We start from the raw sequence: 288,358 nt of genomic DNA, 5'->3' as shown, positions 1-288,358 counted from the left end.
GAACAAGAAAGGTGAATGGTATCCTATACTGGATCTCTAACATCTCAACAAAATCTTTAAGTTTTGGATGATCACCCTTTCTTCTGTAATCCCTTCCTTAGATCCCATTGTCTTGCAGGATGCATATTCCCATATGACAATCCACCCAACTCACAGGAAGTACCTGCATTTCATGGTCAATGGACTTCACTACTGGTTCAGAGTCCTACCATTTGGCCTCTCAACAAGCTCCAAAGACTGTGGTAAGGGATCAGCTAAGGAGTCAAGGGCGTCAAGTGTATATCTATTACACTGACTGGCTGATTTCAACAGGTTCCCAAGGATGTTTACACAGTTCTCCAGCTGTTTTCCAGACTAGGCCTTATGTTTATTGAGGATAAGTCCACATTCACTCATACTCAACCCATTGAATTTCTAGAAGCTGTGCTGGACTCCATATTGGCAAGAGCATATGTTCCTCATGGAAGACTTTCCATGATGAAACACCTCATGTCATGCCTTTGGTCTCCTCCAAAAATCTCCGTGAGAGTCTGCCTCAGTTTACTGGTTCATATGGCAGCTTGTATATGAGTCCATATCCAAAGTTACACCTCTAGCCTCTTAAAGAATGGTTAAAATTGGTTAATCAACCAATCAAAAACATCATGTAGAAGTTCCTCCAAAAGTCCTGACATCTCTGCTTTAGTGACTGGACCCTCAGAACATCAGCCAGGGTGTTATTTTTCAACCACCACCCACTCCAAGACTCTGGTGATGGATGCATCCAAATGAGACTAGGATGCATATTTGGACTCTTTCCAAATACAAGGCATGTGGTCCTGAGCAGAATCTTGGTTACACATAAATATATTAGAGCTCAGGGTTGTCCGTTTAACCTCTCCTTCACTCAGATCCTAATGGACAATGCAATAGCTATGCTCTAAATATTCAAGGGTGAGTGAGATTATCTCCCTTTTATGTCACAAAGTGGTACACTGAATCAGATCAGCCTGATAGCCCTCCATCTTGTGTGTACCCCAAACCATTTGGCAGATGAACTAAGCAGAAAAAGCTCCATCATTCATGAGACTTGGTTCTAGATCAAGCCTTCCTAAATTGGGAGATTTCCTCAATGGACCTGTTTGCTACCAATGTGAACACAAAGTGTCCATCAAGTGTTTGGCTGTAAAGGAGGAGTAAGTCCATGATCTCTGGCAGAAACATTTTGTTGGGAAAAGTAGGCTTTATGCCTTTCTGCCTTTTCTGCTAATTCTCAAAGGCCTCAGAAAGATAAGTCGGGACAAAGCCCAGGTAATGATAGTTCCTGCTTGGGCACATTAGTTCTGGTACTCCAACAAAATACATCTGTTAATCACACCAACTCTTTCACTTCTGAACCTCCCAGATATCGTTTCACAGAACTAAAACCTGGTGCTATGTCCAGACCTGGCATGTCTATGTCTGACAGCAGGAAGGTTAACTGACTACGTTTTGTGGACAGAAGCTATTCACTGGCGGTACAAGAGATTTTGATCCAGAGCAGAAAGGCCTCTGCCAGAAGGACATATAAAGCTAAATGGAAGTTTTTTAGATTGCCTTCCATTCAGAGACACATTCAGTCCTTGGTCTCTTCAATTGCAACTATCTTGGACTACTTGCTGTCTTTGACACATTCAGAACTCTTTCAGCATTGTTAGAGTTCATCTGGCTGCTAGATCTGCATATGACCCACCTGCTGAGGGCCATTCCTCTCCCTCCTCCGCTTCTCCCCGCTCTGAATTTTTAAAAGGCCTGATTCATGGTTAAGGAGCCATTTCCTTCCTGAAATTTGAATGTAGTCTTTGACGGGCCCTTTCTTTTTACTCATGTTGTCATGTTCATTAGATCACTTCTCTGTTACTACCGCATTTTTGGTAACTTATCAACTCTGTTCACAGGGTGAGCAAAATATTCAGTCTTTGATGGTTGGCCCTCCATAGGCTGTATTTCGTGAAGACAGAATTACACTCAGGCCACATTAAAAATGTTTACCAAAATGTGATTTTTGTATACATTTATTTGAGAAAATCCACTTACAGTACTTCTTCCTGATCCTTATGAGGCTAAACTCCTCAGGCTTTATTTTCTTTTACCTGTCTACAATAAAGCCATTTCATAAATCATCCAGACTTTTTGTAGGTTTTAGTGATAATTTTAAAGGGCAGGCTGTTTCCTGTCAAAACCTCTCTAAGCAGGAAACAGATTGTGTTAAGATTTTCTACACTTTAAATAAATTACATACTCTGCACACACACCTCAAGTTAGGGCTCAGTTAACAGCTGTAGCTTGTTTCAGGGGAGACCCTATTTCTGAGATTTGTAGGGTGGCTACATGGTGTTCTGTTCATATGTCTACCAGTCTCTATTCCAGTGTGCCAGCTTTTGGATCAGATGCCCAACTTGGCAGGGATGTCCTAAAATTGTTATCTCAATAGGACTCCTGTCTCCTCCCTCCTGGAAAAGCAATTGCTAGTCATTCACCTACAGTGGGAGCCATGTGGACAAATGTGCAAAGATGAAAGAGAGGTTTCTTAACTTGGAGTAACTGGAGTTGACTTTCTCCACATTGATCCCACAATCTGCCCACCTGTCCTACCGACATGGAGTCCTTACCTAGATATTCTGTATTAGTGAAGGAACTGAGTGGCAGTTGGGGCTACTCTACCTTTATTACTCTCGCTGAAGGGGGTGTGAGGGAGCATATGGTGCATGCTCAGCCCAAAGGACATTGCTGGCTAAACCATTCTTGCCTAGTGCACATACCTACAGTGGACTCTGTATGGACAAAAGCATTTCAAAGATCTCCAGTCATTGTAAGGTAAGTAAATCTATCTTTTTTAAGGCCCTGATTCAATAAGAAACTTAAGCATTTGCCTAGCTTTAAGGATGTGACATACTTGCATGCTTAAAGTTAGGTGTATGCATAGGTACTTTGCTGAATTGGCGCCTGAAAGAGCAGCTCCAGTAGTTCAGCCAACAGAGGGAATTTATATACACACAGTTGAAAATATTGGACCCTTGGTCACACAAACTAAAATAATTTCCTGCAGCAGCTGTTGCCAAGACTCTCTACTCTCAATAGATTGTAATCAGCATGACTCTCAGAGATCGTAGAGATCACTTAACTTATACTCTATGTACATAGAAAAATCTCATATATATAACTTGTTTTTTGCCTTGCATGCAACTTTTAAGAGCCAATTTGTTTTTGTTAAGTGGATGTCCCCTTTTACATGTAATTGTGCATGTGCACAGATTGGACAGAACAATGTCCATGACTATGTCAAATGGCCATTAGCATAAATGAATGCTCAGGTTGTGCACCCGGTTGCAATAATTGTGATCACATATAGGGATGTGAGAAGTGAGTGGGCCTCTCTTTAAAAAAATACATAAATAAATAAAGTCAGCAATAAGTGTGTTGTAAAAGAAAAAAAAGGCTCTCCATTAGTAGTTGAAGGTCTAATTGTATTAAAAGAAGGTTCTCTAGTGAGATTATATGACTGGCAAAGAAACTACTTAAAAACAAGTAATTTTTCTGAAATTTACCTTTTTGGATACAATGGAGAAATTCTGTGGAAACATCATCTGCTGTGAGCATAAGAAATTATGTGATTTATTCAGTAAAAGCTCCTTTTGGCTTTAAAATGGTTACAGTACAAAAGAAATTGTTAAATTTGATTTAAAATGAAAATGTGTCGTCTTAGCTTTTTTCATTTTAGGGATTTTAAAAATTAATTTATGCAAAAGCAAAGACTTACTCTGAGAAAAGAAATGAAGACATAGTTGCAGGTAGCAAACCTTAAGAAAAGAGCAAAAACTTCTTTGTGGAGCTTTGAATTAATGTTCCTATATGTATATGTTTATTGCATCTCCACAAAGCTGCTGGAACCTCACTAGAGGTACATTTTTAGCAGAAGTTGAATTTTCACAGTAAATCAGCACAGAGCAAATAAACATTCTGCAACTGTGATACAGTGGGAATAATTACACTTTAAATGACCCTTATGTCAGATTTCCATCTGCCTGGAGTGGAAATCTGGTGTCACTACTTCAGTGAGATAATGTAAAACATCAGAATATTGGTGCATTCAAGGGCTGGGTCCTCAGATGTAATAAATTGACATAGCTCGATGGAAGTCAGTGGAGCTTTGCCACTTCACACTAGCTGAGTGTGTTCGAAGCTTCTCTGTAGGAGGCTTGGCCTAGCAGCTTTGTTAAACTTAAATTGTAATATAGTCTTTACTTACTGTCATTCCCCTACAGGAGGGAAGATACTCTATTTTGGGTATTGGTGGGCAGAGTTTCTTATTAGTCATAGTATACTTTTGTTCTAACCAGATAGCCACAGCTTGTTACTATCGTTATTACTAATGGTTCCTGAAGTATTAAACCAGCAAGTAGCCCAGACAGAACAGATACTTCGTCTCAGCCCATCTCTAATATTCTTCTCACTCTACTTAATAAGTCTCTTCCAACTCTTAGAGCTCAATGCAGGATTTCGTGAGGAAGAGCATGTTTTTCCCAACACATTTTTCCAGTTTTTTTTTTAGAGGTGGATTTAACCTGGATATAACTGCTCCGTTCACAAACTGCCGCTAGGTAATGTTAACATGGTAATGATCAAACATATAGAACTTTGCTATTCTTGGCTCTGGATCATGGAAATAACTTGGAAATGATATACAAGTGGTAATTCCAAAGATTTTACTTAAAAAACAAATATAGCATTATAATTTTTTCTTGAAATATTTTTATTTGTAAGCCAAATACTGCAGTTATTTTTCTAGAAAATTAAGAGACTGCTGCTTGCTTTTAATTAAAATTAACACTGTTTTTCACCAGGCAGTCAATCACTTAACTCAGTTGTCTTATTATATTATTCAAATGTGATACACATTAGTCAATCATAAGTGGTTGAAGAATCATGTTGCAGAATGCCTCTTGAGAGAGAAGTACGTTAAAAACGGTTCTACTAATGGAATATTTATGTTAATGTAAGTGAACTCCCTAAGGGTGACACATCTTTGAAAGGTGAGTGTGCAGCCTTAGCTGCACGTTACTTGCTTTTATGGCTCTTATTATTTTGTTATTTATTGAGCACGGCCAGTGTGCTCAGCACTGTTCAAATTACTGCCCCAGTGTCAAGGAACTCTCAGTCTAGTGCTGCCACCCTTGAGACACATTGTACTTCAGACACTGAAAATACATCATGAATGGAAAGAACAGTGTAGACATACGTCACACTCAAGCTTAAGGTGGTGAGGAAATTTGGCAGAGGAGGGCTTTAAAATGGATTCAAAGGGGATAGGTGACAAAAGCCCACGTGTAAGTATTTAAAAGTTACCATAACAGAACATTAGATGGAAAATTACAATAGGGTAATAGGAGCAAGAGGGAAAATAGTGGGGAATCAGCTCAACATCTAGATGTCCATAAAAAATACATAGAGTTGTAGGCTTGGCTTGACATGAGTAATTTGACATGGGTGAGACTTCTTTTTTTTTTTTTGGAGACAGGATTAGGGAGGTTAATGGATCAGCAGAGTGGAAGCAGAATGTTGTACTAGTTAAGAAAAGGGGAAACATCCAGGAGCCATTTGCAATGGACAAGATAACAATGGTAAAATAACCCTGGAATGTAAAATGAGGTAAAGAATAAGGGTGTCTACACTACGAAATTAGGTCGATTTCATAGAATTCAATTTTTTTAGCAATCAATTTGATACAGTTGATTGTGTGTGTCCCCACTAAGCGCATTAAGTTGGCAGTGTGCGTCCACAGCACCGAGGCTAGTGTCGACTTTCGGAGCATTGCACTGTGGTAGCTGTCCCACAGTTCCTGCAGTCTCCACTGCCCATTGGAATTATGGATTGAGCTCCCAATGCCTGATGGGGCAAAAACATTGTTGCAGGTGGTTCTGGGTACATGTCGTCATGCCTTCCTCCCTCTTGCCTTTTTTCCTGGGTTACCCATGCAGATCACATACCATGGCAAGCATAGAGCCCGCTCAGCTCACTGTCACCGTATGTCTCCTGGGTGCTGCTGGCAGAAGCTGTACTGCAGTGCTACACAGCAGCGTCCCCTTGCATTGCCTTGCAGATGGCAGACAGTGCAATACAACTGCTAACTGTTGTCGTTGTCCCTTGGGTGCTCCTGGCTGCCCTTGGTTAGGTTGGTCGGGGGTGCCTGGGCAGACATGGACAAAAATGGGAATGACTCCAGGTCATTCTCTTCTTTGTTTCATCTAATGGAGATTCAGTCCTGCCTGGAATATCATGCCAGCTGGAGGCTTCTGTCTCAGGCTGTTCTCCCAGTCAGCAGCACCCCGCGATTGTACCTACCCCAGCCTACCCCTTGCTCCCATTGCTCATGAATCCTGGGCAGTAATAAGGAGCAGTTCAGCTATAGGCTAAGCAAATGCATAATGGTGGTAGAATGTGCCTTTGGACTTTTAAAAGCTCGCTGGCGCAGTTTACTGACTTGGTTAGACCTCAGCAAAACCAATATTCCCATCGTTATTACTGCTTGGTGTGTGCTCCACAATATCTGTGAGAGTAAGGGGGAGACATCTATGGCAGGGCAGGAGGTTGAGACAAAACGCCTGGCTGTTGATTATGTGCAGCCAGACACCAGGACTGTTAGAAGAGCACAGCAGGGCATGCTGTGCATCAGAGAAGCTTTGAAAACCAGTTTCATGACTGGCCAGGCTACGGTGCTAAAGTTCTGTTTGTTTCTCCTTGATGAAAACCGACCCCCTTGGTTCACTCTACTTCCCTGTAAGCCAACTGCCCTCACCTCCCTCCTTTGATTTCCGCTTGCAGAGGCAATAAAGTCATTGTTTCAAATTCATGCATTCTTTATTAATTTGTCACACAAATGTGGGGATAGCTGCTAAGGTAGCTCTGTAGGGGTGGGGGAGGAGGGAAGCACAGGAGTGGGGTTGTTGTCGGGGCACCCCCTAGAATGGCATGCAGCTCATCATAGAAGTGGCATGTCTGGGGCTCTGACCCGGAGTGACCATTTGCCTCTCTGGTTCTTTGGTAGGCTTGCCTCAGCTCCTTAAGTTTCACATGGCACTGCTTCGGGTCCCTGTTATAACCTCTGTCCTTCATTCCCTTGGAGATTTTTTCAAATATTCCCACATTTTGTCTTTACGAACCGAGTTTGGATAGCACAGATTTGTCTTCCCGTACAGCGATCAGATCCAGTACCTTCTGTTTGGTCCATGCTGGACCTCTTTTGAGATTCTGGGACTCCATGGTCACCTGTGCTGATCAGCCCGACACACTGGCCAAACAGGAAATGAATTTCAAAAGTTCGCGGGGCTTTTCCTGTCTACCTGGCCAGTGCATCTGAGTTGAGAGTGCTGTCCACTGCAGTCACAATGGAGCACTCTGGGATAGCTCATTGAGGCCAATACCATTGAATTGCGTCCACACTACCCCAAATTCAACCCAGCAGGGTCGACTTTAGCGCTAATCCCCTTGTCGCAGAGGAGTACAGAAATCAATTTTAAGATGACAAAAATGGCTTCGTCATGTAGACAGGTGCAGGGTTAAATCGATCTAACACTGCTAAATTCGACCTAAACTCGTAGTGTAGTCCAGGGCTAAATCTTGGATAGTGCATGTTGTACAGGGATTGATTCTAACCAAGTGACCAAGCCAATATCAAAACGTTTGATGCAATATAATGTAATATGTAAATGTATATGAAGGAAGAGGTTTGCTTTGTAACTTTGGATATGTGCTACACACTGTACCCACCCCATGCTCGAGTCTGATCAACTCAACGAAGCTCTGCCGTATGCCAAATAAAGGAACCTGAGTTACAAAATGGGAGTAGGACTGAGTCTTTGGCGGACCAAGTGAAAGAGGTCTCTGGGCAACTCCTAGAAGAGTATGGGGAGTAAGTAGGAAGAACTGGAAGTGTTAGTACATAAACTAAATTGTGACTTAACTAGCATCATTGAGACTTGGTGGGACAAATCTCATGACTGGAATACAGATGTAGAGGTATATAGGTATAGCTTGTTCAGCAAGGACTGGCAGAGAAAAAAGGAGGAGATGTTGCAGTATACATCAAGAATATATACACTTGTTCTGAAGTCCAGAAGGAGGTGAGAATTTTGTGTGAAAATAAAAGGGGAAAAAAAACAGGGGTGACATCATGTTAGAGGTCTAGTATAGACCATCACATCAGGAGGAGGATGTAGGTGAGGAATGTCTCTAGAACAAATAACAGAAACTACCCAGACATCTGTTGGAAAATGTCCAATAAGTTCTTGTAATGTATTGGGGGCAACTTCTTGTTTCAGAAGGTGGAAGAAGTAACAAGAGGAACAGCCACTGAGTCTGAGTAACAGGAGAAATTAGTTGCAATTCTGAAAGTAGAAGGCAATTTGGGTGAAAATGATCATGAAACGATTGACTTTGTGATGCAAAGAAAAACAAGTTCTGAGAGCAGCAGAATAAAGATAATGGACTTCAAAAAAGCAGACTGAGAAACTCCCAGAGAACTGGTAGGTAAGGTCCCATGGGGAAAAAATCTAAGGGAAAAATGAATTTAGGAGAGAGACAGTATTAAAGGCACAACAGCAAATGACAATGTGAAAGGTAGAAAGAATAGTAAGAGGCTAATATGTAGGTTTGGAAGGATTAGATTTTTATCGGTACATATCGGTAAACATCAATTTTATTATACACACACAAACTGATGAAAAAAATACTTCCATAGATGATGGAAAGTACAGGTAGGCAAAATAAGAAAAATTCTGCTTCAGACTTTGTTTGAATTTGTTTTAAGGATAGTGTATTTTGACATCTGATGTTGACTTTTTTTGTTTTAATGGTTATAAAACTAACTTTTAAAATCTGAACATCTACTATAATTAAAATATTATTGTCTGACTGACCACCATAATTTCATCAGCTGTGAACATTTTAAATTGACAAAAAATGAAAAAAATTAATTCAATAATTTTGTGTAACTGTCAAATATAAATTCACAAAAATAAAATTGATATTATCCATCAAAAATATATACAAAAATTGAATTTCACCTCAAAATCACAGGTCAAAAACAAGAATTACATTCAAGCTTCTTGTCCTTGCTTTCAAGGCCCTACTTATCCAACCACATCCCTTATCTTAGCCCCACAACCCTCTTCTCTCCGCTTCACCAGTGATGCCAGCCTTAATGCACCATCCACACCTATCTGTGTACTTTCCTACCAAAATGCCTCCATCAGAACCTCCTTACAGACCTGAAAATCAAAAAGGAATCCTACAAAAAGTAGATACATGGATAAATTGCTAAGGATGGGTACAAAAGAATAGCACAAACATATCAGGACAAAACCAGAAAAGCTAAGGCACAAAATGAGTTTACATCTAGCAAGGGACATAAAATGAAATAAGGAGAAGTTTTATAAATATATATTAGGAGCAAGAGAAAGATGAAGACAAGTGTACATCCACTACTTAGCTGGGAAGGAAAATTAACCATAGAGGAAATAAAAAAGGCTGAGGTGTTTGATGCCTATTTTGCTTCAGTCTTCACTAGAAAAATTAATTGTGATTAGATACTTAACACAATTAGTATTAACAACAAAGGGGAAAGAACATAAACCAGAATATTTAGATAACTTGGATGTAGTCAAGTCAGCAGGGCCTGGTGAAATTCACCCTAGGATACTTTAAGAATTAGCTGAAGTAATTTTGGAATGCTTAGTGATTATCATAGAACTAATGGAGGATGGATGAGGTCCCAGAGGTCTAGAGAAGGGCAAACATAGTGCCTGTAGTTCAAAAGGGGAACAAAGAGGACAAAGGGAGCTATAGACCAGTCAGCCTAACTTCAAAACCTGGAAAATACTGGAACAAATTATTAAACAATCCATTTGTAAGCAACAACAGGATAATAGGTAATAGCCAACATGGATTTCTCCAGAAAATTTTTTATACATTTGCAAAAGATGCTAATATAATTCTGAGGTGTATTAACAAGAGTGTCATCTGTAAAGACAATGGAGTAATTTTTCTTCTCTACTTCACAGTGGTGAGACCTCGGCTGGAGTATTGTGTCCATTTTTGGGAGCCACACTTTAGGAAAGATGTGGACAAATTGGAAAGAGTCCAGAAGAGAGCTACAAAAATGTAAAAGGTTTAGAAAAGCTCACCTATGGGGGAAAGAGTAAAAAAGACTGATAACAGTCTTCAGATATGTTAAAAGTTGTTATAAAGAAGGCAGTAATCAATTGTTCTCCAGGTCCACTGAAGGAAGGTGAAGAAGATATCATCTCAAACTTCAGCAAGGGAAATTTAGTTTATATATTAGGAAAAACGTTCTAACTATAAGGGTAGTTGAGCTCTGGAACAGGCTTCCAAGGGAGGTTGTGGAATCCCTGTCATTGGGTTAGACAAATACCTGTTAAGTATGATCTAAGTTTACTTGGTCCTGTCTCAGTGCAGGGGGATAAACCTGATGGTCTCTCGAGGTCTCTTCAAGCCCTATATTTCTGATTCAATGTCTATAACTTGTGTGAATGTAGCTGTTCTGCTGGAGACTGACTGAGTTGTGTGCTTGTGTGTTAACAGATAAACAACAGGTAGCAGTGCTATGTCTGTTCATTTCAGTTTATTTAGTGCTTCTCTTAAGCTTCAGGCAATGTACAAGATAAAAATGTACAGTCTAAAATATGAGTTTTGAAGGTTCAGGAGGCTAATGAATTTGGGCTTTGATGGACTCAGGAGGGAGAGTCAGGGGAAAACACCCTCCTAGCAGTTCACTTCCTGGGGATGCTCATACTCAGGCTTCACCACTAAAGGCAACTGAACTGTTATCCTTTCAGATCACCAGGTCCCAAGCTGTTTCTGTCTTTCTAGTTTAAAACATAAGCTTTAAATCCTTCTGAGAGTGAGAACTTTGTCACTTATAATACAGCCTGAAATGGGACGAGTGAGAAAGAGTTGTGCTACTCATTGGAAAACAATGTAACCACCAACAGGCCCTAGTCTATGGGGTATCTTCAGTTTACAAGGATCTTTTGGGGAATATTAGAAAATGAAGCCTGCACAATTAAATTTTGTTTATAGAGTGGCAATATCCAATTCTATGAATTTAGTGATTCCTGGTTTATCCAGCTGCTAGATTTATGTCCCCACCTATCCTGCCCCACCTACCATATAATGTTTACTTTAAGCATTTTCTATTCTTTGTTTTTTGCAGTGTGCCAGTTTATGATGAAAATGTTTTTTTTTTAATTATATGTCATTCTTCCTAGATCCTACTTCAGACTTACTTTATTGATTCAGGAACAGCAGTGATATGGTTTTAGGGCATGATTGCTTATGCAATCATGGTCATTACTTAACTTTTGAACTAGCTATTTGCATTTATAGTCATTTGTATATTCAGTTACTATAAATGCATGATGAATCACAGTAACTGCATACGCAAGCAATACGCTGGCATTTTTACTCTTCTAATTTAATGAAAAATTAGTCCTTGTTGTAGCATTGATGGCCCCCTGTGGATTTTCTCTTTCAAGGAACCACAAATAACTGTCCGTTATTCTTTGAGGGCCAACATTCTTGTGGTAAACCTAAATATTTTACCTTTTTTGAATTACTCTTAAATAGTAACTAAACATGTGTATATTTTTAGAGGACTATCAGATTTACCAGTCCAGGTCTTGTTAAATAAATGTGAACATTACAAAATCCTACCACCACAAGTGATACTGACTGGAGAAGCAGACTGATAGTGGCAGATGGGGCCTTTCACCTCAGAGTCACAGTTCAAAACCAGCATTGCATTCAAGCTTCTTGTCCTTGCTTTCAACTGTACTTATCCAACTACATCCTTTATCTCAGCCCCACAACCCTCTCCTCTCCACTCCACCAGTGATGCCAGCCTTAATGCACCACCCACACCTATCTGTGTACTTTCCTCCCTGCTTCTCCATGTGCATGGAGTGCATGGATACTCACTCTCTTCTCTTTCAAATCCCCCTCCCCCAAAGACCTGCGTGAATCTTAACAGTCTGTCCCTACTTATTTAGCTTATTAAAAAGAAAAAATTCAGCCTCTCTAACCAAAGAATTTATTGTCTATTGAGCTGTGCATAATTTTCTTGATGTTACCCATGTTCTTCCTCCTCTCGCCACGTCAAGTTTGAATTTATCATGGAAGCTCCTTGGGGCAGGAGTAACATCTCCTTATCTGTACTGTGATGTGCCTGGCAATTCTCTTGAGCACTGCTAAAATGGTAATGATTGATGAGAAACTCAGTTTGATACAAGTCACAATTATCAGGTCTGCAGCCTCACTCCAGTTCCTGGGATACTAGTGTTCATATAATAAAAACTGCTAACACAGCAATTAGAGCAAGTACCAAACTGAGACATGTGCTTACCTCATTCTCCTACCCCACCTCCAATCCATTTGTCTGCTTCATACACCGGTTGCCTCCTGTTGGTCATGTAGACCGTGAGCTCTTTAGTTCAAGAGCTGGTCTTTTGTTATTTGACTGTACAGCGTCTAGCACAATGGGGCCCTGATTCCTGATAATTCCTTGGTGGTGCTACCATACCACAAATAACATGAGAACCCATGGATTGAAGATGTATGGTGACTGGACTAACATTTGTGTCTTAGAAATGATCCCCTTAGGACAAGGTTGAGTGGTAGCAGGATTGGGTGGGAACATGTATTCCCATTACCTGTAGTAAACCTGTTCTATGGCTATGTAGAGGATTTAATTCCTCAGAATAGGCCATCTGGCATCTTTCTCAAGCACTAAGTTCACTTTAAACAAACTAAGAAACAAAAGCAAAGGCCTTATGGTGTGAGGAGTGAGAACATTTCATCTCCTTAGTAGAAAACTAAATTCCCCTTCCCCCGCTTTCTACTGCACCGAGGTTAGCAAATGAATTGTAAATCCCCCAAGTGCAGAAAGTAGTAAAACTCCACCACCTCGCCCCCTCCCCCCCCCAGAAAGGACATGTATGCAGGCAACAACCTCATTCAACTTGACACCTGTTTCACTTTAAAACAGACTTCTATAAATAGATGAGTGAATGCAAACCTCCATGGCATTGCAAAATATCATGGAAAATGAGGCTTACAATCCTGTGAAGAAAGGGGGGGCAGAAAGACGCTATCTACCATAAAAACCTGGCAGCTTCATGCAAGGACTGTTGCTTTTAATTTAAATGCTTATTTCTTATTCTATTTTCAGATCCTCTCTGGGATTTTAGGAATGTTGAGACGTGCTGCTTATAAAGCCCTAAGTACAAAATGGTCACGGATGGCTGGAATGAGGCATGTTCTAATGGAAACAAATCACTTGTCAGTAAGTAGCCTTCAAACTTTTGAACAAAAGCTCAAAAGGGTCAGGGAAAAGACATGTTTGTTGACTTAAAATGGCTGGATACAGGTCCACAGAAATGCATAGGCTTCAATATGAAAGACAACTATTGTTTGTAACTATGCTATGTAAAGCTGGGCTTTTAAACAAGGTTAAGTATTTTGATAACAACAAATAGAACGAGCAACTCCATTTCCATCTAGTGCTGTTGCTAAATATATGTTAAATTCAAGAGGACTGTACAACAGAGCCTTCAATTTAGAAGTATCACCTTAATGTAAGTGTGTGTGTAAGTAAAATGAAAATACAGCTTAAAAGAATCGCCCTTCAAATTAAGCAGCTGGGCTAATTGGGCCAGAACCTTGGCTGGTGTAAACAAGAATGACTCAATTGACTTCTTAACCAGGGGAGGATATATCAAAATTATGAGACTGCTAGCTACAATACTGCATGGTTCTTAACTGCTGAGAACCCCCTACAATATTATGGTTGAGAAGTTGTATACACCCAAATATATATATAAACCCAAGACAAATATTCAAGATTGTGATTCCCACATCAACTATAATTCAGTCCTCCTTGCTCACATGTAGCATTTTCTATTATGTGTGTGTTTTGTGGCTAAATGATACATGCTGTGGGGAGCATAATTTTAAATTTCCTGACCATTGTGCATATAAAATGAGAGAAGGCATTAGAAAAGTATAATTTGCATAGTCAAATGATACTTTTCTAATGCCTTACATCTTCAAAGAACTCTGAAGATATTTAATTAAGGAAACCTCATAACACCTCTGTGAGGCAGATAAGTAAATATCCCCATTTTATAAGTGGAGGAACTGAGACACAGTTAGTATAACTGATTTGCTTAAAACCGCTGACTAACTCAAGACCAGTTGGGTATAACGATATTCAGATGGTACCCCAGGGCCATATGTAAGTAGGGCACCCATACACACCTTTGAAATGCACTGTTCACATGTCCTACCCTTTATGGTACCCACCCAACATGTTCATTGTAACCCACACCACTTTTACACAAGTCCTTGCTGGTCCCAATCTGCTGATTTTCTCCAATACCACTCCCCATTCTTAGACCCTTGATCAGTCTTCAGTGCTGTTTCCTCATTTTTCCTGTTGGCTGCCAAAAAAGAACATTGCCTAATTATCCCCTGGGTGAGTGTCTGCCTTCCACAAGTGCCGCTCCAGAGGCCGCCACTGGAGTTTGGGGGCAGACAGACAGACAGTTTGCAGGAAACCACCAGCTGTTTTCGTCTTTTCCCAGAAACAAGAGGAGATACACACAATGAGACTGGGATCTGGCAGCTTTTCCCCACCTCTGCTGGCCCCTGCTTTTTTATGTTGTCCTTACTACTTCTTGCCTTGTCCCTCTCCTGCAGGCAAATCAAGGACAAAGGGAAGGAGGCAGTTTTTGGAACCTGACACTTTTGCTTTTGGTGGCAGCACAGCAGGTCCAACTGCCACATGGCCTCCTGGGTGTCAGGGCCTTCCATAGCTTCTGGAGTAGGTTTACAACTAAAATATATTTGGAATAGGGATTGCACTGTCCACCTATCTGTACAAAAGGCTGCTGCACTACATACTAGCAGTGGAGTGAAATCCTGCCTGCTGAGAAGTCAATGGGAGTTTTTATATTGATTTCAATGGGGCTAGGATTTCACTCGTAGAGCTGCAGAACTGTTGTTAATCTTACTGCTCCAGCAAAAATAACGGGGAGGGCAAGAAGGGTCCATCAGAATCCAGTGTTGGTAATATGGGGAGGGGAGAAAAAGAGCAAAGAATATTCTCAACACCATGGCATCATTGGATGTATTTAATGCAACAGCACTGTACAAATGGATGGTGCCATATTTAGTATTGTGAATTCCAGTCATAGCAAATCTTCCAGTGAGACACACTAATAATATATCAAATTAGTTCTTCCCTGAATGATCAGGGGATATAAATGTCAGTGGTCACTACTTAGATACACCTGTGATGGGCACTATCAAAAACACTCAAAACAAATGGAACAATTTATTATTTAGAAATTTATTATCATCATGTATTTGCTGCTTCTGTAATGTCCTACATCACTCGAGTAAATACAAACATTCAAAAGCTATAGAATGGACGTGCTGCTGCCCCTGATGGTATTCCACCTTAGTAGCTCAAAGGTGCCTTGGAACCAGTGAACATCAGCCTGCATCAGCTATTAATAGTGTGTGCATCTGGCAAAGTACCAGCAAAATAGAAAGATGGCATCATAGTATCTCTGCACAAGGGCAAAGAATCTTGCAGTATGGCAACTACAGACTGATCTCATTGCATCAGACCCTGAAAATGTCTTTGCTTGTGTTCTGCTTGGTAGGATGCAGCTGCTCTTTAAAAAATATTGTCATCCATAGCAATCAGGTTTCACTGTTGGGTAGTCAACTATGAAAGCTGTCCTTATCCTCCAGCCTCTTGGTGAGCTGCACCAAGAATTTAATGGCTTGCTTCATGTGGCATACGTCAACATCAAAGAGCCTTTCGAGTCTGGAAGGAGGTGGTATTCCAGATGTCCTGCTAAATCTGGTGCATGATCTTCACACCAATACTGGTGAAGGAGTGCATTTTGCTTCATGGCTTTTGATGCTTTTCTACACAACCTCAGGTGTGTGTCAGGGATGCATTGTGTCAAGCTATTGACCGGACATTAGGACTTGCCACTCCATGTGTCAGAATCAAGGTTGTTTAAAAAGTGTTCACCAACCAAGACTATGCCAATGTTGCTGCCTTGTTTTTAGGAAAGTCAGAGAATTTTAGCCCTACCCTCTGAGATCTTTAAGATGCTGCCCTCACAATGGCATTGAATGTCTCATAGAAGACCAAGAGGAACCTTGGAGCTGGGCCACCAGAACCCTCAGTTCAGGTGGTGTCAAGTACCATGGAGACTACTGATAAGTTCCTAGCCTAGGCTGCAAGTGGAGTTCAAATAATCACAGCAAACTGGATATTACTCAATGACTAGGTCTTGCCACTTCCTCCATGAAGTTTGTCTCACTTATAGACACAAAATATCTTTGCGTTGAAATAAACTTCAAGATCCATTAAACTTGTGAACTGCCTGAACTGCCATCTGGGTCAGGATCCTGGACTCTCTTATAGGCAGACTTGGATCAGCTAGAGGCATTCCATAATTGCTGGCAGCAGCAAATCCTGAGCATAAAATGATTTGACTTTGTGCGAAATGTCACAATCTCACAAAGATCTGGCCTCCTTCAATCGCTCATTATATTCAAAAGCGGTGTTACATGTTCTTCAGTCACGTCACCAGGATGGACAAAATTGCCACAGCATAGTGCACACTCAAACTCTGCATCCATGCGCAAAGGTTATACCCTGTGACCCTATCTTGCGGGGCCGCCCCAAAGAGTCATGAATTCGCAGGAGCGAGCCAGATCTGGGAACTTCACAACACAATACCTGGTGCAACGCCATCAACTGTGGTCACTCTGGCAGGCACAATGGTCCTCATTAAACTATGCCTGGTTGAAGATGATGTAATGTTCTTCATCCGTTTGTTGGTTTTTAGATTCTTTTATCACATTATCACTAGGGGCACTAAATAAAAATAAAATTGAAAACCTATAAGTTAGATAAGCCTGCCTTGCATAATAGCACTCAAACAACGGCTGCTTAGGGTAACTCAAGTTGCAGTGAGTCTTTCTCCTGACACTAACCATACTACCACTAGTCAAAATGGAGCATAGAGAGCAAGTAAAAGGAAATAGTAGAAGCTCTCTGGACTTATCCTGAATTTCAGGCAAGGTCAGTCTGTCGCCATGTAGCTTTTACAGTATGTGGATTTAGCATCTTCAATAATTGTTTTTCACAGTTCTGAATTTAGCATAAATATATTAAGATATAATCAGTTGCTTATGGAGTTTTTCCAAGTACAGTGGTTGGTCTTATGAATAATTTCTCTGTCATTTGTTGAGCCTGTCTTTTTCTTTGGAACTATTCTTCTAATCTTATTTTCATAGCTTGTTACCTCTCTGACTTTCAATTAACACTTCATCTGGGTTCTTTACTTACAGTAGGTGTAGCCTTTTGAAATATGTTCGTAATGCAGATTTAGTGCTGTCACTTCTGCTTGGGCGCAGTAATGTGTAGCTTCTACTCTTGTAACTCTATTGCTGTTTTGCCTAATAACTCTTTACAAATTCTGGATTAATACAGGTCAGTTGATAATCTGGGGACACATGGAAGTATGCTGTCTGGACAAAATCCATTTATAATCTGAAAGCTCTTGTGGAAACACTGCGTAATTTGAATTAAATAATAGCTCATTAGCTACAAGTTTGGGAAGTGTTTGACTGAGGATGGATAAATAAAACCTGATGGGTAAATATCATTAAAGAAACTTCTTTAGAGTCATTTTAACACTTTCTCATGAATGACATGGTAGTTAAACCAGCCTCAGGTAACAACAGATGTTTCAAACAAACAGTTCAGCTTTGGGTCCTGTTTCTGGAATCCTATCTCTTACTAAGTCTATCTTGCATGTGAACACAGCACGTAACTCTACTCTAAGTGTCATTGCTGAGCATTTCAGGAGTAATATTGCCTTACAGATGTGGAGATTCTCATCATGCTAGTTATTACATTAAGTCTGATTTTAACCTGCATGGTATTATGGAAGAAAAGAGCAAGCTCCAAGATTTCTTAGCAAGTAAACACAGCTTTGGGGACATGATGGAAGCTAATATCTTTATGCTGTAAATACTCTTTGAATTTAGGGCCTCAGTTTTTCCAGCATGATAAGCTAACTCTTAGTGTATTATATAATGAGAATTGAGGATGAGATCATTGTAGCAAAACCTTAAGAGTTATCAGTGAGTGTTATGGAGCAGTTAATAGCTGGCTTGATGGAGACTGTTATGGAACTTTAAAAAAAAATAATTTTGGAATCCGGGCTCTATTTCTGCTTATTTTAAGGGTTACATGCAATGGCTAGAGTGACTCTGCCCTGAATTACACTGCAATTAGACTCTCTCAACCAATCCAGTCACTTGTTGCCAGTAAGATTCTTCCTTGATGTTAAGACTCCTTAAAATAATTTATCATCTGTGTGTATGGGTCACATCATTTCAGCACTTTACAGCATTTTACTGTCTCCTCACTTTAAGAGGCCAAGGACCTTCCATAGTTGCATTAGGTACATGTAGATTCTCAAACCTTCAGACATATATGTGAACTTTCATAAAGCCAGAGTTACACTGGCTGAGCTTTCTGTGCCTTCTCCTGCTATGTGGCTTCTTGGTCCACTGCAGATTTACTTAGACTGACTTTAATCTTAATCATTTTATTTGAAAACAAATGTTAAAAGGATCCTAGTGAAACAGCTGAAAAAGAAGGGCGCGGTCTTGTTCTTTACAATAATATTCCCGGTTTTTCTTTCCAATTAAGGATGAAAGACAGGTTGGCTTTGAACCTGGATTATTACCTCATACAATGGGGTGTTGCCCCCATAATCACTTAAATGATGCAGTGCAATCCTAATAGATTAATCCCATGAATGAAAAATATTGTTTCTAAATTAATAGAGGGCAGCCTATTTCTGTAGGGGAAAATGTTTCTGGAAAACCAGCATCAGCCAAGCATCCTATCTGTCTAGCTGCTATACTATTTAAATTTAATAGTTGGTGGATATCAGTAAGCATATTATTGACTGTTTATAAGATAAGATAAGATACATTATACTTACTAGGCAAATTTTGGTCTCAGTTACACTGGTGTAGATCCAGGATAATTTAACTGAAGTAATCTACACACATATAATTGGGAATAGAATTTGCACTATTACTATCAATCTGTTTATATTTTTGTTTTGTGTTTCCACATACTATCGGTATTATTCCCCTGCTATGTGCTGTTGTCAAAGCATTTTTGCCCACCAATTATGAGTGACTTCTCTTGGAGTTAATAATACATTTCATGGTTTGGATGAGCTGGACAATCTGATAGAAAATGAATATCGACCACAGATACCTCACGTGTCTCAAAATTGCATGTAAAACTTGGGTTGTCTATGAGTTCAACAAGACTATCAGTTTGTCAGACTCTGTTTAGTGTTTTTCACTTTCTTTAGGAAGGAAGAGGTTTGAAAACCACCTCTATCCTGCTTGTCGATACACCTTTGGTAGAAACTGGGTTTTAATTAGCCTCCATGTGCTATAGCCAAGAGCCCAGTCTGCTCAGGGCCGTGTATTCACTAAGCAATCCAGGGCATCCCTACCTTTGAAGCAAGGGTTGCATTTCATTTGTTCTTCAGCCTTATCCTGATTCTGCCATTAGTTGCACACTGTGTAGTGAGATTTTTTTCATGCGACTTATGTAACTCACGTACTTTAAATATCTATCCTGAGGTTGCGCTTTACAGGTAATAAACCTGGGGCATTATCACAGATAAAGGTAACGACTTATGCAGTTAAATTACATTAAAGCTTTAGGTCCTAAGAACATTCATTCACACGTTCTGAGGGTGCTAATTATCAATAATTAAACAACAAACAAAAATGTTTAGTTTACCATTACATTTATTCTGCTGGAGAACTAGATGATGACCAATTCTCAAGGTTGATAAATAGTTTGGTAGAGAGAGGGAGAGAAACAACTGGGAAGGTAACATGGACTAGAGGAGAGAGCACTGGACTGGACTGGAAGCCAGGAGACCTGAGTTCTACTGCTGGCTTTGTCATCAATGAGCTGCTGTGTGATCCTGGGCAAATGACTTCTCATTTCATGTTTTGGACTATTAGCTACTGGCAGAGACTATCTCAAGAGTGTGTTTCCACAGTGCACAGTAAGACCTTGATTTGAGTTGGAGCCTTTAAGCACGACTATAATATCAATATTGTTATAAACTCTAGTTATACAGCACCTATAGTAGATGCGCAAAGTATGATATAAACCAAACCTGCATGACTTTTCCCAGTGCCTCTCTAACCTGTTGGAATTATTTGGAAGAATAAATAAAATAATGGATAATAATATTTATCATAGTTCTGTTATCTCTGAATCTTGTGGAAGAAGGTCTTTAGATGGAATTTAAATGATGAGAGAGGGTAGGGTCTGCTGCTCTGGGTTTTTGGAGGTCATTCCATATACCGAGTTGGAGGGTGGCTTCATAGGAGAAGACATGAATATAGGGGGGAGAAAGAAGGAAATGAAAGGGACCTTTAAGCTGGCATTGTTGAGTGTGGGAAAGGGGTGAAGTGGACTGTGATAACAGCGCTGGTTATATTGCATACAGCTATAGGTGCATACATGACATATCAGAAAAAGTACATGGTTCACATACTACAGAATCCTGTTTCACACAGTAGTCTATCATCAGATCTTTCAGAGGAAGGTGACTACCCCTGGCCTGGGAGCAGCTTATGCCATGAAGCATAAGAACAGATTGATCTTGCAACGCTTGCCTTTGCTAGTGTAATTATAGATGCGAGGCTTTTTAAAATTTCCCCATAAATACCCACATTAAAAAAATTATAGGCTGAAGATGAGAGGTAGTCAACTTTCTCTGCCACATCTGATGATAGACCATTGTGTGAAACAAGATACCAGATAAGGTGGTCTGTTCTGATATGGCATAAATCTGTTGCATGTAGATGATGCTATTTTGAAAAGTGTCACACACACAACCTACCTGTAAAGAGGATGGGAGTGGAGTCAGTGTAGAATTAACCACATTGAACAACGTACTCTTGCAGTAAAGTCTTTCATGTATTCTCTTCTTTCCAAAAATGAGAAGAGCTAAAACAGGCCACATCAGTTAAATTTGCTGTAATGTACTCCTGCATCTCTGAGTCTATATCACTATCCTACACATACCACATCACATGAAACCACTAACCCTAACCATGAGACTGACACATTCATGTCCTTACAACATATTCATTACACTCCATTAACAAATGAATATGATGTTACAATAGCTTTGACATTATGCAACACCTGTTCAATAGAATGGAAACAAAGGACTCTGTGATTAAAGATATTATCTTCATGACAAAGCACTGCACAACTGTTTGGCTAGAGCTCTGAGCCAAATGGCATATTTGCATATGAAAAGGAATTTGTGTACATTTGATAAATGATGGAATAACGCCTATCTATGGCAAAGGAGAGGGGGTGTCAGATACTTCACATATTCTGCTATTACCATTGCAAAGAGGTGTGGAAGGCATCACAGTGGTAGCTGTGTATGTTCTGTTCTTTGACCTCTATGGCCAGACATAACTGATCATTGTAATATTGCCAACTGTCCTATACAAGCATCAGTTGGAAACCAGAAATCTGAGTTGGAAAAGATCTGTTAGATCTCTCTAGCCCAGCCCCTGGGAACCCATACTGGATCAGTGTTTTGTCCAGTCTAGTTTCAAGATTTTTAAGCAAGGGGGCTTTTGCCTTTTCACTTGAAGGTCTGGTCCAAAATCCAATAACTTCCTGACAGTGAGATTTTTCTCCCTCATATTCAGCCAACATTTTCTCTATATTATGGGCTTGGTTCAAACTGGGCAGTGCCAACCTAACCCTTTCCTTTCTGTCAGCTCTGCAAGGGAGTTGAAGCAGATGGGGGGGGGGGGCTCCATACACTTGCACACTTTTCAAAGGAGGAGTTGTAGGCAAGACAGGTGAAAGAAAGGAGGAAATGGTCCCGAAAGGGGAGAACTTGTATTTCAGACTTTCCCTGCAGTTCCTGCTCCTGGCTGTTGTGGTGCTAGGCACCAGAACTAAGAGCAGGGAGACTGGTTCTTCCAGAGGTGAAAATAAGCTGGTACGGGCCGGTATGGAGGATCGGTAAAAAAAAGGAGACTGACTGAGGGAGGGAGAGAGAAACTTGCTGCCTGCATAAGAATAGTTTAAACTCAGCTGTTCCCTGATGGTTCAGCCCCCAGGGCTAGGTTTCTGGCCTCCTTGTTAATTTCACTCACAGTAGCTGGGGGAAGGGGGTCGAGGGGAGAGTGTGTTTGACCATGGTAGGGGCAGTCCCTGTCTGCCCCTGGGGATGAGGGGATATCTCCTACTAATATACACAACAAATACAAGCATTTGGCTGCACAGCTTAAATCCTGAGCTAATAAAATCAGGTGGAAGGGGAAAACTCACTGTCACATTGGTTTCTCATCTCCTCCCTCCCCCTTCTTCAGTCAGGCTGCAGACAAGGCACTGAATTCCTCTCCATTCCCCCCAGCAGGGGTTTTTCTCTGGGCTCTAGCTTGCAGTAGACTGGCTGAGATGCCTGCTATTCCTGCCTGCAAAAGAACGGTTTAAACTCAGCTGTTCCCTGTGCAGTTCTGTGCCCAGAGTTAGGAGCTGCTTCTGGCAGCCTTGTTAATTTCACTCCCAGTTGTTGTTGGGTCTGTGTGACCATGGCAGGGGCAGTTCTTTTCTGCCCCCGGGATGACTGGATCTCCTAAACACAATCAAAATCAGGAACCATTTCCAAGTTCAAATCTATCCCATTCCCTCCCCAGCAGAGGATCATGGTTGTGATGTCCAAACTGCTTGCAGATCCTCTTTGAAATGTTACTGTTTAAAAAACAAACACAAAAAACATGGAGAACATGGTGGATTAGGGTTTATTTTGGGCAAAGCAATTTTGCTAAAGCAACTAAAGATTTAGAGGGGAAGCAAATAGCCCCCATAGACAAAACCACAAAAGGATTGGAGGCGAAAACTAAATATTCAGCTAAATTATTGTGCCTCCTTTGAAAGAAATAGTAGTTTTCATTCCAATCATCCTCTTTCTATATTGATTTAAACACCTGAAATGTCCTTAGGACAGCAGGTGCAATCTCAGATCTCTTTTTGTTTTGTCCTGCCTGCAGAGTGAAGAGGCTGAAATTGATAAAACTTTATTTAAATATCTTTTATATTTCATGAAGGCTATTCCAGTTGTCCTTCATTCACCCCTGACTTTCCCTTCCTCTCCTCCTCCCCCGGCTCCCTCCCTCCCTCGCTGGCTGGCTGGCTGTGGTTTTTTGCCTTGGTTACTTACTCCTTGGCAGACCCAGCCCAGTGGCACCTGCTGGCTCTCTGTAGGCAGCAACCCACAGGGGCCGGTTTCTGGGGTCACTGCTGGTTGGTGGCAGGCTGCAACTGCATTGTTTGTGACACATTCATACACATACATACAATATGTATGTTTACAAATGAATGTGTGTGTCACAAACAATGCAGCTGCAGCCTGCCGCCGACTGCCCCAACCCCAGCAACCGGCCCCTACTATTGTGTATTAGTAGTATTGGAGATCCCCTCATCCAGGGGGCAGAAAAGAACTGCCCCTGCCATGGTCACACACAGCTTCCCCCCCCGCCCGCCCCAACAACTGGGAGTGAAATTAACAAAGATTCCAGAAACCTCTCTTAACCCTGGGGTCTGAACCATCAGGGAACAACTGAGTTTAAACTGTTCTTATGCAGGAAGCAGTCTCCCTGCTGCAAGCTAGAGGGAAGCCTCTGCAGCAGCTGCTGAGTGCCAGGCAGGGAGAAAGCACAGAGCCTAGCAATGGCAGCCTGGCTGGAGGAGGAGGAGGGAAGACACAGAGAAAAATGTGACAGTGAGTTTTCACTTTTTCAGGCTTATTCCAATAGTAAAGTTTTATTACAGACAGTACTGGTAGTAGTAATACTGGATTTATTCTCTCTGTCTATGTCATGCAATGGGAGGGATCCATGAAGTACGTAGGAGAGGTGGGTGTGTTGCTTGCGAATGGACCATATGGGTAAGAAATGTAAATTACTTTCACCCCTGCCCAAATTCCAGGGCTCCCAGCTGCCTCTGCAGCTGGTAGCTCCGGGGTTAATTTAAAGGGCTTGTCTCCTAGCTTCAGCCAAATCCCTGAGCCCTTTAAATCCTCAGGATTTAAAGGCCCCACCTCTTCTGATAGAGGCCACGCCTCTTCCAGTTGAGGCCCCTCCCCCTCCGCAGGACTCTCGAGTACCGGTAAGTCCTTTAAGTTACTTTCACCCCTGGGCTCTTCTGTACTTTCAGTTTCTCCTCGACTGGAAGAGAAGGTGGAAGCCACCTGATTCAAAGTTTAAAAGGCTGAGAAACTGGAGGTGAAGGGAACAGATGTAGGGCACAGGAGGAGGGGGGAAAGTAGGGGAGAGGGGCAAAAGGAGAGAGGGCAGAAGACAGGAGATGGAAACAAAGGGGATAGAAGGGAGAGGCTGTGGATTAGAGTAGAAGGAGAGGCTGGGGAAGACAAATCTACAGTGGGGAGGGATAGCTCTGTGGTTTGAGCATTGGCCTACTAACCCCAGGATTGTGGTACCAGGATGGCTACCAGCTGAGGAGGCCATTTAGGGAACTGGGGTAAAAAAAAAAATCTGTTTGGAGATTGTCCTGCTTTGAGCAGGGGTTTGGACTAGATGATCTCTTGAGGTCCTTTCCAACCTTGATATTCTATGGTCTGTAATCACTGAGCACCTTCCTCTACAAAACCTTATATTGAACCCCTTGTTCCCATGTTTTGACAGTCCCTTGCTGTCTAGCAAAGTCTGCATCTCCAGCCCTCTATAGTGGTAGATCCACACACAAGATAATAGCCTTCTACTGCCAGTTACTCTGTTAGTTTGAGTGGTAGAAAACTGTGCTATGGATTTAAAAGTCCCAACCCTGATGATGACCCATGCAGGGTGTCACTATGGTTCCACATGATATAATTTTTTTTACATATATTTATTTTAAGCATAGGAATGTTCATAAAAAATAAATATGTTCTAAGAACATGAATGTTGCAACAGCAAGCATTTAAAAGTTAGGAAATGCCAGACTTGAAGTTGCTTGTGTACCCTTAATTAGATTCCCTTGTGTGTATGCCTTATGATACAGTCTTTAATTACATGATCACATTAGTTTTCCCACAGGACCCCTGCCTCTTTCAGTGCACAAGAGTGACCTGATCTGGGTATGAATCAGGGTTTGTAGTGAAGGAGACTGTTGTCTGTAGGACCACTGGCTCATTTGTTGCAGAAGTTGGAAGGTGTGTTGTGAATGAAGCAGGGGATTGCAAGAAGAGAAAGGAAGGTCTCATGGTTAAGGCAGCTGAATGCCATCCCAGAGAATTGGATTCTATCCCTGACACTGCCACAGAGTTTCTGTGTGATGCTGGGCAAGTTACATCAACCCAAGTTTTTATATGTGACCATTGTAACATTCCTCAGTCTATGGGTATCCTATTTGAGACCCTGGGGTCTGTCTGATTTGCAGAAGTGCTGAGCCCTCAGAGTGGTAAGTGAGTTCAATGGGAGCTCCGCTCTGCACATATAAAGTGCTATAAAACATGAAGCTTTCTGTAAAATCAGGACACAGGAGTCTCAAATTAAGCACTCAAAATTAGTTTACGTTTTTGACAACTCTGGCCTTAATTGCTCTGTGCCTCAGTTCCCCGTGTGTTAAAAATGAGATACTTTGCCGGCGTGTTGTGAAAATAAATTCATTAATGTTTGTAAAGAACAAGATGCTATGATGAAAGAACCAGAGAAAAGCCAAATAATAATAATTACTAAGAATTCTGCATTCAGTACAGGCTTTGAATGGTGTACAGTAAATAAGGCCTGGGGACACACATTGAATGATGAGGGTAAAAATAAATATTTAATAGCTTCCCTCTCACTGAATGAGGCAGGAGATTCTACAAAAAAAAAATAAAATAGTGTGTTCATGTAGCCTTAAAACCAGTGTCATAATGAGTATGCACAAGGGAGGTGGATTAAAGTTGCACAGGCAACCTTAGTTCTGGCATGTCCTAACTCTTGAGCGCTTGACTTCTGTAACTTTTCACGTATTTTTTTTTTTTAGTTTATATTACTGTAGCTCTTTCCTCAAAGACCAGCAAATAATATTGATTCCACAAAGCACACTGCCATAAACCAAACAGTTTCCTAGGCACCTTTGTTCCTTCATGACTTGATTTTTATAATCGGATGATATTCTGTAATACAAATTGCCTAACTAATGGGGTCATATAAACTCACAATCATAACCAGGAAATGGTGATTATCTGGTTCAGATTTTTAAACTGACAGGTAGAGAAGCACACAATCTAATGAAATATTTGTCAAGTGGTCTTGCAATGGCATTTGTTTTCTCTTAGAAGAGCAGAACGTTCCCTGCTAACCCCTCAAAGAGAGAAATAAGACAGACTGCTAGTCAGAGAAGACATGAGCATGACAGTCCAATTATTTTCATGTAGAAAAGGAAGTCTTGGTAGGTCAAGTAATCATGCCTTTCTTTTCTTACTGATAAGTGACTTTTTCAGTTTTCATGGTCATTTCATCCCTGATCTCTCTGCTAAGACACTAATGATAGTGCTAATTGCAGGTTGAGGTTACAGTGAGGCTTTGGTACTAGATTGAAACCACTAACTCATGTAGGACACGATGTTATCACATTAACAATTTTCATCCACCAACAATTTAGGCTGCTCTTTGAACCTGTGCTCTACAGCAGAGGTTCTCAAACTGGGGGTCATGACCTGTCAGGGGTCACAAGGTTATTACCTGGGGGGTCATGAACCTCCACCCCAAAGCCTGCTTCACCTCCAGATTTTATAATAGTGTTAAATATTTTAAAAAGTGTTTTTAATTTATAAGGGGGATGAGGGGGTCACACTCAGAGGCTTGTTGTGTGAAAGGGGTCACCAGTACAAAAGTTTGAGAATCACTGCTTTAGAGAATGGCTAGCACTAGATCCTATAACCAGTCCCTATTAGCCATTCAGATTTCCTCCTCCTTTTTTCTAATGGAGCAGAAGTCAGCATGAATCTATTTTGTCTGAGAGTCACCATCACTGATAAAGTAACCAGTTTTCACAATAAGATTTCCTTAGCTAAAACTTCTGAAAGGATCACAAAGGAGGAGCATAAAATCCCAAAAAAACTTCCTGTAGGTCCTAGTAAATTAGTATTTGAAAAATTTCCTAATGATGAAATGATAAATATTTTTGTAATGGAACACAATATTTAGACAATCAAAGATAGGTTCATTTTAAGACCATTATTTGACAATATACTCCTTTAAAATAAGTAAACGTTTGCAAAATTTACTCCAACTAGAAGAAAAATATCCTCTGTTAGCCTTTGCTGTTAGGAATTTAAAGCTTTCTAAATATTGCAGTGTGGGTTTCAAATGTTTAGCAAAACTGTAAATACAGCGTGCTGTAAATCTGTGGCATGGCAGGCACAATCAGAAGAGTAAATAGAAATGATTAAACATTTAATCAGAAGCTTTATACTTTGTTGTGTTCTCATTGTAGCTGCAGGAAAAGATGCTGTAACAGATCTTTAAATAGAAAACCTGAGGCTAAATTCCACTTCATCCATCAAAAGCAGCTGCTAGGAGATGACCTAATTTTAGCGGCTTATCAATTCCTTAGTGCTTGTTGGTTGATGTAACTTTGATCCTCTGATGCTAGATGACTTTTGTGCTGAATATAGCTAGAATTTAATGTGAATCTTTTGGATGACTGCCCAGGCAAGCTGCATAATCCAAACCAAGAGGGAGAGCAGTACATGATTCAAGCTACTCACGTGTACAATAACACAAATATATTTATCCTGATTCCTTTGGGCAATCAGTTTCATGTCACCAAGCACATATTTCAAATATAGTGTCCTTGGCTCCTCCTCTGCCCTGAAACAATACTTTGCTTTTCATGGAAAACACAAGATGCATCAAGACTCAGATGTTGCCAAGAAATAATGATACAGTCAATAATTGCAGGACGTTTTTAATGAATGTTTTCCAAGCAAATCATTGCCATTTCAAAGAGCTGTTATTTCTATTTATGTAGAAATTAGTCTATATGTTATCAAGGAGAGGGAATGGCTTTGTATTTTTCTTTTAATTTCTTATACCACAAAATTCTTTTTGCCTCTTTTCATCTGGATTGTAACTTGTGTTTTTTTTTACTCTAACTCTTCTTTTGGCTCTTCAATAAAACCATCTGTGACACACATGCAAGTTACTGGGTGTACAAGTGGTGCTTCACACATGTTTACTTGCCCTACTTGGCATTATTTGCTATTCATTAAAGATGATGGAGCTGTTTGTATGGCCTATTTTTTTTAACTTTATGAGTAAATTACATAAAGATAGAATAAGGGAGGGGTCAGCCTGTTGTACAGGTGAGTGTATTTAGTGTTTGGACCCAGGAACTGGGAGAACTTCTGGGTTGCCTTCCTTGCACTGACAGTGACTCACCATATGAGCTTGGGCAAGTCACTTAGGGCTTGTTTTTCATACCCAGATAAAGTAAATGAGAGCTGCCTGTGATCAGCCCCTTTGCAAACTAGGCCACTAACCTTTCTATCTTTTAGTTTATGTATGGTAAAATAGATAAACAATCCCAGACTTTTCACATAGAAACTGGGTAATAGCACATATATGTTAAGTTAAACACGCACATCCGCAGTTGTAATGCACAACTGCCCATTATGTACAGCTGTGGATTTCTGCATTTGCACTGTGCTGTCTTTTGAAAACTAGGCCCTGCATGACAAAATCTCCAGGAACTAGTCAGTCAAGCAACAGCTGAAATTGATAATTATCTTCATGTCTTATTTTTTAAAGTTTGCGTTTACATTAAAAATACTATTAAACAGTAATATTTATTTTAGTTTACTTTATGACTCAATTGACCACATTATTAACTGCTAGGTGCTTGGACTTTAAATATTAACAAACCAGATAATTGTAGGTTACAAGATGGCCTCTTCCAGACATCAGTTTTATGCTGGCTGCCACATTATTATTTTGTTTGTATTACTGCAGTGTATACAAGCCCCAGTTGAGACTGGAAGCCCATTGTGCTAAACACTGTGCATACACAGAGAGACCATCCCTGTTTCTCAGGCTACCAAAGGGTGAGATATGGGAGGTATTATGAACATGGAGCTGAAGTGCAGAGCAATGATATGTCTTGCCCAAAGTTATGCAGAATGATTGTGGCAAAACAAGGAACTGAATCCATGCCTTCCAGTGCCTAAATGCAGAGCCATCCTTCCTCTCATGTGCACATTTCCCTGATAAGTCAAATCAGTTACTTAAATTGCAGGTGGTAATTATGGCTTTGAATAGCAACCATGTTCTCACTGGGTTTCTTCAGGGAAAACTGAGTCCCTCTCAGGACATCTAGGCCCCATTGTGCTCCTGCTGGAGTCAACAGATTTGGGGCATTGACTTCAGTGGGAGCAGCACTGAGTCCTTTAAAAGCACCAAACGTGATTGGCATGTGACAGGCAGTTGTTATCATTATAAACAGAGAGGTGTAGTCTCAGCATGGAATTGGGAGCTAGACATTCCTGAATTTTAATCCCAGTTTTGACATTAACGTCTTCTGCAGCTTTGGCCAAGTTACTTATTCTCTCTGCCACAGTGTGTGTGAGGATTAATTAAAGTATCTGAAGATAAAGGTATGAATGCTAAGTAAGTATTATTATTCTTCATCATTGGGAGAAGCTTCTTGCTTCTGGCCTGTCCTCAGTCAAAGGAAATAACTCTGCTCAAGTCAGCTAACATGTCCTGTTGTTGGGTTTTCTTTTTGTGGGTTAGTGGCTTGGTCGTTCATGAAATTTGTGGACCCTATTATGATGGTAGAGAGATGCTGCTTTGTTTTGATGCTTTAAAGGATTATTTCAATCCCTCTGGTTAATTAGTTGAAGATCCAAACTGCCAAAAATTATTATGGTCTGGATAGCATTAGTGAGGTGTGGCTGACAGGAGGGGAAAATGTGCATGGTGACCATGATCTGCTGTACAGTATGCTGCTAAGCATCCTCACTAACTGGCTCCATTGCCCCATTTACACAAGAAGCCAGAAGCAGTGATGATGGACTGGGAACCTAAAAGCATCTCATTAACCTGGATGTGGCAGCTCTAACTGTTTCACTTATGCTTAATCCACACACTGTGTACTCTTGGATGTGGGTTAACCTAGATGCTGCATATCCTTGTATGTCTGTCAATCCATTTGCTGTATTTATTTATGTCTGTAAATGAATTTGCAATTCTATAAAGTATCATAACTAGCTGATGGCACATTTGGTTTTAAACCAAATAATGCACATCATGTTTACAAAAGCAGAAGTCATCAAATATACATAATGACCTTGAAACACAGAAAATATTGGTGGCTTACTGGTTCTTCCAATGTTTATAAAAATATTTGCTATATTTGTGTAACTGTCTTTATGTTTAGATTAAATAACAGTAAATAGTTTGGACATGGATTCCTTGCTCTGGAGCAGCTACCAGTGTTGCTAACTGATTTCAAAGGAGTTGTTAGCTACTTGAAAGTAATCAAATTTTGAAAGACTTACTTAATAGAAACAATACCCGCAGTAATATTTGCTACAGATCACATGAAAAGATGTAGAAAAAAATTACATATACTAAAAAATAGACATCAGATCTCACACTGCAGCCAGATTTTTATGCTTGTTTGCAGAATATCCTTGAAGTGCAGTTATGTATAAAGCTCATCTTTGTGAACACTCTGGCACATATCCTCTTGGCCAAACTGTGGCCAAATCGATGTGTCCATGGAGTTACTCTGGATTGCTGGTGGTATAACTGAAGGATGAATTTAGCCCCATATATGTCTAAGGTGTAGATATACAAACCACTCCCACAACCAGATCTTTGTTTGTGAAAGGGGAGCCTTAAGTAATAGTTCTGCTGGTAGTGCATAGAGGCATGCAGACATTTTTTGCTCAAATGTGTTTCTTTATAAGGATGGATCTTGTGATGTGTGATGAAACTGTCAAATTCAGATCTCTGGCAGACAACCACATTGCCACATGTCTCAAAAGATCCAGTATTTAACACAGGGATCTTTGGGAAACTCTTTGAGGGAAAAACCTTGCTCATTAGTTAAGAAAGATATTTTAATAGGCTCTGGTGGAAGCCTTATCTTGCTCTTCTGGCCTAAGACTGTAGCTGTAATGCTTGGACCATGACATCAGTGGGGGTGTTATCTCATAAGACTTCAGTATTAGGTTCTTGTCTTCTGACTGTAGCTTTCAGCAGCCTAATGCACACCACCAGCACAGCATATTTCACTTTTGTAAATGGGCTCAACCAAATGGTTTGATGTCACTGGTCACAGGAGAGTGGAGCCTGTGTGAGCGGGAAGGCTGACACAGGACAATCATGTTGCAAAGATAGGTTTTTTTTCCTGCTCTGTTCATACTTGTATAAATCAGAAGTAAATCCACTGAAGTTAGTAGTGTTACACCAGAAAATAAATAAATAAAATAAAATAAAATAAAATAAAAATGATGATGCCTGGAAAAAATGAAATCAGTAGGATTTAGAAATTAAAATTCGGTGTGGTCACACAGTGTTATCTTTCCTCCTTACATCATCAAACGTTTGTATCTAGAGCATTTGCATTTGCAGTACATAGTTCTGCATATGTACTGTGACAGATTCTGTTCCCCACTCCAGCCCCTCATAAAAGAAGTGCAGGTAGTGAGAGAGGAGAATTCCCCCACCAAGGTCACCATAAGTTGCTCTGCGCTACCCCCCTCACAAGTCGTGGGATAGGACACATGGCAAGGTGGTTCAGGGGTGAAAGCCGCTCTATGAAATACAACGCAGCTGTTGAAGCTCTTAGAGCAGCTCAAAGGAGCAAGGTCCTCCTGGAGGCATGCTACAGAATCGGACCTAATCTGTTCTGATTAGAGATACATCTAAGCATCAAAGTTCAGTTCCAGATCTGGATTGTTAATATTTTAAAGTTCCTGGGGGGTTTTAAGCCAAGGTCCTGATTCAGCCTAACACCATGATAGGGAAGATGCATTTGCAGATTTCAAGACTGGCTCTGGATCTGGTTTTTCACATCCCTTCCCAGAATTTAGGAGTGTTTGGATCTTGAGTTTTGATCTGAGTTTATTTTGAATTATGAAGTCTATATTTCGATGTGTACTGCAGTGTTGTTCAGGGCAAAACTTTGTTTCTTTCTAAGAGAAAATACATATTTCAGGCAGGGGCAGGATTAATTCAGTGGTTTGACCCTTGGCCTGCTAAACCCAGGATTGTGAGCTCAATCCTTGAGGGAGCCACTTAGGGATCTGGGGTAAAAATCTGTCTAGGGATTGGTCCTGCTTTGAGCAGCAGGTTGGACAAGATGACCTCCTGAGGTCCCTTCCAACTCTGATATTCTGTGATTGTTTCATTAGAAGCTGTATCCTAAATAACTTACACAGGGCCTGTTCATGCTTTTTGGATCTTCACATGGACCTCTCTTGCTCTGCACAGAAATAGGGACAGCTGCCATTATGGCAGCTTTTTCTTTTCTCTTGGTCCCTAGTGGGTCCAGGGGCCCATATGGGTGGAGGGGAGGAGTAAAAAGACTAAAGACAGAATGTGCAGACCAACGAGAAGCATGTGCATTTTCCATGTCTTTCCTCAACCTTCTGTCCCACACCCAGTGGAAGTCAGGAAGGAAAGTAAATACAGTCAGCAGGTGCACTGACTTTCCCTTGAGCCCCTCTGCACATGGGAGCACCTATGACCCCGGAGTTCCTGGAAAAGTGAGTCCAGCATGGAGTACAGTTCTGCTGAGGAGCCACAGGGCTTTCACAAGGATGGCCCTGTGTTTCCTTGTGGATGCCTGAGGTCTGTATTGTTTGTGGGGTGGATCACTACATTCTTCCACAGGATGTGGGACAGAAAGCCCACTGTATCAAAGGAAGAATGGAGAAGAAACTCTGTGAAGAGCCTTGTGGTGTTTCCTGCCCATTTTTATATAGAGGTATGATCTAGCTCTGAGTTCTAATTCCAGTTTTACTCCCATTAACAAGCACCCATCAATTTAAATAGCAGCTTGAGGAAAGATTGAGTGAAAAATGGAGTTTCTAGTGTTATGTTTACATGTGTACAGTAAGCATGGGAGGTTTATGGGCCTAAACTCCTGTGATCATATATCGAATGAGAAGATCAGAAGGCGTACAGAGGTGACCGATGTGGTGCAGGCAATATATGATGCAAAGCAGAGATGGGTGGGTCACGTAGTACACAGGCAAGACACTAGCTGGACAACCTCTATTGGTCACTGTATCCCAGAGACCACAAGCGACCGCTGGGCAACTCGAAAACATGCTGGGCCAATCCCATGACAAAACATTGTGGCCAGAAATGGAAAGAACGTGCTTGTAACAAAACGGAACGGTGTGGTGTTGACTTGCATTCATGGAGGGATGGACAAAGACAAGCTGGACAAAGACAAACTCCTGTGATTGGGTGTACTGGATCATAGAGCTTCAGGAAGGATCTTTCTGGGCCAACAACACTTTACCTACCCCCTGTATCTACTGCTAGTGGACCAGGACCAGAAGGGATTAAACAACAGGGTTTGCTTGGGTGGTGGCTCTTGCTCTGTCTTAGGTAAGTCTATGTCTTAGGTACTTCTAAAACCTCTGACTTTTTAATGTGGCTATCCTCACAACACCCCTGTGAGTCAGAGAAGCACTCTTATCCTCATCTTGCAGATGGGGAACAGAGTCACTAAGTGACTTACCTAAGGTCACACAGAAATTCTGTAGTGGCCAGAGAATTGAATCCACATCTCTAGAGTCCTAGACCAATGCCTTAACCATGGTACCATCCTTCCTCTGAATTAACCCATAAGGGACCATATAGTGAACTTCTATAGGAAGGAGCTCCCTGGAATTGCACAGAGAAGATTTTAAAAATGCTGCTATTATGAGGACTGTGACAGAATCACCAGGACCAGGGTCGTAGAGAGAGATGCGTAGGTGTGTCCTATATTTTTATTTTCTTAGGGCCTGAATAGATGCAAGAAGTGGGTAGGATTTGGTGTTAACTAAGAGCGTCCAGTGTCTTTTATGAAAGGAAAAACTCAGGCTATACTGCACTGCCATTAATGGGAATGTGAGTTAAGTGCAAAATCCTTTTGCATCAGTGAGAGATTAGAACATATTGTGAATATGATTTTAATGTCTATATACTGTTTCCCAGCATAACTCATCAACAGCATCTTCAAAAGTTACTTTTATGACTCTTCCACGCAGCTGACAAGAACATTTGACATTTTGAGAAGGTTTAGAATAAAAAAAACATTAACAGTTCTTGTTGATCATGTAACTCATTGGCAAATCACCACTGTTTAAATATCATGTTCAGTCATCACTGGATTGCAATCTAATAAGCGTAAAAGACAAGTACTTCACAAAAGTGACTTGTTTTGTAACTTTTTACATTACAAACCTGCAAAATTAAAAACACACTTTCTTACCCTGTAATATCGCGTTCGAGCGCAGCATATATCATACTCTACTTTATGAAAAGTAATGAAGCACACTCTAAATAGTTATGAATTTCTATCTTGCACAAAGTAATGGCCTGATCCTGCATGCCCTACTCATGCAAAACTCCCAGTGTAATTAATAGGCATTTTGCCTGAGTATGAAGTGCATAAGTGAACCTAATATTCAGAGTTGCTTTTGTTGTGTCTGTTTTCTATCTTGCCTTTGAATAACTTGAAGTTCAAGGATGTGTTCGGCCATTATAAGGCAGCAGCATTCCATGTCTTCCCCATTAAGAAGAAAATGCAATATCCTCTTTCTTCCAACTGAGATACTCATAGTTTGACTCTTTCCTCTAACTGAAATGACAAGTGCTATAGAATTCATACTTGGCATGGATGGAAGAGTGGGCCCACTGACATATTGAATTCATTTGTTTGTTTGTTTAGGTTTCCAGTACATAGTTACTTGAAAAAAAATGACCTTCTCAAACATATATCTGCTGAGTGGCTGCACTGTACTGTACAAATGACTACCGCCTGAGGAAAAACAAACAAGCATTTTGCCAGTATGGACATACACAATGGAAACAAAGTTTGCAGTAATTTTAAGAAGTTTTGCTGACAGCTTGCAGATTCCAACTTGCCTCTCGACGAAGTTCCATATTTTGACCATGAAGACTGTTTATATAGAAAGAGAGAGCGAGAGAGAGACTATGGGCCAAATTCTGTTTTTAGTTACACTGTCATAAATCCAGAAGAAATCCATTAAAATCAAATAGCTACACACCAGTCTGAGTTCAGAATTTATTCCACCGAGGACCATTTGTGTCTTCACAAAGAGAAATGAAGCTGGGGTCCTGATTCTGATTGCAGGTACATAAGTGTAAAGTAGTACATATACACAGATGTAGACTAACTTCATTGACTAAGCCTGGGAGTTGACCTACACATGGGTATGGGACTTTGGACCTTTGTTTGCAAACAAGGAAGTAAAACTAATCTAATTTAATTTTAAACTCCATTGAAAACACAGGGAAGCAAAGAATGTCTGAGAATAGAAAATCACAGAATAGGTAGGATAAAAACTAGCCAGAAATAGAATGAGGAAAAACTGGAACTATGAATTTGAATCCTCTGAAACCTTTTGTTTGGAGACCTATATTGAAACCATCCTTGTTTTAGTTTCTTAAAATAAACCTCTGCCTCATATTTTATATAGACGTGGGCCAAAAATGGTAACCATTTATCCAAATCGCCCAGGCTTTAACTTTTAGGGTTCAGAAAAGAAATGGACCTGAATGTAAACCACCCCTACTTTGTTTTCTATAAAACCACACTTCCACTCTGCCTCCTACCCCCATATCTAAAGGCTAAGTCAGAGAACTAGAAGTGAAAGTGCAAAACCAACATACTTTAAAAAGTACCTATGCAATTTAAGTATCCAGTTCTAAAAAAAGATTAGGTTTGATATGGTAACATTATGCAACTGCTGACTTATAAGAGACTAGAAAGATAATACAAATGAGATAGATGTTTCCATTCAGTAATAGCTATGGAAACAAGAAGGCCTGTTTTGGAAGCACACACTATCAGTTATAACAATCAAATGGCAGTGGTCTAGGAATTATTTTGGGGAAGTTTTCTGGAGGTCAGACTAGATTATCACAATGGTCCCTTCTGGCCGTGGAATCTATGAATCTTAACAGATTTACTGTGACATTACATCCCAAATATATCTGTATTAGATAGCTTGTGTCTTGGCTGAGAATAGCTGAAATGCTGAAACTTTTTCAAGTATAGGATGTGTATCCTGTTTCACTTCATTGCTTTGCTACATTATGTGGTAATTTATTTCCTTGTGTGTGTTTTATAGAAAGCTTGTTCTCCAGGTTACAAAACAAGAATTGCTTTCATTGTTGGGTTTCTTCCAATCTCTATAATTAATTATAAACATATTTTCTTCAAATCTTTTCACGCTCATTTGTTTGGAGATTAGGGGCTTGGATGCACTACCACTTACTTTAGTATAACTTACGTCACTCGGGGTGAATAATTCACACACCCTGAATGATGTAAGTTATACCAACCTAAATTCCAGTGTAGACAAATTGATGTGACATAGCTACCGCCTCTCACGGAGGTGGAGTAATTAAATCGACGGGTGAGCTCTCTCCCATCAGCTTAGAATGTCTTCACCAGACATACTCAGTGGCTGTAGCACTTTAGTGTAGACTAGAGCTACATTACTTAAAGACCAGGGTAACATCACAGGTCCAAGAGGCCATATTGTTCCACAGGGAAAAAACATCCAGCATGAAATGTTTATGTATTTTTTTCTTTTTCTCCTTTGCACTAGTTTCCCATTACTGTTACTTCTGTAATGAGCGGGATTTTCTATCATCAGAAAGGCACTTTGCCAAGGGGTTTTCTGAGCATAACAAGCTCTTATTTCAGTCACAACTGTAACACTCTTAAATGTGAAAGTTCTTTCTGAAACTATGCCAACTAACAATCAGATTATGTGGAAAAGATAAAAAACAAAACTGACAAAAAACTTTCAGAAAAAATCCAGGCAGAGTTTAATGATCTTATGATGGGATAAGCTAATTTTCCCAGCATGCCACACATTCTTTCCAGCTCTCTTGATCTTTCCTTTTGGAATCTCTGGGAAAAAGATGGTTAAAAATTCTTTTGCTTACCCCAGGTAAAATAAGGACAGTTTGTGCTGAGTTTCCCTATTTCTGTAACGTGCAGGTCAGAATCATTACAGTGGAGGATAGAAACCATGTGTTTAATATTCATCACTGTCTTGAGGCAAAGAGTGGTTTGGGCTATACATTGTACTAAATGTTCAATGTTAAATTGTAAAACCTGTATAACAGTGACTTCCTCACTGTGGAAAACATCTCTTCGGAGTTATAATTAAATATTAGTGTAACTACCTGTAGGGAGTTAGATTTTAGGGCACTGCATAGAGATACAGAGCTCTTTTCTGATTCAACCTGATATCAGATTAAATTGGTCCTATTAGCTCAAACCCAAGAATGTGAAAGTGTGTGAGTTCTCTTGAGGCAGAGACAGAGGGATGTAGGGGCATGAATAGAAGGGCCTGAAAGGAAATAGGACAGTCAGATTCAGGAGAAGTTTTGTCAGGAGAGGGGGTTTGCTGTGTTTTAAAACTAGCAACAAAGACAAACACTGGAAGGGGTAAATCTGAAAGCTAGCCTGTATGCATACTGTGTTAACAGCAAGTAGAACTCCACCTGCTTACAGATGATGTTGAGGTGGGACTGAACACTTTCTGCACAAAGTGGGTAAAACTGAGTTGGTCCTGAAATTAGAATGGGATAGCAGACACAACAGCAGCATCAAACCGAGACTGTTGCTGACTAGGCTTATTGCAATATATGAAAAAGGAGGAGCAACAGTTTTTAGAGACTCAGAAATTTTCTAGCAAACTCTCTATGTGGCTGTTTCCTATCCACATAGAACTGAAAAATGAACCATAGTTTTACTTGATTGTTTTCATGCAGGCAGCTACTGCAGCTCAGTGAGACGTGGTATCCTGAGTTACCCATTTGACAGCCCTGAATTGGGACCTAAGTGAGGATATTGTTAGTTTGGACTGATTAATGGTGTGAGAAGTAGTACTGGTGGAGGTTTTGAAAGGTCTTTGGGTATGTACTACACTCCTTTGTTGGTACCTGATAGACTGGGCAATTAATAGGCTCAAACTCAAGACTGAGACAGTAGAGGAACTAATGGACATACTGATGTTGGAACAATACTTGGAAAGTCTGTCTGGGAGGGTGCAGACTTGGGTATGCCAACACCAGCAGAATAAACTGGTAAAGGCCATGCAATTACTGGATGAGAATCTGGAGACTCAGTCACACGAGAAACCCATCATGACGAGACCCTGTTTGGACAGATGGAAGAGCCACTACAATGAAGAATGAAGACACTTTAGGACACTAAGGAGGAACCATAAAGGACGAGGATGCCCATTCAGAATCCAGGAAGGATATACCAGTTCCACCTATCATCTGTTTCCATTGTTGAGTATAGGGTTATGTTAAATCTCCCTGTCTCATGATAGAATGTGACTAAAGGGAAATATTTGGACTTACTGAAATCACAAGGCCCCAAGCTCCTATGGGATGTTCCGTGCCAGATCAAATAGAAGAGATGGTGATATCATTCCTGGGGGACTTGGATGCTCCCAAATGTTAGTGCTGGAGATCTCTGGAAAGCTGACCTACTCCTACAACATAATCTTTGGCTTCCCTCTCTCTATGAGTAAGAGAATCAGATAGGCTAACTTTCTGTAGAGGTTAACTCTCAGTGCAGGTATCTCTCTCCTTACCATGGACTGTGGCCTTGATAGATACTGGAATCACTTTCCTAGTCCCCGGCCATGGAATTTGCTTGTGGCCCTAGAAAGGAAAATGTCTCAGGCAATGAGGAGACCAGTCAGGGTACTTTGGGCGTTGGGTCCCAAATGTGGTGCACAGAGAGAAAAAAATATGTGACCACATTATGGACATTGCTCTAGGAGTGCGGGTATGTAACAGGATGCTAAGTGTATTAACTTCCAGGCGTTTTTCATTATTGTCCTTGCTCCTTTGGCTCCTTCTAAAATATGTTTATGTTGAAACACATTTGAACATTTTGTATACATGGTAAAATAGCTTCACAGGATGCTGTGAATGAATAGTAAAGATGAAAAGGTGTTCTCCTACATGCCTTGTTCTTGGGAAACATAACTTTTAAAAACAGTAAAATCCATTAGGGACTGCACACACCTCCTAACCCTGGTTTTCCTACAGTTCAGTGGTATCAGAGCTGAGCTGCCTCAAAGTGATCTGTGGTTCCTTCCTTTGTGATGTTTGCTGATGCTGCAGAAACTCTACTTTTCCTTTGTGTTAGTCAGGGGTCACATTAACCTGTTGGATTAGTTTCACTAAAACCATTTTGGATTTTGGCTACTTTGGCTTGCTTCTGCTGCTATTCTGGTGTGGCCCAGTTTGATCATCTTGAACTTTATAATGGAAAATCCAGACAAACATCTAACAAATGCAAAGCTTTTGATAGGAAGATATCTGTGACAGACACCCATAAGCAGCTTTTGATGTCTGGGTAAAGGGCATCTGCCTGAAAAAAATGTTTGCCCTTTGTGGCTTTGTCTAGCAGACCATAGAAGTAAATGACACAAAGTAACCATTCTTTTTCTCTTAGTGCTCATCGTTTTCTTTTTGTTTGATCGTGCTGTGATGTGATAATGGGCAGCCTGTGACTCAAGAGTAATTTCCGTGATGACATATATCTTCACAGAGGGGTTTTACTCTCTGCTGTTAAAAGGTGACCACAATGTGGTCTAGAGATAGGACTCCAGAGTTCTATTCTGACCTCTGCCATTGGCATACTGGGCTAGTCATTTAACTGCTTTATGCCTCCAGCCTTGTCTATACAACAACACTCAGTCATTTGTGCTTCTAGCAGTTATTTTGCATAGATTAAGTACAAATGACTGATGGCATATGCACTAAAAACCCCAGCTCATGTAAGGTTTGCCTTTGCATCTGCCATAGGGCCAGTCACCTTACACCAGTTCAGATGGGTAGTGTCCCTCCTTGATCACTAGCCAAGGGCTTGCAGAGTTGAAGAAGGAATTTCTAAGGTGGGATAATGTAGGTGGGGGCATAGCTAGTGGGAGAATGTGGGGGATTTGTGGGCTGAGGGGGAATGTTGTTGGGGATGTGGGCAGCAGAGAGGGATCTCTTAGCTAGTGAATGAAGGAAATTCACTGGCAGAAGGAGCTATCAGCGTTGGCAGTGCACTGATTGCCAGTGCGCTGCTTCTGCATTTGCATGCAAGCCACTGACACTCTGAGACTCCAGGCTTAACCCTACACATTTCAATGATAAGTTGCTCCAGTTGTTGTCTCCTAAGAACCATTTGAAGTACTTTGGCACAAGGTGCTTTTCAATCAGTTGAGAGGGACCAATCAGTGGAGATTTCTCTGCTGTAGAAAAGGCTACAGTTTTGCCACCTGTGAAAAGGAGAGAACAATATTTTCCTGCTTCACAGGAATATTGGTAGACCTAATTCATTAATGCTTATAAAGCTGTCTGAGATCCTTAGAATGAAGATCCCTAGCAGTGCAGCGTCATATGTAGTGGGCTGAATTCACCCCTGGGTTTTGTGGACAGAAGAGGAAGGGAAAATGTCATCAGCTAATCCCGGGGGCACTCCTACAGTCTCTTCCATAATAGGGTTTCAAATAGCTTTGCAAGCATGCATAAAGTTTCAGAATACCCCAGTGGGATAAGGAGGCAAGCTATTGCCATTTCACCCATGGGGAAGCTGAGGCACAGAGCTTAATGTGGTGTTTTTTCAGGGATGCTAAGCACCAACCACTCTGCTGAAGTCAATGGGAACAGCGGATGCTCACCACCCCCGAAAATCAAGATATGTGGGATTTGCCTGTTGTAACCCAGCAAGTCTGTAGCAGAACCCAGACTTCCTGCATCTATGCTTCACTTCACCTCCTGTGCTTCTTTTCTCTCCCGCTTCCATTTTTCTGTTGATAGCAAATGACACTGAGGGAAAATTTTTCTTAAAGTCCATAATTTAAGAGAATTATTTATAGCCCATGAGTTAAAATCGTATGCATATGGCACTAGAAGTCAGGGGCTTGGGAATGTAAAGTCAGAAAGTTCATAACCAGCACCTGACAGTGCCGTCTGGTGGGAAGCATTGGCAGACTTTAAAACGCTCTGTTAATTACTGTTGACATTGTATAGAGTGCTTCATGCTGTTCTTTTACTGCCTCCCTCAACTTAAACTGCTTTCAGAAAGTGCTTTTTTGCGCTCTGCAGACTGTGGAAACCCATATAGTGTATAGCAGTGACAGATGTGTCTTTGTTTTAGAAGAAACCATTTCTTTCAATGCTGGATGTGTATGGAGCATTTCATGTTGGTGCATTCCAGAAAGATATTAAAGCAAAGTAGAAAAACTCAAAATATTTTGCCCTCCGATGCTGGTGCAACAGCAATATCGAAAACATTTGCACTGGAACTTACATCAGGTGATCATGAACATTGTGTCAGCCAAACAGTTACGTGAGGAAACACTGCAGTAAACTTTACACCACACAGTGTGTGGTGATGGCCAGTGATACGACTAGCTAATGGAGCTATGCATACTTACAGCTATAAGAAACTGGTTTTTTTCAGTGGGTTTAAAATAGCTGGTGTGCTAAAATACTTTTTTCTCTGTTTTTGCTATTTTGACAGCAAGTAGTTGGCCTTGGGTACTTATTCTCCTAACTGACTTCAGAAAGAGTCCTCGCTCACCTCCCTGAAGCATCTCCTATGCCAACATTTGTGTAATCTGACTGTGTACTAATGTTGTTATCTTTTGTGGTGGATTCTCCCTATTTTATCATTGTCAGTGCACACCAGTCCTTTATCTTAGCCGCCCAATCCCTGACACTTCCTGAACTAGCTGTTAGAGAGTGAAGCATCTTATTTAAATTCATTAGAGCAGAGAGAAACGTTTCATTTTTGAACAAGCAAATGTGTGCTACTGACTGACTTCTGGGTTCCATTACAAATTAAAATAACATTATTGCTGTTTAAGCACCATTATTTCAATACTATTAAACAGTGTCTTGAGGTATCATGGGAATCAGGTTTATCATGTATTTTCTTCCACATGGAATCTTTCCAGGCAATGCCACCTAGAACCAGTGGCCATCAAACTGAAGATAATGGAGCAAAGCTGAGTGTTCCCATTAGTGCTGTAATGATACTGACACACTCTACCATGAATGTTCCCTTAGCACAGATTCTAGCTACTTATGCTAAACAATCTGTTCCATCTTGCATTTAGTTGTGAAGCTCGGCATACCTTCCCTGGACCTGAAGAAGAGCTCTGTGTGGCGCAAAAGCTTGTCCCTCTCTCTTACAGAAGTTCGTCCAATAAAAGATATTACCTTGTCTCGCTAACACAGTTAGTAATTTGATTGGTAAAACCTGGCACAATGCACATCCACTTTATAAACAGGGTGATTTTACATCACTTGCATTTGATAATGTCACCCTATGAACAACTCATCTGGATCTAATAAATACCAACTTATAAATAAAATCCACTCTACAGTATACATCTCAATAAAATGCCTTCAGCCCATCTCCTCCTCAAATAATCAGGAAAAGTGAATCTTGGCAGTGTGTCTGGAATACTAATGAATCCAGACTCTTCTTGATTGACAACTGGCGAGAGAAGCCTTTTTTAAAGGTGTGGAGGGGGAGGAGGGATCAGTCTTTAATTATCTCCCTGGTTGACTACTCCATTGAAGTTCAGCAAGCCAAAAGAGATGGGGGACCTCTGTCCTTTCCCTTCTCCCACATTTCACAAATATGATATGGAGATGATGGAGAAGGAGGAGAGTACTTCTCTTAATAGAGATGGGGACAGGAATAGTTACCCTGCTGCAGTATTAGTAGAGACAGCTAGACATATGGTGCTGTAATACATCCAGAGATTGCACCATGGATAGAATGCAGTTTCCCTTTGCTAGATTTGGAAGTTTCTTTTCTCATAATCCTCCCATTGTTTGGGCACAATCCTCTTCCATACGCTTATGTTTTGCTATTGCTAGGTGATTTTCTCAGTTGCTGGTGAATGTGTGACCCTTTTGTTATGCATAGGAGGTGTTAATTCCTTGGTATTTAATCAGGCTAAAGTGAAAAGTGCTTGCTTTGAAAATAATTTTCAATGGAGATAAGTAATTGATTTCATTCTTTTATAAACCCCCCCTCTTTGAACCGTACCAATTTGGAAAATTTTGTGTCAAAAATGCTTCTAAAGAGGAAGGGGAGAGAGAGAGAGGCCTTTTTAAGTACATGTCAAAATACATTTCTACCCTCCTGCTAATGGCTTACGGAGGATGAAAAAGCAATATATCAAGTACAGGTGTGTCTGAATGGAATTAGACAAGAGATTATGAAGGGAGTTAACAGTGTGGGAAACTGTATCTTTTCCCTCCCTGCACCAACAATATGTTGGCTCCTCTAAGTTTTCTAAGTAGGTAGAAAGACAGTTTAACATGAAGAGGGAGGATCCTAATAATTCAGTTGTATAAAATGGATTGATAAAGATGCCATCCCATAGCTCACCCACCAGAGACTGGTGAACACAAGAAAATATGGGCCTTGTCTATAAATGTTATCTTGTCAGGGGGATAGGGGGGCAGGAGGAAGGCATGGTTTAACATGACAGGCCCTCCCAGGATAGCTAAAGATGGATAAAAGCTCTTGGATGGAAGCTGTGGTTGACAACTTTGCTTCTCTGTCCCAATAGAAATCTCTACAATAAAGGTAAAGCTCATCTGTGCAGGAGGCAGGACTTTATTGAGGGCTAGTCTGAAACTATGGAATGAACGCCCTTAGGAACTAAAGGACTATCACAAACCTCACCACCTTCTGTTCAAAGTGCAAGGCGCATTTCTTTGATCTTGATTTCTCCAACATAAACATATATCAATGTGTGCGTGTGTATAATTGTTTTAGAAGTTCCAAAACAAGACACTCCATTACGCACTTTTCCCCCTGGGGAGAAGATGAGGGAACATGTGACAGATGTTGTGTAGTTTCATATATTCCAAGGCTAAAAGGGACCACTGTGATCATCTAGCCAGACCTTCTCTGTAATACAGGCCATGGAACTGACTCAAAATAATTCCAGAACAGATCTTTTAGAAAAACATCCAAACTTGATTTAAAAATTGTCAGTGAGAGAGAATCCGCCACAACCCTTGGTAAATTGTTCCAGTGGTTAATTACTCTTGCTTTCTCTCTCTTCAAAAAATGTATGCCTTATTTCCAGTCTGAATTTGTCTAGATTGAGCTTCCAGCCATTAGATCATGTTACATATTTCTCTGCTAGATTGAGGAGCCCGTTATTAAATATTTGTTCCATAGGAAGATGCTTATAGACTATAATCAAGCCACTCCTTAACCTTCTCTTTGTTAAGCTAAATTGAGCTCTTGGAGTTTATCATTTTTTCTAAGCCTTTAATCATTCTCGTGGCTCTTCTCTGAACCCTCTCCAATTTATCAACATCCTTTTTCAGTTGTGGGCACCAGAACTGGACATAGTATTCCAGCAGTGATTGCACCAGTGCAAATACAGAGGTAAAATAACATCTCTACTCATACTGGAGATTCTACTGTTTATGCATCCCAGGATCATATTTCCTCTTTTGGCCACAGAATTAGGGAGCTCATGCTCAGCTGATTATCCACCAGGACCCCCAAATATTTTTCAGAGTCACTGTTTACCAGGATAGAGTCCCCTGTCCTGTAAGTATTGCCTACATGCTTTGTTCCTAGCTGTATAAATTCACATTTAGCCATATTAAAACACGTATTGTTTGTTTGTGCTCAGTTTACCTTGTGGTCCGTGTCCTCTTCATTATTTATCAATCCCCCAATTTTTGTGTCATCCGCAAAATTTATCAGTGATGATTTTATGTTTTCTTCCAGGTAATTGATACAAATATTAAATGGCTTTGGGCCAAGAACTGATCCCTGTGGTACTGCATGACAACACAGCCGCTCCATTGTGATTCCCCATTTATAGTTACATTTTGAGGCCTATCAGTTAGCCAGTTTTTAGTCCATTTAATGTGTATTTTGTTCTAGTTTTTTAATTAAAATGGCATGCAGTATCAAGTCAAATGGCTTACAGATGTCTAAGTCTGTTACAGCAACACCTCTGTCAACTAAACTTGCAATTTCATCAAAAAATATCATTAGTTTGACAGAAGTCTATTTTTCATAAACCCATATTGATTTCCATTCCTTACATTACACTCCTTTACTTCTTTATTAAGCCAATCATATATCAGGAAGTCCACTATCTTGCCCAGGATTGATAGCAGGCTTGACAGGCCTATAATGACCTAAGTCATCACATTTATCCTTTTTCAAAAAATGGCGTAACATTAGCTTTCTTCCATTCTTATTGAACATGCCCAGTGTTCCAAGACTTAATGGAAATCGACATTAATGAGCTCCTCAGACAGCTCTTTTAAAACTCTTGATGCAAATTATCTAGACTTGCTGATTTAAAATGTCTAACTTTAGTAGCTTCTGCTTAACATTCTCTAGAGATACTAATGGAATGGAAAATCTGTAATCATCACCATATGGTGAGACTGTATCATCTGTTTTTTCCCCCAAATACAGAACAGAAATTTCTATTAAGCATTTCTGCCTTTTGTGCATTATTATTGATAATTCTACCATTTCCAGTTAGTAATGGACCAATACCACTGTCAGGATTCTTTTTATCCTAATATATTTTTAAAACTCTTTCTTATCGTCCTTAAATCTGCAGGCCACAGAAGTCTCCTTGTGTCCCTTTGCTTCCCTTATCAATTTTCTATCAAATTTCCCTTTATATGTTTTATTGATTTGTTTATTTTAGCTGCCTTTACTTCCCCTCTAAACCGGGTCCATTTTTTTAACCCCTATGGCATTTTCCTTAATTGTGGGATGGTAACTTTTTCAGCCTTGAGTAAGATGTTCTTAAATTATTCCCATTTATAATTCCTCCCAGCTGATATGGCTCATAATTGTTCGCAGACTTGTGAAACTGGCCCTATTAAAGCTTCAACTATATATATATATATGGCTTTATTCTGATTGTACATTGTAAATGTGATTGGCTTTATTGTGATTGCACATTGTAAACGTGATTGAGTTGTCACACTGTAAATGTTATCATGTTGCCTAATGCACTACTAGAAAGTGCTCAGATACTGAAGTATGGAGCATAATATAAGAAGCTAAATAGACTAGAACAAAAATAGACCAATGTGATTTGGCTTGCCCTGTGTACTAAGTTCCATTTGGTAATTCTGTTAGTGAGTTGTGTGTCAGCTAGGCAGGCCATTCATCTGGTTTTAAATGGGACAAGTCCTGCTTTTCTAAGATTTATCCCCCATCTGATACTGAGACAAAACCAGATGTGATTTTGTATGGTATCAGATGGAGGACACCATTTTGAAGAGTGCGCCGCCCTGCCTCCGCTGGCATGACCGTGCATGCGAGGTCATGCTGTTAGTGGTGGAGTGGTGTGCTCTTCAAAATGGCATCCCCCAGGATTTGACCTTGCATCCTCATGCTGGAGAGGACAGGACAGGGTACGCTTCATAGTGGCTTCCTCCTGTGGTGTGATCTTGCATACATTGTGCATAAAAAGACACATGGCAGGGGCGGGGTCACAAAGATGAGGGTGCATACACACTTTTTGCAGATGAACTGGAATGTCCGGTATTCTGGAGATGCATGACTGGCCACTCTAGTGTCAATCCTAGTGGGTGCAGACATGTAATTTGAAGGCACAATAGAAGTATCAATGTTCCAAAATGTGTCCCCCAGGGTTCGCTCTCTCTGGTTATTCAAGGAAACCTGGGACTCTCGTCCAAAACAATTTATAGAGCTTTTGAACTTTATACAAATAACATTTAAAAACTCAATTCATGCCCTGCCCGTACAGCTGTGGTTTTGTAACTAGTTAATGACACACTCATCTGACTTCATTGCAACATGATTAAGTTGTGTCCAAACAGAAGCTTTTTGCAAAACACACCCATGTGTCAGTCATGTTTACATATCTGCACTTGCCACACTGTCTAATCATGTAAGTGTGTTCGGGGGTAATCTGGACAGCAATCCCACAGGGTTTCAGAAGATGAGATAGTGTGTAGAAAACAAACACAGCAAGCAGCAGCTGGGGCAAAACATACTGGGATTTTCTACTGCACAGAGAGATCGGAGGAAGGAGGACTGGCCAAATTAGCTATACAAGCAGAAGTAAGAGATCCCAGACTTTAGATCTGACTTAGACAGGCTGTGAAACTTGTTGTTGCAGGGTGTCTGAGGTGGGAAAGGTCTCTGGATCCCTCTTTTTGCTTTCTGGCTTTCCCCATGTGTCCTGCATTGGGGACACTGAATGCTGCTTTGGAGGGAAGCCCCAATTAAACTAGTGCCAAATGTGCTTGAGCTGGCCTTGTTGTGCTTGACTGTTTAAAGGAAGATACCCATGTGCCAGCCTATGCACATGGCTGATGGCCACAGTTATTAACCTTCTATTAACTGTATTTGTTGACATAAACTGTGTGTAAGCCAACCACGTCATGAGCTGGTTATAAAACCAGTTTAAAGTTGTAGTGCATGCAGGGCTTTAAACTGTGCTTCACTTGTCATTTTAAGTGCCTGTTTTTCCAGCTCCTTGAGTGTGCTGTGTAAAAGTCCAGATGTGTATAGAGAGCTAGATCTATCAAATTGTAACTGCTATGTCACTAATGACAAGAGCAAATTATCAGAAAGACTTGTTAAGTTACAGTAAGAGGGTTTACTCTGTTTGAAGGCTTAGGGCTCCTAATTACTTAGCAACTGCCCAGGCCTAAACTTACAATGCCTAGAACAGCTGATTTCCCCCTTCCAGTAGCCCGTCTGGCTACACTTGTGGCACCTGACCTACGTTTCAGCACTTTCCCCAAATATTGCTCAAATGCCTCCTATGCTCCAAGTTAAGCCCTTTTTAACCCTTTGGAAATTGTGGAGACATAAGCTGTGTATATCTCACCAAGTATTTGTTTGGCTGAGAGTCTGGAAAATGCCAGAATTCTGATGGTGAAGTCTATAACTATACACAAGGTATATCCTAACAGTCTGTTCTCAGAGCTGATTTGCACACTGGGTCACAAAATAACTTATCCCAGCAGTGCCATCTATTGGGGAGCTCATTGCAATTACCTGACTCCTTAATATTAAGAAAATCTTTTTTTCCATTCTAAGCTATGATGGTATTGGTTTGCGTCTAGTCATCATCCCTCAGTCATTAATCTTTAGCAAAATTAATAATGTCCACAATAAAGCATGATGTAATTTAAATTCTTTGTACAAGCGGAGCTGATGACAGTGGGAGCTCATGTGCAAAATGACTCCACCTTCTTGTGTGCGGAAAACTCATCAAAGCTGTTCCTTGAGGCACTGCCATTCATGACTCATTGTCTAGTCCTTTTTTGTGAAAGGTTATTTGATTATTGCAAGTGAACTGTGTACAATACCGGTGTATACTGTGTATTCTGTTGATATGAAAAGCACATTTTCATAATATGTGTCTCCATAATTGTAGTAAAATATACATTGTGCCTTTCAATACATTATATTTGTCTCTTTTCTTTCTATTGCTTTGTAGCAGGTGCTTTATAGCACTCTCTATATTCAAGGTCATAAAACAATTTCCATTATTGGAAAGGCTGCTGTCACACACTTTTAACTTTCCAAGACATTCACAGTTTTGCTAAAATTTTCTTTGCTGTGTCTCTGCCTAAAGCTAGTTGTTATTACATGGTTGGAGAAAAAAACCTTTCAGCCATTTTAGCATTTGACAAGAGAGAAAAAAAATCAACCCCCCAATGTTCCCCATTTAAAAATATTTAGACCCCACTTTTTTAGACTGCAAAAACCTCTGACGTTTGAAACCTGGTTTGGGCATAGGCCACCGTCTCTTGGCGAACCACTGCCATCATTTGGTTTGAAAAGTAATTGGCTATTTTAAAACAGTATAGTGAACATCTGCAGTAGAACATTTCCTTAAGTCTATGGGTTTACATCTAAACATAGGTGCAGAGTGCACGCAGGCATAGCTAGTCAAATACGCAGCCAGCTAAATGTTTACTTGGTTCAAAGAACTTACAAGCTCCAATGGTGCAGCTGGTGAAGATTTTTAAGATGAACAAGAGAAATAAGTATTGAGAAAGGAATAAATGCTTAATAGATGCAGAGCCAGTGGCGATCTACACAGTGACAAAATTACATGAAGTGATGTGACCTCAGTTCACTTGTGGGTCAGTTTTCTGAAGGCAGGATGCCTTCTATGCTTATCTGGGCTCAATTTCTTAAAACCCTTTCTCAATATGAACACCTACTACTAGCTACTGATCTGTTTCAAACATCCTTGTTTTGTGCAATATGTGTTATACTGAGAGTATAATAAATGAAGAGTTCCAGGGACATCTTGACTTGAGCTTTAAACCGCCCACCCTCTTCAATCAGATTTTAGACTAGCTAACGGCATCCTATCATGCCTGGCTAATGTGATGGTGTCCTGCTTGTAAGGATCAGTAAAGAGCTTCCTTGCTGATTGTCAGCTCTTTCAACAGTCTCTGATGTGATGAAGCTGTGGTCCATGGTGAGGGTCTTAGTTCAGGAGTAGCTTTACTCATTCCTGGAATAAGAGGAGTTTTGGAGTAGTTTATGGGCAAATGCTCATCTAATACCTATAGGATGCTGAATCCCATTTGTTTTCCTCATAGTTCAATATGCATACAAGCCCACAAAGGGAAGTCACCCACAGGCATAGCTTGGGATAGCCTCAGTATATTGATGATGCCCAACTCTCTACCTCCTTTTCAATTGTTCCATTGTGAGCAGTGCCATGGTGTTTACTTGCTATCCTATCTTTTTATCAGGGTGTGATATTCCTGGGTAGGGAGAAGCATTCTGAGATGCATGATGTTGGTTGGGATATAACCATTATTTAGGAAATATGGCCATTGGTGGTGTGAAACTTTGGGTGTTGATCTCAATACCTTCAGCATCAGGGTTCATGTTGCAACTGTGGTCAAGACAGGATGGAGTCTAGGCAAAGAGAAGTGTGGAGGGTGGAACTGAGGGAGGGCAACAAAACCATCAAATGCAGTGATGGAAGGGGCTGGGTGAAATACCAGTTGCAATATTCAAAGCATTTTATGCATAGAAATTTTTAATGTTGTTCTACACAGTTTGCAAGTGCTAGCCAAATATTACTTTACTATATTATTATTATATGGCCAAATTCTGAAGTCCTTACTCAGCTTTAACTCAAACAATACAGGGGCAAAATTCCTTCTGTTTAAGCTGACTTGAATAAGGGTTGATTGAAAGCTGAGTAGAGACTTCAGGATTTGGTCCACAGTGACAAAGTACTGGCATTAATTTAATTTAAGGAGAATGATTTATATGTCTCAGCTATCTGTAACCATCAACTAAAAACTACTTCTCAGATTTCACAGAAGCTGCAATGGTGGGGGTGGGAAGGCAAAAATGATGCTGAATGAGTGCCACCAAGTGTTCTTCTGCTGTATTTGAGAGCCAAATAACACCTCAAAAACCTCCTCTCATGGCTTGGGGTCAGAAACACTGTAAGTGGAGGAAATTAATACTTGATCACAAAGATCTGTAATTTTGAAAGGGACATCACAGAGAAAGTAAATGCTGTGAGAGTGACAAAGAGTCCTGTGGCACCTTATAGACGAACAGATATATTAGAGCATACGCATTCGTGGGTGAATACCCACTTTTTCAGACCAGGGATGGCTCCAGGCACTAGTGCTCCAAGCGCGTACCTGGGGCGGCAAGCTGCGGGGGGGGGGGCGGCCTGCTGGTTGCCATGGGGGCGACAGTCAGGCTGCCTTCGGTGGCATGCCCTGCGGGAGGTTCGGGGGCAATTCGGTGGCGGGTACTCCGGAGGCACAGAATCATGGGACCTCCCGCAGGCATGCCGCCGAATCCGCGTTACCAGCAGACTGCCCGCAGGTGCACCGCCGAAAGCTGTGTGACTGCTGTGCTTGAGATGGCAAAATACATAGAGTCGCCCCTACATCAGATGCATGTGGTGGAAATTTCCAGAGGCAGATATAAAAATGCAGGCAAGAATCAGTCTAGAGGTAACGAGGTTAGTTCAGTCAGGGAGGATGAGGCCCTCTTCTAGCAGTTGAGGTGTGAACACCAAGCGAGGAGAAACTGTTTTTGTAGTTGGAGAGTGACAGTGACAGACTTGTAATTAATGTCCTACTACAAGTCAATATCAGTCTCTGGAGATCTTCCAGTTGTGAAATATCTGCTGTCCTCTCTGTAGGTGCAAGTACACATGTAACTATGGCCAGCCATCTGTTTTCCAAACAAGATGGTGTTTCCTTTGACTGATTGGCACAGCATTTGTTTATAGTGTGTCATGTATTACTGTGTTACATCATGTCATGTGATGGGATGATGTAACCTGATATTATCCCAGCAGAAGGCGGGTGAGGAAGTATCGTTTACTGGACCAAGAGCACAGCAGATGTGTATCACGAGGCATCCTACCAGGTCACCTGGATGTACTTCACCTATTCACTTTGGCCTTGCTTCTGCTTCTAGTCAACCCAGTGAGAGTTTTGTCAGGGACTTTAGTGGGAGTAGGACTGAATGTTTAGTGGGAGTAGGACTAGTATATGGAAGCAGACACAGTATAATGATTAAAACAACAAGGAGTCCTTGTGGCACCTTAGAGACTAACCAATTTATTTGGGCATAAGCTTTCATGGGCTATAATCCACGATGCATGGAGTGAAAAATACAATAAGCAGGTATAAATATACAACACATGAAAAGATGGTACAGACTAACAGGGCTACCCCTGTGATGATTGTTTTCAGCTATGCTACCTAATTAGAAAGGACACGTTTATCATGTTTGCTTCTCCCCAAGCCACACACAGATGTGTATTTTCTATTAAGGCAAAGTACAGAAGTGCTATTATAAGTAGGAAGATTTTACATTAATATATTTCTAATCTTTACCATTCACTGAAAATCAGATGATGCTAAGAGCTGAATCCTCAGGTGCTCTAAAACTCAGCTGGGACTTTTCTGTCCCCAATCTTGCGGGCAGCCTCTAGCACCCACAGGGCTACTTTAAGTTACTCTGATTTGTAACAGCCCCTTAGGAGCCATTTCAGCCATTCAGGACTGCTGAAGTGTAGTGCATTACAGCCACACAAACCCATGTCTCTGCCTGCCCCAACACCCACACTACACAGAGGTGGCTGGGGAGTTGGAGGCATTGTGCAAGCTTTACTTGGGGGATTCTCGTATGGCAGAGGAATCCCAGATGTCCCTTTAAGTCCTCCTTGTACCACTGGAACAGAAAAACCGAAAGATATGTTTGATAAGTTTTTTGTGGGAGGTCTTATGGCCTGTGTGACAAGAGAGGTCCAGCTAGAGGATCCCAAATGGTCCTTTTTGGCCGTGGAATCTATGAAAACTTGGAGTTAGACTGGGATGAGTACCTAAAAAACTACTTTTGAGCATGCTGAGTGGTGCAGCTACTCAGAGGGGGTGTAAATGTGTTAGTTAACAAAGTGCGTTGAAAGACATATGCAGAATTTTGACATTTCTAGTGGAATATAGTTATATCTAGATGAACTAATCAGCTGGTAAATGGCACACTCGCTTAATGGGGAGAAGTGCCAGGGAACAGATTGAGTGTAGTGCATTTTAATGACTATACAAACAATGAAATGCACACTTGGTCTCTTTAATGAGCAGCGTATTGTCTATCTTAAAGTCTTTTTACAGGAGGCAATGGGTGACTGGACCTTTACTAGCATAAATTTTCTGTGGAGAGTCCTTTATTCAGTTCAGATTGGTTTCCTGCCCTGCTATAAATTCACTAGATGAGTCAGGTTTACTAATATTTAGTGTTTTGTAAAATGCTTACTTTTAAAACATGTGCAACTCATCTTTAATTTAGGTGAGCGCTGGAGATCAGAATGGTGTTCATGGTAGGAAGTATGAACAATTGTAGCGTTCCTGGACTATATGGAAAGGACATGTATGTTTCATATTTGTGCTCCAGTGTCATATGTTTTCTTTGTGTGTGAACTGTAGCATTTGAAAGGGGTCAGTTTCTTGCTATAATTCATGCAACATATAAAACACATACATTATTTGCAAATATGCAACACATAGTTTAATTGATGTGTGGAACTGATCAGTAGATATCTGAAAACAATTGCATCAACATGCATGAGTGATTGGATGAGGCAGCATGTTAACTTTGTGCACCCCAGGTGAGATGGGTCCCTGTAGATTCAGAGAAGTAACTAAACTTCGGGATTCTTTTACCAAAGTAAACCTTCAAAACTTCTGAGATTTGCCCATCACCATCATTAATCTGTAGCAAAACTGCAGTCAATAAGTAGTTGTCAATATCATCCAGTATTCTGTACTTTGGATGCATTTGTCTTGCAGACACAATCCATAAATTCTTCAACAAATTTTATGTCATCTTCTACGATTTATCATTTTAATGATATCACAATTATTAATATATTTAAGAATATCAGGGTTGGAAGAGCCCTCAGGAGGCCATCTAGTCCAACCCCCTGCCCAAAGCAGGACCAATTCCCAACTAAATCATCTCAGCCAGGGCTTTGTCAAGCTGGGCCTTAAAAACCTCTAAGGAAGGAGATTCCATCACCTCCCTAGGTAACCCATTCCAGTACTTTACCAACCTCCTAGTGAAAAAGTTTTTCCTAATATCCAACTTAATATCTAAGGCTGTGAAAACCTGACATGTTCCCATTGTTTCTATCCATAAAGATGGAAGATAATGAACAGCTGTGTCTGAAGAGCTCATGAGTGCAGCTTTGGAAGCTCTCACCAGGGAGCTGAAGAAAAGGGTCTGGCCTTCTGAAGAAGGTTGCTAAGAAACAGATTTCAGATGCTTCTTGATTCTATGAAGAGGAGACACACCCAGAAGGAAATGATCAGGTAAGACATTTTCTATTACCAGATGAAATAGTATTATTATTGAATAAGGAGGTATGAATAATAAGGATTAAATACAGTTAAGAATAAGCATTTATAAACATTTATATAACTGAACAGCTCTGGAGGAGACAGGGCTCTGAAGTTTCAACAAATCTTCCACTGTAATAGATTCAGCAGAGAATCACTTAAACAAGCTGCACAGTTGATTGGACATGTTCTATTGATGAACATCAGATGGAAAACCCACATTAACGGTCCACTTTGAGGCAAGAAGAATTCATGCTGTTATGACATCTGATGTGTGATATATGCAGACATGCACCACAGGACAGGACAGAGCTAAATCAGTCCCTGTTGTTTATAGCAAATGATATTCTCAGCGTCCAACTCAAGTAGCTTAAATTGATGCTGAAAAGCTACCTCAAAGTTTTAGCTAATCCCAAATATGTATTTCTCAATACATTCAATTTCAGATGATTTGTTTCCATTATCCTTTCCAAAATTCTACTGAGTTGTATTCCTAAATATAGCAATCAGTTGCTGACTGTGACTTTATCTTGTTTCTTAATAATCTAATTAAGTAGGTTTCAGCAATTCATATAATTTATTAAAGACTGTTTTATTCTTAGGGTATAGAAGTTCAAAAATGCTACAAGCCAGTTCTTTAATATTTGATTCCCAAATATTTCTTTTTATGAAAACTTGACCAGTCTATTTATCATCTCTGGATCCAGAGAACTTAACCTGCTAACAATTTAATGAACTGGAATAAAAATAATCAGGCATGATTTAGCAGAGTAGAACATTTCTCAAAATAAGTGGCCTATATGGTTTTGATTCCAATGTGCCTCAGTCTGGTTCTGCATAGACTACATTTAGAGAGACGAGCACAGTTAAGTTTCTGAAAAGATTCAATCCTTGGCTTCCTTGACTTCATTGTCTCTTGGATCTTCTTCTACCCAATGGCATAGCCAGGATGGGATATTTGGTTGGGCTTCGACTTCAGATAGGTGGACAATTATGGGAAGGCAGGAAGGATAGAGGGCTGGCCTCCCCCCACACCCTGCAACCAGCCTTGTGGGGGCGATGGATAGACCCTCTTGCCAGGGGCTCCTTGGGGCCCCAGGCATGCACCCAGCTCTGGGAGGACATGCTGCTCTCCAGTGTGCATGGCTCCTGGCCCCCTTCCAGATCCCACTGCCCTGCCCAACGCCAGGCCTGGATCCCCCAGGCAGTGGGTCTACCTTTTTTTAAGATCTCCTCTACCGCCATCATCCATCCACTCACTCACCCTCCTCCCAGTGGTGGATTAGCCACTGGGCCAACCTGGGGCCCCAGAAAAAATTGGCACTCCCACACCCTAACTTGCTCTGCCCTCCTGGTACTCCAGCCAGGGTATGGAGTTGGGCCATGGGGGCTTGCCCCACTCAGCCCGCCCAGCCCTAGCAGGAGCACCAGGTGGGTGGAGTGGAGCAAACTCCCATGCCCCGCTTCCTGGGCATGTGTAGTGGGACAAGCCTCCATGCCCCAACCCCACTATCCAGAAAGAGTGTGGGCAGGTGGGAGGAGTGGGGCAAGCACTGGGGCCAGAGCAGAGCTGGGGCTGGGGAGCTGGGCATGGATGCTAAGTGGGTGGGCCACTGCCCCTCAAGGCCCTCCTGTGGCTATGCCCCTGCTTCTACCTCTCAGACTGTTTCTTCTCCTCACTTCCTTTCTCCTGGGCAATTCCACAGGGTGCCATCCTTAACTCCTCTTCTCCTTCCTTTGTACCCTATCTGATCTCATCCATGTGTATAGCTTCAACTACCATCCTTAATCTCAAATCTCTCCTCAGAATCCACACCTGCCTTGCTGCATATTAAACAAAACAGCCAATTAATGATGGATAGACTGTGGGGCTAATGAAGGAAAGTTGGCACATTATTTTAACTATACTAAGATTTTTTTTAAATTCCAAATGTGTATCTATATGCAATTGTATATATTTGATAGTATTTCCAATCCTTTTTTGTGTCACTCATCTTTTTTAGATTTTAGACTCTTTGTGATAGGCAACTGCATCTTCAGGGTAATGAGACCCTGATTCTGCCTGAGGCCCCTGGGTGTAATTCTCATACAAATATTTCATAATAATAATTAATAATAGCTAGCTTCACTTATAGGATTTTCCACTGTGGCAAAAGTGAGGACACTTATCCATTCAAAACTGGATCAAGACCAAAAACTCATTTCCCCAAGGTCACTAAACAAGTCCTATTTCCAAAAATGCCTACATCATGTGTGCACATTTTATGTTTTTACACCTGGACAACTTCATACTGGCAAGCTAGTTGTGGGGGGCTCTATATCCATTGCCATGACTTTGAGTCATCCATTCCCCCAATTAAGTAGTATTCTTAAATCATTTAGATGTTGCTGGATGAGTCTGTAGTACATTTAGCCATGAACAAGGTACAATTTTAAGATATTTATTAGATTATAAAAACCTGATATGTCTAAAGGTTTACAACGTGCAGCAATTGTATATGTTAGATTAGAAGTGATGTATTGTTTGTATGAGTACAATTATTTGAAATAGATTATTTAAATAATTCTCCTTTCAGAATGAATGCCAATGCTTCTCTCAGTGTGTGTTCTCAGGAGACTTGTCAGAGCTGATGTAGGTTCATTTTCCTTGCCTGTATTCCAGGAGGGTATGTTTTCATGCATAATAATCCTTTGATGGAGATGGGGAGCCCATTATTTTGTTTGGTGGATGCTGTTGCCCCCTGGAGGGCAATTCTCAATTATCACAATATCAGAGTGAAACTTAAATTAAAACTTAGAAATGTTCTCTATTATAAACAAAATATCCCCTTTGGCAATTAAAAATATTGTAATTTTAATTAAAAGGGCTTATGAGCTTAGAAATAACTGATTTCTTACTATGCTAATTATTTTTTGTACATTTGCTGTTTGGATTTGCAAATTACTTGACAGTAAAATTTAATTGCTTTTTAAAGGATCTAAATATTTAATTGATGCTTAGTACTTGGGAAAACAGAGGGTTTTTGGAACAGTGTAGCTAATCAGTGTGAGTGTATCCACATGCACTGTGCATAAGTTCTTGCATAACACCAGCATTGCACATGTACATGTGGGGAAATGGGATGAGCAAGGCAGAGCGATCAGGGCAGCCCAGCCCAGGATAAATGACAGTACTACTGTGTAACTACTGAGTTACTCCTGACTGGTAAGAGGATGAAGGCCAAAAGGAACATGTAGCTAATCCTCTTGCTTTCATGCTGAGGAGCATACTTAATTCTGTCTCTCCTCAGATGCCTGTTTAAAACCCCATCCCCATCTCTTTTCCAGCATGTGTTCTTGTGATTAGGAACAGCATTATACTTTATACAGGCCATAGAAATGGGTGCTATGAAGGAGCAACTTATGGTTGTATTGAGGGAGGGGTAATAGACTACACATGTTAAAAGTGTGGATCCTTCTCCCACCTCCTCCTATCCCTGGGGTAAAATCCTGGCTACACAAAACTCCCACTGATTTCAGTGGGGCCAGAATTTCACCTCCAGTTTCCAATTTTGATGCCTAGATACTAATATGCATTAGGAATGTCTAAGGCCTGGTCTACACTACGCGTTTAAACTGAATTTAGCAGCATTAAACTGATTTAACCCTGCACTCATCCACACAACAAGGCCCTTTATATCGATATAAAGGGCTCTTTAAACTAGTTTCTGTACTCCTCCCCGATGAGAGGAGTAGTGCTGAAATCGGTATTGCCATGTTGGATTAGGTTTAGTGTGGCCGCAAATCGACGGTATTGGCCTCCAGGCAGTATCCCACAGTGCACCATTGTGACCGCTCTGGAAAGCAATCTGAACTCGGATGCACTGGCCAGGTAGACCGGAAAAGCCCCGCGAACTTTTGAATTTCATTTCCTGTTTGCCCAGTGTGGAGCTCTGATCAGCACGGGTGGCGATGCAGTCCCAAATCCAAAAAGAGCTCCAGCATGGATCGTACAGGAGATACTGGATCTGATCGCTGTATGGGGAGACAAATCTGTTCTATCACAACTCCATTACAGAAGATGAAATGACAAAGCATTTGAAAAAAATCTCCAGGCTATGATAGACAGAGGCCACAGCACAGTGCTGTGTGACAAGTGTAACGGAAAGCCAAAGATCAAATGGACGCTCATGGAGGGAGAGAGGGGGTACTGAGGACTCCAGCTATCCCACAGTCCCTGCAGTCTCCAAAAAGCATTTGCATTCTTGGCTGAGGTTCCAATGCCTGTAGGGTCAAACACATTGTCCGAGGTGGTTCAGGGTATATCTCGTCAATTTACCCCCTGCCCCACAGTGAAAGAAAAGGGAAAAAAATCTTTTCTCGCCTTTTTTCAATGTCACCATATCTCTACTGCATGCTACTGGTAGACGCTGTGCTATGGCACTGAACAGCAGCATCCTCTCCCCTCCCCTCCCCGGTGGCAGATGGTACAGTTCAAATTGACTGATAGCCGTCCTCATCATCCTGTGAGTGCTCCTGGCTGGCCTCAATAAGGTCGGTCAGGGGTGCCTGGGTAAAAATACGAATGACTCCCGGTCATTTCCGGCAGATGGTATGGAACGGCTGGTAACCATCTTCATCATAGCAACTGGGCCTGAGCTCCATCAGCACCCCCATTTCATGTCTAAAGAGAAGATTCTGTACTGCCTGGACTATCATAGCAGCTGGAAGCTGCCTCCCCCTCATTTTATCTCACTAAAAAGTCAGTGTTTCTTATTCCTGCATTCTTTATTACTTCATCACACAAATGGGGGGACACTGCAACAGTAGCCCAGGAGGGTTGGGGGAGAAGGGAAGCAAAGGGTGGGATTGTTGCAGGGCACCCCCTAGAATGGCATGCCGCTCATCATTTCTGCGGGATCTGACACGGAGCGGCTGTGCTCTCTGGTTCTCAGGTACACTGGTTCTCTAGTACACTTGCCCCATATTCTAGGCAGGACTGATTCTATTTTTAGATAAAACATAAAGGAGGGAATGACCTTGGAAGTCATTCCCATTTTTGTCTTTGCGCCCCCGGCCGACCTCAGCGAAGGCCAGCCAGGAGCACCCATGACAACAGCAGATGGTACAGAACGACTGATAACCGTCATCTCATCGCCAATTTACAATGGCACGGCAGATGGTACAATAGGGATGGTAACCGTCTCTGTTATCTTGCAAAGGCAAATGAATGCTGCTGTGTAGCACTGCAGTACAGTCTCTGTCAGTGGCATCCAGTACACATACGGTGACAGTGAAAAAAGGCAAAAGGGGCTCCATGTTTGCCATGCTATGGCATCTGCCAGGGCAATCCAGGGAAAAAGGGCGTGAAATGATTGTCTGCCGTTGCTTTCACGGAGGAAGGAATGAGAGATGACATTTACCCAGAATCACCCGCGACACTGTTTTTGCCCCATAATGCATTGGGATCTCAACCCAGAATTCCAATGGGCAGGGGAGACTGCAGGAACGATGGGATAGCTATGGGATAGCTACCCACAGTGCAACGCTCCAGAAATCGACGCTAGCCTCAGTACATGGACATACACCGCTGAATTATTGTGCTTTGTGTGGCTGCGTGCACTCAACTTTATACAATGTTTTACAAAACCGGTTTATGTAAAATCGGAATAGTCCTGTAGTGTGGACGTACCCTAAGAGAAGCCATCATAGGTCACTAGTTCAAATTGGCCCCAGATCATTTTCACCATGGCTCCCTAGCATTCTGGATCAAATTTGAACTAGTGACCTATTGCAATAGTTCATTACTAATGTCCCTACTCATGCAGCAAGATACTCCTCCGTGTGTGTAAGGGTGGCAGAATCTGGCACTAAATATTTAGTTATTGAAAACATCACTGGTATAAATTAAGTTGTACAGTGCTAATTTGTATGCATATTTATTTGTATATGTTGCAATTCCTTCCTTAGTTTACACCAGTAATTTGAGTGGTGCCTCTCTACAAATACTGTAGCTCTTCGTCTTTTTCTCTCACTCACAGTGATGCTCCCTGTCGGGTATGTACCTTACTACCGACACTCTTTTTGTGTGGGATGTTGAAGATAGGCTCTCTGTGTTCCTTCTCTGGGCTTTCTGCCACAAAGACCATTACAATTCTAGGGCGTTATTGTGATTGTGAAGAAATCAAATGTGTTCTAGTCCAAGGAGGATCAGGACGTGAAGAAATCAAATGTGTTCTAGTCCAAGGAGGATCAGGACTAATTTTTTCCTATCTCTTATATGCAGGTATGATAGTAAAGGGAAATGCTTCACATATTAATCTCCTGTTTGCCCTCAGACTCATATTGTGGATAATTACTAGAAGCATGCGCCCAGATAAAAGTAAGTCCATCCTGTTCTGAACCAGCCCTTCAGGGTTGTTCATTCCACCAGTCTACCGACCTCATGATGCAGACAGACTGAGGTGGTATATTAAAGACCTTCTCTTTTCCTTCAAGTGCTGTTTTTTATTTGAAGACCCTAGAACAGCTGTTTCCATATGGTGGGTCCCAACCCACCAGTGGGTCACGGGAAGTTTCTAGATAGGTTACCACATCCAGGGCCTGATGAATCTGAACCCTGGTCGCACATAGATACAATTCTCCTGGCCCAGTGCAGAGGGGATGCCCCATGGCAGGGTGGGGTGGGGGTAGAGAGCAAGCCTTCCATGCAATTACCCTGCAGTGGCATGTCCTATCATTCCTGCTCCGAGTGTTGTGACCTGGTGTGCAGGGTCACAATGTCATTCAGGATTGGCATGGCTGCCTTTCCACCAAATCTGAGCAAGTGGCATTGCAAGTCCATGCGCCGGGTCACCAGGCAACTCAGTTAAATTTAGCCTGGCCCCCCTCCATCATGACAGAGGAGTGGCTGGGCCTGCCCTGAGTGATGCTGTGACCCCTTGCATCAGGTTGGAATGCCTGGAGTGGGAGAAGGGCCCAGCGCTGCAGGACAGGAGATGCTGGTGTGGCGTGAATGCAGGGTGGACCTGCTCTCCAGAGCTCCTCCCTCTCAGAACCTGCCCTCTGCACTGAGCAGGGATGAGGGTTGCGGTGTTGGGGTGGAGGGTGCATGTATGTAATGGTGGCTCACAAAAAAGACACATTGCGGTTGGTGGGTTGCCTTAGAAAAAAGTTTGGGAACCACTGCCCCTAGAATCCCTCCATCTCTGATTCTTCATTTTCCTCCTCCCTCCAGTTTGCATTCCATCCTAGCTCCTCAAGTGATTCACATTACTGTGTGTAACCTATATGCAGCGCTTTAGCCAGGAATGAGTGCATGCTGCATTTCAATGGTCCTCAAAGGAAGCTGAGTGACCATCATAAAATCCCTGAAAAGCAGAAAAGCCCGTGTCTGTTAGGAATTGCAAAGTCACATGCTTATTGTAGCTGTTCTCTGTCAGAAAGATCAGTGCCACACCCTATATATTCAGGTTTTAGAACAATTTATTTACTGTAATGTTAATTAAAGTGGTTTCCTGCGTCAAAGATTAAATGCAATTCTCATCCAATTCTTAGCTCAGAAACCAGGAATGTGTAGTTGAGACACTCACAATATGTACCCTAACTAATGAAAAGGATTAATTTCAGTCCTGGGATCTTTTTGCTCTGCAGCATAACTCGTCTGAGTCAATACACAGCAGAATATATAATTTTCTTGAGGACACACTAATGGCTTTAGTCATATCATATAGGAAAATATGCATGCACACACACACACACACATCACTTCATTTATACAGGTAACACATGATGTAAGATAGAGTTCATGCAGCAACATGTAAACCTGTGCAAACTCTACCTTTACTGTTCCTTCCAACATTCTAGCTTTACAAATAGTGACAAATGCAATCCAGTGAAAAGCATTTCTCCTACAGTTGTGTTAGAGAGTCCAGCTGTGACCATGTTTGGTTTTCAGGTAAATATTAAACCTGCATAAAACCTGAGTTCCAACATTAATGCACAGAAACTAGGTTTAGGACTGGCAGTCTACTCAGGAAAGAAGTTAAAGGAGTATTACAGAGGTCAAAACTGAACTACATTGACAAAGCTATGTGTAGGATTGGACTGTTTAGCTAACACTCGAACACTAAAGTGATATATCTAAAATAATGCTTAACTCTCATCCAGCCCTTTTCATCCAGAGATCTCAAAGCACGTGACAAAAGTGGGTGACCATTATGGTCCCAATGGTGAAACTGAGGAACAGAGGTGAGGTAGTTTGCCCAAGGTTACATACCAAGCCAGTAGCACAGCCAGGTCTTCTGACTCCTCATGAGGTGTCCCTTATGTTATATCACATTGCTTCCCTAGGTATGTAAGAAGTTGTTTGTAGTACAGGACTTATTCATTGGTTAATCTTACTTTCAAAATAACATTGTTTTAGAAAGGGGTGAAAAGATTCATTTCTCTTTCAAATGTTGCTTTCTATTAAATCCTCCAGTTTAAGAATGAACTGTTCACTTTGGCCACTGGGAAGGCTTAGGCTGTCCATATCAATATTAGCTGGATAATCTTCTTACTTTCTGATTTCTTTCTGACCACAAAATGTGAACTCAAATAGGCCCTAAAGCAGCATGAAAAGCAAAACCTGTATCTTCATTCCGCGTGGTATTTAGAGTTTTGGATATGAACAAAGTGTGTTCCAAAAAGGCGTTAATTGTCATCAGTTACAAATACCACAGCAGGAAGGAGAACTAGCTGTTTCTTTTGTTTGTAATGAAGGGAGAGCAGAGCCACAAACGGAAGATTTAATGAGAAAAAGAATTTGTAAATAATAGAGAGGAGGAATTCTAAATTGAAATAACCACATGCTGACCGCAGTACTAGCCTGAAATGCATTGTTGAGGTGATGTATGGTTCACATGAGGTGAGCTCTGTTTTGTCTACTGCTGCAAATAGATGGGTGGAAAAATGTAACTGGTATGTATGTGCACAGAGGAATCTAGTAAGGCACTGTAAAAATTATCAGTTCTCTAGCATTATTCCTCCTTGTCCTACCCTTCCAGGTAAAATTTTTTAAAGGATTTGCTGACCCAAACAGTTTGAACTAAGTGCACCAGTAATCCCTTCCTCAACAGTATATGGCTGGAATCCTCCTATCACAAGGGCTAATCTTCTCCTACAAGCAGCCCTGAAGCCCATCTGCAACTATTCAAGTCTAAGTTACTAAGGCTGGCCGCAGACAAACCACACAGGCTCATGGAAGGGGACAAAGACTTCCAATAAATTTCTGGTGGTTTGATGTAACAGCTGCTTCAGTGCATAATACCATTAAACTTCAACCACATAGGTTACTGGTTTTTTTTTTAAGATTACTTAATAGGCAGGTAATATCATTTCTGGTATAGTTTCCAGCCATAGATTTTTTGCATAACAAAATTTAAAAGAATCAGAAATAAAGGGAAAATTTCAACCCTCATTAACACTGATATAAATCCAGAGTAATTCCACTGACTTCAGCTAAATTGCTTTGGATTTGCATTAGTGTAACTGAGAGCAAAATTATCTGATCTTTTTTTAATGTTACAAACATCTGTGGTAAAGTATCAAAAAGATCTTTAAAAATGTGCCCAAATTAGCCTTGTTTCTCTCGTTCTCTACATAACAATAAGGAAGAAACTTATTTTCTCAATTGTTTTGAAACCAAGTATACTTCTGAATTACTGTTATGGAAAAGTGCTTATGGTTTAAACCATTGGGATCATTGATGTATAAGTATTAAATGCTGAACTCCCCACAGACATAATTAAAGACTCTATGAGTAGCCACATCCAGAGTTATTAAGGATATTAGGTGGATTAAATCACTCTCCTTGGTATGGCAGCTGAAGCTCTGAGATTCCTTTGGTTGTAGAGCAGTTTCATTAAGGGAGGATATATGTCTAGGCTGACCTTTCCAGATTATCATCTCCATGAGTAGCCTTGGACTAAGACTACATGTATGTCTACATTTAAAATGCTACAGTGGCACTGCAGCAGTGCTATAGTGCTTCAGTGTAGATACTACCTATGCCAACAGGAGGGGTTCCTATGCCAACAGGCGGTAGCTAGGACAACAGAAGAATTCTTCCATCGACCTAGAGCTGTCTACATAGAAATGTAGGTCAGTTTAACTATGCTCCCCAAGGGTGTGGGTTTTTCACACTCCTCAGAGACACAACTATGCTGATATAACTGGTCTGTGTAGATCAGCCCTCAGGGTTTCCCTTGTGTAAAACTCAGGGGACTGAATAAGAAAGAGGACACTGTGTGTTAAGTAGTGGGGCTTGTGGAAGGCAGAGACAGAGGTGCAAGATAACTGCTTCCAGGGACAGGGCAGAGGTGGCTTGCCAAAGGGCTTACCAAAGGCACAGTGGGTGTAGTTAATCCACTTCCCCAAGAGGCGGTAGCCCTGTCTATGGCGAGCTGCGGCCAGTGGGAGCTGCGATCGGCCAAACCTGTGGACGGGGAAGGTGCTTACCTGGCGGGTTGCGTGCCAAAGGTTGACGATCCCTGGTGTATAACTATGTTGCTTAGGGGGTGTATTTTTCACATCCTCGAGCAACATATTTATACCGATATAAGTCTGTAGTGCAGACCTGGCCTAAGCTTCTCCAAGAAGGAAATTTCCCAGGCACAATCTATCACCCCATTCCAGGGAACAGGATTTGTGCACATTTGTAAATTAACAAATGACATTAAGAAACTGCGTGACTTCACATCATTGATTTCTCTTCCAAACAGGAAACTGATCTTGAGGCCTTCAAATTCTGCCTCTGCTCAGTAAATAGGCAACATTATTTAAAAAGAAATATTTTCCTAGGCCAGACATTATGCTGTTCCTTCATGTATTTGTTGTTTTGAGTGGTGTGGCTAATGCTATTAAGCAGAGATCTCCAATTCAACTGTCATTATTATAATGAGCCATTTGATGTCTTTACCTTACTCTAACAGTTTAAAATGCTGTCTGTGTCCTATTGAGCAAGTGTGGCAGGAACTGAATGTGAAAGGTGTTTTATCATGCAACACAGTAGGTTAATTAGAAAACTTCTTACATCAATGGTGAGCCTAATTAATTTCACTCTTTTGAAGACAGCACTGATTACATTTGGAAAATGTCTGATATCCCCAATAGCAAATTAAAGATAATTTAACACAAGGTCACTGTAGTGTGCAAAGTAGCATGGCAGCTGTGCATTATGCTGACATCTGAAACTGTTGCCTGGGATTTGGGAGTGGCATGGCATGGTGGTGAAGGGTTTATTTACTACAGTGCAGCCTTGTTCCTTTGGATGAAGTATTTGTATTTCCAGAGTGTAGCAACTTGCATGGAATTTGGAGGGAGGAGTACAGGTTGCATGAGGGGGAAGAGTTTGAAGGAAGCACCAGGAAATCTGTCTGTGTGCACATGGCTGGAATGGTTGCTGCAGTTGCAACATTTCTGTAGTTTTACACTTCTACCCTTCAGTTCATGGGAAATATTGTGCACTGCAGGAGATTGACTTATTCAGTTTAAAAGCAAGAAAAATATAACTGATCTTGCAAACACTTAAGCACAGGCAGAAGTTTGCTCATGTGAGCAGATGTGTTAACTTCAATGAGCCCGCTCAAAATAGCAGAGTTATACAGACGCATAAGTATTAACAGTATAGGCCCTATAGTAAATGTGGCAGGGTCCCTTTTCTCAGGCCTCTCTTTTTCACTCTGCCAGTGGAGATAGAAGGTATGGGAAGAATTCCTTCAGTGGGAGATCTGTGATGGAGCCAGCAGCGGATGGCATGATTCCCCTGCATTGAAGCAACAGTATAAATGCTCATTACAGAGAGGTCAGTCTGATTCAGACCTCCCTGCTTCAGAAGCCTCAGGTTATACCAGCACTATATAAGTGAATACAGGTCTGTATGATTCTTAGATATTTCTGCTGCCCTGCCATTCCAAATCCACAGATGCAGAGATTACATGCATTACTGCCCCTGCCTGCAGGCACATTTTTGTGCATCATGATGTCAGTGCATATACCTGAGGAGCTGGCCCTTTACTTTTCAAAGAGAATCATTTTTCAGGTTATTTTTTAAGTAATAAGTGATTTAGTTTTCAGCTGTTGTGATTTAGTTTTATATTTGGATATGATTTTTCCATGACTGTAATGATCTGAAGTCTTTTAAGGCTGTGTTTTTAAGTAAGGTGACTAGAACACTGGCAAGAGACGTGCTGTATATATTATATTACTGTTCCATTGTTTTGTAGATAAGAGTTCAACAGCACCTGTGTGAGTTGCTGGGGATTTTTTTGCTAATTCCCTTTCTTGTGGCTAAATCTATCTGCATCAGAATATTTTTTGTTCCAATTGTATCAAATCAAAATAATTTTTTATCTGAATACCTGGACTGACCTATTTCAAGAGCAGTGTTTTTCACTCATAGTATCTAAAAATATAATCATTCTGTATCCTTATAGGAAGTATGGTACTGACTGATATCACGCTTAGCTGAAGACACATTATAGGGACTTGCTGAGGCCTATTCACATAGCCATAACATCCTTGTGAAATCATCCATTGAAATCTCCCTCCAGAGGAGACCAATGTGGCATTAGAGGGTTTTTTCCAATGATTTAGTCTTACTTTTGTTTAAACATATTTGTATAAAAGAATAAAGAAACTAGGCATGGAGGTACTTGGGGCCAAAATTGTCTCAACTGAAAAAGTGGAGCTTTAACAGTCTACACCAGCGGAGAATCTGTCCCTTGGCCTTTACATGTATGTAAGTGGAATGAGGGACAAACTGAATGTACTCAGAAAAATGAGCTTGCCTCTGAATGTTTGAAGGCCTGATGGCCGGAGTGATTGTTTTTGTTTCCACTCCTGCCTGCCCCGTCATTCGGTGGACCATGCTGATTCCTATCATTCCATGGAAATACCATACAGACGCCTCCCAAAAATGTTACTTCTGAGAATGATGCACTTCACAGGAATTGTGGCATTGGACTGTCATGTGAAGTGATTAGACATACCAAATGTTTTCCAAGTAGTTAGGTGGGTAGCACTTTATTCTAGTACCTTAATCATTTTATCTTTCAGGATGGGATTTTCAAAAGTGCTCAGTGTTGGCCTAAGTCTGCTGTCAATGGAGTTTTACCATTGAATTCAGTTAGGCTGTCACTTTTGAAAATCCCACCCTGAATGCTCACAAGCCAGGCATCAATCATTCCTGGGCTACCTATGTGTTTACTCTAGCTGGCTTGCTGACAGAGTTGGGTGATGCTTGGAGAGCTCTTTTACTGATGCCATCTGAGCAGCTCATCCCTGCCCCTGCTGTGCCAGCTGTGAGGATTGGAGGGGCTGAGTATATCACCTGCCGACTCAGAGCCTCCAGCATCAACAGATATTAGTCCTTGTAGTGGAAGCTGAAGGGGAATTCTAGATGTTACTGCCCATCCTGTCGGGGTTTACTGTTATGGGCACTTTTTGCATATGTGATGAAGCAGAGGGCTCTGCCAGCTTCATACACATGAGAGAATTTGGATCCAAGAAAACTATTTAGTATCTAAATCAGAATTTAGAATGTGTTTTTGGATTTAGAGATTGGCAAAGACCAAACTGATGATATTCTGCTGCTGTGCCAGGGAAAGAGGCAGTGTGCTTAATCTTATGCCAATAGGAGAGCACCAAGTCACCACCTGTGGCACTCAGTAATGTCTTGGAACATGACCAGGGTATTAATAATAGGCCATAAGTACTGGAACTCCTTCCCATTTCCAGTGCTCACTAAGCTGCAGGGTGTACAAATCCTCACTGGGTGGGGGGAAGGAGGGCTTAGTGATTATTTGTTCGTATAGTTAGTAAACCACAACATTTGATCACTTGCAATGAGCCTTCCCTTCATTAATACAGTTTAAAGAGGTTCTTCCATAGATTTTTAAGTCTGGAAGGGACCATTATGATCATCTAGTCTGCCATGCATTATACAAGCCAGAGGTATTCATCAAGTCCAATTTTTTTGTACTGAGATTTCTGAAATTCTTCGGGGAAAAAATATTCTAGAGCATTAAAATTTTCAGAGCTATTCTGTCTTCCACGTGTGTACATATCTCCCATTAATATCGATAGTGTTTATGCATTCATAAGTACCCATATAGCTTGGGGCTAACTTCTGCTGCCCTTTATTCATACAAATAGTCCCAATGACATCAAGTTTGAATGTGTACCATGAATAAAGCAAGAAGGATCTGGACCCATTTATAAATCTTGACCCCAGCTTATATACATTTTTATGCTTTCAAACCATGTGCAGTTTTATAAAATGGCTGTGTGTGGAAAAGAAGTCCTGTTTTCCCCAAATGCCAGGTGTTTTCTCTCACCAATTAGGAGATGATGTTAGCACCACAATGAGGTTTTTAATTTAATTCAGGATGGAGGACTTGATATAACCCTACCCCTAAAATCTGCTACCCTCCAGCCATACCCTGACACTCCCATTGATGCTAAAGAGGACTAAAGGCCTGCATCAAAGGTAATAAGCGGCTCTAAATACTGAATTATTTATCTTGAAAATTGATACTAAAAATCCAAGTGTCAAAGAAGCAAAAGATAATTCAGGGGCAGAGAAGTTTATATCCTGTTTCCATGAAGGAACCAGCGGCTGAAATTGACAGTTGAACCGTTGTGCTCATATAGAGCACGTGTGTGTATTTCTGCTAATAAAACCAGCATTCCCCTATAATTAGGAGTAGCAGGTGGTGAGGTCTTGAGCATTTTGTACCACAAGCATGGGTTCACACCTGTTCCTTTCACAAAAATAGGGATATATATATGTATGTGTGTGTGCGTGTGTGTATATATATATATATATATATATATATATATATAGTTCACCTCAGGTTCTCTGTTTTTGAACACAATTCACCTAAGATGGAAACACAGGGCTTGATTGATATCAGCTTTAAACAAGCTGGGTTTTGGTTTTTTTCCACCCCCCTTAACCAGACCTGTAAAGCAGTCCCAGGCTGTGGCTTCAGCAACCGGCAGAGTGAGGCCAGCTGAGTTGTGTAGACTCCCACAAAGGGTGTCTTGCTTCCGGCAGATGTCACAGATACCAGGCCATTCAATTCCACCACAAAAATAGTTGCATAAAATATTGTGAGTTCTCTCTGACATGACAGTGATGGGACTGTTCCGCTTAGCTGGGCTTGTGGAAATATCCAGAATGAGCTGTGGCGTGTGTCCAGTAAACCTCTCTTCATGGTGCAGCAAAATGCCTATTTGTAAGAATGAGAAAGGAAGAGGATGTGTGGTTCCCTGACCCCTTTTAATGTTAAACTTTTAAAAATTTGGGTCCGTGTTCCTAATTTTGTGTAGCTGTGCTGATTTTCATCCTCTGAGGATCTGGCCCAGGAAGAATTTGTAAAATTAAGCAGAGTAGTTTGCATTGTATGTCATGAAATAATGAGGAGATAAGAAGGGATAGCAAAGATTCAGCCCCCTGAGCTGGACAGATTTCTTGGAGCTAGAACACTGCTGATTCTCTTTAACTTTCCTTTTTTCTCTTCACTGCCCTGTTTCTAATCTTATTCCTCTTTGTCTTGTCTTTGCTGGGAGCAGGACTGTGTTAGACTAACATGGATTTCCTAGGATCTCTGAGCACCTTTCTGTCCAAATCATCCTTCCAATTATCCTCAAATGCACAGAAAAATCCTTATTCACAGGGTCAGTGAAAATGTATTAGACCCTGGCTGTTCAACAAATATTCTGCTCCTAATGTGGACAACGCTTTCCATTCTGTTTACTATATTTCATCTCCTTTTATCTGAATTTCAGGACTGATCTCTGTTGCCTAGGGTCTCAGTCGCCACTGCCTTGCACCATATGATGTCATTTACATAGGTGCAAATTAGACTGCACAAAGTATAAATGACTCCACGGGATACAAGGCTTATTTCCTCCCATCTTCCTCTCTTGCTCTTATGTTTCCAGAACTCTGCTAATCTTTCTCCATGTGGTTAAACTCATCTCGTTCCCTGGGCCAAATTCCAGTTGGAGCTGATTTGGCTCCCTGTCTGTGGAAGTGTGTAGTTTTTTTTAACTGCCTTCCTCCAGCCAACCTTAAACAGAGAGTATTACACAGATCGCAAGCTCTTTTCTCTCAGGACATCTCAAACCAGGGGTGAGTTTCAATTTTGTCTGAGTTGTACTTGGTTCAGGAGTGGAGGGGGTCAGGGGCGTAGCGGGGATTTTATCATATCTTGGCATCTCCCCATATTCTTGGGCAATCTGGGGGCGAATCTGGCTATTAATGTAAATTAGTATCTCATTGGTGTGCTCTAACTTCTCACTCTGCTGCAAAGATCCCACCACCTGCTCCTGCTAGGCTGTCGGCTGTGAGGTTGGGTAAAGTAGAGCTGATTGTGATACTGCAATACATTTAATATTGGCCTCAATCCTATGCACAGGGGTAGATGGTTGCATAATCCAGCTGTATCTATATCAGTAATCAAGTTTTTGGAAATTATTATTATTATTATTATTAGTTTATTAATGTCATTGTTCTGAGGCCCCAGCCAAGATGTGGCCCACATTTTGCTAGGGGCTGTGTACACATAATGAAAAGACTCTGCCCCAGGGAGCTTACAATTTAAGAATACGATGAGAGACAAGAATTGGATTCAACAAACAGACAGGTGCCCAGAGGCAGCAGTGAGACAATGATTTCCTTCTTGTCTTCCCCTTTAGTGATGTTTATAAAGAATTTTCAGTGCATGTGATATTCATAGAAGGTGCTGGATTGATAGCTGTGAAGACTGAAGCCCTCTGCTAATACACAGTCCCCATGCAGAATGGTAGTAGCAATGCAAGGTACTCTCCATTTGCCCACCAGTTTGCTTCAGCATTAGGTCCCCCTACAGGTGGGAGAATTTCAGACTCTGTGCTTATTCATGTCTGTCTCTGTTTCTGAAAAGTTTACAGTCCCAGTCTCTATTTGATGGCAGCTGCAGCCTTTTCATTTGCAAAACACAGTTTATTTTCAAATGGGTCATGATTTTTCCTACCACTGATGGAAACAACAATATCTCTGTTTTGTTGTTTCATTGATATTTCTTGATGGAAAGATATTTGTGTTTTAAAATCCCCCTAATGACTAAACGAGCATTACTTCTGCTTTTAGAACTCACAACAAATTGTGAACAAAGTAATATTATTTCCTACACACAGTACAAGGAGTCTACATGCTGCAGACAGGGAGTTCTAAAATGCGAGCTAAATCGCCTTGTGTTGTCTAAGCCATGATACGCTCAAGGCTTATTAATTGGGATGTTGTAAGTAGTTATTTTTACTTTTCATGGAGTGCGAGATGAGATGATATAGCACAAGGATAATATAATACAGACTGCAGATATAAACTTTTACAATAACATTGTTTAATAGCTACCTAAGCAAGGTCAAAGCTCTGTTTTCATATATTAATTGAGCCTTGATCTTTATGCATTGACATTAGAGAATGTTGTTGTTGTTCCATAGAATAGAGAGGAAAAGTTAACAGATTTGAAATACATCTTAAGAAGCTCGAAATAACATTCTTCAGAGTTCAAACATGTCAGTCTAGTCAATGGGCAAAGGAGAAAAAACACTAGCTATAAAAGGGACATTAAGGATCAGTTTCATGTCATGTGGGTGTATCTCTGTTGGGGTCCTGCACATTTGCCTGTAAGGACATTGGGTGGCAACCTGTTCACACTACAGATAGGTCTCCGAAAGCTTGAAAGCATCTACATTTTCCATGGGCTTATGTATTGACTCTAAACTGCTTTACTGTGGGTAAACTTCAAAATCCCACTGAAAGTCAATTGGACCTGGGCTCCTTAGGCACTTCTGTAATTTTTACCTCATATCATTTTTGTTAAAGTGCTTGTTTTGGTAAATAAGAATGTAAGCATTAAAACAGTATTAACATAATATTTCTTGTACATGAAAATCAAGCTTCAATGGCTGCTGATAAAACATCAGTGTCTGTACTAGTACGGTAAGTACAGTACAAACGGCATGAAGAGTTTAAGATATGCTTCTTTTAGATTAGTCTTGAAAAACTGCCAAGGGTCTTGTGCATACAGAAGAATGCTGTTGGAACAACATGCACATGGCTGGACTTGCTGAAACAAGTCCAAACCAAATCACTCATTACCAGATGATTTCATCAAATCAAGTCTGAGGCAACTGCAGTTTTGATTATTGAGGGAGCTAATATAAGGTCACTATATCAAAACAAGAAAACAGACTTCAGGAGCTAAATTCATTCCTGATGCAGCTCCAGGGAAGCAGGATTATACTAGGGATGAATATTGCTAACATCATAGCATGTTTTTTTATTACTATGATACATTATTGTATGCCATCTTTCTTAAGAGGTTAGCTACAGCCTTGTGAAGGCCAGTCTGGAATTATTTAATAGTTTCTTTGTACCTCAGTAGATTTTCAACAAAAGGCATGTCCACTTAGCACTTGAGTAGTTAATGGTCAGCATATTGATTAGACACTGTAGACCAAGTTCGACTCTGACTTATGCCCACGCTATCCCATTCAAAACAACAGAGATGCAGGGTGCAGATATTGTCCCGCCTCCTCATCCTGTGTCCTAAGGATCTATCATCCAACTACAAAATATTTACTATGGGCCTCTTAGCCGGAAAGAAACTTTTACCTTTTTTCCCTTGTGGACAGGTTCCTGGGAAAAAGAATTCTTCCTGCTCCCCAATATAACCAGTGCAAACCAAAATCAGTATTCTATTCAAGTGAGTAGGAAGAGAAGGAAGCAGTATAAGGAGTGTTGATAAGTACATGAGGGCTGCTAATCCTAGGCTCAGTTTGTTAGTCCCGAGACCTCCGGGCTGCATTTAGACAAGAGCAGAGAAGACACTTTGAGAAGTATTACAGAGTCTACACAGTTTGAGAAATTGTAAAATCAAGGTTCTTAAGAACAATTTCACTTACTACGTTTCTGTTTCTGTCCAGCACAATGAGACCCTGATCTTCATTAGGGCCTTTAGGGCGTATCATAGTAAAACTATCACTGCCAAAAATAATAGGAAGAATAAAAGGGAACTTCATTTAAGTGTTCAGAATTAAGAACTGTGCAGTGAAAACTGATTATTGTTTTATTTTGGTCATGTTCCATAATAAGAGTACAAGGCAGTCCCTTGTTGACATTGATGTCTATGAAACAAACAAAAAAAAATGCAATATATCTTCACACAGCATGTAGTTAACTTTAGCCTTCATTCCAGCACTCACAGATCATCTGGCTCCTTTTTGAGCAGAGAAGTCTAACTTTCTGATACTGTTAAACACGTCTAATGTTTTTCATTTATTGGTACTAAGAGCACACTTTACAGACCCGGGCTGCTGGAATCTTTTCTGAATTATTTTTCATTGGACCCTGATTCATATTTAATGAATATTGATTGTTTTTAGGCACACTGGTTCACCAGGTGGAAGCTTGAATAATTAATATTTGCACTCCTCTTTCTACTGGGATCATCAAATATTTTTTACAGTTTATAAACAAGGCTACGGGTATTTTTAGTAAAAGTCAGGGACAGGTCACGGGAAATAAATAAAAATTCACGGCTCATGACCTGTTCATGACTTATACTAAAAAAATACCTTTGATTCAATTTGGGGGGGAGGGGAAATGCTGGGGGAGCATGGGAGGACCCCACAAGGGGGGGTATCTGGGGCCAGCGGCATCAGCTGCTGGCTGGCAAGGGACCGCTGATTGGGACCACAGTCAGCGGCTGCTCCAGCTGGCCACCCGCGGACCGCAGCTGGGGCCGGTGGACTGCGGCTGACCCAGCCGGCCAGGGACTGCTGCCTGGGGCCACGGACTGCAGCTGCTGTGGTTGGCTGCATGGGGACCATTGCCAGGGCCATAGGAGCAGAGGGTGGTATGGCCAGGGCCGCCCAGAGGATTCAGGGGGCCTGGGGCAAAGCGGGGGAGCTGCGGCACTTGTACTCACCCGGTGGCGTTCCGGGTCTTTGGTGGCGGGGGGCCCTTCAGTCGCTCTGTGCTTTCGTAGCACTGAAGGGCCCCACGCCACTGAAATGCCACTGAAGACCTGACCCTCCGCCGGGCCAGGGCTCGCGGGGCCCCTGTGGGGCCTGGGGTCTGGGGCAAATTGCTCCTCTTCCCTCCCCCCCCCCACGGGTGGCCCTAGATATGGCTGTCCCCAGGGCTGCTCCAGCAGTGGTGGGTGTGGCTGTCCAGGGGCCACCTGAGCAGCTGACCCCCGAGCCAGCTGCTCCAGAAAGAGCACCAGGAAAGACTGTACGTAAGAGTTTCACCTGGGGATTGGCTTGTGAAGTATGCTCAGATTTAAGATTTCCACTAAAACACTGTAATTATAATCCCATATGTTTAGGGACTACAAACCCTGTGATGATAAATTTCCCCATTGAATTAAAATCTAACCTCTGAGCCTGAGAAAGGATTCATTTTCTGTAACATAAATGGAAAATTCATTATGAGAATTAAATTGTAAAACCATAAAATAAAATAATATTAGGAGCAGCTAAGTGTTTAATCTATTTTGCCTTATCTTAATTTCTGACAAGCCGTTTGTCATGTTTCTAAGGCTAGGATTTTTTCTTCCTAAAACTCTGTAAATGCTTTCCTATAAAAATGGATAATTATGCCCTACTCAGGATCTTGCTTTTACTCCTATACATTTGCATCAAACATAGTATATTTGTTTAGCTAGGCAGATATGATCATTGACTTTCAAAAGAGGACAGCATATTACTCCACTGTACTGCACTTCGATTAAAAATAAAACACTATGTAACTGGAGTTTCTGATGAGAGTTCAAAAAGTCTAAGGTTCAACCTCAAAATAGAATACTGTTGACTTCAACAAAATACAGGCTCAAGATACACAACCTACATCCACATCTGCATCATGATTACAGACTTCTCGATAGTTCACAGGTGTTTGGATCTGACCTTTTGATTTTTGGTCCATCTGTAATTTGAACAGCTCATTTTGATTGATTTCAAATGTTTAATACAGTTCTTGGGATTGTCAGTGTGTTAATGCCTTCATTCAAACAATTTCTGTGATCGTGGCACTAAAAAAGAATGTATGCTATAAACAGCTGCAAGTGAAAACAGAGGATTATGATTATAATTCATAAAATATCGAAGCTACATAGTAATTTGGAGTTAATTTATTCATTACAGCAGAAAAACATTCTTCTTGCCTAGTAAAGAGTTTGACACTTTAATCTTTCTCTTTTCCTGAATTTCTGGTGTTCTGTATAACCGGTATGCATTATTTTAGCATTGTAAGTGCCCTAACTTTTTTCTTTTTTAGGCTCTACAAAATGTGTGGGTCTCCTTTAAATAGATTATTAAGAATCCCCACAACAATATCAAAGCTGTCCTCCAACTTTCCTGAATAACTATGTAAGTGTTTGAATAGAATCCTGAATTATTCTGTTCATTTAGTAGCTAAGTGTTTTACTAGTGCAGATTCAGCCTCTTATGTAGGGCTGAAGATTTGGGCAACTTCTGCATCCTTCATAATTCATAATTTGTGAAGTTTTGAAAAAATTGTCCTTTAGCTTTGGAAAGCGGAGATGGGGACCTTGTGGGACTTCTTTAAAGATCCCACAAAGGAGGGCTTTTTTGTGACTCTTCTCAGTGGCAGAAATAGAGCATTAACTTGTTCTCACCCTGGTGTCTTCAGTGTCTGTCCACATGAGAGTCTCATCTCAAACCTCACTAAACTGAGTTTGTAAGAGACTGGTAGCAGCTCAATACTTAACTAGTTACATGGTGCCAAATTTGGCAATCTCTTGTATAGACTTTGTTGAAAGCCCTGGATGTGCTGTAACTTCATTGAAGCAATGTGCCTGGAACATTTTGAAAACTATTCTGCCATGTGATCTGTCTACTTTAGACAAGAAAAGATGCTCTTTACAGCTAGGTCCTCCATGTTAAATGGATTAAGAACAGACTGACTGACAGGCATGAAAAATAGTTGTAAATGCGGAGTCATCATTAAGTTGGGTGTGTTGCTGGTGGAATTCTGTAGGGATTGGTACTAGTCAACATTTTGATCAATGAGGTGGAAGTAAATATAAAACCAATGCTGACAAAAATTTACAGATGACACAAAGATTGGGGGAGTGGTAAATAATGAGGAGAGGAGGGCAGTTATACAGAGCAATTTGGATTGCTTGGTAAGCTGGGCCTAGTCAAACAAAATTAGTTTTAATACAGCCAAATGCAAAGTTATACATTTAGGAACAAAGAATGCAGGCCATACCTACAGAGTGGGCAACTGTATCTTGGAAAGCAGTGATTCCAAAAAGGATTTTAGGCTTATAGCGGACAAACACCAGAACATGAATTCCCAGTGTGACGCTGTGACAAAAAGAGCTAATGTGATCCTTGGACGTATAAACACGGAAAGAGTGAATAGGAGCCGAGAGGTGAGACCAATACTGGAATACTGTGACCTGTTCTGGCATTCACGTTTTAAAAATGATATTGAAAAATTGGAGCGGATGCAGAAAAGAGGCACAAAAATGGCTTGAGGGTTGAAAAAAATGCCTTACATTGAGAGATTTGAGGAGCTCAATCTACCTAGTTTATCAAAAAGAAGAATGAGAGCTTGCTTGATTGCATGCATCTGAGGAAGTGGGTATTCACCCACGAAATCTCATGCTCCAAAACGTCTGTTAGTCTATAAGGTGCCACAGGATTCTTTGCTGCTTTTACAGATCCAGACTAACACGGCTACCCTCTGATACTTGATTGCTGTGTGTAAGTAACTTAGTAGGGAGAAAATACAAGGAACTAAAGGGCTCATTAATCTAATCTAGCAGAGAAAGGTCTATCAAAGAAAACAAAATCAAAAAGCAATGGCTGGAAGCTAAAGTCAGACAAATTCAAATAAAAAATAAGGCAACACTTTTAACAGGAGGGGTGATTAACTACTGGACAAACTACCAAGAAGAATGATGGGTTCTCTACCTCTTGATATCTTCAAAGCAAGACTGGATCTCTTTCTGGAAAATGTGTGTTAATCAGTGACAAGTAATTGGGCTCAATACAGGGTAAAGTGGGTGAAAATCTCTGCTCAGTGTTACATAGGAGGTTAGACTTGTTTCAATTTAAGACCTGATCCTGCACCACTGGAATGGGTTTTACCATTGGCTTCACTGGGAACAAGATCAGGCATTTCCTCTGTGTAAATTATAGTTAATTTACTTACCCATTGTGCCTCCTCTGTTGTTTAGCCAATAGGCAGCTTTCTGGTTGTACAAGGTTTCAAACAGTTCAGTTAACATTGCTGGAAAGATAAAATCAAACACCCAGGGAATACAATGCTCAACATGGTGGAACCCCAGTCCTGATTGTGGCCTCTGAGCACTATTGTCATCCTAATAAATAATAATACCAAAGTCAGGTGGATTTGTGAAACTCCCTGAAGCTGCACTTGAATCTCAAAAACATCTCACAGTTTATTCTTACTAAGAAGTGGGTCTTATCTGTGAGTTTTCAGACCTCTGAGCCGAGGAAAAAATAGATACAGCTTTCAGTTGTAAGAGCTAAAACAACTCCACACATTCTACTCTCATGTGTGAGTGTGAGGCTCCCACTAATGGAATACTTTTAAAAAAACTGTTTCCACATAAGTGACAGTGAGGAGTATTTCTATTGCTTGGCACAGTGTACATTGTGCTAGTGGTGGTCATGGCTGAGATAGGAAACATTTATGTTGTTGGGTGAGCTGTCTGGCCTTTTCCATTTTAGAGAAGCATAGTTTATGCCTTGTAATATTCCTTACGAGCCAGAAAGTTAAACTTATATGTTTTTTAATAACAAAGTCCCCATGTTATGCTACATAAACATGGACTAAATTTATCAGAAATACTTATCTAGAAACTGCCAGTTCTGCACATGCATGCTGAGGTGTACAGAACCTTTTTTTTGGTTTACTTTTCAAAATTGCCAATGAACCAAAAAAATTATTTTCACAGTTTTAGTATAAATTCCTTTTTCAGAGTAGAATAAACTTTAATGGATTGATTCTCCTTTTGTTACACACCAATGATTTCCATTAACATTAGTAGGAATAAAACACAATGCATAGCTGGGTGAAATGAGTCATACGTCCATGTGACTTGAGAAGAGCAAAAATCTGTCTCTTGTTTTTAGTCTTTCAGCTCAGAGAGCTGCTTTATTCTACAAAGTTGCAGTTCTGGAAATTCATCCAACTTTTTCTAGGACAGTAAGTACTAGAGCCAGAAAAGCAAGGAAAATCACCTTTTGATTGATTTCTACCAACTGTTTGAAGATCAGTGATAAGCTCCTCTGTGTGTTTAGGAATGAGTTATGGTGGGTTTGAGATTAGAAGACAAAGTATGCGAGGGGGACATGCTGGCTCCACTGAAGACAATGGGAGTTTTTCTGTTGACTTCAGTGGAGCCAGGTTTTCATTCCAAGTGTTTTGGCATTAGGCGATGATCCTGGGTGGGGAATCCGTTTCCTTATTTTCCCCCAAATAATGTTGTAAAATAACGTATAGTAGGGTACAAAAATTTCTCACTCTTCAACCCAACTCCCCAGATACCATCACTGCTTTTAGCTTTCTCCCTGTGACACTGATGTCAGCGCTCAGGTGGGTGGGGCAAGTGATGACATCACAAGAAACTGATGAGGTTACAATAGGTGGCTCAGCCTGAATCCCCAGTCTTTGATGCTGTGGGCTTAAAGTATTTGACCTCCTCCCAGGAGAAACACGCAACAAGCAGACAAAGGGCCAGGAATATCTGCACACACAGGTTAGCCCAGCGTCTGGATAAGGAGTCAATATTAGAGGGGAAAGGGATCGATTCTGATTTTAGTAATTCCTTGGACTAAATCCAGAGACACTACATTGGGATTTCAGATGAGTGCCTCTGGATTTATGCAGGTGAGCAATCTGGTTCTTCCTTTAGAGTTCCAGAAGCATTGGGAGTACTTTAAAAACCCTATCAGCTCTGAAACAACTTGAAGGACAGAACCAGTGGGTGAAGGACATGATGGAAATTTCCAAGAAGCCTAAGGGGATTAGACACTCAAATACCTTTAAAAATCAACGGAATTGGTTTGCTCAACTCCCTTGTACTGCTTTGAAAATCCTGGCATGGTTCATACATTTTCTCTCTGAAGCCTAAATACAATAGTCCTGAATCTGAATCAATTGACAATTAATGGAATATTGACAAAGGGTCAGAAGAGGCTAAAGAGCTATATCTGGGGAGTTAGTGAGAGGGAGAGTTTGATTGATTTGGGTTTTATTCTAAGTTCAGCCAAAAACTTAAACTAGGATTTTCAGATCTGCCGAAGGGAATTTGAAAACCAGTCTCCATTTAATTTTAATGGGAATTGGATGTCCTAATTGCTTAGACAGCTTTCAAAATCTCAGACTTCATTTCTCCATCCCTTAGCTTCTCATCTATAAAATGGGAATAATTCCCTCCCTCAGAGGCTAAATTCAGGGATGTGTGAGGCTCAGATACTATGGTACTAGGGGCCTAAATAGGTAGCAATAGTCTGACCTCCCAATGTTATTCACTGGAGGGGGTAGGGGGATGGGGGGGTGGAGAAAGCAGACCATGCAGGAATCTTTGGGTGGAATCCCAAGGTTTGTGTGATACTGGAGCTCTGACTATGGATTTGGTTTCCAAAGCTGTCCAGAGGTTTTAGGTGCCCAATTTCTATACATTTTAATAGAATAAGACTGATATATAGCCTCTCCCGAAATCCCAGCTCTCTAGAAATAACCCCCACTCATTTCTCTTCTCTCCTCAGACACCCCACTCCTAAATTCCAGTTGTATTTGTGCTAATATCATTATGATTCCAACAACATAGTCTCAGGGTGAAGGGGTTGTAGTGATGATGTCTTGGTGGGGAGGCCCATCCTTACAGTTTCTCTCTTTCCCTAGCCCAAGGATGTCAGAGTTGGAGAAAGCCTTCCGTAAATTTGCCACATACGGTGACACGGCTGCCACTGGCAATGATATGACGGGCAAGAACTTCTCCAAGATGTTGAAAGATTGTGGTGTGATGGATGGGAAGGCCGTGACCAGCACCGATGTCGATATTGTGTTCAACAAAGTCAAGTGCGTGGGCAATGGAGAAGAGACGGGAGCAACAGATAAGGGAAGGGAGGGGAAAACAAAGAGGGGAGGAGAGCTGGTTCCCCAGTGTGATGAATGCAGTAGGGATGTTCTGGACTTTTTGCTGCCACCACTGGGTCAGGGAGCTGCAGTAACTTCCCATGTCTGTTCCCCTCTCACTGCAGGACCAAAGGCGCTCGCACCATCAACTTTGCTGAGTTCCAGCAGGCCATGAAGGAGCTGTGTGGCAAGCGGTTCAAGGGCAAGTCTCCTGAGGAGGCCCTGCAGGCTGTATATGCACTGATGGAGGGCAAGGAACCAGCCAACGTGGGTGTAACGGTGAGTACCAGCTCTCCCTAAGGTGTCCCAAATTTGGCACCCCTCACTTCCCTACCCCAGCACCAGAGCTCCCTGCCATCTGTACAGACCCCACTTGGGGCAGGAATGAACTTGTTATGAGGACTCATCTTCCCTTCCACCTGCCCAAGATCCCACTTCACTCAGGGAAAGAATGAGCATAATGTGAGTCATCCCACCATAGCGAGATAACACCCCACTCAGGGCAGGAACTAACCTAATATGAGCTTCATGGAGATATTATATCCCCCTGAGGCAGGAATGAGCCCAGTACAACCCCCACACAGGTCCCACCCTTTGGGATAGACCTGAAACTATTGTGAACTCCACCTTCAATTCTGCTGACTTTTACTGGGCCCCGTCTCTTACAGAAAACCACCACAGCTGGTGGGGTTGATAGACTGACAGACACCAGCAAATACACAGGCTCCCACAAGGAACGGTTTGATGAGAGCGGCAAGGGGAAAGGGATAGCTGGCCGTGAAGACGTGACCGATGGCAGTGGCTATGTTGGGGCCTACAAGGGAGCTGGCACCTATGACAAGAAACACTAGAGCTGACACTGCACCTTAGGGAGCCCTACACCCTGTCCTCTCCTGTAACCTAGGAGGGAGGCCATTAAACATCTCATGCTCATTGCACCTTGGCGCGCGCGCGTGTGTGTGTGTGTTATTTCTGGGGGAATACCGCGCCACTCCATGCACACAGAATTAATGTCCCCTACAGATGTCTTTGCTTCTCTGCAGAAAAAATGACTTCTCACAAGGAAGCAAAGGGAAGTCTTGAATAGTCACGTGCCTCTCCCCAGCACCACAAGTGTGTCCGTTCGGGCACCTGGAACAATGGCAGAGAGAGAAATTACTGTAGGGGTGGGGGAAGCTGAGGATGACCTGGCTGAAGGCTCCTACCCTGTGCTGAGCTCAGCTGCTAGTTCCGGCTGGGTTGGAGGAGGATGGGACTTCCTCTTCCCTTCACAGGGCAGCTGGGTTGGGGCTGGGTCAGATCTACCCCCAGGAACCTTCCCCCGGCTGCAGAAAGCTCTGCACTCTCCCCTCCACTGTCTGCCCCACATCGTTCCTCAGCCATGGGGGAGAGGTCACTGTACAGAGAGCTGCTCCCCCATCTGTCCAACCCCCATGCATCCAGCCCATACCCACATCCTCCCCACTGAACCCCTCTACACCCAAACCCCCACCCCGCCGAGCCTCATTCCCTGCATCCGGAGCCCACCCCTGCACCCAGACCATCCCCCCCACAGATGAGCCCCCTGCACTTGACCCTCCCATCCCAATGAGCCTCCCTTGCACCTGGCTCCCCCACTAAGCCCCCCCCACACCCAGCCCACCCCTGCTGAGCCCTATCTTCCCTAAATCCAGACTCCTCACCCCCACTGAGCCCCAACCACCTTCACCTGGACCCTGCTACAGAGTCCTATCTCCCTGCACCTGGAACTGCCCAACAGCCCATGTGCATCTGGACCCCCCTCCACACACACAGACCCCGTCCAGGCAACCCACATCCAGATTTCCCCACACAGAACCCTCTCATCTGGCTTCCCTCACACTAAGCCTCATTACACTTGGATCCGGGCTGAGCCTGCCTGCCTACACCTGAATCAAGGGCCAGGGCTGGGTGTGCATATGAGACTCTGTTCCTTTTACTTGCTATCTTGGTGCACCTGGCATGGAGCGGGGGGCAGGGCCCTGGGGTGTTTCTAGGACAGGCCTGGCCCTTGCACTTTATCAATGTTGGGTGCAGCCTCACCGCCAACTCTGTATTTGGGGAAGCTACAAGGTGATCTCTCACACCAATGCAATGCTGGAGCCTGCACATTTATTCATAGACAAATAAAATATGCAGAATTTAAAAATATTGTGTACAGAATTTTTATTTTTTTTTTGGCACAGAATTCCCTCAGGAATAGTGTGTGTGTTTGACTCCCAAATAGGGGTGCCTGGTGTCCGATCAAAAAAGGGACCCTGGTAGCTCCAGTCAGCACTGCTGCCCAGGCTGTTAAAAGTCTGATGTGGTGGGGGCCTGCAGCAGCTATCTTTGTGGAGCCTAGGAGCAGTGAGCCCTGGTGGGCAGGGGGGGTGGATCCCAGTGGAGGGACTGGGAAAGACAGTAGCTACCATGGTGGCCCCCTCCCCGCCATGATGAATGCTCCCCAGCCAGCAGGAGCAGAAAGAGGAGCCAGCCCGGCTCCTCACAGATTACACAAAGCTGGAGTGAGGGTAGGGGCCCAGGGTGAGCTGCCAGTGGCTGTCCCATAGCCTGCACCTGGGACCTGCTGCTCCGGGCTTGTCTCAGGACCATGCAACCAGCAGCTAAGGGGCTGTGGACTTGTCAGTCTCCTCCCCAGGGGGCTGCACAGAAGCCTGGGGGTAAAGTTGGGCTGCTCTCCCTGTGAATGGATCCAAGAAGAGTTGGGCAGCAGCTGGGTGTGGTGAGAGTGGCCAGACTTGGGGGACAAAGGCGAGGGGCTGGGGATCACTGCAAATGGTGGTGAGGGGGGGACCTGCAGCAGCGTTCTCCCTAGAGCTGCTGTGATTTGTCTACACTGGGGGATGCAGCAAGCCAGGGGCAGCAGTGGGCTATGTGTGTGTGGCACTTGTGGGGAATTTGTTCCCCATTCCCCCCCCGCCCCCATTCCGGAGAACAGGATAAACTTTTGTCCTTGGTCCACTGACCAAGCTGTGTGTCCAGGATTCATGGCAGAAAGTGCAACCTCTGAGCACTGGGAAATGCCAGGGCAGTGCTGGTGTGGCTGCTATGTAAGGGCTTCCCCAAAGCCACCCCAGCCAGAGCCACCCACAGCCTATACGCCACACCCCCTCCCATACCCCTGCCCCTGCCCCAGCCCAAAACCCCTTCCCACCCTTGGCCCCATCCTGGAGCCCCCTCCTGCACCCCCAATCTCCTCCCACACTCCCAACTCCTAAGCCCCAGTCCAGACACTCGACCCCCACCCTTCAGGCCCCAAACCCCTGAGTCTGCACCCTCAGTCAAAGCCCTCACCTCCCCCTGCCCCAGCCTGGTGAAAGTGAGCAGGGGAGGGGTGTGTGTGTGAGAGCAAGCAATGGAGGGAGGGGGAATTGTGTGATCTGGGGCAGGGCCTTGGAGAATGGGTGGGACCTTGGGACAAGGGGCAGGGCAAGGATGTTTGGGTTTCTACAATTAGAAAGTTGGCAACCCTACTCCCAAATCTAGGATTTCCAGGGGCAGGACAGCTGGTAAATACCTGGATGTGGGACTGGAGGCGTCCCACCCAAACATGAACAGGTCCAGGCCAGCTCAATGCAGGATCCTGACACTATGCTGTTTTTGGCTGCTGTCTGGTGGACGCCTCAGCTCTATTTTCAGGCTTATGTTTATCAAAGCTCCCACTGGGTATGGAAGGAGCAGGAATGTAGCCAGCTCTAGAGTGCTGCAGAAAGCCAATGGGAGAAGCTGTTGAGCTGGGTTGTCAATACAGCTGGGTTCTGTTCTAAGAGGAAAGAGAGGGGAGGGGTTGATAGGGCTTATGAAACATGGAGGGGTAGTCCTGATTCCACCCTTTGGTGTGATTTAGTAGTTAGGACGCCAGGAGTTAGGACTCAGCTGTTTATGGAGAGTGGGCTCTTACATGATAACCAAAAGGATAAGTCAGGACTCCTTTAGCTGTTCTACCACACACTTCCTGTATGACCTCAAACAAATCACTTCAGCTTTCTGCCTCAGTTTCCTCATGTATAAAATTGGACTAATCTTATTTTCTCCCACCCAATAGACCAAATTCAAGCTCAGTAATGCCAGTGTAAATGTGGAGTAACGAGACTCACGTTAATGGAGTTATTCCACATTCACACATCAGTAATTGAGCAGAAAAACTGGCCCTTAGTCTATTGTGTCTATTTAGATTATGACTGCATTCCTCCCCTACACATACTTATGCATTCCATAGAACAAAGGTTCTCAAACTTCATTGCATCACAACTCCTTTGTGACAACAAAAATTACTACGTGACCCCAGTAGGGGGGAAACTGAAGCCTGAGCCCTTCCAAGTCCTGGGGCCCTGAGTTGGGGGTGGTGGGGGACAGCTAAAGACCAAGTACTTCAGTCTCACACAGGGGCCTATAACCTGAGCCCTACCCGCCCTTAGTGACGCCATTCAAACATGGTTGTGCCCTGCTTTGGGTCCTGATCAACAGTTTGAGAACCAGTGCCATAGAACAAGAAGGGAGCATATGGGCGGCCAGTGAATGCACCATTGGGGGAAGCTAGCCCCAGGTCCCTCCGCCTCCGTGCAAGGCCCCTCCCCTGCTGGAGTCCAGAACACATGGCCAGGTGGGAGCACCCCAAACTCCAGAGTGCTGGATGGGCAGTACCCGCCCAGCCTTGAGCCTTGTGTGCACGGGCCCCAGTCTCTCAGCCATAGAAGAGCAGGCAGGGAACTGAAGCAGGCAGGAGGGAGCATGGGGGCGGGGTAGAGTGTGGGTGGAGCCACACCAGGCTGTTTGGGGATGCACAGCCTTCCCCGGCCTATGCTACCCCGTGTCTATGAGGGAGAGCTAAATCACAGCTGCGCTATGAAGAGCAGCTGCCCCAGCAACACAGAACCCCCTAGCAGTAATCTAGAAATGCAGGGATGACCAGGGTATGAAGTGATGCAGCCAAGGAATCCCAGCACCCCCTAGTGTCTGTCTGGGGAGAAGCAACACGAGTGGGTAGGGAGGGGAGTAACGCATGCAGCCCAGTGCTCCCTGGTATGAGGTTTGACAGATTGAGCACTACCAAGGTAATAAGGGTGGCAGCTGCAGCTTCACAATGCCCCCTTGTGGTGACAGGGCACAGCCAGGGTATGGTGGCATGCCCACCTACATAGTGCCCCTTCGCAACCCAGCTCATGAGACAAGGCATGACCAGCGTACAAGGGAGGCTTATTGCAATTTTTTCCTGTCCCTCAATGCAGGCAGCTCTGGAGGCTTCAAATACTTCAGCTAAGGCATGGGATACAGCATGTACCAACCTCCCTTGAATATCCTCCTTCATTACCCACATTCACCCTCTGGCAGGACAGTTGACTCTGTCCCCATCTGACTTCCCTTCCTAAACTGGGGGAAGGTGCCTTGGATGTGAGGAGAGGGGGTAAAAACTTCAATTAGGGAGGCAGTGGGGGCCTGAAGGGTTTGAGGGGAGAATTTCCCCTGAGATTGCCATTGCTCTCTGCCCTCTATTCCACTATGTTTCTATACCTTAACACATTTGGATATATCTTTTAATGTCAAAGCTTAACTCGGAACTTCACAGGTTTATGATGTTTGGTTTGGGAGTAATTGCCACATCTCTGTAATAGATTTCAGCCTCTGTGACTGATACCTATTATTATTATTCATTCGTATTACTGTAGCATCCCTCGTCACAGGATCTCATTGTGCTGGACCCTTCACAAACAGAACAAAAATCAGCTCCTACCCCGGAACTTATAATTTATATACTCTCACCCTTAACTCCATCTTTACATAGTATTTGTCAACAAATATAATATGAATTTTAAATATTGTATATGTTTAAATATATTAAATACTTGTCAGTTACATTTTCAGCCACTGTAGAAGCATTAATTATTCAATATAATTCCAACTTATGTAGTTAAGTTACTTTGTTGTAAAGTGCTTTGAGATCCCTGAGTGCAAAGAGGAGCAGACCCACGTATTTTTCTTGGAGAAGCAAGAAACACAAACAATATTTCAAAATAGTAGGGGAAATAAACTAAGAACATATGGAGGAAAATACAAGCCTCATCCTTGCATTTTATGGCAGAACTCTGACTAGTCAACACATAGCCTCTGTCTTCACTGCTGCTTGTTTTAGTACCTTATGTCCTGTACAAAACTGCAAGCAAAGTACATGTACATTAAGATAGGACATTATCCAAAACAGCTATTGCACCAGAGGAACCAACCATAGAACATTCTCTTGTCACTCTGTTTTCCAGGGCAAAGCTGTGTTTTGTTTATACAGGTAGCAGGCAACTGCAACCAGTATATTTCATAGCTACTTATTCCTCCTTGTTGGCACTCTTATTTGCTTCCCGAAACAGCTCTGCTTGCCTGATATTGTACTGTTCGGGAGTCAACGTGACTCAGAGGCTGCAGGACCATTGCCCCATTCTGGGTGGTAGGAGTCATCCCCATAGGGCATGCCCTCAGTGCTCGTTGGGAAGGCTGAGGCCTCCTTCCTTTGCAGCCCAGTGCTCCCTTTCTTTCAATGGGCTGAGAGCCATCCAGGAGGAGAGAGGCCTCAACCCCCGCCTCACATACAAGCAGAGAACTGTGTGTGAGTACAATATCCTGCAACTCCCGCAGTGGGTTCTGTGCATGGGGACCTTGACAAACAACCCCTCAGTTTGTGCTCTCCTCTCCCATTGTGGTGGAGCAGACCATGCCGAAAACTAAGAGGAGCCTTGTCTGTGAGGATATTCTTTCAGGAACTACAGAGGGGAGCGCTGGCATAATTGCGCCCTGCCTGTGAACTGTCACTCTTCCAAAGTGATAGAGACCCTTCGAGCATCACACAGACCTTTTACCAGCTGGACTGGTAAAACGATTTGGACAAAATTCTACTAACGCCCAGGGAAAAGAGCAACACTAGAACCCCAGGTGTTCCAGCTCATTAGGATTTCTTAAAAGATGGCCGTGCAAAAACTCTGCTCTTGCAGAACTCCCTGCCTCCCCCCCAAAACCCCAGCTTTCTGGGAATAATCTTCATATTCTAGTATTGTTGGTAACTAAGATTTCATTCTTTCTTCCACACGTCACAGAAAATGTCTCTTTTTGTCTCGGTTTACAGTGGCAATGGCCCTCAAGGCCCTGAATAAACTTGTGAATAAAAAGCTGATCATAACAAACAGCATCTTCTATGTCTCAAAGCAGAAGAAAACTACTCATTTTGACTCCTATAGAAAACATTTAACTTTCCCCCCACTTCTGCTGAATACAGCAAGTACGTAACAGATAAGAGTTCAGATCAGCTATTAGATTTCCAGAAATATAAATCAGAGGCTTGATTTCAGGATTACTTTACAGCCTGCATGCATTGTATACAGTATATACTGTAACAAAGTATCTGCTGAACAAACTGAACAGCTAGGAATTTAAATATACAGGTATAAAATAGTCAGATTTTTTTAAAGGAACAGTTTAGATGTAACTAAAGAATTGCAAAAAAAAAAAAAAAAAAGGTTGGCACAGAAGCAGCTGTGGGAGCTTTGGGAACAAATTGTGAGCTTTGAACTTGTGTACTGCAAGTTCTGTTTTGCATTAAAGTGGATACAATCAGACAACTGAGGGTGACTTTCTGAGACGTGACTTACTCAATACTTCATCCTTTAACCTAAATTGTGCAGCACTGTATCACTAAGAAGAATCAGTACTTGTTCTACCCGCTCAATATATGCAAAATCTATGAATGCGTCAAGAATGCCAGACTTACAATCCATAGTGTCTAAGCCCTTTCACTTTCTGTGAGTGGATGGACAGAGTCATGGTCTATTGAAGAATTTAAAAACAGTACCTGAGCCACACAGGGTTCTGCAACAGCACAGCAAGAGCAGAGCCTACAATTGAATGTCTAAAGAAAAAGGAGCTGGACTAGCATTCTAAAAAGACAGGAGCAGCCATGCAATATACAATATCTTGTTTGGCCCGGGTTTTTACAATTACTTTGCCAAGTGTCATACAGTAGCTGTGTATCGCAGTGTGCAGAACCCCTACCTGATATCCAGCAAACAAGGCATGTGCCTACCTACTCAGACATCAAGGAGTGGAGTAATAAAGTAGAACTGGGATCTGAAAACCCAATTAAGTACTCGGGTAAGACAGGAAGCACTATAAAAAGTTAGAAGATTTTACATCAGTGATATTATCCTGACCTGCAAACTCTGAAAATCAAATGGTAATGTATGTGACTCCTTAACCATTTAATAACTCTTCTTTTATTTTTATATTATTAAACCTTTAGTTTTTAGGTGCTAAAGGATTGGATACAAGCGTAGTTTTGGGATCTGAGCTATATCTTGACCTGGGGAAGTATCTGATCCTCTGGGATTGGAAGAACTTTATAGATGATGAATCTGTTTTTCAGTAACCTTTCATCATAAAGACCAGGTGCCTTGGTGTTAATAAGGGCTGGATTACCTAAGGGGACTGTTTTGGCTTCATGTTATCCAGTGTTGTACTATAGAAGCTCATATTGTTACTGGTTTGGTAAAGCTAATTATAGAATAAGCCACCTGCTTTGGGGGTGTGACTGGCCTGTTTTATCAGTTCACCCTGAGTTTGGCACTCTCAGCTCTGACCCACACCAGGCATGCTCCATGTGCCCTGTTTTACAATTGTTATAATCTGCAAGGGAATAAGGGAAAGCTTAAATGATGCTCTGTTTCTGTAATACATCGCTGTCGCTCATAAACCCATTCCTACCCCTCACTTTCTTGCTTCTCCAAGAAATAAAAAATCAAAACAAAATAGCCATTGTTTTGTAGGCTGCATAGGGTTTCTGGCTTGTCTCTGCAGAGCCTGCAGGAAGAGCACAACAAATGGGTTTGCTAGAACTGCCCTGCATCCTGGTGGCATTGATAAAACCGGCACACAAACAAAAGAAGAAGAACCAGAGACATATCCACTTGAACTTCATTTTTTAAAAAAGTGGTTGCTAAATACAAGAGGGCAAGGTTTTGGGTTTTTGGGTTTTTTTTTGGCCAACATTTCAAATACATGGTGGGCACAACTGAAAAAAGTTTCCTTTTACCAGATTTTCCGCTTAGTATGAGCATAATGGTTTTAGTGATATTGCTGTTGTAGAGAACAAATATTGCACAAACCAGCAATATTTTATTCCAAATGTGGAAAAGAAAACCATTTATATTCACTCACAGTAGTGCAGTCATGTCTTCAAAATAGACATGTAAATATGAATTCAAAGAAGCAACTGCACTCCTAATATTGTAGTTTTTGTCTGTGTGCCAAATTATTGCTGTGCTTTTGAATCTTTGTTTTGAAAAGGGGAAGGCAGCCATTGCAACACCTCTTTCATGCCCCTTCCCCAGCATCTGGCGCTGAGCAGAAGCACTGGGAAGCTAGCGCTGCATCCTCTCCCTCAGGGCATTCCTCTGGCCCAGAGGGATGTTCGTATGGCAATGTAAAGCAATTAATATGATGGGCAGTCTTTGTATCTGTATATTTATACCTGCTGGCTGTAAAGGAGTTCATGGAAATGAGAGCTATGAGTGTGATGGTCCATCAAGATGTGGCACTCTGTGGAAAAGCTGAGGTGACTGAAGGAAAAGGTGAATCTCTCAGCCATTCAAAAAAGGCAATGACTAGGCTCAGTGAATATTTCTGTGTATGTTAAGGTATCTAGCTGCTATTCACCTCAACTAATAGGTAGGGCTAAGGCTCAGGGGAAATGTGGGTGATTGCTATAACTAATTACCCTAACCTGAGATAGCTATGCTAAAATTGATAGAATGTTATTTAATACCACTACTTTCATTTATGTTTCTAGAGGCAAGCTACGCTACCCGAGACTGAGGTGCCAGTTTTGTTAAAATTCATGAGCGAAGCAACACTCAGTAGTGCTTCGATGGGATAGGAGACTTCCATGGAATGACTGGATGCTCCAGGCACGGAGGTATTGATTTGATAGGTGGCATGCATCCCTCTGAGTCAGTACTCAAGCTCTGAAGGCTGGCTGTACTCCCTGAGGTGTCAAGTATCAGAGGGGTAGCCGTGTTAGTCTGGATCTGTAAAAGCAGCAAAGAATCCTGTGGCACCTTATAGACTAACAGATGTTTTGGAGCATGAGCTTTTGTGGGTGAATACCCACTTCGTTAGATGCATCTGACGAAGTGGGCATTCACCCACGAAAGCTCATGCTCCAAAACATCTGTTAGTCTATAACGTGCCACAGGATTCCCTGAGATGCTTTCCTTCGCTATGGTCATTAAAATAGCCCAGGATACTTTTTGCAAGAATTAGAGGTGCATTTTCCTGGACAAAATTTATTGCAGGAAATTACATACAGCAAGCCTAAGATTTCCACTCTCATTCACTTAGTTACAATATTCTTTTCTTCTTGCCCTAACGTGGGCAGTGTGTTACTGTGTGCTCCAACAACTGTCATGTTTTATCCCAGAGTTGGCTGCACTCGAATGATAGGGGAAGTGATGGATTTATTTAATTACTTACTTTTTTCTAAATGTATAATCAAAGTGAAAATGCAAATTAAATTAAAGGTAGTTACAGAAAATAAAAGGTAAAAGTATTTAGAGAATAAGAGAGTATTAAGAGGATTAAATCTATTCAATCACTGCCATCTGCTGGCAAGATGTGTTTCTTACAGCTGGATCAGCACAATTCTAAATGACTAACAGATTGAGGAATATAATTATTGAACATTTAAAAATAAAGAGAGATAGTTTCAGATGTTTAGTCTGCACCTGTTACCAGTTCTAGTTGTAATTATTTTAGTTCATGAAATTATGGGTATTATTTTTGGTTCCTAGTTTTAAAAAAAAATCTTCACTTGGTGTATTTCTCGATATATTTACAGTTTACCTACACACTGGTTCTTTTCAGTTTCTTTAAGTAAGCAATGAAGAGGGATGAGTGAGTGGGAGCAGAATACAACTAAGTAAAAAGATGCAAGTGATTAAAACAGATGGTCACCGACATGGTATCGAATGCTTTACATAAATCATAATCTTAGAGATTATACTTTTCCATCAATGTAATAAATACATCTCTCCGAGAGGTGGTAACTAAGTGCAAGGAAGAATTCCTCCAGTAACCTATCAGCATGTACAGTGGGGGTTACGTTGACCTAATTATGTCTCTCAGGGTGCAGGTGTAGACCAGGCCTGACTAAGGGAATCACAATCTGGCTCAAAATAAACAATCACAGTAATTTGACAAACACATATTCTCTACCTTATATCAGTAATGGTTATAATTATTTTTATTACCTGTTTTCTATCTCAGTCAAATATATTTTTAAAAGGATTCTTATTACAACCAAACCTTTTACAAAATAATACCTTTAATTTCAGTTTAATAATATATTCATTTAGGTCATAAAACTTTGTATTCATACACTGTAGGCTTTTATGGCAAAGCTAAAAAACAATAAAATACTACTAATCAGGATCTTTCTTCACTTTTAAAAATGTTTAAAAAAAGAAATTGGAGGAGGTTGATCCTTCCCAGCTTTGTCACATTAGGCCATGCTCTCAGAAGGTCCAAGAGCATGTGGAATTATAGCACTTGCTTGGTGATGGGATTTATACTTAAATCTCACTTGTTTTTGATTTACATCCAATTTACATGAACAGGTGGATTACCACACATGGAGATTCTAAATTTTCTGTGCAGAAGTGAGTGCTCAAAAATCAAACAGCGGCAACTTCTGGAAAATGTGGCCATGCAGACAAACAGATGCTGAGATATCTAGCTTTTCAAACCAACCAATTTACACACTGGTCCCACTTGGATAAAGATAAATGGTCTTCATTTTCAAAAGCAGCTCATGGTTTTGAGTGTCTCTAAATATCAGGAACCTTTACAATGTCTTCCACTGGACACCTCAAAACTAAGGCATTGAAAAATAACTAGTCACTTTTGAAGATGTAGGCCATTTATCCTTAATTTAGTAAAAAGAAACACATTTTCTTACACTAGATCTACAGGACCTACAAATATGTCACAATGGAAACCAAACTCCTATAACCCTCTTCTATGTTTGAAACATTGGCACCGTTTAACCAATTCTTTTTCAAAGGACAAAAATACCATCTAAACTACATTTTAAAATACCCAGTTAATTTTATGGTAAAATATATATGTTCTGAAAAGACATAGAAATAAATATATCAAGCCTTAAACAATATTCTTCAGTACCTTTACATACCCGTATTTCCTGTAAAAATAAAATGTGTATCAATTTATGTGCATGCCAATAAATTAATTTTGGGAACTAGTTATCTTATAAGAATAGTCTACATATATTTGGAAGGTGTAAACACCAAGAATTATTTAGGATTGAATACAGGGCTCAAAATTAATATTGGAGTATGGTGCTGTAATTAAGAAATGTTATGAAAACTTAGGCTACATATCAGGATAAATTTGGAATATTTAAAATGAGACTGGAGAAAAGTATATAATAGGGAACAATGAGGGGAACTCTATGATTTATCATCTTTATACAGTGCCAGAGATAGTTTGGGGCATTGCAAACGAACAGAAAGACAAAGACTTCTTCCTGAAGGGTTTACAATCTAATGCAAGATGAAAGCTATAATGGTAACACACACACTAACATTATGGGAATGGCAAAGATAATGAAATTGAGGCAGATGCATCCCTTGGGATAAAGGGATTGGGGGTGGGGATGCTCTAATTCCTGCAGAGTGAGAAGTGAAAAACTGGTTGCACTTCAAATGTGTCTTTTGAGTTCCCTTTTTATGCAATGTTGTTATAAAATATTAAGAGTGCTGGTACCTACAATTCAAGAAGTATATTGATAAATTGAAGAGGGGTCAGAGAAGAGCCATGAGAATGATTTAAGGATACAAAATATGCCTTCTAGCTCAATCTATTTAGTTTAACAAAGAGAAGGTTAAGAGGTGACTCAATTAAGTATCTAGATGGGGAACAAATATTTAATAATGGGCTTCTCAATCCAGCAGAGGAAGGTGTAAAACAATCTAATGGCTGGAAGTTAAAGATAGACAAATTCAGAATGGAAATAAGATGTCATTTTTTGACAGCAGGAGTAATTAGCCATGGGAACACTTCACCAATGGTCATACTGGATCCTCTAATCACTGACAATGTTTAAATCAAGACCGGATCTCTGTAAAAGGTATGCTCTAGGAATTTTGGGGAAGTTGTATGGCCTGTGTTGGAGCTCTGACTAGATGATCACTACGGTCCCTTCTGGCCTTGGAAACTGTGGAAGTTGGATGGATGGGCGTTGTGGAAAAGGAGGTATTTGAAAGAGAGGGTGGTGACTGTTTGGCATACAACATAGGGAATCTGTTAAGACGTTGGAGGAAGAGGACAAAGGTAAGACAGAAAAGGAAATGCTTCCATTGGCCAACCAATGCTCTCTCAGCTAATGCAGGCACAGACTATAAGTTTAATACTGAGCAACATTAACTGAGGCATTGTTACCCCATCTTCTAGAATGGAGTATGCCCCAAGAACTCCTCCTGCATATATAACTATGCCCCTAGACAAGCTGGGAAGTCCTGAATAGAAAGAGGTGGGGGCAGAGGAAAGAGGATAATTCAGAGGGGAATGGATGCTTCCTTGTCACATGGCAGGGATTCACAAATTCTGTTTCCTCTCTACTTGCATTACTGCAGGGGAGTATAAGGCTTTTAACTTTGAGAGGATTTCAGCTTAGGAACTTCTGAGCAATTTTTAGGGTAAATACCAGAAGTGAGAAAATTAGTAGCAAGGCTTTTATGCTGGCTTTATATTCAGATATAGGCATCAGAGGAAGAGTGATGAAAGAGACAAAATAGAATTTGCAATACACACTCCTCCCTCTACAGACAAGAAGACTGTATGTAAAATAAAACAAACTTAATTTAGTAGAATTCTAATGCTCTTTTGTGCTGTCTTTGCTGCACACAGTGTAGCATGTCTGTTTTTTAAAAGATATGTAAGGGCCGGAAATTGCACTGAAAGCAAGTAAAGGCATCTATTACAAAGGGCTTTGCTTTGAACTTTGACAACATAAAGAGCTTCAGCAGTACCAAACTGAAGTCATGATGTTTTCTAAAGCTAAAACGTTTGGCTTTCATTTTCAGAAGGGGGCTTGCAGCAGACCAAAGTGCGCATAAGGTCCATAGTATCCACATTGTTAATGTGAAATGTCATAATAGTAGTTACGTAGTCTGAGCTCAACAGCAGAAAATCCTGGTCGCTCATCAACCCTGTAAGAGGAAGAGAGATATGACTGTACAGCAATTGGAAAGCTGTGAAAGGAATGGCCTTTGGACCACTGTTCCATCTCCTTATAGCTCTAGACTTTGCTGACGGTTCATGTAAATGGCCAAGATTATTTTATTAGAATTACCACCAGAGAGAACACCAAATGGTGATTGTCACACTAAAGTACATCCAGATCAACTAATCCATCATGTAGACAATGCAATATATTACCTATTACTATATGTAGCCAGAGTCATTGATACACCTGTGCACGAAATGATAAAACTTTCTCCCCTTTACCTTCTACCTCATCTATTTCAGATGTAAGATGTGGAAGATAATCCATACAGTGCACCATCTGACTCATAATGAGAGCTATGACCACAGCCCTGGAACTGCTTCTGATCATCTCTGAGAATGGTCCTGGATATGTGGCTAGAATGTGTTCCTTTTACCCACTATTAATTCAGGCAACTGATTAAATTGAGAACATGTCCTTGTGAAATTTACATTATACACGGATCAATTTACTCCATATGGCTATAGAATTCCTTTTCAAGCACAGGTGCATTGTCCTTAGCATTTTCCCCAGTACATTTATTTCACGGATATAATAATCAGCTCTCTCATAATATATTTATTCAATTATGTCATAATTAAATGTTTAAGACTTTGCAATTAATCCTGACAGAAGTGATTCTGATGTGATCAACAACTGTTTATGGCATTCACTGAATTAATCAGGGAAGAAAGTCAGGCTTATTATAAGAAAGAATCTATATTTCTGTGAAGCTCATTATGTTTGTTGTTATTTCTAGAAGCACTGAGCTCACAGAGACTGTGTTCCCACCATGACATACCATCCACCAAATTCTGCTTTCAATTATTTACTGATGTAAACTGAAAGGAACTTCTCCTAGTTTATGCCAATGTAACTGAAAGCAGAGTTTGGCCCATTGCTTTCATTTGTAGAAGACTATCTTTTTGAAATGTACCTGTGATGCATACAATATGATTTTTGTAGTGTCTTGCGGGAACACTGAATTTGTAGAAGTTGTTTAGGAACCCGCCTTCTCACCTTGGCTGATTTTGAAGCATTAAAAGCATAAATTTAAATAATTTGAGTTTAAATTTGAAGACTCCAAAAGACTGCATAGCCACTGTAGTCCACACAGAGTCTGATATTTATTTTATAGGAGGTAGACAAAATATGGGGAGGAAAAAAAATCAAAATTTTGAAATATTTTGCAAGTTGTTTCCATTTCACAGAGTTCTAAATGAAGAACTTAAAAAAATTTTTTTTCCAAAGTAAAAATGTTAAATTTTTGAATATTTATCACACAGTGCAATAAAAGGAATGTCCAGGTTAGGGTGAGACTTCATGCTTTAAATTTTCTAAATTTCTTCAACTTTGGAAAAACTATAGAGTGGAAAAATGAAACTAACTCAGCCATTCTGTAACTTTTCAAAACTTCAGTCTTAAAAGAGTTAATTTTTTTCTTTTTGTCTCTTAATAACTTTTCCAAAGTTGAGGGTGTTTTGAAAAGATAGAGGAGGGGAAATAAAATACAGAAAAAAAAACCTAGACATCTCTTATTCTATTGCATTCAGGTGGTCGGGGGGGGAGGGGCTGGGAAAATATCTGATAGAAATTTTCTTGTTTTCAAAAATTGAAATGGAACAAAAAAAATTGTTAAAAATATGATCAAAAGTGACATTTTGCTGTGAACAATTTTGATTGTGATGAAACCCTATTTTTTGGCCAGAACATTTTTAGGCCTTATTCTTGTTTAATCAGTGTGGAAAATATCACATTTGAAATTGGATACATTTTTTGTTTGATAGATAGAGGGTAAATGCATATAGTTCCACAGCAACTTGTGGTTATCTGAAAGCATGATGGACTGCCTGAAGATTACAGCTTATTGTTTCTAATTAAAACATCAGCTGAAAGTATGTGTTTTCAAATGTTTCTTGTTTTCTTTCTCCATATTAGCTAGCCTGCCTAAGAAATATCAACAGGAGATAAAATGTCACATTATCCTTACTTGTATGTCCAACACAGTTTCATTAAGTCATAGACCTCAGTTGGACAAGCCTCAGGAGATTCCATTCGCTCTCCTCTTTCAATCATCTGGGCAACTTCACTTCCTTTCATTCCCTAAACAGAACGATAAAGCCTCAGTTGCAGATAGAGTACATCACCCGTGCTGTCACTTAGAATATGAGAGGTGTAGACACAGCAAACTTCTGAGTCACACTATCAGGACCGCCTAGGGCAGGGAGGGTGGGGATTGGGGCAATTTGCGCCAGGCCCTGGGTCCTGCAGGGGCCCCCACAAGAATATAGTATTCTATAGTATTGCAACTTTTTTTTATGGAAGGGACCCCCAAAATTGCTTTGCCTCAGATCCCCTGAGTCCTCTGGGCGACCCTGCACACTATAGCCCATGTGCTTCATCGAGCTTCCACAAATGGGTAGCTGGGAATTTCCCTGGCATGGGAGACTCATTTATTGTAGAAGAATGGATCTATCAGATATGTGTGCGCGCGTGCACCTGCACATATCTATCAGATATGTGTGCGCGCGTGCACCTGCACATATACATGTGTGAGGTCATTACTTTTCACTAACTTTAACAAAAACATAATTGAAAAAAAATACTGACCTTATATGGCTTTTGCCCATAGGAAAATGCTTCCCACATTAGAACCCCAAAGCTCCAAACATCACTCTTGCTAGAAAATTTGTAGAAGTTCATACATTCTGGAGCATACCACTTGACTGGCCATTTCCCATGACTTTGTGCCTAAAAATGAGTCACAAAAGAAAAAGCAGGCAGTGGAAACAATTATAGTTCTCATCAAAATTCAAATACGCCATGTTAACTGAAGAAATGTAAATCAATGCCATCAAATTGATTTTACACACACACACAAAAGATGTCTCTTTTATAGCAAATATGCCATTTTGTAGTAGCATCCATGGAGTTGTTACTGTGCTATTCACAGTATTCCACACTCTATGTTCTAGCATAGGAATACCATGAATACCACAGTAAAGGTAAATTTACCTGCAAATGATTTTTGGTCATGTTTTTAATGGCATCTACTGCATGCTGTTCTTTTATTTAAACATTCAATCCTTCTGTCACTCTTTTAAAAATAAAGGTTTTCATATCAAGTCTCATTCGCACAACTTGAGACATACTCAATTAACCTGAGGCTCATACTTGCTTCAAGGCAGAACTTGGTCTCAAGCAGAGATTCCCTTTTGCCTCAAAACAGCATAGGGACTGATAGTATTGCAATCTGATACTGAGTTGCAATCTGATTGTTTCTTAACACTATTCTGTGGCAATACCAAGTTATCACAAGGCAATGTCACTGTGAAACTCCACTCTGCTTTTCATGGGAAAGAGGAATGCACCTTTGTCATCGACTCTTCAGGGCTGGTCTATACTACTGCATAAGTCCATGTAACTTAAGTCACTCAGGAGTGTGAAAATGACACACTTGAGTGACATAAGTTACACTGGCTTAAAGTGCTGTCCAAACCTTGCTATGGTGGCCTCTCGCAGAGGTGGAGTAATTATGTCAGTGTAGTGGGGTAGTGTAGACATGCCCTCAGTTAAGGTCCTCTCTTCACTGGAGACAAATTGTGCTTTTAAAGAGCTTATCCTGATCCCAAACATTTTAACTGTAATTAAAAACATATTTCTACTGTTTGTGGCTCCCCAACACCAATCGTAATGAGCATCCTCACACTTTTCTTAACACTACTGCTCATGTGAGAGAAACACCTGACTTTCTGCACATTGGCCTCTAATTTACCTATGATGATAAATCAACTGAGTAGGAGGAAGAGGAGGAGAGGGCAGGGACAAGGAATGACTTGAATTGCAAGGCCTTACATGCATATCTGGCTAGTCACCTAGCCCTGCAGACATTTTGACAAGGAAGATAGAGCAGTGAAAAGCATGAGGAGAAGTTGGTATCATAAGTTCATCTGAAAATGCTTCCACAGGGGTGTTGTATTTCCTGAAGAGCAGAATGTCTAGGGCTAAAATGAGATCCAACAGGCCAGCTTAAAAACAATAAAACCTTCTTGTGTTGGGAACAAGGGGAGCAAAAATCAGAACAAAAGATAAGGGAATTAAAAGAAGACATGTTGGGCCCAAAGGTCTCCCTAGAGACCCATGGACTGTTATATTTTTATGAAACTTGGTAGTCATTTCCTTTCCTTTGGATGCAGGCTGTATAATTCACTTAAAACTGAACTGAATGGTCCCGCTAAAGAAGGATTTATTTAGCCATCATTTGACCAAACTGTTTTCATTCAACCCCCGCCCAAAATGAATCATCATATGTCAATAATATGAACAGTGTTTGGTTGATGATGTTGAAAGAGTTTGGGTGCAAAATATATGAAAATGGATTGACACTATTCTGTAGCAGAGTCCATTTCTAGGGCTGGTCAAACATTTTTAGTTGAAACTGTTTTTCAACAGTAAATTGGGCTTTTGACTAAACAAAAGAAACAAGGAAAGTGTCTGCTTTCCATGGAAAACTTTGACTTCTAATCAAAAAATAAAATCTGAAAAGTTTTTGCCTTTAGGCTAAAACCAAAAAAATTTCTATGGATTTTTTTCCCCCCCAACCAGCTCTATCCATTTCAGTAAGGCCATTCCTTTCTTTTAATTACCTACTAACAGGCAACAAAATAATAAAATATGTTCTGTATTTCAACTTTAGCTGAAAATCATTCCATTAAAAAAAAATCACATCACTATCAAAGTCATATACCTTGTACTAATCTTACCTTGTAATAATTCTCATCAGAAGCAAGAGCTTTGGAAAGTCCAAAGTCACTAATTTTGGCATAATGTTGGGTGACTAGCAACACATTTCTTGCAGCCAAATCCCTGTGTACAAAATTGTTTTCTTCCAAGTATTTCATCCCCATGGAAACCTGATGCACCAGCTCTATTATATTCTTGTCCTTGACATGTCTGAAAGTCATAATTGGGTCTGTAAGAGGTCAGTAGTTCATTTTCATTACTTTTAATGGAGCTACTGTACAAATTCATTAAATGACCTTCCTCGCATTATATGGATCGTCATGTTCATTTATGTTTTAATAAGCTTTAATTAGTACTGATGACAGAAGTGGCTCCTGAACAAAAATAAGAGTTGTATGCTCAGATTAACAGGCCATTGATAGTGGGGCATTTGGAAATGTTTCATTTATTCAAAAATGTGGCACTTTCACCAGAAAATGTTTGATACATAGGAGTCTTACAGTAGCCTTCCACACTGTAGATTTAAGAAAGGAGCCCTTTTCATTAGTATTCAATTTTTTTTTTAAAAAAGAACATACCAATCTCATTTCCTTTTTTGACAAAACCGTATAAAATGTACTCAAAGCCAACATACCGGTTTTTCTGCAAAAATTTATTTAATGGTCCAAGTTCCGCCATCTCCATCACTAACATCCAGGACTCAGCTTCACATATGCCTATCATTCTGACAATGTATGGGTTATCCAGTTGCTGCATTACATTGGCTTCTCTCAGTAATTCATCCTTTATGGCTGGATCATTATTCTCATTCTTAAGAATTTTTACAGCTACTGGCTTGGCACCCCTATAAAAGAAAGTCTAGTTGTGGGATTACTTGTAACAAAAATTCTAACTTGCACATACACACAATTTTCTCAAGTGTTACCGTATACCGACTTTGACACTTCTAGGTTTATAGTGGAGATTAGAAGTGATACAATTGGGACTTTTGAATTATTTTTGGCACTGAAAGGCAAAGAAGTGTAACAAGAGTATCTCTTACAATGGGTGAAGACAGCTGAATGAAAGATAGAATTGAAGGAATCATAGGAAAAATGCACACACATCCAAGAGAAGGGTCTTATAAACAACTGCAAGATCCTCATTCCCACTCTGGCCCCTTTACATTGGATAAAAGGCCTGAAGCAGCATGAAGGGGCCCTGAAAGCCCTGTGTCTGGCTGGGGGAGGATTTCCCTGATGCAGGCACATGGAAAATAGCTATAAGGCTGCCTTCCAAAGACCACTTCAGAAGCCCTGGTAAAAGGGCACGTTGATATGGTGTTGTGGGTGCAGGGCCAGCGCTACCATTTAGGCAGCCTAGGCAATCGCCTAGGGAGCCAGGATTATTCGGGGGGCAGCATTTTGCTGGGGCGGGGGCAGGTGGCTCCGGTTGACCAGCTGCAGGCATGCCTGCGGAGGGTCCGCTGGTCTGTGGCTCTGGTGGAGCTGCCGCAGTCGTGCCTGCGGACGGTCGGCTGCTCGCACAGCTCTGGTGGACCGCCCGCAGGGACCACTGCGGCAGCTCCACTGGAGCCGCGGACCAGCGGACCCTCCGCAGGAATGACTGCGGCAGCTCCACTGGAGCCGTGGGATCAGCGCGGGGGGTGGCGAAATGGCCGTGTGCCTACGGCGCGAGAAACCCTAGTGCCGGTCCTGGGTGGGTGGGTGGGTGGGACTGGTGTGCTGAGGGCAAGGCAGGAGTATGTAGCGCTCCAGAGACTCTAGTCAGCACAGTGGCAGACAGGGCAGTCAGGGAAGGCTGCTGTAACTTACAGCACGTGCAATTGAATGGGAAAGTCATTGTCTGGAGAACAGTGGTAAACGGTCATAATTTGGGCCCAACAAATTCACGGTCCATTTTGGTAAATTTTACGATCATAGGATTTAAAAAATCATAAGTTTCACAGTTCCAGATATTTAAATCTGAAATTTCACAGTGTTGTAATCATTATGGTCCTGACCTAAGTTCCCTGTAACCTGCGCAGTAGCCTTCTTAGTGCTCCGCAGGTGTGCAGAGAACCTGTCCGGGGACCTGCTGTGGGCGGGGGAGGGGCACCCCTTCTCTGCCCCAAACCTAGCCCAGCCCCCAATCTGCCATGGCACCCCTCTCCTAGCCCCAGGTTGGACTGCTGAGGCATCCCTCCCTGGCCTGAACCCAGCCCCAACCTGGCCTGCACGGGAGAGGCACCTATCCTGTGGCTCCAGCCCCAGAGCTGCTGCAGCAGGGAGAAGTGCCTCTCCCCAGCAGCCCGGGTGCTGCTGTAGAGAAAGAGAACTGAGGGGAATCCTCTCTCCCCAACATAGCTCCAGAGCACCCTCCTGCATCCCAAACCCTTCATCTCCAGCCCCACCCCAGAGCTCTCACCCCCTGAACCCAACCCTCTGCTCCAGTCCTGAGCCCCTCATCCCCAGCCCCACCCCAGAGCCCACACCCCCAGCTGGAGCCCTCAGACCCCTTCACCCAACCCTCTGCCCCAGCCCTGAGCCCCCTCCCAAACTCCAAACCCGTCGGCCCCACTCCCCACCACATGAATGTTGTTATGTACACCAATATGGAAGGGATGTGTTACATGTGTCACACATCCCCTCCATATTGGTGCGCATAACAAAATTCATTCCGCACATGAGTGGGAAAAATTAGAGGGAACACTGGTCCCAATCCAAAAGAGGGTCATGGGGGGGCAGTTGCAAGGCTACTGTGGGGGGAGGTGGTACTGCCACCCTTGTTTCTGCGCTGATGCTGGTGGCAGCGCTGCCTTCAGAGCTGGGCTCCCAGCTAGCAGCCGCGGAGCTTCCTGGAGTTGGGTCTGACCTGGCCCCAGGAGCAGCCTGTGCAGGGGAAAAGGAAGTACTGTCCCTGCCCAGCCCAGCTAGGACTAGCAGCTGGAGCCTGGCACAAAGTGGGAGATCCTCCAGCCCTGCCCCTCCATGGCTCTGAGCCCAGCACATGGGGATTAAAGGGACCTTGCGCTGGCTGTATGTGTGTGCATGCAGTGACCATGTCACTCACCTGACCATGGCACCATGGGTGGTCACCCACATTGTCCACCCATAAGGCCAGCCCTGGCCCCTCACAAAAAGCAATGAACCCTCCCCCCCGCATACCATGCCACCTCACTTCTGTGCTGCTGCTGACAGTGGTGCTGCCTTCAGAGTTGGGTGCCCAGCCAACAGCTGCCACTCTCCAGCTGCCTCGCTCTGAAAGCAGCACAGAAGTGAAGTGGCAATACCATGACCGCACCCCCCGGGGGAGTACATGAAGCTTAGATATTTGGACACAGAGAGAGAAATGTGTGTGAATTGCACCCTCAGTTACTGTATGTAAAACATTTTGTCACACTAAATGAAATGGTAGTAAAAACTTACTTTTTCATCATATAGAGCCCTTTCTTTACAGTACCAAAGTTACCAGAGCCAAGTTCTCCTTCTTCCAGAGACAGCATTTTTCTGTCTAGTGAGACATTTTTTGGTTTTATCTCCTCTGGATCTGCATATGGACTTTCATAGACTTCTGTGTCCATGGGCAAGGCATCCCTCTGATCTCCTGCATTTAAACCAATGAACAAGTCACCAAATTACAGCTAGTATGTCTGTTACTTATGGTAGTTCGTGCTTTCATACCTACTGTATTCACAGTGTAGGTGATCAGAATTGTCACTCATACCTTTGGTTTAGATGTATGAGTATTTGCTTAAAAAAAAGCCCAGCTCCTGATAGCTTCATACACACATGGCACTTCTCACATTAGGGGGTGCATTGGAGGTAAGAATGGTAATCTACTTCATCTTTTTATCAACTTATTTTCCTTTCTACTACCATCAGCAGCAGAAAGTGTAGCATTTGTCATCACTACCTGCACTGTCCTTGTTGGCATACTGATGTGCAATTTTTTTTAATAGCTTTGTATACTTGAAATATAAATAGAATATTACAAATAAGTGAAGAATTTCCTTGTGGAAGTACTCTTCTGTATGTGTCATCGTAAATGTTAGCCTGGGCTCATATTCTGATAGATTGCATAATCTTGGGAAAAAGTTCATTTATACAGTGACATCTTATTTGTATGTCGTTACCCTTTCCATTCCACATAAATATACACAGTCATCAACTTAAAAAAACCAGTGCTTTTCTGGTAAAACTGGCATCATGCACTTCTGTGTTTGTCAGAATGATTTCCAGATCTAATTTTCTCTGTTTAAAAGAAACATGATATTTTACTAACTGCCAGCCCTAATCAACCTGGCATCCAAAAGTCCATGCTGGGTTTTTTCCTTCTTTTACATCATGACTGGCGATGAAGATTCTGGAAATCAAATTAGGCGACCACTTGCACCTCTACAACCGAAGGTCTCAAACTTTAGGGGTGTATATGCGCGTGTATAATATTCTGCACTCTTTTTCAAGGGTGGTACAGCAGGCATGTGCAGAAGCACTGCTGGGGAAACTTTCCTCAGGTTCCAGATGCTGCAGAGCCCCTCTTCATCCATCTGACATGCCTGAAGATGCATGTGGTAGAATCTAGCCCATAAGTAGTAATCATCTTTAAATGGTTTGAAATGTCTACATTTGTTGAAATGTTCACAAACTTTAAAAGTTGACAGCAATGCTGTTACCGAACAAACACTGAATTATCTGTCAGAGCTCTTATCCATATGTAAAGGGCATTATGTCAGCACTGAGCCCTGGGCTGTTAATGCCCAAAGAGGGAAAACAAGCTATCACTAAAGCATCCACAAGCTGTTATTCACATTATACCAACTCCTCTGACCAGGATGCTGTGTCAATGTGTTGCTGCTCACGGGAAGAGAGTGGAGAATGCAGTGCGGTTCCATGCAACCTCAGACTATGTGTCAAGGAGCCATGGGAACGGGAGAGAAGAAGGAAGGATCTGCTGTATGTCTGGGCTTGGTAGCGATTACTATTGGCAGGGAGAGGTAAAGATTTTGGTATTGACATAACATCTCTGCCTACCTTGTTCAGCTCCCATTAGAGCTCTCGTCCTCTGCAGCACATAAGGATTAAAAGATGCTGAATCATCATGAGGAATGGATGGATGAAACTGCAGCACACAAATAGAATTTTTCAGTTTGCTTAAGAAATGGTGCCTTTGAAAGCATTTTTTTTCAGGAGATTATGGCATAATAAATGCTAGAAAGATGTAGGTGGAGAATTAGAGAGTAAGAAAGGGGTCAAACCAAGCTTCTCTCATTCTTCAGGTTATTGCTTGAGTAAATATGCAGGCCAAATAAAACATATGCTGCTAAAGCAGAACAAGTTACTGCAAATATTTCAGAGCATTGATTCTGAGAGAATGGTTCATGCACAAATATTATCCTGTGGTCATTTTAATTTACATGCAGTTTTCAAATCCTATTTCAGTGTAACACCGGAAGTCCTCAATATTTTTCTTTTAATTTTTTTACCCCCTAATTAAGTCTCTCCAAACCCAGGCCATACAGAAATTCTGAGCACAAAAAATATATATATCTATTGTCAATGCACATACTGTAGAAATGGCTTCAATTCCACTATTTTGAGGAAAACAAAGATAGATAGAGATGATTTGAATACTCTTAGGGAATCAAAAATTATGGGCCATATTCTATGCCCTACTCAGTCCCCTCTGTGCTTGTCTCATTGCACAAAGGGGTCAGAAATTCAATCTACCTCTCCAGGATGGGGGAATCTCCAGCAGATGTGGAGCCAGTTACGCCACCCCCACTGCAAACTTTGCTGTAGGGGAGTGCTAGGGCTAGGAGGGAATATGGCTGGTGTGAAGTGTGTTCCAGTGATCCTTGGCTGGTAGATGGCCCCTTTAGGGCCATTGGCAGTCAACCTAGATTAGATAAATCCCCAAACTGCTCTAAATCTATTCTAGAACTGTTATAGAACCAGCTTCAGGATCCAGGAGCTACAACCAGTTACCTTGCAGCTGAGCCCTAGATTTCTTCTATTCTCTGAAAAGATCATAGCTGATGTTGCAGCAATAATATGAAAGATGGCTTTGAATGGTATAAGCCAACCAATGGAATTCACATTCTCAGAAGTGAGTTATACAGCTATTGATACTCAGACACCAAGAAATGTTTGCAAGGATCCAATATATAACAAATATATTGTACTTGAAAAACAGTAGATGGCATGTTTTGTACATATTGGAATACATTACTGTTTTTAAAAGCTCTCTTTATACCTGCAACTTTTATTTTTGATGGCACAAACAAAACAGCCATAGTTTTCAAGTTAGGATAAACAGAACTTCAGAAATACTAAGGAGTTCAGATCCATTAACTGGTACACTATCTTTTATACCTCTCAGTCATAGCATTTCATAAGAAAAGCAGCCATCGTTCAGGAGGTATTGCCAACCAAAACCTAAAGAAATAATTTTGCCCAATCGGGTATACAGAAAAGGTTTTACTATATAAACTTGTAGAGGAAGCTCCAAATAATGGGTTAGCTTGATCTCCTCAGGTCTACCATGGTCCATTTGCGCCACTGTACCGGCATAGTAGGTCTATATTCCCCGCACACCTGTGGTATTGGGGCATGGTAGGCTACATCAGAAATGCCCAGAACATTTCACAGTCTGGTTTGTCCAGGTGGCTGGAGAGTCCCCTTAGGACTATATACAAACAGGTACAAATTAGAGCATTCCTGAGGCTGCTCTGACATATTCCAGGGGCCAAACTGGCCCTTGGCCAGCTCCAGAATTGTGAAGCCATGAAGATACTACAAAACCACATTTGTCTCTCTTCTCCAACCCTAACTTTGGGTCCTAGGGCGAGTGAGTCCTTCCAGACCCAGGAATTAAGGCCTATGTTTTCTTGGCATATGTCACTTCACTTTATGGGGGTCACGTTTTTATCTAAGTCATGGAGTTTTACTAAAAGCATCCTGACCACAAATTCAGCAAAGCAAAAGGAGAGAGTTAATATTAGACATTCCACAAAGAGAAAAGAGGAACAAAATTAAAAAGTAAATAGAATATGATTTACTGGGTTCTCATTTCAACTGTTCACCTAAAAGATTGTGCTGTAGGAGCTCATCCATGGGAGCAGGAGCTAGGGGAGGAGACTGGCCATGAGGGAAAGCAGTATGCCCCATTTTTAAGGGAGAAGAGGAAGGGAGATGGGAGGCTAGGAAGAAGAAGATGGGGAAGCCAGGAGGAAGAAATGAAATGATGTGACGAAGGGGGAAGAAAAGAGGTTGAAAGGAAGGTTTTTTTTAAAAAAAAAAAGATCAGACGATAGATGAGCAATGGGAGATGTAGGGGAACGGTGAAGTGAAAGAGATTGGAGAGAGGCTGTTTGGTTGATTTAGGGATAGAGTGTCAGAGCACAGAAGGTCAGTCCTAATTTCTTCTAGTATTCCTTTTACTGTCAGTTACAACAGGCTATAAATGATCCAGTCAAAAGAGGCATGGAAGAGAAGGATGGAAAAAAAGGGGCCATTGCCCAGTAAAGTTGTTGAGAGGCTGCTTGGGAAGGATGTTTCTTCTTTTGGCAGTGCAGCATTTGCAGCAAAGTTGGAAGCGAGGAGTTCTGAAATGCACAGCAGAGGTGGGCTCTTCAATTTCAGAGAAACAGAGGCATTTTAAAAATAGCTCCTTTTTGTCCTGCTTACACTAGGAATTGTTACTTAGCACAGCAAATAAAACATTTACCCAAAGATATGTGGGTCTGGCGAAATTGTCTGGGGACTATAGGCTGCAGACTACCTTGGGCGAGGTTGCCTTGTCACATGACTGCAACTTACAGTTGGAAGTTGTTCAGTGGGAGTTGAGGGTGCCCAGCGCTACACCAAAAGTACTTGGATTTGTACGACTGTGCTAAGCATGGGAAGTTGTGAACTCAATGCCTTGAAACGTTTCCTGATGCTTACTTTAAAAGCTTTTGCAGGAAATCTTTTCTATAGTTATGATTAAGTAAAGCCCTTTTGCCATAGCTGTAGCTCCCAGATAACCAATGCAGTATGGCAGTCTCATTTTATTTCTTTATATGATTGGCTGAATGTTCTCTAGAGCTTGTACAATTATTGTGTTTGCATAACAGGGAGTTATTGCTGCTGCTAAATTCACCAGACCTCTTTGCTTTTTAGATGAGCAAAGATTTTATGCACAATTTTTCTTCCTCGAACAGAAGCTCAGGAGAAATGTGATATAAATGGGGAAAGGGCTTAAAAATGACAAGCTCAGAATTTCTAGTGGACTGGAACTTGCTAATTGAAATTATGAGCCAAATAATTGCTTGATAGTAATACAAACCTGGAGCCTGAATCATAAAGAGGTAAAATTATGAAAGATTAAAAAGTAATTATTTTTGCCCTTTGATAATTAGTAAGATATTCGATTTGTACCTGATCTAAATTTATGTATGGAAGTATTCTGCCTCTTTCACTTACTAATATTCATAACCCAAACACCAACAGGTTAGCACTCAGACCTTACTAGTTAAGCAAACACCAGACACGTCTAAGACATGTTAGCCCCCACTAGATGGCACTAGTTGATTTAAATTTTCTTTTTTGCCAGATGACTTGGACTTACTTTGTCTAAACTTGACTCGAAATGAATGTTTGAACTGTCTATTTTGAGTCACCAAAGAAGCTACCAGGAAACATTTTGGTTTGACATTAAGATATAAAATCAAACGATCCATTTTTTAACTTTTTAAAATGCACAATCTAGAAACTTCTGGATGTAATTAAGGAGAAATAATAATCTTCCTAATTAATGAAGTCAAAATAAAAATTTTGACCTCCAGCTCAGTATGTTAATTTTTGAGCATGAGCTGTAATTTTGCATCATCTTAAAACCTGCATTTTTGTTGAGTACTCAGACATGTAATGTTAAATGGCTATCAAATCAGGTTTCAGAAGCTACCTCCCATTTCCTAAAAATGTCAGGCTTTCCTTACAAACACGTGCGTAAAACAACAAAAACTGCTCTCCAGGACTGCAGTTGTCTTCACAACAGCCACACAAAAGTACAGACTATTTGCTTTGATGCTATACTGCAGCCACCAGACATTATTTTGCTGCACAACAACCTCTCAAAATGTGATTCCGCAATCCATATGTGTCACAAGACAAGGCTGCCTTTATTAGCACTAACTTGAGAGCCACACACTTTGCACATTTTGGCCTATGTTCTGCACCTTTGAAGACAACAGAAGTCTTATTTAATTCTACCTCATTTCCCCCCACAATATTTACCTTCCACTGTCAAAGTGCATGAGAGAGACTGGAGTACAGTAATTAATATGGTTGAAGCTGCCATGTGGCAGCTTCTGGAGATCATTGTATGATCATACCACTAGGATTCCATAATCTTCCATCAAATGCTGGTTCTTACTGGAATCACCAGTTGTGATGGCATGAAACTGAGAAAGGAAAATTTAGCAAGAAGGAAAAGCTTTCTCACAATAGATGTATCCCACTGGGGAAACAGTCTTCCAAGGGAAGTAGTGGAAGCACTATCACTTAGAACTTTTAACAATAGACTAGAGAAAACACTAGTAAATATATAATAGCATTGAAAGGCAGGTATTTCAGAGGAGAGGTTTTCTCCGTCTGTAATTTAACATGTATTATATTGCCACAGTGAACAGAGTTGTAGTTTCCCTGGAACAGTCCACATTTTCATCCCAAATCTCACAAGGTAGTTTGATTCTGGGCTGTCAATCTGTAAACTGGCAAGATCCTGCCTGATAACCACACATACATTTGTTTCTGAAGGAGTGAGAAGAAATCCTGAACTGTTGTGTATTAGCCAGCCATTGGTGCTAGAAGTTTAGTTCTGAAAGAATAAATGTGGCAAAACAAGAATGTCTTTAGCCTCTTAAGGGACTGCATGTTGAAGGAAATTTTTCAAGGAGAAATTTTCTAAGGCAGAAATGAGAGTTATATGCCTAACTTCAACTTAAAGCCAACAGGAGTTTGGTGCATCTAACTCCCATTTCTGCCTTTGAATATCTCTTTCTTAAATTCTTGGACATAGACTTTTCTATGAAATATAAGATAATACAACAATACTTTGTCTTATGAAACACAATTAATGCATTGGTTAGGATGGTTGATATTCACCTAAAATGAAAGTCAGGAATCAATGATGGTAGCATAATCTGCCTGCGATACCGCTGATTAGAAGGTGTATTGACTTGCTGAAGAAGGAACAGATAAGGATGCTATTGGTTGGCTAAAAATCTTTTGTTGCTGAGTGCTTATAGACCCGGTGATGTCCAGCAACTACTGTTACATCTTGATGGTGCTCTTTGCAGAGTTCCATTCTACATCCCTTGTGATCCTGTGTGCATGTGAGGCCTGGTCTACACTACGCGTTTATACCGATTTTAGCAGAGTTAAACCGATTTAACTCTGCACCCGTCCACAACGAGGCCCTTTATATCGATATAAAGGGCTCTTTAAACTGGTTTCTGTACTCCTCCCTGACGAGAGGAGTAGCACTGAAATCGGTATTGCCATATTGGATTAGGGTTAGTGTGGCCGCAAATCGAGGGTATTGGCCTCCGAGCGGTATCCCACAGTGCACCACTGTGACCGCTCTGGAAAGCGATCTGAACTCAGATGCACTGGCTAGGTAGACAGGAAAAGCCTCTCAAACTTTTGAATTTCATTTCCTGTTTGGCCAGCATAGAGAGCTCACCCGCACAGGTAACAATGTAGTCTCCTGAGAATCAAAAAAGAGCTCCAGCATGGACCGCACAGTAGGTACTGGATTTGATCGCTATATGGGGAGAGGATTCTGTGCTAACAGAACTCTGTTCCAAAAGATGAAATGAAAAAACATTTGAAAAAATTTCCAAGGCTATGATGGAGAAAGGCCACACCAGGGACTCAGTACAGTGCCGCATGAAAGTTAAGGAGCTCAGACAAGCCTACCAGAAAACCAAAGAAGCAAACGGAAGGTCCGGGGCAGGACCGAAAACATGCCGCTTCTACGTTGAGCTGCATGCAATTCTAGCGGGGTCCGCCACCACTACCCCACCCCGTCCGTGGATTCCGAGGTTGGGGTGGTAATCTCAGCCACGGCTGAGGATTCTGTGGATGGGGAAGAGGAGGACGAGCTTGCAGAGAGCACACAGCACTCCGTTCTCCCCAACAGCCAGGAGCTTTTTCTCACCCAGACGGAATTACCCTCCCAGCCCTCCCAAGCCACTAGCCCAGACAATGAAGCCATGGAAGCGACCTCTGGTGAGTGTACCTTTGTAAATATAAAACATGGTTTAAAAGCAAGCATTTTTTAATGATTGATTTGCCCTGAGGACTTGGGATGCATTCGCAGCCAGTACAGTTATTGGAAAAGTTTGTTAACATGTCTGGGATGGAGCGGAAATCCTCCAGGGACATCTCCATGAAGCACTCCTGGAGGTACTCCAAAAGCCTTTGCAGAAGGTTTCTGGACAAGGCAGCCTTATTCCGTCCACCATGGTAGGACACTTGACCATGCCATGCATGTAGCGAGTAATCTAGTATCATTGCATGACAAAGCCTAGCTGCGTATGGTCCCAGTGATTGCAGGCATTCAAACAACATCCGTTCTTTATCTCGCTGTGTTATCCTCAGGAGAGTGATATTGTTCATGGTAATCTGGTTGAAATTCAGGAATTTAATTAAGGGGACAGAGATGGCCATTCCTACTGGGCTGTTTGCCTGTTGCTTAAAAGAAATCATTCCTTGCAGGTAGCCAGGAGGGGGAGGGGAGGGGGGTAATGGCGCTGAGCTTTTTCGTGTTTGGATAGCAGGGATCTTCTCTGCTACCAGCCACGCGGTGGGGGAGGAAGGGGGGGTGATTAGCAGTGATCTTCCATGATACCAGCCACGCAGTGGGGGGAGGGATAAAGTGATCATCCCAGAGATTTGGTTGGGGGGTTTGTTTCTGCTGCTGCATGTTAACTGGAAAGAAGCAGCACTGAACGGGATTTGCTTGGTATTTGGGAAAGAAGGGCACTGTGAATATGAAGGCTGCAGAAGCCGAAAGACAATTCTGAAGCTGAATTCTGCTGCCCGGACCTGCGTCTGTGAGATCTCTAACACCAGAGCTGCAGGCACTCAATATTAAGATGCAAAATGCGAGCTTGTAGTGAAATCACATGTGCTATGTAAGGTGAATAGTGTTGTTCACTGTGAAAGAGTATAACCATTGTTCTGTAAAATGTATCTTTTTAAATACTTCTCTCCCTTTTTTACCTCCCTCATGCAGCTGCACATTTTTCAAGCCTCCCTACTCCATCCCGAAGGCTATCTCTGATAAGGCAGCGGAAAAAAAAGACGCGAGACGAAATGTTCTTGGAAATCATGGAAGTAACCCGCAAGGAAAGAGCTCATCTGAATGAGTGGAAGGACGTGGTATCAAATTACAGGAAAGATGCCAGTGAACGTGAGGACAGGAGGGACCAACGTGAGGAGAGGAGACACGCTCGAGATGAGAGGTGGCGGCAGGAAGATCAGAGGTGTAGGCAGGAAGATCAGCGGTGGCGGGATGCACCCTGGGACTGCTGCGTGATCAAACTGACATTCTCCGACGTCTGGTGGAGCTTCAGGAACAGCAGCAGGGTCACAGAGTGCCGCTGCAGCCTCTGTGTAACCACCCTCACCACTCGCCATGTTCCATATCTTCCTCACTGAGACGTGTAAGAACGCGTGGGGGAAGGCTTCGTGCACCTGCCCACTCCACCCCCGTGGACAGCCCAACCACAAGGCTGTCATTACTTTGAAATATTTTTAGTGGCCTTTTCCTTCCCTCCTATCCTTCTCCCAAACCACACCCGAAATACCTTGTCAGTTCTCTCCCTCTTTTTATAATGACTTTTTAATAAAGAATACATGATTTTTAAACGATAGTGACTTTATTTCCTTAAGCAAGCTGTAATCGAAGGGGGAGGGTGGGTTGCTTACAGGGAATGAGTCAATCAAGGTGGGGGGGGCGTTCATCAAGGGGAAACAAACACAACAGTCACACCGTACCCTGGCCAGTGATGAAACTCGTTTTCAAAGCTTCTCTGATGCGCACCGCTTCGTGGTGTGCTCTTCTAATCGCCCTGGTGTCTGGCTGCGCGTAATCAGTGGCCAGGTGATTTGCCTCAGCCTCCCACCCTGCCATAAAGGTCTCCCCCTTACTCTCACAGAGATTGTGGAGCACACAGAAAGCAGCAATAACAGTGGGGACATTGATTTGGCTGAGGTCTGAGAGAGTCATTAATGTGCGCCAGCGCGCCTTCTAACAGCCAAATGCACATTCTACCACCATTCTGCACTTGCTCAGCCTGTAGTTGAACAGCTCCTGACTACTGTCCAGGCTGCCTGTTTATGGCTTCATGAGCCATGGCATCAAGGGGTAGGCTGGGTCCCCCAGGATAACTACAGGCATTTCAACATCCTCAACTGTTATTTTCTGATCTGGGAAATAATTCCCTTGCTGCAGCCATTTAAACAGAGGAGTGTTCCTGAAGACGCGAGCATCATGAACCCTTCCTGGCCATCCCACATGGATGTTGGTGAAACGTCCCTTGTGATCCACCAGTGCTTGCAGCACCATTGAAAAGTACCCCTTGCAGTTTACGTACTGGGTGCCCTGGTGCTCCAGTGCCAAGATAGGGATATGGGTTCCATCTATTGCCCCATCACAGTTAGGGAATCCCATTACAGCAAAGCCATCCACTATGACATGCACATTTCCCAGAGTCACAACCTTTCGTAGCAGCAGCTTAGGGATCGCTTTGGCTACTTGCATCACAGCAGCCCCCACAGTAGATTTTCCCACTCCAAATTGATTCCTGACTGACTGGTAGCTGTATGGCCTTGCAAGCTTCCAGAGGGCTATTGCCACTCACTTCTCAACTGTGAGGGCTGCTCTCATCTTGGTATTCTGGCATTTCAGGGCGGGGGAAGGCAAGTCACAAAGTTCCATGAAAGTGCCCTTACGCATGCAAAAGTTTTGTAGCCACTGCGAATCATCCCAAACCTGCAAAACTATGCGGTCCCACCAGTCTGTGCTTGTTTCCCAGGCCCAAAATCGGCATTCAATGGCTAGAACCTGCCCCATTACCAGCAGAATCTCCAAAGCACGGGGGCCCGTGGTTTGAGAGAATTCTGTGTCCATGTCCTCATCACTCTCGTTGCTGCTCTGCCATAGCCGCCTCCTCCTCGCCTGGCTTTGCAGATCCTGGTTCAGCATAGACTGCACGAGAACTCATGAGGTGTTTACAACATCCACGATTGCGGTCTTGATCTGAGCAGGGTCCATGCTTGCTGCGCTATGGCGTTTGCACAGTTCACCCAGGAAAAAAGGCGCGAAACAGTTGTCTGCTGCTTTCACGGAGGGAGGGGTGAGGCTGTACCCAGAACCACCCACGACAATGTTTTTTGCCCCATCAGGCACTGGGATCTCAACCCAGAATTCCAAGGGGCGGAGGAGACTGCGGGAACTATGGGATAGCTACAGAATAGCTACCCACAGTGTAATACTCTGGAAATCGACGCTAGCCTCGATACATGGACGTACACAGCCGAATTAATGTGCTTAGTGTGGCCGTGTGCACTCGACTTTATACCATCTGTTTTACAAAACCGGTTTCTGTAAAATCGGAATAATCCCATAGTGTAGACATATCCTGAACTTACTGGGGAGGTGGATGAGAGGTGGGTGGCAATTACTGAGGATAAATGGCATTGCCAGCATGCTAACAATCCACCTCTAGGTCCCTCTGATCCAGTGCATGTAGGCAAACACTTGTCTGTGTCTACCAGAGACTGAAGTCTAGGGGAAGGTAAGCTTGCTGAGGCTCCATCTGGAGAAGATTTGTGGGATGTTATTAAATTTGGGGAAGCAACTGGAAGATTTGTGAAACATTATAACTTCTCTTACAGAGGCTGTTTTTTGTGATGTGGGAGCACAATCTGGGATCTATTTTGAAGAAGAAGATGATTAGTGATGATTAGTAATACTAGCAGTGACCAATACTAGATGATTAGTAATACTAGCAGTGACCAAGATGGTGTCCCCCCCCCCAATCTATGCCTGGCAAGAATTCAGACCCCAAGGAACTTATTAACCAACAACAGTGTAATAAAAAAAACCCCAACACACACCCTTACACTCCTCATCATGGGCAACTTTTCAAATGAGCGTTAAAAATCTGTGTCCATAAGTATTGTGCACACAAACAAGTACATGTGCATGCAAATGGGGCATCTACAACAAGGCCTTCTTCTGCAAGTCCTCACATGGTGCCCAGCAGAGAGCAAAGGCTGTTCGTGCTCCAGCATGACAAATAAGGTAAGCACTAAGCATAGTTCTCCACATTGACCAGGAGTAAATCTCAAGCATGTGTGCTTCTTTACTCTTAAGAACATAGCGTAAAAAAAGGGTGAGATGTGGGTGAAAGAAAGGACATAAGTGTTATTCTCAATATGCAATGAAGCCATTATGAATGTGCTTGAGAATTTGCTTCTATACTTATCACTGTGCAGCGATAATTTATTGGCCATGTAGGAGTATTCTCTTTAATGCAAGATTGAGTTCTCCAGACCCCCCTACCTACTTATTGTGCTTATTCTTGCAACACTGCACTTGCACAATGCATGATCAACCCCAAGACATAATGACATGATCTGTGCACATAAGTTCTGCAGAAGCATTTTAGTGGTTGTTTGAATATTTGACCCTAAATGTATTCACTAATACATAAAGCAAGCCAATTTTCTGATGGCTAGTCATTGTTTACATTAGAAATATAATTTTGTACTAGTATAATTCATTATTTTCTAAAGTATCTCCCTCGTATTGTATCTCAGGCATACTGAAAACAGTGCTAACATTTCTGGATGTGAGGAATTAAGTTATCTAAAAACACAAAAACAATCTTTTACCGTTGCTAAGGATCAGGCATTGGTGTGATTCAATTAACCAAGACCACATTTGTGCATATGATTTGTGATTAGATAAAACAAGGATTAGAAGCAAAAAGATTATCAAATTTACATGACTAAATTGTTAGTAGCCAGACACATGCTTAGTATCAGCAAGCCGGAAAAGAAGTGAAGTTAGCCAAGTGTGGGTAAGTCTTTCCACTCATTCAAAAACCTACAAAGACTGTATTATGCACCTTTTTGCTGCCAGGCTTTGGAAAGGTGTACGATTTGAGTCTTGAGATAATTCCACCTGTTGACCAAGTCTAGAAACCATAACGTCAAAGAGGAACAGTAAATGTGTCAGGAAAATATCTAATGGTAATTTATAAACAGATGTACTTTTACAAGAACCACCTTCCAAAACATTCCTGGTATTTTCTCTACTCTGTGTCTAAGTATACTTTTAAATTATTATGCTGAATCAAAAAGTACGCAAAAGTAACATGTAAAATCTCCAACAGATCTTCCATATCACTCCCTCCCCTTCCAAATCTCTCCTTTAGAAATCATTATATCCCAACATAAAGGAGAAAAACACAACTGTTACATGTTGACTAGCATCACTGGGATAAATTCTGCTTCCAGTTACACTCTTGCAATCCCAATAATTTTAGTGAGGTTCCATGCATGTACAGCAAAATTTAGTCCTTAGTATTGTATAGAATTTCCAAAGTTGGAAAATGCACCAAAGTTTGCAGAAATACATAAGGCAAAATTGATTACAGTTATAAATCAAAAACAACTAGGCTTTTCTCCCAGTCATTCACACAGTAAACCTCTTCCACTACTACTATGAAATTCTTATTCCCTAAATAAGCAGGATTTACCAATGTGAAACAAATAATACTCCACTTATAATGTATTAAGGTTAATATGTCTATCAATTTGAAGCACACCTTGGTTTTAGAATTAACATAAGATGGTTATTTAAAAAAAAAAGCTACATAAGCTGAATTGAACTCAAAACAGTATTTTGGGGGGGAAAAAACAACAAACTAATAGATTTTGATTTCCACAAATGCAGTCTTGTCTATATAAATTCATTGAAAACAAAAGCAAAGACACCGTTACCTTGATATAACGCTGTCCAGGGGAGCCAAAAAATCTTACCGCATTATAGGTGAAACTGTGTTATATCAAACTTGCTTTGATCCATCGGAGTGCGCAGCCCTGCCCGCAGGAATGCTGCTTTACCCCGTTATATCCAAATTCATGTTATATCGGCTCGCGTTATATCAGGGTAAAGGTGTATGTTGTTTGGCAAGTATGTTATGAGAGCTGATTAGCCTTATGTGACTGATTATTTCTTAGAGAAAGTCATTTAGGGCTAAACAGGGACAAAGAGCACACATTTAAATGTTTGAAGTAGTATTGTGTTGTCCTAACAATTATGCACTTACAGTTGATATGGCACTCTGACTCCCCTTTTCAGTCATGTAAAACTTACTTTTGAGGTTGAAGGTTTAGAACTTTTCAAATAATTAATTTTGAGTTATTTTATTATTTAAAAAGAGCCTGTCAGCTGTATTTCCACCAAAGGTTTCTTTTTAAAAGGATCATTTCCTTTCAGACAACTAAAAAAAGCAGCTTTGTTTTAAAACATCAAACTCGGCCTACATGTACATATTCCTATTTCAGGAATGGGTGCTGTATGGTGTGAGACAAATTTTAGGATTGAAATTCCAAAGTTCCAAGATTTTTAAAATTGCATATTAAATCAGTTATTTTCCTTAATCTGACAACGTTCTCTTTCCATATGGGACCAAAAACCTTTGGGAACTTTCTAGTTATCCTGCAACAAATGAATATATCTTCTAAAGTGGTTAGAGTTTTTGTGTAGGGTGAGTGCTGTTCAATATACTTTTTCTGTAACAGTTACTCCTTAACTTTTGACCCGATACCCATGCAGCAGTTTGTAAGGCTTTAGAGCTAATAATAACTAACTCACATGATAGTACTGCAGACATAAAAATGCATCCCAAGATGAATATTTTGTAGAAGTTGAAGAAGGATGGCAGTACCAGTCTAAATAAGCTGGCACTCATAAAAATTTAAAAACTAATTAGGTTTGGGCCTACAACTTACATGCCTAGTGCATGATAACTACTATATAAATATAACAATACTTGGACAGAGGACTGTTGCTGAAATTTGGATGCTCCAGACTTGTTGCTTCTCTGTATTGGTAGTGACTGATCTCAGGCTCAAATCCTAAACTCATCTCCTGGTCTAAATCCTTGATCAAGGTTTTGGGAAGATGCTCAGGGTGAAGGAATCATCCCCAAGGTGGTAGAGCCAGTGGCTGAAGAAGTTTACTTAGGGTCCCTTTATATGATGGGAAGGAAATGTTCCTACCCTGCCCAACTCTTCAGTGGAGTACTGCTATATATGGGGATGATGAGCAGGGCTTCATGCTCGGTGTGGTACATGTACCTCTTGTACAGCCTTCCAACACTCTGTCTCCCCTTTCTGCTCTGGTTTCATTGCAAAGGAGACCTCAGTGTGGCAGAAGAGAGGACTGGATTTTGACATCCTGTCTGGTGGCCTAGTGATAACGTTACAGGAGATCCTACTGCTCTGTTAGTCATTGATGCTCCAGAGGATGAACTATAAACACAAGTAGCTTCTCTGAAACCATCAATTGTGATCTTCACTCTCATGAGCTAAGAAATATTGGAACTACTGGAGGCTTGTCTTGTGAACACAGCAATGGCTATTCCATCTTCTTCCTGCACTGGTTATCTATCTCCATACATTCTATACAACTTTATTTCTGGGTGCCTTTTCAAAGACAAGTTGGGGCCTCTTAATCAGAAATATTTGAATAATAGTTTTTTTTTGTTCATTGGCAATAAATTTATTTTTTCAAGTTAACATAAAAACATTTTTTTGGAAGTTTTCGGCAAGTCAAAAAGTTAAAAAAATCATTTTGGGTCAAACTAAACATTTTGTTTGATCTAAAATGAACTTCATTTTGGATCAAATGAGTTCTTTTCCTTTTTATTTTTTTTCAAACAACATGAAAAGTCATTTAAAAATTGAAAAGTCAAAGTATTTAATTTGAAAATGTCAAAACAAAACATTTAGTAAAATGGACACAAATTCATTAAGTGTTTTTGGCTGGGTTCTGCCTATAGTTTCCGTTGAAAAGTTTTTCTCACTCGACCTCTAATCAGCCTAGCTCAGGCAATAGCCAAGTCTAAGAAGCAAAGGATGATATCTCTGACCGTAGAATCATGTTTAGGGCAGTCACTGATGCATGTATTTGGGAAGAATTCCATACAGATATGTATATTGACTATGAATGTTTTTTGTGGAATAGCAGGCACTAGATAGGGGTCTCTCCAGGTAATATTCTCTTGTAGCACATTAAATCTCCTGCTCTGAGCACCTCCGTTTTGTTTTATAGGTCACCATTGGTATCTATGCTAAATTGAGTCCTGCATTCTACGTAGCTTTCTCTCTTTCAAAGTAGAGGCTAGTGTTGTTATTTAAAGATATGGGCCAAAGAAAAATGTGCTTGCAGGTTTAAAATAGGAGTATCATGGAAAGAAAAATGTCAGCTTCTTCTACAGCTCAGTTGGCTGCCCAGCTATTTTCAGATCCAAACCTCCCTGTTCTACTTCATGATTAAATACATCTCTCACACAAAAGATACCACTCCTTTTGGTAACTTCCTCATTGCTGGCTTTTGTATCTAGAGAATTCAAGACCAGAGTGAGGAGTGGGAAAGTGACAGCAACCGAGAAGGGCTACTGGCATGGGGGGCATGATTATGCATAAGGGTAAAGGTGGATCAGAATAGCAAGTGGGGGAAGAAGAAGAAGATTGAGGGGATGAGTAGTAACACGGGGCCAGATGAGGAGTAAAAAGAGACCAGGGACTAAGGGAAGCAGCAGTAACATGGTAGGGTAGGAAGAAGGGTGCCAGGACAAAGATAGGCTGGTGATAGGAGCTTGTTGGAGCAGGACAGGGAGAGGAAGGCAGAACTATATGGAATAAGAAGTATGAGAGAAGGTGGAGAAGCAGAGGCAAATCTGCTTAGGTGAGGAGACCCTGTTGGCTCTCTGGCTGGTGAGGAAGGACTTGGACTGTATGCTGGTTGGCAGGCAGGAAGAATCCGGTCTGTGGGAGGAGGGGAGTGGATTTGGCTGCCATAGTTAAAAAAGAAGAGGCAGGTAAGGGGAGGAGCTCTTTGCTACCCAGTTTTGTAAAATTAAAGGGATATAATGCTCCAGGATTTCTGAAAACTCTGATCTTAGACAGACCTAGCATGCTATGAAAATGGTATATTGGAATCAGGTAGATAGTTTATTGCAGATTCTACATGGTCTACATCAGTGTTTGCAGTTGTTATTTATTCTTTTGAGTATGCATTTCTATCTGTGCAGTTTGAATTAGTTTTTAATTAAACTCTGTATATCAGAACTGCTGCATAAGTGGTCAGCTGAACAGTTTAAGAGTTACTGTTTCTCCACAAGGATGCCCATGTGGAATTCAGTTATGGTAAGTAAACCTTTTGAGCTCTGTAGATAATAGGATTCCATGTAATTTTCTATTTTTTCCCTTTATATTAAAAGGCAAAGATATAACATAAAAGGAACTCTGTTAATGCAATGCCAATGTTCAGATGTTAATTACAGAAAAGTCTATAAATTATATATTACTGAGAATATATTCTCCTTATGGCAATAATTTTAGAAAAGGAACATAACACTTCTCATTGAACCCTTTGTTCTTCCCAACCTTCCTTGCTGTTCTACCATATGTCTAAGAAAGGGCTCAAAACTGTTTCAAATGAGGTCAATAGCAAAATTTCTATTTACTTCCATGGCAGAAGACTCAGGTCTATATCTATAAGTCCCTTGAAGTTTTAGTGTTTTGAGCCCCAGTCCTGAAAACACTAAGAATGTGTATAATTCTACTCATGTGAACAGGCCTTTTAAACTCAATGGGACTATTCATGAGTAAAAACACACTTTTAAGTGTTTGCAGGACCGGGTTATTAGTATGCAAAGAATCATGAACAACTATGGAGATATAAATAACGTTAAATTATAATGATACAACTAGAATTAGAGCTGCACTGCAATTTCACTGATGAAGCGGAGAGAAGAGTTTGGCCTGCGTTCTTTCATTACATGATCACACAACATTGGTCAACTTAACCTATTATTCAGCTAATAGAATAAAAAAATAGAACTACATTTTTTCTATAAACTAACACTTTATAAAGCTTCAAGTGTTTACCTTTCCTTTATACACTTGCAAGCATATAGGTAGTATTTTCTGTTCTTGCATAAGCTGAATTTTAATGTTGTGCCTCCATTAAGGTTGTGGAAATAAGGTGACTTATGTACCGCTGACATGTTTAAACTTCACATTTGAATATAATTTTAGTTACACATATGTTGTATGGAGCCAAACCTCAAGACCAAGATTTTCAAAAATGGTTAATGGTTTTGGGTGCATATGTCAAAGAGGCCTGATTTTCAGAAAGCACTGACCTCCTACCCTCTGAAAATCAGGCCATATTAAGGTGTCTTCAGTTGGCACTCAAACATTCAAGCATCCAAAATTATTGGTCACTTTTTGAAATCTTGGCCCAAATCCAGATATTTGATGATATAGCAGATTGGGACAGTATTCTCACAAAAATCTCTCTCACTCTCATGAAAGTATTTCCTGGGGTTATTTCTCTGTGGAAAATGTCACTTGAACAATCTACCATTGCAGTAAGAGGTAGATGTGTTTTGTGATGAAGGGAATGGATGGCAGGTTACAGTCATTAGCTTGAGCAATCATACCATCAGCACAAAAGCTAGAGCAAATCTGGGCTGGCAGAGCAGGGAAGCAGCACTTTTGAGAGCCAGGAATTTTTCTTCTTTAAAAACCACTCGGTGAAGTCCTGGCTCCATTGAAGTCAATAGCAAAACTCCCACTGATTTCAATGGGGCCAGGATCTCACCCAAAGCTTGTGATCAAAGTGAAGACATACAGGTTTAAAAAGTGTTTATTTTTTTTTTAAATTACTACATGGATCTCCTCTGACCCTGCAAGGCTCCAATAATGGCTGTGGCGCAGTCACCCCTCTAACTGGGTTGTGCGAGCTGGTCCATGACTTGGCCCTTAGCGTGTGACAAAGTCAAAGTTGTCCCTGAGGCCAGTGTGAGTATTCACACAGCCTGTGTACATGCATGCATGCAGGCAGCCATGCTATTGTCACATTTTGTGCTTTGCTTGGCAAAGGTATTACATTATTTTAAATATTACATTTTCTCTCTGGCACCACTGCCTTTCATGTTCTGTTGCTACTTATCAAACACTAAAAGGCTGAACATAGGGTACTGTGCTATTGTTTACCTAAATGATATCACCAGCCTACACTTCACCACAGGCTCATGTATTGTGTCTATGTGACATTTAGTTTTTAACTGATCGTCACTCATGGAGAGCCAGAACAGTCTACCTAACTACTGCCCATTTATCAGGCTCTAGCTGGTATGGGCCCCTGCAGGCCTAAAACAGTCTTAGTTTGGGTACATCGGCTCTCTCTTTCTATCCCAGAAAAAAAAGTTTCCCTACAGTACAACAATTTCAGAATCTCCCTGTATTGTTTTTCTGTATCTGATGTTTCCCTAACTGGAATCCTAAATCTGAGTCTAAAACATGTATAGGTGTTACAGATACATGATTCACATTGTAGATATTTTTAAAAACTAGTGGCAGATAGGTGCCATTTGTGCCTCTGAAAGTATCTCTGTATTTTCCTAATATTTAACAAGTGATATGATTGCATATGCTTGGTGATCATGTAATTAAAGACTCTTTTGCAGTCCATATGGGCAAGCAGAGCAGTTCTGTTTGGTGTGAACCTCAATTCTGAATTTCTTGTGCTTTGTATAATTAAAATTTCAAGTTTGGGGCCAAATCGTGCCCCCTGAAGCAGTGATGCGAAAAAAGGAAGGAAGTCTAGATAATCTTTTACTGCCTCTTCATCTTTTGCAGAAGCAGCAGGGCAGAATATTTCCAGATAGCCCAGTGCATGGGCCTGGCTGTCATCTCTATCTGCAAACCACATCCTAAACGGTGCATGGTCTGTGGTCAAACGAGGGTGCTTCTAGACTCCCAGTCAGCTATAGCCCAACACTGATTTCAGCGCATGTTGGATCAGGCCTTTAAAAACCTGAGGTCAGCAACAAATGTTAACTGTGGAAATAGTTTGTATTCGTTCAGCAAAGTGATTCTGTTTTAGCCAGCAGATTCCTGAGACAGAAGATGCACTGTGCAGTATCTCAGCTCCCCCCTGTTGTTATAGTTAGTGCAGGATATGACCCATAACATTGCCACAGTGTAGCTTTTTGCATGTGATAGATCATAATTTTTTAATCTTGTGCCTATAAAATAAACCCAAAGAATTACATGCTGCATATAACTGAGCAAAAACTGATTAAAGGAATAAGCTAGAATATTTCAAACCGGGGTAATGTACTTTTCCATGTACTGTCTATATACAGCAATCATAAGAAAATTAACTCACTACTGTAGTGGCATGCATTCATTAAAGTTCCTGAAATGCTAAGAAATACTAAGGATCTCACTTGCTTTTCTTAAACATAAGCATTGCTGCTACTGCTTACTCTTACCTTAGGATGGATTCCGGGAAGTGGAGGTGGACGAGTGTCAAAAATAATGTTAGCTATAAGGGAATCAAACATAAGAATTACTTTCTAAGCATACAGATTGCTGCCATTCTTACCAGGAGTGGGGAATATAGTAGTGAAAAAAAAAAAAAACCAAAAAAAAAACAGGTGGATGGCCTCTTATCAAACTACAGATTTTACATACTATGGTTCCAGTAGGTTTTATTCATGACCAACTGACAAGATATTAAACACAACAATCACCGGCTACACTGACTGATAAGTCATGTTCAACACCATGTTAGTTATCACAACGCTACAATATTGTATTCTTATGCAAACTAATTTTCAAGTGAAGAAAAAGCCATTTTTACGACCTGCTGAGACTTTCATCCCTTGTTTTTATATAAAACAGCCTTAGAACCTGGCCCAGAACTTCTTTCTGGACTAGACAGAATACTTGCCAGGCCTACTGGCCTTGAAAAGCTTGCAGTCAATACTTCACTGCCTGAGAAAGAAAACCATCCCAAGAAGAATTAAAATATTTGAGGATAGCAAAGGACTAATTGCCATCAAGATTGGCAATCACTGGAGGCAAAATTATGGCTCTATCTAATATAGAATCCCCCTACACCTTCTCACACTACCCAGAGCAATTCTTTAGAATAGTCTGCATGTTCCTATTCCTCTGATGAAGAAAATGCACACACCTCTTCTTATCTTTAGCAGGAACATTAGAGTTTTACAGTCATCTGAATCACTTACCATTTTCTGAGCCAAGTCGTGCACATGGAATTGTGAGGACCCTTTGCAGCCCATCTGGTTTGTATGAATAATGCTCAACTAACTAATAGGACAAAAAAGAAGAGAGAATGTCAGAAGGTGATATTGGGCAATAATACTGGCTGTGGGTTCTTGACAAGTCATTTCACCTTTCTGTGCCTCTGCTTCCTGTCCTACTCTGTGTCTGTCATGCCCACACGCTTCAGGGCAGGCACTGCCTCTCACTGTATGCCTGGGTCTGTAAACACTACTGTGATGTTAATAATAAGACATATATTGTTATTAGAACTGGCCTTTGCATTTTTGGTTGGCTTTACCTGTACACAGACTGTGGAATCGCAGTCATTTTACTGTCTAATGTGGGGTGGAGTGGGGTATGCAGGCAGAAATTGCAGCTCTGTTCAGAGAACACATTGAGTCATTGTACAGCATCTATAGTACATATTCATTATGGGGGGAGAAGAGTGTGTGCGCGCACGCACATTTATTTTACACAGCTCTAGGATCACAAGCAAATCCTGCCTCCCACCAGTATCTGCCTGTGGTGGAAGAATTTCCTTTGCCCATACAGCTCTCCTCATCAACAGCAGAGAATACTAATAAATCAGCATTTTTGTCAGCTTCGCATTAAGCAGGAAGGACATGCATAGTTAAGGGAAAGGCTAACAATTATTATATACAACTATAGACTTACATTATATACATACAGTTATAACAATTTGTGTTAATATAATTTTAAACAATAGGCAGCAGCAGAAATCTGTTACTGTTTCATTTCCTTTAGTGTTTTCAATTTACCCACATTTATTCCTTGCAGTGCCTCATCTTTATTACAGACTACAGTATAATCAGCAATCCATTCCATGATTACATAATCTGGGCCAGGATTTAGACGGTCTGGTAATGCTGAGCAGGCTGTATCTCTCAGTTTGCCAGCTAGACAGTCACAGAGCTAAAGAGGACTGTGTGTGCCTAGCATCCTAAACTATTCCCTCTGTGGTTACCACACCAGAGTTCTGTCTTTTGCTTGTCACAAGGGATGTTACAGAAATGCCATAGAGCTATCATTTAATCTTGCTTTTACAAATGAAAATGCCTTTTCATTCAAGGAAAATGTACAATTCTTTAAATAATAATAACTAGAGAAATTTTAAATTAAGCCAACATATTTTAAAAAAACTATCAAAAACTGTACCACTTACATAGCTTTCTATAATAAAAGATACTTCCCCCTTTTCCCCTAAAGGATGAAAATCACTAAAAATTAAGTTAGAATTATGTGACCAATTAGCTAAAGATTGCGGATGTGTTGTAAAGTAAAACAGAAACTGCCTTATTTGGTGCTATAAAAACATAACGAGAGTTGTCCAACTGATTAATTTAACAGACCTGCCAGAGGGTGTCAAACTTTTTTCCATCTGGTATAGAGAGCTTTCCTGTCTTGTCTCTGTCAATACGATAATGCAGTACTTTTCCTTCACTGAGCAGACAGAGAGCATAGGATCCATTGTTGTCCCTTTCCCTGATTCTGAAATGACAGGAGAAATATCAAAGATTATTCTCAACTAGTAGCAAGCATCTGTATTTTGAAAAAAAAAATCGTATTTTCTACAAGCTTTCCAAAAGGAAATAGGGCTAAAACTGCATCCCAGCTTTCGAAGCCTTCCCTTGAAAACCCTCATGTACTTTTAGTGTAAATTTTATAAAATGCAATTTTCTGAGGTTTGTTTTATCATTTTCCTGGGGCGGGGGCCGGGGGAAGGAAGTTCCGACATGTGGAGCTATTTTCTAGGGAGCAGCAGAATCCTGTGTTCTGCACAACATGCATGCTATGGGTAGGGCTACACTAGAAGCACTACATCAGCACAGCTGCACCGATGCAGCTGGCTGCTGTAGCGCTTCTGATGAAGATGCTCTATGGCAACAGGAGAGTGCTTTCCTGTCAGGATAATTACTCCACCGCCGCAAGAGGTGGAAGCTATGTCAGTGGGTGGGTGTCTCCCACCGACTTAACACTGGTGTGGACAGCACTTGGGTCATTGTAACTTGCCTTGCTCAGAAGGAGTGTCTTTTTCACACCTCTGAGCATAAGAAGCTAGATCAAATTAAGCAGTAGTGTATACCTGCCCTCAGTGAGTCAAGGGCTCTGAATGCATGCACTTTTGTGTATTGCAGGGCTGAAGTCAGAGACAGGGCTCTTGTACATTACAGTTGTATTTACATCTCTCTGGTACCTCAAATAAAGTGGACATTAACAGATAGGCAGATACAGTGAAAACTGATTATTCACTCTTTTATCCTACATCCTAATATAAAGATTGGGGGGGGGGCGGGATATCTGAAATTAATAGCAGGTTAAGATAAGCAAATAAAAAGAGAAACATTGAATTAGCTTGCGGTGTTTACTACTATATGTAAGGATAAAATTATGTCATGGAGGTCATGGATTCCATGACTTTCAGAGACAACTGTGACATTTTCCACTTCAGCCTCAGGATGGGGACCCAGGAGCTATGAGCCACCGTGGCTGGCAGGAATGTCCCAGAGCTGTCTGCTGCTGTGGGTGACGAGGGAGCCCCAGAGCTCAGCCGTGGCTGCTGGACCCCCTCCTATACAGTGGGGCTCGGGCTTCAGTTGTCACCTGCCCATCACACCTCCCCTTAATTTTTAGGAAAAGTCACAGTTGGGTCAGGAGGTTCTGTGAATTTTTGTTTACTGCCTGTGACCTGTCTGTGAGTATTAAAAATAACTGTGACAAAATCTTAACCTTAACTCTAGGTCATGTTCAAGCAACATAGCAGGATTTTACAAGGCAGTCGAATTGTATTAATTATGTTAATATTTGTTAAGCAAATTAGATCTTATGCTTCAAGGTGCAAGGTCTGCAGTGGATACATAAAGCATTGCACTATTGGCTATGCACACAAGCAATTATTTTCTCTCTCTGAAGTACACCTCTACCCCAATATAATGCTGTCCTCGGGAGCCAAAAAAATCTTACAGGTGAAACCACATTATATTGAACTTGCTTTGATCTGCCAGAGTGCGCAGCCCTGCCCCCCCCCCCCGCCCCCGAGCACTGCTTTACCGCATTATATCCGAATTCATGTTATATTGGGTCGTGTTATATCGGGGTAGAGGTGTCTCTCTTTCTGGCTACTGCCCCAGACAGAGTAATCATCTTAATGGACCTGTGGCAAAAAGACAAATCTTGGTTCTGTGCCCTTAAGTGCTTGGAATTCACATCCAATTCTTATTTATTTCACATAATATTAGATTATGAAGATGATCCATGTTCTCTCCCCATTATCTTCATTGTTAAGATAAGGAAAATCAAAAGTTATCTAGTAGACCATGAAATGTAATGCAAGGAAAATGCATACTATTCACATTCATTCAGGATACTGGCCAATCAGAAGGTCTGAAAACAATATATGAAGTGCCTGCATTCAGTAGTACTGATTTTAAAACTATATTATGTGTTGTAGTCACATTATCCCAGTATGGGTTTGTTTCCCTTCAGTGGCTGACTCCAGGAAATTGTTTGAGCATGCTATTGCCTTTATGCTGTCACATTGGTCCTTTAGCAGAAAAAGTAGACTTTTGATTTTAGATCCAGAGGCCCCAGGTTCAAACACAGCTGGTAGGAGGCTGGTCAACTGAATTGGTCTACATGTTTTCTGATGTAATGTCTTCCCACTGGAAAATACAGCTTCAACTACATTGAAACATTCTGAAGGGATGTGTCAATTTTGACGAAACTTTAGACTGAAACCTGCCTGGTTTCCTGTCAGGTCATCCACATGCCTTCCTGAGCTCCTTAGCAGACCATTTGTCAGACTGCCAGGCTCCCTAGGATCCTTGGTTGGCCAGGCTGCCCGACTCAGGCAAGTGGCCCAACTCCCAGCGCAATTGCCTGTATGATGAGTCAGATAGCCAAGAAAACATGCTAAAAAATTCCATTTTTGGTTCTCCCACCTGTGAAAAATTTCAGTGTTTTGACCTTTTTCTCTGAATTAGAGACAAACGGTTTTTTTTGGTTGTCCACCTCCCCACCCTTGAAATTCAAAATTTTTCATGGGCAGGAAAAATTGTTTCTCAGCCAGGTCTATATGTCAAACAGCTTTCAGAGTTTAAATTATATTGAAATGAGTTACCAGTATATACACAATGGTGGTTCACAGTATTAAAGAACTGAAAAGTTGAATCATTGTTATGGTTAAGATTTCGTCATGGTTATTTTTAATAAAAGTCACGGACAGGTTGTGGGTAATAAACAAAAATTCACAGAAGCCTGTGACCTGTCTGTGTCTTTTACTAAAAATAATGGGCTGATTGGGGAGGGGGAGGGGAGATGATGACTGAAGCCCAAGCCTCAGTGGAAGTAGGATGGGTCCAGCAGCTTTCAAGGCCGCTGCAGCTAACAGCTCTGAGGCCCCACCATGATCAGTGGGAGCTACAGGTCTCCCCAAAGGCAATGGCAGCTAAGAGCTCCAGGTCCCTACCACCTGACAGCCCCAGTCCCTCCATCCTGGGGCTGAAGCAGAAAATGTCACAGAGGTCTCTGAAAGTCACAGAAAGCATGGGTTCTGTGACCTCCGTGACATAATCTTATCCTTAATCACTGGCAAATAGTTTCTCAAGTAACTTAGAGCTAAATATATGGCACGAAACCCAGACATGGTACTGAGATGCTTTTGTTGGTGTTGTATTTACTAATACGCAATTAAGTCATGTTCCTGTAACTCCACTGGGCTTTGTAATGCTTTCCTCATTTCCTGGCTGCTGTGAAGGAGGGGTTTAATTCTCTTTCCCCTTCCTGGTTCCTGATGTGTGTGTGTTTGTTTCCCCTCTTCTCCTACATGTAAGATGCCATCTCTTGGCAGGTAGGAGTCCCAGTACCTTTCTCTCCTCCTCATGGCTGGACAGAAAATACCAAGTTTCCGGTGGCATCTATATGGATGAGTTTGTTCAGCACACTGAAATGCCTGAGCCACAGTTTTGTGATTCTGTCTTTTTAATCTCTGCCTGCATTTCATGTAGAAGCAGCGAAGTGTGAGCCAGGTCAGGAGACTAAGAAAGAGGCACATGTCGGGCCCTGAAGAGCTGTATCCTACTTCAGAAAATTTTTCTTTACATCTGTGATCCTTACAAAATTTACTATAATCGGAGTCTACTCTCTCGTTGATGTCTGGTCCTGAGAGGATGTATGAAGGTAACTCATTAACAGTAATAATCTCTGCGCATGTAAAACGTCAGCCTCTGTAGAGCAGATCAATATACTGGATACACAATTGCTTTCCATGTTAATGAGAGATAATAGATTATATTTCCTAATATGGTGCAAGATACTTTCTGAATGCTATGGAATGTAATGCAAAATTGCATATCTATTTTGGAGACAATGCCCTCCACTCTGAACATGTATTTCTAGTTCTTTTAATTATTAAGAGCAATACACAGGACAACAAACTTCAAGTCATTCTCCATTTTAGCAGAAACCTTGCTGCTTGACTGGTCAGTCAGCACAGGAAGTCAGCGTGCTAAGTACCTGTATGTTAAGAAAAACCACAAACAAAATGGTTCAGGTTTCTTTTAAAGTGATAGGCAAGCTATTCTGGTTTCAGAAAAAAATATCTTATTCTATTTCCCATTTCTGCAAGTCAGTGTTCCAATCATATTTATGTTCTGTACATTTAAATTTTAACCAACAAATATAACTTTGCATGCAATATGGCTGAATGAGCAGTTCAGAACAACCCATGAACAAGCTTAAACAAATCCTATTTGAATTTAACGAATCAAATCAAAAAACATTAGATCACACCCATTGTTACTACATCACATAGCATTGTGATCTGCGATGCTAGCACTATGATGCAATTAAGAGCCTGCACACTTTCAGATGGCCTTCAAACCTGTTGTCACATCTCAAAACTAAATACTCGCTGCATTTGCAAGACAGTGGGAAGTGTTCTTACAAGCTGGGTTTCACAATTTCATTTTGGTTTTGAAATGGTAACCTGTGAAACTGATCATGGTTTTCTAGGTTAAGCTAATCCTAAGGAACTCTTGATAAGTATATACTGCTTAGCACTTAATAATATTCACCACTTAATGTGTCTCCTTTGCCCATGGAATTTGAATAAACTTAAAAATTCAAGTGAAACTAATGAAGAGAAAACTACCTAAATTGAAAATGAAAACATTTTCTGAAAGGTGCCATAAGTGAAATCCACAAGTTTTTCACAGCTCTCATTGTGACAGGGTGATACTGGCAGGATGATACAGTTTCAGTGTTGCCATGTTGGATTTGGGGTTCACCTACATTATTTTGCATACACAGATGTTTTTGTTTAGTAATTCTGAGAACTGCAAAAACAAAGCAACTGATTAGACTGTGTGTTGTAACTGCTGTACAATGCACCACACCATTTATGAATCTCCAATAGATTTCCATGTAGAAGTTCAAAGGAAACAATAATAAATCCCTTGTCCAAATGGTTTTCTGTGGACATTGTATATTTTAAAACATTTTTTTTAAATCAATAGCTCTATTAAAGAAACCAGTAGTAGAATACCACCTGCTCCTCTATCCCAACACTTGCATACACCCACAGAAGTAAAATATAACAGTTAATGCCTAGAAACAAAACACGGCTCCTATTCCTACTGAAGTCAACTCCCATAAATAGCAATTGTTAAGATAAGTTCCTGTCTGCATCCTAAAAGACTTGCCCATACCGGTATTGCCCTGGCCTCTTCCTTTGTCAGTCAGTGTTAAAGGCATTCTGAACTATATGCATTTCCTCACCTTTTGGGGACAAAGCCAGACTTTCAGGCACCTGCTCCCCTACTTGGTGTAAACTTTGCTTGTACCAATCAGAAACGAACACACACAGTTTTTGGGCCCCGTCCCCTATGACTCTTCTATGATGTCATAGTGGGTATTTTAGGCTGGTCTGCCATGTGCAGGCAGAAGAGGAGAAAGAAAAACGAATCCTGTGTACCTTGCACACACCCGTAACCGAGCCTGATCACCTTGAAGCCTCTCTCAGCTCAGTGTTTTAAGCAGAGTTTCTATGTTTGCCGGTCGTTATGAGTTGGTTTGTATTCGTAAGTATTGGTTATTACTAAATGCTGCATCCGTGTTTATAAATATTGTTTACTGCATCTTTGTTTATAAATATTGTTTAATAGTAAATACTTTAGCCATTGTATGTTTTAAGTTCCATTAACCCTATTAGCTAATCATACGCTGCTCCCCTACCCCTTGTAATTATCCCCAATAAAACTTTTAATTAATTAATTTTAGTTGTGTGCATGCCTGCAGTTTGCATCATGACCCAGACCCTCCTTGCATCCCTCTCCTATACAGTCTATTGCCACGTGCAGCCTGGTAAATAACAGCTCTGCATTTTTCTTTTGCCCCTGAAAGTACGTGGCAATCTACATGGTGTCACGAACAGGATGCACGGAGGTTGGGCCCATCGCCTGTCTGGACCCCAGTACAACTATGGTCTAGTGGGAAAAATGCTACTGGCTGCGTCCAGTGCGCGTCACTGGTCCCAACTCCCTATCCCAGGTACCCTGTCTGGACCACGTGTTCATTTAATCCCATGGTTTACAAGTACCCCTCCACCCGAGTTTCATGGCACTACTCACACCTGGCAGCTTCTATGTTTCCAGGTTGAGGTAGCTTGGCAGGCATGGACCCTAACTCCCAGCGATAACATCTTGCCCCCCCCCCTTCACCAACCGTTATGCATTGAAGTAAAATATGATCCCTGGGTTGTGTCTGACGGGGGCACCTCACCATCCCCTAGGGCAGGAGTTCTTTGTTCCACATGTAATCACTTTAATGTGCAGTTGCTGCCCCCCTCCTGCTCCGCACAAGAATGCGAGGTGCAGGGCATTCTTTTAGCTGCCCAACATGTTGCTGATGCCCACTCTGCCAACAAGCAAGTTGTTTTAGGTATCGATTCTCAATTTTGTTTAGACATTTTAATTGAGCAAGCCTCTCCCTCAGCTTTTGTTAAATTGTGGGACCAAATTTTTGCCCTAATTCGTAAATCCTCTCACCCTTGGTTCGTTACGCACTGTCCCTCCCATCGACCAGACTCTAACCCCCTGCATTCCAGTCTTGATCAAAGAATGAGAGAGCTCTCCCAAGTTCATATGGCAAATCCCGCCGTACAGGCAGACCCGCTGTTGCGCTGGCTCCACGAAGAATGGGGACACTTACCACCCACAAAATTGTACAGCCTGTTATCTAGCTTTTCTAACCAAAAGCCTGACGTTAGCCGCAGTCAGTGCGAGCTCATTGTTCAGTCCTGCTTGCAGTGTGTGCAGGTAAAAACTATGAATTGTCCCCGATATGAGCGCTCTGGATACGCTGCAGAACACTTTGCCCCAGGTAGTACGTGGCAAGTTGACTTAATAGGACCCTTGCCAGGTGCGCGTCATTTTCCAAAAGCCTTAGTTACTGTCGATCTGGGGTCTCGACAAACCTTTTGTGTTCCTCTTAATAAAACCGATGCTGCTTCTGTCGCTGTGGCTCTTAAGCAAACAGCAGCTGCCTGGGGAACTCCTACTGAAGTCCAAGCAGATGGTGGACCACCCTTTACCAGCGAAAGCATTGAACAACTCATTTTCGGATGGGGTGCTTCCCTTCACATCCATACTAAATATCATCCTCAAAGTAATGATGTGGTAGAGCAAAAAATCGCAGTCCTTAAAACTATGCTGCGAACAGCAAACCCCAACCCTGATTTTAAAAACTGGAGCTCATTTTTACCCCAGGTACTTATCGCACTCAACAAAAGTTACTCTCACTGGCCTCACATTTCACTTACACCTAAGCCGCCTTGGTCCCCCATGTTTAACACCGGCCAACTGGTTTGGCTTACAGAACCCCAAGCCTCTGGCCATCGAAAACCTATAAAAACCACCATTCTCCGGGCTGGCAAGTACCCTAACACCTACTTAGCGGCTACAGTACCCCCGGTAACAAGCTAGTTCATCATAACTGGCTCAGCAAATGTAGTTCTTAATAAACAAACTAATGCCCCTGAGCAGGGCTCCTATTATTCTGTTTTACAGGTTATATTGCCCTTCCTCACAACATCTTTGCCCACAGAACCCTTAGGAGAAGGTGGACTACATACATGGTTCGCCGCCTACTGGGTGCAGGAGGTCAGCGGAAACCAGTCCCTGTCAGCGCTGAATCCAGAAGATTGTCTTGTTTGCTCTACTCAGTTCTCACCTAAATATCCATTACCCTTTCTATTTGTACCAATAGTTTATAATTTTTCTTCATTTAATTTGTCTAATGTAAATTGTTCTTCCCCCTATGTGCAATGGGCTGCTTCTAGTGTTTGGAATAATTGTTCTTCACAATTTAATTCTTATGTGTTTCCAGTTCTTAATGCTTCAGGTCGAAGTGATCATAGCTTTCCTTTAATTGATAGTATTAGAGTTTCAGCATCTCATTGTTGGTTTTTTGTTGGTAATAGTTTAACCCCAGCCCCTACTTGGGTGGGTACTTATTCTAATTGTTCTATGTGGAGTTTCTCTTATGCTAATACCTCCCTAACTAAACCCACTCTTACTTACACCTACCCCCCTCCCCTTAATTGTTCTTATCGTCTTAATTATAACATTCTTTTTGGAACCTTTTATACCTCCATAACACATACGTATCTGTTCCATGCCCAGCATATGCATCATGCTGAGGCTGCATGTATCAATCGTGCATCCAGCTTTTTCTCCATGAATAATAATAGGTGGAGCCATACCACAATTTCTTCCTTAAGACCCGGTCATTTTTGGATTTGCGGTAATGTCGCATTTGCTGTGCTTCCTCCCAACCCCCGGGGTATATGCACCATTGGCACCCTGTATCTACAGGGGGGAGGTATTTATACCTTGCCATCTAGCCACCGACACCGTCATAGTACCCGCTCGTTTTGGACTCGTTTGCAAACAGCAGCTTCCTCCCTCGCCTCCTCTGTTGTTAGTTTTAACCCTGTCGGTTATATGATGTTACGTGATCAAGTGCTGTTTCAATCCCTTGCTATTGAAATGCTTGCTAATACTACGGCCAAAGGCCTCTCCTTAGTTAATCAGCAGTTAAATTCCCTTGTTCAGTATAGTATTCAAAATAGATTAATGATTCAATATTTGTTACAATCTCCCTCATTTTGTACTAAATTTGCTGAAGTATATCCCGAGTTTGCTGATAAATGTTGTGTTTCTTTGCCTTCTATTTCTCCTAATTTGTCCTCAATTGTTAAAGACCTGCAAACGTTGAGGTCTACTGTCAAAGAGTCACGAGAGTCCTTCCAGTTTTGGTCATGGCTCGATTGGTTTGGCCTTGCGCCCTACAAATCCTATCTCCAATCTCTGTTTGTGTCCCTTCTGGTTGGGCTCGCTCTTCTCTGTCTCGGATGTGCCTTCATTAAAGCCTGCATTCACAAGTTTGTTGCCTCGGCCTACATCGCTTCCACCCCCGAAGCGCATCCCCTCGTAGGTGGGAATGAGGAGTCGGACTCGGAAGTTTAGGTTTTTGGCCAAACTATTTCGGCCAGGGCACGGGGGCATGTTAAGATAAGTTCCTGTCTGCATCCTAAAAGACTTGCCCATACCGGTATTGCCCTGGCCTCTTCCTTTGTCAGTCAGTGTTAAAGGCATTCTGAACTATATGCATTTCCTCACCTTTTGGGGGCAAAGCCAGACTTTCAGGCACCTGCTCCCCTACTTGGTGTAAACTTTGCTTGTACCAATCAGAAATGAACACACACAGTTTTTGGGCCCCGTCCCCTATGACTCTTCTATGATGTCATAGTGGGTATTTTAGGCTGGTCTGCCATGTGCAGGCAGAAGAGGAGAAAGAAAAACGAATCCTGTGTACCTTGTACACACCCGTAACCGAGCCTGATCACCTCGAAACCTCTGTCAGCTCACGTGTTTTAAGCAGAGTTTCTACGTTTGCCGGTCGTTATGAGTTGGTTTGTATTCGTAAGTATTGGTTATTACTAAATGCTGCATCCGTGTTTATAAATATTGTTTACTGCATCTTTGTTTATAAATATTGTTTAATAGTAAATATTTTAGCCATTGTATGTTTTAAATTCCATTAACCCTATTAGCTAATCATACGCTGCTCCCCTATCCCTTGTAACTATTCCCAATAAAACTTTTAATTAATTAATTTTAGTTGTGTGCATGCCTGCAGTTTGCATCGTGACCCAGACCCTCCTTGCATCCCTCTCCTATACAGTCTATTGCCACGTACAGCCTGGTAAATAACAGCTCTGCATTTTTCTTTCGCCCCTGAAAGTACGTGGCAATCTACAGCAATAATATGTGGAACCAGACTGGTGTCCAAATGTTTTGGTTCTTATATTAATTATATTTTAAACACCCAGGTTACAATGAATTCACAACCAAAAATTAAGTATTGAGTGGTGCAGTGAAAACAGAATGTATTCATTCCATTGGTTGAAATTCTTCCACTCATTCTGTCCCTTGGGTTTCTTAGGTCCTTACAACTGTAATGTTAAGTGACAATTGATAGCTGTTTCAAGGATAAATGTAAATTCTGTAGGCTCATTTAAATATTTTCTTGGATAACAATCTTGATTTTATCTCAGCACCTTTTGCTTCCAAACAAAGCCAAAATTATCCCCTCTGTATAAACAAACAATCCTTTTGAGGAAAAAAATGTTGTAAATGTAATGTGGAAAATTCATGACATTCTACCATTGGGGAAGTTTGGAAGAAGTTAGTGGCAAAAGGCTTGGTTTTGGAATGCTGTGGAACTCAAGGATGCTTGAAGAATCACAGCCCTCCCCAACTGTGAATTGAACAGAGGCCTTCTCAAAATACTGGGGTACTTGCTGGGTCTTTGCAGACCCCTAAAGAACAATCATGTGAAGATATAATTTGTAGGAAAAAAAAAACATCACTAACACCAACCTCCAACCCTAGCAATCCATTTACATTTTTGAAGGCTATATTTAGCACTAAATGGGGCTGGTAATTTTTGGGGGGAGGAAAGTCCCTCCTCCCCAGTTAAATATTGGTGGGGACAAGCCCTCCACTTTGGCTACATGGAAGTGTAGCCAAAAAAGGGCTGCTAGTAACTCTGGTGGAAAGTGAGAAGAGAGGAGGAAACACATAGTGTAGTTACTCATCCCCTTTTCATGCTCATATGTATGTCTGTCCTACCCCTAGGCCACAGAACAGAGGGGGCTATCTGGCCCACAGTCAACAATTAACATGATCCTGTAATACCTTTATCAGTGGAATAGTTGGATAGAATTTTCCAGTTCCTTAATTAAAGTATCACAGATATTTTTATTTTCATGATAGCCTATGTCAGCAGTTCCCAGTCCTATTTATAGATACAGAGCTAATAAAAATAATGCAGATGTGCATTACGCAATTCAGCACCATGTAGTTTGGTCAGGCAGTATTTAAAAAGAAAAGCAGACTTCTGAGACTAGATTCCCACTGCATCAATTGTTCCAGTACATTAGAAAAGCATTTAGAGTCATCAGGAGTGATATCACATCAAATAATGCTGGACAGGAGGCCATTAGTCCCTTTAATGGACTAGACTAGCTTTGCTCGGCCTTGGCAAGCTCAACAGGTACTGTAGGCCTCCTTGTGATATTAAAATTATGTTTTGGTTCCTTCCTGGTACTTCTGCATGCGTGTTCAAGTTATATACAAACTATATGTGGCTGTGAACCTTCTGATAACATGTACATGATCGTACGTAATTACAAGTAATTAGAAAAGTTTTATGTGTTTGTATCTAATGCTGAATGTAAAGTTTATAAATGTGTTAGAAACTATATATCTCATTTCAAACTGCAAGATTTGAAGGTATATGGCTAAATTTCTAAATCAAGACTTTATGTCTTGCAGGAATTTATCTTCTAAACACATGCTTATAAAACTAAATTTACAAATTCAAAGTCAGGTGTATGCTGGCTACCATTGCTTAATTAGGTGCTGGAGCACAAGCAATTTTTGCACATTCATAACTGATGCGGAAAGCCCAGAGGTACCAGGGCTATGAACTGCCAAACCACGAATTAAGCACTTCTGGTCAATACTAACAACAGCAGCAACAGACAAACAGATATCACAGTTATATCCCATTTGAAGTGCAGGAGAAAACTGGCATTTTAGATATGGCTGGTTTGTAATTGTTGGCAAATGTTTATTTTATTTCTTAATGGGAATTTACTGAGCCCATGCACAAACCTGTATTTGTAATAATCATTGCTCGTAATCACATTCTAATATTATGCACCCAAAAAGAAAGTTTATTGGAAAATTCATAGACTTCAAATAAAATTTTAGAGCCATGCAGAGAGAAGAATGAAATAATAAGAAAGTTGACAAGTATTTTACAACAATCTCTCAGTCTATTCTTCTGCTCATGTAATGAATGCCACCTGTTGGGGTGGTGATGGAGGCGCAACATTTCCCAGACCTCTTTTGTCGCAAAGAAAACATATAAGCTTCCATGTTCTGAAATGGAAAACATGTTTTCTCTACTTCTTAAAAATGCTAGCTGGCATGGCTATTTCTGCGATAAATGAAAAAAAAAATGATTTGATTTTCGACCCCCTGCCGATACATCATCTAGGAGTAGAAACTACATCTCTCTGCATCTGGGGCAAAGTGCTGACACAACCAGCCACGCTGTTAGGAACTGAAAAATGATCTGCATGAAGCTGAGGGGGTAATGAAACAGTTTTCTAGTGACATACATCACATTACATACCTAACTCAGTTTCTTTTTTAGAACAGGCAGATCAGTCAGTCAGGGAGGATTTCAAATCATGAAGAATCTCACAGAAAAAATTCACAGCAAGTTGCCAGAAATTACCACTTTTAGTGAAACTATTTTACTGCACATAAATATCACTTAAGCATCAGAAAATTATTCACTAGTAATTCTGTTTCTTATAGTTCTCTTCCACCATCCTATCCAGTAACAGAAGTTATAGACAGTGGCTGTTACAAGCAATGAGCCAAAGAAGGTAAGCATGTCTTATGGCATTTGGAGCACCTAATGGCCAATAAGTTTCAGAAGGGAATGACAAAGCCAACTAAGGCTATGTCTATACTAGCACTTTTGTCAGTCAGGGATGTGAAAAACACCCCCCCCCCCCGAGCAACATAAATTACACTGACAAAAGCACTGGTGTTGACAGCACTATGTCAGCGGGAGAGCATCTCCCACTGACATAGCTACCGCTGCTCATTGTGGGTTGCTTAATTATATCGAAGTGAGAGAGCTCTCTCCTGTTGGCACAGAGCGACTACGTGGGAGACCTTACAGCAGCTCATGAGAGAGGTGCTACTGTAAAGTCTCTAGTGTAGACATAACCTAAAAGTGCATGTGAAAACACCCCAGAGATGCTGGGTAGTCACTTTACAAATTCCAGAGGCAGAACCTCCTATTCACTGAGCCCATGAAATCACTGTACTTATGTGGGACTTCACAATTTTGGATGTAGCTGCGTGGCCTGGCCTTAAGGTAATGGGAAATAATCCTTAATCCACCAGTAGCCTTCTTTCCCTTGTTATAATCTCAAAAAAATTGTTAACTTTTTTTTTTAAATAAACTACAAGCATGAAATTTCTGATCTCACTCATCTCTGCTGCAAAGAGACATTGCAACATAACATTTAAAACAAGAGGTTAATTGACACTAAATGGATTGCCTTGGGGTAGAGGATGCAGGGGAACCCTCCCCCGCCCCACCAAACCTCAGAATTGAAGATAAGAAATTAGTAGGACACATCTTCCCCCATTCTGCAAGCTACATTGACAGTAACTAAAAAATTCTCCCTAAAGAGAAAGAAGTTCTTATGTATCACTCTCAAGGCATGTCTACACTTACCTCCGGAGCAATTGATCCAGCTGGGGTCAATTTATCACGTCTAGTAAAGATGCGATAAATGGACCGCCGTTATTCACGTCGCTGAAGTTGCATAACTTAGATTGATCCCTGCACCCTCCCCCACAGTGTAGACCAGGCCTTAGGTACCTACAGTTTCTAAAGATATGGCTCCTAAAGCTTTGAATGGGTTCTACAAACACCTGGAAAACCAATGGTAGGGTCTACTGAAGAACCAATGGTCAATGCCTAGGTGTCCTCAAAAGAAGAGGCCAAAGAAGCTTTTGAATATAGGGAGGAGAATCATTTCTCTGTCTTGATGGGATCATGTATAGATGAAATGGCTGAGGTGGACTTGCACCAACTTGATTCAGAGACCTTTTTAGAAGCCAGAGAGGTAAAAAAAATGAACATTCTGGGAGAAGCAGGAATACACATCCAGCCGCGTTCAGAATGTCTCACTGGAAAAGGTATTGCTAATCCAGGAATAGGCAAGGGAAGTCAAGTGCAATCCTCTGTATGACAGACAGCAAATTCTTTCAAAAAACCCTCATCTCTAAACCAGCACTACTCCGTGTTCTGCCATCAGATCACAGTGTACCAAGGTAAAGAAGAAGAGCAGACCTGTGAGAGGAGGTCTCCTCTGCTAGGGAATTTTCCCGCCATGGTTAATTCTGTTCTGTCCATCAGGGAAGCAGGAACCTTGACTGCAAAATAAACACAAAGAACCAGAGTAGCACTAAACTACTCCAGCAACAAAATCACTGGACAGACTGTTTCCTTTCTAGAGCATAAGAATCTTCTTCCACTCAGCTTCTGAAGACAAAGCCTGCAGCAACTGTGATTACATTTTCTGAACAGATAGGAGCATAAAATGACCTTTGAGAATTCCTAACCCAAACTACCCACAGCTATCTGCTTGTTCTGGGGGCAGAGTACTTGAGTTCTGGTGGTATCTATAATCTTCTGAATTTAAGCAGGATAGGAGAGCTTTCTCTCACCTGTCATTCCTCAATACTAAGGGGAGCCCTTTAAAAGTCGTCTTTCTTGATCATCTTCATATTTCATAGCAATGAAAACTTTCCAGGTTTGATAACACCAGTCCTCCCATGAGATACTCCTGAAGGGATTTTAGGTGTTTATTCAGACTCAGACTCTGTTATTGGACACTGAATCAAGAGAAGTAGAAAGTGCAAAGTTGGTCAGGACTCGGGCAGATTTCTTGAGTGAATAAGCTCTAGAGACAATTGCAAAAGAGCATGCAGCAGCACTAGGAATCCTCCAGTCTTAGCTACTTTATTTTTTTAAGGGAAGGCCAGAATGGTTTGAGAAATCAGATGACAGCAAGTGACTCAAGCCTACTACTGAATGGGATAGTGTGCTGGAAACCCTTGACGTACTTTACTTCTACCAAACCCTAGCTTTTTCAACCTCCTTCTCTTCTAATTTCATGTTGACTTCAGGTCTCTGCCATACCAAGTCAACTTCCTCCTTGCTAAGTGTAATGGCGTGCCTGCCCCACTCTGGGCTCTAAGGGATTAATAGAGCCCTAGGGAGGCTGTGCAGGAAGCAGCCAATCAGGGGCAAGCAGGCCTATATAAAAAGGGAGCTGCAGGGCAGAGGAAGATGGTTCTCTGCTGGGAGCCCAAGGAGGAAGGACTGTCTCTGGAGGGCTGAGAGAACTGTCAGTACCCTGGACAGTGCAGTGCTGCAAGCAGGGACCCAGGGAGCGAGAGACAGCTCCTGGCTGGCTGCTGGGGTTTGCAGGCCAAGGCCCTGAGGCAAAGGCAAAAAGGATACTGGGGCCATGAGGAAGTGGCCAGACAATTCACTGCAGTAGCTACTAAGGAAAGTGGCTGAACAGTGGACTGCAGGTCCCCCAGAATGGGGGGAAGCACAGTGTGTGGCATGGCTGCGGTCTTTGGAGAGATGTGGGTCCTAGAGCAGGAGTGACAGGGGCGAGGCACCACCTGAAGAGGGTGAACTGACATGCAGAGCTAATTCACATGATAGACGGCAGGAGGCGCCAGAGTGGTCAGTGAATCCCGTTACACTAAGCTGTGTACTGAGTCCAGGTTCTTCCATAAAGCCACTGAGAATCATCTCAGACAAGCTGAAGCCATAACTGCCCAACACCTACTGGGAATAGCAGATGTTCACAGTGACCAGAAAGCACTTATCTCCACAGAAGGCAAAGATGTGTTTCAGGAAGGACAGCTCTTGCACCTTCTTCTGTTTGTTGTTAGGCTTCTTCTGCTTTGGAAGCTGCTTCCACGATGTGTGTACAGATTACAGAAAACAAAGACAGCTTCCACAAGCAGGCTGTTGGAGATGCTCAGTTGCATATCTTAACTCAGACCACATATGAAGTAAATTCCAAGAAATAGCAGGAAAAAGATGATAACGCCTATTGAGAAGGCACAGAAATTCTACATTTCATATAGCTGCCAAGTTTGCCTTGTCTGTACCAGCAAGAGAAAAAAACATGTAATCTGTTTCAGAGCAGCTACTGTCACAGAAAGAAGTGCTTACAGTACATGGTCTATAACTACATGATAGAATCTTATAATGCACATTGCTATACACTGTTGTTTGGTAAGGAGTATTTATGTGATGTGTGTGACCTGTAACCTGAAGCTTTGTTTCCTTTCTATCATTCTCAGAAGTTTTGGAGTTCCTGTTCCTGTTTAATAAAGCAGTGGTTTATTTCTCAACTTCTACCGTGGAAAACACATATTGGGGAAATTATTACAGGAACCAGGAAAATGACTCAGGGCTAGATTGTCACTTTGCCCTTTGTCTAGTTTACAGTGTGTAGCTGCACTGGTCCAGGAGCAGAGCAAGGAGGGAACTGTGACTACAGCTAGACAAAATTTGTTTGATGAATAGTAAATTAATCCAAAAATGCATTTTCTGAGGCACCAGAACAATTTGTAATTCCGGATTGAATTCAACCCACAAAATGTTTTGATTGAGTCAAATTAACATTTTCCAAGAGAAAACTGTCCCACCGGAAAATTTTCAGCTCACCTCTTCTCTTGATAAACTGGCTCTGATTAATCATTATCCAAAATGTCTTGTTTGTGATCAGGTAAACAGTAGAGAAGTCATATGAGTGGATAGAGAAATAGACACAGAATGGAATGATAAAGTAAAAGTAGCATTATTTAATTACATTCTTGCTCCTACTTAGTTGCAGAACAAAGTATTGTTATTGCCTCTTTGAAAAACAAATAATTATGGATACTAAATGTTAACGTTGTTTACTAGTATTTTGTATTTCTTTGATATCACATTCAATACTATACCTTCACTCATAATATAAAGCTGAATGGAATTTTTTGGCACTCTGAATTCTTCTGCTGCTTCATACAGATTTAACCTCAATGTCTGCTTGAACAAAACATGATCCCTGCTTTCACTCTATATTTTAATTTGAGTAAAGGGGAAAAACTAATCTCAAAGACATCTGCTTATCTTTGGAATGGTTAGCAGCAATGAATGTCACACTGCACTGGGCTTTCCCACAGTGAATGATCCAACTCCTTTCTCACAGTCTCATTCATGATTTAGTTATGGAAAAGGTGCAGCAATCATGGTGGCAACTACCAGTGCCGAAGATGAAAGTACTCACAAAAATTTCCCATTGGTCCTTGACCCTAAAAGAACACGGTGCTCTGATTCTTCCCTAGAGATCTTCCCATGGAACCAAGGCATCTTCTCATGGGCAGTAGTGGCAATCAGCTTCTCCAGCTGTGGTTTTTGACTAATAATAGCTTGTTCGAGGGCATTACCCTGCAGAGTGGGCAAAGCACAGAAGGTCAGTTATACTGTTTTCTGTTACAGTGCAAAAAACAAAACAAAACTCAACACACACAACATTATAGTAAATGCCATTACTGGACTGTGTGAGACACATCCAAACTCTGTGGATAATCAAAGTTTTAGATAAAATTAATTAGATTACTATAAAAGTTTTGGACTCATAGGGCAGAAACTAAATTCAGACAGACACTCTGAAATTCAGATATCTGGGGTTTATGTTTGTGATAAGGTATCTTTGGGACACTGTGTTGTATATGTTTATGAATGGTTTACATATCATTCTGGGTTAGTAGTTCTTTGGAACTCCAGTAGGTGGAGAGTTATCACAGCTCCCCTAGAAACTAAAACTGTGGGGCATGCCACATGATTAAGGCTAGTCACTGAACCTGTAAACAACTCTAGTGGTGTACTGCCCCTTAGGGTGGCTTGCCTATACTGGTTCAAATGGGTTTTCACAGACCAACAGACTAAGGCTTTTGGTATAAAAATGCTGTGCTTAAACTCACAGCCATGTAGGAAGACAAGTTCCTGTTCTAAATTGCATACAATATAAACAGACATACAACAGCAGGCCAGGAGGGTAGGATGCAACACAAAATAACTTGCACGCCAAGCATAAACATACACTCTGTATACAACAACTTTCCTTTAAAAAAAAAAAAAGTGTGTTTGTTTAACAGTTAACTATTACCTATTTTTTGGTTTGTTTTCAATCCTGATTGGTGTAGAGAGATGCAATGAGAGACTTGGTCTTATAACACTTAAAAAATAAATGATAAACTGCCACATTTCAGGAAAAAATACATTTATGGCCAAGTTAATACAATGTACTGGAAAAAAAAGGCTGGGTTGGAACCCATATAATACTGACTTTTTAAAAATTCAGAGTGAAGCATCTGTATTGCAGAAATGGGATTGCATTTACCTGTAGGTTCCAAGTTTGTTTGACATACTCCCTGATAAGGTTCTCTTTTAAATCCTCAAATGGTCCTGTTTTTGGCTCAACACCTGGTGGCCGGTTGTAAGGTCTCCTCAGTAGACAAACAAGACCATCAGCTTCTTCTGAGTGATAGTTAATGAGTTCAGCAGGACTCATATGTGACTTCCCTCCTGCAATGGCATAAGAGCCACTCAGCTCTCTTTCAATTGTGTAATGATGAACCTTCCTTCCATGTGCCAGGGACAAAGCAAAGCCACCAAGGTAGTTTCGACTCTGGCGCAACAGATATAGTCCATCACTCAGCCCTCCTTGCAGCAGGTAATCTTCTGCTTCTTCACGTGTAATATTGCCAAAAAAGTAGGGCAGATGGTTAGCATTGTTAGCCATGTTGGTGGCCATGGCTTTTCCTTTTGATCAGCAAGGACTAACGTTTTGTACCTATAATAAAAAAATAAAGGAAGGAAGGAAAAATAAGCATCCACTGGAAAAAAACAAAAGACAACATTTTGAGGAATTTGCTAATAATCCTTCCCCATTTAAGTCAAAGGGAGTTTTGCCATTGGCTTCAACAGGAGCAGGATGGGGTCCTAACTGTTTTGTCACTGTACTACACAGACATGAGATTACCGTTTTTTGGACCAAAAAGGCACAAGGCCATTTCCTGCAATATTTCATGCAAACCTCCCATCGAACTCAAAGGGCAATCTGTATATGGGATGATGGCAGAACATACCCTTGACCAATGGCATGAAGTCCACGTATGCAATGCGTGTCCTGGGAGTGGATAGGCCCTCCGAACAATTTTGTCTGGCCTCTGAACCTGCATGAAGGATGCCATTTTGTGTATATATTTTAATAAAATTACTACATTGAAACTGCTAAGTCTTGCACATGCATCATGAACTCATCATCTGAAAGAAAGCTGAGCACTTTGAGTTTTAGAGTACAAGATTACTGAATATGGGGGATAACTTATGTTTATATATAGCAACATACAGATGTTATATTTGAATAACTGTTTTCCTTTTGCACATCAAATGCAAATACTTCAAATCTGTATTGACAGAATCATGATTTTTTTTTAAATTAAAGCAGTAATAATTTTTTCTTAAAATAAGCCAAAGGACACTCATAATAACGAAGGACCAATTTCTGCCTTCAGACATATTTGTGAGACGCCCCCATAGTTTTAAACTGGTGTTTATGCATGTAACTGAGGGCAGATTTTGGTTCTTGCTGTTTAAACAATTCATTAACAGTATTCACTTGATACAATGTTTCAGTTTTAAAAAGCTAGTGTTTTGTTAGAAGTAGAAACAATGGGCCATGCTGAAGTTGATGGAGTAATGCTGACAAACGTACACCAACTGAGAATTTGACTCCATGTTTAATCCATAGTATTTACACTGGGATGCTGTTTTATAGCTTTACTAGTCTGTCTACAAATAAGCAGTGGATTTTATAGACTAAGGTAGACCAGCCTATTGCATTATTTTGGACCCTGCTGTGCCAGGTTATTTCTGGCCAGTTCAAAGATACCATCTGTGGATCCTACTGGACTGTGACATCTACAGAAGAATATTCAAGATTACAGATGCAGAAAGACACCTCCCACTTTTCACTTCCACTTTGTTCCACTATAAGGGACCACAAACTAAGTGTTGCACTTTTTAAACTAGCAGTAGACTATATATGACATGACCAAACATGTCTTTTTATAGCACTGCAGCTGTGGTTATGATTTCATGAGACTCTTTCATCCAAGTTCCTATTTTCAAGTGCTTACAATTTTCAGATAATATATCCTTTCAGCTAATTTTTATATACTTATTTTCAGCCCAAATGTAAGATATAGAAATGTAGTGTGGCTGCTTCTGAGATAACCAGGCATGAAGAGAGGAACTTATTAAGAAAATGTTTCCCACATATTTTCCCACATTCATTAATAAGAAAATGATTTTGTTTAGAGACTACAACCTCAGTGAAGAAGGGATATTTTGTTAAGTATAAAAAAACCAGTTGTGAAATGAAATGGTTATAATTTACTGGTGATAGCATGCTGCATGAATGCTATACATCCTTTTCTTTAGGCCGTGTCTATAGTACAGCCACTACAGCATCACAACCACATCCCTGAAGCTGTGCTGTTATAGTGCCACATGAAGCTGTTATAGGTGCTTCCTACATCTACACCACAGAAAGTGTTTTTCTGTCAATTTAGTTGATCCAATTCTCCAAGAGACAGTAGCTAGGCTGATGGATGAACTCTCCTGTTGACCTAGCCACATATATACCGGGGGATTAGGTTGACCTACGTGTCAAAATTTTTCACCGTCCTGAGTGATGTAGGTAGGTCACTCTAATTTTTACATGTAGACTAGACCTCAGAGAAGAGTGATTCCTAACTCTGTTGCTGTGCAGGATCCCCAGCAGCAGAACTAGTACGGTTTCAGTGTCAAAGGGAAGGGATAGGATTCTAGGGAATCTATACAGGGGGTCTGCAGCCCTTGCATAACAGGGTTCAGGACACATATGGGACTGGGCCTGGGGCTAGGGCCAGGAGATCTGTTGCTATGTGAACCTTGTCTTCACTTTGTGCCAGGAAAGGGGCACGCTGGAGCTATAGAGCTACTGTAGCCCCACACAGCATAGTGACATGCAGCACAGTATTTACTACCTGGAGTTTAAGAGAATCACTTGCTGCACACCTCTACTTAAACCTTGCCTGGGATTTTTGGTCACCCACAGTGCTGGCAGGTTCCCTACACTTCTGAACAGCCTGGTGTCTGGACGTTTATGTACTTAATCTTAATCTATTAATACAGTTTTTATGCATTAAATATGAAAGAATTAAAAGAAATTAAAATGGCATAAAATCACCAATGAAAATTGAGAATTCAGTTAAGACCAAAATAAATGGTGATGTATAAGGGATATCGAACATTGATGCCATACAAAATAACTATTCACAAGGCTAAGACTGTCTGCACAAGATGAAAACTATGAAAGCTTTTCTTCAAATGAATTGAATCCATTGGGCATCTAATGATAGACCCAAAGCTCCTAACAGTCAATATGTGAAGTCACTCTCGTATAATGCATTCAGTAAACAGACATTTAGGTTAATAGATGCTTAAGTTGATCTTCTTATGTGATTTGTCATTTCAACAATATATTTGCTTCCCACTCTTGCTGTATTTGTTATACTTCAGGTTCATTAAACCAATGGCAGAGCCTGCTTTCTGAATTCACTGTGCAGTTATTAAAATACATTTATGTTCTGGGAAACATGATATATACAACATGGAAAAATAAAACAAATTAGGATGAAAAAATGAAAGGAAATGTAGGGTAAATAAAATAGAGCAAAAGTAAATTTGAATTTTATCTTGTGCTTTAAAGTATATGAAGGTTTCTTTCTTGCTATCTACAGCAGAGACCACTCTAGCTATAGGCAAACTAGGCAGCTGCCTCAGGTAGCAGATTTCTGAGAGAAGTGATTTTACGGGGTGCCACAAACCGGTCTATGGAAATATGAATTGCAGAACACCTTAACACATAGTGCTTTAAAGGCCCCATGTAGATCCTCCTGGAACTGCAATGGTGTAGTCTGTTCATGTCAGACAAACTGGAAAGGCCCCTGCACACACACACTGCAAAGTGCTAGATTTGAGGGCGGGAAGCAGCAATGGGGAAGTGCCTCCAATTTTTCTGGGCTCAGCAGCTATGAGGCAAGGGCAGCTGGGCACCTGGTACCTGCTCCTGAGAGGGATGTGAGCGGGGGAGGAGGGGAGAATGAATCAGAGATAACTCTGCTTCTCCACCTCCCACACAACTCCCCTCCCACGCACCACGTGCTTCCTCCAAATACCCCCACCTCCCACACAATCCCCCCAGTCTCCTGCAAGCACCCATCAGGCACCCCCTGCTTTTCCCAGACACCCTCCACCCCCAACCTCCCACACTGCTGGTGACTGCTGTAGCTGTCATCGCACCCTATCGCACAATATAGGCGCTGTGGACTGGGGATGGCTCCGAACTGCTGGGGCACCAGATTGTCTCAAGTGGTTTCTGATCCACAGACATAGTTGTTTTAGTTATAACAGGCTACAGCAGACAAATATAAGCCAAACATGTATATAATCCATTATTTGCTTGTTATAAAGAATTCTGCGTTAGAATAAACACACTAGGATTTATAACTATTTAGAAGGGTTGAAGGGCAAAGTTTCATTTCTCAAAAATAATTATCTAAAACAAAGCTATAACTATTTTAAACTAAAAATGCTCTAAACTGAAAAATTGGATGAACACCCATTCGCACCTAGGGGTTGTAATTTCCATTAGCACTAACAAGAGTTTCCAGGAATAACCCCTGCTTATAATATTTATTTCAACTGTTTATATGATTAAACTAAATATAAAGAAGACTAATAGCATCAAAAACACACCACACTACCAAAACAGTGAGTTACAGACTTGTCAGAGGAATGAGAAAAACAAAAGGGAAGTGCCCCCAGAAGGTGTCAGCTATAAGTCTACTTAACTAAATAGAACTAGCAGAGGTAAGGTAGCCAGCAATGGACTCTTCCAAGAGCTGGTTCAGCCAAAGACCCTTGAGTGACCTTGTCTCTGCCTACAGGCATCAAAATAAGCAGAGCATAATTAGCAGGCTGTTAGGTAGGACAAGAGGCAATTGTTCAAGGACCTAGGGCAGGGGTCGGCAAACTACAGCCCATGGGTTGGATCCGGCCCATGAGTTGTTTTAAGCCGGCCTGTGAGCTCCAGCTGGGGGCGCCAGGTCAGGGGGCCACATCATGTGGAAGCAGCGGCATGGCCCGACTCCGGCGCTCTAGCAGGCTCAGGGCCACTCCACGCGTAGGAGCTGGAGAAGGGACATGCTACTGCTTCTGGGAGCTGCTTGAAATAAGCGTCGCTCAGAGCTTGCAAACTTGAGCTTCTTCCCACGCCCCAACCCCTTGCCCCAGCCCTGATCCCCATCCCGTTCTCCAAAACCCTCAGTCCCTTCACAAAGCACTGCTGCTCAGTGGTTAGCTGAGAAACGGACAGAGTGGTGATGTAGCAGAATCTGACATGGCACTGCCCCACTGCCAAATAGTGGTACTGCTAACTCCAAGCATTCACAAATAAGAAGACTAACCAAAATAAGGCCATGTGATTCCCTTGTTAAGAATGGCGTGGTGTTCTGCAGTGATAGCTCAAAACACTGCAGTAACATTATTGCCAGCTGTAGAGTTTGGGGACAAACAAAGTAGAATACTCTAGTATATTTTATAAAGATTTATTTCCAAGCTCAAATATACATAAACCTCATTTCCAGTGTCTTTGCCTCATCTTACATGCATGCATTACAGCACCATTTCCAGTAGCATCATGCTTGAAAAGAACAAAAAAATACCCTAGCTTGGGAATGGACAATGCTGAGTTTCCTGGTTAATTAAGGGCATGATCCAATGGCTACAGAAGTCAAGGCTGCCTGCCACTATGATGTCAAGTTTCTATGTTGCTGTTAATTCAGAAACCTAATGAAAAGAAAGTTTCAGAAAACTCTCATTTTACTCTTAAAAAGTAGTAAAGAATTCTGAAGTCAGTCACATTAATTGTGCAGCAGTCACAGAGCCAAAATTTCCAAGAACGTCTAAGTGATTTAGAAGCCTAAATCTCAGTGAAAATCAGTACTAAATGTAAATACAATATGCCATATCTCGATACGGCAATGTAGCGTGATCTTCATAAAGAACAAGATTCTAGAATGATTACAACCAAAAAAAATCCAATAAAAACAATGGATATAAATTATGGCTTTTATTTTAGCTGCCTGAATAGATTTATGGGATTTATGGTATCAAAGTCCAAAAATTTTTTTTTTCTAGCAAGTATGTTTTTATACTTATTATATATATATATAGATGGTCCATAATAGATATATATCTATCTCTTCTTTAAATTAATTATGCAACCAAAGAACATACCATACAATTTGTAAAAGCAATTTTCTACTAAAGGAAAAAGAAGAAAAATATCTTGGAACTTTGTTCAACAAACGCTTAAGCAACTGTTACTTTAATTATCACTAAAAATATAAATTTGCTGCTGTCTGTTCTCCCTTCAGTGCTGATGACACACAACACCATTAGCTTCTTTTTAAATAAATCTATTATGGACGATCTATCTAGACATTTTATTAGCTGAATGAGAAACAACTAGTTAAGACTCAACTCAAACAAGATAGAGGTGCTGCTTGTCGGTAGAAGAAAATATTTTGAGAATCTAGCTGGTGGCTTTTACATGCTTATTATTCAGGAAGTACAGCTGTTACTTTTGAGACTGCCTGAATTTGCGGGTCACCCTTGACTACCTCTCTCAGAATGGAGGCCAGTGATGCAATAACGGTCAAGAATGCTTATTGCCTTATATTTCTTAACCAGAAGGCCCACCTGCTTCTTTGTAATACATATCTCACCAGTCATTTATCTCTCTATTTTATCCAGGGTAGGCTATTGTCATGTGTTCCTAACTGGGTTTTGCTTGAAATTGATAAAAGGGTCTAACTGGGTTTTGCTTGAAATTGATAAAAGGGTCTACAACAGTTGCAGAATACAGCAGCTCACTTAATTCTCAAGGCCCTTCTTCAGCAGCCCATCTCTATTCAGCAAAGCACATACGTAGGTCATTAACTTCAGGCATGTGCTTAAGTCCCGTTAAGAAGACTAGAGCATGTGCTGAAGCGCTTTGATGAAGAGGGATGGACTTAAGAACTTGTTTGTATACTTTGCCGAACTGGGGCAATACATCTTAGACTAGGAATGAAGGATTTATTAACACCTGCCCTCCAAAAATCTAAAATTAGCTGCTGATAAACTTATAAAATGTATCTTATGGTGTAACTTGAATACACTAAACCATTTATGTTGTATATGTCATAATGTACCTTATTGAAATGTAATGAAGTTTTCCAATTAAATATTCAAACTAGTCTTTATATCACTTTTCGAACCACAGTATTAGTTTCAGATACAAAATGTCACACTTTCAATTTCATCCCAATACAAGTTAAATGAAATACCACTATATACTCATACAAACTATGGCTCAACTCTCCAGTCACTGCATGACCATGACCCTGCAAAGCATATATGCACATACTCAACTTTAAGCAAAAGAGGAATACGAAAGTACTGTAAATGGGATTAATCCCATGCTTAATGGTAAGTTTTTGTATAAGTGCTTTGCTGGATCAGGGGAACAAGAGCAACTCCCAATGGAGTCAGTCCCGCAAACATGCTCAGGAGCATATGTGCGTCTGTAGACCAGGCCAGATGGTATACTGGGCCATTTGGTGGTTGCTGGAACTAGAGGTGCAGGGGGTGCTTCTGCACCCTGTGGCTTGAAATGGTTTCCATCATATACAGGGTTTATAGTTTGGTTCAATGGCTCTCGGCACCCCCACTATACAAATTGTTCCAGCATCCCTGGCTGGGTCCTGGAACTACTCATGCTCAGTCCTGGGTTTCCAACAAAATAAACTCTTATTCATCCAATTTAACTTCTCTCTACTGCAAAGAAAAATCATTATACACACTGCATTTCTATTGAGTACTTGAGTCTAAGAAACAAGAACCAGAGGAAATGCTGCTTAATATTTTGCAGTGAACAGATATCACCACTGTATACAAGTGAATATTAAAAAAACAAATTAATTAAGAAGGAGATAGATGCCTCCTTTTCTTGTCTTTTCTTTTGCAAAGAAGGGGAAAAGTAATTTAATTGACTGTAAGGACTGGTATCATGTCTGCTCATCAGAAGGAAATGAAGGCCCACATTCATCAGCTTTATAATTCAAACAAAAGTTCAAGACTTTTAAAGAAATCTCTCAGGCAACATAGGGGATTATGTCAACATAATCAAAACCAAGCAAAATGATATGTGAAACATGCTGCAAAGAATTTCATCTACTACTGTGGGCAATTAAATTACATATCATTGTACTAGCTGTTTAAATACATCATTCTTAAAAGATTTGGAATGCAAGTTATTAAAAGATTAATGAATATATAACTTTGTAGAAGGTAAAACAATTGAGAGGGAAAGGATACCACAGGGCATAATCAGCATTTAAGGTTGCATCTTCCTGTGCACAGCTTTATTACTGCATTCTTTCATTTCAGAACATGGTTTTTTGTATGACAAGAAAACATACCAGACCATGTGTGTAAAACCTTCCTCAACAGAGCTTCCAAATACAAGTAGGTAATATGTGTTGTAACTTTCATTAATTTTGTGCAATTCCACTTTTGTATAAAGGTTGACAAATTATTACAGCTGAAAACAGTATTTAAGAACATATACGTTTCTTTTATATTGCACCTGTACCAACACAGAAAAACAGCTAGAGGGTTTCCATTCCCACCGCTTTATATGCTTTAAAGCCAACTCTTGCAAGTGCCCTAAAATCCAAATGGTTAACCAGACTGCTATGAAATCTGATGTGCCTCATGGGGGAGTGCTAGACTTCCAAATTTTGGGTAATTTCACCAAGGGGTTCTCAAGTTACAGCCCACCCCAAAAGCCCTAGTTTCCTTTTGCTGCCTTGTACTGTTAAACTGAGAGGTACTAATGACTGGAAGAATGGGGGACCTCTCGGTTGCTCTGAACTCACCCTTCAATTAACTAATTAAGGCTAGATAAATCACACAGCCCCATCTAAGACAAAAGGAGTTTCAACTGAGTGGCTAGAGCAGGGGTAGGCAACCGATGGCACGCGTGCCGAAGGAGGCACGCAAGGTGATTTTCAGTGGCACTCACACTGCCCGGGTTCTGGCCACCAGTCGGGGGGGGCTCTGCATTTTAATTTAAATTTTAAATGAAGCTTCTTAAACATTTTAAAAACTTTATTCACTTTACATACAACAACAGTTTAGTTATATTATACACTTATAGAAAGACACCTTCTAAAAACATTAAAATGTATTACTGGCACATGAAACCTTAACTTAGAGTGAATAAATGAAGACTTAGCACACCACTTCTGAAAGGTTGCTGACCCCTGGGCTAGAGTGTCAGCTGACTGGGATGTGAGCAGTCTAGTCTAGTGGTAGAGTGGGCATTAGGAACCAAAGCCAAGGGTCAAAAAGGAAGGCAAGAACTCTCTCTTTGAAACAACAAGCCAGCTGAAACATACATGGTTTGGGATTTCACATGACCTTGAAATTCACTAAGATTTGGGGAACATTATTAAAGACATGGGCAGATCAAGAACCTTCTCTCAATCTGCCTGGACTCTTCGATCCAGCAGACACTATCAGCCATCTGCCTTGTGCGATCTACTGGCATAAGAAATATCTCTAAGTATAGAGCAGGCAGCGCGCTTATTTCCACAAGCACTCGGAAATGGTCCTTTTGTTCTGCTGCTATTCGTGAAACGCTCTTTACTTTATTCTGGGGCCGGGCCCCCCACATATACTCTCTTACTAAACTGACATGTTTCACTGGAAGATTCATTTGGAATTCCTGTGTTCATATGGACCTGAAAACTCCAAGTAAACTTCAAGAAATATAAACCTAGTTAAACCAGTTCTGTCAGATGAGGTTCAAGAAAAACTAAAAACATGTAATCCCAAAGCAGTGGATTTCACATAGGCACATTTAAGTGATAAATTTTCACAGTGGCTCAGGAAAAGCTAAACATGTCCAGATGTCGCCTGGCTACTAAAACACATCCAGAACACAGCAAATATCTGTTATTTATTCTCTCATATAATTGCCATAGATACAGAATAGTGACAGAATTATTTGATGAAAGTAACTGCAGCTTGTTTTATTTATTTTACATTTGCCATGACCACGTTACTGTTTTAAAATCAATAAAGGTGTTCTAAAATTAAATAAAAATAAAGGCAGTATTTTCTTGGTATCCATCAGAAATTTCAGATCACACACAGGATTAATAAACAAATCTATTAGTGCTGCAGTACTTCAGTTACTGACATTTCTTAGCTCATAATACTTTTAGCTATAAATAGGAGTCGGTATTCTGAATTTATTAAATCCCACCTCTATGAAAATTCATCTCTGGTAATTTTTCCAAGGATTTAGTCAGATCTTACCTGTCTGATTTTAGTATCTGATAAAAGAGAGATCTCCTTTCAGTGAAGATGCTATATGCTGGGAGGATCAGAACTGTTGTGGGCAAAAGAAGTGATTGGCTGTACAGTCACAGCATAGTTCCTACTCTAAATTAGTCACTGAATTGGTTTCTTTTTAGAAAATGAAGTACGTGTGTTTAATACAATTTAGTAAAAGGTGCATTTTAAACATAAAAATTCAAGAATGGGAGATTCTCCAGGTCACTTTCACCAGTATGGTTAAAACCCGAGATAAAACAAAAGACTTAGGTGGAATTCAAATGAAGGGGAAAAAGTATGAACAGAAAGGAAACTGCCGTATATACTTGATCAAAAGCTGGTTCATTTATAAGCTGACCCTCCCAAGATGGATAAGTAAAAATGGAAATTTTTTATAACCCGTTCATAAGCCGACCGTATAATTCAGGGGTCAGCAAACTTTGGCTTCCGGGCCATCAGGATAAGCCGCTGGTGGGCCAAGATGGTTTGTTTACCTCGAGCACCCGCAGGCACGGAGGTAAACCTAAGTAAACAAAGTGTCCCAGTGCACCAGCTGCTTACCCTGACGGATCGGGACAGCAACTGGTGGGGAAATTTTTTTGCAGGGGGAGAAGCTGGGAGTCAGGCGAGTAACTCCTGTATCCACCCCCCACATGACCCCATCGCTAGTCCAGGACCCCCACACTCTCCCCATCCTATCCCTTCCCACCTTATCTGGGGAGGATGTCCCTGGCCTGGCTGGAGCTGCTCCGGCAGGCTGGACAGCACAGCTGCAGCATGTTCCAGTGGGTGAGCTGGGCGGCATAGCCACAGCCTGCTCTGGGGGGCAGGGACGAGTGGTACGGCTGCAGCATGCCAGCCCCAGAGCTGTAGCTGCTTTGGAGGCAGAAGGGAGAGCAGCATGGCCAGAAGCGGAGAGACTGGCCCTGTCTCTCCCCTTCTGGCTCTGCTGGCTGTACTGCCTCTCATTGCCCCCTCTGTTGGCGAGAGGGGCTGCGTCCCACCTAAAGCCACCCGGGGGGGAGCAAGTGAGGCAGTTTGCCCCAGACCCCACAGGGGCCCCACAAGCCCTGGCTTCGGCAGCATTTCGGCGGCGGGGGGGCCCTTCAGTGCTGCCAAAGTCGCGAAGTGACTGAAGGGCCCCCGCCGTCAAAGACCTGGACCGCCGCCGGATCAGTACAAGCACTGCAGATCCCCCGCTTTACCCCAGGTCCCCTGAATCCTCTGGGTGGCCCTGGTTCCACCTCTCCCTCTCTATATCCCGTTCATAAGCCGACCCCTTTCTCTGGTGCTTCCCTTTTTTACTAAAAAAATTCAGCTTATGAACGAGTATATATGGTAAGTTCAGAACCAGGACTCATCCCTTCTGCTACACCTACAAACAAAACAAGACTTTGCTAGCTTGTTGGATTTTTTGCAGGGGTGGAGGGAATATTTGAAGTTATTTTTAAATCTATATCATTCCATCAAGAAGCATCTTTCAAAGGAGGTGAGAAAGGAAACATTCTTCGCCTTGGTCGGGAAGGAGAGCAACTCACAAGAGCCGTCAAACAGGCTTCTCATCTACTGGAGAGCAGAAGCTCTTGGGCTATGCAGCTATATGCTACTTCTAAAGGGGTACTTCTGCCTGGGCACTGACCTGGGAATAATATTACCTAGCCCTTACATAGCATTTTTATCACGCACATTAAGTATTATAAAAGGGTCTGTGGCAGCCCCATTCCCAGCACAGAGTCATGAATTCCAGCTGGCTCAAATATCATATGGCAACAGAGATAACTGAGCTCAGGGGAATGGTGTTGAAGGATGCACTGAATCTTCTTTGGTTTGTCTTTCTTCTTGCAACCTCCCAGTGAATACTTAGGATCAGACTGACTGGCCCAGTGCAGGTGTACAAGGAGAAGAGAGGGTTCAAGAAGCCTTCCCCCCAGCTTTGTGTACCTGTGCAAGAGCCAGTCATTGAATGGCTAGAGAAAGTAGGCACTGTGCAGAACTATCCTCATTTGTGGCACAGGACTCCCCAAGGGGCAGTGCCCCTGCCATCTCCCTCAGTACTAATTATCAAAGATGCTGGGCATGGAAACGAGCACATGCTAAACCCTCCCTTGGGGTGTCAGAGCGGGGGCAAGGGTGAATTATGGGAATGTGTACCAGAATTCCTCTTGAGGAGTCCCTCACATGCCATCCATGGAGGAATGTGGCTAAAGTTTAGCCCTGTGTATCTCCCCCAGTAGTGTGAGGGAGCACCAGTGAGGCAGGGAAGAATTATGAATTGGTTGCAGGATTACAGGCCAGATTCTCAGCTACTGAATATTCATATAGCTCCACTGACTTTAATAGAGTTATGCCAATTTATATCAGATGAGGGTCTGCTCTAGATCTCCTCAGTGACAGCTCCATCCAGAAGTATAGCCAGGAAAGAATGAGGAATATTAATACTATACAAAGGAGACTGGGGCAGGGAGAACCCTCTTCCCAGGTAAAAATTATGTCTCATTCTTTAGGCCAAGATGTGATGATCCGTCTCCCCATTCAATTACGACTCAGATCTGTGGAAACTCCCAAGGATTTCATGGTCACAGAATGAGGAACACAGGCCACTCACAGGTCAGGAGGTGAAAAATACAAGCGACAAGGAACTCATTCACATGAGCTCTTGTTCTCTCAGGCAGCTCTACAGCCACTTCTCTCCAGCTAACTAATATTTCCCCTGAATAAGTTGGTCCAGTGTGAATCCAGTATCCTTAATCTTCTACAACCTGGATAGTACTGAAAACCATGAAAATTATATTCTGGACAGGCTTTCTGTATGAGTAAATGCATAAGTTTAATGTAGATAATGTTTGAAACAGGAAGTTTCTTACAACAATGTCTGTGAAATACCCTACTGGGATTTGATTGGTTATTCTCATAACGTCACCAGTGCATTGCTTTTCTGCATTTAGATGTTTATCTCACAGACCTTTCCATTTCTCACTGCAGCTAGTGGACACTCAAAAGCCACATAGTTTAACCAAGAGACAGGTACATACTCTGCACAGCTGCACTGTGAATGGCTGAAGACAGAATACTAGAACTGACCTCAGGGACATAGCATTAGTTCTTAATTTTTTAGAAGATGAAATAAAGATTATTAAAGCACACAAAAATAAGAAGCTCCATTAAACAAAAGCTGAAGATTTCTCAGTCATAACAGAAATAACAGCAAGAATCCTTATAGGCCTCTTTAATATTTATAATCCATTTATTCATAACTATAGCAGAGAATCACAAATTAGACATGAGTTTGCAAGGTCATATAGTAACTTTGATAGAGTTCAGTAAGAGTTTCTTCTGTTTGCCTGAATTCTTCTTCAAGAATTGTTAGGAATATTCAGGTCAAGTGACAATTTTTAAACGTTTGATATAATGGTGCATAGATATGCACCAGTACAAAAACACACATGCAAAGCTCAGTCTAGACAATTTCTCTCTCTGGATTTGTTCTTTGTATAGTGGTTTCCTACATAACTGACTTGCCTTTCTTTCTGGGATTCAAACACAGTGGTAGGATCAACAATCCATTAAGAAATTGATTATGGCACAAATCTCACCCCTCCTCCTAAACCACTGTAGGAGCACAGTGTTTCCCTTGAAATCATTGCTTGGCACCCTACCAAGATTCTATCCAGACTAATGTAGAGTGGGGATAATGGGCAATGCCAGGACAGGCTAGGAGAAGTGTGAGGGAATGGCCAGGAGATGCATAACAATGTAGATACACCAGACCAGAACTCCGTGCACAGGCAAATGTGCAGGAGAGCCAGGGAAGATCTGTCTTCTCCAGTCCCCAGGGAACTATACTGTGCAAAGCCCATTTACTTAGGGATGGATTATGGCACTCTTACTCACATGGAGTAGTACCTTTTATCCACAAGTAGTCCCATTTATTTCAATTGTCTACTCATGGCATTAGGCACTACTCACCATGAGTAAGCATCTCATAATCCTATCCTTAGCCTTTTCACAGGGGAAAGTATTTGGGCCAAAGTGAGAAGGAGGGGAAAAAAAAGTACCATAACAGAGGGCAGGAAACATAACGTGTGACTTTAGAGCTAGCTGCAGTGCTTGACCCCTAAATTGCCCTACCTATGAAACAGCACAGTGAGAACCAAGCTATCAAGTGAGGTGTTTTACTCACGGTCACTCAGACAACAAGTAGTATCGATTATTGCGGACAACAGAGTTAATCTGTAACAATTTCATAAAATGTGTGATCTAGCTGTTAAGATAACCCCATCTGGTTCTGCACTGGCTATTGGAATGTGTGACTAGACTGGCCAGTACTGGCCTCTTGGGAAACAAAACAATGATTATAAAAAAAAGATATGGGGGGGGGGAAGGGGATGAAGCAGGAAAAATAATTCAAAGGTCCTTAAGAACAAAATGAGTGGGCTATTAATTGGAAAGTGCCTACCCACCTGGGGCCTTGCTCCCTTAAGATTAGCAGGCTTATATTTCCAGGCTGGGCCTAAGATCCAAAGGAAACAGAACTGTAAAAACCTCTGCCTGGGAGGGGGAGAACCTTGTAAGTGAGCAGCAGCTACTCGGGGCAGACAGTGCAGGAGACACACTAGGGGTATGTCTACACTACGGGATTATTCTGATTTTACATAAACCGGTTTTGTAAAACAGATTGTATGAAGAAGTTGAGTGCATGCGGCCACACTAATCACATTATTTCGGCGGTGTGCGTCCACGTACCGAGGCTAGCGTCGATTTCTGGAGCGTTGCACTGTGGGTAGCTATCCCATAGTTCCCGCAGTCTCCCCCGCCCATTGGAATTCTGGGTTGAGATCCCAATGCATGATGGGGCAAAAACAGTGTGGCGGGTGATTCTGGGTAAATGTCGTCACTCAATCCTTCCTCCGTGAAAGCAACGGCAGACAATCATTTCGCGCCCTTTTTCCCTGGATTGCCCTGGCAGATGCCATGGCATGGCAAGCATGGAGCCTGTTTTGCCTTTTGTCACTGTCACTGTCAGTGTACTGGATTCTGCTGATAGAGGCGGTACTGCAGTGCTACACAGCAACATTCATTTGCCTTTGCAAGGTAGCAGAGATGGTTACCATGCCTATTGCACTGTCTGCCATTGTAAACTGGCGATGAGATGATGGTTTTCAATCATTTTGTACCGTTTGCAACTGGAAATTGGCGATGACGGTTATCAAGCATTTTGTACCATCTGCTGCTGTCATGAGTGCCCCTGGCTGGCCTTGCTGAGGTCGGCTGGGGGCGCATGGACAAAAATGGGAATGACTCCCCGGGTCATTCCCTTCTTTATGTTTTGTCTAAAAATAGAGAGTCAGTCCTGCCTAGAATATGGGGCAAGTCTACTAAAGAGCCAGAGAGCACAGCCGCTCTGTGTCATAGTCCCAGAGATCCCGCAGAAATGATGAGCTGCATGCCATTCTACGGGGTGCCCCTGCAACAACCCCACCCGTTGCTTCCCTCCTCCCACACTCCTCCTGGGCTACCGTGAGAGTGTCCCCCCATTTGTGTGATGAAGTAATAAAGAATGCAGAAATAACACACACTGACTTTTTAGCGAGATAAAATGACGGGGAGGTAGCCTCTCGCTGCTATGATAGTCCAGGGAGTACAGAATCTTTTCTTTAGACATGAAAGGAGGGGGTGGGGCTGATGGAACTCAGGCTCCAGCTGCTATGATGAGGACGGTTACCCACCATTTTGTACTGTCTGCCAGGAATGACAGGGAGTCACTCTCATTTTTACCCAGGCACCCCTGGCCGACCTCACCGAGGCCAGCCAGGAGCACTCACAGGATGATGACGAGGATGGCTATCAGTCATTTTGTACTGTACCATTTGCCACCGGGGAAGGGAGGGGAGAGGATGCTGCTGTTTAGCGCTGCAGCACCCCATCTACCAGAAGCATCCAGTAGACATACAGTGACATTGAAAAGTGGCGAGAAACGATTTTTTTCCCCTTTTCTTTGGGGGGGGGGGAATTGACGACATATTCCCTGAACTATTGGCGACAATGTTTCTGACCCTCCAGGTATTGGGAGCTCAGTCAAGAATGCAAATACTTTTCGGAGACTGCGGGTACTGTGGGATAGCTGGAGTCCTCAGTACCCCCTCCCTCCCTCCATGCACGTCCATTTGATTCTTTGGCTTTCTGTCACGCTTGTCACGCAGCACTGTGCTGAGTCCCTGCTGTGGCCTCTGTCTATCAAAGCCTGGAGATTTTTTCAAATGCTTTCTCATTTCGTCTTCTGTAACAGAGCTCTGATAGAACATATTTGTCTCCCCATACAGCAATCAGATCCAGTATCTCCCGTACGGTCCATGCTGGAGCTCTTTTTGGATTTGGGACTGCATCGCCACCTGATCAGAGCTCCACGCTGGGCAAACAGGAAATGAAATTCAAAAGTTTGAGGGGCTTTTCCTGTCTACCTGGACAGTGCATCCAAGTTCAGATTGCTTTCCAGAGCGGTCACAATGGTTCACTGTGGGATACCGCCCGGAGGCCAATACCGTCAATTTGCGGCCACACTAACCCTAATCCGACATGGCAATACCGATTTCAGCGCTACTCCTCTTGTCAGGGAGAAGTACAGAAACTGGTCTAAAGAGCCATTTATAACTATATTAAGGGCCTCGTTGACTGGACGGCTGCAGGGTTAAATCGGTTTAACGCTGCTAAATTCAGTTTAAACACGTAGTGTAGACCAGGCCTAGGACAGAGAAACTGCAGCAGGGCAGTCTGCCCCCGCACCTTCAGCCCAGAAGTGGGGGTACCTGGGCTAAGTGGCACTTACCAAAATGTGCAAGGAAAGGAAAAGACCCAGGCTTATAGGCCTTTCATTATTTTAAGTCTTTGCTCGCTTGTCATATTGTTTGGGTGAACAAACAATACACCGATTTTGAAAAAGCTGTTGTGAGTCACTTTAATCAGCTGCTGGTCACAGGCTCTGCAAGAAAATTTCTTGCAGCTGCCAAATACAGTTAGATCTGTCAGGTTAACAGAGTTGGGAAATAGGAGACTGCAGCCCTAAGATCCAGTCTAAGAGATTGAATCACAGGATGAGAGGTGAAGGAATTGAAGCCTGTTACCAGAAGTCTGTGCTTTAGAGGGACAGCAAAGGAGTCCAAGATCCACCTTGCCCTCTAACTGTGACAATAATCTAGCAAAGAAGATAGATGTATATGCAAATATTAAGGTTGGCTTAATTTTCTTTTTTTTTTTAAATATGTAAATATATAAGCAAATTAGGTACCACCACATGTGGCTGGCAGAGTTGCTAGTAAGGCAGTCAGTGCTGCGTACCCCTGCCGTATGGTAAACAGCATAACGTCAGGGAAGCAGGTCCTTCCACACAGACTGAGATCATATACACATCCAAAAAGCAGAAATACAAAACATAAATTATACTAGAGTTTAGTGACACCTTAATTACAGTCACTGATAAGAGTTATTTGGAAGAAGTTATAGGGGAGCTCTGTCGGCGTTCCCTCCCCGTTATGTCCACCCATTGCCTCTTCTACTTAGGGACCACCTTTTTGTGATACGTTTATATAGTATCCAGCACAACAGGTCTGGCACCTATAGATGCTACCAGAATACAAATAATATGAAAATCAGTAAGGAGAAGAAACAATAATACTGAAAGAAACCTGGGAATAGCAAGTTAGTAGGCTCCTGCAACCATAATCTCAGAGTAAAGGAACTGAATTGTGAGGGAATATTAAAAACATGCCTAACTGGCAATAAAGTGAGGGTTTGCTTGATAAAGTCTGTAAATATTGGAATAGTGTGAAAAACAAGGGTGTAGAGGAATTTAATGTAATGCACAAGGATAAAGCTGGGAGTAACAGGATGAAATTAAGAAAAAGGAAGATGTAGGTTGAATATCATTAAATAAAAAATAAAAAAATAAAAACCACAACTTTCTACTAACAAGATGTAGCATGCCGCAATGGTCTTCCAAGGAAGTATTGGTAACCCTTATAGTTAGGAACATTTAAAATTAGACTGGACAAAATGAATATATGCTGACAGGGACAAGCCTACTTAGCAAAAACATCATTCAATAGATCTTTTACACCTTTAACTTTCACAATTATCTGATTATATATTGAAGAGAAATTTGAACAGCATTAGTGTACAATTTTTTTCTGAAATATTTTATGCACGACTGCCTCCAATATTGCTCTTCCCAATGAATTAGATACTGATTTTGAGGAATTCCTTTGTACTCTAAATGATAAGTCAGTATACGTAGGATTTTGGCCTAGTTAATATTCTTTCAAGCAAAATTAGCTAATCTGCAAACAGTACTCCAATTTTTGGTCTAACAACTAGATGTATATTTTCTCCTCATACAATACCCATTAATCCTAAAAGGAGTTAAGCGTGCTTCTAAAGGAGAATATATACTTGGTGGCAGTTTCAAGACTGGCCGATCCAGCTGTGCAAGTTTCACACCTGCTCTGCATCAGCCTCTATTCTGTAGTGAACTGATGTGACAGATTAAAAACAAGAAGTGATAGCACTTTGCTATTTGTAAGTAAAAGGAGCCAGATCCTCATCTAGTGTAAATTAATAACTCTGTTGAAATCAATAAAACTATGTCAGCGGACACCAGCTGAGGATCTGGACCAAGATGAAATATACAGTGTATTACACATCACTCTGGCCTCACATCAGAACAACCTGGTTAATGCATTAAAGTCCATAAACTGCCCTTGATCCATAGACAGAAAAAGTGTAATAAGATTAGTATGCAAGGGAGCACCCGCAATATAATATTTATAACACAAAAGGATAACAATGTCCAAATATTTCTAGCCATTAGATATCTGTATCTGTGAGTTTTGTGTGGATTGAGGTTAATATCTAGTCCATAGAATTCTTTAATACTACCTTTGATGCTGTTGTAAATTTGTTGTAAATTGCAGTAGTTACAGAGGTGCTATAAATCCATACTTATTTTTTTCCACTTTGAAAGCAAAAACTTACATTTTTACAGCATTTTTAACAAGTATGATGGATTTCAAATATCAGTAAGTCAATTCTCATTTCTCATCTTCATATTTTTGACACATGACATATGATTGCTAGTAACTTTCTTGTGCTTAGGCATTTAGATTATATTGTTAATTTCATTCAGGATTCCCATTGTTTTCATTGTCTACTATAAAAGTGAGGTTTTATTCACAATAAGCCCAAGGAAACGAAAAAGGGGCAATTATGCAGAAGTAGTACCTGTTTAATAATATACAGTTCAGGAGAGTAATTGAAACTCAACCATGCAAACTAATTTTTCTATTTATTACACAAAATCCCTGGGATCCTTAATGATCACAAGTGGTCAAGAGTTTGATTTTATATCTCATCCAACAGATGGTACTTCCTCACAATGCCCCTTAACATCATGCTGGAACATAGTTCAGTACTGATTCAGGGGAAAGAGTGACCTCCATAGGATCCACAATACATTTCGTATACTGGGCTTTCCTTGGAGGGCTGACAGCATTATGTATGAAAGCCTAAGGCAGTATGTTTGCAGGCTTCACCCAATGCTTCTCCACTCACCTCATAGCCTGCAGTCACGGTCACCCCTCCCCCCACCCCTCCGCCCCAGCCACCCGCCCAGAGTCTGGTTTCTCTGCTCTGGCAATAAAGCTGCCTTTATTAGGTGGTAGATAGAGATCTTACTCTTGACCCAACATAGCTCCCGACCACTTCCATCCTCTTTGATCACTTTAAGTACTATGCTGTTGTTTCTGACTCCAGTATCACTTAACTTCTATTGCAAGTGTCTAATTACTCTTTATTTGTCTCTGCCTTTGATTGTACTTCAAACTCTAAGGCCATGTCTACATCTAAAATTTTGCAGCGCTGGTTGTTACAGCTGTATTAGTACAGCTGTATAGGGCCAGCACTGCAGAGTGGCCACACTTACAGCAACCAGCGCTGCAAGTGGTGTTAGATGTGGCCACACTGCAGCGCTGTTGGGCGGCTTCAAGGGGGGTTCGGGGAACGCGAGAGCAAACCGGGAAAGGAGACCAGCTTCGCCGCGGTTTGCTCTCGCGTTCCCGAACCCCCCTGCAAACCACAGGGAAGGAGACCTGTTTGCTCGGGGGTTCGGGGAACGAGAGAGCAAACCGGGAAAGGAGACCAGCTTCGCCGCGGTTTGCTCTCGCGTTCCCCGAACCACCCTGCAAACCGTAGGGAAGGAGACCTGCTTGTTCGGGGAACGCGACAGCAAACCGGGAAAGGAGACCAGCTTCGCCGCGGTTTGCTCTCGCGTTCCCAGAACCACTCTGCAAACCGTAGGGAAGGAGACCTGCTTGTTCGGGGAACGCGAGAGCAAACCGGGAAAGGAGACCAGCTTCGCCGCGGTTTGCTCTCGCGTTCCCGGAACCACCCAGCAAACCTCAGGGAAGGAGACCTGCTTGCTCGGGGGTTCGGGGAAAGAGAGAGCAAACCGGGAAAGGAGACCAGCTTCGCCGCGGTTTGCTCTCGCGTTCCCGGAACCACCCAGCAAACCTCAGGGAAGGAGACCTGCTTGCTCGGGGTTCGGGGAACGCGAGAGCAAGCTGGGGAAGGAGACCAGTTTGATTACCAGAGGCTTCCTCAGGTATGCTGGGATACCTGCTTATTCCACGGAGGTCAAGAAAAGCGCTGGTAAGTGTCTATACTTGATTACCAGCGCTGGATCACCAGCGCTGGATCCTCTACACCCGAGACAAAACGGGAGTACGGCCAGCGCTGCAAACAGGGAGTTGCAGCGCTGGTGGTGCCCTGCAGATGTGTACACCTCCTAAGTTGCAGCGCTGTAACTCCCTCACCAGCGCTGCAACTTTCTGATGTAGACAAGCCCTAAGATACTCCTTTCTTGGGTACTAAAAACTTTCCTTATTGCACAGCATGTTGTCCTTTGCACCTCTGATTGTTACATTCTGGAAGTCTATCGATAACCCTTACAGCAAGTTCCATTTTGCCTCAACACTTACTCTGCCTCTATTTTTTTTGTGAGGTACCCTTCCTGTGCATTTTCACATTTTAAAGTAGCTTAGTTTCATTACATTTGCCCTTAATTTCGAATTGCCTGGTTTTCTTGTGGTTGTTTCTAAGCTGTAAATGTTCCTATAAGCCTTTAAAAAAAATCAGGTAAGATACTGATGTGGATTCTTAAACATAACTCCAATTTAATTAAGTTTTGATCTGAGAACAGGACATGCCATATGCTGACTCTTTTACAGAAGGAGACCTTTGAACAGGGTTACCAGACAGCAAGTGTGAAAAATCGAGATGGGGGTGAGGGGTTAAAGGAGCCTATATAACAAAAACCCCCAAATATCGGGACTGTCCTTACAAAAAAAAATCAGGACATCTGGTCACCCTATCTTAGAACCACTAGTTATATCTTGGACCCAAAGTTCCTCTTTATTGATAACAATGGGACCTTTGCCATGGACATCATTGAGAGCAGGCAGGAACGGGTTTAAGGTAACCTTGAAATTGGCTTAAAAATAATGATATGTTAAAGAAAATGGTTTCTTTTGTTTTTGCCTTCTGGTCTTTGAGCCTTTTGGGTTCACATTGTTAAGCTTTTCTCTGCAAGCATGTGGGCTAGAAACTTCCTTTTTATTTTAAGTGAAAGTTGAGATTCTCATGCAATCAGATGACTCCAGGAGATGGGAATTTAAAAAGAAATAGCAGATATCAGAAGAGTTGTCAACACTGACCCTCTCACCAATAGGGTGAGTAGATACCTTGAAAAAAACAAGAATTTCCCGTCTTTTTTTTAAGAGCTCTCCTGGCGTCCCAGTTTGGGTTATAAAAAATAGGACTGGTTTTGACATTTATAAAGCTGCTTCAGTGCCACTCCTAGTGCTTCTGTGCTAACACTGGGGAGAGGAGAGAGAGAAGCAGAACCTCCCCCCCCATTTGATCCCAAAATTCTTCTACTTGAATCTTCACCTCCCCAACAAGACAATGACTGTTGGACTCTTCCCACCTCTCACAACCCTTTGACAGGTGTTGGTTTGAAAATCATGTCATCCTAATCAGGTTCTTTAAGTAAAATAAGTTATTGAAAAATTGCCTGGCATTTGTGCCTCACATAGTGAGTGTCCCCTTGATTATATCTTTTTTCAGTGGGGCGGGAGTAGGGACCTACATTTCCTTTTACATTTAGTTTAAAATATTACTTCTGCTTTTTTAAAAACAAATCACATATTTAGTGGTTATTAAATCATCCTTTTGCCACCTGCCTAGAGAATACTTATGCTGCCATGAAGCAGCCAGTGCCTCTGGCAGAAAGATGCCCTCTATGAAATCAAACATTTCATCTGTGACACAAATTGCATCATTTGGATAGAAGGATGATCCCTTATAGGCAAACTGATTTTCAATGCATGGTACTCACTCTCTGTCAGCTTCAAAAATTAGGATTTAATGGGGATTTGCTAATGCTGAATTCAAATCATTTGAGTTATTTCTGGTGGACTGTCCTGTAGACTGGCTACTCCTCAATACTTGCACATGAATGATATTTTCCTGTGCACTGACAACTAAACAAGTATACCAAACATGCCAGCACCACAGAGATGTGTAATGGGTTTGATACTAGACCCAGTGCACAGCTTGAGTAAATGGGGTGGAAAAGGAACAGGATCTGCCTCTACTTGCACACACAGAACTCCTATTGACTCCAACTGATGTGTGTTCACAATTACAGAATAGTAATAATGTTTATTAACTCTTATTCTATTATCAAGCTGACAATACTGACAAAGCCTGTTTTGGGGAGCACAGTTATATAATCAGTTCATGGCACCAACAGCCAACCTTTAATGCTTAAAGAATTATTGAACTAAATTACAGTATATGCAAGCAAGGATTTTTGTGTTACCTTGTGTCCATTTTTTGTTATTAATTCAGTTCCACTGTAGAAAAAAAAATGTTTTCTAAAATTGTTAATTTCATACACTGAATAATAATACTATATAATGTAATGACCATAATTACATGTTTATTGTAAAGTCTGAGAACATATATACAATTATGGGCCTAATTTTGCTCTGGTCAAAATCATAGGCAGAGCTACCACTGACTTCAAAAAGAGCAAGTTCAGACAGGCTGGGCCTGATTGAAAACCTCATTTAAACCCATAGTGAGCATTTGTGCCATAAACTCATATTTTAAGATTTTAAATAACAAAGACATAAATGTTTGCCCAAGGCTGAATATGAATATATAATATACCAGGCATAGGCAACCTATGGCACGCGTGCCATCTTTGGCACACGAGCTGATTTTCAGTGGCACTCACACTGCCCGGGTCCTGGCCATGGGTCCAGAGAGCTCTGCGTTTAAATTTAATTTTAAATGAAGCTTCTTAAACATTTTAAAAGCCTTATTTACTTTACATACAACAATAGTTTAGTTATATATTATAGACATAGACAGAGATCTTCTAAAAATGTTAAAATGTATTATTGGCACGTGAAACCTTAAATTAGAGTGAATAAATGAAGATTCGGCACACATCAATTCTGAAAGGCTGCTGACCTCTGTAACATACTATAGTCCCAGAGAGAACTTTTCAAGCCAAGTTTAGTTTAATACACTTAATTCTATGATACAGCAAGCACTTGGAGGCAGAACACTATAGAGAACAGTACAAAAACAATATGAACATAAAAACATAAGAATGGCCATACTGGGTCAGACCAAAGGTCCATCTAGCCCAGTATCCTGTCTTCCAACCGTGACCAAAGCCAGGTGCCCGAGAGGGAATGAACAGGACAAGTAATCACCAAGTGATCCATCCTTAGTCGCCTATTCCCAGCTTCTGGCAAACAGGCTAGGGATACCATTCCTGCAAAGCCTGGCTAATAGCTATTGATAGATCTATCCCCCACAGGTTTATCTAGTTCTTTTTTGAACCCTGTTTTAGTCTTGGCCTTCACAACATTCTCTGGCATGGAGTTACAGAGGTTGACTACGCATTGTGTGAAAAAAGAGACTCTTGTTTATTTTAAACCTGCGGCTATTAATTTCATTTGGTGGCCCCCAGTTCTTGTGTTATGAGAAGGAGTAAACAACACTTCCTTATTTACCTTCTCCACACCAGTCATGATTTTATAGATCTCTCCATACCCTCCCTTAGTTATCTCTATTCCAAGTGGAAAAGTCCCAGTCTTATTAATCTCTACACATACAGCAGCCATTCCATACCCCTAATCATTTTTCTTGCCCTTTTCTGAACCTTTTCCAATATCAATATATTTTTTTTGAGATGGGGTGACCACATCTGCACACATATTCAAGATGTGGGTGTACCATGAATGTATACAGAGGCAATATGATGTTTTCTGTCTTATTAGCTATCTCTTTCTTAGTGATTCCCAACATTCTATTTGCTTTTTTACTGCCCCATCACACTGAGTGGATGTTTTCAGAGAATTATTTACAGTGACTCCAAGATCTCTTTCTTGAGTGGTACAGCTAATTTAGACTCCATCATTTTATATGTATAGTTGGGATTATGTTTTCCAACGTGTATTACTTTGCGTGGACCAGATATAGCCCAGATGAAGTTGCATATGATAGGAGGAGACAATACAAGGAGCTTTTCTGCAGCTTATTAAGGGGCTAATCAGAATTCCATGGGGAAGCATAGTCCCTTCTCCATTCTCATGCCCCTGTGCCCACTGGTCGCTTGAAAAAGAGGTAGAACCACAGTTGCATCATTGCACTGTCCAGCAGAGCCATCTACATGTAGAGAAGAAAGTATGCTGCAACATTCTCAAGCGTGGGGTCGCTGCCCCACTGGTGTGTGCTCCCTGAGAACCCTCAGGAAGAAATCTTGCTGACTAGATTTTATCCTGGATTCTCTGGCTGTTGTATGGCCTCTTTGCACCCCTTCTAGTATGCTTAATGATGCCTGGTTTGCCATGTTTATACCCACTTGATTTCTGGTCATACTTTGGTATAAAGTGAAGTTTGTCCTCTGCTGTTTTCTATGCCTTATGTTTAGGCACAATTTATCAAAAATGTAAAGTACAGTAGCACAGAAAAGAAAAAAAGCAGCAACTGTAAAAAGATACAAGTAAAGAGAAATGCTAACACATAAACAGTGAAAATAAAACAACATAGCTGAGAAACATAGAAACATAGAAACAAAAAGAAGCCATTACAGCAGAGCAGGGTGAACTGTGAAATGAATTTGCTGAATTGGGAAAAGCAGATTAGGAATTAAACAAGAACTTTCTCAGTAAATTTGCAAGGAGAAACACTAAAAATAACCATAACTGTCTATCCAATGCCCTGGATATTTTCAGGATCAGTGATGCAATGGCAGTAAATATGTCAGTGATGCAGCTTATTCTCCTTTTAGATGAGATCAGGATTGTAATCCCGAGGCCATTATGACAAACCAGTAAGGATAAAATACAAATCAAATTTACACCCAAATCTTTTATTGAGGTTAACTTTAAATAAAAGTGTTTGATGTACCCCTGTGCTTCCTGGGTTCATGCAGGAGAAGAATCTGAAGTACTGGAATGCTGTGGGAGAGGAACACTCAGTTTCCAGAAAGGCTAATCTTGCCCAAAGATTTTCAGCCTGATTCCCAAACAAAAGAAATAGCCACAATGCTGAGCACCTCCTTACAGTGATATGCATCCTTAACTCCCACAGATTGCAACTGGTGTTGTGGCTGCTTGGCCTCATTCAGGATTGACTCAGCATCTTGCAGGCACAGGCCCTAAATTTGGCTATGTATGCACACCATCCCTTCAAACACTGGGTTTGACTCATCCCCATTTATGACATTCTAGCATGGGCTCCAGGAGACTGGCTACCCCTCTGAACTCAAATGTATCAACTCTGGAAGCTAAGGCTTCCTAGAAAGGGGGATCTCACCAGAAACAAAACAGGAGATGGGAGAAAATACAAGCCCTCCCTCAAAATGAGAGGTGCTCCAGCAAAAGCTGAACATCTGCTTACTTGAAAAAGAATTGTGGAAGGGTATCACAGTGGGTGACATGCATGCACCATCTTATTTAAATGTAGGCCAAGGGCAAAATTAGTGGTGAATCATTTAAAATTATTCAGTGCTATAAAGGTCATTTAGAAAAATTTGGTTGGAATAACAATCGCATTCCTTATAATAATACGCTGTCCTATCTGGCCCAGCAGAGGGTTTCACAGCATCTTTTAAACTAGTAGTTTCAGGCTGAGATGTTCAAAGTTGCCTAAAGAATTTTGACTCCCATTCCCCTACTCAGCTTTGAACATCTCAGACTTAAATTCAGTTCTAAAAACTTTAAACATAAATAATAGTGTTCACCTTAAATAAAGAGCTATTATCAACCACCATAACCATGTATTCTTAAAATCAGAAGGCTTAAATCACACACTATTTCATTCATTGCACTGAAACTTGCTGTTAAACTATTTTCTAAAGTGTATTTTTCTTCTTTGGGTAGTCTCTCAGACCACATCAAGTGAGATTAATACTAAACTAGACAGGCATCTAAATGGGCACTTTGCTCATTTTGGGCCCATTTTACTGTTCTTACACTGAGAATTACCTTGCTCTGTGAATAGTCATATTTGACTAAGGGCTTGTCTACATCAGAAAGTTGCAGCGCTGGTGAGGGAGTTACAGCGCTGCAACTTTGAAGGTGTACACATCTGCAGGGCATCACCAGCGCTGCAACTCCCTGTTTGCAGCGCTGGCCGTACTCCCGTTTTGTCTCGGGTGTAGAGGATCCAGCGCTGGTGATCCAGCGCTGGTAATCCAATGTAGACACTTACCAGCGCTTTTCTTGACCTCCGTGGAAGGAGGAAGCCTCTGGTAATCAAGCTGGTCTCCTTTCCCGGTTTGCTCTCTCGTTCCCGGAACCCCGAGCAAGCAGGTCTCCTTCCCTGCGGTTTGCAGGGGGGTTCGGGGAACGCGAGAGCAAACCGCGGCGAAGCTGGTCTCCTTTCCCGGTTTGCTCTCTCGTTCCCGGAACCCCGAGCAAGCAGGTCTCCTTCCCTGCGGTTTGCAGGGTGGCTCCGGGAACGCGAGAGCAAACCGCGGCGAAGCTGGTCTCCTTTCCCGGTTTGCTCTCGCGTTCCCGGAACCCCCCTTGAAGCCGCCCAACAGCGCTGCAGTGTGGCCACATCTAACACCACTTGCAGCGCTGGTTGCTGTAAGTGTGGCCACTCTGCAGCGCTGGCCCTATACAGCTGTACTAATACAGCTGTAACAACCAGCGCTGCAAAATTTTAGATGTAGACATGGCCTCAGATGCAACGCAATGCAAATACAAGTGGCAGAATCAGGCCCTTTCGTCATTCAGACAGATGTCACTGGACACAAAATCTATACTGATAAACACAATTTGCAGTATTTTATTTAAAAGTAAGTGCAAAACTAAAATAGGACTTTCACAAACAAATTAATCTGCCTTCTCATATCCTAGGACAGAAAGGATTACAGTACACTGAAAAGCTTCTCCATCAATGTTCCTGGTAAACTTTGCTGAAGTATACTGAGTTAGTCTAATTTTTCTAAGATTAAGGTATCAACAGGAAACAGGTGAGATTAACCCTCACTGGCGTAGAAAGGATGTGATTTACATTTCCCCTATGTCCATGCAGACAGTCATGCTGGCAGACAAGTTCAGACCCAAAGGAAAAGGTTCCACCAAGAAAGAGCCAAATTAAAAATAATAATAAAAATGTTGTTAATAGAGGATGTTATACTGGCTAACAGTCAGATTGTGAACGTTAAGGATTGGTTTCTTAAGCAAAGCCCAGATAATGGCTTCCGTAAGAGAAGCTATCAACCTGCCTCCCTAAAAGAGGCATTTACACTTTCCTCCAACAGTGGAGCCAGTTCTTCCTGGCTGGCCTTCAACCAACCAGGACACAGATCTGAAGGACATGTTGTGGAATAAAAGGCTTCTAACCACTCCTAATACTTCAGTGTGCCACTAGTCTAAACTATTCTAGAGAAGATCTAGCTTTGTGTCCTCCAAACACTATTCTGTATCCACAGAACAAAAAGCTCAGCTAAAACTGCTGAAATTTATTCGCTTTACTTTATGAGGCAAATCAAAAATAGTCTCACAATGGGAGGAAAATTTCTCTTGATAAAGGCCCCTTTCTCAGTCTCGACAGAAAGAGGATGCACCTGACCCCAAAGTGTTCTGGGCCAATGGGCAATTTGTCTCTAGTTTTTGTACTGCTGTTGCTAAAAGCTGCCGCCAGATTGGGAAAATATTTGGTAGCCAAAAATGTTCTCTTGTGCTGTCTTTTCAGCAATATTAGCTATTGTATTGCAAAGTGATCTGAATGTAAATGACTGTACAGTGCCCACTACATCAGGTATGGAATAATGACTAATACTGGTACCACTGAGGTTCATTATATCCTAGCTGCTGGATCTGGATCAGAGTATTATGATTACCTGACACCCGTTAGATCTCCATATCCCTATAGCTTCTAAAATATTCGCTAATATCTATGATATCAGCTGCTCTTGTTTTCCAAGCTGCTCTTGTTTCCTCATCCGCTAATCCATGCCACTCAGAACATCTTCACCACTGACTGGCTGGTCTCTTGCTTTTTCTTTCTCCTGGGCTTATAATGGTTCTTTTGGTTGCCTGCCCCTGAGGTCAATGAGAGTTGCTGGAACACCAGGTCTGGTTACTTGCTGACTTCACTGTCAGTGCAGCTTGACACTTGCCAGAAAAAAGTCAATATAGAAATTTGCTTCTAGAGTACTGATGTTATGGCCGTTTGCCTTTTGTTGGGCATGGGATGCCTCTACTAAACAGTATTCATGCCTACTGTTGCTGCTACACACAAAAGTATCCAGTGGATACTATAGTGGAAACTGTGCCCTCCTCTTTTGGCACATTTTTCTGTATCACTTCTGTGGGGATTTTTATGTCCATCAGACCCTTACTATTCTCTCTGTCCACTCATCAAGTCCAGTTTACCCAGGCATTGCACGATACACAAAGCCCCCATCAGAACTGAGAATAAAAGATTTATCTGCTACTCCAAAAGTTCTCTCTTTACCAATCACTTTATCCATAAATGGCTTCCTGGCACCCTGACAACCTCAGACCAGGACTCTATTTTAAACAAAAATTGGTCATAGTTTGAATAAAAATGACATATTTCCTGTCAATGTATTAGACATTCCCTTGATCTAAAAGAAAGCTAACCCAGTTATCTGATTTACAAAAATAATTGCCACATGCTGCTATCTGTTTTACAGACCTCCTAGCAAAAGGCATCCTATTGAATTCACATATCTGTTTTGATGTGCAGTAAAATTTTCCCTTTTAACTCAAGCACATACTGCATTAATTGCCTGTTATCTTCTTCGAAATGTATCATATGTGACAAGGCTTAGATGTTGGAGGAGATTTTCTATTCAAAAGTTCTTCCCGCCACATCAAAATCATCCTTTTAATTGAGTGAAATAAACGGTCTCAGTTCACACGTCAATGATCAAGGGCCACGTTTTCAAAAGTGGGAGTACTGAAATGCACAAGAGCTCGAAGATCATGTACCTGCACTGCTGAGTGCAAATCAAACTACTGCACATTTTCCTGATCTTTACAGATAAAACTCCCACACTGGATTTTTAATTTAAATGTTGCTATATCAGACTATAGTACAACTTTGAAAAACCATCTGTACTTTGTGCCAAATTCTACTCTCAATTCACTAATTTAAATTAAAAGTAACTCTAGAGAGTCAGTTTCCCAGGGATGCCCGGGGGGGGGGGGAGCAAGTGGGGCAATTTGCCCCAGGCCCTGCAGGGGCCCCCACGTGAATGCTCCAGCCCAAGCCCCGCCTCTGCTTTCCCCCCTCCCCCGGCGCCTCAGTGCGCTGCGTTCAGGAGAAGCCCTGGACAGAGCTAAAGCAGCATGGCTCAGGCAGAGACTGAGCTCCTCCCCGCTTGGAGCTGCGAGATAAGGGAGCGGGGCTGCTCCTGGATGCAGTGAGCTGAGGATCCAGGAGCACGGGGAGGCAGGGGTAAGCAGCATGGCAGGGGGCCGGGGCCAGGGGGGTTGGATAAAGGGCAAGGAGTCCAGGGGACAGTCAGGGCACAGGGAGTGGGCAGAGGTTCTGGGAGAGCGGTCAGGGGATGGGGAATGGGGGGTTGGATCATGGGCATTCCAGGGATTAGTCAGGACTCGGCAGGGGGTGGGGGTGGATAGGGGTTGGGGCAGTCAGGGAACAGGGGGAGGGGTGGGGTCCTGAGGTGGTGGTTGGGGAGTCTAGGGGTGGTGGTGAGGGGACAAGGAGCAGGATGGGTTGGGGATTCTGAGGGGGGCAGCTGGGGGGCAGGAAGTGGATGGGGGTCAGATCAGGGGCAGGGCCAGGCCCTGTTTGGGGAAGCACAGCCTTCCCTACGCTAAAGTTCATTCAGCAGTTTGAGGCTTGTAGACAGCTATTTAAAACAAAGAGCCAAGCTGTTATCTTTTCCTTTGGGGGGGGGGGGGGTCACATGAGAATAGCAATATCCTACACCACCTACCGCCTTCCCAATCCTACCAAGGGAGACCATCCTCCCATCCCCTGGATTCCCCAAGGTTCCAGAGGGGTTAATTCAGTGGTTCTCAAACTTTTGTACTGGTGACCCCTTTCACAAAGCAAACCTCTGAGTGTGACCCTCCTTATAAATTAAAAACACCTATTAATATATTTAACACTATTATAAATGCTAGAGGCAAAGCAGAGTTTGAGGTGGAGGCTGACATCTTGTGACCACCAGAGGGGTCCTGACCCCCAGTTTGAGAAACCCTGGGTTAATTTAATTTTAGCACCCTGTGTCCATTCACATGCATGTACTATTTTGAGCATTTCAGTTTTCATAACATAAGCTCATCCCAGATTCTGGAACAAGCTCAAATGCTCAGTTCGTGGAGTATGTACATAAGCTATATTAAAGACAAACCCACAGTAACCGTCTCCAGTTTGCGAGGGACCCCATTGAGCCAGTCTCTAGGAAACAGATACACTCATGGAGGTTAAGTCCATTAATGGCTATTAGCCAGGATGGGTAAGGAATGGTGTCCCTAGCCTCTGTTTGTCAGAGGGTGGAGATAGATGGCAGGAGAGAGATCATTTGATCATTACCTGTTAGGTTCAGTCCCTCTAGGGCACTTGGCATGGGCCACTGTCGGTAGACAGGATACGGGGCTGGATGGACCTTTGGTCTGACCCAGCATGGCTGTTTTTATGTTCTAAGCTAAATGAAGCATTTGAGCTTTAAAAAGTTATGGAGACAGATATGAGTCAAGGAAGTCAGCAGAGTATCAGAAACCTGGAAAAATCTCTGACTGGATGGGCTCAGGCGTTTGGTCACAAGCTGAGGTGGTTCAAAAGTTTTGAATTTTTTTTCAAGCAGAATTTTTTTATTGTCTCTTTAAACAAACACAGCAAGCAGCAAATATTTGGCCACACACTTCTGAAACCACAAACCATGTTCGTGTTTTGGCAGACTAATTTCAGCTTTTCAATTAAAAAAAAACAAAAATAAATTTTAAAGGAAAGCAGATATTGTCCATGATTTTTTCCTGCTTTTTAAAAACCCCTAGTTTTCAATCCAAAAAGAGTTTTGATGGAAAATATTTGTCCAACCCTTTTATGAGCTTTAGTGCCTTTTAGCACTAGCTGATGCTGAGAACTAGTGATACCTTGTAAAGGCGACTTGAAAAGAAGTTCTCTCAAAACTGGGTTTGTGCCGAGATGCGGAAGGTTTTTAAATGTGTATTTTTCCCAGGGCTGCCGGGGGCGGGGGGAAGTGGGGCAATTTGCCTTGGGTGCCGCAGGGGCCCCCACGAGAATATAGTATTCTATAGTATTGCAACTTTTTTTTTATGGAAGGGGCTCCTGAAATTACTTTGCCCCAGGCACCCTGAATCCTCTGGGCAGCCCCGCAGTTTTCCTCTGTGACATCATTTTACATTGACAGTAATTCTATCAAAGTCAATGGAGTCCCTCTTGATTTAAATTTGTGTAAATGAGAGCAGAATCTGATTTCTTTACTCAGTGGTGTAATTTTAAATTAACTACCTTAAAGTCTGAATCTGCTTTCAGTTACATAATTTTAAGTGGAGAGGAACTCCGCTGACTTCCAAACTACTGTGTAGATGAGGTCAGAATATGGATCTTGATCGTAGTCTTATCTCACTTACCCCAGCAACTTAAAACAACATGTAACCAAGGGGATTAAAAAAGAATGTGTATGTGTGGAGGAAAGAAAGCACTGCTAATTGTGATGAATCTGTACTGTGAGGCAAAGGTTTTAATGCAGTTTTTAAAAAGGTTTAGGAAATGCTTCTGTGCTTTATAATCCTTAAGTATTTGTACAATTCTATAATACTTATTTCCCTGGTACACTTTTTATTCTTACACTTCCTGCCATTATTGCACCTGCTTCCCCAACCTATCTCCACCCACACTGGGGGTTCGTGACAGGGTAAGCTGCATTACCACTACAACAGGCTGAATTTTCATATTGCAATAGTACAAATCTCACCGCTTTGCAAAAGGATACAAACAAGGTAAAAGTGCAAGCCAAATGAAATCACGTGCAGTTACACAAAAATGCAAACCATAAAGTTAAAACGCTTTTTCTTCCCTATGCTTTTTTGCAGCGCTCATCTAGTCAATTTGACTATATGGACAGGAAGTTATAGCCTATTTTTAACTTTGGAATGTGAACAATAATCAAAAGAGAAGTTAACAACTTTATAATGTAACTTCATTCCACTGCAGTAGGTGATATTTTGTATCAAATGTATGTATATTTCTCCATAATATTATAGTGAGATCTAGATTGATCTCTCTGCCCTAGAGAAGCACAACTTGCACCTCCCTGCAACAAGAATGCCTCATATACTCTTAGTGGATTTACCCCCAAGGAGGCGAATTTTAGTTTCCACTAAGGTTAAAACATCATGATAATGAATTGTTGCAATTGCTCACTTAAAATTAGAAAAAGTCTGGGAATGCAAAAACGAGAGGTCCAAGCACAACATTAATTCAGCTATAAAGTACACACAGTATTTTGTCTTTGCTTTTTTCCCCTCATTAAATGCATATCTTCTTTGTGTTGTAAGGTGTAAATAATAAAAACATATATAATATGAGCAAGTTAACGTTGTTGGAAGCTTAACTTCCACATTTTATTTCAGTAATTTTAACTATACCTTTACAACAAAATATCTATTTGCATTTCCAAAATTATAATACTTGCTCAGGGTATTCCTCAAGTGTTCCACTGTGTAGATAGCGTGCAGGGTCTGATCCTGCAAAGCTTAATCACATAATTTGTCTTTACTTATGGGAGTAATCAGTGGGACTACTCATATTCCAAAAGAGAAGAGAGGATTTTCAATAACTGTAAGGTGAGACTTCTTAAAAGAGGTTCTTGCTATTTCAAATGAAAATAGGAGTTGTAATGTGAAATATCTTTTCTTATTACAATATTTTTCAGTTTACAACTAAAGGACCTGACTCTGCAAACCCTCGTCCATGTGAGAGAAGTCTTTACTCACACAACAGATCCATTGACTTACATGGGATCAACAACTCACACTGATAAGATATTACAGGATCAGGGCAAAACTGAATAAATGATCATTTGAGCTAGACCTGATGAGATAAGTTTCTAGGGCCTGATCCAGAGAGGTTTTAAGCACTTTGGCCCCAATTCACAAAGTACTTGAGAAGCCTCATTGAAACCCTTGGCTAATTAATTATGCAGGGCTCAGTTCTTTGCTCAGTTACACCAGTGTGTAAATATGGAATATTCCATTGCTATTAGCGAAGTTACTTCAGTCAAATGGGGGAAATTGATCTATAATATACCATTAACAGTCACATATTTTCTAAGGGCCAAGTTTTGCTCTCTCAGTTACGATAGTAGCTAGATTCATTTTCTTTACTTCACTGGGGTTACTCTGAATTTAAACGAGTGCAAATGGAGGAAGTATTTGGCTTAGTCACTCCCTGTGTTCCTCTGCCTCTAGGGCCTGATCCAAAGCCCAGTGACATCAGTGGGAGTCTTTCTAATAACTTTATTAGGTTTTGAATCAGTCTGTAGATCAACTAATTAGGCATACTTACAAAAATCAAAATTAACAAATAACATTCTCAAACAGCATCAGACTCATACAACATGAATATCATTGCCAAGTTTCATCTCAATGCAGTATATCATATCAGCATTTGGAAGGGAAAAGAAAAATTTTATTTGCCTTAAAAAAAAATTCTAAAACTTGCATCCTCTGACTTCAAAAGCAGTTTTACCATTGACTATACTGGGAGCAAGAGTAGACACTTACATAGCAAATGCAAAGAGAAAAAAGGAATCAAATGCATCAGTGCCATTATAGTGTTGTCACTAAAGTTAAAAACATTATAACGTTCGTACCACTCGTAAGTTTTTTTCTTTTTGGCTCCTAGTACTTTTAAAAAGACACCTATTAACTGCTTCCAAAAATAACTCCCCCACCAACTTTAGATCAAATTCTGCTCTCAGTTACATTAGTACAACCATGATGACTTAAAAATAGAAATGTAACTGAGTAAAATTTACGTCTTTGATTTTGCTGGGCTTTAATATTTTTAGTAGAAACAAAACCTGAAAGCTTTACAAAATATAATTATGGATTTTAATGATTTCTTCAACTGAACATGAAAATAAGAGCAAATATTAATTAGTTTAGTCATTCTGATCTCCTAAAATGGTTTAAAGACCATTTATTCCAAGTTGTTTTATCTATTCAAGATGAGGCCTTCCTCCTAACCTTCCTCTCCACAAAAAAACTGTCAGAAAATAAAAACACTCATGTTTCAAGACTGATAAATGCAGAAATAAGGAAGCTTAAGCTTAACGAATGGCTGAGAAAGGAAAGCGTCATAGTTCCTGTAAAAGTACCCACTCCGAGTGCTCTCAGGCTGTAACAGTTAATGGCCCTGATCTTCTTATCAGATCTGTACAGGGTCAATGCATGTGGATCAGACTTCACATTTGGGTCCAAAGGTCCAGCACATTAAAATACTTTGTACATGGATGGCTTGCAAGACAAAGCCCAAAATAAAGGATATTAACAAAAATTATGAGTGAAAATGTAAATGGCTTATTGAATTATGGGAAAAAAATTGTCATAAGAGGGAGATGCTTTCCAAAATTACCTTATAATTAAACCAAATTAGCAAATGTGATTTTGGGCTTGATCCTGATCCACTGAAGTCAGTAGTATTCATGCCTAAGAAAGAAATGCTGGATTGGCCCCAAAATTTGCCTGACATACCACTTGCTATACTCCTCAAGTTTTATGTTACTGTGACTCTATTAAAGTCAATGGAGTTTCACTTGTGTAAAACTGAAATAAAAAGTGGTGACTGCATCCAACTCATTTCAGTGTGTCTAATAATATTCTGCAATTTTTTTCTTGGAAAAAAATCAAAGACATTTGACCAAAAAAAATTGTTAGGCTTTAAAACCGTGAATTAATATATATTTAGCATCCCTGTAACTTCATCCCATGCAAATCATTTTTTATGATTAATGAACAAATCATTTTTACATTCATGTATCTAACTATGCTCATGTACTTAAATACTGGTTTGTGTTGATTTTAAAGACAGCTGTAATTTACAGAGTTTTTTTGGTTTGCTTTCAAACTGGTACATTTCATTTGTTTTCATAGTAAGCAGTTTTGTGGCATATACCTCCTTATATTGCTTTTTGGTGTTAATTTGTTTCCTTATGAATTTATTAAGTATTTTTTTAAAAAGTGTCAGTAATAATTTTATTTGACTGCCTAATTTGTATTTTTGATTTGCCTGGTATGGTGTGTATTTTTCCCTGTATCATTTACTCCACTGTTTTTCAAATTATACATAAAAAATAAGCATGAGATGTGACAAAGAAACCTAGTTGGGCAAACTTGGCTTTTAGGTGTGAAGGAAATTTAAATGTTATTTTAGGGATGAGCCCAAATAAAACTGCAGATTTGAACATCTCAGACGTTGGTGCGCGAGGAGCTGGGGGGCATGACTGAATTTTGCAACCTGGGGCCCCTCTCTACAAAATGCTGTTACTTGATGCAACCCAACGTGCTTGGAACGGGGCAAAATAACCTCCCAAGCTGTATCGAAAGGGTGTAAGGCGATGCGACGGGCAGTTAGTTAAAAAACACCTTGAAAGCGAAGGCGGAAGAAACCGATCCGTGCGCTGGGTTTGCTCATCCCGTACGTGTCCCTTTGCTAAGGGGTTACTGACAATTGCAGCCCAGCCTAGCCGCGAAGCTTCCCCGCCCTCAGATCAGCTAGTGACGGTCTAGCTGCAGGGCCACAAAAGGGACAACCCGTGTCTTTGCTGTCGGAGCCAACCGGACTCCCGAGCGTGCCCCTGCCAGCGCGTCCCGCCCAGGGCTCCCTCACCTGCCGCAGCCAGCAGCGCTTACCTAGGCACGGCGAACGGGGAGCGCCGCGGGCTGTCAATCCGCGGGGATCCTGGCCAAGGGGAGGGAAACCTCCCCGGGTGCGGCGCCCTTCCCCGGCTGAGCGAGGCAAGCTGCGGCTGAGCCCCCCGGCGAGGCTGCCGGAGCGTCCACACCTCAGCGGGGCGGGTCCCCTAGGGGGACACCCCCAGCCCAGGAGCAGCGCGGAGGGGCGGAGGCAGCAGCCGCTGTTGCCCTACTGCGGGGGTCCCGGCTCGGCTCCAGCGCGCTGCCTCCCGAACCTGCGTTCAGCGAAACCTTCGCTTCCTCATTTCTGCGGCAGCCTCGGCTACTTCCTCCTAGCCTGGTTTCAGCTCACACACTTCCTTATTGGGCAGGACCGCAGCTGCTCCCCCCTTCATTTGCTTAACAGCCTTGACAAGTTCAGGGAGGCCACCGGCTTCCCCAGCCAGGATGCACCAGCTCGGCGTTGGGTGGCTTTGCCGCAGCTGTCTTCTTCTCCCTTTCCTGTCTGCAGCCTCTGATCCGTCCCTGTGAAACACTTCCCACAACTCCACACCTCTCACTCTTGCCTTTCCCCCAGGCCAGTTTCATTAGGGATGTGCAAAATAATCCTTCCCACTTTCCTTTCTGATCCAAAAGAGTTCAAGGGAACCCGCCCACGCTGGGTTTCATAGAAAATTTTTTTTAAAAAAAATGACTGGAAGTTACTTGGAGAGGTTATAAAGTCCAGCCCCCTTGGCTGAGGCAAGGCCAAATAAACCTAGACTATCCCTGACAGCTGTCTAACTTGTTCTTAAAAACCTCCAGTGAGAGGGATTCCACCATCTCCTGAGATAACCTTTTCCTGTGCTTACCTAGCCTTATCCTTAGAAAGTGTTTCCTAATGTCAAATCTAACTCTCTTTTACTGGACACAGTCCTTGCCCACAGGCAACCTGCCAACCTGAAGCATATTCTCACCAGTAACTGCACACCGCACCATAGTAATCTAGCTCAGGAACCAATCCATGCAACAAACCTCGATGCCAACTCTGCCCACATATCTACACCAGCGACACCATCACAGAACCTAACCAGATCAGCCATACCATCACCGGTTCATTCACCTGCACGTCCACCAATGTAATATATGCCAGCAATGCCCCTCTGCTATGTACGGCCAAACTGGACAGTCGCTACGGAAAAGGATATACGGACACAAATCAGATATTAGGAATGGCAGTATACAAAAACCTGTAGGAGAGCACTTCAACCTCCCTGGCCACACTATAGCAGACCTTAAGGTGGCCATCCTGCAGCAAAAAAACTTCAGGACCAGACTTCAAAGAGAAACTGCTGAGCTTCAGTTCGTCTGCAAATTTGACACCATCAGCTCAGGATTGAACAAAGACTGTGAATGGCTTGCCAACTACAAAACCAGTTTCTCCTCCCTTGGTTTTCGCACCTCAACTGCTAGAACAGGGCCTCATCCTCCCTGATTGAACTAACCTCATTATCTCTAGCTTGCCTGCATATATATACCTGCCCCTGGAAATTTCCACTACATGCATCTGATGAAGTGGGTATTCACCCACGAAAGCTCATGCTCCAAAATGTCTGTTAGTCTATAAGGTGCCACAGGATTCTTTGCTGCTTTTAGAGATCCAGACTGACACGGCTACCCCTCTGATACTCTCCTTTTGAGTTGCTGTATGGGAGGAGAGTGAGGGCACCCCTGCACTTGCTGAGGGACGAATGGGAGGGGAAGGCCTCCCCTGATGGAAAATCAGAGGTGGAATATGTACTCACTTTCCTGGACAAGCTCACTGAGCTCATGGACTTGGCCAGGGATAATTTACCCTAGGCCCATGGGAAGCAAATAGGTGCCCTCTCCTATGCTACCATAGACCAGGTGACAGTTCTCATTCCCGTCAGAAAGAGCAAGTTACGGGCTGCCTGGGATGGGCCCTTTAAGGTCATCAAGCAGCTGAATAAGGCAAACTATGTAGTGAAACCCTTGCGGACAGAGAGTCCATGAAAATGTTACATTTCTTGTGGGACAATAAGAACCTCAATAGCTGAACACATCTTTATGAAACTTATTCAACATAAGAATGGCCATACTGGATCAGACCAGAGGTCCATCTAGCCCAGTATCCTGTCTTCCAACAGTGGCTAATGGCCAGGTGCCTCAGAGGAAATGAAAAGAATAGGTAATCATCACGTAATCTACCCCTATTGCCTATTCCCAGCTTCAGGCAAACAGAGGTGTCATAAACAGATAGTTAAGGGTTAATGCCTCTTTTACCTGTAAAGGGTTAAGAAGTTCACCTAGCCTAGCTAACACCTGACCAGAGGAACCAATGGAGGAACAAGATGTTTCAAAAGGAAGGAGAGAAGTTTTCCTTTGTTTAGAGTCTCAAATTCAGCCGGAGTGAAAAAGATCAAGGAACCAGCCTCTTATCAGAGTAGTAAGTTTTAGAAAGGGATAAATAGGTTTATGTTTATCTCTTTGTAACCTGTCTTGTGCAATTAGAAGTTGAATCAAATTGCGTATTTGGATATTTTCATTGATGTACTAAGTTTTTGCCCAGGGGAACATCCTTTGTGCTTTGAATCTGTTGTCTGTGAGTAGCTGGTATGCTAATCTCTCCCAGAGGCTTTCCTTTACCTTTCCTTTCTTTAATTAAAAGCCTTTTTCTTAAAACTTGATTGATTTTTCTTTGTTTTTAGATCCAAGGGGGTTGGATCTGGATCCACCAGGAGTTGGTGGGAGAAAGGAGGGGGGATGGTTAATTTCTCCTTGTTTTAAGATCCAAGGGGTTTGGATCTGTGTTCACCAGGGTATTGGGGAAGTTTCTCAAGGTTACCCTGGGAGGGGAAGGTTTTGGGAGGAAAGGGGGTGTTCCAGACAGAGGATTTGGATGGTGGCAGCAATACCAGACCTAAGCTGGTAATTAAGCTTAGAAGTGTCCATGCAGGTCCCCACATCTGTACCCTAAAGTTCAGAGTGGGGAAGGAACCTTGACAAGAGGCTATGGACACCATCCCTCTATCCAACAGATTTTGCAATTTAAAACAGATTTACCCAGTCCCTTAACTGTCATCATAAAGGCACATGTACATATGCTGGACATGGACATTAGAGAAGCAATCTGCTACAAATAAGTGGAACTTTTACATTTCTACCTTTCTTGTGTGAATCTCAGGGCCAAATGTTTAACAGGCCTCCTTAAAGGCTTCCTCCACATTTGTAGGCAGATTTATGTGCATGGCAAATTGGTCAGTTACATGTAGTTTCTGGATTTGCATAAGACTTTGTGCAAATGCTGAGGTTTGGCCATAAAAGATCTGTTAACTAGCACTCAAAGAGGAAACTAAAATGTACTTCTGAAGCAGATAGGTAATTTATTTACTGACTTTGAAATACTGGCTCCACCTTTTCAGTATCTACTGCCTGTCCATTAGTCCTTCCCAGAAGGTCAGTAACAAAAATGTCTACCTTTATAAATAAAATATTTGCATGCCAAGAAGGGACACCATCAAGGTGAGTTGTCCTAACTCCCTACAACAAGTTATCATGTGTATGTTAAATTGAGGGGAAAACAATCAGTAAAGAAACTGATTTGTTTTATACTTCCAGGTATGCATAACAGAAGCAGGAAACAATCCCGCTGCCCATCCCAGATGAAGTCCTGGCTGCAGCAATACATGCCTTTACCATCCGCTCTACTTCCTCAATCAGCCCAATCTAGATGAAGCTTCAACTGGTACAGCATGCTGGAACTACTCCTGACAACATCACCTTGGCAACAGCTTATTAGGCCATGTTAAATGCACTGCAGTGTCTCCACAGTGCAGGATTTGCTTTGAGGTCCTAGCCCTAATCTATAAAGCTCCAATAATGGGAGCTGGATCAGGGGCTCTGTGCAACCCTTCAAGAACATACCAATCCACGCAAAAAAATATGACTGACAGAGCTTGGAGGGGAAAAAACAACAACCCAAGCTACACTTCCCTCTGGAGCTGAGATCCCTTGTCTGAGGAGCATCCCTCTGCTGGAGATCAGGAAGAGCCCATATATTTTACAAAATAAAATGCTGGGATATCCTTGAAGGCCTGCTCCCAACAGAGGACAATGGGTCAAACCTCAAAATGTGTTCCATTCCATAAATACACAGTGCACTCCATAGGGCTCATTTCTATACAGCAATGAACAATTCTTTTTAGTTTTGTTTTTTTAATAATGGTGTTGACCACCTATATAAAGTACTATGGGGATGGTGGTTTTACTCATGTCTAGGGTAGATACATACTCTGCAGCAGCTAGACATAGCACCAGCTGCACAATTACCTAGTGCTTCTATTTTGTGAATTAGATGTGGGGGAGGATGTGATCCTTTATTTGGGTTTATTTTCTCGTTTGGGGAATCACAGCTTGTTATGCCAGTGAGCAAATGAGTCAGGTGATCTCAGGTTCCCGTGCGTGTATGGAATAGGCACATGCATGCATAGAAATGAACTGATGTCTGCATGGGTATGTTCTGCTTCACCCCCACCCCCTTCCTTCTTTTTGCTATCCAGCATGTTAAGAATGACAAACACACAAGCAATCCTGAACCATGCAGGTCATGACCTCAAACTGGTAGTGAACTGGTAAAAAAAAGGAATATTTAAGAAAGCGTACAATTACAGGAAAATTTAAAGTACACAGTTTTTTGAGGGAGTAGCTAAATTGGGGCTAATGAATTGGAGTCATTTAGACATATATGCGTACCTGGTTGGATGGTCTCTACACTATGCTGTTTAAGACCCTCTATCAAGACTTTCCAGGGCTTGGCATTTATACCTGGGAAGAGGAAGAGTTCTGCTCTTAGGTTGAAATAATCCTGGGAAATGTAGTTCAAGAAATGACTAAAATCATTTTAATTAGCTGAATTGCAGTATCAAGTCTGTTCTATTACCCTGAGCTATGTCTCAGAACTGTTCTACCGTAAAAGATCCCCCTTCTGTCTGCCTTTGAAGAACATAATTAGGGCACTGACAAATATTTAGCATCAGATTTTCAAATGGCTACAATGGTGGGAGCAGGCAGGTATGGAGCACTTTTGAAAGTCTGGCCACTTCATTAAAGCACCCAAATGGGAACTGAGCTCTTGAAAACATGGCAACAAGGGATCAATGCTGCTATAGCACACACTTTTAGTATCTTATTTGTAAAGTTTCCCACTGAAGTCAGGGGGACGACTTGTGGAAAATAAGTATTGCTCAATGAAAGTAAAGGGGAGAGGAAGCCAGCCCTTAATGCACAGAATGTACCTTTTCTAGTTTGGAGTTTATTTATTGTTCCAAGGCAGCACAATCTATGTAGAATAAAAAAATATAAAAAGACACCACATTTGGGCTAGGCCAGGAGCTAAGTAAATTCAAATCTTACCAGCAATACTTATCCCATCCAAAAAAGAAGTTTCAAGTAGACAATCTTTGATTTCACTTTGTATGAAAATTTCTTCCAAAAGACTTTAGGAATATGGAAATAAAAATTTCAAATGTAAGTGGAACCTGCAGTTATTCCCCCCACTCCCTTTACCTTGGATCCAATATGGACAAAAGTAAATCACTTCATATTAATTTGCTGCTGAAAGAACCCCTTCTGCAGATAGGGGTCTGGCAGCACATGTACTTACACAATATCAAAGTGGCCAAGGACAGTCAGTCATTTACTGTTTGCCAAAGGTGCTATCATCAGTGAGACCGCCTTGGAAGGAAGTAGGAGCTGGATGTAGACTAGGGCTGAGATACAGCGCTTGCCATGAGATGTAGAAAAAGAGACAGTGGACAAGGAAAACTACAAAAATATAGTTGTTTCAGACATGCTGCAGTTAAAGTAAAGTAAGAAAAAAGCATAGTAACGGGGTTTACTCACCACAGTGCACTTCTTCATGGCCAGGCATGGCATCACAGTCTCCTTGTGGGGTAGCAGCCCTTGTCAGTCATCACTCTGGGGCTGTGGTGGTTTCTTTCAGATAATTCATCCCTCTAGCCAGGGCACAGTCTTTAACCCATTCCTTCCAGGGTCAGCTATCCAAACTAAAGACCAAAACTAACAGAAATAAAAAGCTTCCACCCTCTCCACAGCTCTTCTTCAGCAAGGTCACATTCAGCCTGTAGCACCCTTGCTGGACTCAGCTACCCTTGTACACCACTTCCTTGGGGCTGGTAGGGGAATCCAGTCCCAACCTCAATTCTGGGTTACAGCCCAGGGCCCTGTACTGCACAGCTACATCAAATCCTTTACCCATATTGCAGTTTTCCCTGCGCTATTTCCTTCCTTCCTCACCTCTTTCCTTCCCTTCTAGGTCTCCAGATCTGTTCCCTGGTTATCCTAGGTGCCTCCTTGTTCACCCAAAACCCTGCAGGCATCTTCTGACTCCCAGTATTTTCTTTCCTCCAGCCCTTCCTCAGCTGGGCCCACTCAGTAGTTAAACCTGAAATCACCTAATTTCTCTCAGGTGGAGCCCATTCTGTAATCAGGGCTGGCTTAGTCAGGGGCTCTCTATTATTATCTCAGAGCTCTGGAGGATCTCTGAGTGTTGAACTCTCTCTCTCTCTCTCTCCATATATATATATATATATGAATTTTATTGTCAGGCTCTGGCTCTGACCCTCTTACACCAATCTCTGTAACTGACTTCTACTCCTGATTCTTCTAATGATATTGGGCCAGCCAATGGTGCCATGCTGCATTCCATGAGCTGAGGATCTGGCCCATTGTTCTCACGTTGGGCCAGACTCTGCCACCCTTATGTTGACTAGTACAATACCCCACAAGCAACCCCCATTGAAATCAGAGTTAGGAGAGTGAGATATTACTCAGTGTGAGTAGGGGGGGCAGAATCTTGCCTATTATGTCAAACTATTCTTTCTACACTTAGCAATGTAAATTAAAGGCTGTTTCTAAATACTACACTTTTAAAAGTAGATTTTCTCCCTGTCTAATGCAGCTGCCATCTTGTCCTTAAGATGCAGCATGTTACAGTCACTGTGTTTTCTCTGTCGTGGAAAATTTCTATTTGTTCAGTCTTTGGGCCCAATTCTGAGATGTGCTGAGCACCCACTAGTTCAGTGGGAGATCAGGGTGCTCAGGACCTTGCAGGAAGCAGTTACTGTCTCTCAGGGTTAAGCCCTTTCTTTGATGTTTTTCCTTGACCTGAATGAAAACAAATCTAGACTGAAGAGTATGTTTTACTCTGTGAGTTTGAGCATGAAAAACATCGCTCCTGTGACTTGGAATCACCTTTGCCATACCCTGTGGTGGTTCTTTACCATATGTAAGTTTTTGTGTTTAGGTAACAACTATAGCACCTCTGCCTTGTCTATTTATGTCCTTCTGCTTGTACGTCAGTCAGTGTTGTGAGCCTGTGTCTCATATCAGTGCACTTACATTTTCTCATACATTATACAAAGAAGTATCTGACAGATGTTCAAGGAGCAGATTTACACCATACAGATTTGTACATGGGGAGAATTGATGCATTCTGATTCATATATTTAGCATATCTTTTTGAAAGTCATAACATTTCAACATAGAAGATAGTTTAACATTTTATTATTTTGCAAATGTCAGTTGCATACATGCAGTAAATATCTGTGCATTTGACCATCACCAGCATGAATACACAGTCCAGTAATTGAAAACAATCACCCCGCTAAGAATGAAATTGTTCTTTTGTGTAAGGAGTTGTGCTGAAGGGTTGCCACGTTGTCAGAAGTTCAGATGAATATAGGTCAAGATGAGCTTGTCTTTTAGCCAAAAAGTTCCCCAAGGTTGGAAAATCCCTCCAGGGAAATTAGAATTAAAGGGGTTTATTTGATGGCCCTTACAGGTTATCTAGCACAGTTTTGGTCTAACAGGGAGATGAAGCCGTCCATAAAGAAAACGTACAGGCAAGCTTGACACAGACCAAGAGAGAGGAAAAAGAGAAGAAATGTTGTGGGAAATATGCCATGAATTTTGTTGTGGTGCCATAATTGTTAGATAAACAGTAGGTGTAAGGGAAATACAGAAGATAATTATTTAGACCTAGTTTGAAGATCTGTTATTTTCTAAAAGGTATTTATGGACTGGACAGCCCAACAGCGTTTGGCATTTTAGAAAATCTCTAGCTTTGTGAAACAGTTTTTATGATGAGGGCAGTGTTACCCGGGGTTCTTTCAACCCAAAACTCTTGGTAACTTTTACTCTGTGTGAGGTGGTGTCAGGAAATAAATCTAGGGGGACACAGCTGTCCGACCAATAGATAGCTGGCAGAACCAGGACAACACAAGCGTGCTTTCACTTAAAGCTAAGCAGCAGCCCGTCTGCCCGTGGGGAACATAAGATGCATCCAGAGGGAGAGTCCCATCCTGAAGAGTCCCACTACCTCAAACTTTTCCCCTTATTTTATACATTAGTAACACAATGACATGTTCCTTAAAGAAAATTTGTTAAGCAAGCAGTTTCAGTGGTCAAGCAAGATGTTTTCTTCTGATTACTGATTAACCAGGTGTGCGTTTTTCCCAGGGTTTGCAGCCTTGAGATCCTAATAGACATTCCTGAGGGCACATCCTACTCTTCTAAAATGCATGTACCAGCAACTTCAACACAATTCTTATCAGGAAGGACACAGGTTCAAGCTGCCCTTTCTGTGGCACCCAAATCCCCCTTCCCTCCTGCCTTGGTCAAGCTAAGGCTGTTGTATGGCTACTTTATGGCCTGCTGACTTGGCTGCTCTTAGCAATAAGCAATAGTGGTTTAAGGCACTTTACTGATTCTGAAATCTGAAATCTCCCCATATAGCAGGACAATAAACATTATAGTGTCAAGTGGAATGGAGAAAACATCCTCCCCAAAACAAAAATGGTGGAACCGTAAACTGGGCGCCTTGTATAAATATACAGGGATGAACATGAAGAAAAAAGACACTAAAAATTGTGAAAAGAAACCACCACAGGAAAAATATGTATTTCACTTTCTGTGTTTTTGACAGGTGGGATATGAATTTCCTCCACGATTAAGAATCGAAAACAAATCCAAAAATCAGTAGGTGTGCTTCCTCCGGGTCCAGTTATAAAGTAGCCAAAATCTCATGAGCAGGTCTAAAAATGGGATTTTTTTTTCATGAAAAGAGTTGGTGCCACCCCTGACCTTGCTGACTTTCTTGGTTTCCTATAGATGCCAACAGAATATGGCAACAACAGTCTATTTGGATGATCTACATCTGTTTTTTCTATCCTATGCTTTTTCCCAGTTTAGTCATTACTGATGGGGAGTTTACATGAAGCCTCTGAAGATAGTATGTAAAAGTGAAGAGTTAAGATGGCCTGCCTGAAGAGAGGTTACATCAGGTTGCTTCTATGCTTTGGCTGGGCCAATATTTTTCTTGCCCATTCTGTCAGAGTAAAGTGTCTACATTTTATATGCTAATCTCTAGTGTTTTCATTAGAGCAATTTCCCCGCTCAGCAGGTCATCCAAGTTTGGGAAATAAAGAAAAACCATGATGCTGTTTGTTTGTATTATAGTGTAATATACCACCATTTTCAATCCTGTGTAGCACATTATCAAATGCAATAAACTATGGGATCCTATCTGAGTTAGCCTCACTCCATATTGGTTTTGCAGTTTTGACATCAAACTGATTTGCCTTGGTGCTTCAGAACAGCTAGCATGCACTCACTTGACCTTTGCTTTAGAGTTAGGCAAGGAAAAGTGGTCAGACAAAAGGATAAAATAAGATGGCATGGATATGGAATTGACAATTTTGCCATTAGTCAAACAAGCAGCATTTGGTTCATGGCCACGCACATACATTCTATGCAGAAGATGACGACTATGTATTAGCAACTTGGAATGCATTAGCTGGTGCACAGCTTTGCCCCCTTGTTTGTGAACCACATTTCCTTGGGCAATGTAGTAGTGTGGGGTATCTGAACTGCATCTTTTAACATTATCTTGAGCACTATATATATACACTGTACTTGGGGAAAGGATCACTACACCTTATTCTGGCCCTGTATCTGCCTAGACCTGATAACTCCCAAGTTATTTTTTTTGTTAGGTGGAGCACTTGGTTTCCATTGCTATTAGTCATTAAACTACCCTAATTATCCAAGGATCCAGGATTGTTCATTCTAATCCAATGTGTTCAAATACATTTGAAAATTTTGGTAAAAGGTTGTAAATAAGGATTAAAAACAAATCAACACGAGCTTTTTTTCTTAAGCTTGAAAACCTGCTATACACTGTACATCTTAAGTTCATCTACTGCTGCTTATCTACCACATATCACCACTGCTTATGACATCAGAAACAACTTGCTATGGAAGTTATGAGGTCAGAGAAAGGGGAAGATTATGGTATGCAAATATCCTTAGCAAGAAAATGAGGCAAGAAATACAGAACACATGGGGCCAAATGGTGCCACCACTCAACAAAGCTAAAAAAACTTTTACCCCTTAGCCTGCTGGGTTGGCATGGAATAGCTGCACTGGTGCTCTTGTGGTACAGACAAATGGGGTTCCTGTACACCTCATACATTTGTGGTCACCTACTGCAGCACAGACCTGTCTAGTGGCTATACCCGCAGCCCTCCATTCTGTTGCAGAGAAAGGCACGACAGAGTCCAAGGGGCATAGAGACTTCCCAGCACACACCCTGCTCTCAGCACAGTACAGCTATTCTGCTTATATTCTGCTTTTGTTTATAAACAGAGGGTAGGGCAGCACGTGCAACTTAATATAGTGGTTAATTAGTTTCTAAAATGTTTAGGAGGTTTTCTACTCTAGGAGGTGCCAGCTTTCATTCTTTTACACAGCAAAACTGAGCAAAATTGAAGAACATGTCACCTGATCTTATGAGGTCTTGCCCAAGAAAAGCAAGACCACTTCATCTATTTACATTGTACAATTGTACAGCTTATAGCAGATCTAGAGTATCTTATATCCTGAGATGCAGGACTGAAGGACATAGGCCTGGGAAAGACTTCTGTAACTGCAACACATTTTCAGTGTGTATATTTTCCTCACATAATGTGCCTGAACTGTTTTAAGCATTTTGCTCAATTTTACATAAGGTGGTTACATCTTTACAAAAGGAAATATGATCTTAAGTATAATGTACATGTATAATGTAGCATGTGCAATATAAAGTGATGCTTCAATGCATGCTTCATTGCCAATGCAATGTTATAACAAATATATATATATGAGACTCAGTTATGGCTCTAAGAGTGGGAGGGGAGCTGCACTGCCTGAGTGGTGGAGGTACAGAACGTCACACCATGAAAATGTTCCATTTCTTCTGGGAGGATTAGACCCTCAATAGCTGAATACATCTTTATGAAACTGTTGGTCAGAGGCAGCAGTAGCTCTGGCCTTGCGGCCAAGCAAGTCAGTATGTAGAGCTTTCCTCTGCGAATATCCAAAGCTACATGCTGAAACGGAACCTCAATTATGGGGAGTGGCTGGAGTGGGGCCTTGACCTAGTCATATTGCACCTGGGAGCCATACAAACTCTTCTTCAAAGTCTAACTTCTTCATTACCCCTAGAGTGCAGAGGAGAACCTTTTGACAATCATTCCATCACATTGTTTTTAAGCTGTGCTATGTAGAAGAATCTTTTAATGTACTTATGAGCTAAGTGATGTTATCCATCATCTATGACTTTAGGTCTTCTTGTGGGAAAGCCAACCAAAGGTAGATAAAAAGGGAGGAAAACACAACTAATACATCCCCATTTAAGCTCACCCTTATCATCTCAATAGCAGGCAGGAGGAAATAGTTTGCCACGCTTTCATCATAAAAATAGATGATGCGATGGTTTCGGCACAGAACACAAAATCTTTCCACACAGAGCACCTGAGTGGCTGCATTACTTCTAGGGCCTAGTCAGACATGCCTTCTGGTCCCTATCAGTGTGGTTCCATTACAGCCATCCTGCCAGTAGTAGCATCATGGTTTTTCTATATTTCCCAAACTTGGATGACCTGCTGAGGGGGGAAATTGCTGCATGATGGCCACCTTAAGGTCTGCTATAGTGTGGCCAGGGAGGCTGAAGTGTTCTCCTACAGGTTTTTGTATACTGCCATTCCTAATATCTGATTTGTGTCTGTTTATCCTTTTCCGTAGCGACTGTCCAGTTTGGCCGATGTACATAGCAGAGGGGCATTGCTGGCATATAATGGCATATATTACATTGGTGGACGTGCAGGTGAATGAACCGGTGATGGTATGGCTGATGCGATTGTACCTCAGTGCTTTGCTGTAGACAATGGATTGTGTGATGTGCCCGGGATGGAAGCTGGAGGCATGAAGGTAGGCATAGCAATCGGTAGGTTCATGCCTTCATGCCTCCAGCTTCCATCCCGGGCACATCACACAATCCATTGTCTACAGCCAAGCACTGAGGTACAATCGCATCTGCTCTAACCCCTCAGACAGAGACCAACACCTACAAAATCTCCACCAAGCATTCTCAAAACTACAATACCCTCACGAGGAAATAAGGAAACAGATCAACAGAGCCAGACGTGTACCCAGAAGCCTCCTACTGCAAGACAAACCCAAGAAAGAAACCAACAGGACTCCACTGGCCATCACACATAGTCCCCAGCTAAAACCCCTCCAACGTATCATCAGGGATCTACAACCAATCCTGGACGACGATCCCACACTTTCACAGGCCTTGGATGGCAGGCCAGTCCTCGCCCACAGGCAACCTGCCAACCTGAAGCATATTCTCACCAGTAACTGCACACCGCACCATAGTAATCTAGCTCAGGAACCAATCCATGCAACAAACCTCGATGCCAACTCTGTCCACATATCTACACCAGTGACACCATCGCAGGACCTAACCAGATCAGCCATACCATCACCGGTTCATTCACCTGCACGTCCACCAATGTAATATACGCCCTCATATGCCAGCAATGCCCCTCTGCTATGTACATCGGCCAAATTGGACAGTCGCTACAGAAAAGGATAAACGGACACAAATCAGATATTAGGAATGGCAATATACAAAAACTTGTAGGAGAACACTTCAACCTCCCTGGCCACACTATAGCAGACCTTAAGGTGGCCATCCTGCAGCAAAAAAACTTCAGGACCAGACTTCAAAGAGAAACTGCTGAGCTTCAGTTCATCTGCAAATTTGACACCATCAGCTCAGGATTAAACAAAGACTGTGAATGGCTTGCCAACTACAAAACCAGTTTCTCCTCCCTTGGTTTTCACACCTCAGCTGCTAGAACAGGGCCTCATCCTCCCTGATTGAACTAACCTCATTATCTCTAGCTTGCCTGCATATATATACCTGCCCCTGGAAATTTCCGTTACATGCATCTGATGAAGTGGGTATTCACCCACGAAAGCTCATGCTCCAAAACGTCTGTTAGTCTATAAGGTGCCACAGGATTCTTTGCTGCTTTTACAGATCCAGACTAACACGGCTACCCCTCTGATACAGCTACAGTATGTACATAAAGACCTGGAAATAAACAATGAGTTAAGGTTTCATTTTCTCAGAGCATTCTAGCTCCTGTGGTTTCACAGAAGGAAAATACAGATGGTTTGTGCTGTCTACATTTTAAATGTGCCTTCTAAATTGGAAGAAATGATTAAAGTTGAGATTTGCCAATATTTTTGGCAGGACTAACCCTTTCCTCCCATATTTACTTCCTCCATGTCTAGCAACCTTTAAATATTTCTGAATGATTTCTGTCTCTTATATGAAGGAGTTTATGAATAAGAAGTGCACTGGCTGATGAACTGGAGGTCTTTTCCGTACCATTTTGGAATTGTGGATGGTCTTCTTAAATTAAAAAAAAATTAATGTATGATAAAAAGGCTGTATGTGTGTGGATCCAACATGAGTTAATAGGGTTGTGTACTGTCACAGGTGGTCACTTTCACAAAAAAGGAGAAAATGTAGTAAAAACTAGAAAACAACAAGAAAAACAGAAAGAAAAACTCTGAAACCTCCAAGAAGGAAAATATTGTAAACAGAAAATGATCAAAGAAACATTCTCCAACCAAATACTTAAATTCAGATACATGAAGGAAAGACACAACAATCTACATAGGACCCTCAACAAACTCCAGGCACAAGGTTCCACACAAAGAAAAGGACTGTATAGACATCATCATGACCTCCAGGTGTTTGCTGCATGTTTGCCTCATACTGCTCTTCTCCACTGAAATCTCTTCCAGCAGAATAAAGTGAACAAAGAGAGCTTGGAGCTTCTGAAGAAAATAAGTGGAAATTTCCCCTCACAATGAATACATGAAAGGGCAGTTTCAAGCCCACTCAGGAAGTTTCCCAACTCCCACTGTTCCAGAAGGAGAATGCCAAGGTGGCAATCCAAGAGATCCTCCAAGAGATCTTCAACATCTTTAGCAAAAACCTCACTCAAAGTACCTGGAATGGGACTTCTATAGTCAGGTTCCAAAATGGACTTTACCAGCAAATTCAGCGGCTGGAGGCATGTTTGAGAGCATAGATAGAGAAGGACTTAATCAACCCACAAAGTGAGGATCTCCAGCACACCAGTCGGAGAGTGAAACAATACTTTCAGGGGATAGATGCTTTCCTGAAAGAAAAGCAATACAGCCTGTGTGCCTGGGGGACCATTCGCATGGAAATACCCAGATGTTTTGTACTGATTGACAAACTAACTAGAAGCCTTAGTAACTAAGGCACAGTACCAAGCTTTTCCCTGGAGATAATAACCTAACATTAGTATAATTTTTACAGCTGGATATTTTATATCAGAGGGGTAGACATGTTAGTCTGGATCTGTAAAAAGCAACAAAGTACACATATGTGAAATCTTCAGGCACCTCACCAGCATTTTGATCAACAGATAATGATACTTTCCACCCTCCCACACCACAAAGTACTCTAACTTCAACATATGTAGTGTTTTTCTATGATTATCATCAATGCTATTAATTAATCTGTCCCCCTGAGAACTATTTCTAGTATTCCAAGGTTTCAGAAGCTTTCTTGAGACCTTTAAAAAATATTTACATACTAAATGACTTGCAAGCTTATGTGTGGAAAAGATATTTTCATTTAATTTATTGAGATCAATTCAATAGAAATTATATTTTTTTCCCTTTGTGTTTCAACTATGTCCTATTTCATTTCAGCTCTGGATGCTGCAACTACTGAAGTTAAACCAGGAGGATGCAGTGGAATCCCTCCTCTCTGTTGATTCTTCCTACAGTCATATCTAACACTCCATAAGGCTTGACGTATTATGCAATACATTCACTCTATTATGGAATTCCAACTGCATAAAGTACATTTTATGTGATAATATTCTGTTAATTTCTTAGTGTTTAAAATGAAAAATGAAGGATATTGATGCAAAATAGTTACAAGACAATTAAGAATTTTAAAAGAAAGGGTTGGACCTTAAACATTGTTGACATTATGTCTTTGCTATATATTTCTATAGTTCAACACTTCTCTGATCATGGTATTCACCCACGAAAGCTCATGGTCCAAAATATCTGTTAGTCTATAAGGTGCCACAGGATTCTTTGCTGCTTTTACAGATCCAGACTAACATGGCTATCCCTCTGATTCTTCTCTGATCAAATCTCACCTCTGAACTGTAACATGCAATATAACCACAGTTAAAGAGCATAATACATGTGAACTGGAACAGCTTTCAAACAAAGAAGTGTGGATAATTTTCCTCTAATGTCAGAACAAAGAGAGATTTCAGGTGGCACCAACAGGTTCTCAAGTTCTGAGTGTCCCTGACAATCCAAGAAATCTTCCAACATATTTCCTGCTGCTTTTGCAAAAATCTCTCCCAAACTACCTGAGACATGAGTTCCATTCAGAGAGTCCAACATAGACTCATCAGCCAGCTGGGCATCTGGAGACAAGTTTTGTTGCAATGATGGAAGGTGGGACTCTCTAACCAGGAAGGAAGAAAGGACTTTCAGCTCACCGGGATGAAAGTGAAGAGATATCAATTATTTCCTAGCAGAGAAGCAGTTCAGCCACAGTGCTGGCAAGAGAATCCAAGTGGAATTAGAAAGTTTTCAACTATAGGACAAACTCACAAAGAAGTTTAGATATTAAAATACCAACCTTTTAAAAAATACTGAAATAAATTAATATTTTATACATGATGTAAAATGAGATGCAGTGGAATTTTAAAAGCTGTTGCTACTATTTATTCTATTTGTGCATTGTGGAAATATATTCAGATCATTTTACTGTATTGTTACACTATATTTATGTCAGTCTACTATTTGTTTATTCTTATTTATGACATCATAGGTATATATTGCTTATAAATAAAATATTATATCATGCAAAATGAGAGCCTCCAACAGTAGTGATTTGTATTAAACACCTATATAAACAAAAACAAACCCCAAACCAAACCAACTCTAACTCTGTAATTGTTCATCCTTAAAACTCCAATTCCAGAAAGTACTTAAGCACGAGACCCATCTCACTGAAGTTCGGAACACACTTAAATACACTGATGAATCTCAAGTTCACTGGTCTTCCATATGAAAAAAATATGAACTGTGTAATAATTAGTCTTTCCACTGTAACAGACCACACGGATCTCTACCCCTTTTTCCTCTTCACCCTTTACTAGATTATTTTTTCCCAACACCGGTAGTTGTGGATGGTTGGTGCAGAAGATGGTTATGTAAGGAGAGGCTAGTTTGATGTTCTTTCCCTACCAGTCAAGTTTGCATGCCCTGCCAAAAACACACCAATTAAACGCATTTGTAACCAGCCTATCTATGCTGATTAGCCTGCATTCACACCCCCCAACCTAAAATCAATTACAATTCCATGTATCCAGCACGTCTCCACAATATATTTACAAGCAATCTTCCCCGCTTTAAGTGTGTGTGCATATGCATTCCCAGCAGATTTGCATGTCCTCTCCTTCCCCGCAGTTGACTCCTTTGTATGTGCTCAGTCTAGACTAAATTCATTCTTGTGTGCCAGACAGTATAGCTCCTGACAGCCAGGGCCGCCCGGGGGTGGGGGGGCAAGAGGGGCAATTTGCCCCAGGACCCAGGCTCCGCAGGGACCCCCATGAGTTTTTCGGGGCCCCTGGAGCGGGGTCCTTCACTCGCTCCAGGGGGCCCGGAAAACTCTTGCGGGGCCGGGCCCTGGAGCTTCTTCTGCTCCCGGTCTTTGCCGGCGGGGGGGGTCCTTCTGCTCCACGGCGGAAGGACCCCCCAGCAGTGAATTACCGCCGAAGCGGGACCTGCCACTGAAGTGCAACCCAGTCTTTGGCGGTATTTTGGCGGCGGGGGGCCCTTCCGTTCCGAGACTCACTGTCGAAGTGCCCCGAAGACCCACGGCTGGGCCCCCCCACCGCCAAACAGCGCCAGCTCTAGACATTTCGCCTCGCAGGGGGCGCCCTGCCGCTTGCTGGTCCCGCGGGCATGCCTGCGGATGCTCCACCGGAGCCGCGGGACCAGCGGACCCTCCGCAGGCACGCCTGTGGGAGGTCCACTGGAGTTGCCTGCCGCCGACCGCCCTAGGCCCCCGGAATCCTCCGGGCGGCCCTGCTGATAGCTGGGTCAAGTGCACCCTCCCTCAGCACCGTCCAAAGGATACAGGGGGCCTGGAGTCTTTGGCGGCGGGGGCCCCCTGCTTTGGTGGTAATTCACCGGTGGGGGGTCCTTCCACCCTGGAGCGGAAGGACCCCCCCGCTGCGGCAGACTCAGAGTGGAAGAAGTTCCGGAGACCCGGGCCCCGAGAGAGTTTTCTGGAGCTCCTGGAGCAAGTGAAGGATCCCGCTCTGGGGGCCCCAAAAAACTCGTGGGGGCCCCTACGGTGCCTTGGGCAAAATTTTCCACTCCCCCTCCCCCCCCCCCCGGGTGGCTCTGCTGCTGCTCCCCATGGCTTCTCCTACTCCAAACTGAGTTTCCTGTGCTTCCCTAGGAGCTGCTACTGCACACAAGCAGGGCTTCCTTTGGACATCTTCCCCTCCTCCCATTAAAGGGCTGCTCCTCATTTATCTCCTCAGCTCCTTTCTGCTGCTCAAGTACAGGGGCTTCCTCCACCCTCAACACTCTCCTGCCCTTTCATTAGAGCTGTGCAAATAATTTATTTTTTGTCTTTCTGGCAAAACCAAAAAGTTTGTTTTGGGTGAGACACAGCTATTGTTGTTCAACCTGAAACAAGACAATTTGGTTTGGGGTGTCTTTTTCTTTTTTATGAAGAATTTTAAAGAAGAGATTAGGTAATTTTTGAAATGAAACCTTGAAATATTTCATTTTGAACGTGAAAATATCTGGTGTAGCACTTATTGTGGTGACTAGCCCCATTTAAGTCAAAGAAACAACTCATGGGAGGAAGCTGTATGCCAGTAGTAAATGTCAGCAGGATTGTGCTCCATTGAGTGTACAGAGGAAGAGAGAAGCGACTCATTTTGATAAGGAAAAGAAAATTTAAATAAAATTTATTGAATTCCATCACATCCTGTTCTATATATATGGCAGTTGAGAGTTATTAACTACCAAAAGAAGCAGTAAGTCACTGCTAGTACAACAACAGTAAACAACACTGGAGAAAATTAAAAGCTGATAGCCTGAAAGGGACATTGTTGCACAAAAACAAGTGTGCTGTATTAGAGTCAGAATGAACTGAGTTTTGGACTTAGATCACAAGCAGCAAAGAGTAATGAATGGATTATCATTTACACTAAGGTTTCTTTATGCTGCCTGAGCAGTATAAAAGAGTCTAACTGTAAATAAGTATCAGGCCCTAAGAGATTTCATACAGTACAAGTACTAACTTTTTATGTTGCTATTGGGATTTCATCTACATATAGCTGGATGTGAAGGGGTTACAATGGTGGCAGTCTAAAAGGAAAATGAAATGCTGTTAAACAAGAATTAAAGTGAGGAAAAACAAAAAATGATTCCCCAGCCTGCTAAGATAGATAGGCAATTTATCAGTGTGAAAGGCTAAGATAGATAGGCAATGTATCAGTGTGAAAGCCTGTTGATTATAGAATCATAGACTTTAAGATCAGATGGAACCATTATGATCATCTAGTTTGACCTCCTGCACAATGCAGGCCACAGAATCTCACTCACCCACTCTTGTATCAAAACCCTAATCTATGTCTGAGCTTTTGAAGTCCTCAAATCATTTAAAGACTTCAAGGTGCAGAGAATCCTCCAGCAAGTGACCTGTGCCCCACGCTGCAGAGGAAGGTGAAAACCCTCCAGGGTCTCTGCCAATGTGCCCTGGAGGAAAATTCCTTCACGACCCCAAATATGGCGATCAGCTAAACCCTGAGCATGCAAGACTCACCAGCCAGACACCCAGGAAAGAATTCTCTGTAATAACTCAGATCCCACTCCATCTAACATCCCATCACAGGCCATTGGGCATATTTACTGCTAATAGTCAAAGACCAATTAATTGCCAAAATTAGGCTATCCCGTCATAATATCCCCTCCATAAACTTATCAAGCTTAGTCTTGAAGCCAGATATGTCTTTTGCCCCCACTTCTCCCCTTGGAAGGCTGTTCCAGACTTCACTCCTCTGATAGTTAGAAACCTTCATCTAATTTCAAGTCTAAACTTCCTGATGGCCAGTTTATATCCATTTGTTCTTTGTCCACATTGGTACTGAGCTTAAATAATTCCCCTCCCTCCCTGGTATTTATTCCTCTGATATATTTATAGAGGGCAATCATATCTCCCCTCAGCCTTCTTTTGGTTAGCCAAGCTCTTTGAGTCTCCTTTCGTAAGACAGGTTTTCCATTCCTCGGATCATCCTAGCAGCCCTTCTCTGTACCTGTTCCAGTTTGAATTCATCCTTCTTAAACATGGGAGACCAGAACCACACACAGTATTCTAGATGAGGTCTCACCAGTGCCTTGTATAATACCTCCTCATCTCTACTGGAAATACCTCCCCTGATGCATCCCAAGATCACATAGCTTTTTTCACGGTCATATCACATTGGCGGTTCATAGTCATCGTGTGATCAACCAATACTCCGAGGTCCTTCTCCTCTGTTACTTCCAACTTATGCGTCTCCAGCTTATAACAAAAATTCTTGTTATTAATCCCTAAATGCATGACCTTGCACTTTTCACTATTACATTTCATCTTGTTACTATTACTCCAGTTTACAAGGTCATCCAGATCTTCCTGTGTGATATCCCTGTCCTTCTCTGTACTGGCAATACCTCCCAGCTTTGTCATCCACAAACTTTTTTAGCATTATGCTTGCTTTGGGTATATATAGATTTGCTGATGTGAATTGAAAGTGTGGAGGAAAACACATCAGAGGCAATCTCGCTTGTGGTATAACGTGGTTGAAAATCCCATATTTTTTACTTACCAAGATAGAATAGAAAGGGTTCAGAACTAATGCTAAGTGTATGTTTACATTATTTTGACTGCATACATTTATGATAATTTAAAACATACAACATTCTTGACTAACTTCATGTATATTTATCCAAACCTTATTGATCTTAGAAAGTGTCAGGAGTAGGTTTGTTCAAAGTTGGGGCAAAAGTTTGGGCCAGTCCCTATTTTATTTCTCTGCTTGTACACTATCCCTATTTCTAGTTGTCAGTTTGATTCCTGTGGTTGTAGCAATTATAAGACTATTTGAAACAAGATCAAAATATGGTGCATATTGAGATTAATGAGTGAAATAATAGGAAGAAACAAGATATGATAAAGACAAACAAGCAGAGTTTATCTGCCTCTAATCTATTAGAATTTTAAAAAAATGTACATAAAGGGGAACTAGTAGATACTTGGACTTTAAAAGTCTGTGACAAAGCCCCTAACAAGAAGCTATTAAGAAAACTAAGCAGCTATGGAGTCATTGATTAGAAGTTGGTTAAAAAACAGAAAATAAAGAATAAATAATCAGTTTTCAACAGTGTCACAAGGTAAACAGTGGGTTTTTCCAACATACTGGGGGCAAGATTCTCAGGTCCCTATGCTGCACCTAGCCCTGTTTAGAATAAGAGCTGTGAAGGCTTCCTGATCCTCAGACTCCTGGTGGCTGGTCTGGTCTCACAGAACAATGTAGAGCAGCCTTGGGGACCAAGAAACCATTCCACTAGCTGGGGATTACCTGAGTACAGAGGCATTCCAGCCATGCCCCTTTTCTCTCAGCCATTCCTCTTATGTTAGGGCATGGCAAGGAGGTGGCATAGAGCTAATTTTCTTGGCCCTATTCCATTTGGGAATTCCCCTATGCTAGGACAATCCTCAAGGGGCTGGTTAAGCCAGTTTTCTACTTCCTAGAACTGGTGTTGTATAAGGTACATTTCGGTGATTGAAAAACAAGCATGAACAATAAAGTGACAAATCTGCAGATGAAATGAAGTTATTTTGAATTATCAGAATTGCAGAAGACTGCGAGGAGAATGAGAAGGACCTAACAGAGTTGAATTTGTATCATGATAAAAATAATGCTTAGTTTTTCATCAATAGAAATCAAAGTGTTTTACAAAGGAGGTCAATATCATTATCCTCACTTTACAGATGGGGAAATTGAGACATGGAGAGGTGAAGTGACTTGCCCAATGTCACCCAGTGGGCCAGTGGCAGAGCCAGAAATAGAACTCAGGCCCCTGTGTCCCAGTCCAGTGTGCTGAACACTAGGCCACTCTCCTCTATTAATGACATTAGAAATGTTCTGTTGACAATTGCCGGATAGTACACTTTGTAAGAAACCATTTCAACTACTCATGCATATTGCAGGGATCTAAATTTAGCGTTACCACTGAGGAAAGAAACCTAGGTGTGATTGTGGACTGCCCAATGAAAACTTTTACTCAATAAGCATCAGAAGTCAAGCAAGCAAACTGTTAGGATGCATGAAGAATGAGAAAAAAATAACACTGAAAATAGTACTAGCCCCATTATATAATTCAACAATATATCTTCACTGCAAATACTGTTTTCAGATCTGGTGACTATCTCTAAAAGAAAAAAAGTTGTAGAAACAGCAGACGTTCAAAGATAGGTAACAAAAATGATTAGAAACTTGGAAGCAATGAAAAGATTAGAACTGTTTAAGTTTTAAAGAAGATGAATGAGAGGAGATGAGAGTGGTATCAATAATAATGTTTCACTGGAACTGGTTTGTTGGGTTTCCCCTACCATTAAATATTGTACGAATCCACACATGCCTACAATTTGTGGGAGGGGCAGAAAAATGTACTTTGTTAATCTGTCAGAAGCGTGTTCTGGTGAGTATGTTGATTATACAGAGTCATTCATTTAGTCATATTTGATGAGTCACTGAGATTCTTCCCAAAGGGACAATGTGTACAGTGTGTCTTTAAAAAAAGGGATGTTTTAAAGAAGGCCAAACTTTAATTCCAGTCAAATGTTACTATCCTCTGAAATTTTAGTTCATTTCACTGCTTGCTTTTTCTTCCGCACCATAAAAGCAAGTGAGAGAGAAAGACAGGAGGACAGAAAAATGGTAAATTATAACATGCTTTTCTCTGTGGTTTCCATGCACACACTTTAAGCTTTTATCAGACTAAATCATTTAGGGCTCAGTGTGCCTTCAAGGCATAGGTTGCTGTTGGCAGTAGGTAGGGGAGCTTTGGGAGGAATTATTTCCCCTGTATAGCCAGCCAACTCAACTGTTTGGTGCATATGAAAGACAGAGAGAGCTGGAGTTAGAAAGATGGTGCTTTTCCTTTTTCTTTAGCACTAGAGATTAGTCTTGGCTTGCATGTGTGGTTATAAATAGCAATGGAGAAAACTTTGCACATCTTTAACTCTTGCTCTATCTCTACAGGGCTCCAGAGTGGAGCTAGGAAAGAGTCATTTCAAGCTCAAAACATGACCCAAATACAACAAAGTTAAAAAATATTGAGTGAACCTTGAACTGGAGTCAGGTACTGGGTGAATTTTTTCTTTATTCGCTGCATGAGTGCTGGGGAAATTGACTAAAATCTGAAACTGCAGAAGAGTTTCACTCAAAGGAGGTGCAAACCCATGCATAAAACATCTCCTTAACTCCCTAAGAACCAAAACTGCTGCAAGTCTCATAGCTCCACTAATGTGCCCATTGAATAGGAAACAAAAATATCCAACTACACACTCAGCCCAGAAGAAAAGTCTGTCCTATCTCGGGGACTCTCTTTCTGCCCTGCCACCCCCACCAACATGATACAGTTCTGTGGCGATCTGGAAGCCTACTTTCGCCGTCTCCGACTCAAAGAATACTTCCAGGACAACACTGAACACTGAACACGGGTGCCCTCCCACCAACAGCACAAGAAAAAGAACTCCACATGGACTCCTCCTGAGGGTCGAAATGACAGCCTGGACCTATACATTGAATGCTTCCGCCAGCGTGCACAGGCAGAAATCGTGGAACAACAACATCGCTTGCCTCACAACCTAAGTCGTGCAGAACGCAATGCCATCCACAGCCTCAGAAACCACCCTGACATTATCATCAAAGAGGCTGATAAAGGAGGTGCCGTTGTCATCATGAACAGGTCTGACTATCAAAAGGAGGCAGCCAGACAACTCTCCAATACCAAATTCTACAGGCCACTTCCCTCAGATCCCACTGAGGAATACACTAAGAAACTACAGCATCTACTCAGGACACTCCCTACACTAACACCAGAAGAAATCAACATACCCCTAGAGCCCCGACCAGGGTTATTCTATCTACTACCCAAGATCCACAAACCCGGCAATCCTGGACGCCCCATCATCTCGGGCATTGGCACTCTCACTGAAGGACTGTCTGGATATATGGACTCTCTACTCAGACCCTATGCCACCAGCACTCCCAGCTATCTCCGTGACACCACTGATTTCCTGAGGAAACTACAATGCATTGGTGACCTCCCAGAAAACACCATCCTAGCCACCATGGATGTAGAGGCTCTCTACACAAACATCCCACACACAGATGGAATACAAGCTGTCAGGAACACTATCCCTGATGATGCCACAGCACAACTGGCTGCTGAGCTCTGTGCCTTTATACTTACACACAACTATTTCAAATTTGATGACAATATATATCTCCAGATCAGTGGCACTGCTATGGGCACCCGCATGGCCCCACAATATGCCAATATCTTCATGGCCGACCTGGAACAACGCTTCCTCAGCTCTCGTCCACTCACACCTCTTCTCTACCTACGCTACATTGATGACATCTTCATCATCTGGACCCATGGGAAGGAGACTCTGGAAAAATTCCACCATGATTTCAACAGCTTCCACCCCACCATCAACCTCAGCCTGGACCAATCTACACGGGAGGTCCACTTTCTTGACACCACGGTGCAAATAAGTGATGGTCACATTAACACCACCCTATATCGAAAACCCACCGACCGCTATGCCTACCTTCATGCCTCCAGCTTCCATCCCGGGCACATCACACGATCCATTGTCTACAGCCAAGCACTGAGGTACAACCGCATCTGCTCTGACCCCTCAGACAGAGACCAACACCTACAAAATCTCCACCAAGCATTCTCAAAACTACAATACCCACACGAGGAAATAAGGAAACAGATCAACAGAGCCAGACGTGTACCCAGAAGCCTCCTACTGCAAGACAAACCCAAGAGAGAAACCAACAGGACTCCACTGGCCATCACATACAGCCCCCAGCTAAAACCCCTCCAACGCATCATCAAGGATCTACAACCCATCCTGGACAATGATCCCACACTTTCACAGGCCTTGGGTGGCAGGCCAATCCTTGCCCACAGACAACCTGCCAACCTGAAACATATTCTCACCAGTAACTGCACACCACACCATAATAACTCTAGCTCAGGAACCAATCCATGCAACAAACCTCGATGCCAACTCTGCCCACATATCTACACCAGCGACACCATCACAGGACCTAACCAGATCAGCCACACCATCACTGGTTCATTCACCTGCACATCCACCAATGTAATATACACCATCATATGCCAGCAATGCCCCTCTGCTATGTACATCGGCCAAACTGGACAGTCTCTACGGAAAAGGATAAATGGACACAAATCAGACATTAGGAATGGCAATATACAAAAACCTGTAGGAGAGCACTTCAACCTCCCTGGCCACACTATAGCAGACCTTAAGGTGGCCATCCTGCAGCAAAAAAACTTCAGGACCAGACTTCAAAGAGAAACTGCTGAGCTTCAGTTCATCTGCAAATTTGACACCATCAGCTCAGGATTGAACAAAGACTGTGAATGGCTTGCCAATTACAGAACCAGTTTCTCCTCTCTTGGTTTTCACACCTCAACTGCTAAAACAGGGCCTCATCCCCCCTGATTGAACTGACCTCGTTATCTCTAGCTTGCTTGCTAGCACACATATATATACCTGCCCCTGGATATTTCCATTACATGCATCTGAGGAAGTGGGTATTCACCCACGAAAGCTCATGCTCCAAAACGTCTGTTAGTCTATAAGGTGCCACAGGATTCTTTGCTGCTTTTACAGATCCAGACTAACACGGCTACCCTCTGAAAAATAGGCCTGATTCTGATCTCACTTACATTGGTTTTATACAAGTGTAGCTACTGTGACTTCAGTGGGGTTTCTCCTGATTTCCATGGAGCCTTTGACTGTAATATAGGAGATTAGAACAACCATCTCTACTACCTGTAACAGGACAATAATGCTAGCTCTTGTTTCTATAAGAAATATTAAAAAAATTAACTGTGCTGCTTTCAGTAAGAACAAGTTGTTCAGATATGACATACAGCACTAGACCTCAGAAGGAAGGGCTCTCTCTAACTCTCTCTGTTAGTCAAATGATAACCAACATTAATGGTACCATAAGGAATATCAGGTTTTGCCCTTTCAGACTGGGACAGTAGTTGATTGCAATATGACTGGGCAAATGACATCTGCCATCCACTGGCAATCTGACCTGCTGAAATATAACATGCAGCACTGTGCTGGAAGAGAAAGGAACAAACATTGAATCCCTTTCCTCCTTCATTCCTCTTTCATCCTCAGCAATGGCATTCTTCTTCTGCTGCTATTGCTTCACTCAGTGATGAAGCCCTAGTATTCTGAAACAGGGAGGAATGATGGTGGTTAGGATGCTAGATTGGGACTCAGGTGACCCACATTAAATTCTCTGGTCCACCACAGATTTCCTGTGTGATCTTGAGCAATTCATTTAGTTTCTGTGTTTCAGTTTCTCCTCTATAAAATGAGGATACTACTACTTTCCTACTTCACAGGGTGTTGTGAGGTAAATACATTGAAGATTATGAGGTGCTTAATCATAAGGATCATATAAGTACCTCAGACACACAGAACTGCTTTCTTTGCTGTGTATGATAAAGGGACATGCATCAAAAGATGCAGTTTGTGGTTTGTTGACACAGATAAGCAATAAAAGGGATTAAGCGAGTCCAAGAGAAAATATCAGTCTAGGTTTAAAAGAGTCATATGGCTGCAGAAGGCCCTGATGAGAAAGGAAGTAACACAGTCTATGGTATGTCCAGCTAGCTTAACCACGTGTGAGGATATCCTTTCCTGTGTGCTTATGTCCTCAGCACAGCACTGCTGCAAACCTGAAAGAGAGAGCGAGAACCTCCAAAGGGGTTTAGACAGAAATGCTTCAACACTTGTTTTTGTTAAGAAAAGGGTGATACATATATACAAATTAAAGATGAACGTGAACAGCCCTGGACTTTGGGGTTATTTAAAAATCTAGATTTGCATTTTTTAGTTTGGTCCCTAATATGGGGAAGTGTTGTTACATTCTGTGCTTAGTAATGACACTTTTCATTCACATAGTGCTTTTTATCCGAAAGGGCTCTACAAAGGTGTTTAAGTGTTATTTTTATTATTCTCATTTTAGAAATAGGGAAACAGAAGCAGAGAGGCAGGGCTTTTCAAAGGAGTTTAAGGGAACTAGATGCTATATTTTTAGAAGTATTTAGGTACATAGTAGAATTTTCAAGAGTGCCTAACTCAGACTTAAGTGCCTAGGTGTGTTTGAAAATCCCACGAGGCACTTATATGCATCTCTAGGCACTTGAATACCTCTTAATTTGGGTCTAGGTGCCCAAATCTCATGATTTAAAAATGAGTTGGGTGCCTAACTCCGCTAGGGTCCTTTAAAACTGCTAGCGTAAGTCACTTGTCCAAGGTCTCACAGCCAGGTTTTGACAAGCCTAGAGCCCATTTTTAACACACTGTTCAGTGTTCTAACAACTAGACTACATAGCTACAGACTCACTAACTCTGATGTCCCCCCTCATATCTAAAGGAGAATAGACTGCTCTGAATTTCAAAAGGTTATATTTATAATACTGCAAACTGACCCCATTGTCCTAGATTATATTCTTACTCGTCCATTCTGTAGCTTTCAAAGTAATTAAAAGAATATGAAATTTAGAGACCAAAAAAGAAAAGGTTAATAAACAGATGCTGAAGGATAAAATAATTTGCATCTGCAGGATTTTAGGATAGAACTGCAAGCAAGATGCACCATTCACCCCTAGAACATAGTATGCTAGTGTGAACAGACTGTTACATTCTCAGGATTAACAGCAGTGCACACTGTACATTTATTCAGCTCCAAAGCAGTTTCATGTTCACTGCAGACCCAACTGCAAATATATATTTTTTAATTTAATTGCTTTATATTAAGAACCCATGCTAATGTACGCTACAAAATTTGCAGCAAAATTGCTTTATTTTTACCCAATTTATTCACTGTCTTTTAAAACTAGAAGAATGTATAAGGAATAACTGCAAGGAGAGTGCTTGGGAAGCCAGCCAGCCTAGGGAGAGCCTGGGGAGCCCACCTGATGAGATGTCAGGGACCCAAGTAATCTGGGAGCCCTGGCTTCCCAACAGCATGCCAGGCAGGCAAGTGAGATGAGCAACCCAGCTGTCCACTGTGGGAGGGGAGGAGCATTAAGGAGACAGGTATCTCAGGCAGGCAGCGCTGCCCCAGCCCACTTTGCTTTCCTTGCCCTGGTCCCAGCTGTGTCGCTGGGGTGCAGCTGGGGATTGGTCTTGCACTCACCTGTGGCGGGAAGTGGAGCACCACAGCTGGGAGCTGGTGGAATGGAGCTGGCTGGAGCTGGGCTGCTTTGCTTCCCGCTGCCAGTGAGTGCAGAGAGCGTCTTTTCCCCAACCTCCCCGCACTCACCAGTGGTGGGAAGCTGAGCAGCCCAGCAGGGCTGCCCAGAGGGGGGAGCAAGTGGGGCAATTTGCCCCAGGCCCTGGGCCTTACAAGGCTTGCCATGAGAATATAGTATTCTATAGTATTGCAACTTTTTTATGGAAGGGGCCCCCAAAATTGCTTTGCCCAGCCCCCTGAATCCTCTGGGCAGCCCTGCAGCCCAGCCCCAGCCAGCTCTACTCTGCCAGCTACCAGCTGTGGCGCTCCACTTCCCACCGGGCAGGTGAGTGCAGGACCTTTCCCCAGCCGCCCCCCAACAACACAATTGGGACCGGGGCAAGGAAAGAGGAGTGGGATGGGGCCGCATCGCTCTGCTTCCTGCCTCAGGTCACTGTGGGGAGGTTGAGGAAAGGATGCCTCCCCGTACTCACCTATGGCGGGAAGCGGAGCACTGCATCTGGGAGCTGGCAGAGTGGGGCAGGCTGGGGCCGAGCTGCTCTGCTTCTGCCGCTGCTGGTAAGTACAGGGAGGGATCCCTTCCACCAAGCCCCCTCCCCCGAGCGACACGGATGGGGCTGGGGCAAGGGAAGCAGAGCAGGCTGCTCCTGGCCCCCCACTAATCCCCCGGGCCACTCTGGGACTGCGGGGCCCCCTAAAGTGCCCTCCCACAGCTCCTGCTCCCCAGATCCTGTTGAATGACACACTGGACAACTTGATCCTCTCTCTATTTCCTATGTGATGCTAGACAAGTCACTTAACCCAAACTTTTCACAGGTGGTTGTTGTATCGTTGGGAGCAGTAATTTTAGGAAGAAATCACTTGAGACACAGAGAGCTGTGAACCTTAAAAGCAGCAATTTATTTCCATGCACTGAACTAATCAAAACCAGCCAAAACTGTCTGGGCTATCCTCTAATAAGCTAACTTAGTTGCCATAGCAACAACAAGGTGCTACTACTACAATAACCAAATACACAACATATTCCTCCCCCCCTTAATAAGAACATCCCCTAATTAAAACAAACACTAAACTAGAGAAGGAGGGTAGACTGTCTCCATTCCCAGCTAAACTCCAGGGATTATTCTGCCCCATAATTATGGGTTCGCTCTAGCTAAAGATCCAGCCATTGAGGAGGTCTTCTGTCTGTAGGTGGATTACCGTGAATTTCTGGTGTTGTTGCACCTGAAAGTACTTTGGGCGCAGGACTAACAATGGGCTCAGGGTTTGTAGCGTGAATGGATGAGGATGTGGCATCAGCTGGTTCTGGGCAAGGGGGGGTATCTCAGCCGCCAGCAGTAATAGACTCATAGACTTAAAGGTCAGAAGGGACCATTATGATAATCTAGTCTGACCTCCTGCACAATGCAGGCCACAAAATCTCACCCACCCACTCCTGTAACAAACCCCTAACCTATGTCTGAGTTATTGAAGTTTTCAAGTCATGGTTTGAAGACCTCAAGTGCAGAGAATCCTCCAGCAAGTGACCCGGGCCCCATGCTACAGAGGAAGACAAAAAACCCCCAGGGCCTCTGCCAATCTTCCCTGGAGGAAAATTCCTTCCTGACCCCAAATATGGCGATCAGTTAAACCCTGAGCATGTGGGTAAGACTCACCAGCCAGAACCCAGGAAAGAATTCTCTGTAGTAACTCACATCTCATCACAGATCATTGGGTATATTTACCTGCTAATAATCAAAGGTGAATTAATTGCCAAAATTAGGCTATCCCATCATAACATCCCCTCCATAAACTTATCAAGCTTACTCTTGAAGCCAAGTGTCTTTTGCCCCCACTTCTCCCCTTGGAAGGCTGTTCCAGACTTCACTCCTCTGATAGTTAGAAACCTTCATCTAATTTCAAGTCTAAACTTCCTAGTGTCCAGTTTATATCCATTTGTTCTTGTGTCCACATTGGTACTGAGCTTAAATAATTCCTCTCCCTCCCTGATATTTATCCCTTTGATATATTTATAAAGAGCAATCATATCTCCCCTCAACCTTCTTTTGGTTAGGCTAACCAAGCCAAGCTCTTTGAGTCTCCTTTCGTAAGACAGATTTTCCATTCCTCGGATCATCTTAGTAGCCCTTCTCTGTACCTGTTCCAGTTTGAATTCATCCTTCTTAAATATGGGGGACCAGAACTGCACACCCTGATGAGGTGTCACCAGTGCCATGTATAACAGTACTAACACCTCCTTATCTTTACTGGAAATACCTCGACTGATGCATCCCAAAACCGAATTAGCTTTTTTAATGGCCATATCACACTGGCAGTTCATAGTCATCCTGTGATCAACCAATACTCCGAGGTCCTTCTCCGTCTCTGTTACTTCCAACTGATGTGTCCCCAATTTATAACCAAAATTCTTGTTATTAATCCCTAAATGCATGACCTTGCACTTTTCACTATTACATTTCCTCCTATTATTATTACTCCAGTTTACAAAGTCATCCAGATCTTCCTGTATGACATCCCGGTCCTTCTCTGTGTTAGCAATACCTCCCAGCTTTGTGTCATCCGCAGACTTTATTAGCACATTCCCACTTTTTGTGCCAAGGTCAGTAATATAAAGATTAAATAAGATTGGTCCCAAAACTGATCTCTGAGGAACTCCACTAGTAACCTCCTTCCAGCCTGACAGTTCACCTTTCAGTATGATCCGCTGTAGTCTCCGTTTTAACCAGTTCCTTATCCACCTTTCAATTTTCATATTGAACCCCAACTTCTCCAATTTAACTAATAATTCCACATGTGGAACCATATCAAATGCCTTACTGAAATAGAGGTAAATTAGATCCACTGCATTTCCTTTGTTTAAAAAATCTGTTACCTTCTCAAAGAAGGAGATCAGGTTGGTTTGGCATGATCTACCTTTTGTAAAACCATGTTGTATTTTGTCCCAATTACCATTGACCTCAATGTCCTTAACTTCTTTTGCCTTCAAAATTTTTTCCAAGACCTCACATACTACAGATGTCAAACTAACAGGCCTATAGTTACCCAGATCACTTTTTTTGCCTTTCTTAAAAATAGGAACTATATTAGCAATTCTCCAGTCGTACTCTACAACCTCTGAGTTTACTGATTCATTAAAAATTCTTGCTAATGGACTTGCAATTTCATGTGCCAGTTCCTTTAATATTCTTGGATGAAGATTATCTAGGCCCTCCGATTTCATCCCATTAAGCTGTTTGAGTTTGGCTTCTACCTCAGATGTGGTAATATCTACCTCCATAGTCTCATTCCCATTTGTCATCCTACCATTATCCCTAAGCTCCTCGTTAGCCTCATTAAAGATTGAGCCAAAGTATTTGTTTAGACATTGGGCCATGCCTAGATTATCCTTAACATCCACTCCATCCTCAGTGTTTAGCAGTCCCACTTCTTTCTTTGTTTTCTTATTTATATGGCTATAGAACCTCTTACTATTGGTTTTAATTCCCTTTGCAAGGTCCAACTCTACATGGCTTTTGGCCTTTCTCACTTTATCCCTACGTGTTCTGACCTCAATAAGATAGCTTTTCTTGCTGATCACTCCCATTATCCATTCCTTGTAGGTTTTCTGCTTTTTCTTAATCACCTCTCTGAGATGCTTGCTCATCACGCTTGGTCTACAACTCCTGCCTATGAATTTTTCCCCCTTTCTTGGGATGCAGGCTTCTGATAGTTTCTGCAACTTTGACTTGAAGTAATTCCAGGCCTTCTCTGCCTTTAGATCCACACGTTCTTCAATCCAATCCACTTCCCTAATTAATTTCCTTAATTCTTTAAAGTTTTCCCTTTTGAAATAAAAAACCCTAGTCCCAGATCTATTTTTGTTTATCCTTCCATCTAGTTTGAACTGAATTAGCTTATGATCACTCGAACCAAGGTTGTCCCCTACAACCATTTCTTCTATGAGGTCCTCACTACTCACCAAAACCAAATCTAAAATGGCATCCCCTCTTGTTGGTTCTTCAACTACTTGCTATCGCATCCAGAAAGATCTGAGCCCTATTATTATTACTAGCACTTGTCCTCCAGTCTATATCTGGGAAGTTAAAGTCTCCCCATGATCACACAATTCCCATTAGTGTTTACTTCATTAAAAATATTAAAGAGGTCTCTATCCATATCCAAATCGGATCCCCGGTGGTCTGTAGCACACCCCAAGCACTATCTCAGGGGATGCTCTAGTAGCTTTCTTTCCCAATGTGATTTTTACCCAGACAGACTGTCTTATCCATTCCATCCCTTCTTATTTCTTTACAATCTACCTTATCATTGATATACAATGCTACTCCACCACTTTTGCCTTTATTTCTGTCTGTCCTAAATAGCACATACCATTCAATACCAGTACTCCAGTCATGAACTACTATTCCACCATGTTTCTGTTATCCCTATAATGTCTGGTTTCACTTCCTGCACCAATAGCTCTAGTTCCTCCATTTTGTTACCTAGGCTCCTCACATTAGTGTATAAACATCTTAATTTTTGCCACTTGGCTTCACTGACATTCTTTACCCAATTAGGAACAGACATTCTACCACTAGTATCACCTATTAGACTGGTATCTACACTACTCTTCCTCCTTATGTCCATTCTCCTACCCAAAACTGTATCCTTACTTACTTTGTTTTCTTCCCTCTCAATGTTAAATTCCGACATGGAGATTACCTGGACATCTCCCAACCATCTCCCAACTATCTCCCCCAAATTCCTAGTTTAAAGCTCTTTAATCAGTTGTGCCAGCCTCCATCCTAGAAGTCTATTTCCCTCCTTACTCAGGTGAAGTCCATCCCAAGAGAAAACAGTCCTCTGTCCATGAATGCTTCCCAGTGGCCATACATTCCAAAGCCCTCCATATAGAACCACTGCCTGAGCCATCTGTTGATTGCCATCATCTTGTCACACCTTTGTAGCCGTTCTCTAGGAACAGGCAGAATCCCGCTGAAGATCACCTGAGCCTCGATTTCCTTAAGCGTCTTCGCCAACCTGGCATAGTCTCCCTTGATACATTCCAGCGAGAATCTAGCCATATCATTCATTCCCACATGAAGGACAATGAGCGGATTCTTTCCCGTTCCCATTGGGATCCTTTTCAGCCTCAGGTCTACATGCCATATCTTAGCACTCGGCACACAGCATACCCTTCTGTTCTCTGGATCAGCTCTAATTACAGGCCTGCCTATTCTTCTCAGTAAGGAGTCCCCAATCACGTAGACCTGCTTTTTCCCAGTGACGGTGCAATTCTCTGGTCTATCCTCTTGGGCGCAGGCTTGACAATGGGCTCAGGGTTTGTAGCGTGAATGGATGAGGAGGTAGTATCAGCTCATTCTGGGCAAGGGAGTATCTCAGACGCCAGCAGTAATGGAGGATAACAGTCAGGAACAGGTGATTCTTGATTCGGTGTCTTGCCAGAAATGCTGAAGTCAGACAACTCAACTGAAGATATGTCCTGAGGACTGATATGACCAGGCAACAGCTGATCTACATGTCGTTGCCAGGTCAGATTCTCTGCAGTCTGGACTGTGTAGGAAACAGGTCATGTTTGAGCGATGACCATGGAAGGGACCCATTTAGCTCCAGAAATATAATTCTGAGCCAAAACTGACTGTCCCAGGCTAAAGGTTTGGTCTTTTGTTCTGGGTGCATGCCTGATGACTTGATATTGCTGCTGACATTGCACAATTTGTCTGGGTTCAGAAAGTTTCAGCAGATCAAAGAAGTGCACAGCTGTCATCCCATCATTAAAAAAGCTGGAGATGTCTTGGTTGTAGCATGAGGTGTGTTTCTGTAGCATAGTAAGAAGGTGTCCAGATGCTTTTGAATGGATAATTGTCTCCTTGCAGATATCAAAGCTTGTTTCATTGTCTGCACAAATCTTTCAGCTAATCCATTGGTGGATGGATGATGTGGTGCTGAAGTGATGTGGTGTATCCCATTTGCCTTCATAAAGTTTTGAAACTCCTGAGAGACAAACTGCAGTCCGTTGTCACTCACCAGTTGTTCTGGCAGACCGAAACGACTAAAGAGTCCCCGTAGTTTTTGGATAGTACTCTCTGCAGTAGTGGACTGCATTAGAGACTTCTGGCCATTTAGAATGGGATCTACCACCACTAAGAACATGCTTCCTTTAAGGGGGCCAGCAAAATCAACATGAATACGTTGCCATGGGTTTTCAGGCCAGTCCCATCGGAGTAGGGGCGCCCACTGGGGTGCATTCCTGACACCCTGACATGACATACAAGCTCTTGCTTTCTCTCCAATAGCACTGTCCAATCCAGGCCACCAAAAATAGCTTCATGTAATTTCCTTCATGTGCACTATTCCACAGTGACCAGAATGTAACTGTTCTAACATCTGTGATCTCAGTGGTGGTGGGGTAATGACATGTCTTCCCCACAACAAACAACCAGACTGGATCGATAACTCTGTCCTCCTGGACATGTAGGTAACAAGATAGAGTGAGACCAGAGAGGTTTGTCGAGATTTTCCATGCATCATCAGGTCCATAACTTGGGACAATACTGGGTCAATATAAGTTGCCTTCTTTATCTGAGTAGTGATGATGGGTGTATTCTCTACCTGTCCAAAGAGAAAGATTTCTTTCTGGGCAGTATCTTGATGTTTGACTGGCAAAGGCAACCTTGAGAGACCATCCGCATTGCTGTGCAGAGTGGATTTCCGATATTTGATTTCATACATGTGCGCTGAAAGCAATAATGCCCAACGTTGCATATGACTAGCAGCTAGTGGGGGAAATGCCTGTGTGGGGTCCAAAAATTGAAGTCAGAGGTCGATGGTCTGTGAAAAGAGTAAACTTCTGCCTGAACAGGTAATGATGAAACTTCTGAATTCCAAAAATGATTCCCAATGCCCCACGTTCGACTTGGGCATAGTTAGTTTCTGCTTTTCTCAGAGTGCGTGAAGCAAAAGCAATAGGTCTCTCTTCTCCCGAAGGCATAATGTGTGACATGACTGCTCCTACTCCATAAGGGGAGGCATCACAAGCCACTTATAGGGGTAAGGATGGATCAAAGTGCATCAGAACTTCAGAATTTAGCAATGCATCCTTATCTTTGTTAAATGCAACATCACAGGCATCCACTTCCAGGTCTTGTTCTGCCCAAGGTGTTCGTGAAGTGGTTTTAGCAGCGTGGCTAACTGTGAGATGAACTTTCCATAATAGTTCAATAGACCTAGAAACGAGCGAAGCTAGCTAACATTTCAAGGTGGGGGAGCCTCCACAATAGTCTTAACTTTTGCAGGAGCCTTATGAAGACCTGTAGCATCAATTATGTCTCCCAAATATTCAGAGGGCTGAAAGAATTCACACTTGTCTTTGCGGACTCATAGGCCATACTCTTCCAGTCTTTGTAAGGTAGCCTCTAAATTCTTGAAGTGATCCTCCTCATTCCTTCCAGTGACCAGGATGTCATCCAAATAGCATTGAAATCCTGGCAAGCCACACAAGATCTGGTCCATAGCCCTCTGGAACAGGGCAGGAGCAGATGTTATTCCAAAGGATAGGCGACAGTATCGATAAAGCCCCTTATGCATCACAATAGTCAACAACTCTTGGGACTTTTCATCACTGTACATCTGTAAATATGCTTGATTCAGATCAAACTTACTGAACTTTTGTTCCCCAGCCAGGCCTATGAAGAGGTCATTAATGCAGAGAAGCAAGTATTGCTCTGCACACAACACCGGGTTGACAGTGACTTTAAAAATAATCACAAATCCAGAGGGAGACATCTTTTTTCACTATTGGAATGATAGAAGTCGCCCATGGGCTATGGGTAACTGGTATTAGTACTCCATTGGTGACCAGGAGCTCCAGGTCTGCTTCAACTTTCTACCTGATGGAATATGGCACAGTTCGGGCTTTCAGATACTTTGGTTGACTGTCAGGTTTAATGTTCAATGTCACAGTGATTCCCTTCATATTTCCCAGATCCTCTCCCAAACCAGCAGCATGTCTCCTTAGTATAATGGTCAGACCGGTTTCTTCTTTAGTCATTCAGTGCACTTCTGCCCAGTTCAGCTGAATCTTCCTAAGGCAAGACCTACTCATTAAGGCTGGATAATTACCTCTCATCACAAACAGTGGCAATTTAGCAGCCTGTCCATTCAGCTCCACCTTAACATCAATAGTGCCAAACATGGGCACAGCTTATCCAGTGTAGGTCTTCAGAACAGTTTTTGTTGCTTTAAGTGGAAGATTCTGTAGCTTTTCTTTATAAACAGTCTTGGAGATCAGTGAGATGGCTGCACTGGTGTCCAGTTCCATGCGTATAGATTTGCCATCCAACAACGGGGTTACCCAGTATTCATGTGGGCCCACTGCCAAAGACAAAAAGTGGAGTGGCACTTCTTGCAATGAGGTGTCACTTTGATCATCCTGAGTCTGCTCTAGGATATGCAGGTTTCCCTTTTTGGTCGGCCAGACCACAGGCCTCTTTTTCTTTTGTTTACAGGCACATTCAATGTGTCCCTTTTTGCCACAGTGTTGACACACCAAGTCCTTACACCAGCATTCTGATGCATGGTGACCTGGCTTATCACAGCGGTAACATTCCTGACTCCCCAGAGTTTTGTGGGTAGGTTCTTGTGACAACTTATGCACCCTAGGGGAGGCACCGATGTATTGCAGCTCCTTTGTAGCCAGTTCCATGACGACTGCAATATCAACAGCCTTTGGTAAGGTAAGCTGAGCCTCTGTCAATAGGCACTTCCATATAGCTTCACTGTGCAGGCCACACACTAACCTGTCACGAAGGGCATCATTTAACATCTCCTTAAATTCACAGTGTTCTGCTAGCCTTTTTAAAGTTGCTACAAATTGTACAACTGTTTCATCTTCTTTTTGGTCTCTTTTGTGGAACCTATATCCAGCAATTACCAATGGTTTTGGAGAAAAATGGGACCCCAGGATTTCCAAAATGTCACTGTAAGATTTGGTCTCTGGCTTAACAGGGTGTTGTAAGCTGCGTAGCAGGGAGTAGGTCTTAGCTCCTACAACACTTAAGAATATTGGCATCTTTTTTTCTTCTGTAATGTCATTTGCAATAACAAAAAGCTCAAAACGCTCAGTATACACGTGCCATTGCACTATAGTCTCCTCAAAAGGTTCCAGTGGCCCTGTAAGTGTAGCCATGGTTTTAGTTTCAGGTTTCACAGTCAGTGCAAACAGGCCAGTTCTCACTTCCTTCCAACAGCAAAAAGATTTTTTTGTTTTTGTTTTTTTGTACCTTGACTTCTACTTCCTTCTGTTGCTGTGGCAGCACAGGACTCCCATCCTCATCGCCACTTTGTTGTGTCCTTGGGGATAGTAGTTTTAGGAAGAAATCACTTGAGAGATAGTTGTGAACCTTAAAAGTAGCCATTTATTTCCATGCACTGAACTAACCAAAACCAGCCCAAACTGTCTGGGTTATCCCCATATAATCTAACTCAGTTGCCATAGCAACAGGGTGCTATTACCACGACAACCAAATACATAACAGTGGTCATTGTGTGTTCATTTTCTGGATGCCCTACTTGAGATGCTCCAGCAGGATTTGCAGATGTGCTGAGCACTTACAACTGCCACTGACGTTAATGGCATTTATACTTTGAACACAGCAAGTGCTATACAATGCTAAGTACGCCAAAAAAAGGATCTTAGTGATCTCAGATTGGACACCCAAAAGTAGTGGACACCATATCTCAGTGCCTCAGTTCCCAGTCTAATCGAATGCAGATAATGATTTCCCCTCATCTTGCAGGAGTGTTGTGAAAATAAATTAACGTTTGTGGAGCACACAGATAGCACAGATGTGAACTGTTAAAAAGAAGCCCTGAAGAAGTTAATTCTGTCTTCAGAGCAGGATCTGGATGATGGTCAGTAAATAAGGTCATCGGCCACACATTGAATGAGGAGAAAATAAAATATTGAATGGCTATTCAGTAAGTGAGCTCTATAGATCCCGTGCACTGAAGGAGTCAGGGTATCATGAAAAAAAGTATGTGATCACAGACATGTAGGGCTGGAAGGGACCTCAAGAAGTCATCAAGTCCAGCCCCCTGCACTGAAGCAGGACCAAACTAGAACTTCCCTGACAGGAGTTTGTCTAACCTTTTGTTTAAAACCTCCAGTGACTGGGATTCCAATCCTTCCTTCCTTCCTTCCTAAGTGAAGTATTTTGCACTTGTCTTTATTGAATATCATCTTGAATTTAGACCAAAAAGTGTCCAGTTTCTCAAGATCATTTTGAATTGGAGGAATTCTGTCCTGTAATCTGCTTGCAACCTCTCCCTGCTTGTTGTCAAATTTTATAAACATACTCTCTGTTCCATTATCCAAGTCATTAATGAAAATGTTGACTAATACCATACCCAGAACAAACCCCTGTGGGATCCCACTAAATACACCTTCCCATTTTGACAAAAAAACATTGGTGACTACTCTTTGAGTATGGTCTTTCAACCAGTTATGCATCCACCTTATAATAATTTTTTAGACCACATTTCCCTAGTTTAAGAGAATGTCATGTGGGACTGTGTCAAAAACCTTATTAAAATCAAAGTATATACAGTGGCATAGCTGCAGCATTTTAAATGTAGACCTACCCTCAGTGTCCTTGCCCACCCTGTCCCAGTCTTCTCCACAGGTTCTTTGTTCCAATTTACTCTCTCTGCTATCTCCCTCTATTGTTTGAGCTATCTTTTCTAAAACTCAGATCCTTCAAACTGCCTCTTCACAGCATCTGGAGACCACAGGGCAGATAGTTTCCCACTCTCAACTCTGGTGTCTGGCAGCACAGCAACCTGGACCAGCAGTTGCAACAAGTCCTGCTCAGCCTCTGCAGTCCTGAGATGGAGTATGCTCCGCACAGGTGGCATAGCGAGTTTTGCTGCTTAAGTCTAACAAATCTCTACTGAGCATGTGCCAGCTGAGGGGTTCTTTTAGAATCCAAATCTGGGGGGAAATTTTCACAGAAAACAGCACAAAACTGACACAAGGGCAAACACTCTGCAGAGTTCCAAGGTTTTGTTCCAAAGCACGATGGCACCTGAGCTCATGAATGAAAGGTTATAAAAGTTTTCCTTCACCGTCTCAGACTGGCAAAACATTTTTGCCTAATATCCTTTTGGGGAATGGGCAAACCATTTTAGCTGAAGCTTAAATTATATATATTTCTTTAAAATGACAGTGTGAGGCAGACACTGGGCATGGAAAAATTCAGCCTGAATGATTACAGTTTAGTAAAGTTTTAAATAACTGACAACCAAGTCTTACAATTAAAAGTGTCAGGCAACCATGACTCTGTGTAGCACTACCAACTCCGCTTAAAATTGTTTTGTTCCATTTCTTGTTCTCCCCTTTGCCCCCTAAAATATTCAAGGATGAGAATAAGAGTAGAAAGTGCCAGAGTTGAAAAGTGAGATAAATTATTACAGTAATTTCTTTCATTCACAGACAGGGGTGGCTCTAGGCATTTTGCTGCCCCAAGCACGGCAGGCAGGCTGCCTTTGATGGCTTGCCTACAGAGGGTCTGCTGGTCCCGGGGCTTCAGCAGACTGCCCACAGGCACACCTGTGGGGTCCACCAAAGCCGCGGGACCAGCGGACCCTTTGCAGGCAAGCCGCCGAAGGCAGCCTGCCTGCCACCGTCAAGGCGCCGGCAGAGTGCCCCCTGCGGCTTGCCGCCCCAAGCACGTGCTTGGCATGCTGGGGCCTGGAGCTATCCCTGTTCACACATTTTGTAACCTTTTTCCTCTGTGACAAAGTCAGGCCGGACGGCTGCAGGAGGCATTGGGAAAACAGGTATGTTAGCCCTAGAATGCTAAAGGCCCATTTCCCTACAAGCTGAGAAGGGGTTACTTCAGGTCAATTAGGGACACCTGAGTCCAGTTAAAGGCTGCCTGAAACCTGTTAAACTCTCTCTCCTGGTGAGGTGGTGAGCGACAAACTGCTGCAAGGCTAGAGGCAGCAGAGAGATAGGTTTTCTCCAGCGTGAGAGACTCCGTACCATAGGGAAGACACCCAAAACCCAGTGCCTGTTTAGGGGAAGGACTGACACCCTGGGGCCAGTGACAGGACAACATGTGCCCCAGTATGGGTCCAGGGAAATGTAATCCCCTTTTGTTCCAATGCGTTATAGACTTTTCCCCTTTGTTTGGCAGAGGAGCACTCCTCAGTCCCACCCCAAGGCCTACTGAGATGGCTCTGAGAAACAAACCACGAAGAGGGAAGACAGACACTCCAGAGTAGGGGGCTGATTTACCCCAGGCCTTGTCCAGATCAGAAGAGGGAGCGCTAAGTTCGGCGAGGCAGAAGGGGTGCCCTTCCACAACTCTTGTAAGAATGTTCTTAAGCAGTCAGTGCACCTTCTTTCTTCATCTACTTGATGCCAAATAAAAACAGTGCTAGCACCAAAATGATTCAGTTGCATACCATTATATGAACAATTCATTCCCAGAAATTCAAGCTACAAGAGATAATGTACATATATATCAAGTAAACATGGGTAAGAAACATTTTGATTATACTGATTTAGTGTCTCATTGATTTGTATGTACTGCTAAAACATAGACATGTCTAAACTTGAAAAGGAGGCCAACATCCCTAGGATATTTGTTCAAATTCAGCCTAAATGGGTGGATGGCAAAACACTGGTACTATCTGATTGCTGTTTGATGGCTTATGTGGAGTTCTTTGTCCACTTACCAATGGCCGAGTAGCTACAAAATGAAAGCCAAAACCTCCTCAATCGGTTTTAGTTGGTACCTTTCTTGACAGTCTCAGCAGAGAGACCAAAGACTGAGGGGCATTGGGACTGAATTATTTTGACCTCAGAAATGGGCTGGCATGAGAAACAGTACCGAGAAACTTAAATTTGTCATAGCCCATGCTGTACTGATCTGTGAATAAATGGAAGACTTAATTCTCTGGGACTGTCAGCCTAGCACCATTCATGACCAATATAGTCATACACATTTTTTCAAATGGACTGTAGTCTGAGTTTATTCAGAGAGAAGCTCAGGGAAAATGTCTTGAAACAGCGGAGGGAAGATTGGACAGAACACCGTGCTGTCCTTTCCTTTGTATTTGCTAAAAGAGGTTTGCATTTAGTCAACACAAAATGGCAGGGTACAATAGTCACCTACACAAACATTCATTAATCTGGAAAGTGTAGAAGCTCACATAGTCAGCTGCTGTGATAAGCCTCTGACTCAAAGAATACTTTCAAGATAACACTGAACAGTGCAGTGGTAGACAGTTACCCTTGCACCAACAGCACAAGAAGAAGAACTCCACATGGACTCCTACTGAGGGTCAAAATGACAGTCTGGACCTATACATAAAATGCTTCCACTGACATGCACAGAAAGAAATTGTGGAAAAAAATATTGCTTGCCTTATAACTTAAGTCGTGCAGAACGCAATGCCATCCACAGCCTCAGACACAACCCTGACATTATAATCAAAAAGACTGACAAAGGAGGTGTTGTTGTCATCATGAACAGATCTAACTACCAGAAGGAGGCTGCCAGACAACTCTCCAATACCAAATTCTACAGGTCACTTTCTTCAGATCCCACTGAGGAATATACTAAGAAACTGCACCATCTACTCAGGACACTCTCCACACTAACACAGGAACAAATCAACACACCCTTAGAGCCCTGACTGGAGTTATTCTATCTACTACCCAAGATCCACAAACCTGGAAATCCTGGATGCCTCATCTACTCTCTGGAATTGGCACTCACTGAAGGACTATCCAGATATGTGGACTCTCTACTCAGACCCTATGCCACCAGCACTCCCAGCTATCTCTGTGACACCACTGATTTCCTGAGAAAACGACAACGCATTGGTGATCTTCCAGAGAACACCATTCTAGCCACCATGGATGTGGAGCCTCTCTACACAAACATCCTACACACAGATGGAATACAAGCTGTCAGGAACAGTATCCCTGATGATGACACAGCACAACTTGTTGCTGAGCTCTATGACTTTATCCTCATGCACAATTATTTCAAATTTGGTGACAATATATACCTCGACACCAGTGGCACCACCATGGGCACCCACATGGCCCCACAATATGCCAACATTTTTATGGCTGACCTGGAACAACGCTTCCTCAGCTCTCATCCACTCATGTCCCTTCTCTACCTATGCTACATTGATGACATCTTCATTATCTGGACCCATGGGAAGGAAACTCTGGAAGAATTCCACCATGATTTCAACAGCTTCCATCCCACCATCAACTTCAGCGTGGACCAATCTACATAGGAGGTCCACTTCCTAGACACCATAGTACAAATAGGTGATGGTCAAGTTAACAACACCCTATACCAAAAACCCACCGACTGCTATGCTTACCATCATGCCTCCAGCGTTCACCCTGGACACATCACATGATCAATCGTCTACAGCCAAGCACTGAGGTACAATCGCATTTGCTCCAACCCTACAGACAGAGACCAACACCTACAAGATCTTCACCAAGCATTCTCAAAACTACGATACCCACACGAGGAAATAAGGAAACAAATCAACAGAGCCAGACGTGTACCCAGAAGCCTCCTGCTACAAGACAAGCCCAAGAAAGAAACCAACAGAACTCCACTGGCCATCACCTACAGTCCTCAGCTTAAACCTCTCCAATGCATCATCAGTGATCTACAACCCATCCTGGACAACGATCCCTCGCTTTCACAGACCTTGGGAGGCAGGCCAGTCCTCGCCCACAGATAACCTGCCAACCTTAAGCATATTCTCACCAGCAACCACACATCGCACCATAGCAACTCTAACTCAGGAACCAATCCATGCAACAAACCCCGATGCCAATTCTGCCCACATATCTACACCAGCGACACCATCACAGGAGCTAACCAGATCAGCTACATCGTCACTGGTTCATTCACCTGCACGTCCACCAATGTTATATATGCCATCATGTGCCAGCAATGCCCCTCTGCTATGTACATCGACCAAACTGGACAGTCCCTACATAAGAGAATAAATGGACACAAGTCAGAAATTAGGAATGGCAATATACAAAAACCTGTAGAAGAACACTTCAACTTTCCTGGCCACACAATAGCAGATGTAAAGGTAGTCATCTTACAGCAAAAAAACTTCAGGACCAGAATTCAAAGAGAAACTGGTTAGCTTCAGTTCATTTGCAAATTTGACACCATCAGCTCAGGATTAAACAAAGACTGTGAATGGCTAGCCAACTATAAAAGCAGTTTCTCCTCCCTTGGTGTTCACACCTCAACTGCTAAAAGAGGGCCTCACCCTCCCTGATTGAACTAACCTTGATATCTCCAGACTGATTCTTGCCTGCATATTTATACCTGCCCCTGGAAATTTCCGCTACATGCATCTGACAAAGTGGGTATTCACCCACAAAAGCTTATGCTCCAATACATATGTTAGTCTTTAAGGTGCCACAGGACTCATTGTTGCTTTCTACAGATCCAGACTAACACAGCTACCCCTCTGATATGTGATAAGCAGGATTCCCTTTCAGACTAAAACACCCTGCTGACACTTCCACTTGTTCTATAGGATGATTACAAGAGGCTCCGACAGATGATAGCTGTCCTCTCACTGCAGCAGACCATTCTGTAAATATGCTCTAGTGTGAACAAGATTGCCTCAATTAGGCTGAGAGCTTTTATGACACAGTAGTGCAGTTCTCCTCAGTAAACCTCTATAAGTTATTATTTTATCAATCAAATGTGGCAGCTGGGACTGAGAAAGAAACAGTTTGGACAAAATAAGATAAAGCTAATCTGTACAAACAAGAAATTCTGAAACAGTCACATCTTGCCACATGGTAGATGTTTAGGCAACTCAGCCTGTAATTGTCAATTACAAGTGCTGTATATCGACACAGCAATTGCAACAAATATAGGTGGATGATGCTTCAAATACTTATGGAATTCTACAAGATCATAAAGATGAAGCACAGCCAACATCATCATTCAATGCTAGTATAAATTTCTTTCCCTTCTCCAGCCCCATATACCTATCCCTATAGTCTCCTCAGTTTGTATGTTTCTTCCAGCTGAGAGATGAATGGATGAACTTGGAAAGGTGACTGTCTGAAAGCCAAGAAAATCCCATTATCTATTGCTAACCAACATCTTCATCTTAGAAAGTTTAAGCTACACAGCTTGTGTCAGTTTTCACCCCAACAGCATAATTTCCTGTCAAGTTTATAAACTATTACTTCTGACGCCTGCTACTTATCAAAGCCTAATCACCTGTAAGTGTGAGTACATATATGCATGTGTGTTTCTGGCCTTACAGGCCAAATTTGGGAGGACATCTGGTATTCTGGTGATGTCTGCTTCCAACTGGGGTTCTCCTTTGACAGCTGTTTCTGATAGCACCATGAATCTGTGCTTTTGGAAACTCTCCTACAGAAGACCCGTTAGCCACAACCTTTCTGAGCACCAATCTTGTGTCACTGGGCTTATCCACTTCTGACCTTTTGTGGTCTCACCATGGGTTAATGATATCTCCAGCTAAAATCTATTGCCCCTTTAAGGATGACTGAGAGTCCCACAATTAAAGACTATACTTCCATCACCTAGTGTCACTTCCAGCAGTCTCCATAAGTCTGGAGGGGAACTTTCCCTTTAAGAGGCAGCCTTGAGAATTGCTCTCTGAGGTCTCTCAATACTGATTTTTGGTAGCAGCCCAGCTAGTACTATTTCTGTATCCACCAGCTCTGCAAATGCTGTTCAAGGCAGGACTGGATTATGGCAGCCTGGACCACTAGGCTACAGGCCCCACTTCAACCAGGGCTCTGCCTCTGTAGCCTAGCCCCTAGGCTAAGTGACCCCCTCTCCCCAGATTGGTATACATGGTCATTAGACTTCAGTTCATGCCTATTACTGTATGTATGAGTTGGCTATTTGTTTATTTTGACAAACAAAAATTTCTACTTAAAATCCACCAAAAACTGCTTTAGCAATTTTCAATGTATACCTTTGGTTTTGTATTTTTTTTTTAAACTTTTATGCCACCACTACAAAGATATTGGGCTAAATGCCGCAATCTTTACATAAAGTGAATTTCCATTGAGTTTTACCTAACTTTAGGCTTTACCATATTGTTAGAAAATGGATAGTTCATGATCACAAAACTGTGTGCATTTTGATTTACCCTCTATGTCCTGTAGAGGGTAGTGCAATTCCATGCTCCTTTATTTTCTGTTTCCAGCAGGTGGCATGGTGTATTGTAGGAAATATAAAATACAGATTAGCAAAATAGTTATGATTCTCTCCTTTTGCTGATTTCACCTGGAATGAGCTTTTGGGTTGTCTCAGCTTCTGAAATACAAGCCACATACTGTTCATTTCAATGTACAAGCTGTGCAATGCTGTCAAACAGTTTTTAATAACCATTTCTTATAAAAATATTTCAATGTACAAATCAAATAAACCTTTGTCTTTTTCATAGGCAGTATGTTACTTTTATCAGAGTTTATCACAGTAGTTCTGCAGAGTTCTTTCTCTGAAACTTACTCTACCTTGATTTTAAAGAACTGCAACCATATTGTAAGAGTGAAGCCATATTGCTGAATTAGAGTCATATTCAAAGTCTGATGACCGTTTAGCATTCAAAATATCAATGAACTCTTCCAGTTTCACCTTGTAGAGTACCTGTTGTCACATAATATTAAAGGCCAGTACTAAAGCATTACAGACTTTACATTCAATGGTACCTGGCACCTGATATGTTCTTACCCACTTGTACTCTTATCCAGTACTTTAGGAGATTTTTATTACAACTGGAAGAAAGGAATGGGTCCAGATACCCAAGGTTGAAGTCTTAAGTACAGGAGTACACACAGAATAATTTCTAACTAAATATGTATAGCAAGAATGCACAGCTAACCTTACTCATTGGCTCTGGACCTGAGCAATTGAGGGTGAATGGGCCTTTTAACTTGCAGCTGCAAACACAATATCACAATATCAGAGGGACTTTTATTTTGAAAAACCTTCATAAGCCATCTGTCAGCAAATTTAAGTGACAGAAAGTGCAGCATAACTGGCTGTGAGCAATTCACATTTATAGCCTCTCCTATCTCCCCATAGGATTCAGCCTGAGTTACACCCACAGTTCTCCTAATGTTTCCCAGGTTTTTATTTTTACCATTCCTCTTGCATTATTACTGTTTCTGTTGGTGCTCACAGCACCTTGCCCATCCACTGTTGTAATAGATTCTTAACCTCTGGCTAAGTCATTAAAGACTTCAAGTAACAGAGAATCCACTATATACACTAGTTTAAAGCTGCAAGTGGCCTGTGCCCCTTGCTGCAGAGGAATGCAAAACAAAAAAACAAAAACCAAAAAACCAAAACAAAACCCCCCCAGGATCTTTGCCAATCTGACCTGGGGGAAAAATTCTTCGTGACCTCAAATATGGTGATCAGTTAGACCCTGAGCACGTGGGCAAGACCCACCAGCCAGACAACTGGGAAAGAATTCTATGTAGTAACTCAAAGTCCTCCCCATCTAGTGTCCCATCATTAACAGTTATCAAGAATATTCCTCCTGCTCCACCAGCAGTTCCAAAGGGGCAAAGCAAAAAACCAAAGTCAGCTAAGAGTAAGATTTCTTAGACTGAAAAGTCTTTGAGGGTCCATTTCTCTTATTTGTTTGTACAGTGTCTTGCACAACAGAGACATAAGTAATCCAAATAATAATGGGAGGGGGAGTAATTATGTAAGGCCTTGAAATTGAGGGGAAGCTTAAACTTGACACAGCAAAGATGGCGTTGCCCCTGCAGTAATTCAAAGGTTGTCAGATCAAGGGGCAAAACAACAAGAACTTAATGGCAACATTTTGAATGGTCTGAAGAGGCTGCAATTTTCAAGATGTGAAATGATAAGGGCATTGGATGAGAATTTTTGCTGATGTGGAGTAGTGAAAAGATCAGATTTTGGAGATGTTGTGGGTAAGACGCAATAGGATCCTCAGTCTGGATGTGAGAAACAAAGGAGGAGGGAGAAATCAAAGATCTATACAGACTTGAGAGACAGAGTTGATGGTGGTGGAGGTAGCTATAGTGAGAGAGAATGGAGGAGTGGAGGAAGTTGGAATCTCAGACACTCAGATACCAAGTTGAAGAGGGCTTTATACATACCTAAATAGATCAGACAAACAGATTGTTCAGTTTTAGCTATGTTAGTCCAGATCCTATTTTGCACCAGAACTCCAGTCAGCTATCAGGGAGATGAAGGAGGACAATAAAGGAGCAGGTTACATCTCTCTCATACTCAGTCTCCTCTTAGACTTGCCCAGCAACTCTAATTTTTGCCACTGACAGACGGTCCTTGTCATGAGAGTGGAGGATTGCCATAGCAGAACTCCCCACCATCATCTCCCCAACATATCCCTACACTGGTGGGTGTGAGATCTAACACAGTTACCCTAGGCAGAGAGTTCTGCCTGAGGAATTCTCTGCTGGGAATATGTGGATAGATTACAGCTACTTTTGCCACCTGAGTGGAGTAGAGGAGTCATAACTCACTTGAGAGCTGAGCCCTTGAAATAAATTGATGGCAAGATAGCAACAAGCTTTTTAAGTAGCCAAAAATAAAAGATGTAAGAGACCCCCGGCAGGGCAGTATATTCACACACTAGTTTTGCACTTCTAAAGTCCTAAGTTTGGAGCTCATTATAGCTCATAAGTGAAAATGCATTTGATCATCTCATTCTAGTTTATAGCGGTGTTTTCTCAGATCACGAATTCCCCACGCAATATGGCATGACTAACAGTTTCTGCTCAAGAGGCTCAGGATAGGCACAGAGGAGGTGTTGTATTTGGGACTGAGATGTACTGGCAGAGCTGTGTGGGGATAGCTTATGCACCAGGCTATGCAACTAGTTTTTGATTTTCATGAGCAACAAAAATCACACAAGGAGTTTTGTGGGTGGAGAACAAGTGCACATTTGGTTTACAATAAAAAATGAGCCTAAATTTTAACAGAAGATCTGCACTAGGGAAAGCCAGCAAGAAATTCCATTATTGTTATTCCCCCTCTCTCACCAGCCAGAATCCCCTTTGTAACTCCTGACTGTCCTCATCTTCCCTATCTGTTTTAACTGCTGCATCTGCAATTTGGAGCCAGAGTCCAAATTTCATGTCTCTCCTGTCTATTCAAGTATCTTCATTAGGTCCCTGATGTTGTGTACAAAAACAATCTGATAATTCATACTGTCTCTTCTCCTTAAACTCTAATCTGACCTTTTTCCCCCTCTCCACATACTATACCAATTATTAACTACTACATTGAAAAGGAGCAGAGGGTCAGATGTTCTATTTATCTAAACCAAGCTATTTATCTGAATCTATACAGTTCATTTTCCTTTATCTGTATGCATAGTATATTCCAAAATAAACACATGAGCAACTACTGTAGTCTATGGCTTCAAGTACCTGTTTTGATATTATTTGCCTTCATCTAACTCTAACTAGTGTCTAATCTGTTTCAATTTATCGAAAAACTTTTGTCAAGATGGTTGTTGATATAAGAAAATTTTGAAGGAAATATTAATTGGAGCTGTGCCAGGCTGTGCTTAACAATGGTACCACATACTGGTTAGGTATGTGGGTCATGATTCTCCGCCATCTCTAGCGTCCCTTGCTGGTAGTCACTCCAGTGCAATGGTGATCTCCTTTTCAGTAGATACTGATTTGGCTCTCTGGCCAAGTCACCAGTTCAGTCTTCCCCCTTCTGAGGGCACAGGAATAAGGGAGTCCAAAAATATATATGTAAGTCCAATATTCCCCACAAAAGTCTTCAGCCCATGTCAAGATCTCTGTGTGCTGTGCGTCCTAACCTCTCACAGTGTATCTGTTCCACTTAGCTCCAGGAGGGAAGGAATTTGTGCACCCTTTGCAGGATGGGGGAATTCATAGAAGAGCCCAGGCCCAACCTCAACACTGAGCTCTGATCGAGGGTCCTCCAAGATGCAGCAATTTCAGATACCTACAGGCTCTTCAGGGCTGCCTCCCAAGCCACTTTCTACCATTTACCCACCCAGTCCAGGATCTGATCAGAAATCTCACAAATGATCCACCAAAAGATGGAGTGAATGGTTCCCTAGTTCTAAGGAAGGGATAGTTCCTCCTCTAGGGTTTGGGTTAGCTGCTGCTTATAGCTAAGGTGACCAGATGTCCTGATTTTATAGGGACAGTCCCGACTTTTGGGTCTTTTTCCTATATAGGCTCCTATTACCCCCCACCCCCAGTCCCGATTTTTCACATTTGCTGTCTGGTCACCCTACTTGTAGCCCTCTCCAATGCAGCCAGGAGTCTAGCTGGATCCTTATTCAGGAACTCCCAATATAAGTCTCTGCTACTATCTTGTCTGCCCCCTTCTCAGCTGTCTTACTCCCTTTTAAGTTCCTCCTCCAGCTGGCATAGGCTCTGCAGGTGCAGCAGGGCAGAGCCACTTGGGCCCTGGTATCCCAGTGTGGGGTTTATATACCTCATCACAGGAGCCCTGACTGTTATTGATTTAGTTACAGACACTTACCTTCTTGACATGAGCAAATAAAGGCATCCAAGGTTAATTTACTCAGAATCAACATATTTTGCACGTCTCCGCTATAAAATAAAAGAAAGAATAAGAGTTTCACTGGTGGTAATTTAGAAATATTATTAAATGATTAATCTTTGACAATTACTGTAGATGAGTCTCATCATGTAGATGTTGATTTAAATGGATTTGTATTCTAATTTTCATCAAGTTTTTCCTAATCAAGGAAGTTCAAGTCAGGCTTACTCAACAACACAGTTATTTCAGAATCACAAAATAGAGGATCATTTCTGAAGATCTCTGTCTCATTGATACTTACTCCCCAACACTTAAAAGCCCTTTTATAATTAGATGGAACAGCACACGGGCACAAAGTAATCATCTCGGCAAATCCTGATGTAATATCAATCCATTGTAACATTGCCTTGTTGTTCAATCCTTTCTTTTATCCCAAGAAGTGTGATAGGGAAGGGGGTCTAAAGTACTCTGGAACTCCTCTCTCTCAGTGGGAGGAAGGGAAATGGAACTAAGGGCTAAGTTTCCAAAGTGCACATGAGGGTGCAAAATAACACCTATATAATCATGGCATTATTAATAGAGCTTGTTGAAACATTGTTAATAGAACAGCTTCCTGTCGAAAATACAGTTTCATCAAAATTGAAATGTTTTGCGGGAACGTGGATTATGACAATATTTTTAGATGGGCAAGAGTCAAAACATTTTGTTACAACAATGTCAAAAATTAATTTTAATACTGTTGGTTCAATTCATTTTGTTTTGACTTTCATATTGCATTAAATGAGATGCCATATATATTATAGGTACATAAATACAATATATAAATATAATGTAATCTTAAAATTAATATTTTAATATAATAGTCCAAATGAAATTAATTGAAATGACTGTGTTGATCAGCAGTGCTGAAATGAAACATTTCCATAGTCCCCAATCAAAAATTTTCAGATGTTTTATATTGTGGGAAATTTTGAAATTTCAGCTTTTTGTTTTGATTCATAATGAAAAAAATATTTCAAATGTCAGAATTCCTGCAGCATGAAAATTCTGGTTCCTGACCAGCTCTAATGATTTAACAGTTGTCATAGGGACTTTGGCTACACTGCTGGAAACCCCCCCAAGATTTTAGGGGTGCAGTTTTTGCATGTCTACACATGCTTAACAAGTGCTCTTTCAATAGCTATGCAACAATGGCCAGACAATAGACGACAAGCAAGCACACTTATAAAACATAGTAGTATTGTACCACAAAGGTTCCTAACACTCCCCATCATATTTACTCACTGTCTGCTTCATACACAAGTGACAGCAAAATATATGTTTCTAGGACTACGTAATGTGGAAGTACAGAAAGTCATGTACAAAACCTATGGTGTCTACTGGGATCAGGCGAAAAATGTTCATATAGTTGATGCCACTGAAAAAAAAATCCTCTAATATTTACCTCTCCACTGTTCAGTATTTGCTCAGATCTAGATTGTGGACCATATGCCATTGCACTGTGTGATGGGAAGTATGGAACTTCATTGCTTCAGGAGCACTGAAGACACTGTGCCTCAGGCAGATTGAACCTCTCTTGGGGCTGCACCATGCATAAAGGGTGTATATGTACTGTCTCACAGCTTACCTAACTATTGGTGTATGTTGCTCCACTTAGTCCAGGTCTACACTAGATAAATTTTACCAATATCACTACACTTGGCTATACCAGCAATCCTTCTTACTGGAGATACAGCTTATACCAGCAGAAAAAGTGCTTTTGCCAGTATAACTTACACCAGTTCCATGAGCAACATAAGCTATATTAACAAAACCACTTGCACACTGCTGTACTCACTGGCACTCACAGTCCTACATGTTACGCTCACTTCTTACCATTGGTAGGGGTCTAGGGTTGCCATATGGCCAGTGTTTCCCCTCTGTTTCCAGTTGCTACTTTCCTGTTGAAGTGTGCTGGTTTTTTTTATTTTATTTTACAACTTTACTATTCTAACAGCAGGAAATACCCCAAATAACCCAAATTCAGCCAAATATAAAAGGAGAGAGAAATGTGAACTTTTTTTTTGATAACTACTATCTAACTACATTGAAACATAAATGGTAATTCAATGCCTTCAAATTCAGAGAGGCCTATGATTCATTGAATACTAAAACATATTTTTCAGCTGTTTCATTCATTCCAATTATTTTAAGACAGCATGGATAAATTACTCCACCTTTCAGCAGTGTAAACAAACAAGCCAGCCATTAATAGAAGTAATTTCTTAACGCTAAACTTAATTAGAGAACAAACTCTCAATTTTTCTCTGAAATCTGAGGTAATAAAGCTCTTTACAGCACCTACTGTATAAGTCTAATTGAAATTCAAGATAAATAGTGTGTTCTCCTTGATTTTTAAAACAATTTTGATTGAAAGGTCAACATCATGGTTTGATACAAAATTAATCCATTTGAACTTCACAAAATAGATGTCATGAAAAGTGATTAAAACAATTTGTTTAGATAATATAGAGAGCATTCATATGTAAAGGTCAGCAATGCAACTTCCACCAGAGTGGTTAGCTGGTTGTCCTGAGGTAATGCAATCCCTACAGAATGAGAAAGTTCTACTTATGTAACTGAGTAAAGCATTTGGCTCATTCAGTTCATTGAGGGAAGATCAGAGCACAACTATTTCACAGCCTCCACAACTTCTGCTGTGCTGTATATCTGTGCCATCAGGCATAAGTGTGCTACAAAAACACACACATTCATCTTTGTGCTTGTCCTCTAAATACATTTGAGTCCAAGGCCTAGGCAAAAGCAGGACCAGGAATTGAACATTAGTCGGCGGCAGCCCTCTCTGAAGGCATGCCACTGAATATAGCGTAGTCTCCTGGGATATCACCACATTCGTTGGAACAATGAATTGCAGACTCACTGGGACTGATCCAGCAAGAAGAGCAGAGAAATAGGAGCAACAGAACTTCCTCTAAAAATCATAGAACCATAGGATTGGAATCACTCAAGGCTACTGATCTGGAGGTCAAAAACAGAGAAATGCCTTTACAAACTACATTTCCCCATACAGCTAATAATCATTGAGGAAGCGAGGGTTCATTAACATTTCCTTCTTTCTGCTGGAAAGCTGAACTAGTGCTGAGGGTTCAATGTTCTATGCTCCCTTTCCATTGAAGAAAAAAAGAGAATGTTGAAGAGTTATTAACAGAGCTGTGTACTGAAGAATGGGTCTGCATTCAGTGCCTCTAGGATGAAAAGTTTTGGGGACTATGAAAGCGCTTTGGTTTTCCTTTTTGAGGTCCTCCTTCAACGGATTAGAGTCCTAGAAAAGCAGTGATACCAACTTCTGATTTCTTATGAAAACTTGAATTCCATCCCTTGTGTCATTCACATCTGCAACCTATGTGGACCTTAACAGCCAGGCAGGCACTGTAAAGCTCTAGCACTGATAAATGCAGATAGGGGTCTAATATTTGATATCTGTCTGTTAAGTCATGGCCAGGCATGATCCCTGAGGGGTAGACGAGGTTTAAATGAATAGCCTGGTGATGGATAATGAAGTGTGAATAACAATTCTAAGAGCCACTGACGAGATCTCAGAAACCTCTCCGAGTGATGCCACTTACCTATTGTTTGCATTTTAATAATAGCCATAGAATCAGCAGGGAGAGCTGCATTAGAGAACTCCAAACACAATGGGAAACAGGAAAAGTGAATAATTCTTGGAACCAGAGGTCTGGGTTGAAAATGAATTATGTGATTGGACACATATATAGGCTAGATTTCTTTATGCCCCATCCAAGGAGTAGCTGGGGATTCACCTGACGCAAAGAAATCCTCTGGTGGTGTACAGCTGGGTTCAAATGAGCTGGATGTCAGTTATATTAAACTTTTGTTGCAGTTGCAAAAATTTTGTGATTAGCTAGTTTTCTAACCAGGAACCAGACACCATCAGCTTTGGTAACTGGAGTGTGACTTTCAGAAATCCATCTTGCTGCTAAATACACCATTTCAGAACAAAATATAGTTTTTTAGATACTATCTCTTTTGGGGAATGTTTACCTCTATGTACAGCATCAAGTATAATGATGGCTATTCTGGGCTGTGGGCATTATCATAATAGAAGTATTAAATACTAATAGCAACAGCAGGCCTCCATGATATATGGAAATAATTAAAGCTACTTTCATTCCTTTTGCAGATTTCACTTCTGCTCTTTCCCTTTAAGATTGACTAAGAAGCAGGTGAGCTAAAGATTGGCTTGTTCCATCACATATTAATGACTGTTCTTTAACATTTTCGAAGGATACACTTTGGCATATGAACAAAACTGGTTGTATTTTATTTTTGCATTTTTACCAGATTACAGTTGACCTTTTATTGTATAAATAGAACAAAGTGGTTTTGAAAACGAAAGACTCTGACAAAGAGTGGTGATTAATATCTTCAGATCTGACACTTTGTCAGCTTGATTTTTTTGTGTGTAAAAGGAACTGTTGCAAAAGTGCTAATTTTTCATGTCTTGATCTGGATTTTAAACTCTTCAACATTTAGTTCAAGGATGGTGTTTTGTATATCTCATTCATCCCTGGTTATGTACTTGATAATGGAGACTGCTAATCTTCATTGTACAATAATCAGAAGAATATTTTATGATTAAGAGATAAGAAGAATGTTTAGAAAATAGAAGGTAAATTAATCCGTAAAATTGTAATTGCTGAATTTTGTTTTGCCACCTTAATACATTTTCAGTACCACGTAATCCTTTTCTTATGCAACAAAATATCCCTGTCACTAATTTGTCCAGTTTAATTACAACCAGCAAGACAAGGTTGATTTAATATGGGATGAGGAGGGTATCTGATACATGTTAACAACAGTTTTTCAAGTCTAGAAGTATACAGATAATACATCTCAGCTGAGGCAGGCTAATGGTAATAAAATAAGTGCAGGAAAGAGCACAGTTTGATTTCCCAATTCCTACCTGACTTTTCAAGGCTGAATACTAGGAAAAAGTGTCTTTCTGGTAAACTGAGCAAATACTAGTGTGGCCTGGAGTCACCGAGAAGCAGCCCCACAATACTACTTTTAAGGAGTCATTCTTCATGGTATAGCATTGTTTTAAATGTAAAATGCCATATGCCTTTAGATTTACTAATATTTATGTTCAAAAGATATGTTTTGTATGAAAGTTTGCCATGCAAATAAATTAGTTTTATTTAAAATTATTTATTTACAAGTTTTAAATTAAAAATCAGCACCTTCTTCAGAGTTAATTATGACATCCTATGCTCTTCCAGGCCATGTACATCTAGAGCTGTTCAGCCCTAGAGCAATCCATCCTATAGCATTCAATACTACGTTTCAATATAGCATGATTATGAGGCCATGATCTCTGCTTTCCTTTGATCCTAAAAATACTTAGACATACCTTGAATATGTTCAATTTATGTACAGCTCTTTTGGCAAACAGATTTACAGACCATCAGGAAATTAAACATCTCTGTTAGTTTATGTAGGTTTCAGTTCCTAAAAGCACAGTAGTACATGGTTGGCAATAAGTGACTTGGTTAAAATTTAATTATATCAATTTTGTTACACTGTTTTAAGCCTAAAAAGCTTTGCAAGGCATTTTTATCCACTGCATCATCGTACTCTAACAGGATAAAAAGGCCGTAGGATCTGTGCTAATTGTATTTTCTTGATAATTTTCAACCAGCCTTTCAAAAGGACAAATCAGCCTTTCAAAATGTTGCTTTTTTGCTGACTGACCTGTGGGAATTGAATATGCAAAAACACAGTACAGAGATAAGCAGCACTGATGTGGAACCAGTAGTTAACACAACCTCAGTGATCATTATTATGTTTGAAGTTCTCAAAGAGCCAAGAATCAGTATGCATTCAATGAATAAACAAGGCATTGGGAGTGTTGGCTAAATCCCTTCATTGAGCTGTCACAACAGTTTCCCTTGAATTTTAAAAAGGGGATAGGGTGGCTATGAAGATTAAGAAGTTAGTGATTGTACATAGCTTTGAGTATGTGAAGTGCTAATTATTAGCAGCTCAATATCATGTTTTGGATAGCTGCAATAATAAAATATAGTCACTCCCACAAATTCTAAATTAACTGTTGTTTTGGGGCAATACAGTTCTGTCACATTTATTGGTATCTCAGTAAATATCCTTGTTTTATAAGATTTGATGGGAGAGGGCCTTGAGATTATTTTTAAACACAAAGTAAATAAATCTGTAAAAGGGCAAAGGCATATGTGAAATTATTCTCCCATATTTGAAAAACATTAAAAATCACTAACACAAAAATAAATCTATGTGGCAAATCACTGATTTCTGGTCTAGCATAATCCCATTGGGTTAAATTCTGTCTTCAATTACAGCTAGGCAACCCAGACAATAACTGAAGAGAATCTAGAGATAAAGATGAATAAATAGGTCTTTTATCCCATCTAATAGTGTTTCCACTATTAGATCTTACCTTTAGGCTAATGTTCCTATGCAGCTGGAAGCACCTGCTAGCTCTACTTTGGCTTCAATGATTTCAGCTGCCTTTTAGCCCCTCTGCCTTGTCCTTTAGAGCAGAAACCCATCTGCACTTAATTCATACATACATGAATTCATGTTCATGTACATTTCTGTTGATATGTACCCATATACAAGCAGGAAAATTGGACAGGCTCCACCCTGAATAACTTTGGATCATTCAACAGGGGTTAATTGGCAGAAGTGAAGGAAGAATTTGGTCCTAAAAGTAATTGCATGTGTTTTCCAGGGATTACATGTTATCCATGTGGAAAGAAAATGACTCCCATTCAAAATAAGGCCCCTTTACAATATTCTGAGAATATAAACGGGCCTTAAAATGGTTGTAACTGCAACTTATTCCCACAGGTAAATGAGGTGCAGGCCTAATTTGTTTGCTTTGTTCTGTCCTGGTTTCTAGTTTGTTGATCAAGGGAAGAGTGTTATATAATAAGGCAGCATATGAAGGGACAATTGCGAAACAGAGTATCAACAACATTAGGGAGACCCGGTAGGTCAGGTGATATCTTTTATTGGACCAACTTTTGTTGGTGGAAGGGACAAGCTTTCAAGCTTCATAGAGCTCTTCTTCAGGCCTGCAAAGTTTGAAAGGTTGCCCCTTCCAGAAGCTGGTCTAAAAAAAGATATTAACTCCCCCACCTTCTCTTTCTGGTATTCTGGGACCTGTGGCTACAACACTGAAAACAATATTAGGTTCATTCAGCTATGCTAGGGATAGGATGAAAACACCAAAACAAAAACAATAGTTACAGTCTCACTATACCTGGTTGATATTGTAGTGTCAGAATGTTTCCTGAAATGTGTAAGATTATTAATAAACAGTCAAAGGTCCAAAGTTCGAAAGATCTTTCTGTTTGTAAATTATGCTTGTAGCTTTCACAACATGAACTGCAGCACTGTTTATAGATATAAACCACTTGATTTAAACAAGACTGTATGCAGCAAATTACCCATTGCCCTTAGCTTAATAACTACCCACTTTCCTCAGCTGCTTCTGCTCTCAATTACCTGCCAAGACACAAAACAAAACATTGAGTCATAGTACAGTATATTTTAGTTTGAATTTCCAGCTCTGCTCCATATATATTGTAGTATTCTGTCATGCCACATATTTTGTGCTTTACACAGTAAAAGAAAGAACAGTTATACTGAAACAAGTATGTCAAAAGAAACGAACAAAAATCATACGTCAGATAATTATTCTTAACACAGAAATGAACTGGCTGATTCAATTTATTGCCACCAATGATTTAAAAAAAAACCTCAAAAACTCTGCACTATTTTTGAATTAGTGGCAAACCTGTTTTGACTGTCTGCAATAACCTAACAGATTCCAATATAGCACATCTCTATTTCTAATTCAGACAAATGAGAAATAAAACCAAAGCATGACTGTATCACTTTTGATGTGAAAGACACACTGTCAAGTTTGCAGATCCTGATGTTACTGAGTCTCACCACAGTGGGACTTCAACACTAGAACTGAATTTCCACGCTTTTCTTGGTTAAAATCAGTTTCCTGATATGCTTTTTTACCTGCTTGATTTTTATAACAGTGTCAGAGAGAGTAAGGTTAAAGGCTATTCTGATATACACTTGAGAGTCTAACTTGAGAACATTTTCCAGGATTGCTGAGACTGTAATATGTAATGGGTCCAGACTCTCCTTACTAATTCTATCTATTAATTATGGCTAAAGAATCACTACATCACCCCAAATGATTATGTTCTAGTTTAAAAGAATCTGTGAAATGTCACCTTTGGGCCAAATTCTTTCCTCGTGTAAGTCATTTGAGTTCCATTGATTTCAATGGAGTTTTATTGACTTACACTTGTTCTGAATGTTGCTCTCTATCTCTAATCCTTCCTTGAAGAATTAGAGGAAGCAATGAGAATCAGTGTTTTCACTTCTAATTTGTCAGTTCATTTTAGTTTATTTCCCCCTGGGCTTGCCATATGGTAGGGTGTTTTTTTAGGATTTCAGAACTGCAGCAACAGAGGACATTCTGGATTGCTATTATTGGCTAGTTAAACTGTGAAAAGCTGCAGAAAAGGAAACGGACAAAAAAAGTTTCTTTTTTCACACTTCTAAGAAGGCAACTTCTCAGATGTGGCACGAACTTCCCTCTGCAGTATTCTTAGTAGGCCAGATGAGAGGAAAACCTATTCTGGTAACAGCATTCTCTTAGCTTTCTGTGATGAATTTCCAAAAAAGCTGATTCCCACAAAGGAAATACGGTCTAAAGCAACCAATGAGAAATAGTTGCTTTTCTCCTTTGTTAGAAGTAGAACTGTACATTCTATTTACTAAAAATGCTTGCAATAAAGACTGTGAAGAAAAGGTGGAAGGAGCTGAGCATCTGGACAGAAGACTACAGAAAGGCTTGGTACAAGTTTTACTTTAGGTACAGTAGAACTGACCTATAATTAACTTTGATGTACAATGAAACCTAACTAACGTCACACACAAAAAAATCAGCAAAACTGGCCAGACTTTACCTTTAAATAAAAGGAAAACAAAGATTGTATTGAAAGCAAAGGGGTAACTTTATTGTCTTTACTTAGCCACAGGGTCAAGTCCGGTTGAGGAAATTTTGTTATTTGATAGATAAAAATCACTCAGATTCACTCTGAACTGTCTGTATCTGGGAAGGAAGGGCAACAGCTTGACGAGCTTAATGCTAAATCTGTTGTGCTAGTTTTGAGTAATATTTTTCACTAAAGAGATGAGGTGCACAGGGAAGTTTATGCCACTTTCTGTGCTTTGGACCCATGTCCTAAGTCCACTATGTGCCTACATTTCCACTGACTGGCATTTTTAAAGCAGCCTAAATGCTGCTGATGCTCCACAGTTAACAAGCTGCTCAGAGCCATAGCTCAAGCTGAAACTCAAAAGTCTCCTAAGCAGAATTTTTAAACTAGGAAGGAGAACCCCCATCTTGCTAGCAGAACCCAATTCTGTAGGTATGCTCTGAGCATGCCTAAAACCTGATATCTCTCAGACTCTGCAGCAGGAGGCTGGACAAAGACCAAGGATGGGGATAGTGATGGGGGAATGGCACAGCATCCAAGGCACCGACTCTGCGGGTGCTCCAGCCCTGGAGCACCCACAGAAAAATATTAGTGGGTGCTTAGCACCCACTGGCAGCTAAGCTCCTCCTCTCCCACCAACACCTCTTGCCTCCTGGCAGCCCACTGATTAACTCCTCCCCTCCTTCCCAGCACTTCCTGCCTGTCATGGGGACAGGGCACACTGTGGGAGGGGCCAGAAAGAAGTGGGGAAGAGGCAGGACAAGAGCAGGAAGACTCAGGGCAAGGGTAGGTGGCTTGGGAAAAGGAGTGGAAAGAGCAGTTGAGCACCCCCAGGGTAGAGAGGAAGTCTGCACCTATGCACAGCATCCACACAAAAGACAGTCAGGGGCACAGGGAAATGTAGGCCAAGCACAATAGCAGTATTAAGCGAGGAAGTGAATGATGGTTTTGGCTGCTCAGGCATTGGGTACCTAAGTGGCTGACCTGGCTTAGTTGCCTAACTCCAGGAGAGTTTTCATAGCTAAGGATCCCGAGTGGAGGAAGGTGCCCATTTCCAGCCCATCAGTCAGGTTCACCTGGGCATTTCACTCCGGGCTAGCTCAGCTGTCCAGCTCCTGAAAATCCCTTTCTTAGGTGCTTAACTATCCCCATGCTCTTTATAGGGGGTCTAGGAGACACCGAGCTGCCTACCTTAGGGCTTAAAATTTCACTAAGCAATGGGCCAGCCAGAGGTTAGATATTCCTCCACTCAGTCAGCAATACCTATGTGTCTTTAAAGAACCTGGTCCAGAGGAATTATACAGCTCCATCACAGCTGCTGCTTCTGCCACTGAGATGCAGCAGGTTATCCTATTCATCAGAGCATGTGGCTACCGCATCTGTGTATGTAGACATTCCCCCAATACTTCTGCAGCATGCCTCAACCTTTTTCTCCACATGGAGCTGGTACAGAGCTCAGCTCCGATAAATGCAAGAATTCCAGTACCCTTCTGCATGCCTACTCTAGAATTACTTTCTCTCTGTGCTAAATACCCACACTAGCTCCACTGAACTGGGAGCTTTTTGCAGCTCTGTGGTGCTAGGTGAATGTCTCCCTTAACAAATAGACTATGTATCTGCACAATTGATGCATGGATTGCATCACTTCCCTAGTCAGGCTGTGAGAGGACTTGAGTTGCTCCTATGCTGCTTGGAAATGGAAAATGTACAGCATCACAGCAGCAGGGATCTTCGAGCATTCGTACTCCTGTAGTGTAGCTTGTATTATTCTCTACAGGCAACAAGGCCAGGTTAGAAAACAATTCTAAACATGTCTTTTTCAGCCATTCTTTTCCCATTCAACATTTAATTCAACAAACATTTTGCCTATTTCCAGTTTTTATGCATCAGCATAGTTCTTCTTGTTATTCATGTTATACTGAGAGTATTTTATAAAAGGAAAGATTTAACTTCTCTACAGAAATGGAATAGGGTTGTCAGGTTTATCTGGGAAACTTCAGCAAATTTAGCAGAGGAAGAATATTTGTTAGATTTAGTGAGATCATGTACTTGCAGAAAGATGAAGTTGCAGCAGTTAATGCAAGTTAATTCTCTCTGCCTATGCCAACAAAATTGATTCAGGTGCAATATACCAGCACTCATCCTTGTTGCAGGAAATCAACAGCTTTACAGATTGGAATAAGAACAGGAGTACTTGTGGCACTTTAGAGACTAACAAATTTATTTGAGCATAAACTTTCATGGGCTACGGCCCACTTCATTGGATGCATGCAGTGGAAAATACAGTAGGAAGATATATATATACACAGAGAACATGAAACAATGTGTGTTACCATACACACTATAAGGAAAGTGATCAGTTAAGTTTAGCTATTATCAGCAGGAGAGAAAAAGAAATGTTTGTAGTGGTAATGAAAATGGCCCATTTCCAGAAATTGACAAGGACATGTGAGGAACTGTGGGGACGGAGGGGGGAAATAGTTTTACTTTGTGTACTGGCCCATCCACTCCCAGTCTTTATTCAAGCCTAATTTGATGGTGTCCAATCTGCAATTTAACTCCAATTCAACAATCTCTTGTTGGAGTCTGTTTCTGAACTTTTTTTTGTTGTAATATTGTGACTTTTAGGTCTGTAATCAAGTGGCCAGGGAGACTGATGTGTTCTCCAACTGGTTTTTGAATGTTATAATTCTTGATGTCTGATTTGTGTCCATTTTATGTAGATTGGAATGCTCCCATTTAGTGAGAACACACGCAAACAGAAAGGGCCAGATTCTCAGTTGGTGTGCACTGGCCCAGCTCCAAACTTTGACTTCAATGGAGTTATGCCAATTTATACCTGCTGAGTATTGACCCCAAGTCTCCAGCCTTACCTTCTGTACAAAAGCTGTGCCGGAAAGAGCAGAAGCTGTGGACTATGAGACAGTTTTAGGATGTTCTGTAAGATTGGAAATAAATTGTCTCACTGAGGCATAAAAGTTTTGTCATCTTAAATAAAGCTGCTGGTGCTTCAGTTCATGCTTAGAACAACAACAAGGTGGAAAACTGCTCTTATTTTCACTTCATCACTGGTGTTATTACACTGTGCGCCAAGTATTGTTGTATTTGAAGTCAATGGCACATGGGTATAAACAAGAGCAGAAGTGGACCCTAGAAGAATAGTTTAGATTAACATGTTTATGATTTTGCAGTAATTATGTAGACTCGGTGTGCCAAATTCTGCTCTCAGATATCACCATTTAATTTTGGAGCAATTCCATTGGTTCCAGTGCAGTTATGCCAAATTTACACCAGCGTAAAGGGGTTTTTGGCATAGCAAATACAGTGCTTTAAAGTCTTACATTGTAAAAATGGCCGGACCTGGGAATATAGAGCCTTTCACATCTATGTCATGACTGCAACTTGGATTCTTAATGACCAAAAGTTTAGGATACCTGGTACTTAATCCAGCTATTATTTTTCAAGAAAAACTTTCAGTGACATTGTGAGTTTGACTGAGCAAGCTGGCTGTTTGGTTATCTATAAGAAATAACTTAGTACTTACAATCCACCTCCTAGTGGTCATTTAACTCCATAAAAATATCCATGTTGTTACATGTTACTATTTTACTATGTAGTAAAAATTGCATTATCCTTAGTGTAACTAGCCTGTATTTCATTAGTGGTATAGTGGGTCTTTTTCAGTAAATTTTCTTTTTAAAATTACATTATTTGATATTATAAGGTAGGAAAAGCAAATAGCATATATTCCAGTTGTGTTTGAACAATAATATAGCCCACAGCCCACACAGTGGGCAATTTAAATGAACAATGGATAACCAAATTAAACACAAAGGGGCAATTACATTTCAAACAGGGAACTATTTTTGTTACAATCACATCCCTAACATGCTACAGTAGATGGAAAAACTTGGTTTCCAGCTTAAACGAGTGAGGCAACTAGCTGTGTGGGTGTCTCCAAGATACCTGTATTCATAAACTGCTCCTGGGTATCTCAACTTTGTATTGCTGATGTACTTTTAGTGTATATCAAGAAAAAAAATTTTGTACACAAGAGCCATAGCATGAATTGCATATAAGAGGTCTGATATTGTTCACTTACCTCTGTTAGCTTTCTCATCTATAACTTCATTTCCCCGCCCCATCACCACCACCTATTTAATATAAAGGTTATAGGGATTACATTTTTTTCAGTTATGTGGTCCCAGCTGTGCACCATAGAGGTTCAGTGCACGGGTGTGATAGCACTAAAAAGAAAGGACCCAAATACCATCCAAATGTTTTAAACGAGCTGGCTGAGGAGCTCACTGGACTGTTAATGTTGATTTTCAATAAGTCTTAGAACACCAGGGAAGTTCCAGAAGACTGGAAGAAAACTAATGTTGTGCAAAGATTTTAAAAGAGATGACCCTGGTGATTATATCAGTCTGATATCAGTCCTTGGCAAGATAATGGAGCAGCTGATATGGGACTTGATTAATAAAGAATTAAGCAAGGGTAATATAATTAATGCCAATCAACATGGCTTTCTGGAAAATAGACCTGTCAAATTAACTTATAATCTCATCCAAAAAAAGAGATCAAATTTGGGTGATAAAGATAATAGTGTTGATGTAACAGACTACTGTAAGGCATTTGACTTGGTACTGCATGACATTTTGATTAAAAAACTAGAAAGATATAAAGTTAACACAACACAAGTTAAATGGATTAAAAGATGGCTAATTGACAAGTCTCAAAATGTAACTGTAAATGGAGAATCATTAAGTGGGTATGTTTCTAGGGGATCCCACAGGGGTCAGTTCTAGGCCCTGCCCTATTCAACATTTTCATTAATAATATAGAAGAAAACATAAAATCATCATTTAGGAAGTTTGCAGATGACATAAAAATTGGAGGAGTGGTAAATAATGAGGAGGGCAGGTCACTGATAAATTGGAGGAGTGGTAAATAATGAGGAGGGCAGGTCACTGATAAAGAGTGATCTGGATCACTTAGTAAGCCGGTTGCAAGCAAACTATCTGCATTGTAATATGGTTAAATGTGAATGTATACATCTAAGAACAAAGAATGTGGGTCATACTCACAGGATGAGAGACTGTGTTCAGGGATGCAGTGACTGAAAAAGATTTGGGAAATAGGGTGAGTAATCAGCTGATCCTAAGTTCCCACTTCAGTGCTATAGCTAAAACGTCTAATACAATCATTGGATGCATAAAAAAGGAATCTTGAGCAGGAGTGGAGAGGTTATTTTACCTTTGTATTTGACACCTGTACAATCATTGCTGGAATGATGTGTCCAGTTTTGCAGTCACAATTCAAGAAAGATGTTGGCGAGTGGAGAGGGTTCAGTGAAGAGCCACAAGACTGTTTACAGGGATAGAAAACATGCCTGATACTCATAAACTAAATAGATTGAGCTCCTTGAGTATAACAAAGAGAAGGTCGAGTAATGAGTTGAGTACAGTCTATAAGTACCTATATGGTAAATAAATATTTAATAATGGGCTCTTCAATCTAGCAGAGAAATGTATAACACAATCCAAAGCCTGAAGGCTGAAGCTAGACAAATTCAGACCGGAAGTGAGGCATAACTTCTTAGTAGTGACAGTTATTAACCATTGGAACAATTTACCAAGGGTCCTGATGGTGTCTCTGTCACTGACAATTTTTACATCAAGTTCAGATGTTTTTCTAAGATCTGCTCTAGGAATTATTCTGGAGACATTCTGTGGCCTGTGTTATGCAGGAGATCTGACTGGATGATCACAATGGCTCCTTTTGGCCTTGGAATCTATGAAAATAGAATATGATTGTGGACAATAAAGGTGGGATTTTCATAAGTGTCCAGGGCCAGATTTTCAGTGCAGTCTGGTGTCTAAAGATACAGATAAGAACCTATTGTGACTTACAAAAATATCTTTGTTTTTGTAAATCCCGCTAGATGCCTATCTGCATTTTTAGGCACCTGAATACCTTTGTAAATCTGATCCTAAGTAACTGAGAGGCAAAAATCCTATTGAGATTAAATGAGACCTGTGCCTTTAAGTCACTTAGGTACTTTTTAAAATCCCACCCCAGGTTCCGCAGTTATAGTGTCATAGAGAATAGCTATGCAGTGTGGCCTCATGGCCAGAATGCTAGACTAGTATTCAGGAGAGCTGGCTTCTATTCCTGGCTCTGCCATTGGCCTGCTGGGTGACCTTGAGCCAGTCACTTCACATTTGTGCTTCAGTTTGCAAAATGAGGATTCAGACACTTACCTTAGTTTGAAATCTACTGATGAAAGGTGCTATGTAGGAGGTATTATTATTATTTGGTGATAAATTTCTCTTTATGGGGTTCCTGCAACTTTGCAAGTTTGAGCAATATTCCAAAAAGAGATAGATATTGTCATCTATCCAGAATGTTTTTTCAGATGGGTAAATGCACCCTCTTCCAAATGCGTATGCAAAACAGAGGTACTGCTGCTGCTGCTGACAAGAAGCCATACTTATCTTAAAAATGCCCTTCAGAAAATTGCTCTTCATGCACGTCTGCTAGAATCATTTAGAAAAATAAAAGCACCCTTGAGTGGCTTTGAATTGTGTAAAGCACACTAAACAGTCTACCCTTTTATTGCTGCACGCTTAGCTTGTTAGGACACCTTTGTGAGTGTTGCCATTTAGTTTTGGTATGTGGATCAGATATCATAATTAGAGAGACTAGTTGATGTTCTCAGGAAGATCAATGCCCATAAGATGTTTGTTGATTGCACATGATTTGTTTTAGACTCAGCCAGAGAGACAGCAAAACAGGAAATCAAGCTGTGTGAATTACATGATGGATAGACACACTGGACAGAGCGCAGGGTGGCCAAACTGTGGCTCAGGAGCCACATGCATCTCTTTTAAAGTTAAAGTGCAACTTGCGGAGCCCCCCAGGCCTCCTGCATTCTCACCTACTAGACTGGGGGGGGAACTCAGGGATTCTGCCCTGTGATGGGGCTAAGGGCTTCTGCCAGAGATGACTTGTGCCCATGGAGCATGGAGGGTGCATAATTTAAAGGTGTCACACCCCCTCAGGTACTCCCACCTTACCCTCAGTGGCCCCTCCCTGCAGCTCCCCAGCTGTTTGCCACTGCCCATTCCCACGGCCACAGCTCCCAGCTTGCCGGCTCCAGCAGCTGCCATGCAGGGAAGGGACTTGACAGCACTATGTGACCAAGCAGGGCCAGCAAACCCTGTTAAAACTCTCGGGGGGTGGCATGTAACCCCACATGCCCCCCATGCATCACCTCTGCCGGGAGCAGGGGGGTCTCAGGGCTTAAGCACCACAGGGTGTTCCTGCTGGAGCTCAACAATTCAGCAGGAGTGGGGCTGAGCCCTAAGCCCAGGAAGGTGCTTCCCATGGGGCTGAAGCCCTGAAACCCCTCCCCACAGGGCTAAAGCCCCGAGCCCCAGCTCTCAAACTTCTTAAGATTGTTGTATGTGGCTCGCAATGTCAGCAAGTTTGACCTCTGCTGGCATATGTTGATTATAAGTTGCAATGGACTTGCATTGACTTCTGATGTTTTCAGAAAGATTCCATATGCCTAAAATATCTCTGCAACCATAGTGAAGGTTTTAACTGCACCGCCTGCCTATAAAATAATTAGTGCCCAAAATATGTTAGATGGTGCAGGTGACAATTCAGGAAAAGGCAATAAAGCATATCAGGATTTCTCCCTCCATGATGACACCTCTCTGTTTTATGTGACTAACATGCTTCATCTCTCTTACTTCTGAATGGAAGGGAGCATCTGAGCTGAAGGATTTAAATGCTGTAGGTTGCCAGAAAAGGCCTCCAAAGAGAAAAAATATCAGTGACTTTAACAGAATGAAAAATGTTGTAATGGCAATAGCTAAAGGGTTACACTGACAAACGAGGGATTTAGATACACTCAAAGGGCTCTATCCTGCCATTGCGATGCACATGGAAATTTTGTGTAAGCAGAGTCAGGATGAGCGCTACCCTGACATCTGGTGGTGAATTGTAAAAGTGTGGAAAGAGATTTCAAGTATTTGCATTGGCATCCACCCCCCACTTAGCATAAGCCCACAGCAGACTGGGATGGTTATTTTAACAGCTCTGGGATCCCCAATTTCTCTGTTATTGGGGCAGGAGAAAAAAAAGTTTGTCACCCTGATTGTGTGAATGGGGAGCTGTGGGACTGCTTTGTGACAGAGATGACTCAACCTCAGTTGGGTGGTACTTGCTGAACATGGGACATGGGTTCCAAAACCCCATGAATGAAGAGAGGTTGGGGACTGGAGTGTGTATCTGATGGTATGGGCCCCCTTTGAGGACCTGGAACACCAATTGCACATCCTTCTCTCGCCAATGTTAAAGAGTAGAGCTAATTTTGATTCCATTAAGAATCCATCTAGAGACTGCTGAGCTGAATTCATGTTGGGCCAATGGTGTACCAGCACCAGGGCTCCCCTATGAAGAGCTGAAAGTGCTGAGTGCTGCGTTAACCAGTGGGGGAGCCTGAAGACCTATCGTAGAGCGGAGCAGTTTGCAGCATGTTGGAGCAGCCCATGGAACAGTGAGCGGAGTGAAGTGGTTTGCAGGGACGGCTGGAGGAACGGCACAGCTGGTGTGGTGGAGCGAGTTGTGGTGAAGGCTGCAGCAGAACTCCACGGAAAGGTGGAGCAGTTGGCCCTGGCCCACTTAAGGTGTCCCTTAACATCCTGTGTGGACTGCCCCCCCATTTACACCCAGGCTGGGGGAGTAAAACTCTGCAGATAAACTCTTGAATTCTGGGGTGGCACTGACCAGAGACTTTTGGGTTGTTGGACTTTGGGGTAATTGGACTTAAGATCCTAAGGGGAAAAGGACATTGCCAGATGTACTTGGAGGTGGGTTTTGTTTATGGTTTGTGTTATAATCCTGTTTGTGGTGTTTCTCCAATGGGATGCCGCATTGTTTCCTTCCTTTATTAAAAGGATTTTGCTACACTCAGACTCCGTGCTTGAGAGAGGGGAAGTATTGCCTCCTAGAGGCGCCCAGGAGGGTGTGGTATGTAAGTGTCCCAGGTCACTGGGTGAGGGCTCGAGCTGGTTATGCATAGTGTTATTAAAACGGAACCCCTGGATACTGAACCTGGCTATTGTTGCTGCCAACTCAGAGGGGCAGAAGGGTTACATTTGCATAAAAACAAATGGCAGCAAGATATGACCTAAAAAGGACCTACCATAGTTAGCAGGCAGGCTTTTTCCTATCCATCAATTATTTACCAGCTTGTCCTTGTTAATCAGCTGTAACATTAGCAGTTAACACATTTTGGGCCAGATTGTGGTTGATCCCTTCACAGGAGGTCCAATGGGTGGGGAAAGACTCCTTGTGGCCCTGGAAGCAAGGATATCTGATGGTTGTTGCCATTGCTAGTGCTAGCCTCCTCAAACAAGGCTGGAATATCGATCTGCCTAGCCTTCACATTGATAAGCAGAGCTAGACTCATTGGCTGACATAGGGGAGGGAGAGGAGAGTGTTCAGTTCATCCCACACAAAAGCGGCAGAGCTGCCACTCTAACCTTTGCATCCCAAGAGCCTCTGGGGAAATTCTAGCTGAGTCAGCAGTATTGCTAAAAAAGCATGCAGCTGGTTATTGCATTCTGTTCTGCTATTTAAAACATGTCTGCTAATGCAGAATGTGAGTGTTAATCAGCTAAAAAAAGAGAGTCAGTGTTTCTCACAGCAGAAGCAAAAGAATGTTAAATCCTGGGCTATTCTTGGCAAGGTGAGGGAGCACTACTTGTTAAAACACTGCCACAGAGATATAAGACCTCTGTCTGCAAAACTGCTGATGAGGGTTGAACAGATAAAGTGAGAGGTTGACAAAACGGGCTGTGGAGGGTGAAGTAGATGATTTCAGCACTATAATGGATGACAGTGAACAAGGGAAGGACATGTTTTTAAGGCAATTTTGTATTAGATTCCTAATTCAGCAACTGGGTTGATTGGTAGCAACATATTTGCACACAAGATCAAATCCTGCCCTCCCTGCCTACTATGGAATTGGTGTGGTTTCACTGAAAAGCTGAGGGGGCAGGATTTGGGGAGTCTCAATGCTCTGGGCAGCAGGGCTATGAGCTCCTGGGGCAGTGCAGCTGCAGAGCCCGGCCTGACCCGGTCTCTGTGCTGCATGGTGGCGGTGGCGGCATGGCTGGCTCCAGCAAGGTGTTGTGGCTGTATCGCCGCTAGCCACCCATGCTTCAGGCTGCGCAGTAAGGGGGCAGGGAGCAGGGGGAATTGGATAGAGGGCAGGGAAGTTCAGGTGGTGGTCAGGGGGCACGGGTGTGGATAGGGGCCCCAGGAGGGGGGCAGTCAGGAAGGAGGGGGATTTGGATGGGGCTGCAGGGGGCAGTCAGGGGCAGGGGTTCCGGTGGCAGCCAGGGGACAGAGAGAAGGGGTGGTTGGATGTGGCGGGGTCCCTAGGGGGGCAAGTCAGGAATGAGAGGAAGGGGTTGGATGGGGCAGGAGTCCGGGGGGGCAGATAGGAAGTGGGGGCCAGGCCATCACCCCATCCCCTAACTGGCTCGCCATACAATTAACGAAACTTGATGTGGCTCTCAGGCCAAAAAGTTTGCCTGCCCCTGCATTAGGGGGAGCTGTGAGCAGTTCTGATACAGCCACCTAGGCAGTAACATCACTCTGAGCTGCTGAACTGAACCTATAATAAACAATATATTCTGAGTCTCCTTATGCAAACTCCCAAACACTACATGGTGCCAGGAGTAGACTGACAAGAGTGATTGCAGACAGACAACAGGGATAAGGAAAGGGGAGCAGCAGAGAGCTCCACTGGAGTTGAAGTTATCTGGGAATGAAGCAGATAACTGGAAGACATTTGAACAGAGATTCGGCCTGTGAGTGGCTTAGATGAAAAAGAAGACAAGCAGAAGGTAGCTATCTTTGTAAAATTACTGTGGGGCAGGAAGCAGTAGATGTTTATTACAGAATGCAGCTGTCAGGCAGAGCAAGGCATGCTAAAAGATGGTAATGCAGAAGTTTGAAGACTACTAAATGCCAAAGACAATTGAAACTTTTGAAAGATACAAATTTCACAGGAGAACTCAGAGGGGAGGGTCATTTGAAGAATTTATGTTGGCTCTCACACTGCTGAACCAAACATGTAATAATGGACAGCTCACAGGTTCAATAATCAGAGATCAAATTGTGATGGGTTTTCAAGATCCAAAGATTAGAAAAAGACTGTTGGAAGATTCAGCTTTGAACCTGGCAAGGCAGTAAGAATATGCCAAGCAGCAGAGGTTATCTAGACTAGATTGATACTTATGGATAGAAAACAAGACACTGCTTTGATGGACAGACTCACAAACCCTGAATGCAAAGAGAAAGCACAAAGGCAGTGCAGAGCAGAAATGCAAAAAGTGAGTTTACAAATAAGGAGTTTGTTGAGGACAACATAAAGAATTGCACACAATGTGGAAGCAAACTGACTTCAGCATTAGCCAGCCTTTGGGCAATGTTGCAACAAGTACAATGAATTCAATCATTTTGCAAGACTGTGCAATTAGGAACTGCAGGTGGACAAAAAGAAACAATGTATGCATGCTGTGTAGCAGGAGGAGAACCGTGTTAGCATTTTGTTAAGGAGCTTTGATTGAAGCAACTGTACCAAATGATTGGAAAAGAATGGAACTTTTGGGACCTTTGAGACTTCAAGCAAATGTGGTAGCAGAATATATTTGAATGAAAAAATGAAAAAAACTGGGTGGACTGACAATAGGTAAAGTTAAGGGCTCACAGTGGAGAGCTCCTTTCTACTCTGGGTACATGTAAACTAAAGCTGCTGTTAAAAGATAAGATTGAAATAAAAATTCTGTAATTATGCCAGGAAAAAAACCCATGCCTATGCTGGGCTTGAAAACAGGTCAAGCTCTAGGTTTATACGGAGACTATACTCATTAGAGGGACAAGGGGACTCAGGTATTGAGGAGTAGTTTCAGGATGTCTATAAGGTCATAGGACTATTGCCAACAGAATATCAAAGTGAATTGTCAGAACCTAATTGTCCTAAGAATGTTCCTTTAGCTTTGAGAAAAAAGCCCAAAAGACAAACTAGATAGATTAGTGGCACTAAAGATAATCAAGAAAGTAGAAGCACCTACAGAATGGGTTTAGTCATTAGTAATTGTAGAAAAGAAAGATGGAACCCTCAGGTTATGCTTAGACTTGAAAGAACTAAACAAATATGTCAAAAGAGCACATTTTCCCATGTCCACTAGGGAAGACATTTTTGGAGAAATGTCTGGTGCTAAATATTTCTCCACATTGGATGGATTCATCAGCAGAATTTTGGTAAATCCCCTTAGATGAGTAGCACAAGTTTATGTAATTATAATACACCATATGATAGATACTGCTTTTCCAGACTGCCATTCAGGTTAAGATCTGCACCAGAGGTATATCATAGGATAGTGCCACACATAGTTGAAGATATAGAAGGAGCTAAGGTATTTTGATAACATTCTAATATGGGGAAGGACAGTAGAAGAACATGACTACAGGTTACAGAGAGCATTAGAAAGGGATAGGGCCAAGATTAAAATTTTTTTTAAAAGCAGAAATGAAAATTTTCAGACCAAGATATCACATACCCGGGAGAAAAACTTACAGAACAGGGAGTCCAAATAAATCCCAACAGAATTAAAACAATTACAAACACTTCACCTCGCAGTAGTCAATGGAAGAGTTCACAGATTCTTAGGAATAATCAGATTTATGGGAACGTTTGTACCTAATTTGGCTGCTAAAACCAGCAATCTTAGAGCACTCTGGCACAAAGATTATCAATAGTCATGGGATGCCAATCTACACAAGGAATTTGAAAACCTGAAACAGCTAATTAAGTGGGCTCCTGTCTTAGATTTTATGATTGCAAGAGGCAGACTAAGCTGTCCACAAATGCCTCAAAGGAAGACATAGGGGCAACTTTACTACAAATGTATGATGAACACTGGAAACTAGTGGCATATGCTTGCAGGGCACTCACTAAAACTGATTGTCAATATGCACAAATTGAGTAGGAGGCTTAGCTTCGGTGCATGGTTGCAAGAAATTTCATGTGTTCGCCTATGGGAAACCAGTTATTGCTGAAACAGGCCATAAGCCTTTAATATGCATCTCAATAGAAAGAATTTTTTTCAGTTGAAGTTATATGGATTTGCAAATAGAATATAAACCAGGAAGGGGTTTAGAGGTTGCGGACATTCTGGCTATAGCTTTTCATAATACTGTAGCAGAAAATTATTCAGAATCTGATATAGTTGCCTGTGAACCTATTAAAGAAAAACTACCCAGTCTCTGACAAAACATGCACTGCGTTTGCAGCAGCCATAGCACAAGGTGAGACATTGCAAAGAGTGATCAAACTTATAACTGTTGGTTGGCCTGGACACCAAAATATACCTAGTCCATATTTTCATTGCAAAGAACTTTCTGTGATTGATGGCATTTTGCTTATCAGGAAAAGATCAATTGTTCCCAAAGTGTTACAGCCTGACATGCTTATTAGAATTCATGAAGGACATTTAGGAATTGAAAAATGCAAAAGAAGGATCAGAGATAGGTTGAATTGACCTCAAATGAATGAGGATATGGAAAACAACAGTTAAGGAATGTAAAACATGGCAAAAATGCCAGACTAAGTCTGCAAAGGCACCTATGCTGGTACATCAGGAAGCTTTAGAAGCCTGGTATAAACGTTGTTATTGATTTATTCTATTATACTGGCAAAGATTAGGCTTTGATTTTAGACTATTACTCACACTTTGCAGAGATTGCTTTAATGGAAAATATCACAGCAAAGCATTTACTAGCATGCATTAAATCAATATCTACTGGACATGGTATTCCTGCAGTGGTAATGTCAGACAGCCGTCCACAATTTGCATATTTGCACATTCAAAAAATGTGCAATAGACTAGTAGTTCAAGCATATTACAGTGAGTCAAATGGTCTAGTAGAGAATAGCGTAAAAGTAATAAGGCTACTGAAGAAAGCAAAAGAATCTAACTCAGAACCTTATTTGGCATTGATTAACTATAGGACAACATCCTTGAGACAGGGGTTGTCTTCTGCAGAGATTCTGTTTAATAGCAAATTAAAAACAGACTGCCTCATTTTGTAGAAATGATCTTAAGAATGAACATGATGTAAAATGGTTGAAGAAAGCTGATAAATAAAAACAAAAACTGTATTATGACAATAACTAGAGCATTTTAGAACCTTCAACTCTGAAATTTGCTTCCCCTATTTTCTACCAACATCTAACACCTTATGCAGAAATACACTTATGCACACAGATTTGCTCACACAAGTAGTCTCATTAAGCCCACTACATATATGCTTGATATTATCCACGTGTTTCCTGGATCAGGCCTCAAGTTAATTAACCTTCCAGTGTAAAGTCCACTGGTGTGGCTTCTCTCAGACTTTTGCCTTACTAGGCAAAATTTATAAATTGTTGAATGCTGCACAAGCCTTTTCATGTAGAATATTTGGTTTGCAAATTAGGAGCCTGCTCCTGCTCCTATTCTATTCTACTGTTTTCAAAATATCATCCATTGCCCAATGCTTGTATAAATTAAGAAATACTGGTAAAAGAGGGCTCCTAATGGATCAGATATTTACAATATCCATATAGTTATGGTGAGCCACTGTGTCAAACAGCAGTGAAGTTCAGGTCTCATAGCAAAGTAAGCAAATTTAAATGGCCTCTTTCTAATAATCTACTAATATCAAACAATCTTTTTTCTTTCTTTAATAATGCAGACCTCAGGAGATGAAAGGAACACAAACCAATTCTTTGTAGGCTCCTTACAAAATGAGCTGCTTTATAATATGGTTTGGTTACTGTTTATTATAAGTTCTGAAATCTGTATGTTAAAAAAAAATGGCAGTAGGCTCTATTCAGAAACTTCTCTTCACTTCACAGTAAACTACAAAGCTCAGCAAGAAATACCTTATTTTATTTCTGTATTGTCACAAATTTGACCAAGGGTTAGGAATAAAGACAATATGTGGGTTTTGCCAAAATAGAAATCCAACTGCTGATTCTCTTACATATATACCTAAAGGATTCTATTGTGATTTTTAGCCATCACCCTGTGATGATGGTTGTGCAAAGCCTCAGCATCCCAACAAGGGCACTAGGAGACACTGGGCTACAGGGCAGCACAGTTACCACAAGCGGAATATTCCCACTGCCACATCTCTTCAGGGAGGCAGCAAGCTCTCCCCTGTGCATTTGGCCAGCTCTGCAGGCCAGTGTAGTGATGATTGAGCCATGACTCTGTCTCTTCCTCATCACCTTTATGGTATCTAATGCCTCAAAGGGTACAAGCAGGGAGCAGTCCCTACACTCAAGAGTGGATGATAGCCCTAGTCCTGCTTCCACTGAACTCAATAGCAAAGTTCCTGTAACCCTTAATGGTGCAGAATCAGGCCCTGTGGTTCTGTCCAGCTCTTGTGTGGGAGATTAGTGATAAAAATGCTCCTTGTGCCTGCCCATTTCCTCAAGACCCATATATGATCAGTCCCAAAATTTGGAGGTTTTTGGTTCTGATCAGTACAGTCAATGAAACAATCAACCAGCAAGTTCTCCAATTACTAGTCTTCATCAATTCATACCAGCCACAACTGCAACACAAATGTCATATTACAGGTCTGGGCAAGTAGCGTGAGTAGCATAAAGTAACAGAATTTTCTTCTCCTGATTGAAAGCCCACTGAAATCAAAGGGAGTCTTTCCATTTACTTCAATGAGATTTGGATCAGGAGGAGAAAATTCTCAGTTATTTTGAATGTGATCCTTTAAGCCCTCTGATCTACTAACTCCCTCTAATTTCCATGGGAGTTGCACACATAGTCAGTTTTCAGGAACAGCCACTTTGTTTTGAAAATGTACCTGTTGGTAATATGCCATGTGTAAGTCTACTTATTTAGGACCAGGTTCTGACAACCCAATTCATGTTGAGTGGTACTTTCTTCCATGAGCACAGCCTCTGACTTCAATGGGACTATTTGCAGAGTAAGATACTGTTCAGTGGAAGGGAGTTAGAATCGGTTGTTGCATGGTTGGTGAATTAAAGAGCTTGTACGTTTATTAGTAATAGTTTTTAAAAGCTTATCAATGACATATTAATGTGCCATTTCTCTGACAGAGATGATGTCTGTCTTTCTCTTCCAAAGAGATATTGGCACTTCAGCAAGTATCTGGTTGTCAATCAGGTTGTTATACTGCATATAAAACACACTGGATAAAATCTATCCCTGGAACTCCAGTCAACAGTTATTCTGGAGTAAATGCTAATGCAAAGGAGAACTCAATCTAGCTCCCCTGAGTTATACCTAAGATGAATTTGGTCCATCATTCTGTGGCATTTATACATTTTTCAAGTGCCTTTTTATAATGCTCAACACACACCCAAGTATGAATTTGTAATCAGACTGGTTTAATACCTCTGATGTTGTGTAATGTATTTAAATAATAAGCTATCCACTGTTCTAATGCATGTTAATATATTATAATACAGTCTGATCTGAGTTAAAAGTAATACATCTTAGAAAATGACATTTTTTAAAGTAGAAGTAGTAGTGGCTTAATATTCCACATTTACATAGGGCTTTACATGTTCAAAGCACTGTATAAACAATAAAAAGAAAGTACAAACTCCTCGCCTGATTGACAAAATGCTCGACGTTGCCTAAATGTGTCCCTCAACTCATGTTCACTTAAGAAGAAGTTGAGATAACTCAGCATCTTACAGGATCAGACTAAACAAACCTGTAAAGCAGGTATTATTCATGTTTTACAGATGGGAAAACTGACAAAAGGTAAGGATTAGAAGTCAACTTCTACTCAGGTCATGCACCAACCCCATCTACAGTTCTTCAGATCACATGTGCATCTGATCCATGGTATAAAGTACGGCAGCCTCAGGACTGTTCTACAGTAGATGGCTACCCAAAGATTTTTCCAACAGCTATTGACCACTGGAGTGCAGAGTTGGCCTGGAGATGCTTTCTTTTTTTCAGGCATGTTCCTTACAATGGTCAAGGAGGGATGGGGGGAGTATAAAAGAAGCTATGACAGCCCTATGCTACCGTATCAGCAGAAGGCAGCTGCAGCATGGCTAATAATCTGCTTAATAATGATTTTACTTTTGAGATTTAGAGTATTAAGCTCTAAGTGGCTTTTGTTTTCCACAAATCACAGCAAATGCAAATACAAAAAGGACAGAAAAAAGATGCCTTACAAATGGCAGATAATGATTTCTTGCACATGGGCCAGCCTCAAAACTGGCAAGCCAAAAAGGGGCCATAAAATCCCAACATCTGCTTAGGTCCTGGGCCAAAGGCAGATTAGCCAGACCAGAGAATCGGGGCTACAGTCTTCCTACTTGTCTGTGAAGGGTCTAACACTCTGTGTGAGCTATACAGATACATAATAAAGTAAAACAGCAATAGCAATAATGAACAATGTACACACTCCCCAAAGTCTGATACTAAATATTAGCAGGAATGAATTGGGGAGAAAATGAAGCCTGCTTAGGAACTCATGGGACAGATTCAAAGCCCCTCCAAGTCAATAGGGCATTTCTATTGACTTCAATAGTTTTAAATCAGGCCCCAGTGGAGTATCGCTCAACGTATTTACTAGTGCTCTGAGCACTAATGGCAACTCTGTCAGCTTCTAAGGAGCTAGGCTAGCAGCATAGAGCTGGTGAGGGCAGTGTAGCTTTCTGTACTCTATTCTTCTCCCTCATGCACTCACCCAAGACAAAACTGATTGTAAAATTTGATATCTGATGCCTCTTCTATGTGGGAATTTTGTCCTTACTAGGCAGACAAATGATTTAATGGGTGTTTTCAAGCTCTATCTATTGTGATCCCAAGAGACAGCTGGAGATATATGCTCATTTTTTGCATAGCGTACACATAACATGGATTCAGTGTTGACCAAGAAGTTCTCTCTTTTACCAGGACCTTGCATGTTTGACTCTCTAAATGCGTGCACAGGTTTTAGACAACCCACATTTTTCTAAGCAGGTCACTTGTTCCCTGAGTTCTCTCTCTAAATCAGGAGTATAATGTTTATGCTTTCAGCAGCACAGTGATCACACAGATTGCGTAAGACTTCCTCTCTGTATGAAGCTTTTAATAGTAAGATTCTTCCAGGGCTTTGTGTCTCTGCCTCCTAAAGCATCCCTGTCAACTGGAAATGAATGAGATGTACATGTACATATTTTAAAATTTCACAGCAATATTGCTTGGTGCCTTTTGGGGTATTCTTTAAAATGAATAATAGAACTAGGTCAGTGTTATATGAAGCATGAATTAAAAAAAAACACACACACTGTGCACTAGAGTGAAGAAGGCAGCTGTTCCCTTCACCTTTCCTGTAGTCTTAGTAAATTTTTTTAAAGGTTTTAGGTTAGGCATTAAGGAGCAAATCCAGACACTGTGAGCACACAGGCTCTCTTTGCAGCTATGCAGACCTGGTCTTCCATGTCCACACAAAGAGCATGTGGAGCCAATCAGACCAGTCCAGCCTGCACCACAAACTAGAGGGAGAATTCCTACCCTCCATCCTGACTACCAGCTTGTATGCTGCTGACCAGGATTTAGGTTTGTGACATTTGCTATAGGACATTTATACTAATGAAGTATTTTTAATTATGTGGTGATGTGTGCCTGAGATTCTGAATGTTCTTTACAAACACTGAGCTAGTTCTGTCCTCCTAGAGACCTCGGCAACCTCCCCCAAATTCAGTGGGACTGCATGAGTATGACTGAGAGCAGAATTTGACCCACTGTGGCTCCTTACTCCCCTGCAAGGAACCAATATATAAATGTTATCACATAGTATGCAGGTGTTCTACTCACTGCAGGTGTGCCTTCTTGTGTCTTGGTCTGCAAATTAGCTGTCACCTCATCTGGTGCCCCCTAGCTATTGGTTGCTCATGTTGTGGCCCTTTTCTCCCTCCATGAATTGGGACACTCCCTCTTCATGACTTGACCCTCTGGCCAAGTCACTATAGAGTTCCACCCTTCCATGATAATAAAGTCCCATTGTACAAACTGTCCGGATGCTTCCTCAGATTGTCTTCCATTGCATGTCTCCAGGTCCTGGGCCACTTTTACTGTTGCTGGTAGGGCAACCCAGGCCCTCCTGCTATTCCAGGTTCCAGCCCTGGGACCCTATGACTAGGAAGCTAGGTATGCTCAGTCTCAGATCCTGCTGCTGTTGCTTGAGCTCCTCCCTACACTACCTCTCTCTTTTGTCCTATTGCTGGGTTTTCCCCCAGAGTGTCTTCCATTCCCCTATCTGATTCACTGCTCTAGCTCTCTTGTAAGACTACTTAATGCAAGGCAGGGCCCCAGGGCTTACTCTCCTCCTTGGTCTAGCCAACTCCTTTTCCCTCTATGGCGTGACTGCAGATGTCCTCCTGCAGCCTCTTCTTTTTCTTTTCCTTTTCCTATCATAGGATGGCACAGTTCCTCAGCCTGTGATGCTATGACCACCTATGTAAAAATCTATATCCTCTCATGCAGTCCTGGATCCTTAAAAAAGCAAAGTAATGCTTTTTAAATGCAACCCCACCTTCCCAGTACTCTCATCAATACTTTCAGGCTATACACTTTCACTGTAAGGCATCTCTATTTTTCATAAAGAATCTTGCTCCCTTCATTGCCACAGCAGCTGCTCAACTGTTTCTTGGACTTTTCATGTGTCATGCAACCTATCTTTGTGCTTATTTAGTAAATAAAAGTAACTGTTCAGGTCACAGTGACTTATTAGCACTCTAAAAATAGTTACTTCACTTCCTTTCTCACATCTATTACGTATACCATTATCCTCCAGTTTAGGACATAATTCATAGAACCTTGGTCCAAAGTTCTTGCCATTTCTTCTTAAGTTCTATTTACTCAGAAGGATCTCTGCATCAGCATCCTCATTTTTTAAGGCATTTTTTGCATCTGCCATTTCATTGCCTGGTATCCTGACATGCACTGGAATCCACACTGTTACTATATTGGACACCTAATTGTACTATCTCTGTAGTTAAGAACAGTATTTCATTGATTAGCTCCCTTTCTGATTACCGTTATGCCTGACAAAGAGTCAGATAGGAAAGCAGTCACAGCTGGACGTACCTTATCTAGGTCAGTGCCAGTGGTATGCCCATCAATTCAGCAGTCATAATGACCACAAAATTAGATAGCTTCCTAGATCTCTTAATTCCAAATTCAAGGATACAAAAGGCCATTCCCACTCTACTTATGTCATCATCTCTGGAGCCATCAGTGTAGTTTTGACAGTGCTGACCTTATTTGCCATGTATAGCTCATAAATCTTAATCATATTTGACGGTCCTGCTCTTCCCTTTATTTAATCGCATAATTCCAAATCCACAACTAGAGAGACAACTGTCTAGCTATAGTTTGATTTTCCATCACTAAAGATTTTAATTTCTTTCAGTTCTTCATTTTCACCCAAATATTTTACCCACCTGTTGACTCTGATACCATGCAGGAATTCGTGGCACCCAGTTACTTCTTGTTTACTTAATTCCCAACAATTCTTGTATAGTGCTCGTCTTCACCATTTCTATTAACCATAGCCCAAAAGATTAAATCTAACACTTTCATCCTTAAACTTCTAGCCATTTCTCCAGTTGCTACCTGCAGCACACAAAATGGTGTCATAATACTTATTCCACATGTGATTTGCAGAGCTTGGGCTTGGATTGGCTCTGATTTTATAATTGTTGATTTAGAAGCTGAATTAAAGACTTCGCATGCATAATTTATAGCTAATCTTATTGATGTCCTATACAGCATCAGCAACAAGTTCTTCTGTGCACTCCAGTTCTTCCTGCAATACTTTTAAGTAGATTCATCCTATCTTTACATTTAGTCTTGATATTATCTATGTGACCCTTCTAAGATAGTTTGTTATCAAACACAATTCCTAAGAATGTAAAATTTTGAACTATCTGCCTTTTTTCTATATAAAGATATAAGTTGTTTTCTTTCCCAATCTTTCTTTTTGTGAAGATAATTCCTTTTGTTTTAGCTAGTGAGAATTTCAATCCCTGAGTATTTTCCCATTCTGAATTCCCCCTGAGTGCATTAGTCTGCATACCGATCATCTGCAATAGGGTAATACCTGTTCCTGCCCGTATGTTCTCTGGGGCACCATTAACCATGTTAAACAGGCTTGGGCTGATAACACTCCCCCCTGGAGTATCATTGGTAAGTTTATAAATATTAGACAAAATTGCCCCAACCCTGTCTTTTATGGTTTTACCACTTCAGAAATCTCTTACACACCACAACATTCTTCCTCTTATTCAGTTGCATCTAGTTTGTACAGCAAGCCTTCCTTCCATACAATGACATATATGCTTTTTCAAAATCCCAAAAGATAGCTATCAAACTCTCTGTTCCTCATGGCTTTTTGTATTTCTCTTTCTACTCTTACAATATGATCAACTGTGCGTCTTCCTTTCCTGAAACCATTTGGTACACAGTTTATAATTTCATTTTTCCTACTATGCTACTTATCTCTCATTTATGATTCTTTCCATAATTTTGCCCACACATTGTGTGAGGGTAATAAGTCTATATGCATCAAGTCTTACACATAATTTGCCAAGTTTTCCTATTGGTATATCCACTGCTTGCTTCCATACTGTGAGTAGTATGCTTTTCCCTATCTTTTGTCATATAATTTCATTAAAATGCTGGTAGGAGCTTAAGCATTGCATTACATATGCTCTCTTTACCTTGGGCTGCATTTTTACTTTTGTCTATAGCCTTTCTGAGTTCCTGTATGCTGCAATTTTCATTCAGTACATCATCTTATATTCTACCCACCCCTGTAAGAGCTCAGTTTTCTTCAGCAAACATACTTTTTTTGTTCACAAAACTCTTTACTTTGATTTGTGTCACTACTATCTTTTTGGAACTCTTGCTAAAATGTCTGCTTTTCCTAAGTTAGAGTTTTCAACTTTATCATTTACTATAAGACCAGATATAAATTTGTTTTAACTCCATATACCATTTTATTCTTTTAACTTGTTTATATATATTTCAAGTGTTGAAATCTTTGTCCATTTTCCCACAATATTTCCTCCAACTCTTTCTTTGCCTTTTAAATAATTCTTTGTGCCACTGCTTTTCATCTTTTATAGCTCATTAAGTCCTTGCTATTCATTTTACTTTTTGATTGTTTGTATACCTTATTTCTTTCTTTACGATATTAATTCCATGAGGAAACTGGATTTCTGAGTTTGTGGCAATTTGACATCTTGCTTATAGCTAGGTTGATTGCTGCTACAACTCCCTTTATTATATTATCATGAAATTCCTCTAAATTATCACTTATGCAATTGGTATTAAGATACTCAGCACACTTAGTCTTAAGAGTCCCCAGTTGCTTTTCTAAGGCTCCAGGTATGAATTCCTTCAGTGTTTTCAACATTACCTTGGCCATGATATGTAATTGGCATAGAGAAGTGATCACTTCCCATTCCATTTTCTTTATAGATTTCCCAGCTGTATTTACTTGCTGTATTGCTTGTTGCAATTCTCTGATCTAAACATGAAAAGGTTCCATCCATCCACCTTATTAAAGCTAGTAGGTGCTCCACTATTGAGCATTACCAGCTTATGCATGCCAATGAACTGTTTGCCATTATAATCAGTTTTCCTGCTTCCCTACAATTTATTATGGTTATTAAAGTCTCCACAAATAATACATGGGCCTTTGACATCCTTAACTAACGCCTCCAACTCTGGATTGTCTAGTTTTTCACAAGGGTTGTAAACAATATAAACTCGTATAAAGGTACTATTATTCTGCAGAAGAATCTCAACAATGTTGTACTCAAACACTTAAGTTCTATACATCTATTTCAACTTAACTAAGACCTTCTCTTTATAAATATACAGAGCCCTCCTCCTCTTGTTATTTCTCTATCACGTCTGATTCATCATATCCTGGAAGTCTAAACTAAGTTTTCTCATTAACCATGTTTCTTGTACATACATCATGTCAAGTTTGTCTTCCATTTCAAAAACAGTTTTCTTTAAATTCCTAACCATGTCTTATTAAACTATGTGCATTCTAGCAAAAAGCTGTTAGAATCATGATGTTTAAACAACACTATTACGTCCATTCAAAATTGCATTGAATGCGATCTATTGAGAGATTGCCTATATGCAAATACTTTGCTGCTGCTTTCATTAGAATTTTTATTTTTATAATCTTCCCTGTCCATAAAGTGCAATTAATCAATTCTATCATAAATGTTATAAATTTATTTTTGCCTATAAGCACTACATTTTCATCTGTTCTCCTGATATATTCTTTCCTGCCCTAAGCTACATATTCTTGTACCAGTAGCTCTTTCTGCTGTCACTTCCTGGCTTTTATATTCCCTATTCCAGCTCCTTCCCCAGCTGGGTTCCATGTGCAATTAGTGCTTATCAATCCCTGGCTTCCCTCCAGCTGCATCATATAAAATTAATTGGCCCTTTCTGGTCCACATTAATACACTCAGGGTTTGTGTGGGATGGACACCTTGTCACACATGATATCCCTTTCAGTACAAAGATTAATGGCCTATGTATATACATGCAAATCTCCTAGTAATTTCAATAGGGACGTAGCCTGAGTAAGGATTCCAGGACAAGAACCCAGGCATATCAGTATAGGGACTTATCAATCATCTCCAAAGGAAAGATTAATTTTTTGGGTAGGGGAGAATCACACACATTGACCAAGGGAATATTTTGGACATGAAATAAATTGTAAAGAATGGAAATCTAAAAAAAGGACATTTTCTTCAAAGCAAATGACTCTGATTAGAAAAAAAATCCGCTGAAACTTAGTTCAACAGTTAAATCTCCAAGCCGTGAATGAAGTTTGAATGTGCAAAAAACTCACAGAAAGTCAGAGCTCATGAAGGGCCTGCTCCTGCTCTTTCTCCCTTTGAAGTGAATGGCCAAATTCCCATTGATTTCAATGACAGCAGGATCACAATTCAGATATGTATGCTGGAAAATTATTTATTACAGGTTGTGCCTGCATGCCAATACAGAAATAGCCAAGCTGAATCCGGAGAAGTACTGTACACTTCTCTGTCTGATTCAAGCATACAGGGCCAAATTCCACTCTCAAACTATGGTGGGATTGCACCAGTGGAACTGAAAGTCCAGGTTGACTCACTGTATTATAAAGCTCCTAGATTACGACACTTAGGTATGGAAGGGTGCTTATTGCTGAGATGGTTACTCTAATACCACTGGGGCTCAGAGTCACAATCTCTTGTTGGGAAGCAGGTGGGGGAAGGAGGTAGGAAGTTATCTGTCCAAACCTTATATCCGGTGCAGATTGCTTCCTCTAGACACATTAAAATGATCATAATCTGGTTAAATTTCTACTGTGACACACACGTCTACTGGAAAAACCTTTCATATCTGTGTTCAGCTGGTGCCCATTAAGATTAATCATAGAGTCATGCTGAAAATAAGCAAAACAAAACCTCATGAAATAAATATGTCATTGAATTCCAAACATCTGACCAGCTAGTGCAGCCACAGTATGTTTACCTCTTGCCCCCTTCAGCAGGCATGCAAGGCTTGAAAACTAAACACCTGCAGACCCATTGTGAGGGGCAGACACAGCACAGAAAGGCTGCTCCAGTGTACTTAGCACCACCTGCAGCCTGCAGAACCAGTGTTCCACAGCCGCACATTCACAGGCATCATTCATTGGAGGGATGGGCACAAGGCCAGCTCTTAAAATACTTCACACACTTACATATCACAAGCTCTGAATGAAGGGTTGGGGATAGAATATACTGGTGCTCCAAGCCCTGCCGCTGGGTTATGGAGAGATTCGTACCCCCTAAACTGCACAGACAGCCTGCTTTTTAGTGGCTTTTGCAATGGGTCCTGGGATTTGGCCCTGAACAAAAAGCTCTTCTGAATGCTAAAATGGGCATTTTATTAGTATAGAAGTGAAAGAGAGTGATAGCCTGTAGATCAGATTTTCACAACTAATCATGAAGATTTACCAGTGCAGGCCTAAAATCTATTCATTCATTTTAATATGGTGACTATTCATAAAGAAAAATGAAACTATTTAACTCTTCCCCCAAAAATCATAATAACAAACAAGCAAAAAACCTCACTTGCTTCAGGTGAGTGGAATTTTGAGTTCATTAGACCAAAAAGTGATTTTGGTTCATTTACAATAAATTATTTTATTGCATTTTTCCAATAAAGCTTTGCCATAAGTGTCCAGTTCCTCACCTGATGTAGATCAGCACAGCTCACGTGACCTGAATTGTGCTACACTGATTTACACCAGCTGAGGACAAGTCCAAGCATAGCATGGTGAGCTTTATAAAGCTAAAAGGAAAGTGCTTGCTCCATATTTAGCTACTTAGAGACAGGGAGGTGTTTGTGCACACATGAATACATACAGTTTTAAAATGACAGAATACTAAATGTTTGGAGGAACTAAAATAATGAAATGCAAGACTAATTGTACAAATAACATTGCAGTTGGTAAAGTGACCAGAAAATTCCAGCCCTTGAAAACATATATATGTTCCACAGTTACTCAGTAGGTGGCACTTAAAAGCTTAGATGAGCTTTGCAGTCGCCATTTAGGTACCAGCAGCAGCTGAAGCTGAAGTCAGTTCATCTCTGAGAGCAGAGAATGTGTGTGTGTCTGGAGGGAGATAGCAACCAAGTCAACAAAAGCATTAACCACGTCCCAGGCACCCAGAGAGAGAGAGACTAGACTAGGACCAGAACAGCAAGAGCACAGGCAGCAGAACAAGGATCAGACAGCAACAACCAACAAGACACAAGAGAGAAGCAGCCAGCTGAGTTACAGCTCCTTTATTTAAAAACAGACAGCTTTCTCTCGGAGAAAACCCACAACAGAAAGGCTGTACTACTGGTACTATGACAGGCAAAAACTGAAGAGCATTTGACGGAGTTGTGTTCCTTCTCAGGTAACCTTCTTAAATCATTTTTCTACTCAGCATTGTATAAGAAACATTAGCTATGTATTAACAGTAGGTGAATTTTTTTTTCTTAGCCAAATCCAGCAGTCCTTCCTCAGGCAAAAGTCCCACTGAAGTCAATGGGAATTTTGCATGAGTGAAGATTGCAAGATTTTGTCCTAACTGTATGTCTCATGCAAATGACATGTTATGTTATAAGTAATGGTTGGGGAAAAAAGACCAGAGCTGGTGACAAGAGTACTGGCCATCTGTGGAAAAATATTTCTTAGTGTACTGGGATATCAGTAACAGCTTTGTAACAACATTTGAAAAAGATTTTCTTTCAGATATGATGGGCTAAATTCTGCCCTCATTTACACTTATTCAACCCATTGGTTAAAAAGATATTGATGAAGACATTTATCCATATATAAAGGAAACGAGGAGGGGGAAATGTTGAGTATGAATCAAATAATAAAAAGATTTTCTCTTTTTCTAAAGTAATAGAACTAAATTTTAGACAACTCGTGAGTATTCCTCTTGCAGGCTGACTCTTTTTATTTTTACTCAAAAGCTCACTTTAGTCTTATTGCTGTTTTCTCTGTAAAATGTGGGCTGTTGTATATGCTGAAGTACACAATCACAATGGTGTGAAAGGTCAGGACAGAGCAACAAGACTTAAGTAATATTCTTAAAAGTATTTTTTAAACACACGCACACGCACAAATTATATGAAGTAAATATTTATTTGCCTATATATATATATACACAAAATATATATATAGTCCATGTATGCACACTGCACACACACACACACACACACACACAGATATCACTATAAATGAAACTTTTATGGTTGATCTTTATGGCTACCTTTGCCAGAGTTTACAGATTGCACTGAATCAAAAGTATTTATAGATCCTACAGTTCGTAGATTTGGGTCAACTGGCTATTTTGGTGTTTCGTCACTGATTGATGATTTTTTCTGGGGTGTAGGGAACTGCCACCCAGGATTCCAGTTACATTTACTGCATTTTATTAGTCAGTCCTTGGGGACTGACAGGTGTGTCATTGCTAAGGATTGTTAAATGAGTGACACCACAAGATTCCATCCTATCTCCCATTGCATGTGGTCATTTCTAACCACAGAATTTCAGTGGTTCAGCTGTAAATCTATTGCCCTATAGAATCCTAAAGTCTGGAAAAACATTTGAATGATACATCCAGCTATTTTCGTCCTCAACCCTAGGAAGACAGAAGTCTTACTGTTCAGTAGATGTTGTTGATAGCAGGAGGTCTCTTCTTTGTGTCTCTATTTGTGTAGGCGTGTGGCCACAAAGATTAAGAACCTTGGTATCACTTTTAATCACGTCCTCTGCATTGAAAGCCAAGAACCGAAGTGATTTTCACCCAGCTTTGCTGCACTTTTGTTTATTCCAAGTTGGTCTAATAGCAGAAATGCATGCCTTTGTGACCCTGAAGCTCAGCCACTGTAATAATCTCTTCAAAGAAAGACCTCTTAAAGATGCACCAGCATTTGGCATTTGTTCTGTAGCATGACTGCTCACCAGTTTGAGCTACCATGATTATATTACACCTCACCTGTATTCTTTTCATTTCTATTCTTTAAAGTAGTGGATTCAAATATGAATTGGTACTCCTTGTTTTTAAAGCTTTTGCTGCTATTGGCTCTGGCTATACATTCAAGACCAGTCTGCTCATTGAGCTTTGTGTGACAAAAATTTGTGCTCAGACACATCTGACCCTTTGAAGGTCCCACCATTGTGTCCAAAGCTAGCAGATGATCACAATTTTGTTGTGGTATGATGTGGAATGCATTCCCCACTGAAGTCTCTTTCGTTTTCCTCCCAGCACCCTTTTAAAAAGCACCTCACTATTTTCTTGTTCAAATGTGATTTTACTATGATCATTTGAGGGTCTCTATTTATTCGCTCCCCACCAGTTTATTTTTAACAAGATCCTTCATTGTGTGTGTTTATAATTCAAAAGGGGCATCATTTTATTATACTGTATTTGTTGTATTTTGCTGTGCATCTCCAAGAATGTTTTTGCATTAGGGGCAAAACTTCTAAAATCAATGTACACATTTGTGCACTTCACCCCCAATTTGCATATGTGCATCACAGCATTTACACGCTTCAGTCGGAACTGCACTCACATCAGAAGATTTGGTCCAATAGTTTACTGCCTTTACCGTATATTGACATGCTATTCGGTTCTCCAGATTTTTTTCTTTTAATACTTTTCATGGTGCTTTAATCAAGCAAGCATCAATGTTACAGACTAGATCCATGAGGAAAAACAACCACTGTGCATTTCTGAAGGCTGTTACATGATGTTAGAAATGTGGACTTTTTCCCCCCTCCCTCTTTCTTTTTAAACACACATTCTAGTAAAAGGCACCTTGTCCACAGCAAAATGTCACCTTTTAAAAAACAAATTCAGTCTATTTGGTTATCTTCAGTTTCAGTTTAGCAAGAAAAAAAATGGGATCAGCAAACAGTTGTTTTCTGGGGTTATATCAAAGTTTCACATGGAACTAGGGACCAATTAAATTATGTTACTCTAATTACTGGAAAGACAGCAAATAAGAACTTCCAGGTGAGAACATGTCTTTAAATCTAAATTGAACCTTGACCTATTTTCTGTTTGAGATTATTAAAAAAAATCCAAACAATAATCCCTTTCCCAGATCTTGTACAACGCTTGAATAGGATGTAAAGAAAAAGAGAAGAGCAAAATTCATCAGCACCTTAAAATGAGGAAGAAGAGACTTATACTAGTGACATGAAGACTCTAATTTTCCTCTCACACAATGAAAATCATCAGCAGCTCCTCTGGAGCAAATGAATGTAACATCAGAGGAAAACTGATGTAACAGAGATCAATCTCCCAGATTTCCTAAGGGGTGGGAGTGCTGCCAAACCCTGAAGCAGTGAAATGCTGCCTACCTAATAGTGATTGCAGCTAATGGGATAGTTTCTGGTTGAGACTGGATCAGTGGCACTGAAATGCTTGCATCCTTTTGTATTCCTGCTTTAAGATGGCTGTGCAGCAAGGCAACAGCATGCAAAAGGCAAATCCATTTCTGGGTTGTACAAGGTGCTTCCATTTAATGTCCAGTAACTCTGACTTAAAATTCAATGTCATGCACAGCTGAGATATAAATAAAATAAAATAAAATAATGTAGTTGTATCTTTTTCTTCTCCAAGCAAGTCTAACTAGGTTTTTATCTTATTTGAAAAAATCGGTAATTTCCACAATCAAATATCAGCTACAGCTGATAACTGAAATATTGCTATATTAAAAATAAGCCCCGATGGAGAAAGATGGTCTCCTTAAAATCTGCCAAATTTCTTTAACTAAACATTGAAAACTTCAACAGAAAATGACTGGGAAAATATTTTTTTATATATAAGTATGTTTGATTGTATTTAATTTACTTATTTATATTTACTTCTCATTTAGTCTTAATGATACTGTTTTGCTCTTAATTCATGCGTCTTCTTTCTTGTAACATTGGCTGAAATGAGAAAAAATATAATGAAACATACATATACAGTATTTACCTGAAACACAGAGAAACTACTCAAAGTTTAAACTAACAAACAGGGTTTTATTATTCTTTTATTTTTAGTAAACAAAAAGTTTTCAGTCTTCTGAAATTCAAGAGATGCCAAAAGGAAGAGTTGTGGGTTTTGAAAATAAATGTTGAAAGTGTTTACTTTAAAGTAAAGAAAAATATAAACTTATAAAACAAATTCAACTTTGCCTGTTCACTCCTGCAGTCTGGCAGAGAATAGATTTATATGAACAATTAGAAACCCCTTCAGAAACTCATTATTGCTATACAACAGTCCACAAACTATACCCAGATCTTATATTAAATCCTTATTTTACAAACCGCTTCAAAATGTAGTTTAAATCACTGCATTGATTGTTTAGTAAAGGGGTTTTATCTTGTGAAATTCAGATATTAAGACAATAGGCCAGGTTCCAATACTTTATTACACAGATAGTATAGTTGACTTTAATGGGACTATTCTGGAGTAAGGTTCTATTCAACATGAGTAAAGGTATCAGAATCTGGCCAAGTGTTCATGATAGTCATCACTATCTTCCTAGCAATAGAAGAAAAAATTTGTTATAGTTTTTCATAAGAATGAGCCAAATCCTGTAGTCCTATCTCTAACTATTCTGCTTCCATTGAAGATTTGGACCAATAGCTTTTTGTCATAACAGTAAAATTAAGCTATTCAAGACTAAAGGACTGTGCAGTTAGAATAAATAAAACTTTTGTAGTTTTTCTGTTATTCCCTCTAAGGAAAAGAAAGTAGTCTGAAGTATGTATATATCTTTTATATTTTTATATATATATATTTATATAAAACAGTAAATAGTTGCTAAGTCTTGTGATTTTATCATGAGTTTCACAATTTGGTGTTTATCTCACACTAGTCAATTTGTCTAAATGCAGAAAAGTTATACATACTCATAAGTGTTTGCAGGATCAGGGCCTAAAATCTAATCTTGCAGTCCTTACTCTGACTGAATAAAGATTGTAGGATTTGACAGACTGGCATATAATAAATAAATTTAACAGCATTGTATTTGATTTTGTAAGGGCTAAATCCTGTTCACTTACCTCAACTTCAGTTTAATTGGAACTACTCCTGAGAGAAAGGCAAGCAGGATTTGGCCCTAAGTGTTTAAAGAACGAAAGTGCTGATTCAGCATGGTACTTAAATGTATGTGTAACTTTAAGAATAGGAGTAATTCCACTAAATCAATAGGACTTCTCATGTGGTTAAAGTGAAGCCTGAGTTTAACTACCTTGCTAATTCAGAACCAAAACTATTAAAGATCTTTTTTTTTTTAAATGTACCAGCTTCAGAAACTAAAAATTAACATGGGGGTTTGTTAAACAGATATTTGACTGGTACTCATTATTCTGGATAATATTAGTTTGCCTTTTGGTTTTGTCATTTTATGAAATCCATTCATATTTACATATGCATTTCTCTAGTGCTCAATCCTCCAATGCACAGTGCACTCTGGTCACAATCTAACAAAGCACTTAAACATGTCCTTATCTTTAAGTCTCATGCTCATAATATGGATATCATCTTTGACTTGGACCTCTCTCTTGGTCCTTACATCCAGACTGTGTCTATATCTTGCCAATTCTTTCAGGATAAGATCTCTAAGATATGGCCTTTACTATCCATCCACACAGCTAAAACTCTTGTCTAGGCTATAATCATCTTGAGTTTCAATTACTGATATATGTTTCTCTTTGGCCTTGACAAACATTATCTTGCTCCACTCCCATTCATCCAGAATGTTGGAGCAAAAATCATTTTCCTACCCTGTTGCTTTGACCATGTCAGCCCTCGTTGAATCCCTCCATTCGCTCCCTTTTCTCTATCACATCAACCAAAAGCTGCTTGTCTTCACTTTCAAGACGCTGTATGGCCTCACCCCAATCATCTCTGATTCACCATCAAGATGTTGACTCCTACCTCTGGTCAGCCCACAAGGCCAGCCTCTATTGCCCACTTTCAAACAATCACCTTCATATTTTCTCTCACACTACACCTCATGCTTAGGAGGTGCTCCCCATAAACATCCATAAATCTACCTCATTATCCTCCCTCCCAACTCTCCTTAAAACTCTCCTCTGCCTTAATGCCTATAAAAAATTGCCAACAAATAGGCTGCTGGTATGCTGAGACCACAGACTATTATGCTGACCAATATCATCTTTGTTTCCTTGTATTTCCATCTCTCTCCATTTGTTGTCTCTTTTCTTACACTTAGATTGTAAGCTCTTTGGGGAAGGGACTGTCTTTTCGTTCTGTGGTTTTACAGCTCCTAACACAGTGAGGTCCTGGTTCATGACTGCGGCGCCTAGGTGCTATGTAATACAAGTAACAGCAATAACCATAAATGACATTGTCCTGGGTTATTAACTAGTCCAGATTTTATTATTACAACAATATCAATTTTTTCATTTTACTGAGGGATCACACCCAGAAAATGTCTTCTGTACAATACTTCATAGGTGTTCAAACAATTTTAAAGACACTAATTTGGAATATTATTTAAACCTTTTTTTAATCATACAGGTGCAAACTTTTTTTTCTACACAACTAAACTAACCTCAGGAGAAATGTCATGAATTAGAATTGGTTGTTCTGTGGATATTTTAACCTTGAAAAACATAGAAATTAATGACTGCTCATTGAAAACATGCCAGTTACTTTGCAAAATCAGAGCATAGCTTCTGTAATCAATGAATGATATAGCTGCTGGGATCTGCCTCCTTTAAATGCTCATTTGTCTTTGAGACAGCAGTGTAGGACTCCTGTTCCTAAAAAACATACTTTCAATATTAAAGTCACTGTTTTATTTGCAAATTTTGGGACAGATTCTTCATTACAGAATTACCTCTGTATTTTGCATTGTGGATGAAATCCGCTATAAAGCCAGTGTATCCAGCCTGAAAAGATCATCCCAGTTCAAGAGACATGCTCTGGTGGCTTTATTCTCTCCCCTTTCTTGCTGGTATCAGAGCAAGGAAGATGGGTGGTAACTGAACAAGAGTATGTGCGGCCACTCCAATTCATAGGTTTTATTTAAAGCGATTATGCTCATCTAGTCCAATCTCCTGCAAAATACATATATTTCTACCTGTGGTTGTGACCCCATAGGCCTGTCATCAGCCCTTTGGCTGCTCTAATTTAATACAGGAGGACCAATGCCACATAAATCAGTAAAGTTCACAAGTGAGCTTTAAGCAACTTTTGTACCCCCTTCCTTTCAATTTGCATTGTGTGCAGTTCAGAACATAGGTAAGCCTTCTGAGTAGTTTGAGTTTGTGCATCTTATAAAATATGTGGAGTAGAAGACATCACTTATTCTCAAAAACTAAGCAAAAATTATTGAAGAGAGCATCCCAGACAGAAAATGGAATGTTTGGGCCCAGAGCCTTATCATTTTGATTTCCCTGTATAGAAACTAGTGCTGTGCACTGTGAAACCAGATTATTCTACTACCACCTGACTGGATTCACACACAAGCCAGTTAGTCAATTTGATTGTGACTACCTTTCATCATGAAACCTAACAAACCCTAATCCTGCTTTTGCTCATGGTCCCTGAACAAAAGGTCTACAAACCTCCACCCAATCAGTGATCCAGTTAATAACTCCCTTCCTCATCCCACACACTTGGTATTTTTCCAGTGACTACTTCAAAGCAATTCTAAACCCAAATTAATGATGATCTTTCCAGTGTCCAATAATAGAACACCATTCGCTCAACATGACCCAGCATATTCAGAAATAACCACATAATTTTTAATTGCTGCACCCAATGACCTAGACAAAAATCACTGATTTTCTTTTTAATTATATTTTTTTCACTCTCAACAGCTTTTTTGCTACATGCATGCCCTATACCCAGTATTCAGGAGCAATGTTCAATCAGACTAAGTGATAGCTCTGATTTCACAAAGTACTAGTAAGCACATACTTACCTCCATATCTATGCAGAAAAGCACTTTTGCAATTGTTTAAATGCTTTGGTGACCTGGGACCTAAATCACTTGAACAGACTCTCTGTTTATTTATAGAACCTCAATACTTTGTGGGCACCAACCATCTGACCATTACCCCCTCTCCATGATACACCAACAAGAATAACAAAGGCTATTAAATTCTGGGACACACAAAGAAGATTTGGTATTAGTTGATCAAACAACATGCCCATTATTCTTAAAGATAATAATGTAGAATTCTCTAGCTTTAATTTAGCTGAACACTAAAACTCCTATGTATTTTCCATAGCCCACTGAAAAATACATAGGAATGCCTGCATAAACAAATGTGCTTGGGAGGTCTCCTATCACTTTTTAAAAGACAAATGAACAAATATTGACCAATGGCAAAACTCTAAAGCCTAATGCATTTTTTAAAGATACTAATCCACCCATTCCCAGGGTGCCTAACCACATGCTCCTTCCACCCAAACATCAGCACTGCTGCAGTGGTTATCCCAATCATGCGTTAATATATCTCAAAAGAATGTAATTACTCAAGCTGGAATTGGTGAGAACATAGGGGTTGACAACTGTACTTATGAAAAGTACCAGAGGATCTTTAATGACCAGGGTTTTTTTTTTACATCTGATCTGAAAGATGACATCTCTAAAAATTGTGCCCCTCTCACCATGCTGTCATTCTCTACTGGCTCAAAGGACACCTAACAAGTCACCGGTTCCTTTTCCTGCTGCATCTAGAGGTTTTCAGTCCTCTTGCTGATCCTGCTTACTAGCTTGTGAGATCTGACAGCATAAGGTAGAATAGCTGCAGGCAAAGAGAATGCACAGCAATACTGTTAAGAGGTTCCTGGAATATATTTCATTCTAAATTCTATATTGCACAGCAGGCATTAAGAAAACCCAGAGAAATCACAGGTCAATTGGCTTAATGATTTTTTTGCACCACTTAAATGATCTGATCAAAGCACAATCATACCATAGCTTTGAAGTCCCTCTTCACATCACCACATGAAGGATTTTGTTACACTTAATGTCAGACACCAGGAAATTCCCCTCCCTTACTATAAAGAAGGTTAGCTCCAAAACAGTTCAAATACATACAAAACCTACACTTTGCAAAGGTATATTAATAATAAATAAAAGAGACTTTTTTAAAGACCTTAACATCCGTTGTCCAATAGCATCCTGGAGAGCATGGAGTTGCCATCATGGAGAAAAACTTTAAATCAATATATGGATTAACAAAAAACAATTATAAAAACAAGGCCATTTGCCACAGTAACTAATCAAAGCAGGAGCTGAATATGACAAAACACTCAGACAACAATTTTGTTTTCTGTTTTTTCAGGCAAACTGAATGTATGAGAGAATTTTAATTACTTTCATTAGGTCTTGCACTCTACACACCATGTTTCAACCTGATGTGACTTTGCTAGTAGCTTTGTATTGTACTTAAATGCTCTGAAGAAAGACAGAAGTTATTTTGAGTTAATATTTTCTCCTGGCTGAGTTTCTGTTCTAACATACAACTACATTGCCATGAGCACTGTGAAGATATTCTTTCTGCTGATAAAAATGGCATGAACAATCCCTCTGCCAGACCCTCAGCTGGTATGAATTGGCAGTGGAGTGGTGGTTTGACTTCAATGGTGCTATGATGATTTTAAATCTACTGAGGATTAGGCTCCATATATTTACAAAACATTTTTTTATTCACCACTAGAATTAAAGATGCTTTTGACAGGCACGGAATCTTTGGGTTACAAGAAAAAACCAACTATTTTCATTTTCCCTTTAAGAGTGTTGTGTTTCCACCTGGAGCAACATTTTTAAAAAATTCACTGTTTTGTCATGAAAACGGGCAGAAAAATATCATTTTTGTCATGGAAATTTTTGTTCACTGATAAATATGGTCAATTTTTGCCTGTTTAACAACCAAATGGTCATGAAAACCTCTGCTTATGACTGCTCACAAGTGAGGTCCACTTTAAGATCGTTTTGGCCATTTGCTGTATCTTTTCTTTACCTTTCTGTATTAACCTGTCAGCTAGACTTTTTTTCTAAGGGATATTAATGCAGCAAAAAGACACTATCCAGATATGGCTACATTAAAATAATAAATGTACAGTTAGGTTCAATTAAGCATACAATTACGTGCACAAATATGTAGATCTATTTTCACTAGCACGATAAAGGCCACACTCTTCAGATCCACCCATATGTTTGTGCTCCAAGGTAGGTGTTTAGTTTTGTTTAGATTCTTAGGCACTAAAAAGGAGTCAGTAGTATCTTTGCCTTCATTGACTATGGGATGACTCATGTGAGTGCAGACTACAGAACAGGAGAAGCCAATAAGAATTCCATTTGCAGAGTGCTTGCAGAATCTGGTTACTTATTTACATCCACTGAAGTGCCCAGGGCAGGTGCAAGGATGTTTTGCGCCCTAGGCGAAACTTCCACCTTGCACCCTGCCCCCTGCTGCGGCCCCACCCTGAGGCGCCATCCCCACGGCAGCTCCCCCTCTCTGACCTGAGGCCCCTCCCTTGTGACAGCTCCCCGCCCTCCGCCCTGAGGCACCCCCCACTGCCCCAGCTCACCCCTGCTCCAAGCACGAGCACCCCAAGCATGCCTTCGCTGCTTCACTTCTCCCACCTCCCAGGCTTGCGGCGCCTAAGCTGATTGGCGCCGCAAGCTTCTCACTCCCCAATCTCCACCCTGAGGCACCTCTCACTGCCCCAGCTCACCCCTGCTCCACACACGAGCACAAGCATCCCGAGCATGCCTTCACTGCTTCACTTCTCCTGCCCCCTCCCCAAGCATGGAGAGGGGGTAATGGTCAGATGGTTGGTGCCCACAAAGTATTGAGGTTCTATAAATAAACAGTCCTACCACTGAGGCAAAATTTCTCTATCTTCTTTAGTCTCCATCTAGATCAGAAAGACTATGAAAGCAAAGTTATTCACTAAGCACACCTTTTATATAATTCCATCTCTAAAATTCTATTTGGAAACTGATGAATAGGGCTAAACTCATTATGACAAGATGGAAGTGAATTAATCACTGTACTAGAAGTTTATGGTTGCCTAGGACCCAGTGATCATCACCTGATTACATTCAATATGGGCAAACAGAGGACACTTCCAACCAGTAACACACACATTTTATATAGTATACACACACAGATAGCTCCAAAAGGGCTAATTTCCCAAAGCTGAGGAAAAATATGAGAAAAACTGATTAGGAGGAAAACATTAATGAACATTGAAAACAGGAGTTCTAACTGGCCCCAAATCCACAATTCCACAATCAAGAAAGAAGACAACATTGACTGAAAGCCCACCCTGGTTCAGTGGAAATGTGAAGGCAGTAATTAGAAATCAAAAAAGCAATATATAATACACAGAAAAACGGGAAATGAATAGCAATCAATGTAAATGAGAAGTTATGAAGTATAGCTAATTTGATAAAATAAGATGAAAACATAGAATCATGGGACTGGAAGGGACTTTGAGAGCTTATCTAGTCCAGTCTCCTGCACTCCAGGCAGGACTAAGTATTATCTAGACCATCCCTGACAGGTGTTTGTCTAACCTGCTCTTAAAAATCTCCAGTGCTGAAGATTCCACAATTTTCTTGGCAATTTATTCCAGTGCTTAAGCACCCTGACAGTTAGGAAGATTTTCCTAATGTCCAACCTAAACCTCCCTTGCTGCAATTGAAGCCCATTGCTTCTTGTCCTATCCTCAGCAGTTAAGAATAATAATTTTTCTCTGTCCTCCTTGTAACAACCTTTTATGTATTTGAAAACTGTTGTGTCCCCTCTCAATCTTCTCTTTTCCAAACTAAACAAACCCAATTTTTTTTTATCAGGGAAAAATCTATAGCTAAGAGGAGTAAGAACATAAGGAGATTTTTAAAGTATATTAGGAACACAAGAAATCTTAGAAATAGTATAGGTCCATTACTAAATGGATATTGTATAACTGTTAATAATGATCCAGACACAGAAGAAGTGTCCGATAAATATTTCTGTTCTGTATTTGGAAAGCAGGAGGAGGATAATGTGCTTGGATCACATTTGTACTTTCCAGTCTATTAGTAACCAAGGAGGATGTTAAATGACAACATCTACTAAGGATAAACATTTTAAAAATCAGCAGACCCAGATAATTTGCACCTCAGAGTCCTAAAAGAACTGGCTGAGGAGGTCTCTGGCCCACGGATGTTAATTTTTAATAAAATACATGGGGAAATACCAGAGGACTGGAAGTGTGCTATCATTTTGCCACTATTAAAAAAGGGAAAACAAGGTGGCTTGAATCCCTAAAGGCTTGTTAGTCTAACATCAGTGGAAGAGCTGATGCGGGATTTTGACTAATAAAGAATTAAAGGAGAGGAATATAATTAATACCAGTCAACCTGGTTTTATAGAAATGGGTCTTTTCAAACAAACGTGTTTTCATTCTTTGATATTACAAATTTGGTAAATAAAGGTAATTGTGTAGATGTAATAAACAGACTTTCTTAATACATTTGACTTAGGATCACACAACATTCTGATTTAAAAATTGGAACAATAAAATATCAATAAAGCACCTGTTAAATGGATTAAGAACTGGATAGCGGACAGATATCAGAAAAATAGTTGCCAATAGAGAATCATCATCAAATGGGGGTGAAGGTTCTAGTGTTCCAGAGGGACTGTAATAGGCTCAGTGATCTAGGAACAAAGAATGCAGGCCAGATCTACAAAATGGGGGACTGTATCTAGGAAGGTTGTGACTCTGAAAAGGAGTTATGGATCAGAGTGGGCAAGCAATTCAACATGAGCTCCCAATGCAATGCTGTGGCAAACAGGGCTAATGCAATCTTTTGATATATAAACAAGGGAGTAGAGAGTAGGAATAGGGAGGTGATTTTACCTCTGTGTGTGAAGTTGGTGAGACCAATACTAGAATACTGGGGATACCAGAACAGCATATATTTTTTAAAATGATGTTGAAAAATTGGAGAGGGTGAAAAAAACTAAAACATGATTTGAGAGCTGGAAAAAGTACCTGACAGTGAGAGGCTTAAGGCACTCCATCTGTTTAGTTTATCAGAGAGAAGACTGAGAGGTGACTTGTTTACAGTGTGTAAGTACTTTTAAGGGAGAAAATACCAAGTACCAAAAGAGCTCTTCAATTTTTTGATCAAAGGGATAACAAAAACCAATGATGGTAACTGAAGCCTGACATTCAAATTGGAAATAAGGAGCAAATTCTCCATCTCTTGATGTCTTAGAGGCATGCCTTTCTGGATTATATGCTTTAGTCAAACAAGTTATTGGGCTCTTCACAGAGGTAACTGGGTGACATTTAATGGCCTTTAATACACAGGATGTCAGACTACACGATCTAAGGGTCCCTTTCTGGCCTTAAACTCAATTAAACTATGAACTAGATTTCCTTTCTTCTTTGCTTCCTCTTTTAAGGTCCAAATTGTCAGCCCTTATGCCTGCATAAGTCTCACTGAAATGCAGAGATGTTTTGTATCATTCATGGCCTGACAAACACCCATTGAAGTGAATGGGAATTTTTCCATTTTTTATAAATGAGTACTGTGTCAGTTCCAAAGTCAGCAAGATTTAGCCCTTAGATAAACCCCTGATTATAGCCAAACTTTCTCTAATTCTGGAACTACCTTAGTTAACAGAACCTTGGATACCTCTTTACACATGGAATACATTATTATTATTATTATTATTATTATTATTATTATTATTATTATTATTATTATTATGACCAGATTCATAGTTAATTGCTTAGGGAGAGATTTTTGGTGACAGGTAATCTTGCTGAACCTGCTGAACTTCAAGGTTGACAGAGAAATTACTACCAAGTATACCGTGCATTATCCTCCCTTTGATAGATTTCACAATATAATTCTTTTCCAAGTTCTATGAAGATGCAGAAATCTCTTTTCTGGTAAATGTAGACAAATATTAGCATGCAAAAATTACAATGTGCAATAAAAAATATCAGAATAAAAAACTAGAGTTTCCCTCTTGAATTATAAATGAGCATGCTCATTTAGGAAATAAAACAATATTTTTGAGATAAAACCAAAGTGGTGAAAACCCCCAAAGACAGACTATGAAACACTTAGTGCTACCAATGAAATATTAGCACTTATCCATTAGTTTTAAGTTTTGCTTCTGAAAGGTATGAATTGTACAACACTGGAAACAAATTCTCTATCCACAGAAGAGGTATAGCATGGGCAGAAGGATAAGTTCGCACACACTGATCTCCCCATCAATATGTTTCAACAATGACCTGAACTATGTCTTCTATGGGTGAGAGTGTAGCTCCATCTCCATAGCCAATTCAATCTCTTGGTAGACAGACTGTCAACAAGGATGTCAAATGGATGGGTATTTTTTGGGCCATGTACATTTTCCCACTAGTAACTGGACTTAAAGTTATGCATTCAATTTACAAAGGCCACCAGTTAAGCACAAAATAGCAGTCATTTTCATCCATTATCAACCTGCAGTGAGTTGGAATCTAGAAACTGTGTTGAGATGAATTGCTCTATAACCCATGATCAGTCCTTTTGAGTCATTATGTATTATTAATATGCCATTACTTCAGTCATTTTCTCATGTCTCTTACCATAGACGTTATAAAGCATCTTCCCCATGAAAAGCTGTATTAATATTTTGTTACATTTTCCTTCCTAGGTTTTTTCCCCCCTAGCTGAGCATTACATACAGTGAAAAGCATGCCTGAGCAAAGCAATGATTACAGGGTGGTGGTGTTTGGAGCTGGAGGAGTTGGCAAAAGTTCCTTGGTCTTGAGGTTCGTGAAAGGCACTTTCAAAGAGAGCTACATTCCTACCATTGAAGATACCTACAGGCAGGTGATCAGCTGTGATAAGAGCATATGCACTTTGCAGATTACCGATACTACAGGGAGCCATCAGTTTCCAGCCATGCAGCGTCTGTCTATTTCCAAAGGACATGCTTTCATTTTGGTTTTTTCAATCACTAGCCGACAGTCCTTGGAGGAACTCAAACCCATCTATGAACAAATCTGTCAGATTAAAGGGGATGTGGAAAGCATTCCAATTATGCTAGTGGGGAATAAAAGTGATGAAAACCAAAACCGAGAGGTGGAGAGCAGTGATGGAGAAGCCATGGCCAAGAAGTGGAAGTGTGCCTTTATGGAGACTTCTGCCAAGTTGAACCACAATGTGAAAGAGCTGTTCCAAGAGTTGCTAAACCTAGAGAAACGCAGGACTGTAAGTTTACAAATTGATGGTAAAAAAAGCAAACAGCAGAAAAGGAAAGAGAAGCTGAAAGGCAAATGTGTGGTCATGTGAAAATTGCACTGTTATGAAGCAACCATGTAGTCTCATAGAACACAACGTGAAACCTATAGACAATGAGGAACCATGTGAAACCCTATTTATTAGTAGCTGTTATGAAAGAAATACAATAGATTTTTTTAAAAGAGGAGTTTGTGGTTTGCTATGAAAAAAACCTCCCAAAAACTCAAATCATAGTTAGAAAATAAAACCAAGAATGAAAAAAGTAGGAAAGGATTTCTAATTTTAAAGCAAATAGAAGAAAACAAATTAATTCCTTATTATCACTATGGAAGGATTGGATGCCAATTACTTATGCTGTTTGCATATAACTGTAATGGAAGGTGATGTATCTACATAATGCAGATTTAGAAGAGAAAGAAATGCCAGTGAAGAAATCTAGAATGTATAAATGCATGTTGGATAACTTATCATAGCTTTCAAGGACACTGGAGATAACACAAATATTTTTCCTTACAAGTCTTGGTGCTGACTGTTCAGGGTTGGAGGGTGTGGAGAAGAAGATAACCCTGGAGCTACCAATTTATGAACTATTGTACATTTGGGGGAAATAAAGGGGTTATGTGGCTAAATGTGATATTGATTCTCTCCTCTTACCGTATTATGTCCCTCCTTAGTATTATGCTGATAAGCAGTGTTTGAACTGAAGGGTGGGGAGGGAGGAAAATCTCCTCGGGTCAGCTGGAGATCCTCCTCTCTGGACCCAGCTAAACCATCATTTCCAGGGATGGCTTGTACCTCTGGCCCCAAGATATTTCCAAAGAGCAAATACTTGCCTTTGGAGCATGACAGTTTATATCATACGGTGTGCAGATACAGAAACATTTTCCCCCAGGGAGACATACTCTGGACTCCCTCTACAAAGGCCTCTGTGGAAATTATTCAGTTCAAACATTGCTGATAAGAGCACAATATGACTGGTAAATGAACAGATTGTCTATGAAGTTGCAGGCAGGTGTGTGAGAGACAGAGGAGAATGATTTTGCTCATATTGCCAGATTTGCCAAATCAAACTTCTGTATAATTACTGCATCTGAATTAGAATTTTGCCTGCATCTTATGATAAACATACAGTAAACAATTAGATTTATTGCCTTTAAATTGGCAAAAGGAGGTTATATTTATTATTTAAATTTGTGGTCTGAACAACTGAGACTATTCAGGGAACCATATCTGGCAGTTTTTACTTAGAGAAAACTTTTATTGGCCCCGTCTCTAGTGGGATTAATAGAAGACTTGCCTAGGTAAAGACGACAGGATTTGGCACATTAACAGTTCAGTCAAAAAGTGAGTTACAATGCAATACTAGGTTCACAATAGAGAAAACAGGTTAAGACCTTATTTATTTATTTATTTATTTATTTATTTATATAAGAGAAACTGCTTTTTTGCAGTCCAAGATGGAGAAAAAGTGTATTTAATGTGAGTTATTTTGAAATCTCTCCAAAGTTTTTTTTTAATACACAACATGAATGATTTGCTCTATATCCTACCAACTAACAGCAAAACAAAGACAAAAAAAGCACATTAACTTTTTTAAAGGATATGAAATTGTATATTCTACAGTTTGCACCTTTCTGCTTTAAAACAAAAAGTGTTCACTATATTTTTCGCAAATGTGTATGTCAAAAGCATATTATTGGAAAATGCAGTCAGATACTAGGAAAATTAGCATGCATGTTACATAATAAATGTCTTATAAGAGCAGTTTAAATGCAGTATTCACTTTAGAAATAATTACCTTGTTGTTCTTAAAGTGATTTATTGTTTACCTTCCAACTTCCAAATAGAAATGCAACCGCTTACTGGATAGCATGAGTAGAAACAGATTGTAGCAGGCTATCTGCCAGCACTGCTTTTCTCAAAGAGAGAACTTAACTGTTGTAATTCTCTCTAGGCAAAATCTTAGCTCCACTAAAGTCAATGGCAAAACTCTCACCGACTTTAGTGGGGCCAGGATTTCACCCTCTGATTTAATTGCAACAGATCTAGAGAATTGTAACTCTGCTGCTAATTCCGAGCTCTCGGAGCTACTGAGCCAGTTTTTCTTTTTAATCCTTAAAATAATCACATATGACTGAATAAGGGAAAGAAATGAGAAAACTGGAGTGAGTATAACAGGCTTAGACTCTTCCTTCACCTTTTCATATTAACATTAAAATGAAATTCAGGTTTCTCTAGTCAATTGACCATCTTAAACAATTCCTAAACATATAAAGGATTCTGGGATTGTTTTATATTGCTGAGTGGATTGTTTTATATTGCTGAGTGGATTCTCTCTCAGACAGGCTATTGAAAAAAACAACAGTATTTGAAGAACAGTGATGTGATGCATTTATCAGTGGTATATTTAGTGGAAATTACATAGATGTTTACTATGTTTGTAAGCCAATAGTTTAAGTGGTTAAAGATTCTCATCTTCCTAATTTTGGACTTCATTAACAAAAATGGAAAATAAAAGAATGACTATGTTTAAGAAATATTGTTGCAGCCAGCAACAAATTAAAAAATGGGCCATAGACAGAGCTCAACTGTGTGGTAACTGAACTCCAGTTGATGCTATTAGACATTGTGAATATGTGTCAAAGGCACTATTGTGTCTGAGAACATTTTCTGGCATGCTACATTTATATGACAACTGTATAGAAACAAACTAAAAAATCACCTTAAAGACAAAGAGCCTTATTACAATATTACTTACTTGCTTTTACTTTGATGAAGTTATTCATCAAAGGATATGACTATATTAATATTATTGGACCAAATACCATCCTTGACTTCAGTGGCGAACAGAGGGCTGGTCTACACTAGGGGAGGGGATCGATCTAAGATACAAAACTTCAGCTATGTGAATAACGTAGCTGAAGTCGAAGTATCTTAGATTGAATTACCTACCATCCTCACGGCGCGGCATCAACGTCCACAGCTCCCGCTGTCGACTCTGCTACCGCTGCTCGCTCTGGTGGAGTTCTGGAATCGACAGGAGCGTGTTCGGGAATCGATATATCGCGTCTAGATGAGATGCGATATATCGATCCCCAAGAAATGGATTGCTAACCGCTGATACGGCGGGTAGTGAAGACGTAGCCAGAGATTAGCAGTTCTGCAGTGAGAGTAGAAATAAAACAAGTAAAACCTGTTTCTGTTAGGCTTAAGGATCATTTCCTTTGATTCCCAGTTGATTCCTCTCCAACAATATTATAAGCCATGATTTAGTTCATGCACTTGCATGTATTAAAGCATAGTATAGTATAGAAGCAATATTATTCATGGACCACTGACTCTAAAATAACATATTTTATAACCTTGCATTGCCATTACAGTTTATAATACTAGAATTTTCATATCTGTGAGTTGGTCAAAAATATTTGTTTTGCTATTACTGAAACAGATGTTCTTTTTCTTTATAAAACAACCAAAAAAATAATAGGGGAAATAAAGAGAAAATAGCTTTGTTATATTTTCTGTTTTCCTTTGTAATGTGATTCCAATATACAGAAGCTCTCTGAAAATGTACATAAACAACAGAGCATATTGAATGCAGTATTGTAACTTTGTTGGTCCTGGGATATTAGAGAGATAAGGTGGGTGAGTAATATCTTTGATTGGACAAATTTCTGTTGGTGAGAACGATAAGCTTTCGAGCTTATACAGAGCTCTTCTTCAGGTTTGGGAAATATAACCCAGCTATATACAAGGTGAAAAAGATTATTTAGCATAAGTAGCAAAGATACATTTCAAGGGACCCCTTCAAGGTAAAATGGCCCCTTAGCACTCCTCCAGTGTTAGGTAAGAAAGAAAAAAAGCTGTGGGAGTGGGGGCGGAAGGTTAGGTAGGTTATAGATTGTTGTAATAAGCCATGAAGGCAGTGTCTCTACTTAGTCTGTGATTTTTGGTATCCAGCAAAGTTATAAATTTAAACTCCCAGGCTCATCTTTTGAAGGAGTTGTGCAGATTTCCTTTGAGGATGAGACTGAGAGGTCAGATATACAGTGATCGCTTTGTGAAAAGTGTTCACTCACAGTTGCTATGGTGTTTTTGTCTTTTATCATTTTTCTATGTGAGTTCATTCTACAGCATAGTGATTGTCTTGTTTCACCCACATAGTTGTTATTAGGGCACTTAGTGCACTGGATGAGGTACACCACATATTGTGATAAGTATTTGTAGGACCCATGGATCTTGAAAGGTGTGTTGTGGAGAGTGTTGATCATCGTAACAGTGGATAGCTGTCTACAGGTTTTGCTTAGGTTCTATTAGGTTCTGGTGCTGCTTTGAGTTGGTATGTCCTGGTCTGCAGGGAGCTTACTTCTGATAATGAGTTTGGAGAGGTTGCAGGGTTTTTTGAAGGCCAGAAGAGTGGGTTCAGGAAAGATTTCTTTCAGGATGTGATCCCCATTGACTATGGATTGTAACTGTCTGATGATACTTCATATGGATTCCAGTGTGAGGTGGTAGGTGACAACTAGAGTTGTACAGTAGGAGGGGGTTTATTGCTTATTACAGCAATCTATAACCCATTTTAACTCTCCCCCCTCCTTCCCATATGACTGGAGAGATTAATGGGCCACTTCACCTTGAATGATCCCTTTAAATGTGTGTTGTTTACTTATGCCATCTTGTATTTAGCTTTGACACTCTGAGTACCTTTCCCAGACCTGAAGAAGAGCTCTGTGTAATCTCAAATACTTGTCTATCACTCCAACAGAAGCTGGTCCAATAAGACCCACCCTGAGCATATTCAAGACCTGTAAGACCTATAGTGAATTTCAGAACCGTGAAAACATGATATGGACAAGTCAACTATTCACAAAGCATGAATTTTATATATGTATGTGAGATATTAAGATATATAGTTATCATCCAAATGTATTTATTGCCATTTCATTGTCTAATATATTTTATTCAAAACTACCAATATAAAGTCATTTGAACTACAAGTTTCTATGTTTCCAGTGATGTTCTGAATATAAGCCAGACAAAATAAAGTTTTAAATTACAAATACATGCTTGGAAAACAGCCTTCTTTATTAACTTTAATAGATTTGGTTCATTCATAGTTTGAATGAATTTTTCTTGAGAATGGGCAGTGCAAAATTCCCTGATGCAAAATTGATTTATACAAATATTTGGCAATTTCCCCAAATTTGTAGCTGTACAAATCAGACTTCTGGAAAATGTCTGAATAAGGGCTACTATTCTATGTGCATTAGGTGCCAATGACCATGTGACTGCTCTCTTACTTCCCTCCCTGTTCTCTTCCCATGTCCTAAACACCCTCTGCCTCTGGTATTTGCTCCAAAGTTTTCCTTCTTACAATGACAGATCTATAATTTCTAAGCAACTAACTTCCTACATATAGCCCAATCAGGTTGTGTGGACTTCAATGAGCCACTCTCCAGGTCATCTAAAAGCAGAGCAATTCTGGAAACTTTTTTACATTCAATCATCTCGTAAGGCTCTCCTGCATAATATCAGTCATATGTCCAGTGACTGTGTGCAATTTTGAGACATATAATATGGATGCTACTATTACTCCTCCAGTCTTATGTAATGGTACTCCTCCACCTGTGCCAAGAAACGTGGCATGGCAAAGAAAATATAACCACATCACTTTTTAGTGGCATGAATTACAGTACAGTGCATTTGCAGCATTTTCTTATTTTATTTATTAGAGTAATATGCTTGCTTTGAAGTCCAACACTTAAGTTACCTCATGAGAGATATTTATTATTTAAATATGAATTTTGTTTGTTACAAGGTTCATTAGTACACAAAAGACAAAAGGATTAAAGTGTAGGTGTCAATTTTAAAACAGTAAACAAAAATGCACGGCTGATGTGTTATTCAAGTGCTGAGTTTTGAAGGTGAAAAAATCACACCACTGTGAATTAATTTTGAAAGGAAGCTAAAATGATTTTATCCTTAGGAAAGGATCATCCCTAAAATTCTTACTTATTAATGTCTGCTTCTGATAACACCCACAATGTGGTAGGCTTGTTCCACAGTGTTTCCATGCGCAACCATATTTCATATACCTGCCAATCTCTCATTTCTGTCACCATTTACCACTCTAATTTCCTGTCAAACCGTATACTCCTTGTGTGAGTACACACTGCTCCAGGATGGATAACATCCAATTTAAAAAAATCAATTTTAAAATTTCAATTAAATACAAGTTTCAGAGTGGTAGTCATGTTAGTCTGTATCAGCAAAAAGAATGAGGAGTACTTGTGGCACCTTGGAGACTAACACATTTATTAGATCACAAGCTTTCATGGGCTAAAACTGACTTCACTGGATGCATGCAGTGGAAAAATACAGTAGGAAGATATATATACACAGAGAACATGAAAAAATGGGTGTTGCCATACTAACTATAACAAGAGTAATTAGTTAAGGTGGGCTATAATCAGCAGGAGAAAAAAAAACTTTTGTAGTGATTATCAGGATGGCCCATTTCCAACAGTTGACAAGAAGGTCTGAGTAACAGTAGGGGGAAAATTTGCATGGGGAAATAGGTTTTATTTTGTGTAATGACCCATCCACTCCCAGTCTTTATTCAAGCCTAATTTAATGGTCTCCAGTTTGCAAATTAATTCCAATTTTGCAGTTTCTCATTGGAGTCTGTTTTTGAAGTTTTTTTGTTGGAGTATTGCAACTTTGAAGTCTCTAGTGATCAGGGAGGTTGAAGTGTTCTTCAACTAGTTTTTGAATGTTAAAATTCTTGATGTCTGATTTGTGTCCATTTATTCTTTTGCATACTGTCTGGTTGGTCTCTAAGGTGCCACAAGTACTCCTTGTTCTAATGAAATACAAGTTCATTTAAAAATATTTAAAATTAAATTTGGAATTTCCAACTTATGTTAAGGGCTAAATGTATTATTATTTAAATTAAATATAAAATAATAAGCAAGCAGTACATGTTTCCTGCCACTTTTTAAAGAAAGTCAAACCATTGAATTTGTAAAAGTCACTGGCTAATCGCCTGGAACCAGAGTTTTTGAAGAATGACACCAGATTTTAATAGCAGTATCCTCTTCTGCGGAAGCAGAGAAAATATTTTCTTCATTTCATTTGATTCAACTAAGTCAGTTCTCTGACTGGCTCAAGTTAAGAAACTTATTGGAGTTGAAAAAACAAGAAAGCTTATTTCCTCTTCCAATCTATGACTAACAACTGAATATGAGAGGATGAGATCTACTAGTTCTAAAATCTTGAATGACATGCTGACCAGGAACAAGCAGTTCAATTCATTAACTACAGTTAATACTTCCTTTGTAAATTAGTTAGCTTTAAATACCAAATATGTTTTGCTAAACTTTTTTCCTTATGTATTAGGCACATTTATAGTAATTTTATTTAACAACTTTAAAATGCTGGTTTGCGCATTTCTAATTGATTCTGAATTTCCGTCCAAACAGATCTTGACCCAATCACAAGTAAAACATTAATGACCATCTATACAAGAGTCACCATTTTCTAACCACAAAAAAATGTAAACATTAAGAATCTGATAAATGTGAGTTAAGCTATATAATTGCTTAAATAAATGTGTGTAGATGTAATGTCTCCTTCTGGTTAGCAAAGGGCAGCACCAAATTTAGGATAAAGGCAAAATCAACATTTTAAATCATTACCAACCAATGAGAAGCAACCTCTTTTTAGGAAAACACTAAAAATACAAATACAAAACACGTTAAAATCAATTATTTAAATGAAGATTTCCGGCTTGTTGATTTAAATCGTGATCAAAATTGATGACTTAAATTGCTTTGTTTTAAATCAATTCACCATGCTCTATCCTCATTGCAAACAGCATGAACATTTATATTTAAATGTCTCACGTAATTAATTGCTGTCATAACTGTATCCCACTGACATTCCATATACATAAGCATGCTATTTTCTAATCTAAGTGCATTTATTTAATACATAATTTTCTATTTTTTCTTGTCACTATCTATCATTCTTAACATTAGGTATTTATCAGCATCTCCTTATTAGCTATGTATCTATCC

At 41.3% G+C, this 288,358-nt stretch overlaps 3 protein-coding genes across 8 annotated transcripts; 2 read left to right on the top strand and 1 right to left on the bottom strand.

Annotated features, from left to right (window-relative positions):
• The first annotated feature begins 47,578 nt into the window (after window positions 1-47,578).
• On the top strand, window positions 47,579-82,160 carry LOC115653437 (tubulin polymerization-promoting protein family member 2-like). Of its 2 annotated transcripts, XM_030566775.1 has the most exons (8): window positions 47,579-47,611; window positions 54,211-54,381; window positions 56,985-57,074; window positions 60,674-60,769; window positions 75,764-75,855; window positions 80,393-80,569; window positions 80,752-80,905; window positions 81,295-82,160. In XM_030566775.1, exons 6-8 carry the CDS (start codon window positions 80,400-80,402, stop codon window positions 81,475-81,477), a joined length of 507 nt encoding a protein of 168 aa, XP_030422635.1. In that variant the 5' UTR covers window positions 47,579-47,611; window positions 54,211-54,381; window positions 56,985-57,074; window positions 60,674-60,769; window positions 75,764-75,855; window positions 80,393-80,399; the 3' UTR covers window positions 81,478-82,160. The 2 variants fall into 2 exon arrangements, with proteins under 2 accessions (XP_030422635.1, XP_030422633.1); XM_030566773.1 differs by lacking the exons at window positions 47,579-47,611; window positions 54,211-54,381; window positions 56,985-57,074; window positions 60,674-60,769; window positions 75,764-75,855 and adding an exon at window positions 70,327-70,567.
• SYK (spleen associated tyrosine kinase) lies at window positions 77,178-180,983 on the bottom strand. Of its 5 annotated transcripts, none has more exons than XR_004000922.1 (15): window positions 180,466-180,983; window positions 143,784-144,236; window positions 142,668-142,828; window positions 125,497-125,635; window positions 124,090-124,171; window positions 123,328-123,380; window positions 115,876-115,944; window positions 104,720-104,807; window positions 103,115-103,292; window positions 100,342-100,551; window positions 99,728-99,917; window positions 97,575-97,715; window positions 96,955-97,067; window positions 84,165-84,410; window positions 77,178-77,749 (listed from the first exon to the last, which is right to left on the bottom strand). XR_004000922.1 is itself a non-coding variant. In XM_030566770.1 (15 exons), exons 3-15 carry the CDS (start codon window positions 144,195-144,197, stop codon window positions 84,218-84,220), a joined length of 2,031 nt encoding a protein of 676 aa, XP_030422630.1. In that variant the 5' UTR covers window positions 144,198-144,236; window positions 144,532-144,618; window positions 180,466-180,983; the 3' UTR covers window positions 84,072-84,217. The 5 variants fall into 5 exon arrangements, 4 of the variants coding, with proteins under 4 accessions (XP_030422630.1, XP_030422629.1, XP_030422631.1 ...); XM_030566770.1 differs by lacking the exon at window positions 77,178-77,749 and adding an exon at window positions 144,532-144,618 and having other exon boundaries at window positions 84,072-84,410; XM_030566769.1 differs by lacking the exon at window positions 77,178-77,749 and having other exon boundaries at window positions 84,072-84,410.
• Window positions 180,984-265,034: 84,051 nt separating this feature from the next.
• On the top strand, window positions 265,035-283,184 carry DIRAS2 (DIRAS family GTPase 2). Its single transcript, XM_030567862.1, has 2 exons — window positions 265,035-265,390; window positions 279,691-283,184. The coding sequence occupies exon 2, from the start codon at window positions 279,732-279,734 to the stop codon at window positions 280,329-280,331; it is 600 nt and encodes a 199-aa protein (XP_030423722.1). The 5' UTR covers window positions 265,035-265,390; window positions 279,691-279,731; the 3' UTR covers window positions 280,332-283,184.
• Window positions 283,185-288,358: the final 5,174 nt, after the last annotated feature.

The sequence above is a fragment of the Gopherus evgoodei genome, chromosome 6 (assembly GCF_007399415.2).
Source record: "Gopherus evgoodei ecotype Sinaloan lineage chromosome 6, rGopEvg1_v1.p, whole genome shotgun sequence".
Classification (NCBI taxonomy): domain Eukaryota; kingdom Metazoa; phylum Chordata; order Testudines; family Testudinidae; genus Gopherus; species Gopherus evgoodei.
Note: the sequence above shows the minus strand (reverse complement) of the source record. Positions and strands in the feature narration are given on the sequence as shown.

Excerpts from the sequence above, each read along its gene's own strand:
- SYK (XM_030566770.1), bottom strand. The coding sequence starts at position 144,197 with ATGGCCACCAACATGGCTAACAATGCTAACCATCTGCCCTACTTTTTT. Across the intron at positions 103,293-104,719 it reads TCTAATGGGAGCTGAACAAG|GAGATCAGAGGGATGCCTTG; the intron begins GTAGGCAGAGAT and ends GTTTAAATGCAG. Across the intron at positions 100,552-103,114 it reads GGGCTCTATATGATGAAAAA|GGGTGCCAAGCCAGTAGCTG; the intron begins GTAAGTTTTTAC and ends TTTCTTTTATAG.
- LOC115653437 (XM_030566773.1), top strand. The coding sequence starts at position 70,398 with ATGTGGTTAAACTCATCTCGTTCCCTGGGCCAAATTCCAGTTGGAGCT. Across the intron at positions 70,568-80,392 it reads CAGGACATCTCAAACCAGGG|CCCAAGGATGTCAGAGTTGG; the intron begins GTGAGTTTCAAT and ends CTCTTTCCCTAG. Across the intron at positions 80,570-80,751 it reads ATTGTGTTCAACAAAGTCAA|GACCAAAGGCGCTCGCACCA; the intron begins GTGCGTGGGCAA and ends CTCTCACTGCAG.
- DIRAS2 (XM_030567862.1), top strand. The coding sequence starts at position 279,732 with ATGCCTGAGCAAAGCAATGATTACAGGGTGGTGGTGTTTGGAGCTGGA.